The 243,793-nt window shown below is 31.2% G+C and overlaps 5 protein-coding genes and 1 non-coding gene across 14 annotated transcripts; 3 read left to right on the forward strand and 3 right to left on the reverse strand.

Moving 5' to 3' along the window:
• Positions 1-35,050: 35,050 nt before the first annotated feature.
• On the reverse strand, positions 35,051-72,359 carry LOC118194108 (uncharacterized). Of its 3 annotated transcripts, none has more exons than XM_035365300.2 (5): positions 72,026-72,359; positions 59,236-61,698; positions 54,560-54,728; positions 42,804-43,002; positions 35,051-41,858 (listed from the first exon to the last, which is right to left on the reverse strand). In XM_035365300.2, the coding sequence occupies exons 2-5, from the start codon at positions 61,483-61,485 to the stop codon at positions 41,630-41,632; spliced, it is 2,847 nt and encodes a 948-aa protein (XP_035221191.2). In that variant the 5' UTR covers positions 61,486-61,698; positions 72,026-72,359; the 3' UTR covers positions 35,051-41,629. The 3 variants fall into 3 exon arrangements, with proteins under 3 accessions (XP_035221191.2, XP_035221193.2, XP_035221194.2); XM_035365302.2 differs by lacking the exon at positions 72,026-72,359 and adding an exon at positions 71,807-71,998; XM_035365303.2 differs by lacking the exons at positions 35,051-41,858; positions 42,804-43,002 and adding an exon at positions 53,670-53,849.
• A 494-nt stretch (positions 72,360-72,853) lies between these two features.
• Sbat (LSMD1 domain-containing protein Sbat) lies at positions 72,854-86,017 on the forward strand. Its single transcript, XM_035365299.1, has 3 exons — positions 72,854-73,012; positions 81,186-81,354; positions 85,817-86,017. The coding sequence occupies exons 1-3, from the start codon at positions 72,944-72,946 to the stop codon at positions 85,927-85,929; spliced, it is 351 nt and encodes a 116-aa protein (XP_035221190.1). The 5' UTR covers positions 72,854-72,943; the 3' UTR covers positions 85,930-86,017.
• On the reverse strand, positions 85,965-130,772 carry Arc42 (Activator-recruited cofactor subunit 42). Of its 2 annotated transcripts, none has more exons than XM_085815613.1 (11): positions 130,614-130,772; positions 119,837-120,003; positions 111,235-111,384; positions 111,036-111,147; positions 105,928-106,043; positions 101,267-101,473; positions 97,273-97,329; positions 95,425-95,505; positions 95,247-95,342; positions 92,002-92,058; positions 85,965-86,221 (listed from the first exon to the last, which is right to left on the reverse strand). In XM_085815613.1, exons 1-11 carry the CDS (start codon positions 130,663-130,665, stop codon positions 86,066-86,068), a joined length of 1,251 nt encoding a protein of 416 aa, XP_085671739.1. In that variant the 5' UTR covers positions 130,666-130,772; the 3' UTR covers positions 85,965-86,065. The 2 variants fall into 2 exon arrangements, with proteins under 2 accessions (XP_085671739.1, XP_085671743.1); XM_085815617.1 differs by having other exon boundaries at positions 119,837-122,620; positions 130,614-130,764.
• Positions 130,773-130,996: 224 nt separating this feature from the next.
• On the forward strand, positions 130,997-205,631 carry Vps53 (vacuolar protein sorting 53). Of its 6 annotated transcripts, none has more exons than XM_085815628.1 (23): positions 130,997-131,128; positions 136,146-136,249; positions 138,976-139,106; positions 139,270-139,423; positions 144,177-144,292; positions 147,562-147,681; positions 147,780-147,858; positions 159,165-159,238; positions 167,331-167,403; positions 167,698-167,840; positions 170,675-170,837; positions 178,078-178,176; positions 178,263-178,354; positions 178,452-178,691; positions 181,216-181,357; positions 182,829-182,911; positions 187,659-187,737; positions 190,099-190,247; positions 190,774-190,843; positions 194,952-195,037; positions 195,143-195,194; positions 195,323-195,427; positions 204,791-205,631. In XM_085815628.1, exons 2-23 carry the CDS (start codon positions 136,157-136,159, stop codon positions 204,968-204,970), a joined length of 2,523 nt encoding a protein of 840 aa, XP_085671754.1. In that variant the 5' UTR covers positions 130,997-131,128; positions 136,146-136,156; the 3' UTR covers positions 204,971-205,631. The 6 variants fall into 6 exon arrangements, 5 of the variants coding, with proteins under 5 accessions (XP_085671754.1, XP_085671758.1, XP_085671765.1 ...); XM_085815632.1 differs by having other exon boundaries at positions 178,452-178,616; XM_085815639.1 differs by lacking the exon at positions 138,976-139,106.
• Positions 131,905-131,986, forward strand: LOC146999106 (small nucleolar RNA SNORA17). Its single transcript, XR_015038828.1, has one exon. It is a non-coding gene; the product is annotated as a small nucleolar RNA SNORA17 (small nucleolar RNA).
• A 2,124-nt stretch (positions 205,632-207,755) lies between the features above and the next one.
• Positions 207,756-236,604, reverse strand: LOC118179684 (uncharacterized). The gene is made up of 2 exons (XM_085815670.1): positions 236,411-236,604; positions 207,756-208,889 (listed from the first exon to the last, which is right to left on the reverse strand). The coding sequence occupies exon 2, from the start codon at positions 208,703-208,705 to the stop codon at positions 208,040-208,042; it is 666 nt and encodes a 221-aa protein (XP_085671796.1). The 5' UTR covers positions 208,706-208,889; positions 236,411-236,604; the 3' UTR covers positions 207,756-208,039.
• Between the last annotated feature and the right edge of the window lie 7,189 nt (positions 236,605-243,793).

Raw genomic sequence — 243,793 nt, forward strand, 5'->3', positions numbered from 1 at the left:
GGATATTTCGAATACTTTTACATTTTTTAAGTGACGAATTGTTGAATTTTTTCAGATCTTTTTGTTAGTTAGTAGAGTTCTGCCACATTCACTTCAGACATGGACCCGTTAATTGTATTTTGTTAAACGAGTTATATAATTTCCAAATGCGGACGTTAATTTTTGTGATATATATTCATTTAAAAAAAAATTATGACAGGAATCGTTTTCTGCAAAACATCGCAACAAAACTCTCGAGTGTCGCGAGCTACTGATTAACACTTTTTCAATAAATTATTTTAGTATAAAGAAAATTTTGATGTTGTTTATATTATTACAAGCAAGGCTTAAAATATAGAACAAATACTATGTTAGAAAGCAATTTAGAATTTATGTTTCAGTATTTAGTAACATGGTCTATGCAAATAAATTAAAAAAATATAAGTGCCTAGAAACAAATGCGAGCCACTATACGTGAAAACTGTTCATAATGAATTGAGAAAAAAATTGGAGCTTTTGGAATAGGTATTCTTATAAGTTAAAGTTTTAATTTTATTCAACGATAAATATTTAATGTTACAATTTGGCAAGATAAATGTTATTTTTATTTAAGAAAGAAAAAGATATGTTTGTGTGAATTTTATACTTTTTAATAGTAAATTCTTTGAGGTTAGACTGTAATCTGAAGCTCTTAAATTGCCAAGCTATTTTTAAGGAAAAAGATATGTTTGTGTGAATTTTTATACTTTTTAATAGTAAATTCGTTGAGATTAGACTGTAATCTAAAGCTCTTAAATTGCCAAGCTATTTTTTCTTTTCTTTTTCCCTGCCCTCACGGTGACACAGCATTTACTTTCGATGATAGTTACCAGCAATATTAAATAGGTATCAAAAAATAAAATCGATATATGATCTTTTTTAAAAACACCGTATCTTTAGGAAAATTTAAATGAGTGAAATTAATGAATCGAACTGAAATGTTTAAAATGTATCTTTGTGCTCTAGGAAAATTTTGAAAAAAAAGGAGAAAGAAATAAACTATGTAAACTATGTATGAATTTTGTGTATTTAATTTAGCTAACATGCATTTTTTTAATGTGATTAGCTAAACATATATTCTCTTTTAAGTGAATACACATCAATACTACGCAGATTCGAAAATAAAGATACTTTTTAGGTAGCTTCGAGGCAGAATTCCCAATAAATGATGAATTTTAAATGAAGAAGAAGGTTTGTTTATTTTCTTAGTTTAAGTTCTGAAATTCGTAAAGACAAGAATCGAAAACTGCGAAATTTAAGTAAAGAATTCCATGAAAAAATCATTATTATTTAATTCCTTAGGAAACATCGATCATCATTAAGAAAGTAAAAGTACAACAATACGTATTTTCTTTTCTTTGCCCGTCATTTCAAGGAAATAAATCGTTTGGCACAAGTGACGTAATTTCAGCGCAAAATGCAGTTCATTGCCTTTCAGCTTAGAACCAAGGTTAACAAACGAATGAATGGTACTAGGTTGTTAATTTTTCTTTCTTCATATTATAAGATAATTATAGACATTTTAAGATTTATCGAAACGCTTCTGAAAAAGCATTTTGTTGGAAACTATTATGCTCTATTTGTAGGAAATACGTGATTAAGTATTATAGTTGTCTCAAGAATATAATTATTCTTTTCGTTCCCTTATTATCCTAAAAAAGTCTCAGGTTCGTCAGTCTCAGTTAAAGTTAAATCAGGAATTAATTTTCTATGCAAAAAAATTACGATGAAATTCAGTGTTGCCTTATTAAGAAAACATCTACAAAAGTATTATTGTTAAGTTTCTTTAATATGCATATTTTCAGTTTAAAAAATTTGACCAATTTAACTTCTTAACTTCATTGAATTCTTTTAATTTATCATCTATAGATTTATCTGTTTCATTTAATTTATTCTTCTAAAATAAAAATTGGCAAAATTACTCAATGTTCAGAGATTTGTAATTTTCTTCTTATAAACAAGCCTTAGAGATTTTTAAACGTGTGAGTCTCATTTGAATATTTTTGAAGTACAAATATTTATTAACTATAAATTTTAAATTTTAGTATTTTCAAATCTGCTGTTTAAAATACACTCGAGTGCAAAATTAAGAAAATTAGCAAATTATAACTGTTTTTACGAGAGTATTGAATCAAGGGTACTAATTACGCCGCTGAAGAATATTCAAAGTCGAGCTTACGTGAATGTCTGCGGAGCTGTGATTGTGGAGAGGACATAAGCGTATTCGATGAACTGCGCGCTCATATTCCTTCACCGCATTTGCCATGTTTCTCGCAGTTGGTTAAATTTTGTTCAGTAGCCATGAACGTATGAATGACGGAATGAGGCAGATAATTGTCGTTAGATTGGTGGCATGCAAATCACAAGCGCAGGTGGTTATAGAGCTCAATGGAACACCCAGTGTCGTCTGCAATTTGTGGAAACAGTTTCGGAACATTGGATTCATATCGAGAAGACCTGGACAAGGTCGTCGAAATCCCCAACGACAAGTGCGAACCGTTGTTTGGCACTTTCACTGTGGTGATGTAGAACTGCTAAGCTTCATAGCTCTCGCGTGAGCTCTATGCTGCTGTTGGAACCCGAGTTTTAAGGTGTACAGGTGACAGGTGACGGAGGACGGGGACGCCTGGCGTATAACACAGGTAAACAGGCATATGTCCCACGTCCTCCACTATCTCGAAAAAGCAACTCGCTGGAGCCCCGTGAGGCTGCACCGGGAGTTTACATGGCCATACAGGTGCTAGATGTCGGGTAGTTTTTACATAGGACGTTGTTAATAACACAAAGTAACTTAAAAAAGAATATAAAGGATAGCATTAAAACACTAAAACACTCATATAAGCTGAAACACATAGATATACAAAATTCAACGTAAAAGCATAAAAACACACTCGTTATTACGTAACATAAAGACAAAAACACAGAGAATACATATCATGACACATAGAATACATATGGAAACACGTAGAGCACATAAATGCAAATGTTACACACAGAAGAAACATATGAGACATAGTAACGTGTGCGTAAAGCAGTAGCGCTGTGCGGAAATATGCTCAGTTCACATAATACATAATGTACATACTTTCATTAGGGGCTTCTGTTGCATGAATTACATATTTCGTTGCATACACTATATTCGTGCATTGTACGGATATTATATATTTCGATTTACGATAACACATCATTCCATTGGGTGCCCAGTGCTTTACACTGATAAACATGTCAGTAACATTATTTCTGCAAGTTGGTGGCTATTGAAAGCGGATGTTAACACGAGGCTCGAAATTGAATGTGGAATGTGTATTACAGAATGTGTACATACTGCGAATATCTAATCGTTGAGTACATTGTCTGCAGTACCATGCTACTGTGGCTCGCAAATGTCTTGCCGTAGGGCGTTGATTTGCTGTACAACTGCGCAGATACTCCTTATAGCTGGCGGGTGTTTGATTATGAAACGATAGTAAAGTGTTCTATCATTCATTGGATGTGGTAAGTGGTGGTTTGTTGTTAGACCGCAGTCAAATAGGTTTTAAGGTATACAGTTCCACGAAGGCTTCATGAGATACAGCTGTATGCCAGGAGACCAGCTTTTTGTGCTTCTCTCAATGCAGCACACAAGAGAGAGCGCGTGGTGCAGACAATGTGCGTCTTGGACCAGACTTCACTGGAGCCCCTTGTGTTTTACAGAAGAGTCAAGATTCAACCTAGACGCTGATTGTCGGCGAACCTGTACCTGGAGATAGCAGAGAACACGATACCATTCCTCCCTCATCCAGGGAAAAGGATCATTACGGTGGTGTAGGTGTAATGATTTAGGCAAGCATTATGTTGGACTGCCGGTGTTTGACAGGGGCTTCCTGGCTGCTATGAACTATAGAGAGGAGATTTTAGAACCCTATGCTCAGAGTTTCAGGAACACAATTGATCCTGGGTTCCTGTTACTGGACGACAATGCTCGTCTACATACAACTCAGATGGTCGACGATTACCTAGAATGTGAGGAGATTCACCGCATGGATTCGAGAGTCAGATCTCCTGACCTGAACCCTATACAGCATGTCTGGGATGCTCATGGGCGGGCATTTAATCCCATCATCCCCTCCGAGAATCATCGCAAATTCGAGCTGGAAATTTCCTTGTTGCAAGAACGGAGTTAATTGTTATAGGGAATACTCAGTTGTCTAGTATGCCATCACGCTGCTCAATCTATATGGCTGTGAGAGAGATCATACGTCCTATTAGACTCATTTTCAGTTCAATTTCACAACGTAGATTTTGGACATCTCTGCATTATGAGCTTTATTGATAATAATGCGTACATAAAACGACTTTCGAATGATACAGCTTTTTCTAATAGCTCTCTTGGTCAACGTCTGGAGTTTTTCAAATCTTAGCGACATACTGGAATTTTCTTGTGTCTAAAACTTTTTAAAATGACTTTTCCAGAATATTCTAGTAATAATTTTCTATTCTCCAAGTGTATGACTATAGCCGACATGAAATGCCCTGCAGTCAGTTTAATCTGCCTGTAAACTGGAGTTCTTCAACTTAATTCCAGTATTATGAGATGTTTTTGTCCTTTGTGCAGTAATCGAATTTGCAAATCGGTTACTTTTTTTTTAATTAGAAAGTATGGAATTTTGATAGCAATAATCCACCATTTTTTGAACCGAATCTATCATATGCGTTCCATTACTCCGTTAAAAGTAATTCGAATACTCTCGTTCGATTCTGCTGGAGATATTTAGTAAGCTTTTTTCTTCTGAAGAAAGCGGCTAAGTTTTTATTCCACCCCATAACAACTGCCGATAATAAGCTTGCAGATACAGTAGCGGCTCAAGTTTTCTTCATGCGGCTTGCTTATTCGAGTGAAATATGTCAACCGTTAGCATAAGTGTACTTTAAGCAAGTTAACAAGATAGCAATTGTTTTGATAGAAATTATTTATACCTCGTAAAGTGTTATCATTTTCAGTGTGTAATAAATTTTTGTCCGTAAAAAAAAAAAAAAAAAAATTGTCGTAGCTGACGATGCATAAGATCCTTCCTTTATTTTCAATATTATAAAAGTGAGTTGCTCAATACAAAATTAAACTATTTATTTAAAATGTTAATTTACCTGAAGTTCTTAGTAACTTTTTGCAGGATATACTACTTAATATCATAACTTTTATAAATAAAATAGATTTAGGATAACTCTATAAGTTGGCTTCAAAGTCTATTTTTTCTATCCACTGTCGTCTGCATCCAAAATAAAACTGGCCCAATGGCGGCCGAGCGATAAAATCGCTGAACACTGGTATTTTCGACCTGTGTTCGATTGCAGGCGTACGGTCTAGTTGCGTGGGCGTTTCAGTCCTGTGTGCTTTGCCATAATTTACCAAACCAAGTTAAAATAAAACTGAGGCATGATGAAGAAATGTTGTAGTAATTCTCAAGTTATATATTATGGTTATATATATATGTGAGACATAAAAATATGAAAGAAAATTATTAAAAAATTTTAACTTAATTGACAATAGCCCTTTAAATTATTAATTTTAATTAAATACGTCCTCTCTTCAAGAATCCTTAAAGAACCATTTGCGCCATCATTTTTTATGCAATGCGAAAGCTCTTGCCCAGTCACTGTTGAAGACTGAGACAAAGGATTCGAGATTATAAATAACTCCAGCTGCTTAATACACATCACTTATATATAATAATGCTTAATACACATCATCATATATATATATATATACCTATGTCTCTTATCTAACCTCTATTCACTGCTCTGCAGTATCTTCTACCTATTACATAAGATGCGATATGCATATATGGGACTATGGGGTGCAAAATGCACCCTTGTGATATGTATTGTTTACAGAATGTGCTTAATAGAGAATTTAAATCTATCAAAAGATAAATTTCTAACGTATTTTTCCAGTTACGAACATGTTAACTTTGATGACTTGTCTGTCACAATAAATTGAAAAACACTGATAAGCATTTCCACTAGAAATTAATGTTAGGTTCTGCACTATATTTAAATGATCCCATTCTAGTTCAATCCCTTATCCAGGAATACATCGTTCATCCAGGGACATCCGATCAAAACATAAGCTTAGTTCAAACTTTTGGATATCCCTTGCAAGAAATTATTTCCAACATCAAATTCACTTTAAGATCCACAAAGCACCAGTAATGTATCCAAGTTTTTTGTTTCTAGGCAAAATCCTCGACCATATTTTAATTATCCAATATATCCTATTCCAAGATTATTCTACCTTAAGTGTCATAATTTTCTATCTTAAGTATTATTATTTGTCTCATAATTTGGTCTGGAGAAATGTTCAGCCACCACTATAGAGATATCCAAAGTTCCGTATCCGGCCTTAAATTATTATAAACCTCCATCCTATCAAAATCAAATTTAACTCTAAAAATGACAAATGTGAAGTTTCAAGTTAAATGTGAAGGTAGGGAGATGTAACTTTCCCGATATTATCGATACAGGTAATCATTGTTATTATCGTTACAGGCAGACAAGTTCATGTATTTTCCGAAAATACTTTAAGTTGTAACGATAATTTTGAGACTATTGACAATGTAACATCAAGAAAACTATTCTTTTTATCTGAATGTTTACCTGTCATTAAATTAATGAAATTCTCATGTAAAGTTGGAATAATATGTACAAACGTCATATTTTATGTTGTTAATCTGATTTGAATTATTTATTACTTAAATGTCTTCATCTTGTGCTTCCTTGTTTAAACTGCAATTGAATTTCACTAATGAGATGCATCAATTTAGGAGAAAACGATGATGCAAAATGGTGCAATCAGGATCCTTGAAGAGGGGGTACATTTGATTAAAGTTAAGAATTTAATGGGCTATTGCCAATTAAGTTAGAAAGTTGTTACAATTAAATTTAATTTGTTAATAGTTTTACTTCATATTTTTTAGATTTTTCATATTGTAATTGTGAGGTGCAGATTGCCCTCATTGTATTACCTGATGTTTGCCGAATAAGCTTCCAAAGAATTATTTATGTCCTTATATTAAAATCATGTTTTAATCATCAAGCTAGCTGTATTCGTCTATCTACTACACAGCAAATTCAAGCTATCTTCTATCGTGTGAGAGCTACATCCTTCCTCACTCTGGCCATGACTGAAAGTTAATTGTGATCTTCTCTCATCATACCATCAAAATTGTCATCATTATACATATATTTGTATAACAAGTAAAGCTAAATTCTAACTTTAATTTGCAATATTACTATTGCAAATTAAACTTTCTATTTCCGCTAACTACGTCATTTCAAAATTAATAGCCATCATATGATCCTTACATAATACAAATGACACAAGCTCTGATTTCAGATTTGGGAGTCGAAACATTTAACAGTCAATACTAAAAGCTTTCCTTAGCCAATAAGAGAATTGAAACCATAACTATATCAGTCAGAACTAAGATTTCATCCTTGAATTCATAACATTTATTCTGTGCTTTTGTTCGTAACATTTGTTCTGTGCTTTAGACGAGCTGCCGCTGCTTCCCTTCTTACCTTAACGATATCTAAAATGTAAAAGTCGTAACAGGCGCTTATTGCGCCCATTATGATGTCTGTCAACGAAAATAAAAAATCTGATGTGCCCACCACATGACTTCCATGTACAGAATATTAAATTATACGCACTTTTTCTGCATTTCATTTAAATTTATTGAATTGAATTAAATCTGCTTTGTCGATAGCGCATAAATCACAATAGAATAAATGCACTTTTTAAATTTCACTATGTTTATTTACCATAGCGACACTCTGGTACTAGGTTCACTTAACAGCGTTATATCTCATTCATTTTATAACTTGGAATGCACAAAAATTATAGCATCTGAAGAACTAGCTAACCGTGGTTTCAAATACTATAATAAAACTAAAGCAATGTACAAAAGAAATTAAATATAAAAAAGAAACAGTTTTTCACAGACGATTCAGCGCTGCTTACCTAATGCGCATGCGCTACTCGTAAAAATTATCTTCTGTCCGAGACAGACTGGCCACAATACTTGCTGCTAATATGAAACACTTATTTCCTCGAGTTTCATTAGAGATATATTTATCATTCAATTAATTCAGTTCTCACTTCGTGGTAAGGCAGAAATACATAAAACCTCAAAATATCTTCATTAAAAATTGAAAAATGCAGGAAAAAAAAACACCAAATACAGTTAAAACAATCAAAAACATTTTCGACGCAAAAGCAAGCAAATCCTCCAGCAGGCAACAAGGCAGATTTTTTTGGTGCGAAAAAATGAAAGTTTGTATTTGGTCCCACTTGGCAAAAAGACACTGAAGGAGCAGAAATTGAATTCACTATTATGCTAAGTTTCAAATGTAAACAAATATGGCTGCTATGGTAAACAAAAATTAGGCCTAGCCGCACTTCACTTTTAAATTGCTGATAATTCAAGAACTATTGCATGCAGATTAACGAAAGGTATAAAAACCTTAATCGGAAGGTAAGAACAACATAATTCAATCATTTTTAAAGCAAAAAATACACAGTTTATCAACATATAAAAAACTTTTGGAGTGGTCGATTGCAATCAAAAAGAGAAGTGCAGAACTACATATTATAGCAGTCCTATGTACAAAATTTTAACGTTCTAAGGCTACTCTTTTTTTACCTATGCGAGATACATACATACGTATGTACGTACAGACGCCACGAAAAATTCTCTTCTGAATCCAATTTTACATTAGTTTTACAATTCTTTTGGGGAAAAAGAGTCCTTTATTCTGCCCTTACGTACGGATGTCAGGCAAAAACATCGTTAAATTGCATTCGATAGCGGTCAAAATGAATATCTTCGTTGAAATATGGTAACCAGAATTTTTCATGATTACTATACTTCGTTTAGTTCGTACAAGGAAGTAGAAAGAATATCAAATTTTTGTCGTATTTTGCCCTCACATATTTTTCCCCTTAGCCCATTAGCATAAGGTTCTGAAAATTTTTAAAGTATTTGCATAATTTTAACCGTGCTTCAAGACGTTCAGAAAGCGAGCCCAACTAAATTTTAAAATTCATTTATCCGTGTAATGAATGTTCCCTCTTATTGATTTATTTGTACGCGAAATTTCGATACGTGGACTCTGACTGACGAAGCATAATAATAAAGAACATCAAGAAAACGGAAATATCTAATGTTCTTGATGGTTCTGAGGATCAGTAAACGTGGGAAGACAGACTGAATGGTGACGAAGACGATGACAACGGTAACCATGGCTATGGCTTTGCAAGCTGTAGCAGACGTCAGAGAGAACACTTTCCAGCAGCAAAACAGTTTATAGCTTAGAGATTAACAGTGGACGATTGTGGGATTCAAGTTACAGACAAGTAGAAATGAAGTTAGCTTACTAAATAGTGTAGCGTTAATATTACCATGTATTTTTATTGGAATGTCGATTTCCTATAAATAATATTGTGATAGTTAGCGATAGTATTCATGAATACTTTCCATTTGTTTTGTTTTTATTGTAACCGCATCCTTCGAGAATTAAATTTCGCATAATAATTTTCATTTTTCGATTTTTGTAACATAAAAATTAGCCAAAAAAAAAAAAAAAAAAAAAAATGGTGAAGAGAATAAGCGAGGAAATTTGGCATTGAAATCCGGCCATGACAATCAGTTTCTTTTTTTATGCCTCTGGAGTGCATCTACTACTTCATTACACATCTACATTGTACATTGCTTTCAACATATCCAAATCATTTCATTAAGTGTATTATTTGCTTTTCAAACGGTAATGCATGATTTTAGTACTGCGATTTATTTCTAGCTGAATGATTAATGAAAATTCATAAAATAATAGAAGTAAAATTTGGATGCTAACGCTTTTTCAAACTGAAATATTGTTTGAGTTAAAATTTAATTTTATTCAACAATAAAGATATAATTGGCAACAACAAATATTATTTTGATTTAAGAATAGAAACGAAATGTTTATTTGATTTTTTTTAAATATTTTAACATTTTAAAAATTTGTAATAGTAAAAATTTCAAAAATGTTGAAAGTCCTTTTACTTTTTAGTGCTCTTTGAGGCGACTTTTATCTGCAATTTTCATACGGACTTTTTTTTTAATTTCTCGTCTAGTTAAATAAATGTTAGAAAATAAGTAATAACTTTAAACTGTGTGCGGGGGGGGGGAGTTATATTTTCGTTAAGTTAACAGCTTGATGGAAAAGAAGTCCGTTCTATTTTCAAAATATGCAAGATGTCGAGACCTTGTGCTTTCATAATGTGATGTAATCTGATCCTAGCGAATGTTTCTAGATCTCTTTTTCTTTCTCAACACATAACAATAAAAACAAAGACAAATCAGTATACCACAGAACCATGAACTTCTACCAATCCGGACTCCTCCGACAGGGATGTTGTCAGAGCAAAACGAAAACAATGCAGAACTATCGTTGTAGTCTTTACAAAATAAAATGATATCGGTAGCCTCAAAGAATAATTTTCACGATCACCCGTGACGTGCAACCTGGAGGTCACAAGCTTTAGGTCAATAGCTTAAGTGGGACGTCTTTGTCGTGTCCACGCTGAAACGGCAGTGATCGATTTTTCTTTTCCACAGGCCAGAAATTTAGATAAACGGCAAGAAACGCATGACTTCCACTACCTACAAACTCACTTGTCAGATTAATTTTGGTAGGTTATAGTTGACGTAAGTAAAAGCTGACTAATGCTTCGTATTATAGTATGTTAACACTCAGCAACAATATGCTACGTTCAAAGTAATAAGATTTTTAAATCAGTCCAGTTAAAATTCGAAATTTAAAAATTTTAATTTTGGAGTTTCAGAATATTATTTTTGCTGTAGAAGAAAAACGTACGAAGTGCCTCTAAAAAATGTTAAAATTTAAATTTAAATAACCTCTTGAAAATCGTTTTGTTTAAAATATGAAATTTAGAATATTTTTTTCACATTCCTTTTGAACCATAGCGATGCCTAAAATATAAATAAGGGCACAATAGAGATTGTTATCAGTTTTAGAGATGGCTGAAATTTTAATTTCCGTACAAATTCTGAATATTTGCGAGATTTATTTACCTTATTATATTCTATACCTGGAAATTAAAATGCATGCTGGATTGCTGTTCTGTTCTGTTGTCTGAGTTGTTTAAATTCTTGTAAGCCTTCTAGATTCTGTCGAATTATTGTCTTTTATTTTATTATTAGACTTTTACACTCTATATACTTGTCTTATATATATTATATATATATATATATTTGCAATGTCTTATATATATTATATATATATATATATATTTGCAATGTCTTATATATATATATATATATATTTACTACAAGGAATTTAAAATATTATATATTTTTTTATAAGTAGTAAGAAATAGGTTGGAATTTTCCGCTTTCTATAACAAGATTTTGTTTCGTAATCCAAAGTGGTTGCAAAAGAATAAACTACTTTCATACGCTATCTATTTCTTAAAAATCTGCATTTATTATGTTTGCATACTTTACTTTTACTTTCATTTGGTTTTCTTCCTTAAAAAATTCAAATTTATTGCAAAATATTAACAATTACCCTGTTACATAAGCACAGTTACTATAACCTTTTTTTGTGACCTTTCTTCGCAAGTGAATATGAAATGAGAATAAAAATTTTCTTTTACTGAGTGGCAGCACTCTGAAAGAAAGTAATTTTAATCTCATTCTCCTAAAGAAAATTATATATGCTTATTTTTCCTCGAAGAAATTTCCTTCTCAATTGCTTTTGCAAGTGCGTTTAATTTTATTAAAGATCCTTCTAACATTTATGAGTTATTATGGCATTTAAATGAATGTTTCTTACATTTTTAACGAGTTCTTATTTTTTCTAAAGAAAGAACGATTCGTTTTTTAAATAATAAATTCAAAATTCATTTTTGTATTATTACGCTGTTGATGCGATATAAATTAAATTAATTAGCATTTATTAACATAATACTAATTAATGTCAAACGATAAATTTCCGTTTTTATTCTACGAAAAAATAACATGTTAGAGCAAATGCTTCTGGAAAATATTCATTTTTTCAAAGATTATACAAGTATATTCAAAAAGTGTTTACAGCTAAGTGTATTACTATACACTGCCTCACATTCTTTTTCGCAAATTTGTGATTTTAAAATTTTTTACAAATAAAGTATGTCATATTTGCTTTCGGATGCTTGTATTTTTGAAATTTATTTGCATAGATCTCTCTCTAAATACTGAAGCAAAAATTTCAGTTTATTTTCAAGTATGTTATTTTTCTCTATTCTATATCTCTTACTTGTTGTAAAATAAATATCATCAAAATATTTCTTGCAAGAAAATAATTTGCTCAAAAAGGGTTAATCAGTAACTCACTTGATAATTCGGACACTCCAGATCTTCCTAAGATATGTTGGTAGACAATGTTTGTTGTAATTTTTTGTTTTAAATGAAAATACATCACAAGGATTATCGTCCGCATTTGGAAATTATTACTTGCTTATTAGCAAAATATATTAATATTTCCATATATGAAGTGAGCATGGTACAAATTAACGGCCAGTTCTGTTAGAAAATTTAAGAGTTCATCTTTTAAAGATGGTAAAAGTATTCGAAATATCCAAAAAATCCTTGTTGTAAAGTATTAAACTATCTCTGATGTCATAAAACGGTACAAACTGCGTGGCAGCGTTGAAAATGCCTTAAAATTTGGACCACATTCCAAGCCAACAGCAAGAAAGTACAGATTTATTCTATGAAAAACTAAATATACGAGCCAAAAATTAGTGCTATAGAATATTCAGCAGATTTAACAAAACCGGTGTGCAATAAAAGTTTACTCTGAAGCTTTTAGAAGAGTTATTCAAATTGTATGGATACAATGGGCGATCAGCAAGAAGAAAATTCTTTGTCAATAAAAAACAAGGAAAATACTCTTTGCATTCACAATATCTATAGTAAGCAAAGTTTTGTCATACTGGAACAACGTTGTATTTGCAGAAAAGTCAAAGTTAAATATGTCCTTGTCAGGTAAATTAATTAATAGAAAGCAAAAACTGAATTAAAAATTAAATTTGAGGAACCTGTTGCCTACTATTACACACATAATGATTTGGGGATGTTTCTCTGCACATGGAATGAAAAAAAAAATTGGTATCTATCAAAAATAATATGGATTAGTATAAATATATAATTATACTTATTGGAAACATGAAAGTATATTCAAGAAAACGTGTAATGCAAAACACATTTAAGTTTTATCAAGATAACGATTCTAAACATACATTCCTAAATCCTCTTTTTATTATACAGATATTCTGAAATTATCAAAGCTTCCCCATATTCATAGGACTTAAATCCTATTGTGCGTATGCACTGAGTTGGAGAAAAGAATACGGAAACATGATATTTCTTCGGAAACTCTACTAAAAGCAATTCTGGAAGAATAGAACAAAATAGAGCATTTTTACAAGAATTGAATGCATGTCAAAACGAATGTAAAGATAATCAATAGTATACGTAAAAAAAAAAAAAAAAAAAAAAAGTCATTTTTCTAACATTTAGTAACTGATATTTGTAAGCAAAACTGAAAAACGCAAGCGTCTGAAAACAAATGTGAGCCACTATATCAGTTACTAAATACGAGAATTAATGAAACGCTTTTATTTTTCTTTCACATATACTATTGATATCTTTTTCTAAACTTGCTATTTTGAATAACGTTATTCAAAATGTTTTCCGTAAAATAGAAAAAAAAATCTAAAAGAGTTCATATTTTAAACTCTTTTCCAAAAGCATTTGCTAAGATTTTTAACGTTCTCGCTAGCTCGTAGTATACCAGTTTGCTGTTGCACTCACTACTGCTAGCCTTATTATTAAGCACCATTTTCTTCGCACTTACGCTATATACAGTTCAACAGCAAAATTACAAAAATTTTAAAAGCAGCATATGTTTAGAATTCCCAATGCCGTGTTAAATATTGGCATAAAGTTTCTCTGTATTTTTAGTCCAAAGGGGCTTTGTCCCTGAAGGACTATTGTTTTCGTTTTGCGATTTTGCGTCGGACTCATAAACGTCGGTTCACTTTTCAAACTGTTGCCACAAAATGTTAGAGTCCTGCATTATATTTGAAGAAATTAAATAATGAAAAATCTGCATAAATGATTGTCTATTTCTCGCATTGTGATAAAACAATGGTACATAGAGCCATCGAATTTTGAATGACGAAATCCTACTGCGAATATGGGCATCTGAAATCCCAAATTTGGAATTTGTTTTATTATAGATTTTATATTTTGTAAAACTTTAACGAATTTTTGATTTACAAACTCAATGCTTTAAAAGCGAGAAATGGCAACGTTATATAGAAAAAAAATACTTTTATCTCCAGCTCGCGAGACTGTGTATATCGGAAATTCTAAAGATATGCTTAATTTAACATTATTTTGCGATATTGCTCTTGAACTGAATTTTATGGTTTAAGTGCAAAGAACATGATATTTAATAAATAAAGGTAACACTCAAAACGTTAAAAAAACGCCCCTTTGGACGTAATTTAAAATCTGAAGCATTTCAGATTTTTATTTTATTTTATTTTATTTTATTTTTATTTTTATTTATTATTATTTATTTATTTATTTATTTATTTATTTATTTCAGTCTTTTCTCAGTACATTATATCAATGTCCCGTTTTCTTAGTAAGATGTTTGACTTCTGAATTACTACTAGCATGCCTTTAATTTAGTTTGTTACATTATCGCTAAGTTCATCATTCCAAGTGGTGACAGTGTAAGCACCAAGTTCGCGCCGTCTGTAAATAATTGTGTTCGATAAAAGGGAATTCGGTGGTGTAAATGTCATAACTGGTTTGAGCCGAGCTTCGTTGCTAAGTAACCAGACCTTGCTACAGCACAAAAACTGGTTTAGGGATTTTGGCATAAATTTCAAAGTTTTCAGCTTTATGCAGACTTGGTATAAGAATCGACCAACCAGAGCGAACGTGCGTAACCTATTGAGAGGGAAAACAGAGCAGGGATTCTAACCTCTATGGCGAGAAAGGTGTAGACACATCCAACGCATGTGCAAATTTCGCTTTTCTAATTGGTTACGCCTTAGGTCCTGTCTCGCAGGTGTGAACGGAGCCCCGGCATTTTATGCCTTATGACTATGCCTCTATGACATTTATACCATCATCTGAACGGAGCCTTATCACCCTTCCTCTGTAGTATTCATTTTCTCGTTTGAGCGATAAGTCGCTAAACAAAAGTTCAAGTAGGTCTAGCTGCAGTGTATGTTAGCAAAGAAGACTAAATATCACAATTTTACATTACAAATTTTCTGATTTTGCTTGATTTTTTTCAGGGTTAATCTCCAGTCCTTCGTGTCAGCAGGGAATGTGGTCTATACCACGGGTTCTCAACCGGTGGTAAGCGTACCATTGGTGGTACGCAAGAGAAAAATTAGTGGTACGTAAAGAAGCACTGTATTTTTAACTATTGAATTCAAAAATTAGAACCCAACATCCTAATTGAGTTTTTCTCTAACACGCGTAAATTTATGCGATTTGAGCTTTGTTCAAGAGTAGTGGTGGTAGTAGTTCTTTGTAGTGGCGGTACTAAAGGTTTTTAATTTTTGTTTAGATGGCACACGTTAATCAAAAGGTTGAGAACCGCTGGTCTAGACTACAGTGCATTTTCTCTAGTTGTATCGTTTTATAGCCTCAAAAATAGTTGAACGGTTTACAGCAAGAATTTTTTGGATATTTCGAATACTTTTACTACCTTTAAAATGATGAATTATTAAATTTCTAACAGAACTTATAGTTAGTTTGTAGCAACTTGTCGTGTTCACTTTAGTTATGGAACTCTTATTTTACTTTGCTAAATTAGTAACAATTTCCAAACGCAATGGTAACAATTCTTGTGATTTACTTTAATTTAAAGGAAAAAATGTTGACAAGAAATCTTTTCTTAATCTCTTCTTTAATATAATTCTTAATAACTTCTTAGTCTCTTTTTCCTGTCTTCCTTAATATCTCAACAAGATTTTAAGTGTCCGGATTATTACTTGAGTTATTAATTAACATTTTTTGAATAAATTATTTTATTATAAGGAATATATTCAAGATAGCTATTTTGCAGCAGTTAAGGTTTAAAACAGAGGAAAAATAATATACTAGAAAAAAATTTAAACCTGTTTCAATATTTAGAACTATGCAAATAAATTTCTAAAATTAATTTTATAGATAATATATGTTCTAAATTGTTACGTTAAAATAATGAATTGATGGATAATATGGAATTAACATCCTTTAATAAATTTGTGAATTCAACAAATTGAAATTTTGAATTATGATCTGTCCTTGACAAATTATAAAACTGAGACTTGAATGAAAACTGAATTTACACTTATCAATAAAAAAGGAATGGTTGATATAAAATCTCCTTCAGATACAAAATAAATACTTAATTGTATGAACAATTTGTATAGCAAAAACATTATGTATCAAATTAAGGTGCTTTGAAACTATTATTTGATATTACATAATATTTTATGCTGCTTAATAGGATAGAGATTCCTTATATCATTTTTCTTTTTCATAAGCAAAACATGAAATTCTAAGAGTAACAATTCTGTAGCATTTAAAAGAGAACTAACTCTTAAGATTAGTGATACCTCAATAGATTTTTTATAAAGCTTGATAATAAAATGAGCGTAATTAGGATTTAATATTAATAATTAATAACAATTGGCAATATTAAAATTTTTAATTGGTTTTAGACAATAAATGTACAGAATTTTACAGCGTCTGAACCACTTGATTCATTAAATGTTTGTCAAGTGCTTCGTACTAATAATTAATGATCACCATGTAATCTACTATGAATACTGCGTGTGAAATTGCAGTTACTTTTGTACTTAAAATAAACTTATTAGGAAACAAATTACTTTTTAAATAAAATTGCAAATAAAATTGTACTTAAAATACGCTTATTAGGAAACAAATATAAATATGACATATCTGACTTAAAAAAAATTAGGTCTGTTTCTCAACTCTATTGTATCTAAATAGAGTCTATTATACGGAGTATTTTGCTTTTTATTGTTTCTAAAGTCGAAATTCTTATTGTTGCGTTCTACCGGTACGTGGATTTGGAGTAATTGATGACAACACTTGATGAAGAATGAAAACACAATTTATTCTCCAGTATTACGCAGCACAGTTCCGAAGACACGTTTACAGTCGTCAAAACGACTACGATAAACACGCTGAATCAATCAGGAACACAGCCCTCAGGCTATAACGGTAAAAACCATGGAGGTAGGAAAGGGAGGAGGGGCCATTCCGCGCTAGAAGTGAAGCACTGCTTTGAAGCTTGGGTCACCAGACGGGGTTGTTCTTTGTTTACATTCTATGATAAGACTCTATTCTAATAGAAATTTAGTTTGTAATATTCTAATAGAAATTTAGTTTGAAATAACCGGACACATAAATTTTCGCATTCATTGCTGAGAACAATGTTCTTCTTGCATTGTTCTCATATAGAACTGGACTGAAGCGTGCTGCATCAGAAGGTCAAGTGGAAAATTTAGATTTTGAATGCTAAGGTAGGTTGTTTATTTGAAGTAGCTTATCAAACTGACTTCCTCAAACACTGATGAAAGTTCCAAGATCTACCTTTACAGTTCACAAAATTTAAAGTTACCATAAATTTTATATGTGAATTTCCTAATATCCTTTTGACCTCTGTTGTTCGGATTCTAGTATAACACTTGAACGAGTTTACGGCATGAACACAGCAAACTATCACTTTTTATCATTTTTTTTTAATCATAGAAAACTTTATAATTAACATCACATTAAGAATAGTACAAATACAAATGCTTTTTTTTTTTTTTTTTTCGTTTAGTATAAAGGTACCAGTAAAGAGGGTACAAAATGCATTTTCTGTTATAAATCGTTCATTTCGAGCATAATTTAGAAATTAATTAATTTTTTGGGAAGTAGAGGGTAGAAACGATTTGCAGAAGTTATACATTTTGAATTAAATTTTGCACAAATACTACCCTTGAATTTATGACAAACTTATTTTTGCTCTAAAGTATATGTAATATTTAAAAGATTTGAGTTAAGTATGTCTGTAGCTGTTTCTTTCCCATCTTTCGCATCCTGGCATCCGCATAGCTTAGGAAACTGCCAGTTATACAAACTTTTGCTATTCTACGTGGTAAAAGACTTTTAATTCATCTCAAATCATAATATTATGCCCTTTACGGCAGCTGAATCTTTTATGAAAAATGCGCAATTTTTAATAATGTTATTATGCATACCATTCTTTAACTATATTATTTTACTTAGATTGTATTGTTAGTAAAACTATTGAAAACATTTTTAACGCTGTTAGTTGATTTCATTGATGAAAGTGTTAAAATCTGCGCTGTTTAAATACTGTGAGCCTTCTTGTAAATGTAAAAAACAGGACGCTCTACTAGTAAAATTCAGAGACTAGTTTCTAAACGAAATAGTACACTATTCACAAAGCTTTAAGTTTAGTTTAAATCGAGGTTTTCGACCCCTGGCATCAGAGCCCTTTGCTTTCCCCATGTAACCGGAAAATGTAAAATGAAATGACTGATTACTCAAATGAACTGTATATATCATTAAGACCGAAACCAACTAATAAATAATGTTTCAAAGAATGAAATAAATGCAAAATACACTGAAATTAGAGCAATATGACATAAAATGCAATAAGTCTATGGACAAAGTAATATAAGCAGCGAAAAATATATGCATTCATTTTCGTTTTATCAAAAGACTTTGAGAATAAATTTCAAGATTCCAGAAATACCAGCTTTTTGCTTTTCTGTACATATGCTACTTCATTCTCATTTCACATCAAACGTATCTGCAATCTGAAAATGGAATATTACATTTGCAAGAAAACACGTAATGTGAAGAAAACTTGTTTAAGGCAACTTTTAAAAAATTATACCTACCAAAAGAAAACCTTAAAGATCTTTCACTATCATTCCATATGCGCAATATCATTCCATATGCGCATATGCGCAATTCCATATGCGCACTACTTCTATTTTAAATATTACATTCTATGATAGACTATGCTCGCTTGACAAGATTCTGATAGTAGTTCAACACACGACAGTTCCATAGAAATCGAAAAAGGGACACTTTCGCATGAAAGAAACATTCATAGTGAGATGGATAATAGCAATTTGTATAGTTTAGTGACATTTACGCAAAAATCACATCTTGGTTATTTTTCGATAACTAACAACAGCGATTTTGATTATGAATTTGTTTTATAAAATTATAAGCTGTTGCACTACAAAAATATAGATTTTAAGAAAATTGCTAAAAGAGATCTGCCAAAATTTATTTTCTAGAAGATTTGAAAAGTTTGAAACTTGATGGCTAAATGTAAATATAAAATTATGTATGTTAAAATATTTGTAATTAGGCACATAGGTCAGATAAGTTTTTATTAAATAGAGTAACGCATGCAAGGGCTATCTGCCTAAAGAGAGAGATGCCATCGTGGAGGAATTTTGAAGAAAAACTGACCTTTGAGTGGGTATTAAAAATAATACTTATAATTTTCATTCAAATTATATTCATATATATTTTTATGTAAAACTTTCGGGTGTATGCTAAATTAGTGTAAATTACTTTACACGAAAAATATAGTGAATGCACAGAAATTAAAGATTTGCACATGCCGGAAATGATAAATAGGAAATATGTATGGGTATTTATGCATGTGCTTGCAAAAAGCATGTATCTGCCTTTGACAAAATACTTAAATATTCATTAAATTATTTATAAACGTATTTGAAATGAAGAATTTATTCACTTATAAACAACTGTAAAAGTACTGTGAAGAAATCTAATGATTAAATGTATCTAATTTATAATGATTATAAATGTTATCTAAATATATAATAATCTTAATATTGAATAGTAAACATAAATTGAAATCCTGTTGACAAATACGTTATAAAACTATTTAAGCAAGAATTGTTCGTATTGGAAAGCAATCTGTTAAAAGATATTGTAAAGCAAATGCTATGAGATGCGCACTTAAGAACGTAATAAAGAGTTTTGGAATATGTATTGTTGAAATGAAGGGTAAAAAAAAAAAAATCTGATAAGTATAATTAAAAGAATTATTCTCTTTACATTTTATAATAACTTAGTTACAAGTTTTAAATAATACTTAAAAAAAAAAAACTTGTTTTATTCCCTTTCAGAAATGTTCAGAGAAAGTCAAATACTATTTAATTCCTAATAATTCTCTAATTTAAAATGAACCGAATAGAGCATTAATTATAAATTGACTTACATTTTTCTATTTAAAAGAAGCCAAAAAATCATGTCATATTTAAGAAAGTATTTTAGGAAGAAGCTCTATAAATAGAAAAGAAATAATGCATAATTTTAATATTAATAATACAATAAACTTTGATCTTAATTTTTGTACCTTAACCGAATAAAATCAAATTACCTTAATTTTTTTTTCTAATGTAATTAACGAAAACTTGTAAAAATATTTCATTCAAATTAAAACATTCTGAGAAAACTGCCCTGTGAAAAGTATAGCATTTAATTCCGTTCAGAATGAAATGTTGTTTAAAAATATGTTGTTTTCACATACTTAGGACTCTGAAGTGTTATAGAAAAAGAAAATATATACATTTATATGTATATTTGCGACTTAATTACAAAATATTTACACCCGAACGCGTCAAATCCCATAGAACTCAATGGTAAATGACCCAATGTTTTGGTCACCACGTAGGGATCGCCGGTGCTTCAGAGCAGGGTACGGAGAAACTTGTTTAGGGCGACTCCTTCTTACTTCCTACCTCCATGGTAAAAACAGCTTCATGGCAAAGCGCTAAAGTACAGCTCCGGATTCGGTGGATCGCTCTCAAGCTAATCTCTGAACTCAAGATACTACTACACTACTGAATTCAAAATACTACAGGTCAGCGTACAGCCAGGTTTATCTACCTTCGAGAACATTCCCGAGGAAAACGAAGAATGCGTTCTAGAATGTTCTCGCTCCGTCTTTAGCATATAGCCAATTTTGCCGAAAAATATCGCCAAATGGGCGATTTCGCGTCAAATCTGGTAACACTATTTTTTCTGTAACTTTCTGGCAACTCTGACCCCGCTTTGTGGGGAAGCTATCTCATCGCAGCTGGGCATTTTGCAACATTATTTTTTTACCTTCAACATTTAACAAAATTTGATAAGAAAAATCTTTCTGCTTAACTTTCTTTGAAGAAATCTACAGGATACTTGGAAGTCTTTGCCATTTTTTTCACACGGAAAATTTTATTTACAGCTATTTACAATTCCTTTGCTTACAGAAAAAGATTTCATCTTTTTTTTTTTTTTTTTTTTTTTTTTGTTATCACTACATCTCAATCGAATAATCCGAAAATAATAAACATAAAACACGAAAGCTGCGCCCTCTCGCGGCCGGCAATATGAAACTGTAGCATGGTAGTGATTGCAAAGAGGGTATTCAAAATGTTCAGCTGAAGGTTTTGTTCTTATTTTAGTTTTCATACGTTTTCTAGCGGGAAAACAGCTCACGGATAAATAAATATACATGCTTTTAAGAAAAGTCATTGCGCATATGGAATGATAGTGAAAGATCTTTAAGGTTTTCTTTTGGTAGGTATAATTTTTTAAAAGTTGCCTTAAACAAGTTTTCTTCACATTACGTGTTTTCTTGCAAATGTAATATTCCATTTTCAGATTGCAGATACGTTTGATGTGAAATGAGAATGAAGTAGCATATGTACAGAAAAGCAAAAAGCTGGTATTTCTGGAATCTTGAAATTTATTCTCAAAGTCTTTTGATAAAACGAAAATGAATGCATATATTTTTCGCTGCTTATATTACTTTGTCCATAGACTTATTGCATTTTATGTCATATTGCTCTAATTTCAGTGTATTTTGCATTTATTTCATTCTTTGAAACATTATTTATTAGTTGGTTTCGGTCTTAATGATATATACAGTTCATTTGAGTAATCAGTCATTTCATTTTACATTTTCCGGTTACATGGGGAAAGCAAAGGGCTCTGATGCCAGGGGTCGAAAACCTCGATTTAAACTAAACTTAAAGCTTTGTGAATAGTGTACTATTTCGTTTAGAAACTAGTCTCTGAATTTTACTAGTAGAGCGTCCTGTTTTTTACATTTACAAGAAGGCTCACAGTATTTAAACAGCGCAGATTTTAACACTTTCATCAATGAAATCAACTAACAGCGTTAAAAATGTTTTCAATAGTTTTACTAACAATACAATCTAAGTAAAATAATATAGTTAAAGAATGGTATGCATAATAACATTATTAAAAATTGCGCATTTTTCATAAAAGATTCAGCTGCCGTAAAGGGCATAATATTATGATTTGAGATGAATTAAAAGTCTTTTACCACGTAGAATAGCAAAAGTTTGTATAACTGGCAGTTTCCTAAGCTATGCGGATGCCAGGATGCGAAAGATGGGAAAGAAACAGCTACAGACATACTTAACTCAAATCTTTTAAATATTACATATACTTTAGAGCAAAAATAAGTTTGTCATAAATTCAAGGGTAGTATTTGTGCAAAATTTAATTCAAAATGTATAACTTCTGCAAATCGTTTCTACCCTCTACTTCCCAAAAAATTAATTAATTTCTAAATTATGCTCGAAATGAACGATTTATAACAGAAAATGCATTTTGTACCCTCTTTACTGGTACCTTTATACTAAACGAAAAAAAAAAAAAAAAAAGCATTTGTATTTGTACTATTCTTAATGTGATGTTAATTATAAAGTTTTCTATGATTAAAAAAAAATGATAAAAAGTGATAGTTTGCTGTGTTCATGCCGTAAACTCGTTCAAGTGTTATACTAGAATCCGAACAACAGAGGTCAAAAGGATATTAGGAAATTCACATATAAAATTTATGGTAACTTTAAATTTTGTGAACTGTAAAGGTAGATCTTGGAACTTTCATCAGTGTTTGAGGAAGTCAGTTTGATAAGCTACTTCAAATAAACAACCTACCTTAGCATTCAAAATCTAAATTTTCCACTTGACCTTCTGATGCAGCACGCTTCAGTCCAGTTCTATATGAGAACAATGCAAGAAGAACATTGTTCTCAGCAATGAATGCGAAAATTTATGTGTCCGGTTATTTCAAACTAAATTTCTCCTTCCTTCTCCTATATACTATATACGGATGGTTGAAAGACGTGGCAACTGTCTGTTGATTATTTCAGTTTATTTTACCATAACAGCGACATTGAAAAGTAGACCAATCACGAATTTACCCTTGTAGACATTCCAGGTCACATATTTGGAGCCCTTGTATTATATGTATGTATATATATGTCTTTAGATGTGAAGACTTCTGAACATTTTTAGGATAGTGGAGATGAGTCTGAGCGAGATTTATTACACATTTTGTTGAGACCAGAGCAAAATTAACAAAATAAAAAAATTTGCAACATACCCTAAAAAAAAAGAATGTGTCATTATTTTTTTAAAAATATTAAAGAATAAAAAAGTTTTGATAATAAGAAAAATCGTATGACTGTTTTTCTTTCCTTCCCAAATAAAAATAACATTTACTATCACTTTTTCATAAAGTTAAATTTTTAATTTATAGTATTAAAAAATCTGTGCGGGTCTGTTTCTTTGTAACATCACATCCTCCGGAATGGCGGGGAGCTGAGTTGAGAAAGAAGTAACCTCTCCCCCCCTCCCCCGGATTACAAAAAATCGTGGGAAGCCATTTCGACCGTTCCCATCTTCGTGCGATTTTAACAGCAGAGATATTAATCAGAAACTCTGAAAACAAAATAACGGCAAATTTATTTAAGAAATTGGTTCTGTAGCAATCTTGCTTTTAAGCAAGAAGAAAGGAGATGAGGACATTCGCGAACGCCGTTTCCTCCAGTCCGTGAGGAAGAAATTGGTTGTTACGGGTTGGGCGCGACATTAATTTTTGATTGTTGCCGGTTGTTGCGAGATATTAATTTAAAACTCTGAAAACGCTGATTTGGTAACAAAAAGTTTATTTATAAATTAGTTTTTTGCATGAACATCCTGCTCATCTGGTGGGCTTGTCCGCTAGTATTTAATAAAATTAAAATTCAACACAAAAAAGAATTTCAGTTTTAGAATTGCAATGTCTGTCTTTGCATTTCTTTTTTAAATGCAGCATGGTAAAAATAGAAGAATATAAAAATATAGTACCATCTGAATAAAATATTCTATTTCGGACAAGTGGAAACTCGTTTCTTTTAAATCGCCAAGTTTGATGATTAAATTTGATTACGCTTTTCCGAGTGGCAACAAATTGAAATACTTTTTCAAATGAATTTTAATTTCATTCAGTATTAAAATGAGTTAATTTTATGAATTGAAAACATAAATAGAAATTTATTACCATAAATCATAAATAGAAATTTTAATATATAAGGAATGGAGGTTTTTATTACTATTGTATTTAAGCATCCCACAATCATCAGCAAGTAGTTACGCTGATTCTCTTTTAGAGGACCTGTCCATTTTGTCATCACAGTTTATTTTATTATTATATTGTATTTTTTTTTTTTTTTTTTTTTTTAGTTTCTTATTTATTAATTTACATTGATTTACAACAAGAAAATGTGCTATGTTTTATAATGAGTAAATAATTATTAATTTGAATAGAATCTCATGAATATATAATAAAAAATTTTGTATCATAAAATTAACAAAGCAATAACCTTGTATTTGGAGCATGTTTAGTCAACAACTCAATCGATTTCAAGAGCAAACGGGTGCAGGTCCCTCTTCATCAGGAGCAAAGAAATCTGCAAGATCTTTGTTATTTGGTTTTATACAGCATAGATATGTATAAAAACAAACTCAAACTCACCCAACTTCCAAACGACAAAGAATTATTAAAAAAAAAAAAAAAAAAAAAAAAAAAAAAAAAAAAAATGCCAATTCGTTTAAAAGTATGTGTCTGCTTCAGAAATAACCATAAATGAAATCGTAAGGATAGTTTCCGCACAAATCAAATGGGGATACAAGAACACAAAACTTCCATGTTCATTGGTAAATTTTACACCCTCTGAAAAAAGAGAGCAAAGACTAATAACATGGTACATTTCACTTCCATACACTATAATTTCTGCAGTTCCTGTGTGCTAAAGGGCTATATCGTTATATCTCTTGCAACAAACTGGTAGCAATTGCATCACCGTCTACGTCGAGTAAGAGGACTTCGGAAAGCTCGTTTTGGCAAAGTAGGAGTAGTAAAAGCTATAGTTAAAATTAATGGAAAACGGTAAAGAATTACTAATGTCGGCAGTATGATATTTTCTATGCAAATTAGTCTATGTATTTCGTTGCAATAAATTTAAATTAACTTCATTATGCTACTTCCAATCACAGATTTTAATACTGGAAAATAATACTATATGCGGTTATTATGAAACTTACTTCGTACGACAATAAATTGATGTTAGGGATTCTCCTTTTATTTGTGCTATATTGTTTATAATACAAGATTCTTCTGATATTCTTTGATATATTAAAAAGTTGAAAGTTAAAAATCATAATTTCTTTTTCAAAATGAATTTCTAAATCTTTCTACCTATCTCCTCCTTCTCTTTGTTCATCCGACACTTGTCTCACTCTTGTCCCAGCTCTGCGTAACGGCCCCCAAAATATGGAAAGACCTCCATTAACTGTCAAAATTCAACTAATATTCGTTAAGTTTCAGAGTCGAAATTCAACCAAGTATGAAATGTTTAACTGCATGTACATGCACATTATTATTATTTCATCGCATTTGAAATTTTTTTTTTGTCTTGTTTAACAAATAATGGGAAAATAATAGTTTAATTATAAACACGTAAGACACTGAAAGGCTTTACCGTTGTACTGCAGGCTTCGTGAATCCGGAAATTAATTTGTAAGAATCTAAAGCTTAACGTTCAATGAAAAATAGCTGAATAAGACATTCTTCAGAAATACTACAATCATAATCAATAAAAAGCTTAATAACAAGTCTTTTAAAAAGGAAGCTTCCCCACGACTTTGAAAAGAAAGTACTTTCTATCTTATCAGATCTTTTCCCACACTTTTTTCTTGTTAATATTTTTTTAATACTTTAATGAACTATTTTTTAGCTAGCAATTAAAAAAAATCCTTATAAATTCCTTCGTTTCTTAAAATTTTAGAGAATAACTCTTCTCTAAAGGTACGATAATCAATTAATTTCCAACGAGAAAATAATTTTTCCCAGCTTTAGTGTGTTTTTGCTTTCATTTAAAAATAATCACAATTCAAGTTAGAGAAAAGTTCTTTGTTTGTAATTAAAAAGAGAACAAATGTATTGCAATCTAAGTAAACATTCTCTCCGAAATTAAATTCACTAATTGAATCAAGTAACTATTTAAAATATTAAAAATCAATTAGCTAGCTTAATTACTCTCAAATATTGTAATACAATGATTATAATTCTCCCTAGTGTAGTTGTAACCTTTATTATTAATTCAAATTTTCAATTTAAACTTGTCATTTTTACTATATCTTTGATGAACTAAAATACCAAATACTAAAATAGGAGTTAATTATGAAGCACTGAAATGTGAGATTTATTCTGAAAAATATTAGAAATGTCCATTTATTTAAATTTCAAAACGGAAATAACAGAAAACTAGTGACATCATTGGATCCCTCTGAAATTTTACCACATATTTTCATAAATGTTTTTTAATAAATTCGACAATAATAAAATGCTGGACATTAAAAGGTAGTGGGCAGTAACTACTGCTACGTAGATCAGCATTGAGTGGATTAAACTGAGTTTAATCCACTTAATGTTGGTCGGAGGGTTTCTGATATGTCGTCAGTGTATGTTCGATACGATGCAAAAGTCCATCTTTTTAGTAGGACTGACTTGTTCTTCATCATACGATACCGAATCAAAGAAGGATTTTCTTAGATAGATCCTATGCGTCCCCACAGCAAAGACATAAGGCGGCTATCCAAGCACTGTTAGACGTTCCGTTTCATATATCGTCATCAGGGCTGTTCCTAGGCCATTGGCTGCCCGCGTACTTTCCAGAGATTGCCGCCCCTAAATTAAAAAAAAGCTCAATGATTAATAAAATTTTTATTTCATACTCACTAAGTACTTACATATGACAAATTGTATAAAAAGTACTTACATATGACACGTACTTACAACGAATTTAAAATATTTAGGCGTAGTATCGCGAGAGTCTGGCCTCCCGCGTATTTTTACACGCTGCAACCCCGCCAGAGACAGCTCTGATCGTCATGGGTGACATTTTGACAAATCTCCCAGCAATGTTCTGAATATTAAGTAACCTACAGTTTCAGTATCTCAGTGATGTTTCACAAGCTATTCAAAGAATGCCAATATTAGCCCGCATCTTTAAAATATCTAGTACAGGACCTACATGGTATTGCATCACAGCCATAGGCATGACTTAATTATGAAACACTGAAATGTGAGATTTATTCTGAAAAATATTATAGAAGGATATTATATGTAATAATATTAGAAGGATATTTGTTCATAGAAGGATATTGTGATTTGAAATTTTGCCACCCAGTTGCATACCTAAATTTTTTTTAAAAAAATGCCGTCTGGTGCAATCGCATTGATTGCACCTGCTCTTGGGTTTTCCAAAAATCAGCACTCAAGATGGCTGCCTGTGTCGCTTATACATGGAGTAAAAACCCTGATAGAGAAAAGGGAGAAAATTACTCCCTCGTAAATGCAACCAGCACTATACGCTGTTGATAAGAAGATATTCTGATAGAAAAATTCACTACTTAACTGAAGCAATTTATTACCATGTTAAAATGGATTGCAGGATCTAATTTTTTTTGTCAACTTGGATTCTTTAATATTCACCTTCAGTTGGCACTATAATTTTTTTAAATAAAATTCCTATCTTGAAAGCCTTAACCATTTTTCAAAACATAAATTCTTAATTAGTCAAGTGGAAATCCGCAACAAAAAGTGTTATTTCGACATCTTCCAGCTTGCAAGTCACAGACAATAGAAAGCTTTGCCCACCCTAGTATAGTGTATAGCGCCATTTATCGATAAGAATATAAATCAATGATAACTTTCTTTAACAGACGAATACTATCATTCTCAGATAATTCATTTTCTTGTGTTTAGCATCTCTAAAGCTGTGCTCATAATTTTTAGTAGTAGTAGATTTATGAATTAGCATAAATTTTATCATGTTCTTCACTAAAAAGTACATAAATTTTAAGCATTCTATTAACACTACTAACTTGTATAGAATATAAATTTTCAAAATGCGCAGCGGAGTAAAAAATTAAAGTATTACGTATTATATTTACAAGTATTATCTAAGCAATAATAGTATTTTGAAAAATACAGCATATCACGCTTGATTTTTACTCTAAATAAACATTTTCTCCAACCTTTGATGCAGCATGGGGTTATTTAAATGACTTTATTAAGTCTATTTATTAACGAAAATGAGGAGAAAAAATGCACAAACCTGGTTCAGTCAATGCACAGAAAGTTTCAGTAAGAGGTTTAGGATTTTTGCAGGATTCTTTTACAATGGAAAACTAAAAAGATGAGTAGGAAACAATTTTAAAATCAACTCAGCCTACTATATTTCCTGTCCTATATTTACAGAAGAAATCCATTTCTTTTTCCCAATGCTTTCAAAGAGTGGATTTTCATCAAGACAAAGCAACTAGTTACACTTTGAAAAATACCACTGCATTCATTGAAAAAATGCAGACACAGGTATTGCATATATACTTTTTCAATATATTCCTCAACAGAATTACAATGTTTTTAATTTTGTTCTGGAAAGCACATTTTAAAATAAACTGCAAAAATTCAGAGGAGTACTTTCACATTCCTGTTTTGTTTTCCTTAACAATTATAAAAATAAAACTCTAGACTTCTCTCCTAAATAGGAACTTTTCCTTATTAATGTCACTGTCATAACTTACAGTTGATGTTCATAATTTTCATTTAAAAGTTCGACAGAACAAAATATGTATACTATTAAAAAATACAACATATCACGCTTGATTTTTACTCTAAATAAACATTTTCTCCAACCTTTGATACAGCATGGGGTTATTTAAATGACTTTATTAAGTCTATTTATTAACGAAAATGAGGAGAAAAAATGCACAAACCTGGTTCAGTCAATGCACAGAAAGTTTCAGTAAGAGGTTTAGGATTTTTGCAGGATTCTTTTACAATGGAAAACTAAAAAGATGAATAGGAAACAATTTTAAAATCAACTCAGCCTACTATTCTTTAAACATTTTATCTAGATTAAACGGTATGTGTTCTCAATTTAATTCCATATGACAACTTTGAATGTCATTATTCTTCCACATGAGTAACCCCTTTAAAATAATGTTTGTGGACCACACCCCTCAAGTTATGCCACCAAGTGTTGCCTTTCTTTTTGCAAAATACCTTTCCAAGTATGATCCAGGTTCTGGCAAAATAACCACTGTATGTAATATGAATAAATGGCAGTAAGGTTTTATTTTATATACATAATTTGGCTACAGCACATACATCTAAATGATGTTGTGTAATAGATCTTTTTAATTTGTTTAAAGAATCAAAGTGCAATTGCCATTTCATTCATTTTTTCAATGTTTGCAAAATGCAAACAAGTGCAACGTCACATCTTATGCTTGCCTCAATTATTTTATTCATCTTATTTTCATGCTTTACGGTAGAACAAGGGCATGTTTACTCCAAGCAGAACTGTTTAAAACTATTTCTTTTCCCTTTTAAAAGAATCCTTCTCCATATTCTTTGAACAGAATCCATATTAATTTTAGTATTCTTCCACTTACTGAGTTCTAAAATATGTTTCATTAGAATCATCCTATATAGGTCTGAATTTAATAACTTAAACATTTAAAAGTATACAGAATGATTTATTGCCAGTTATCATAGTGCCTGACAAAGATGTAATTATACTGTTCCATCACTGCTAAAAGGAATTTTTAAATCTCTTAGCATAATTACACTGCTTGACAATTGCTAAGGAACAACCAATGGAACGAATTTTTTTTTCTCAATAGCCATGTTGTCACAAGAAAAATAAAAGCAAAGAACACTGTACGGCAAGACTTCTTATTTGTATAAATAGCATTGCTCTCTCATTGTTTCCTTATTCATTATTTATTTTAAGAAGTAAAGTCTTGGAGGGGAATCACTTTCTGGAAATAATAAACTTTCATTTTTTATAGCAAGTTTTCATTATAGAATGTTTATAAGGCATCATTTGAGTGAGTACAATTTCGGACATCTTGTGACAGGGAGAAGTGTCACTCAAGTTACTACAGCAATAGATGAATAAAAGAATGCAATCTCGTTGTTAAAGAAGACTGTTGAAGGTAATGAAATAAGGCCACCACACCTTATGACAAGATACAGGAAACTAGTAGTGAAAAGGAACAGCAATACTACTCCTGACCAGTAGACCTTGCCAACACTATGGGCACTAGCATATCTACGAAAACCATTTCTAAGAGATTACAACTGGCTTTAAATGAACAAAAACCTGTTATGCATACATTCTGCTATAAGTATACTATCATTAGTAAAGATTATGCTGGTATCAGGAGCATATTCATTAGTTTCTGTTATCAATAGTCATATCTCTGACGAATACCACTTCACAATAAGCAATGATTTTGGACACCAGCTAGTATGGAGAAAGATTTGTTTCTTTGAAAATAGTAAAGCACACAAAGGTACCTTTGTGGCGGACTTTCTTAAGAAAATTGGCTCATTATCACATTTTAACACAGGTGCAGTGACATCACAGCCATACTGCACTGAAATTCTCTAGGATCATGCTCACCTTTTTGTGGTACAGTTGGTTCAGAATCTGTTCACATCCACATAAGACACCTGAAATGTCCAACACATTAGCTGAGAAAGATACTGAATGCATGACATGGCCTACATATTCTCTGGATGCCTAAACACTATGTAGACAGACATATTGCTCAAAGAAAGTTTTCAAACCTCAGAATCAAAATGATAGATGAATGAGTTAGAATCCTCCAAGTTCTTCTCAACTGTTTAGTAAACAACATGAGTAACAAATGACAAATATGTACCAATGTCCTAAAATGTCCCATTCTATACTGATGGGCTCATATTGTCCTAAGCAGAACGACCATTTTTCATAATTATTGAAAATGGTTTCTTTTCTTTTGGTTATCTAGATTTTGCTATATGGTAATACCTGCATAATAATTATGCTTCAGGACCTCTATTAAACATGCTAAGCCACACTTCTCTAAACAACAACCATCTTTAACCAGTTAACTGTGATTGACGAGTATATTCATCACGGAGAAGCGGCACGATTTTGTGTACTAACGAGCATCATGCGTATAATAAAATGGAAAGATAACAGGGAGTTTTATTAAGTACTGTACATAATGATAATGTAATAGAAACTGAGAAAAGAAAATAATAGCAAAGAAACCGGAGCTAGTGATTGATTAAAATGAAAAAAATGGCTGGAGTGGATATGAGCAATGGAATTATCATAGCGTACTGCACAGCAAGAAAACGACTCAAAAAGTACTACAAAAAGATATTTCTCCATTTCTTAGACATTATGTGTTTGAATGCATTCATATTCTATAAAAAAAATAATGGAACATTATCGCATATCAACTTTTTGCTCAAATTTATTGAAGACACTTTTGCGACATATCCAATTGAAAGAAATAAATCGACACAAACTCAGCCACTTAGGTCTAATACAAGCCAATTAGGTGGGAATCATGTTCTAGATTATATAATCGGAACATCGGAAAAAAAAAACAACCCTATGCGAAGGTGTTAACACTGCTATAAACATAAGATCAGGAAGGAATCGCATTACTGGGGTTCGATTTGCAAAGTCCCATAAGCCCAGTTCACAAGAGCAGTTTCGACCGGTAGCGAAAACCGGTTCTTCCAATGTGCGTCGTTCACATGGGACAAGCATTAACTGCCTCGCCGAATTGGAGGTAGAACTTGGTTGAATGTTCCTTAACTCTCAGGAGCAGGGCAAATGGGGAGATTTCCCGTACTATACTGCGCGGTTCACTGTCAGCTGTCACTGGACTGTCAGCGAAACAATCGTGCTGATAGATGTCTGGAGATGTGATAGCATCCCCCCAAAAATTAAATAGAACTGTACAAGATACGGAAATTATAGACAAATACAAAAAACGTTATCTGATGCTAGGTATTCCAGAAATATCGTTCAAATTAAAGCTAAAGTTAAGACAAGTGCATATCGGCCTCAACGCGACAAGGGACTCGGTACCTTTTGAATGATTTTTTTAAAAAAAAATTTAAGCATTTTCATCTACTTTTTATGAATATTATTAAATGGTTTTGTGAGACAAAATAATTTTAATAAGTTTTTGCTAGTAATTTTTTTAATTAAAATTTTTGAAAAAAAATTTTACAATTAAAATGTCTTTCTTCTTCTACAATTTTTAATGTCTTCCCCCAGTTTTTTTATTGTATTTATTAGAGTGTTCTTAATAATTTCAAGGAATGATTTTGCAATTAATGAATTAGTTTCTGAGAAAAAAATAAAAATAAATTTTTATCTAAAATCTAAAACAAATATGATCTCAGTCACATTTTCATTTCAAATTATTTTTCCTTTCAGTATTTTGCAAAACCCATCCTTGTTCCTGTAAGTATATAATTTTAAATAAGCAGTAAAAATAATAAAAAATTTAGTCCATACCTATATATGTTTTAGGAGTTTAAGTAAAAGGATTTATTGAAAAAAAAATGCAAAAGGTTTCTCAGTTTGCATTTGCAGTTTAAAGAATAGAAACTGTCTAAATAGACATTTAATCATTTCAAATCTTTAAAATTTTATTACTGAATTTCAATACACACACACACATATATATAAATCAAACCTAGTGCTATTTATTCAATTGGTAAATGTAAACATAAATTACAAACCTTTTTTTAAAACCTAATGTGGCCAGAAAAATTGCAAAAACTCATAAAACGCTAGCAGAATTTTTCGTTACCTGTTTTTGTTTTGTAAAACGCGTTCAAAACAATTTTAATACATTGATTAATTATAATATTGTTGCGTGCGTACGGGTTTGTAATAGATTGATAATAGTTCGTAAATGATTGTCATTGGACTCAAATCCGATGATAGCTTAATTAAATTTATTTTATCAACAGAGACACTTCAAAGTTCTGGAATCTTCCATAGAAATACTCGTACAAGTGTTTAGAATATCACTAAGTATAATCAGTAGTTATGCTTCAATCTAATAAGAACGTTAAACACAACGGAATGCAAAACGCATCTTAAGAGAAAGTTAACTCAGAAATATCTCCAATCTCACGCTGAACTAACAACTGGCAACAATAACAACTTATATAGCATAAATAATGTCATAAAAATAGTGTGGTATAATGAGCTTATTGCTTAGAAACCGATGTTTCGAATTGATGCCCAAGAAGAATCAATATTTACCATTCTTCTTTCATTCAATATTTGCATATCTTTCAAAAAAGTAAAAAAAATATTCAATTAATTTCCTTTATCATTTTTTTAAAATGCGAAACGTTTTTATAGGCCATGAAAATGTCGGAAGTTTGTAACCAATATATTTTTAGATATGAAATTTCAATTAATGGGCATCAAAAAGTCTAAAAATATGAACGATTTTCAAAAATTCTCCCCAAAAATATTTTTTAAAAAAATTACGCTAAAAATTTCATTTAATTTTTTTCCTCCACAGTGTGTTATGGTGCAAACTGTAATATTCTGAGAATCTCAGTTTATTTGTTAATATTTGCGAAAAATTGTTTCAACTTTAAATTTAAAGAAAATCTAATCCTCTAAAATTCAAAAGCGTACACCACATCCACAAGCAGTGTATGTACAAAGTTTGAGTTCTATATCTTATCGGGAAGCAGTTTAAAAATCCATGACCATCTTTTAACCATAGCGACAAGCACCAAGAGTGAACTAAATAACAGCTTATAAAATAATAATTAAAAAGCATATATTTTTCAGGAACCATTAAGAAAGTTCAGGTACCAGTTGCGAAAGTACAGATTACAAAATTAACAACAGTAAACAACGTTAAAAATGTGTAAACAGTATTAGAAATCTGCAAATTCGGAGACGTGATTGTTCACAGAGGCTTAGGTGTAAAGGGTAAGGAAGACGGTGTTCTTCTGAACGGGTCCTAAAGACGAAACTCTTTCATGTCTCCTTTTTCTCCTCTTGCTAACGGCAGCTGTGCGAAGGAGCGTTGCATGTGAACGGGGCTATAGTGTATAGTATCCTGTTTCGCTGAATATCATTTCACAGCAGGAATTTAAATTCTTACTTTTATATGTATAATATGTAATTTAATTTATTGCATTTTTAGTTTAATATGTTTGTAATATATGCTTAACCAAATAAGTAAATATTAGTAATAAAATTTTCAATTTTATAAAATAAACCCATCTTTTTCATCAAATATCTTACCAGCGCAACTTACTCTGTGATTGACGAATATACTCGTCATGGCTCAACTCTGGCGACACAAAACAGTGCACACTCTTAAAGGAGAGCACCACAGTTAACTGGTTAATTACGTCAAAATATGTCTATGCTCTTTAGTAATTGTCAAGCAGTGTTATTATCATTATAAAGTCCAAAATATCTTATGCGATATACGTAAAAAGTATTATGGCAATGTAATAAAAATTCAAGAACAGTACTTTGATTTTTTAAAACTAAACACATCTGCATATTTGCAAAAACTATTCTTCTAAACTTACAAACCTGTGCCAAGAAAATATAACTGAATGAATGTGTGAAGTAAAAAAGGAGAACATCTGAAAGCAACATATACTTTGAATTTATTATGTAAAAAAAACCAAACAAATATCATTATAGGTGATTTTATCACATTTCTCTCACAAGGTTTAAATTTAATGTTTCACAAAGGAGTTAAGTTGCTTTTGAAGTAAATCTTGCAATACACAGGGGATTAAATTGTGCTCCAGAAATCTGTAAGATTCTATGCGTGTACTTGAAAGGTTCTCTCCACTAAAGCATTATCAATGCAGATATCACAATTGCAAACAAAAACAATTATACGGATCAAAATGAATATGTCAGGATATATGTTAAGTTACTTTCCAAATGCTTGTACATACTTGAAGACAGTGCAAAACATTTCATAATTTCAAATAACATGGGCGCCTTTGATTTGGTATTTATTTCTTGAAAACTGACTGAAGTTGATGATGGAGCACTTAAAGTCCACTGAAAGAATACAGTTTCAGGATTCCATTAACAGTGGTTACAAATGTTTGCACACATAGTAATTACACTTAAAATCATCACAAAAAAAAAAAAAAAAAAAAAAAAAAAAAAAAAAAAAAAATAGAATTCATGTATTTCTTTAAAAACATTACAAAGGCTGATATGAAGTTACTGAAAACAATTTGAGGAAAAAAAAAAATTAACTTAAATCTCATAAATAAATTTATCTTCTAATATATCTACTAAAAATGATTATTTCAGAATATTCACGATTTGATTATCACAATCAATTTGACTGCTAAGAAAATATCCAAATTTTAAAGGGTAAAGAAATTCCATATTTTTTACAGGTTAAGAATACATAATTCAAATTAGCAATCGGAAAATGAATGGCATTGGCATTATTATAATTAAAGTCAAATTTTATATACAGTTAAAAATAACAAATGCTTTTTCTTTCATTTATGGCCAAATCAATTAACAATAGTAAATCATTTTTCCTTGCAAAAAAGTAAACAAATTTTCAATTCTAAAACAGACCGTAATATTAAGATTTTAATAAAAATAATTGAAATTACAGAGGAAAGACTTTATTACCTACCATTTAAAAAACTTTAACAAATGTATATTTGCATAAAAATGGATGTTTTTAAATTTTCCTTTTAATTAAGGAGGAATTTCTTTTTCCAGATTAATTTCTTCAATAAGTCTATGAATAAAGCCAATGTTAAAATAAAAATTAAACCCAACTTTCAAAAATTACAATACAATAGTTACAAGCTTTCATTAATTTTTCAAATGCAGTCTTACCATGATATTCTTTCAATCCCAATAAAACAAAACAGTTAACACGCACCACACAGAATTAGCCCGTAACGGAGAGAAAACACGAATTATCAAATGTGGTTACAAATTAATATTCTGGTTCATATCACAATGCAGTCTGTTCTTAAACATGCAATAACAATTTGTTTCAATTCAGAAGAACGGTCTTAAGAAGAAATATAACAAAATTACAAATAAATAGTTAAAAATGCTTAGATACCATTTTAAATATGAGCTACGGACAAATAAAATCTCTGTTGTAATGATTTGTTTTTCAATTCATATAGACATTTACTAATTAATACAGTTTTATGCAAAAATAATGAAATTTTAATTCAGTACATTAATAATCCAATACAACATTATGACATTTATTTCCCTTTAGTTCATTTAAACTTGACTGTACACAAACTTTGATTAGAAAATAACATACATCATATAAGCACAATATTTTTTTAAATATTTGAGAAATGTTTTTAACTATAATAGTTACGAAGATTTCAAACTAAGTTTTCCCCCCTTTTCAAGTATGTTTTAAATACAGTGCAATTATTAATTTAAAGAAATATTCTTTACAGGTCCTTCAGAAAATTGTCACTATAATTTAAGAAAGCTATATGACTGCAATCTTTTCCCAATGTTACCTTTAATATACACTTTTCCTTTAAATATATCACAGCTTTCAAGTGATTTCATTGTACGCAAAGAATATGAGAAGATATGGCAAGAAACTAGGACAAAATATTGCAAAAAATAAGTAAAGATGTGGATCATTCAGCCTAGAATCCAAATATTATTTCCAGCCTTATCAAAGTGAACTTACTGCTCTAGTTATTTTATCAAACAGATTTAAGACTTGCTTATGAACTATAAAGTAACAATAAGAATGTTTAGCTATACAAATGTTAAAGAAATACTTAAAGAATCAAAGGCATCATATTTTGACCAAATTTAGAATCATCACTAGCCCCATACTCTTTGCTAATTTACAAATCAGGTTTAAAATTTTAATGTGCTACACATTTCACACTATTTTATTTAAAATGCTTTCTTGATTTACAACTTCTTGTGAAAATAATTCAAAAATATATCTTTCTTATTTATAAAAAATTTTAATAAATAAAAACTGCAAATTAAAGAGAGATTCTCCAGAAAAAAAGAAAGACTGTTTCTAGGAAATACGTTCAAAAGACAATTATACAATAGAAATATGACTTCTAAAAGCACAATATTACCAGTTTTAAGACATAAAAAATTTACATATATGCCTTCAGAACTAGTAGCAAGTATTCAAAAATATATACAATATGACTAGAATCTGCAAGAATCCATATTACTACAAAAATTGCACAAGGTGCCCATCTCCCCTTAACAGGGAACTCCTCATTATACAAATTATTCTAACAAACTTTAAGATACAGAATTCTACATTTGACAGATTAATAAAGATTTGAAATTTCATATATACAGATATCTGCTTAAAACTATTTTCCAATGAAAAAAAAAAAAAAAAAAAAAAAAAAAAAAAAAAAAAAATCCGAGAAATAAATTGTTATGCTCAATAAATGAATAAAGGAGTAGATGCTAACATAGTTGGATCTCTCATTAATTTATACCCATAGGACTAAAAGGCTTTGTTCGTTATTAAAACACGTCTGCTTTTCCTGCATTCAAATTTTTCATAACTATTGTAAATGGAACAATGTAAAAAGCATAAAAAATAATTATATTTAAGTGAACAAATTTGAAAATTAATGAAAGTAAATTAAAATGAAAAAAAAAGGGGGGGGGGGAATTTACATCAAGACAGATGTTGCATAAATTATTAACAACAGTTTGATTTTGTGCATAACATTTTACTAATACAGTGTTTATTCTCCAATTGAATCCCCATGTTCAAGAACCACTTTTTAAATACTCCACAGCTGTGTTTCTCAACCATGCCTGCCCTTGTTGGCTTCTTACAGTTCCATAAAAGACAAAAAATAAAATTAACTGCATATGCAAACTATCACTGAAAATCTCAGAATTAGGAAATTACACATGGCAATTGTATTTTATGTTTGGTGTTTTGATCTTCTGTCTTGAAAATTTCAGTGTGCTGTATATTAGTGCTTCAAACAAATGCATGAAATTTGCAAAATTTTAACTGAGAGATAAAACATAAAGCTATCGAATTTTTCAACATTTTGAAGAAATCAGAGTTGTTTCCAATATAGGTTCCAAAACTACAAAGGCCTTAGAAGCTTCCTATATTCAAGTTTCACACTGCAAATAGTAGAACATTCATTCTATAAGTGAGACTTTAATATTTCCAGCTGCAAAAGATATAGTTAAAATAATGCTTAATGAAAAATATTTAATATATGTGCACAAGCTTGACTGATTTAATGCCTCTCAAATGATCCAGTTACATACTGAATCAATGATATGGCTAGTAACATAGAATCTGGACTTTTCAATAAAATAAATGAAAATCTTTTTTATTCATTTCAGACAGATGAGACAACACACATATTGAATGATGCACAATTGATTTTTTATCTCAGGTAAGAGTTTAACAATGACATTCATGGAGATATGTTATTTGCTAAAACTCTGCTGCCAACTCATACACACGAACATATTTTCTTAAGTCCTGAACAAGTACATCTAAGAAAATGGAATTGATTGGAAAATATATATATATATATATATATATATATATATATAGATATGTAGATTTTTATTTGGGTGAAGCTCGTACACATACTAGTAAATATAATGGCACTGTAACTAAAGTTAAGACCTGTGGCACCTGATGCTACAAGGATCCATTGTTTCATTCACAAGGAAGCTTTTGTGACCAAAAATATACCAGCTACATTCAAAACCATGTTAAAAGACATCATTAAGATTATCAACTTCATTAAGGCAGCTCTGAGCAGAATAATATTTTTATATGTGATGATACGGGGGTAGAGAGCAAAAACAATTTCTTCACTCTGAAGTTTGCTGGCTTTCACAGGATATGGTACTCACAAGGCTCTTTAAAGTAAATGAAATCAACAAAGATATTACACCAATGCCTTGCATTGTCACACTGGCCATTCAGACTCATTCTGTAGTTTGACTAATGAAAGGTATGAAACTACATCAGTAATGGCGAAATATGAGATTAAAAACTCAGAAGTGATAAAAAACCAGGATAGTCAGTGATCTACCAGAAGATCTAGAGATGTGATGAAAAACCGGGATAGTCAGTGCTACCAGAAGATCTAGAGATCTGATGGAAAACCGGGAGAATTGGCAGCTGTAGAATTCCATATTTTCTTTCTAGAACAAATATCTCATAGAAGGAGATACTTCTTTATTCACTCTTTCTCTTTAATCTTTCATCTAATAGCCAAGCTCTAGAGCAAAATTTTAGATCTGCATTTTCTGTTATCAGGTATGTTCATTATCAATGGCTGATTAATATTGAAATCCTTTTTTATGGCTATGAGAATTCAAGAACTATTCACTCATAAGAAGTACCTGCTAAATTGAAATGTCCATTAATGAATTATTCACATCATAATTTTAATAAACCATCTAGACTGCTACTTGAAGTGAAACAGAGAGAAAACTGCCAAATTTCAAATACTTGAAAAGGAAAAAAAATTGCCTTCACCCCATATTTTAGAAATTTACATTATCTTATTATTTAAACAGGACACGAAAATCTACTATACAGAATGAAAAGAAAGGAAAAAAAAAAGAAAGAAAGAAAGAAATGTTTCAGATTTTAAATTACGTCCAAAAGGGCTTTTTTTTAACGTTTTCTGTGTTACCTTTATTTATTAAATATCATGTTCTTTGCACTTAAACCATAAAATTCAGTTCAATAGCAATGTCACAAAATAATTTTAAAATGAGCACATCTAGAATTTCCGATACACAGTTCGACACTCTGGAGATAAAAAAGTTCCCCCCCCCAATAGAGTGTTGCCATTGCTCACTTTTAAATCATTGAGTTTGTTACTCAAAAATTCATTAAAGTTTTACAAAATATGAAATTGATAATAAAACAAATTCCAAATTTCAAATTTGGGATTTCGGATGCCCATATTCGCAGTAGGATTACGTCATTCAAAACTGGATGGCTCTAGATACCCTTGTTTTATCACAATGCGAGAAGTATACATACATTTATGCAGATTTTTCATTATTTAATTTCTTCAAATATAATGCAGAACTCTAACATTTTGTGGCAATAGTTTGAAAAGTGAACCAACGTTTATAGGAGCAAAATGCCAAAACAAAAGAAATAGTCCTTCGGGACTCAAATCCCTTCGGACTAAAAAAAAAAAGCTCAATTCAGATGAGAGAAATTTTAAAACTAATACTTTCCTCTTCAAACATTAACAAAAATTGGGCAGTTCTAGCTTTCTTAAATGATTATCTGACAATTTCCACAGCATATGAAAAGTGAAACTTTGCTTAATATTCAGAAAATGCAATGTAATGGCTCCTAATTACAAAGTAATGCATCTTCTGAAGTGCATTTTTATCAAAACATTAACTACTTTCTACTTATCATCTTTGTCATTTACATTTTTAAACATGGTGACAGCTTTTTGAAAATCAAGCTCATGGATATAAAACATCCACAAGTTTATTATTTAATAAACATTTTTTTAGCTTTTCCATTTTATGCTAGTAGTAAAGAATGGCATTAACATGTATATAATACAGCAAACTGTACATCCAAACTAACATCATTCTGAATATCAGCTTTCATCTATGAATTTGTAATTTTTAAGTAGAATGTAGGGAATTTCTGCACTTAATGAAATTATAAACAAATTCACAATATAACATATATACAAGTGACAATTTCTGTCTTCATACTAGAAAAGAAATTTAAGGAACTGGCAACAATTGTCATAACATATAAAATAAACATTTTGCATATCCTTATGTATCTAGAGTGAGATGCAGGTATTCAAATTACAAACAATGTAAATGCATGAAGCCAAAAATGTTTCTTCTAGTATGGAATGCATTACCTTTCAGTACACTTCTAATGCATGTGCATGTACGACATATAACATTTATTGGTGGCATACATACAAAAATATGTATATCCACATATTCACAATTAAGCAATCTGACACGCAATGAAAATTCATACAAATCCACATTCATTCATTTAGTTCTAACTGCTATGTTTAATAATAAATTAAATTTCTTAAAAGATGTTGGTATTTTATCCTGTTTCCTGGTCAGAACACTGGGTATGATAAACACATTAAGCAAAATGTAAGTTAAACAGTGATCAATCCCTAAAAGCTGTAAACATCATCCACAATTTGATTGGGTATTAGATGAAACACTTTCTGCACGCGTGGTTCCGGACTGACTAGATCTGCTGCTGAGAGATCGATTTTCGGTGCACTTCTTGGTGAGAAGAGACTGTGTCGCAAGTTCCTCTGAATAGTAGTGTGGAGTATTGAGGTAGTCTTTAAGCCTTCGTGGTAGAGGCAGATAGTCTATTAGGTCCCTCCTCAGGGTCTTTAAAATAATAAACCTGCAAAGATTTAGGATTAAGAGATTTAACTCTAGGACTGTGTATTACAGGTGATATAAATGGAATTGAATATGTATAAAGCATGTATTCTAAGGCTCATAATAAAATTTAGTTTAAAAAATTAAATATTTATTACAATATTTTAAAATTTTATTTAAATTAAAATTTTTCTGCAAATATATTTTATTAATAAAATTGCCAATATCTGATTTGTCCTTTAACAAATCAGATATTTATAGGGCTTGTTAGAAAACAATATTTTCATACAATCTATTCCCTCAAAACATTTTTGAAAACATCTTATTTTTCTAAGTGCAAAAGTCTAATTAACAATAATAATTTAACATATTTAAGGGTTTTTTAATAACTATCAATATCTATCAAATGGTAAATAAAAAACAAAGGAGTAACTTTTGATTACATATTTTTATGGCTTTACAATATTTGGCATAGATCCTCAAGCATGGGGGGTCCAGAAATGTATGCATTTTTGTATTCAGGATTACATGTCTATGTGTTTTATATATGTCTGTATATATGTACATACATATGTATCTGTGTCTGTGTCTTTATGCACACATATATGTGCATACATACAGAAACTTCTGAATCCAGTCCTGATAACATAAGAGTACCTATATTTGCCTGAACTACAAATACCAAATAATAAAAAGCAATTTTAATAACACTCAAAACTAGGTTACAAATTACAACACGTATTAAAGAAAACTAGTTACTTAAAAATTTTTAAATATGGATTCAATATTTAAATTACACTGACATTTCTCAATACAAATAACATCCTAAATGTAATTACAATAAACAGGATAACATAGCAGAGGAGGGAGGGGGAAGTGATTGGGGAACTGTTTACAAAAATTCCTTATGATTACTTTTAAAATTAATAAAATAAGAATAAAGTTACATTTCCTTATTACTACTTACCTACACATATGTTGAAGTGATTGAACTTGTTTAAAACGAGAGACAGGGTGTAAAAGCTGAACTCTCATAGGTCCTAAAATAGGTCTTCGATGTAAGAAAAACAGATAACGACCACTTCGAGAATGAGCTACTGCACTGTCTATAAAATCTACTATAGTGTTGCTGCGAAATTTCTGAAGGCAACCAAAGCTGAAATTACCTAAAAACAAGGAAAATGATTTATATATACTCACAAGACACAATTAAAAATTGAATCAATTTTGATATGAAATAATTAAGTTTAAAAATTTTTATTCTCAATACAAAGCTTTAATATCGACTCATTACTGTATTCCTGTACTAAAATTTCCATTTATACTTACAAATAAGTAAATTCTGGGTTGAATTACTTAATTATCACAAAACAAGTCATCTACTTATGGGAAATGACATCTTTATGAAGATTTTAAGCCAAACTGACCCATATTTATGTTATACATGAGTATATATATTAAAAACCTTGTGTTCTTCCCATACAGAATAGAATCCATGGTGTGTAAAGGAACAGAATCCAGTATTTTTCAACTTTAACCATTCATCCATTATTGAAAATCATTTTCTGAATTTTTTTCAGCAGTGCAATTCATTAAATTATTCAGATAAATTATCAATCAGACAGAACTTTACACATATGTGTTTTAATTTTTGAATTACTGAGAGATGCTAAATATATTGTTGTAATTATTAACATTAAGATAAACAATAATAATATAAATTTTAAATAAACTTTTTCAACTGAATAATTAAAACCCAATTTATTCCCAAAACAAATCAAAAAGTACTTCGGGAATCCGAAGTGAAAATCTGAATTTTGTCATATAATCATATAAATATAGAAACATGCAGTGGTTTATGTATATGTGATCTTGTGTGCTCCAGTTAAATGGCACATTCTAGGTACGATTTTGCAAGTGTGTGCAGGGAAACAGGTAGAGTGATACAGTCGTACATGAAAAATACAACATAGGATCTGATGTGCATATGTTCTCTAAGTAGATGTAACACTTCCCAAGGAGGGATATGCAAGATTCCAAAATCAAAAATAAATGACAAGAAAGCAAACTTCAACAGCTGGCGGTACCAGTAAAAAAACTTCGCCAAAAAGAACAGCTGAGTCAGTGTGAATAAAAAAGTGAAAGTGTGCATGGCATTGTCAGCAGATTATTTTACCGTTAGTTTAAATATGTTACAAACTTTTTACTACACTTTTTCTGTGTGTATGTAAAATAAAGATATATTATCAAAAGCTATTATCTTCATTGAGTTGGTGATTTGATCGACACATATTTTACAGATATCCAGCTTTCCAAAATGTCGAGAGATGAAGTCAAGTACACCTTGAAGAATGGTTCTTCAAAATATAGAGCAAGCAGTTGTCATCCCAATCCTTACTGACCTCACGGGGGCAGATGTAGCATACTCTCGGAAGAGGTAACCAAATGTAGTGTGTGCAGTCATGACTCGTCAAACTCCAGTCATATTCCAAACAAATGTCACACAACAAACAAAAATTTTGCAAATAATTAATATACCTGATATTTCTATGCATAGACTTCACAATTAAAATAAAAAATGCATTAAAGTAAAATAAAATAAAAATATTAATTGATTAAACACTGCTTGAATTTTCATATAAGCATAAAATCTTCATCAAACAGTAATCATCACTGATCACTTACAAATTCATTAAAAAAAAAGGGGGGAGAGGACAAAGGATTATAACAACAATTTTGCCTGAACTCCAGAATTTCTATTTATAGGACTGACACTTTGATAACAATGTTTTCTGAGTTTTAGACTATTTCAAACATTTCTCTTTCTTTTCACAATATTCTAATTTACAGTTAAGTTTCAACAGATAAGGGAGGGATTAAATTTTAAACATATTAAAATAAACTAAATAAACTAAATTAAAATAAACTAAATAATATTCTTTCTGAAGCTACTTCTACTATAACATTCTCCACTTTTTTCAACTTGCTAACAGACTGCATTGAAAAAAAGTATTACTAATGAATTTTAACATATTCTATTAGAATGATGCACCATATACAAAAAAGTGAAGAAAATTCAGCTGCTGCATAATTTATAATTTTGGAATTTATATTTAATGATGAACTGTTTTATTTAGTTGCTGTTAATAATATGCATACACAAAAGATATAAATTGGATATTAATAATTTATAATTCTGATATAAGTGGCATGAATACCTTTAGTGGTTCGAGATGCTAATAAAACAACTTCCAACCTAACACACACACAAAAAAAAAAAAAAAAAAAAAAAAAAAAAAAAAAAAATTGTGCATTTTATGAAATTCTAAACAAATTCCTAGATTCTTCATTGCCATAACACTTAAGGGAAAAAGAAAACCAATCTCTGCCAAAATTCATGAGGAATAATCGTGTAAAATACATACAGCTATGGTTTGCCCAGCATCTTATACTCCAAATCTAAGACTACCTACAAGAAAGTCTTAGAAGTTCAGAGTTCTATGACATTGTCAAGTAAAAGATGAATCAATTAAGTGGACAATTCATGTGCAACATCCATATGTTCTAATGTTATGAGAATACAGAAGAAAGTACTACATAAATTGTAAAGAACAATAAAACTTTTTTTTTTTTTTTCCTTTTTAATTCTGTACATCATGCGGTTTTTTTTTTTTTTTTTTTTTTTTTTTTTTTTTTTTTGTTGTTGTTTTGTTTTGTTAGAACTGCAGTTCACAAATTAAATGAGTTTCAATAAATTATAAATTAAACCAGTCTGATGTGAAATACTTGAAGCCTTATATTTAATGAATTATTAACCTCAGCATTTTTCTGAAGCAAGCTTTAGCTTTTCAGATTTAAATTTGATATGGTAAACAAGAAAAAAAGTGTCTTAAATGAGTTTGACAGTATCCAAAACAAAAAGACTTAAAATTTGTCTAAGAGCATAAAAAATATTTTTAATTCATAACAACATCAACAATAACAAAAAGCTTACATTACAGAAGCTTAATTAATTACAATTTCACCAATACTTATTAAAAATTACATGCTAAGGATAAATAGCAAGATAAATAAATCCAACTGACCAAAAAGAAATGATAAAATTTTGTCCTCTACTAAAAATCCATTACTCCACTTTTTAATCTGGTATTATAAAAGTTCCATTTTTAATATTAAAATTACATTAATTTAATAACTTTTACCATTTTAAACATTTTAATTTTATACTTTAATAATTAAAATCTAGAAAGATTCAGTTTCATTTATCAGCCACCCAGACGGTATAGAGGTTAAGGGGTTAAGGGGTGACTGTGATACCAAAGGGCCCAGGTTGGTAAAAATATATTTATGGGTACATTTTGGCGGTACATGGATACCGAGTTTGTGCAATTCTTTGACGTGTTATTTTGGCTTTGTGTAGCGGCAATTTTTGGCCCAAAAATCGCCACTACACAAAGCCAAAATACCAAGACAAAGAATTGCACAAACTTGGTATCCATGTACCCATCGACCTATTTTCATTTCAAAAACATCAGAGAATTGCACAAACTAGGCATTGCCCACTCACTTCACTTTATACACATCAAACTATATTCATTTAAAAAGTCAAAGGAGTGGACAACAAAAAAATACATAATCTCAATAAACTACATTTTAAATCAAACAATGAAATAACATAAAAAAGGAACTTCATCTTTGTATTACACAAAGGAAATATCCATTGGCCTTATTTACAAATTAACATGTCTTCAGTCAAACAAAATTCCTTAACAGCATCCAAAAACTTCCTAAAATTATTTGAACTAGAATCTGTATACTGTTGTCGCCACATAAATTCACAAAATAAGAGTAAAAAATATCCCCCGTAATGCCATTATCGCCAGATCATGCGCATTTCCTTTTTACAAACAGGACACTTTATAATGGCTACTAAGTAAATCTTCATTTACACACCAGTCAAGTAATGCTCTTTTACCCTTTCTTTCCAAATTGTTCAGAAACTTCAAATTAATCTTATCACATTCAGCCATGCCATTTTACCATCTAAACCACAAAACAAGCGATATACTTCCTAACCAACACACACCAGAAGCCCTTACAAATTTACCGCAATCATACAACTGATTACATCATTATAGGGTTTCCATAACATTCAACTACTCAGGCTACCATAAATGAAACAATAACTTCGCAATTATACAAGGGGTACCCTTCTCTCTACTCTAAATGCCAGGTTCGAATCCCGGAAAAGGCATGGATGTAAATTGTTTGTCACCTCATCAGAGGTAAGGATGTACGCCTATTAGGTGCCTCCACAATAAAATGGCCACCACTTCTGGCCTTAGGAGCGGCCAATGCTGAAAAGGCAAGTGCCCACCGTTCGATTAAAAAAAGGTAGAAATTTAAGAAAATGTTTATTTTCAGTCTGAAGAGAAAAAAGAGAACATTCAACTCAAATAATTCATAGGACTAATGTTAAATATATTTGATAAAATTTCAGGAAAACTGGAATTAGAAGATAGAAATTTTTCTGCATTCAAAGGGCTCAAAATTTATAATTAGAATCAATCTTTTTCACTTTTTACAGGGCCCATTCTGTTTGAAGGGAGAGAAAAATCTTTTGTTTCCCTTGTGTATTGGCATTTTTATGACTAGTGACTGTGCCTGTGAAAAATTTCTATTTCCTTCCATTCATTCATATGATTTTCTGAACTGCAATTTATAAAATCAGTCTAAACAATAAGAAATATCCACACTAAATTGTGCTACATTTTCTACACTTATATAAATTTATTAATTTTATCAATTTATGGAATTACCAGATTGATAAAAGCCTCTAGAGGTAGGTCTTTTTTCATTACTCTTGATTTCATTACTTTTTTCATACATGTACAGAATTTATGAATCGATTTGATATTTTATTGCATCTTTACAAAGTTATTTTCATTTGCTTATTTTACTGAAGATCTATTCTTTATCATTTGTATGTTAAATCTCTAAATTTGTCCTAATATTACAGCCAGGGCTAATTCCTAAAATTAGAAATGATAGAATTTTATAGAATGGCATCAAGAACGGGTACACAAATTACTGAATAAAACAATAAATAATGAATAACCGAAAAAAATATAAAGAGGTAAAAATATTAATTAACAATAAACAAGTGTATAATGAATTAATATATCATAAAAATTAAATAAAAATGAATAAATTATTTTAAATTAAAAACAAACAAATGAAAGGTAATTAAGTTCAATTAGTGGTCTGAGATAACGCTTGAGAGAAGCCAAAAGGAACTTAAATAACCAAGCCTTGTATAGGATTCAAATCCTACAATTCAGACTAACAGTCCATTAATTACTATGCATACCAAGAGAACAATAAAGCAAATATTTTTATTAGTATTCATCGAACAGAGGTTTCAGTGTATTATTATTATTATTTTCTTTTATTTATTATTATTATTATTGCTTTTATATTCCACTTACAGACAATTTAACCAACCGAATGTAGCTCATAAAAGTTTCTCTTTCTGAAAGGGTAGCATTTTGACAATAAGGATTTTCTTCCTCAGGTGTTCGGCTCAGGCTCAAGTTTTCGCACATGTTTGTCTCTTCCCAGAAAAATTGAGTCTCACTCTGTATCTAGTATCAATATCAGTTTCACTAACTCTTAAACAAAATGTGGGATTAATTTTTTTGTCAAAATTGCAATCCAGTGAGACATCGGTTGAATTCAAGCCTTGATCACAAAAATATTTCATATCATATTACATATGTCTCATGTTTTTAGCTTATATATTACTGCATATGCCCATTAAGTTTCATCATTTTTAAGTAAGTTTTATTTTTCAGAGCACAATTAAAATCTAAACACTAGTTGAATTAAGTTCTTTAAAAGCAATATGTTTCATTTCCAGCTATGCTTTATATTTTAAAAAATAAATAAATAAAAAATTCTGGAAGCTTTTAGATTTTATATTATGCCCAAAGGGGTGTTTTTTTTTTAATGTTTTGTGTGCTACCTTTACTTATTAAATAGTAAGGTTATAGTATATTACCTTACTTATTAAATAGTATTAAATAGAGGTTCTTCGCACTTAAACCATAAAATTCAATTCAACAGATCATAAAATAATTAAAAGTGCATATTTTAAGAATATCCGATACACAGTCTCGTGTGCAAGAGAAAAAAAATGCTCTTTTTTTTTTTTTTTTTTTTTTGTTTCATTGTTCGCTTTGAAATCATTGAGTTTGTTAATAAAAAATTCTTTAATGTTTGACAAAACAGGAATAGATAAAAAAAAAAAAAATTCAAATTTGGGCTTCCAGATGCCCACATTCGAATGGAGAATTACGTTATCCAAAATTTGATGTATGCAAGTAATGTTGTTTTCCCACAGTGCAAGAAACATACATATATTCATGTAGATTCCTCATTATTTAATTTCCTGAAATATAATGCTGTCCTCTAATATTTGGTGGCAACAATTTAAACTGACATTTATAGTAAACTGATGGAAAATGCCAAAACGAATTAATAGCCATTCTGAGAAAATTGCCCCTTTGGGGGGGGGAAAAGGAGGAGAGAGAGAGAGCGCTTCTATATCATAAGGAAATTTTACGAGTAGCAGCACAAAGCAAATGATAGCATTTTGGAAGGGCGTATATATATATATGCCCTTCCAAAATGCTATCATTTGCTTTGTGCTGCTATCCGTAAAATTATTCACAAAGCTTTCCCTTCCAAAATGCTATAAATCAGCTATAATCATAAAGTTAATGCATCGGCTGAGCAAGGCGTATATATATGCCCGCGGCAGTTAAGGGGATAATTTGTTCTCTGAACATCCATTAAAATAAACCACAAGCCGCCACTGCATGTTTTGCTGGGACTTATTATCAGCAACTCTACCTAACTTATATTCTGACTTCAGTGTCTTGCTAGCTAACGTATAAAATATGTGCCATTAAATAACTTTAGCCAGCTTCAGTAGTCTCTTTTATGTATAGTCTCAGACTAACTTACCTACATGGGAACTTAACATTTTATTATATTAATTTAAATACCTGCAGGCAGTAGAAATTAGCTGACTTTGGTTCATTAATTGCCTCAATTTTGTTTCAGACTCTGTGATTTGTTTCAGACTAAGGGATAACTTGCTATCAGTCTAGCAGGATCTACAAGACATTAACCACAAGCTTTTAGATACCACAAAACCTAACATTTGGTACCCAACTATATTACAAACCATGTTGCAAGACAAAGTCACATTTAGCCTGACACCAGCAAGTTTGATAGAAGTATTTGGCTTTTCCATGGACACTATGTGAGCATCAATGAAACCATCTAGTAGTTTTAACAACAGAAGTTCCTGACTCTTTTAGAAACACAGCTATCTCTTTTAGTCAGGTGTCCTCCTGACTTTTTTAGAAAGTTTGGAAATGCATCTTTTGCTATACCCACGCGGGATCAAATTCTGAAGTGGTAGAAAGGTATTGGAAAAGTTTCCAATGTGAACCAGGGAGTGAGAGCTACAAATCTGAAATATTTAAAACTGCACTTCCAAGCATTCAAGGAAAAAAACTAAATACTATAACAAAATATCCAGTTTACCTCTTACCAATAATAGAAAAAAAATTATCTGCAACTTAACACAACAAACAAACTGGCATCATTTTTGAGCTAGTGCTTTTTTAAGGCACTGATTTAAGATTTTACTCACATATCAGAACCTTTGTTAAATCTTAAAAAGAAAAAGACTAGATTCATTTAATCAGCACAAGCTGACATGGTTTTTGAAGAACTTATGTGGCAATAATCAAAGCCCATCTTAAAACTTCCTGAAGATGGTAAATTAGAAATCGTCGCAGATACATCTGATATCATGTAGGAGACATGTTTATGCAAGATGGACGCCACCAGCATAATTTAGTAGAACATTTAATTTAAATCAAAGAAAATATATCATTTCTGAGAGAGAAACATTAACAGTTCTGTTGGCTGTTCAAAATTTCACTTTTTCAAGGTACCTGTTACTGTATAATTAGATCGTGCGGCCATAGTACATCTGTATTCTGGGAAGAATTTGTCACCCAGACTCATATGATGGGTTCTATAAATTACAAGAATACATTTTAAAAAATTAAACATACTCTCAGGAAATAAAATGCTGTAACAGATGCCACATTCAAGGAATAAACTAGATGATGAGAGGAAAAAATTAATATCTGCCATGTTGACTGTAGTAATTTTAGATTCACGAGAAAGAATTATTTCAGAATTGAAAGTAGACTCTAAATTTAATACAGACTACCTATGTTTTTTTAAAAGATTCCAATCACTTTGAACCTCATGATATAATAAGACTTAGGACTAGGGCTGCTAAATATAAAAGCATTGATAATCTTTTCTATGCAAAAACAGACCCTTATCAACCACAGTTGACTATCACATGGAATGTGAACAGAAATACAGTTAAAATTGTCTGCAGCTATATAAGAAATTATGACCACTGTTAGGATAGCTGTGTTAACGAATCAATCTATGCAATAAGATCAATAAACACAAAAACCACAGGGAATATTAACGACTGAATTATTCCTTGTCAGAAAATTAAATACACCCATTGATGATTTTTTTAAAGATGAAAAAAAAAAATTATTTGCAGACATTCTGAAATTAGTGGATGAGGCAATGTGCAATTCAGATATGGTTCGTGAATAAAAAAAAAAAAAAAAAAAAAAAAAAAAAAAATTTTTCGTGTATATAATGAGGAAAGGTAGAAAAATTTTGTAATAAGTTTGAATGATTCTTTTCAATCGAGAAAACCAAGGAACAGAGTGTATTTAAAAAGACAGAATACTGAATCACAAAGGAGAATGTAGATCAGGTAAAAAATATTATGAACAAGCTGAGATTCCATTTATAAGCAAGGTATTGCAGGTTACTTAACATAAGATGAGGATTGACTTGAGGATAGTAGGGTTATCAAGAACATTCAGTTGATCCAGCATCTTCATCTATGTCACAAAATTCCCCCACCCCAAATAAATAATAAAAAAATAAGTAAATTAAAATTTAAAAATAGTGGGGGATTCTGGGAATGAAAAGACCCAGATTAGATGTCTCAAAAAGAAGAGCTATAGAAGATGAGCGAGCCAAGACAGAAAAGAACAAATGTCAATGGTTCAGGAAAAAAATTCAAGAATCCCACAGATATCACACCAGCTGGGTAAAAAACAATGGCAAGGTGAAGGATGGTGAAAAGGAAGATGTTCCTGGAGAAATAGATTCAATAAAAAAGACTTGGATTAAGAGGAAAATGAATTGTTAGTCAAGGTGAAATCTATGCTATAAATAGCCACCAGAAGAGAAACCTAGATAGAAATTCAAAAGAACAAGCAAGCAAAGAGCACAGATGAATGGCAGAACAGAGAGTGCAGATCGCATATGGAAAAGTAGCATTCCAAAGAAACAACTGGCTCTATCGGAATATTCCAAAGGGTAAAGAAATTTGATGAGAATAAAGGACCAAGTCCAGAAACAGAAAAGGCCAGATGATGATAACTATCAGCCTCAGAGACATACTTCAACAGAGTTAACAGAAATATGATTTATCCCACTTGAAGTGAGTCAATAGAAAAGGACATTTGACTTCTACAAAAATAAGATCGGTGAAATTTTCCTTATTTTTTCAGGTATTAGTTAATTTTACCTCAAGCAAGGATATAAGATGAATACAATAAATAAGTTTTTTCCCCTTAATGTATTTATCTACTTTTAAGAATTTAATCTTTGTATGTTAAACACTATTATGTTATGTTTGCTCAAAAGCCTGTATTGAAAAGAAATTTTGGAGGAAATACATATCAAATAATAGAAAATATTGCACATTGCTACGTAAGTTAAATCTACGAAAAGTAATCTTTTGAATTGTAGCATTTTAAATGACATTTAATATCTTGACTTCATGAATATATATATTAAAAACTAATGTATTGTAAAAGCAAAAAGTGCTCTTCATAGTGTGTATGATAAATGAAAATAAAATGATAGCATATTGGTAATGAATTAAAGTTAAGCTCTTCAGTCAACCTTTATAAAGTTCACATTGTTTCACCCAATACAATGCTGGACAGCAGGGTGAAAAAAAAGAATTTAGACGGAAAAACGTAAATTATTCCTGGAAAAAGATATAATATGCAAGACGATGAAAAAAAATGTAAAGAATGAAATTTTGCAGAATGTAAAATTTAGCATCCTGAATTCAATTGAGTATTTGTAAGAGCTGGCTCATGCTTTTAAATTTTACAACTTTAAAATCTTATCCAACGTCATTAAGACCTTTCTTTGCAATTTGTTTAAACTCTGATGTAATATATGTTAAGTAACTAATTATTATGATTTAAACCTTTAATGTAACTCTTTTCCATAGTTCTCACCAGAATGCAAATTAGGTTTTTGGGTATTTAAGCTGTTTTTAAATTGTTTAAATTAGAGCTTCTAGCAGCTGTGCCTTGCTATTATTTACTATCCCAGCTTTACTTAAGTTGCCAGCATACATAGTTTCAGACTTTTTATATATAGTCTCAGACTACGTTATTTATCTAAAAGTTAACTTTCGATTATGTTAATTTAAATACCTGTGAGCAGCAGAATTTCTTCAACTGTCACAAAAGAAGTGCAATTCTGTTCATTTAAGAATAAAATTTAAAATGTTACTTTAACCTTCTCAAGACTTATTATTATTTCAGATTAAGCAATAACTCACTACCAGTCTAGTATGATCTGCAGAACATTAATCACAAACTTTCAGATACCGCAGAACTCACAATATGCCAAATTTACATTGTTTGTTCATAACCTACATTTTCATATTTTATTAATACAAGACATTACAGTTCTGTGTTGGCAGCAAGTCCATTGAATCTTTTTTTGAATAAATACACCTGGTCTGTAGTGTTATACAATGTGGGATGACTGAGACACCAACAGCTATAACTGATGAACTCTGGCAAAAAAAAAAAAAAAAAAAAACTACATTGGCTAGATTGGAATATTTAAAAATATTATTCAAAATCTGAGTCTGAGCAGCAGTTATTGTTGCCCACAATAGACACATTCAGTACTGATCACAGTGCATTTTACTTATGCAACTAACTTGAAATTTTTATAAATTCACCTTTGTATCATAAATGTGTTAAAAAACTTTGCTATCATTTTACATTGCAGGTGTTGCATATTTAATATCCAGCAATTTATTTCTTATATTACATAAACCATAGACATAAATGCAGAAATAATGCCAAAAGTTTTTTTACGGACTTTTTTGAGTTTTGGTTTAATTTATACTAAGTTAAACAGATTTTATATTATTCAGTTTAGTTCTACAACATGAAATGAAGCAAATATAGTTTGTGACATGAAACAGAATAATAAAGAAGATTATTAATTGTTAGTTTCAGTGGCAAATGAAATTATTACTTTCATTTGTACCACTTAATTCTTATAAAAATTTCAATTCATGGTAGCCTATTTCTGAATAAATATTTATTCTTTATAACTAATGATGCATGCACATGACTATGTGAAAAAATAAATCTGATTATAAATTACCATATTTTTTTTTTTTTTTTTAATATCACTTAGAGGCCGCACTTTAAGCAATTAACTGTGAATATATCTATAATCAGAAACAAAATTAAATGTTCTTATATTTACCATGATCGTGCTCTATTCGTACATGCCGAACTAATCCATTCAGTTTAAAAGTCAAACTGAAAATGTAATGCTCATCAGAACTGTCTCTAACTACAAATGATCCATCAGGTTCTCCAGCAAGTAACTTTTCAGCAGTTTCACCACTAATAGGTCCCCAATACCATCCACACTGTAAAGAAGGAACAACCTATTATTTAATATACATAATAATGCAATTTTATGACAGCATTCAATGGTTTAACTCAAGATTACAGAAGAATATCGGAAAACTTTCAGATTGCTATAATCTGAACAAAAAAGTGATTGGACTAGTCAGACTACAATAGATTTTAAGCTACAATAAATAAATAAATAAATAAAATAAAAATTTAAAAAAAAAGTGAAATTCTGATATAATTTGTACATATCTTTGAAATCAAGCTTCAGCTTGGAATTTATGAAATGAAACACCCTGTTTTGACAATAGGTGTGGTAAAAATAAGCAAATTCTATATTTGGAGCTGCATTTGTTGAGGACTCTAGAATAAGGAAGACCATTTATGAAATGAAGACACATTCAGATAATATTACTTCATCAGCACAAAAAATGCCAAATATTTACACAATTAGTGATAAAGCTGAACTGTATATCCTTTTAAATCAAAATGGAAAAGCACTATACGATAAAAATGTCATGAACTAACAAAGTCACAAATATATGAAAATGTATTTGCATGATTTTTTACATTTCAGTAATAAAATGCAGCTGAAATGCAAATTTCTGTATTAATTAGCAAATCCATTTTGCCTAGGCAATTTAGGGAAAGTACTCACTTCTTTAATTCCACAACACAATTTCAGCGAGACACGGTTCTTCAGTCAAATCCAAACAATTTAATACTTTTTTAACTGGTTTTAATTTGTGATTGAATTAAAATGATACCAATTGCAGTACTCTGACAATAACACTGTTTTGCTGCTAAAAGAGGAGTTTTTGTTCTGCTGGTGGCAAATACTGAACATAAACAGTCGAAACTAGCAGAAAACAGCAACTGTAATAACTAAAAATGTTTTAAACACTATACTAACCATTAATACAAATTTATTAGATGATTTTTTAATAAATTATTTTTAATGAAAAATGCATGTTTTAATAAATATATATTCAAAATAAAAAATACCATTTTAATTAACATGTAATTCCAATAATGGGAAAAAATTGTCATTTCTAAAAAAACAGGTGATCAACTTTCTTCAACAGGTACTAGTCAGATATGATGCATTATGGAAGCCAACGAACCACAACTGACACAATTAAAGTTTGTCTCGCACGTAGCCCAAGATAAACCGAACTCAAAGCTAGTGAAGTCTCTTACGTCCAATTTGGCTTGGCCACCTGACATATTTCAAAGATAGCTTCATGTTAAGAGGGCCATTTTGTCAAAAAGAAAATTTTAATATACAATTTGTAGTCATCTCTCAATACCATTATATCTATTCCTTGCACTGGTATGCCGTTAAATCTAGTTCAAAGTTTTTTATTTGCAGAAGTACTGAGTAAAAAAGTTAAGTCGATTGCATCACCTGCAAGAAAATTAATATCATTACATCCTACAGAATGCAACAACTCTATTAAAAAAAAAAAAAAAAAAAAGGCATCATCAGTAGTCACAATAACGTATTTTCTAGGACAGAAGTTAAAAAGGTATGCAGTCATTTACATGATAATTTAGCTCTACTTACAAAGAAACTAAAACATGATGAAGAAGAAAGACAAATATGCCAAGCTAGAATGTAAGATTTTTGTCTTTGAAATAACTCCAGAAAATATGCAGATTTTTGATGCAGAAATAGCAAGGTTCTTTTGACAGTTGAACTATTCCATTCCCTGACAATGAAAATCCACCCTTTAAATGACTGATTACTACGAAAGGTTACACGTGCCTTAAAAAGAAACAAATGACTGAAAACCTGCTAAGTATAGAACATAATAAACTGATATCAAATAATGAAAAAAAAAATTGGCAAAAAATTTACAGCGATTCAGAATGCTTAGAGCAATATTCATAACGAATTCAGTTGATACTATTTGTATGGATTTTGAATATATTTTCCTTAGTTCCTTAGTTCCGTAAAAACAACATTACAAATATTCTGCTCATCTTAATGGACGGTATATTATACCAGCATTTGTTACTGTACATTGTAGAGTCATTGTTATATCGGAGGAAGAAGATAAAAAAATTTGCAATGGGATTCCAACTCTGGACATCCCGAAGAAAAGCTGAATGTGTTTCCAGTTACATCATGAAGACACGGCGGAAACGAGAGAGAAAAATACCTTATAGTATAATACTTAACAATACATAAAAATGATACAGAGAATTGGGTTTAAAGTACAATAAATTCAATCATGAAATAATTCAACATTATTGCATATGAACTACATAATCAAATAAGCAAAAAAGAAATATTTACATTCTGTTTTATGACAAACCATTCTGTGCTCTACACTATAACTTTTCTATCAAAGTTAACACCTTTTCTTCATATATGACTCTAGGTTTCAGCTTTTAATGATTGAGTTTTAAGAAAAATAGCAAGTTTAAGCATGTTAACTCTTGTTTGCACAATGTGTCATAACAATCAAATATCATGTGCCAATAAATAGTGGCAATATACATGCTAACCATTTCTATAGCATTAAATAACAACTCTTAAACTTGAAAGATCTCATGTTGTACTTTATGAATACAAACATGCACATAATTTGATTATAGTATAATTAAATGCTTATTACTTAATCATCTGTTTAATAAAATCTTTTTCAGACAGTAGAGAGGAGTTTATGGTCAGGGTTTGTTTTCATATGATTAAAAAATTATACTTAATATTCTAAATTATTCATATAAACAACAATTAAACAAATTTAGAGCTGCAGAACAAAAAGTCAGGAAATAAAATGATAATTACAAACCTAGCAGGAAGCAACTTCAGGAGATAAAACAATATTTTTCCATTAACATTGTACTACTCGGCACTTTTTAACCCTTTCGACCCCATCGGGACATATATGTCCCGCAGATATTTCCAAAACATCAAGACAAGTATTGTAAAATTAATTTAGGACTAGGGAACTGAATTTCTCACTGTATTTTATACCGTTACTTCAACACCACTGGGGCATATGTATCCCATCTAAAAAAAACAGTGGGACACATGTGTCCCACCCACCCCCGTGATAGCCTCCACAGTTAATTTTTGTTTTTATTTTGGCAGAATATTACTATTTCTACTTCTATGTGACCTACTGAAGCCCCTTTTCTTCTTTTAAAAAAGTTAAAGCCCTAATTTAACTTTTTTTCTAAGAAAAAAAACTAGTGCTGAAAGGGTTAAATTTCGGTGTTACTTCCTCAGTATGTTTTATTTGGCTTCTTTCCTGGCAATAATTCTTTTTATAATGATCACCCATACAATTTTTATCTAATCATAGTTATTATTTTTTTTTTAACTGCAATGGATTTCATGACTTGGGATTTACCAAGAGATGAACAAGTGGCTATTCTAATTTTTTTTTTTGGGGGGGGGTCCAAAATAACTTTTCATTGAAGAAAGATTGTGTTAGAATAATCACTTCATGCAATGTCACTCAAAACTAAAATGACTATGCAGCTTTCGTCCATGCCAGGGAGAAAAAGTATCTGAATATAGTTTGCTTGATCCCAAATTAATTTTGTTATTGCCATATTAATCATTTACTGATGGTGTCAAGAGTTTTTATGTTTTATGAGCTATAGCCTCAAATGAATTACAACACAAAAGTTAACTGGAATAATTACATACAAGAGGTATACATAAATATCTTGTTACTTTGTTCTAATGTTAAAATTCGTAGACACACACACACACACACAAAAAAAAAAAAAAAAAAAAAAAAAAAAAGAATAAAGCTTATTCACAAAAGGGAAAAATATCACAGACAGCATTCTTTCCACACAAAAGCATTTTGGAGGAGTCATGAAACCTGAAAATGTTTCTTTGTGGCTATTCCTTATCTTTTCCATACAAATTTTAATGGCATGATTTAGGAGGAATATCATTGCTACAACCATTATCTGACTGCTGGAATCGATATAAATTATTCAATTTGCAAGCAGCCAGATAGATATTTTACAGTAAATCAACTATGAACAGATATTTCATAAAAAGGGAAAAAATCCATCTGATAGTGAGTGGAAGGTACGAAAAAAGAAAGAAGCCACTATGGTGCCAAAAAATGAGTCTTATGGCTACTCTGTTAATTAAATTGCAAATAAATGCACTTATTATTTCATTCTTTAGCTAAAGAAATCTGTATTTTTTTCACTTGATATAAAAAACACTATTTGATTACTAATTTGAATTTTCTGAACTGCATGACCTCATTCAGTCATAAAATTTATTGGCAACTCGGTGTATATTACCTTACCATAAATATTTTGTTCTCTTAGCTTCTTTAACAGTCTAATCCTCCTCATAACAAATGGGAGAAGTTTGTGGAAAAAAGTAAAATAATTGTACAAATTTAGTAAATAAATGCCATTTTAAACACAAATCTTCAACAGAAATCCAAAAAAGCAGCACTGTTCAGAGTAACAGTGATTGGAAAAGATGAATTACATAAAAAAACATGAAATATATTTATAAAATATACCTACATCTTTTACTATTTCAATACTAGCTGCATAATCCATTTTTCTTCGAACAAAATCATCCTGTGATTCTTTGTCATAAATTTGGGACTGGCATCCACTTAATGTCCATTGTTCATCTTCTTCAGTACCATCCCACTCTGGAATTCCATTTATTGGTAATGGTGGTAGTGCCCGGTTTGTGAAAGGACTTGTATTGGGACTAGACTTTTTATTGCTTAAACTATTAGATGTTGTGGGCAATTCATCATCAGATTTTGAAATAGATAGGCCTGGACTCTTTTTGAGGCCAAAAAAATTATTAAATGCACTTTTAATAAAAACTGGAAAACTCTTCCTCTGATACTTATGTTCACTATCTGCTTTACTTTGAGATCCATGTTTATCGTCCCTTTTGCACTTTTTCTGTCTTAGATATGAACCAAGAAATCCAAGAGAGGACTTCCCTTCACTGGACTGGACACTTTTGGAAGATCGTGCATAAACTGCACGTTTTTCTTGAGGATTCAAAGTTTGAAGGGATGTATGAACTTCTTCTAAAGTCATGTGAATAGGCTCACTATTTGGATCATAATGCGAAAGCTGACTATGAGAAGCATCACTTTTACAAAAGATATCCCAGGGCATACTAAAACGTTTAGCTCTAGTTTTTGGGCTTTCTGTTTCTGTAGTTGAATTGCTATGCTCAGATAATTTGCTTTGAGAATTTTTATAGTTCATTTCATCACTTCCTTCTTCAGCACCACTTTTTGTGCATTTTTGATCACGGCGTGTTAGAGTACTCATATCTGACATACTTGATCTATGACCAGCTGCTTCGCTAAATAGACAAGAATTAGATGTAGGAAAATTAGATGCTGTGACAACAGATAACTGTGAGGTTGTGTGCCTGGCCAATGATTCTGATGGAGGCATATCTAATGATCTGCTAAAAAAATAATGCATCCCTTCACTCTGTGAAAGACTACTAGATGGACGTTCATGGAAAGCAGATACCCTATCATGATGCTGTCCTATAAAGGCTAAAACATGCTGACTGTGAAGAGACTCAAGGCTACTATGATAATCCATCCTATTAGGATTAACAGGAGGCCTTACAGCTTTTGGTTTTAACACAGTGGTGTACTTAGATCTCTCATTCTGACAACGCTCAGATTTACACATGCCGATATGACACAAACAAGGACTATCTCTTTCCTCTTCACAATAAGGCTCCTCATCTTCACAGATAGGAGTTTTCTTCTCATCAGGTAACTTAACAGACAGATGGTATTCATCGGCTGCTACAGAAACATTAGATGGAACATAATATGCACTCAGAGTTTCATCACTGTATGTTCCGTCAAATACTTTCTCATCAGATGTATCTGTTTCTGTGTCATGTTTACATTGAAGATCATAATCATCTTCGCTGTTCACTTCCCCTTCAGCATAAATAACATGATCTTTACACTCTCGAATTGATGACAAAGTCCCACACCACTTAACATCTGAAGAGCAATGAACACATTCAACACAATTCCTGCAACGGATGTAATGCACTTTATGACATGTGAGGCATTCTCCAAATTCAACATGACTTCTACTTTTATCAGCACAAGCATCATCTGGATCATCACTGTTCCTTGAGAGACAAATACTAAATGCTGAAATTTGTCCCTTAAAACTGTCCAGCCTTTTATCATCATATATACCCTTTGATAAATTAGTGCCTGCTCTAACCCAAGAAGCATCTGTTGTAAAAAAAGTGCAGTTGTGCTCTGAACCACACTCATTATCACTTTCTGAATGCATATCACCAACACTTGGAACTGATTTTTTGTCAAATGGAGATTCATTGAAGTCAGAATCATCAGTGGATTTTTTGGGAGATTTCGGGCTTGTAGATTCTGACCCATCAAAATTCAATGCTGTGGTCCCATCACTGTACATTTTGCTTTGCCAAGAGCTCAAAATCATATCCTTTGAAGGTGAAGGTAAAGACGTTTGAAGCAAAGATGGTCTATTGTTTTCTCCTTCAAATCCACTATCAGTGCTCATATTAGGAGATTTAACAGATTCTGTGGTATCTGATGGGGTATTAATGGAAACAGGAGGTGCTTGAGGAGCACACAAAGATTGGTTTACAGATTTTAAGGATAGAGAAGCTGGCTTCACGGTTTCTTCCATATTATGATTTTTCCTTCCAGATATGTAAGACAAAGTTAAAAAGTAAGGCCATGAACATGGGCAGCAACTGACAGTACTAACTTTCATTTTGTTGAAGTCTGAAAGTTTGGCTTTTATTAGAAGGGAAAAGGTATTTTAAACCCACAAAGTACAAAAGCAGCATATTAGTCCTTCTTGTGTAAATTGCAATATTTTCTGCATGAATAGCTAATTTTTTACGAACTTTAAAGCAGAATGCACTGCAAAACATTTTTTAACTCTTGGCATTTCACTTTCAAAACCAAATTTTCATTCAAATACCTGCAAAAAAAGAGCAAGTTAAAAAATATTTATCTTCAAAAACAAAATTAATTTTCAAGTTTACACATTATAAACTAAATATATAAATTTCTAAGCTTAGTAATCACCTAAAACTGAATTTATAGCCTAACACATTTGCAGCATGTTCAATTATAGTTATTTATTATAATAAAGTATAAGTACATTTTGCAAAATCAGCATTGTGTACATAATAGTCACTGCATTTCAAAATACTTTAAAAGGCGGACACACAACTGCTAAAAGATTACAAAAAGTATTTTTACTTCTCTTTAGAGCATGAACAGTATATATCACATTGTATACTGCATTATAATATCATATGTACTTCAATGATAGCAACAAAGACTAAATATTGTAGCAGATATTAACCTACATCTAACCTTAGTTACTGTCAAAATTGAAGAGAAATCAGATCCCCCCCCAAAAAAAGTATTGCTACCAACTTATAGATAATCAAAATCAAGGAAATTAATAAGTAATCTGATGACAAAAATTCTCTACAAACAAATTATGCTAACAAACTGAAAAATCCGAGGAGAAAGCACACTTTCTGAAAATATTGTAGTTCACTCTCAGCTCAAGAGACATTTGCTATCCCTTCCTCCAACTAGAATATCTAAGGATGATTTATCAGGATCAAGAAAATCTATTGTGAAAAAATTCAAACATCAGCAGAATATATTAAATAATTTTTGGAAGTGCTGGCGAAAAGGTAATTTATTAACCTTGTATCTCAAGGAAAGTCAGTTGACAAAGGGTCCAATATTTACTCGCTGAATCCTGAGCTCGATGAACACAGACATCTACTGTTAAAAGGCAGAATACAATTTGCAGACTGTCTGGAATTTGCCAAGCGTCCATGAAAATTTTCGTCAAAGTGTTGATACGTCGATTTGTTAATTGTCAACGTACATGAAAGGGTATTTCAATCTGGAGCGGACTCAACTCTGATGCACCAGCACGAAAAATTTTGCGTTGTCAAAGGCAGACAGCAAATTATATCCTTGTTGAGCAGATGCGTGATTTGCAAAACATACAGTGTTCACCCTGGAGTTCAAGATATAGCTCCACTTCCTCCAGATCGAATTCTTCAGTCACCACCGTTCGCGGTAACTGGATTGGACTATGCTGGACCATTTTTCTCTAAAGAGAGCAAGAATAAACATTACCTTTTAGTATTCACTTGCGCAGTAATGCACACTATTCATTTAGAACTGGTAACTTCGATGAATACAGAAGTGTTTTATTGTCCTTTAGAAGATTTACAGCGCGGCGAGGATTATGTTCAATTATATAAAGTAACAATGCAAAATCATTCAAATGCGCAGACACTGAACTAAAATAACTGTGGACTTGCATTTCTGATCCTTCTGTAAAGAATTTCTTCTCTTCTCACAGTATTCATTGGAAATATATAACTGAAAGGGGAGCATGGTGGGGAGGATTTTGGGAAAGAATGATCAAAACGATCAAAACAAGTCTTAGAAAAATTGTTGGCCATTCATCACTCTCTCTCAATGTGTGTGTCTCAACAGTGTTCGTTGAGATTGAAGCCATGATCAATTCCAGGCCCATCACTTACTTATACAGTGAACCCTCAGAGCCCTCTCCACTCACTCCTGCACATTTTTTAATAGGTAGATGTTAACTAGAATATATAAGGATAATTTATAAGGATCGAGAAATCTATTGTGAAAAAATTCAGACAACAGCAGAATATATTAAATAATATTAATAATTAAATAATTTCGAAATGCTGGCGAAAATGCACGTATGCTAAAGGAGCTCTTTTTTATTATTCGCAAACCTCTGAAATGTATTTACAAGCAACACGCTATGTCAGCTAATTAGGCAACCCAAATATCAACATTCGTGCAGCAGATGAGCACAGATTCCTGCTTCAATTTTCGATGATCATTTTTCTGATTAGCATTTTTTTTTTTATTTGGTACATCTTTTCCTCATAAGGAACTACAATAGGACTAGGAGTCTGCTGGTTACACAGTTAGTGTGGTTAGACTATACCTGTAGAGAAAACGGAGAAATTCTGAATATCCCAAAAACTTTTATCTGTACTTGATGAAAAAGAAAGCATTGCATTTCTTCAGAAATAGTACATTTTGGCAACAGCAGAGAATGCAAAAATTGACATTCCATAAAGCTGTACTTCTTAAATATTTAAATCTTATGGATCGAAATTTGTGCATGATGCTGAATTTGTACAATTATATTTTAAAAGCAAAAACAGATTGTTGTGCACTTGGAAAACAGTTAAAAAATTACACTAGTATTTCTTGAAAAAGGTAACTGTTCCATTATGAATATTTCTTAGCTTTTCGATTTTACTGGTTCATTGATCTCCTATAGAATTTTTAGTGCATCATCATTTTAAAATGGCTTTCATTTGCATATTATCTTAATGAAAAATTAAGCTGGCAACTTTTCGGAGGTAATGCGTATAATCAAGGAGTACCAATAAATGTTAACAGATCTAAATTATACGTGTTTCTGTCATTATTAACATATTATTACTAAATAGTCAGGACATCAATAAGAAACATTAATAAAATAAGGGAATTTCTTTCTCATTTTTTTTTTAAGTCTCAAAAAATTCTACCATTACTACAATGCATATCATAGCAAGAATAAATAGAAAATCACGGAATGAACCTTTTCAGAAGCACAGCAAAAGTCTGTATGCTTAGAAATTAAGCAATGTCAGATTATCAAATATTAAGATCATCAGATTAAACTATATACAGTCAAAAGTCGTTAATCCGGACTCGTCGGGACTTCGGCGATTCCGGATTATAGATCATCAGTTTAAATCTCATAAGATGGCATGCAGAAATTCTAAAATTAAAAATATGAAACCGTAATTTATGAAATAAAGAACAATTATGATCTAAAGGGTATCAAAATTTACAAAAAAAAAAAAAAAAAAAAAAAAAAGCTTAATATTTATTTGTTTACTTTATTAAACATTTCTTTCAATGTAAGTTGTTTAAGCTGCTTCGTTTTATGTGATAATACTTTCTCTTTAATTCTATAAACAGACGTAATTTCTTGTTCAGTTACAAAGTTCCGCTGTTCAAGTCCCGTAATTGCTGTGCCGAGAATACTGACTAACTTGTCAATCGAAATTTTTTCGTTTTCACTAACCTCTCTGTCACCTTCTTTATGTCTTTATCCATTTTTTGCAGCAATTCCACTTTTTGTTTGATGGACATCGAAACATACTTTCGTTTTGGAGATCCTTTGGGAGCTCCAGCATTGGAAATTCTATCTGACATAATCGAAAGTTCAAGTTTACTTTTATAAAATTGCTCTTACAGTCTGCAAAAAATAATAAGCCGGATCCAATTCGAAGATTAAGAAACAACGCAATCATCAACATTAACTGAAATAGATAATTAGATAATTTTAGCTTATACCGTCCGTTATACATAAAACGCGCACGCGAAAACGTATTCTGCGCTTGCGCACACGCGCATTTGTAAAGGTCTTAAGCGCACGTGTAAACGCCTGTGCGCATGTGTCAACGAGGCGCATGCGCAGAGCGTTTTTAGCTTTGAGGTCGGCATTATCTTTACTTCATTAATTACGGTTTCATATTTTTAATTTTATAATTTTTGTATGCCATCTTATCAGATTTAAACTGATGATCTATAATCCGGAATCGCCGAAGTCCCGACGAGTCCGGATTAAAGACTTTTGATTATATTACTGTTTCCCGTCTTTTTAAGTAAACCATTTCAAACTTTTCAGTCTTTTAAAGGTTAACACATAACATAACATATGAATCCTGTTTCATAAGTCCTGCCAGTGGTCTGCCAAGATCCGGTTCCTGTAAGAACAAAAATCTTCAGGGAGACGAGTCACATGGTGGAGATCAACCGTTAAATTTTTAATCGGTAACAAGGGAAAATATAGCACAATAGCATAAAGAAATAATACCCAGTCACAAAATAACAATGAAGGAACCTCAGTATCACAGAAGATGAATGACATGAGGTCACAATAAGAGCTCGAAAATACACAACCTTGGCTTCCAAAATTCGAACCCTCATCTATGGGGCCTAAAAACAAAAGTGTCTCATGCTGCTAGTCGTCAGTCTGCGTGGAACCACGGTTGTTAAAGAATAGCTTTTTTGCATAATAATTGAGAAGATGGGAAAAGCATCCAACATTTGGATTGATGATGGTTGTCAAAAAAGAATTCCATCGGATAGCAATATCATTGAACAAAAAGCACTCAAAATTTACAAACACCTTAAAGAACATGGTGAATCCTCTGTCAACCCAGATTTTGTGGCACGTAAAGGGTTGGTTCGAAAATTTCAAAAAGCATTTTGCCATTTATAGCATAAGAATTCAAGGAGAATCTGCATCGGCTGATTATGAAGCTGCTAGGATGTTTCCTGAAAAAATTCAAAATATCATAGAAGAGCAGGGATATGCAGCAAATCAAGTTTTCAATGCCGACAAAACTGGAATGTGGTGGAAAAAAATGCCCAGCAAAACCTTTATATCAAAAAAAAAAAAAAAAAAAAAAAAAAAAAAAAAAACCATGCACCAGGATTTAATGTGCCAAAAGATCATCTAACACCAGTCTTGTTCAGTAACACATTGGGGGACTTTATGGACAAAACCCTTGTTAGTTTACAGATAATTAAATCCTGGTGCACTTAAAGGCATAAATAAAAACATCTTATCGGTATACTGGAAAGAAAATCAAAGAGCTTGGGTAGCAGAAATTTATTTAAAGACTGGTTTTAAAATTGTTTTGTGCAGACAACATTATTTAAGACAGAAAAATTTGAGCTTCAAGGCATTATTACTATTAGATAATGCTTCATGTCACCCACAACATTTGAATCAGCCCAAAGTCAAAATACCATCTAACACTACTTTGTTACTCCAACCATTGGATCAAGGTATTATTTATACCTTTAAAATGCATTACACAAGAAGACCATTACAGTGGATTTTGTATCGACATTATATCATTGTCGCTGAAAGAACTGAAAACATCAACTTTACATGCATGTTGGAAGAAGATAGAGTCCTCTTCAGTTGAAATAGAAAACGTGCGTGAATTGTCAGATCATGAAATTGGTGGCATATTAGAACTTGTGAAGTCAATTGAAGGCAAAGATTTTTCTGGATATGGCTATTAAGGACATTCAAGATTTATTAGTGGAAGAAGAAACTGATGAAGCAGATTTGATGGAAATGTCATCCAAAGCTGTAAATCAAATCGATTCTGAGGACACTAAAACTGATAAAGACTGCATTTAATAATTTAACAGTAAAAAAATTAAAAGAAGGCCAAGTTTAGCTGAAAATCTTAAGTCATTTTTCTTGAATGCAAACTCTTCCGCTGAAAGAAGCTGAAAATTCAAAAGGAAGCTGCAAATCTGTCTAGCTAAATATTGAGAAATTTACAATGACTTGCTAAGAACTAGAAAGCAAAGTAAAATTACAGATTTTTTTAAAAAATGGAGAAGGTGCCAGAACTTTAAATGAAGAAAAATTCTGAAAATGAAAGCGATCTCATTCCACTGAAAAAACATTCTTGGTTGATTATACTGAAATGCCAAGAAGACAAAGAAATTACCGTATTTGCCAGTGTATAAGACATACTTTTTTTCTTTGAAAATAGGGTACTTTTCCGTTTCGCCGGCGCAAATCTCGCCAAGCAGACTTTATTGGCGACAACATACAGTATACACGTAAAAAATATTAAAAAAATGTTAGTTCTAAGAATTCTTTTTAAAAAAGAAGGCATAAACATTTTAATGTCGCTTAAAATTTTATAAAAAGCCAATAAATAAAGACAACAAATTTGTAAAAAGACATTAAGAATTTACTATGCTTTCATGGTTCAACATCCTGATTCGCCGGTTCATATCACGTGACCCCAAGCGATCTCATCTCACGTTAACTACTCTACAAAAATCTAATGCTCTTAGTAATTATCCACATTGATTTCAAGTTAAATCTTAATTTGGAACACAAGTTTAAATGCAAGAAATATTTCAATTCGTACGAATAGCTTACTCAGAAATTATGTAAAACTGCAGTGCTTTACTTCGCTAATGCATTCTCATTAGAATTGATGAATTTAACCCTTGACTTTACCTTTTCTATATTTTTCGGCTTCGGGTAAGTGCTGTGATTGCATCCTAATTAACTTAATTACCGAAAATTGCCTTAAACATAAAACTGAACTATCTGATAAAAATTATATGTAATGATATGCCAGTATTGAAAGAAACAATCAATCTGATAAGAAAAAGCTGCAACTTGTTTTGAAAATGAGGCGTAAAAGGTTACCAGCGAGAATATTTCGTTTGGCATGGGTTGTACCATTATTAGCGACTTTATCGCTTGCGCCGGCAAAACGGAAAAGTACCGAAAATAGGTCTGAAAAACAGGGTACGTCTTATATGCTGATACTCAGTTTTTGATTACATTCATTTCTGGAAATTTCCTCTATTCAGAGTTATGGAATTTTTTGGTTTCCTTGCGGAGTATGGGAATATTACAAACACACAGAGCTCAGGGAATGCACATGTGCTGTCATCAATAATCATAGCTGGATTCATTTCAACTTTCCAATTTTTGTGAACAACTTTTAAGTGTGCGAAATTTCTACTGTTGAATTTCTTTAAATTTGTTGGCAAGTTATGGCTCAAAAACAAAGTCAGCACTGCTATAACATAGCATACAAGCTACGTGTGATTGCGTATGTTAACGAACATGGAAACAGAACTGCACAGAGGCATTTCAGGACACCCCCATCTGAGAAAATGATAGGAACCTGGTAAAATTATAATGATCAGTAATAAAGTTTTATCCTTCAAAAATGTGTATAAAAATGGGGTGCGTCATATATGCCAGAAAATACGGTAATTAAATAAAAGTTGCGTTAAATTAAAATAATATTTTTTGTTTTGTGTTATACATACATTTATATTTTTAATAAAAATTGAAGTTATTTATGCAGAATTAAAAAAAATACTTGGTTTTAATAAGTTTTTAACCCCTCATTTTGCACTGCCCCTGGGTCTCGTACAACACATTTTTTAGGAACCTATCTACCGTGTTATAGGAGGGTTACCTGTATATTATTTCGTGCACACAAGTTCATAATGCATATGGAGCCGATGATAGCTTGATAAAATTTATTTTACCACAAGAAACACTTCTGGGTTTCCATGTCAGAATAATCTGCCACATTGTCAACAGAGACTGCTTGCCTAGACTGAAAATAAGTCAAACTCAGAATCATTAGGCCACTAGAAGGGCAAAAGAACAGAAAGGGATTTTCTACATTTTAGAGAAAGAGCAATTAAGAGAACATGTCTATTCAAAACTTTTTTTCTATTTTCTAAAAAATACAGTTATTTTACTTTCAAATATCGGCAGTCGATTTAACACTGTATTTAATAATTTGTTAAACTGACAGAATTTTTCTACTGTATATAGGGTTCCCACCTCTCCCGGAATTCTCCCAAATCGGGTCCTCGAAATTAAAATCTCCCGGCTCCCAATTGAATTTAAAATAAATATTACTCTCCCGTAATATCAAGTTTCTCAAAAATAATGACACAATGCGCACGGATGAAATGGCTGAGAGCATCGAAAATCACACGACCGCGTACAGCAGCCAAAGAATGTCTATGTCAATATATATTCTTTGCACCAGCGATCTACAGTGAGCAGTGAGTAAGCGCCTTACGGGATGAGTAGTGGTTTTATGCCTGCGTATCGCGCGTACGCGCCCTCATCTCCTGTCACCCTCTTATTTTTAATCCACTCTTTCATTTAGTCTGCAATTTGCTAGCTATCCATAAACAAGTGCATATTTTGAAATTATTTAAATGCTTTCATAATAATGTCTAGTGAGAAAAATGATTCTGATTCTGCAAGTGAACATGTGCCACAAAAAAAGACAAAATATTCGAAGTCGTTTCAAGACAAGTGGTTAACTCTTTGATTAGCTTATGAAGAGAGACAACTTTAACAAAGAATGTAAAGTATGTCGGAAAACGGTTAATATTAAGTACGAGGATGTTAGAGCTTTAACTGTACATTCCTAAAGCAAAAAACACCAGTCGTTAATATTGAATAGAGATTCCCCGCAATCAATTTCGAACTTTCTCCTGAAGAAATCTTCAGAAGAACAGGACAATATATCAGCAAATGAAATTACATAGCCTATCATACCTTACAAAGTCTATCATAGGATTAAGCACCATCACACTTTTAGCAACCAGGATTGCACACATTGTACAGCACTCTATTTCCAGATTCTTCTTTGGCAGAAACGAGTTCTTGTGGTAGAACAAAATGTACAAGTATTTGCGAGAGTTTGCTTGCTCCTGCAGCTCAAAAAATACTTTTGAACGAGATTAAGGAGGCGGAGTTTTTTTTCAGTTGCGACTGAAAAATTTTTTTTTTCTTCTTCAGGAAACTTTTTCCCCTCCCGGATTTTGACAGCCAAGAGGTGGCAACGCTAACTGTATAGATTACTTAATCATCAGAAATTCTAGTGTTGATTAAAAAGTATTCAAATTTTAAGATAAAATATAATTTAAAATTATTCATAATTTTAAAGTCACTAATTATGATGAGAAGTGGTCTTATAATAGAAAGATAACTCAGTTTTTAAAAAAAATCCACAAAAAAGCTGCATAATAAGCAAAACTGCATAAGTGTTGAATTAAATTTTTATATCAAAATATTTTGAAATAACTTAAAACAATTCCATATTTAATACAGAATAAATCCTTTTTTTCTTTTAGATGACTGATTCACATTCAAATTGACTCTTGAAATGTCCACAGCCTTTTAAAAACACAGGAAATTCTTAACTGAATTTTGCATAACTTTTAAATTCAAGAAAGCAGGCTTCTCTGAGACCAATTACAGAGGTATAAACTGAAACCTGCAGTTTTTTTAATAATCAAATTTTCAATTAAAAATACGGCATAAAAATGATAAACTTAAATAATCATGTTGAAAGAGATATTTTTTAAACTAAAGATGACATAACTTGACGAAAATGAATAAATGGGAACAAAATATTTTAGACTAAACTTTTTATCTTACATACACTATAAATAAGTAAAATAATAATAATGACCATGATGATTACTAGTCACTGTAGTACCTCAGTCCCACAATTAGAACCAGATCCATTAAAAAAGTGATTGGAATTTAAACACAATAAAAATTAAGGAAAAGATTCAATCTTAAAAATATTGTGTTAAAGAGGCATGGTAATAATAAACAGATTTTACAAAATGCAATCTGAAAAATTTTACATTATCTAAAAATTCTACATAGAAGTTGAATTAAAAGATAATTAAAGCAAAATATATTGCACTAAAAGTATGTAATATTTAACAAGAAGGGAGTTAGAGCTTACAGAATGTTTAACAGGCTATAAAACAAATCATATAAAAATAATATCTATTAATCAAAATATTACATACTGTGAAAACAAAATAACCGACTATTACTACATTTGGATAAACGCTATGTAAACAAGCTAATATTTCGCTAAAATCGGGCACTATTACTATAATTTTACAGAACGATTATCAGTTTAAAGATAAATAATTTCATTAAAACGGCAAATTTTATTTACACTTTTCACCGTTAATAAGAAATAATGTTGACGATAAACTGTTACCCTTTGTTATCAGTATTTGATGAGATTGAACAGTTACGAAGGTAAATTTACAATAGAACGTGTAATTATGTATAATAATGGTTACAATCTGAACGATAAAATCTGCGTGAAACAACTTTAAGGAAATGTTACAATTTAACGAATACAAGTTAAAAATAGGGGTCGCATAAGGTACAGTAACCATTGAAAAAACAACGACCAAGAATCGCAATTATATTACGAATTATAAAAAAAAAAAAAAAAAGATACTTATACTAGGTTTATACACAGTTGCATTAAAATGGTTCATACGGCTATTACCTATCGTAAACCATAAACATTAAGCACTGCGATTAGTAATTTTAAAACTTAAAAGTGTAGAAAGATGATTTATTTACATACCTAAAAAGGGGGGAGAAGGTTTTCAGAAAACAAGATACCTTTAGAAATCTGTACATACTTAATTAATGAATGCGAAACGAGAGTGCAATAAGTGGCACATCAAACTGCGTAAATCAAGACTTTTAATGTATTTGGATACATTTTTACCCATTTTTCATTTACTGTAACAATTCGTTGTAACTTATTTACGCATAACAATCAGAAGAGATAAATATATACCTGCATTACACAGGACACACATCTATATTTTCTCAACTTATATGCTTCATATATTATCCAAGGCTTATGTTGAATATAGTTCCTTAAACGCTACTATCAGAACATCAATATCCGCCATTAATAAGCACGGGCTGGTCCACTTTTCCATTATAGCATTGACAACTGCACATGCAAGGAAACGAAACTTCCCTTCAGAAAGTACATCGATTAGTTGCATTTTTAATGGTAAATTACCATTACAGTTTAAGATATTTATTTAAAAAAATTTCGTTAAGAATTTTTAGCTTATAGAGTAATTAAAAGCCGAATAACTTTATTACAAGTTACATGATGATTTTACGCTTTATAAAACTGATTAAAAGAGGAGGCCTAAAAAAAAAAAAAAAAAAAAAGATATTAAATAAGACAGTAGTCAGATTTATTTCGGCAACTAGTTTATTAATAGGCAACAATATTTTAATCATGAATAAGCAATCCAATCGACCAATAATTATAAACTTTCTGTAGAGGTAACAGCATTATTTGAATTTCTCTACTTATTATCGTTAGAATGGCAAAATAAATTCATTATAAGGAAATGAAGTTTTCCTTAATTTAAGACAGTCCTATATTTTTAAATTCAAATTTCTAAGCACATAAACATACATTTCTTCTTATCATGATTTTCCGGAAGTCTTGTATGTGAAAATTAAATATCATAACAAATCGATTTTTTTTATTTACTAGAATACTAAATAAACAAATATCTATGAATTCTTATTTAATCAAGTTTCCACACCTAACTTGAAGTTTTTACTCAAAACACTATACATCTCAACGTTACTTTATCTTTGTTTACATTTCTGGTCAGGATTGTATATGTAAAAAGAAAGGGAACAAAAATTTAAGGGAAATCAGTGGACAGAATATAATGTAAATATGGGAGTTCATTTAAATGAAGAGGAAAATAAACCTGAAACTACACTATCTAAAAATCAAGCCACGTCTGTAAGCATAAAAATTTTGTCTCTGCTTGGTAGTACAACTAAAATTGTTATAGCTAAGATTGCTTTATTTGGGAAAAATTACATGATGCTTTGTGAAATGTTAATTTCAGTATTGAAAACAAATTACTGCAGCATATAAATTATTAACAGTAGATAATTAATAAAAGTTGGTGAGAAAAAATAAACGATAAAGAAAGCTATTAACCCGTAACAGGGTAAATATTGGGACATAACCGGGGACGTGCGGTCACAGAGGCGTTATGGTTTCAATAAAATGATCTAATCAAAATATTAAAATTTTATTTGGTACTATTCTGTTTTGAGGGCCGTAAGAAAATTGCAGCGAAAATGTATGCGCAAAAGCACCAATTCTAGCAAACGCGCCCATTTAACAGCGCGCCAAATCTAGCGTACGCGTTGATTTCAGATTGCGTAAGTTTATATAGTTCTATATTTCTTAAGACGCCATATTGACATTATGTATATACACACATAGTATATAGTGTACAGTATATAGATGTTCTTTGGATCATTTTTGGTGTTGGCGATAATTTTCAAAATCGCACCAAGGCTGCACCGTATACTAGGATTTTAGTTTATTTTTAAATTAAAGGATTACTAGTTTAATTTTTAAATCCTTTTTTGATATCCTATGGATTTAACAATTTGGGAATTGCCCATGACGAAAAGTCGGCAATAGAATTTTGGGTAAAGTGCAGAATCACCCACTGCTTGACGCGTTTTTAAGAATGTCACATACTCGGTATCCATGTGCACATCGACCTATTTTCACTTTTAAAAAAAATCCTATAATTGCACAAAAATGGCACTGCGCACACCCTTGACTTTATCTATGTACACGTCGACCTATTTTCACTTAAAAGAAAATTGACAAAAATCCAATTGTTTTTACTCTTGTAAAAAGCGGCAAACAAATAAGTGAGCGATTTTGAACTTTACCAAGAATTTTTTCAAAGAAAAGGCATCATTCATTATAGAAAATTACATTTGAACAACCAACGAGATGAAATTATGCTTTAGCGATAGGTCGGTAGCGAAATAGCGATGCAGCCATCCATTCAGTTATGTTTAGCAATTTTTATATAAATTATAATAATGATCTGAAATAGTTATTTACTCTTATGCTTCCATTCAGTGATGTTAAGCCTTTTTCATATAAATTATAATAATAAAAAAGTATTATATGAAATTAACCTTTCATCTAAATTAAAACATCAATCTTAGATAGTTATTTACTATTATACTTTCTTTTTTGCTGCAATTGTTAGGGTTGCCGCAATTCTTTTTGGCAGCATTGGCATCAACGATAATTTGGCAATTTTTTACAGCCCTCAAAACTGAATAGTACCTTTTATTTTACCCATACATTCTATAAACACTTATCTTCGAACAGAAAAAAAAATATATATATTTTACAAAGAAATGAATCAACACTAGGAACATCTTTTCTGCAACATGAACTTTTTTTATGAAAAAACAATTGCAAATGTAAATTATGCAAAAAAGAAACAGAATAACTATTATTTTTTATGAATAATAATTATTTTCCATTTATTTAACATGTGATGGATACATTCAGATAAAAAATACAAATATTGTACGAAACATAAAAAAAATAACAGTACCTTAGTACAGTCAGAAGTCGTTAATTCAGACACCCATAATCCAGACTTCAAAGCTACAAACTTTCTGCGCATGCAGCGCGTTGATGCATGCGCATAAGACCTTTACAGCTGCAAATATGCATGTGCACGTGCGCAAAATACATTTACGAATGCGCGTTTAATGTATAACGGACGGTATAAGCTAAGCTAAAATTATCTAATTCAGTTAATGTTGCAGATTGTGTTGTACCTTAATCTTCGAATTGGATCCGGCTTTTATTTTTTGCAGACTGTTAGAGCAATTTTATAAAAGTAAACTTGAACTTTCGATTATGTCAAATAGAATTTCTGATATAACTAATATGTAAAGGATCTACAAAGCGAAAGTATGTTTCGAAGTCTATTAAACAAAAAGTGGAATTCCTGCAAAAAATGGATAAAGGCATATCCTTTGTTTATCTAAACTTTAACATTTGTTTATCTAAACTTTGTTTATCTTTAACGCCGCGGTGCACAATGAATTGGAAGTTGATCTGTCAGCACTATCCTTATCTTCAGGGCAGATGTTTTTATTTTATTTGGCTTATAATTCCTTACTAAATGTAGTATTTCATCTCGATGTACTCCGTCTTTGATATGATTTAAATCAAATTCCTCGTCATTATAATTTGCTTCCGATAGTGAGGAGGTTATTGAAAACGAAAAAATTTCGATTGACAAATTAGTCGGTATTCTCGACACAGCAATTATAGGACTTGAACAACGGAACTTTGTAACTGAAGAAGAAATTATGTCTGTTTATAGAATTAAAGAGAAAGTATTATCACATAAAACGAAGCAACTTAAACAACTTACATTGAAAGAAATGTTTAATAAAGTAAACAAATAAATAATAAAATATTAAGCTTTTTTTTTTTTTGTAAATTTTGATACCCTTTAGATCATAATAGACCGCACCTTCCCAGTTACGGGTTAAATCAACGAAGTATTCAAATATAAATAGGTTGATTACATACATTTCGCAGCAGGTTTATTGTGAAGATAGATGTTAATTACTTTTTTTTTTTTTTTTTTTTTTGAAAATGTCTGCATTTCTATAAAAAATATTTATATTTCATGGGCTCCCCTTCCAATTTTCTGTAAATTAATATGTTAGCCTACAATTTTTATAACCCCTCATTTATAAATCACTCACTTTTATCAATCTAAGATATAACAGCGGACTTAATAACAAATCCAGGATTGTTTGTATAAATCTCAAGGATCTGGTAACTCGTGTGTATGGTGCTTACTTCTGCGGAATGTTTCCTCACTTAAAATATGCTAACATCCAAATAAAATATAACAAAGAATGTATTCAAGGTATTGGCCTGCCTTAAGGAAAGTACGATTCTGTTATGTGGTTAAATGTAAATTAATATGATGTACATCAGATGAAAAAGGACATTTCAGAACTTCAGGATGTCATTAAAATATTGATCAGTTGTCCTTCATAAAATGCTGCACTGAATCAATTACAGTAAACCTCTAATGACGTAACTTATTTTTTGTAGTTACTTCTGTAATTAACTAGATAGTATTTATGTGTGGTTAAAATTTACTCTGCAGTACCTTGGCGAAATGTCTCTTTTTTGATACAAAATCGGCATGAGGAAGGATCAGCACACAAAACCAAACCAAGAAGTCAACGACTTACACAAACTCGGTGTCCATGTACACATTGACCTATTTTAACTTCCAAAATATCAGAGAATTGCACAAACTAGGCATTGCACACTGCCTTAACTTTGTCCATGTACACATCAATCTATTTTCGCTTAACAAAATCAGGAAGCTAAAACAAAGTTAAAACTATCAAGTTAACCAGAAAAAATTCGCCACTGTCTTAACACACAGAGACGAACAAATAACCGAAAATACACAAACAGAGAGTAATAAATAACTAAAAAACTAAAACATGCAATAAATAAATAAACATGTAAAAATAAATAGTAATAAAGTAATAAATAACTAAAACATGAAAACATTAAATCTTTTAACAAAAATTAACACTCAGAGGCAAAAAAGTAAATAAAACGTCAATTTTTGAACATACCTTTTTTTCACGTGCATACATTCATGCTTCCCACCACCATCTCCTCCAATCTCCACGTAAGCAATTCAATTAAATATTTTGTCGCTTCAGCTCATTCACTGTTAATCAACATTCATCCTCTTACCCATCTCAGACATACTCAAATGATGGTACCCACAGCAAAATAATAACAAGTTCAAAATCCAAGACCATACCATGCATGTGGAAGCAAACGCAGCTGAAAACCAAACCCGGGTCCATACAAAAAGGTTACTATTATAAAAAATAGCCAAAATCTAAATTTATCACACCTTTGGCAATATTTGCAGAAATAACCCCTTTTTAATGACAAAAACTAAAAAAACCCCACAATTTTCCTCTAAGCTAGTTTTGCCAACATTAGGGTTACTGGAAAACCTATTTTATGCAGCAGGCTTCCAGATTTCACGAGCAATCAATACCACTTGGCAATTTTTTCAGACAGAAATCAAGGGAGACTGTACAGTAAAGATCAGCCTTTATGTATTAGTGCAGTCACCTTTGTGCAGTTTCATGATTTTTTATACGTGAAGAACACATGTAATAAAATTGGGACAAATGTAATAAAATTTTGGGACAAATGTAATAAAATTGATAATGAAAATGGCAAGCAACTTATTGATTTTGCGGAAGATCGTAATATGAACATAGCAAGCACTATGTTCCAACATAAAAAGATACATAAAATGACATAGAGCTCTCCTGATGGAGACACATTCAATCATTTTTTTATTGATTCAAGGCATATGTCAGATATACTAGATGTGAAAACATATAGTGGTGCCAATCTGGATTCTGATCATTTTTTTGTTATGGTAAAGGCTAGAGCATGGATTTCTAACTTTAAATTTTAAAAAATGCAAAATTTGTGGAGAAATATGATTGTAATCAGCTCAAATGTGAGTTGACTAAGTTAAATTCCAGAAGCATAAAATAAACTTGAAGAGATTAACGATTTGTATGGTGAAGAAAGTAATAACTTTAAATGGAATAAATTAAGGGATGTTATCATTGAAACAAGTTACCAAGTTGTGGAAAAGATTAAGAGAATGAAAAAGAAGGACTGGTTTCCTAATGAATGTTTTTTTTTTTTTTTTTTTTTTTTTTTTTTTTTTTTTTATTTAAATGAAGCATATTTAATGCTGAGCAAGAGGCATTCAAAGAATGCTATGATTGCATATCAAAATGCTAGAAGAGAAGAGAAAAGGATTCATAAGATGAAAGAGAGGAATTTTTTCAAAGATCTTTTTAAAATGTTGAATATTTGAGGAGATCCAATGAAAGCAGGGCTTTTTTTCAAGAAATTAACTAAAGACCTCCTCATGTCGTAATAAGGAGGGAATCATTTTGAGGTGCTGAAGAGATGGGGTGAACATTTCAATGGCTTGCTGAATTGTGATAATTAAGAATATGGGGCCATCACAGAAAGCTCAGTAACCTGCAGCCAAGATGAGGTTGCTTGACAGTCATTGAAAAAAGTTGTTGAAGGAATTAATGAGCTAAAAGACAATAAAGCACCTGATTCTGATGCTATTCCGGCTGAGTTACTGAAAAATTGTGGAATAGAATTTTCTAAGAAATAATGTGGTGTAATGCAGGCAATATGAGATCAAGAAATGATACTAGAGAAATGGAAATTGAGTGTAACTTATGTAATACACAAGATAGGAGATATACTTGAATGTTCTAAGGAATCAGCATGCTTCAAGTTATAAAGTATTCTAAAACATTCTATTTAATATATTTTCTGTACTTATGGAAAGAACAATTAGAGACTGTCAAAGTGGCTTTAGAAAGGGAAGATCTACCATAGAGCAAATATTTAACGTTTGACAGATTATGTAAAAGATAAAAGAATTTGGAATCAATACTCACCACATCTTTATTGATTTCAAAACTGCCTTTGATAATATTAATAGAAAAGCTCTCATTGCAAGCTTAATGGAATTTAAAATAGTATTAATAATAATAAATTTTTAAATTTCTATAAAGAAATACATCATTGCTTTTCCACCTGACTAATATAAGCATTTAAAAATAATTTACTGTCATTTGAATGTGACATCATTTGTATTTTGCAATAATAAGGTTAATGCTTTATGTTTTAACAAATTTATTATCAATATTAACTCATTTCTGTATTTTTCGTGCCAAAAACGGCATAACAGATGTCATAAAAAATACGATGTTGCAAAAAGTCAGCTACAGAATGTCACCTAATCATGTGTACAGCTTCAAGTGCTAATGTTGTATCATAGAACACTGTGAAGGTTTGGTACCAAAAGTTGAAAAACAAGGACCTTGACATTCAAGAAGCAGAGTGCTTGGGCTGACCTATTGATGTTGATGACGGCAGCCTGCGAGAACTTTGGAAGAAGATCAGTATGCAACACTCGAGAGTTTGCGAAGGAGTTAGACATTAGTGCCATGTCCATTAGTCGTGATATGCATCGCATCAACTTGATGTACAAGTTGAATTGCTGGATGCCGTAGGAGCTGACTCAAGCAGATAAGGACAGACATGTTCGAATCTGCACTAATCTGCTCGAGTATCAGCACAAGGTCAAAATTCTGGACTGGATCATCACTTGTGATGAAAAGTGGATTTACTTCAACAACACAGGCCAAAAAGTGGATTGGTCTGCACCCAGAGAGCTCGTCAGCAACGTCGCAAAGCACAATTTGACTAATAAAAAGTTCATGCTTTGTATCTGTAAAAAAAGGGGGTCTGTATTTACATATGATGCATAGATTTAATTTCATAGTATGACATGAAGAAAAAGTGTATTTACATATGATGTGTAGATTTCATATTATAATATGGGAGTCACTAGATCATTTTTATGGAGTAACATATCTTTGAAACTATGCAATTTCTATAAATTCTGTATAACTATTCCATAATAATAATAATAAAAATCTTTATTTACTTAAACTTTATCGGGAAGAAAATCGTAGTTCATGTGGTGCAATAAATTGTATGATCTTAAAAATGGTAATTAATATAGTAGGATAAATCATGAAATTTCACAGGGCTCTCTTTTATTATCTGGCACCCCCATCGAGCACTCGCAAACTCTTTGTGAATTCAGACAGAAATGTTTGTTTGGCATCTTTACTTCTATTTCAATGATGCAAACTATTTTTTATATTCATTAAAAGAAAACGACACTCACCTTTTCTGAGAAATACTGTAATTTCTTTGGGCTCTTGTTTCTCTTCATATATGCAGTGCCTTATTTTCCTTTAAAAAGAATCAGAGAATTGCATAAACTCTACATTGTGCACCAGCCATGGATTATCCAAGAATTGTTAAAACTTCATAAAGAAATTAACAGAGGGCAAGTTCTCCAATTCCATTATGTTTTGTTGTGATAAAAATAAATAGACTTTATGGGAGGAAAACTAATCAGAAAAAAAAGCATTGAATTTCAAAAGTGTAAATTCATGTGTATTCAAGCATATGTGCAACATGCATATCTGGGTTGCTTTTTGATGACATAAATACTTTTTGGCAACATGATGTGTTTCCTCATGGATATTTTACAATGGCTTTTCGATGGGGGTGTGGATAATCAAATAGTACCTTTCACAAAATACTTGTAACCTGGGATTTATATCAATATTTTTGCAACTGCTGAAGATTGACCTTAACATTTCCTGGGAAAAAAAGGAAAGGAAAAAAATTCTAGTTATGTGGCAATAATAAAAATAATGAATCAGTAATGAAATAATTATTATATTATGCATTTTATAATTTGACAAATTCTGCAGTAATCAATGCTGCTATTCAAGATGAAAAATTCTATTAAATAGATAGTGCATATACATTTAATAGCTAATAAGAAATAATTAAATATACTTATATTGTGTGCATGCATAGATTTCTGTCCTATAAAGTGCATACATTTAAATGTAGAAAAAAAAAAAAAAAAAAAAAAAAAAAAAAGGGAATTATTCTATATCCAAACTCTGGTTGACGATGGAAAACAAAAGAAAGCTACTTTTATTTTAAAAAATTACCTTTTCTAGAACTCTTGGAATTCAGCAAAACTAAAAGATTCAAAAGTTTTTGGCAGAGCACTTTTTATTCATAAAGCGTAGTGAAAAATATTAGTTATTTAAATAATAATAAAAAAAATTATAACTCTTCAGATGCAAGGTAAAAAAATAATGAAAGTAATCTGAAATTTATTGAAAAATTTGATATTTGCAAAGCTTAAGAAAATCCTTTACAAAAAACTCACACAAATTCATGCTGTGATGAAGTTACTTTCCTGACTGTATAGCTAATGGTTCTATGTGCAGTTCAACATTTCATTTACTTTTAAAAAATTAAATATTTGTTTCTGCATTTAAAATGTGTACATTTTATTCAATATTCAAGCACAAATTTTTACAATATAAGAAACTTTCTTTGTATTTATTTATAATAGGAAAATGTTCAGCCCAAGTCAGCATTAAGACAACGATTGGAAAGCTGGTTGAACAAAAATATGAAAATTGAAATGACTGACGGAAGAATCCTTATTGGAATATTTCTTTGCACTGATAGAGATCGTAATGTAATTCTAGGTTCATGTGCTGAATATTTACAGACAGAAAGTAAGCTATTTTTATGCACTTATTGTATAAAACTGATGTCTTTCAAATTATATATCCTATGAAGCAGTTAACTTTTACAAAAATAGTTATATTATAAGATATTGAATATGTTGCTATGGGTTTTAACCATTAACCATCTGAGAGGCACTGCTTATTGCATCTGTTTATGGAGAGTTGTATTAAACCACATTTTTAAGCCAGATTGATAGCAAAGTTATTAAAATGTTTTAACTTTTGAAATTCCTTAGTTTTTATTATAAGGAGAAATTTAAAACAATAGTTTTGCTTTTAGTTTTGCTTGATAAAAGAATTATACTAGGTGCATTATATAAAATAGCATTTTCAGCAGTATGATAGCCTTTCCAAGCTTTGGCTTTCTCAAAATGAGTATTCTTTTTGTCCAACAATGTTTGACAATTCTTCATAATCAAAATGTTAATCTTCATCTACTCACTGTGCTTTTGAGCTTAAGTTCAAGTCAAAATATATTGCGTCTCTTACTTGGGACATTTGAACTAATGACCAGAAACATTTCAATCTCCATAAATTACTTGGCAGTGTCTGGCTCCTTATGTAATTGGTACAATGCATAATTGAGTTTTCTTCAGTATATTCAATTTATCTGAATCTGTAAATCTATCCTAAATCTTTTCTTTTACCATTGGTGCAATGCATAATTCCATTTTCTTCACTATACTCAGTTTATCTGAATCTGTAAATCTAGCTTAAAGATTTTCAGAATATTATTCCCTAAGCTCATAACCCAGTTTTCTGAAACATAACAAAGCATAGGCCTAATTAAAACTTTGCTGAATAAATCTGAGTTCTACATTTAATTAAATCTGATTTAGGGAGAAACTTCAGCTGCAGTGAGTCTTTTTCGAATTTCTGATATGACAGCATTTTTATATTAACATCTGAACCTAAATAAGTTAAACTGCTGAGCTTTCTAAATAAAATACTCTAAGGCTATAACTTTTAGTACTCTTAAAATTTAGAACTAAATAAAATATAAATGTTCACTGCCAGTAAAACCTCATATGTGAGTTAGTGTTCCTGTCTTTATACATATCAGACAAACATACGTAATTCGAGCCTAAAGTTATGGTTTATTTATTTATTTATTTATTTTTACAAAAGTGCAATTATAAAAAATTTCAGTAATCATATCATGCAGTGATTCTTAGAATAACTTTAAAATAAAGGTTACATTTTAGTAAACATTTTATGGAATTGTCTCATGATTTATACTAGATGATTACAATTGTATATCTTCTTTAATGAAAGACGTAAAAAGTAATGTATTGAAAATTCATATGTAGTAGAGATATTCAATTATGATAATATCAAATTAATTTCAAGGGAAAATTTTTTTAAAAAACTTATTAGTAATAAATTAAAAAATATGCGTTTATTTGAAACTCATAAAATAATTAATGAGTGTTTCAATTCATGTACAGTTGATTCATGGCAGATCCTGCTGGAATAACCATTGGGTCAAAGGATATGGCGTTCTCCGAGTAGGAGATTTTTGCTCCATTCAGTGACTTATGTTAGAACCATCAAACTTTACTGAGGGTTAGGAAAAAATCTAATTCAATATATATTTATCCATACAGTCAACAGTTATGAAGTGACTTTAGTTGCACCTGACAGAATTCTACCAATGTAAGCTTTTACGTAATCCGTAAACTTTCTTCTGATGCATTGCTATTTTGGTGTTCCAGTAGCAGTAAATTATAGTTTCATTTTGTGAAATGTAATCTTTTAGTACTGACAATAACTGGGAAAATTTAATTATGGGCTGTTCATCACTTGGCAGTTATCAAATCCATGTAATACAGATTGATTCTTTTCACAAAAAAGATCATCATTTAAACAAACAAAAAAAAAAAAAAAAAAAAAAACTTCGAAACTTTTTTTCTTAGTTTCTTTATTTTTGAAGAAATATTTTTCACCAATAGTAAACAGTGTTTAATATTTGAATAGACACATCAGATTAAAATAATTCTAGGTTATCTCTTGCAAGAAATTTTATTTTCTACTGTAACAATCACATAATAGTGAGAGAGAAATATATGATAGAGATTTATGGATTTATCTAATATAATCACCCAAGTCAAGTTTTGCATATTATACATTAATCAATTACATATATTAATAAGCTGAGTAGTTAACATAAATGCTGACTCTCCCAGTAGATCACAGGATCTCCCGATTTTTAATTTATAGTTTTTACAAGGAAAATACTTCCAGCCAAATTTATTGAATTATATTGTGCAAATTCCATTCTCCCTAGTGATTTTCTGCTAAATTTTACTTGATCTGAATTGTCTGAAACTGCCAATAGGAATTTGAAGAATATTTTATGAAGATTCAGCCAATGTATAATCAGTTAATATTTATATTTAATTTTCTTTTACATCAATACATGGTACCTTACTAAATTTATCCATATAGTAGTATGTACAGTAATTATTAAATTTTATTTTCATCATATTTAAAAATACTTCTTGATGTGAAAGTTCTCCTTCCCAAACTCAGGACTTTCTCTGACTAAAAGTATTACAGAATAAATTAACCCTCTGAATGGCATGACTTTTTAGATCTGATCATGAAGACCTGTGTTTAAACAGCTTCTATAAGCTAAACTCTTATAGAATTCTAAATTGTAATCTTTGTTTTCATAAACACTCATTCATTAAGATTATACCTATATTATTAAAAAAAAGTAAGAAAGCAAAATGTTTTAAATTGTAATCAAATATATACCAAGTGACAAAACATCCCATGAACATATAAAGGAGATCATGCTACTCAGGGTTCATAAAAAACCATGAAATTTAGAATATATAATTAAGTTGACATACAGTTGAGTCTTTGATGCCTCATTTATTATTAATGTTTGATACTCTCCAAATGTACTATGTAATGTTTATTTACAGTGACATCTATCATTAAGCTAAGAACAGACTTAAGACATTTTTTTTACAGTGCAACTATTTGTCGCAGCAACTTTCAAGCAGATCATCTACGAGTTGAGTTTTATTCTTATGTCAAGGAATTAATATATTTTACAATAATTCAATAATATGGAATTATTCGTTATAAAGTGAATTCAAGTCAGTTTAGAGTTCTTTTGAAATTGCATCATTACACAACATGAAAACCTCCCAGAAAAACCTGTTTAAATAGTTTTAATATTTTTCATGAGAGAATGCCCCAGTTTCTCATATTTTAAGGTTGGCAGCTGTAAATTAAGCTATGAATAAAGGGAATAATTATTTAATATTTCAAAATTATGTTTTTTTTTTTTTTTTTTGTAAATTAGGAGTAGTAACAAAATTCCACTCTTTCTATAGAGTGAAATTGTTTGCAGCCATCTTCATCTCCATAGTATCAGCAAAGCTTCTTCCTCTTCTCCAAATAGTTAAGCAAAATTTCTTAAATCTGCCACTAATGGAACAGTAGTCCACATGTCCATAAATATGGCAGCGGTAACAATATACAGAGCAGTGGCTGTTGCAAGCATTATAATTCATTGTGTTTTGATCTAAACACATAGGTTTTAATGAGGAACTTAGATGGAAATTTGGCATGAAATTCTTTCCAGAAAATTGTATTATCCATAATGAAAAACTTTATTCAAACAACCAGAAGATGAAGTTACATTTTAATGTTAACATAGCACAGAATGGCAATGCAGCCAAAATAGTACAGTATCCATAATTTTTAATGTTGATATAATCTAAAAGCTAATTCAGAAGTCAAACAACAAAAATCAGCGTTAATGTACAAAATGTACAAAGTAAAAAATGTAAAAAAATTTTTGTACATTAACGCTGATTTTTGTTGTTTGACTTCTGAATTAGTATTTATTCGGCGTGTTATTGTGTCTTAATCTAAAAGGTTTGAACACAGATTTTAAAATTTTTATTATAAAAAAACAGTACTTTGTCATACAGAATGGCAATTTCTAAATAAATTTCAAGTTTTCCAGCAGGTAATAAATAATGATTTCTGTTGAACAATAACACTGATTGGAAAATAATGACCCTGAATAATTTGGGGAAGGGAGTAAAAAATATTCTTCAATTTTAAAACAAACTATTATAAACAAATGCTTCAAATTTTTTTTAAAAAATATGCATTTTATCCTTTTCCTTTTTGTATGAAATTATATTCAATATATATTTGTTTATAAAAATATTGAAAAGAAAGAAATGTGCTTTCTTGATTTATTCTTTTTTAATCCAAGTCTAGAGATTTTTCATTTATGACCCAATATCCGCAAAACTAAAATTTGCATAATCTTGAATCATAAGCTGTGCAGGTTTTTATATTCTTGCAGCAGCTACACAATCTCATTGTTAATAATTATTCACCAGTTTAATCTATATATTATTTTTTTAATGTGTGTGAGAATATAAAAGAAATTTTATAGCATAGTTTATTTTTTAAGATGATGAATCTGTTGAAGAACCACGTGTACTTGGCCTGGCAATGGTTCCTGGTCATCATATTGTTTCAATTGAAGTTGACAGTGATCTTGCATCAAATGCTGAAGTTTTGTAAAGTTTGTATAAAGTTATAAAAGCAATCATGTAACATAATATGTAAATTTACTTTATTACAAAATATAAAAATACTTCAAATACAAAAATTGTCATTTCATTTCTTGGCACTTTTGTGTTGTAGTGATTCTTTGTACTTAGTTTAGCCCATATTCTTTGATGAGGTTGTTAGCAATCACAAGCCTCTGAATTTCACTTGTACCTTCATAGATTTCTGTTATACGAGCATCTCTGTAATGTCGCTCAGCTGGCATATCTGAAACATAACCCATTCCACCTAATACTTGAATTGCCTATAAAAAATGGTTATTAATATCAACTTTAGTTCCACTTCAGAATGAAAGAAAGAGGAATAAGGTTAATAACTTGTTAATAATTTCAACTAGTTTTTATAAACATTTAGTTTTCTGACTATATTTAAGAATTTAAACTGAACACAGTGAGGAGGAATTGCAAATGTAATGTAAATATTTCTCATATTATGATCATATATTTGATCATATTATAAAAAGCAAAATTAATTCGGAAATTTTCAATAACCAAAATTTATATACTTTAACAACATTCTAATTTACTGCAAATATATCACAGCAAATAAATATATCGTAAAGAGCGAGACAAATTTGAATAAGTGTGAATATAAATCACTGGGAATTTAACCTAATACAAAAATATTAGTTTCAATTTAATTATTATACCTTCATAGATGCCTATTACAGCATGAATTTAACATGAAGGAATTATATCCTCAAATTTCAAGCGATTTCCAAAATTTTCGCATAAACATCCAACATATAAAAAAACTCATATTTTCTTATTTCATAATTTGTATTTCAGTTGATTATTTTTGACATTTTATGTAATATAAAATGTACGGAAAAAACTTCATATTAATTATTCTTCAAAATCCAAGCAAGAACCATGGATATTTAATTATCCTTTAAAATTCCTAGTATGGAAGAATACACATGTGACCTTTTCTGAGTTTCATTCTGAATACTAATGAATGATAAAGTTCACAGGCAAGATAATATAGATGGTGTTAATTTTAAGAGTAAGTCATGCTAAAAAAAAGTATGCCTATATAGCAGAAGAAAACTAATCTGTCATATATTTAGAACACTGCACATAATGAAGAGGTACCACAACTAATAATTAGATGTAATTTTTGTTAATAACGGCAAATGTGAAATTTACCAGTATTAATGATTATAAAATATGATTTATGAATTTCTTTAACAAAAATTGGTGAAAAGTACGTATTAATTTGCAACATTTACCATCCAGCGACTTGCCACATGTTGTTTCAAGTTTGTCTTTCTCTTATGTGTATGTATTCGCTTGTGTTGCACCACTCATCTCACTCAACCTATTCAGTCATGTTGCAAACTATGGAATAAGTTCTTGTTTCTTTTTTATTTTCTAAGTATATAGCAAGGGAATGTTTCAGGTGACAAACACAAATTGTTTTTATTTGTGCAGCAGCATACTAGTGAATTTTCAAGAAAGGTCAGTTGTGAAAAGCATTGAGAAACCAAGTTGTGTAAAAAAAAAAAAAACATTAAAGGAAAATATGTGCTTGAATATTTAATGAGAAATAATGCAGGAGATGTGTTGACAAAAAGAGAAAAAAAGCTGAGCATTTATCAAAGGAATTTTTCATGTTAATTTGTATTTGCAGCTAACATCCTCCCCTCCAAAGCTTTGAACATTATAATAATTATTTCAATTGGATGCAGAAATATTACTCACCAAAACTACACAATTCAGAAGCAATAAATTAAATATTTTTAAAATTAATATTCAGTATAAACACTGTTGCAAATAAAAAAGATTAAAAATAATAATACTGATTGTTTTAGAAACAGTAAATTTCTAAACAACAAGCAACACAAGATTTCAGCGTGTTAACAGGTATGAAGTTTTTTTTTTTTTTTTTTTTGTTTTTTTTTTTGCAAATGATAGCACTTTAGTGAGAGACACAAGAAACTTGATGTTGGAGGAACTTGGGTTTTTTTAATGGTGTTCATAGTCAGCTGAAATGCGCAAGACTTTTTGCATCATACAGCAGATGTTAACTGAGAATGTTAACTTTTAAATAGTTCCTGTTAAATGTGCTTTCACAGCTTGTCTGTTCTTTAAAGACATTTTTAGTATGTTAACATGAAGAGCAAAATAACTTGTTTATCATCATTACTGTGTATAGCAGAGAAATGGTCTTAAAATCTATTGCTTTGAAAAAATTATTTATTATTGGAAGATATAAAGCACTAATTCTATCAGCTGGCCACAAATTCCTTCAAAGTTTGGAAATTGATCCTCATCAATTTAAATCCTATACCATTTAAGATGACAAAGATTTCTTAATTTTTTAGCCATGTTCCTGTGTGCAAAAAAATTATAACCTACTACACTGTAAGTAAGTGTATTTGGAACTCAAGCATCATTTATCTAGACACAGTTCATCATCTCTCGTTACTGTAAGTAATTTCAGTGCCAGTTTTCTAAATTTACAAAGGCTGCAAAAACATAGACAGTGTACTAATGAAGAAAACTTGTATATGTAAACCCACCTCACTCACTCATACATACACACACAAAAAAAGATATCTCCCATTCCACTGGGCCAAGTGGCCAAATTTAACTTGCATTTTTCATGTCCCGTCTTGAAAGTGCAACTTGGGCTATATATTAGATTTATATATAGCATTGTTTTAACATAGGGTATTCTGACACAAAATCGGACATTTTCAGAAATGACCAATTTTTTTTCCATGTTTCTATGCTATGACTCAAATTATGCCAAGTTTGCTATTCTTGCAATTGAAGAAAAATGATAAGGAAAAGTAAGTTTTTGTGAGCGTGGGGCTGTGCATAATTTGACTGTAATGAAACAGGAATTTTATATTCTTGTCGGAGTGTTTTGATATGGTATTTTAAACTCTTAGTTTTTTATGTACTAGATCAAAAGAAAATTCAGTCAAGTCTTCTAAGTGGAAGTTTTGCATTAACGCATTCTATTGTGCACTGGCAGGAAATTTGGATGTTTAGAAGGAAATATGTATTTTGAAGGAAGAGTATGAACCAAGACCTTTTATGCGAAGTAATTTATCATATAAAATTACATGAATGGTGAAACTGAAAAAGAGCAAAAACAAACTTAATAACTGAACATAAGCCCTTACTATGATTCTTTAATTTTTTTTAATAGATGTAATAATGACTATTATTTTCTTTTTGATTCAGTAAATTTGGATGTCTTTTTTATGACTTAACCCATTTTTCTTATCGTATCAGATATAACAAATCAAACTTTTAATCTCTTGAAGTTGGTTATAGCAGGAATTGATTGTATAAGAGCCATAATAGAATTGTATAGTTGGTAAATTATTTGTTGCAGTCAGAATTATGTGTAATGTATGGTACATGAACTGATAGCATCCTTGTTTCTTTGTGTGTGTCATAAGCAGAGTAATCTGCAGTTATTCTTTTCTGGGAGTAGAACTTAAAGCAATTGATGTTTATTTGTCTGTATCAGCAATTGATGTTTATTTGTCAGCTGTAGTGTGCATTTCAGGTCTTTCAGCTGCAGCGAGCAGCTAGGACAAAACATTTTGGTAATCTCTATAAATATAACATTGGCAACATGAGGCATACATTCTACTGCACAAGAATGTACTCCTCATGTTGCTAGGGTTATGAAGCAAAAATTAGATATTCTTCAATGAGAAATCCTGAAACTGAAGTTGAAAAAATTACACTGAGAAATCCTCCCAGTGTAATATTTTCAGCTGCAGTATCTGGAAAAATCCTTGAAATAATATCAGTTTAATTTAAATGACACAGCAAAGCAGCAGTAAGGCATCTTTAACTTGGTTGGTCAATTGATTCTACATTTTGAATCAGTTTAAACAGAATAATTGTCCTTATGCTAGTTTCTGCCTTAATGAACACAACTGCAACTGAAGGGAAAATTTTGTATCACTTTTTACAGAATACCATCAGCAACTGTTCTCATATTTAAAGCATACTTGCCAACCTATGACACTCAAAAATCAGGATTTTTAAGAAATCGGGAGTTTTTTCATAAAATGATAAAAATATAGTTTTTAAAAATGAACTAACTTTAAATAGTTACTAATTCTTAAATGCAAGCAACACAAAAATACCTTACACATAAAAAACATTTTTATTACTTGCATCATTTAAGAAAACAAAAAGATACTTTAATCAGTTTTTGTACAAATCTTATGAACAGTGGCAGATTTTTGCTTAGCTAAACTTACAGTAATCGGAAAATGTTTCATGTGTTGAGCAATTTTTTTTATTTTGAGAGAAATTTGTATCATCTTTATGTTTATATTTTGCAGTATTATTTTGAGAACTGCCAGTTGAATTGCTGAATGGTGCAGAAATTACTTTATTTTTCTCAAACCTATTTTTAACAATGGAAGTAGTAACTACATCTCCATTTACTTTTCCATTGTATAACTTTCAATAGAGCGTTTTATCTTAACTCTCGAAGAATTTACTTCTTTAAAAAATGCAAGAAGGTTCCATTGATTGAGGATTCTAGATAAGCATTTCTTTAAAGACAGCCAGCGTGTACACACATATTTCAAAATTTTTCTCATTTCAGTATTATGCAGCTGTTGGAACTGTTTTAATTTTTCCTTCCTTTTAGAACTCTTTTCAAGATAATAATAAATATCAACAATGTGTTCATCCACATTTATTAGTAAAGAAGCTGCCCCTTTTTCAGCTGCTAAATTTAAGAGGTGACAGCTGCACCTCATAATCTGCAAATCTGAATTTTCCTTTCTTAAGATGCCTGCAACACCAGTCTTCAAGCCTACCATTATTGGTGCATTATCGACACCAAGTGCTAAGCAATTATCCAGAAGGACTGCATTTTCTTTTAAAGTTTTAATAATTAGCTGTGCTATATTAAAGCCTGTCGAATGTCCTTCTAAAGTGGGGGCAGAAAGTAAACTGCACTCAATTTCTGAAGACTCTGGATAAAAAAAAGAAAACAATTGGATACAGTTTTGAATCAGTATTATTGCTTCCATCCGTACAGAGGCAGAACGGAGCTGTTTTAATGCAATCAATAACTGAAGATTTATTTTTCAAACCAATTTCTTTAACAATTGCAACTGTTTTGGTCCTTGCAATTGAGTATTTCTTACCAATTTCACAATTGGGAAACATTTTTCTAAATAAAGCTGCAGCGTGTTCCTATGCATTCAGTGGCAGGTTGTGTTCCAGTAAAAAGGCAGAAAACAGACATTCTGCATTAATAACTTTTTGGTCCTTTGTTTCCAAAGAAAAATTTAATTTTTCATTTTTCCCCCCCCCCCCCAAAACAACTCACGCTGTTCTTGTGTACACACATGATTGAGAACATCCGCCCTTCCACCATGTGAAATCGAAAAATCGCAACGACAGACGGTACTCATTGCAAATTTATTACATTTCCTAGAGGAAATAATGGAAGGAAAGTCAACTGTGTACTATTTTTTAAACGTACAGGAATATTTCGCCTTTCTCGCAGACATAACAAAAGATGATAATTTCTAAAACTATTTCCCGAAGACACGTGTACTCACACAACTCAGAACAAGATGAATGAAATAACTAAAGAACATCCAAATAACAGCCTTGAGCTTGCTTTGTGCTCATTGGTTAATATATGCCAGATGACATGCAGTGGAGCTCGATGACCATTGGAGAACGATGTTCCTCACTCACAAAGCAGAAATTCTCATCTGATTCACAAGGTTTTGTTTTAGATATAATCTAGAGAAAATTCAATTGCTTTCAAATGTCCAAAATCACTTTCTTTTTCTTTTCTTTTTTTTTTCTTTCTTTCTTTTTTTTTTTTTTTTTGTTCATATAACGAAGTATTAAGCCAAGTTCCATAAATATCATGAGAAATTTTAAGAATAAGAAAAAGTCGGGAGAAATATGTTGTAAATCGGGTTGGCGGGAGAGTGGTCGAAAATCGGGAGTCTCCCGCCTAAATTGGGAAAGTTGGCAATTCTGTTAAAGAGTATTTAAAATAGGAACTTACCTGATGAGAAACAAATGTGGCTGCTTCAGATGCTGCTAATTTTGCCATAGCAGCTTCCTAAAAATAAAATAAATGAATAAATAAACTTTTATATTCAAGAATTTTCAACTTGCCTGTTCTTTTAAAGCATTATTATTGTTTATTAGGTGAATTTTCATCTAAAACAAAGGAAACATAAAGCATATATTATACTAAATTATTATGTTTATTATAGTACACTATTTAAAACAGGTATACTATTACAGGTATACTATTTAAATAGTTATTTAAAACATATACAGAATATATTTTTCACACTGTGTGTGAAAGAACTTCAAGAAATTTTATCATAGCAGGCTTCGCATTCAGGCTTTATCTGATAGTGTGCTTATAAAACAAATACGGTACACAGTCCGAGATCTGGACTCGTCGGGACTTCGGCGATTCCGGATTTGAGATTTTTCCGGATATTAGATCATCAGTTTAAATCTTGTTAAGATAGCACATAGAAATTATAAAATTAAAAATATGAAATCATGATTTATGAAATAATGAAACATTTTTTTTATCTAAAGGGTAACAAAATTTATTAAAAAAAGTTTAATATTTATTTATTCAATTCTTTAAATGTAAGTTGTTTAAGTTGCTTCGTTTTTTGTGCTAATACTTTCTCTTTAATTCTATAAACAGACATAATTTCTTGTTCAGTTACAAATTTCCACTGTTCAATATAACTGCTATGTCCACTATAATTGCTGTGTCAAGAATTCTGACTAACTTGTCAATTGAAATTTTTTCGTTTTCAATAACCTCTCTTGTCACTTTTTTCACTATCGGTAGCGATATTTTCTGGATCTAAAACCATATTACAGATTTTGCCGTCTGTTAATTCATTGATGATTGGGGCATTGTCATCGCAAACTTCTGAAAAACTTCTGCTATATCATCTTAATTATTATTGCTTCTCCACATTTCTTTAAAAAAATCCATTAATACTCCACAAAGCAGATTTTAAACTAAACTATTTCAAAAATTCTTGAGTAGTTTTCCCATTATTGAAGAAATTTAATACACATTTAAAAAATTTGGAGGGAAGAATAATACGGATACATTATCTTTCACTAAAATTTTAAGTAAAGTATGAGCCAAACAGTTGTCTAAAATCAGGACAATTTTTGCATATCAGGTAAACCAACTGAATTCTACTGAGCCTCGGACATGAAATGATTTTCAAAACAACCATTCATTAACACTTGTGTCATCCATGTTCTTTTATTTGCACAATGTATAATGGGAAACTCTTTACTCCTTTTACATGCTCGAGGCCGTGCCTTTTTTCCGATTATGAAAAGTTTACACTTGTGCATTCCTGCAGCATTTGTACGTGCTAAAATTGTTAGTCTCGCTTTGGAATCTTTGACATGAGTTGCAGCCTTTTCTATAGAGGTTCCCAAGGTATTTTGCAGTACCATATTGCCAGAAAAGACCAGTTTCATCAGCGTTGTAAATGTATTCTGGAGATAACTTTAATGAGTTCAATGAATTCATCTGCAAATAGTTCAGCAGCTTCAGTATCACCTGAAGCTTTCTAACCTGAAATTCTTAATTGCCTTATACCATGCCGATTTTTTAATTTGGTTAACCAACCTGTTGAATATGTGCACTCAGTTTTTAAGTTTATTTCTTAGTGAAATATTTTAGCTTGAGCCATTAACATTTGACCTGCCAATGGCATGGCCTCGCTGCGAAACTGTCTGACCCATTCAGTCATCACTTAGCATAAGGAATAATTTTTCTGTTATTTATTGCAAGTCGGGTGATGGAATCCACAAAAAATTCAAAAAGTTTAATTTTCTGTTTTCTTATGTTGTATACAGTTGACTTTCCAATGCCATACCACTCGCATAATTTTGAGACGGATCCACTTTTTGGTTAATGGACAGCAAAATATGCTTTTGCTTTGTAGATCTTGTTACAGCTCCAAAGTCAAAAGCTGAAACTTAAATTTTCATAAAATTGCTGTAATAAAAATAGCCTGCCAAAGAAATTAAGCTGGATCAAATCAGAAAGTTAAGGAACAGCAAGTCTACTATATTGACTGAAATTGCTTGAAATCAGTAACGTATAATTTTAGTCTAGCTTAATAGCATCTGCTATACACGATTGGTGATGCTCAAGGCTTATCCGAGTCCTGAATAAATAAATTCTCACATATACTTAAGGCTTAACGAGGGCCGGCACTAGATATCTTATCGCATGGCATAGTCTCTGTGGGTCCTAAATTCTGTTAACCAAGCACCTCCCTAAGTTCTAAATTTTTGCCACCCCTAAATTTTTTTATCCCTGTGCTTTCCCCGAATTCCAAAAATATTTTCAGGCCTTAATTTCCTTGCTCGATGTTTCTCTAAATCCCCAAAATCTTGTCTTCCCTAAATTCTGACGCCTGGTGCGGCCATATGAGCTCTGGTGCCGGTTCTGGCTTTATGTGAAAAACAAATAAGTTATTCTTAATTGAAATAGCACTAAATGTAATCTCTTGGCCTATAAGTATTATTAATAAAATCTATTTTTAGCATATGGAAAGAAATTTTTGTGAAATTTTTCTTCGTCAATATTTCTTAGCGCATTTAAATCTATAATTATTGCCAAGCATAATGCCAACATAAAAGGTTAACATACTCTTTTGTTTATTAAATTACTAATATAAAAAAAATTGTTTGGTCTTTGCTACATGAGTCATTACTCAAGTTGTCACATGTTCATAAACATGTGATGATGAGAGTAAAATATAATAAATAATGATTCACCAGGTTGGTGTCAGGGATATAAAATAGTAGGTCTAAAAAATCAACTATGTTTCTATCTAGAATGTTTCGGTTTGAGATATATGCCATGCATATGCAGCTACAGAGCCAAATTATTGATCACAAAAATTTATGCTAAATTATTTTTTCTTCAATAATGAGGTATTTATTTAATGCTAAAGGGAAATTAAGATTTGGTACTCTTTGCATGTTTTATTTATGGGGGAAAAATCAAATCTACATGCGTAAAGCATTAAAAGAAAAGTTGTTGGCGCTTTGAGGTCTATATTTTAGATCAGTACTGATATTGGGACGTCCATATCTCGGACTATGTATTGTACTTCTAAATCAATTACTGCATATGATTAATATGAATTTTCAGAAAATTCGCTGCTTCTCACAAAGTTTATAGTGAAAATATAAAATATTATTTAATGTATAAAAAGTTACACTAAATCAAACCTTAGTAAATTTTTCTCCAGCATCTTTTAATGATGCAGCTTTCCAAGTTAATAAACGTGCTGCTTCTATTTTCATTTCCATTTCAGCTAACTTCAACTAAAGAAAGAATTGTGACATTTTATTAACATTATTGTAATTTATGAAAAGATCATAAAAATTAACTAGAATCAATACTTGCCTGAATTGCCTGTAATTTTATAATAGGTGATCCAAAAGCCTGTCTTTGAGCAGCATAATGAACAGCACAATCCAATGCAGCCTGTAATATCAATTCATATTTGAAGAGGATTTATTTTACACTTTTTAAAAAAATTAAGTGGAAAAAATTATCAATTAAATCTCCAAATTATAGGAAAAAAGGTAATGCAGTTCTGTGAGAAAATTTCAGGATGTCATAACTACTGTGTGCAATGTAATGAAAGTTGGGTGAATTTAATTGTATATGCATATTTACACACCCACACATATACATGTACAAGAGTTGACAAAATGATAGAAATCCTTATTTAAAAAGATCAGTTTTGTTTCTGCTGACTGCAAAGCTAAACATGAAACTCATTCGTTTGTATAATTTTCCTGTCCCCTATATTTTCAAGGTTGTGTTTAAGTGCATTATGACCTCAGCTGATTTGAAAAAAATTAGTTCATTGTAAGCACCTATTTAGTTAGTTAGTGACATCTTTTGCAAAGTTACTGGGAGTATCAATAAGTATATAAAGTAATAAAATAATAAAATAAAGTTAAAAATAAAATAATCTAAACTAAAGTAATAAAATAATTTAAACTAAAGTAATAAAATAATCCATTATTAGAGAAAATATAATCACTGAGAGACAACTGTTAAAATAAAATGAAATTCGCCATCACAGATAGGGAGACATTGCAAAGTATTGCTAACTCAGATATGAAGGCCACTGTAAAAATTGTGGTTGCTGAGTTTGATATGCATTTATACAGAAAAAATTTTTAATTCTAAGAATGCAAAGGAAATTGAATGCAAAAAATATTTATTATTATTGAAAAACCTCACATACTCCAAATAAATGCAAAACAGATTACGATGATGGCAGGAATATAGAAATGTGAAATGCTGATTAATAGAAAATAGTGTTGTAATCTAGAAAGTCAATCTTTATACTGCCTCTCGATTTCAAGATGTGTTTCTGTACAGTGAATATTGGTAAAAGTTTACAACCCAAACTCTTTTAACTAACCATAGTTTGATTTCCTTTATGCTTTAGGAAGTATCATGGTTTTTATTAGGTCCTAATTATCCCCTTAAAGGGAAGAATATCTAGCAGTGACTTGGGCAACCATCTCCATTTTATAACATAGACATTTTTCTGTTTGAGACAACATCTTTCAAAATGGCAATACTTCAGTACATAAAATTAAGAATATCCATCCATGATTTTAGAAGGATGAAGCTGCATGCGTTTTCTGGTCTTACTAGACTGACATGCACATGAGCTACAGTAGTCTGTATTGTTAAACAAAATGAGATTTTCATTACCATCTTGTAATATTTCTCAAGGAATGAAAAATGATATAAGATACCAGCATTTGTATTTATCTTCTCTAAGAAGAATTCAAACTGCTTTAAATCTGCACATGCTCCTACATCATATTAAGTACTTGATACCTCTTTTCATGGTTTTCTAGCATTTTTTACCATTCTTGTTTTGATTTATTGCATGAACATCATTAATCATCCAAGTGGCCAAGAATTTTCCCCCAAATTTTAATTTAAAAAAAAAAGACCACATGTAAATGATAATCTTGATTATAGTTCCAAAATAACACTCTTACTTAATGCCTTGACTTTTTTCTTTCCAATATTTACACTAGCTTATATTGTCTAGACACATTTTCAAGATGCATGTCTGTGTACTTAAAGATATCACGGCAAATATTTTTGAACATATATACACAAACTGCCATTTGAAGGCTTAAACAATACCCAAAGTAAAATATATGAAGTCTATAAATTTGTTTCCTCTTATTCATTTTAAAAGCAAAGACTTACCTGTGCAATGCCTAAAGCCTGTCCAGCAATACCTATTCTTCCAGCATCTAGTGACATCTAAAATGAATAAAATGTGTCTGGTCTATAGTCAATATATGTTTATATATAAAACTTTTAATTGTTATTTTTTATTAACTAAAAATTACTGTAATAAAATTTCCCAAATGAAAGACAGCCTTACATTTTTAAGGTACCTTAGAAGACAAAAATAAAGCTTGCATATAAAATAGTTTGACAGAATAAATATTTAGAACTAAATGGCAGCATATTAATAAAAATGATTATCTGATTTTTGTAAATAGCTTTTCAATCAATTTTGATTAATATTTCTCAAAACTGAAAATTAATAAAAAAATAGCCCTTTCAGATGTGCTTTAATTAAATGAATAATTATAACATTTTAAATTTGTATTAGCAATTTAATTCTTCGGATGGGATTTTTGAGCTGCTTCTTGAAGTTGGACATTTTCTACTTATACTGAGATGCAATTTATTGGCTATTAAAAGTGACTATATTCTTGCTTGAAAATGTCTGCTTCTTCTGAATTTCCTTACTTGGAATTCCCATTGAAGTTCAGCTTTTAATTTCTCTTATTTTTCTTCATTTTCTACAATGAAACTGAATAATTTCCCTGACCAAATATGATAAATTAGTAAATTAAGTACATATAAATGAATAAATTTCCATTTATTATAAAATACAATAAAGTAACTAAAATATTATTAAAACATTATTTCATTCATCACTGTAAAGCAAAAGAAAGGAAAATATGTATCTAACCATTCAAAAAAGTACTCAATTTAAAAAAAAAAAAAAAATCTTTGAAATAAACTCATAATAGTAACATCAGTCATAATAAATCTTATTTTTATGTGTATTTCAAAGTAAAACTAAAGCACTAAGAACTGACTTTTCAAAAAAAGTTTATATTTTCCCTGACTATTTTTCATTTCGTTCACCTTTCATAATTTTTGGTGAGTGAAAATCCTGCATATTGTTTACTTTTGTATCCTTTTCCCATACTGGAAAGGAACCAGCAAGTTACAAATTCTCATATGTCATTAATGGAAATTTGACTGGAAGTATATTTCTGAACTAAAAGAGAAGTGAATGTACTTGGAATGAGCATACGGAGTACAAAATCAAAGATTCAGACTTCTTGGGATTTTAGCAATTCTCAAATTTTAGAATTTTCAGGTTTTATATCATCAATTTAAATTTAATGACTTAATGAGGTGACATGCAGCAATTTTAAAGTTTAAAACATGTAATACTTGTTTATGAAATAATGAAGCATTTATGACTGTAAGGGAATCAAAATTTGAAAAAAAGAAACTTAATATTTATTTATTAGCTTTATTAAACATTTCTTTAAATGTAAGTTGCTTTACTTTTTGTGCAAATACTTTCTCTTGAATTTTATAGACAGACATTATTTCTATTTCAGTCGAAAAGTTGTATTATTGAAGTCTGTAACTGCCATGCCAATAATTCCCACTAAATTTTTAATCAGCACTTTTTTTTTTTTTTAATTCACAACAACCTCTCTGTTACTTTTTTCGCTATCAGTAGTGATATTTTCTGAATTTAGAATCATATAACAGATTTTGTTGTCTGTTAGTTAATTGACTATTAGGTTACTGTCATCACAATGGAACACTACTGTTATATCATCTTCATAAATTCTATTAATTGGAATTTTTTTTCGATATTCAAAAACCTTCAAATGTATCATCATAAAGCTTAGCCAGAGACTGCTATAAATTACTGCTGATTTATCATGAGATTAGCAACTAAACGCATGTTCTTCTGCTAATTTTGTCTTGCTTATCTTGCTTGCTGAGGAAGTCTGATTTATATTGGTTTAGTTATTTATTATGCTTATGTCTATTTCCTGTATAAGCTTAAAGCTTGTCTGAGTTCCAAATAAATAAATGCTCCTATACACATAAGGTTTATCAAAACAACAAATCAGTTATTCTTAATTCAAACAGCACCAAATGTAATCTTTTGGGCTATGAATATAATTTACAAATTTTTTGCGCACGAAAAGAAATTTCTGTTTCACAGTGCAGTTGGCTGACATCTCTAATCGTCACCAAGCATATTGTCAACATAAGGTTACAATGATGTTTGCCATTCCATTACTAATTTTCTTTTTAAAAACTGTTTTGGATATTGCTGTATGGGTCATTTTTCAAACTGCCATGAGTTGATAGTCATATAATGATGAAAGAAAAAAAAATCTGAATGCTTTCAAATTTTATATAATGCCCAAAGAGGTGTTTTTTTAATGTTTTGTGTGTTATCTTTATTTATTAGGTACCATGTTCTTTGCACTTAAACCATAAAATTCAATTCAACAGCAATATCACAAAATAATTTTAAAATCAGCATATCTTTAGAATTTCCCATACACTGTTTTAAGCGCTGTTTCCCCCCCCCCCCCACGTACAGTGTTGCTTGCCATTGCTTGCTTTGAAATCATTGAGTTTGTTAACCCAAAATTCGTTAAAGTGTTACCGAATATGAAATTGATAATAAAAAAACTTAATATTTAGTGACAATAATTTAAAAAGTGAAGCGACATTTAAAGTTTTTGACGCAAAATGCCAAAACGAAATTAATAACATTTCTAGGCTAATACCCTTTGGGCTAAAAAAAAAAAAAAAAAAAATTAGTAGGTTGTCATCAGGATCATTAGTTATTTAGCAGGTGTAAAATGAAGGGGAAAAGTAAGCATAATGTTTCAGTTAGAGATGTACTCTGAGCAAAGGTGGCTATGCAGCCAAATTATTGATCACACAGATTTATGCTAATAAACGATTGCATTTGTTCAACATGGAAGTGCTTTATTTGGTGTTGAAGTGAAGTTAAGAATGAGGGCCTTCCATGAGCTTTATTATGAAAAAATTCCTGTTGCGCATCATTGAAGCATGTGCTAAAATAAGATGTTACACTCGAAATTAATTCTTTCTCCCTTTTTGCAAAAAAATTCTAAAAAGAAAAAAAATTGCTGGGGGGGGCAGAGATCCGAACATTGAATGTCCAGGATTTGGATTTTGCATTGTATTTAAAACCCTAGTTTTCAAAAGCACTTATATCTTTGGAAATGATTTCTATCTTGCTTATTTGACTCAAAGCTTGGAGCTTCTTTGCAATGAATAAAAGTTGAATTTATATAAATAAATATAGATATTCAGATGCACTCTACATAATTTCAGTTTATGGAAAGATTTAAACTAGTAAATTCTTTGGGTGATGAAAAAATCTGAAGATATTTGCTTTTATATAAGAAGATGAAAAGCAAAAATGTACAAGTTCAGCATTTGCTTTATGCAATGATTTCAAATGTAAAGTATGACTAATAGCAATATAGTATTTGATATATGATAGTTTTACAACATGATTCAATTGTTTGTGGAACATTTAAAAAAAAATATCATCTTAGTAGTCATACTTTTTTATTTCTAAGCCTTTCACATCAGCAAATGCGTACCAAATTTCAGTTACGGACACTGGGCCAGGAAGGCATGAAATTGCAGATACAATAATCTGATAGACATTGAGATTATATATTAATAGGTGTTTTCATTTTTTCTTCTTTAGTGTACTAAAACCCTTGTATTAACCAAAGCTTTGATACCTCTGTGTATCATGCCACTGCCACAATCTTCACATTTTCCAGTCTGCTTACTCTCTTTTTCAATTTTGAAATAGCATCATGTTATTTTTATTTAGATGGTCTATATAATATCATCATTTTATGTTTGGTATGGCTGCTATAGCTTCTTGAAACTTAGGAACGTTTACAGCCTTTCCCCATAAATAAACTACTTTTTTTTGGTCGTATCATTTTGGCTTACAAAATGTTTCACAATAATGCTCTTATTAAGCAGAAACCTATATTGTATATTATTCTCATAAAGCAAAGAAACTCATACTGTATCTAAAAATACACATATGTGTATCTCTTTGATTATAGAATCTTACCATGGCTATTTTAAATCCTTCACCAGGCTGACCCAGAAGATTATCTTTTGGAATTCTACATTCTTCAAAAATTAGATTACAAGTTGAGGATCCTCGTATGCCCAACTTGTCTTCTTTCTTGCCTAATGTCAAACCTGCTGTTGGTTTATCAATTATAAAGCAACTGATGCCTTTATGTTTTTTTGATTTATCAGTAGTAGCGAATACCTGAAAAAAGTTGATTAGCAATTTACCATATATGTTGTTTTAATAATTTATCATTTTATTATGTTTATCTTTAATCAAACAAAACATATATATATATATACATACACTATACACACATACTTGGTTAAGACTTAAGATGAGTTGCCCTTATGCACACAAAAAAATAAATAATGAAATTAATTTTATATTCATAATAACTGTTAATACATGTATGATAACTAGCACAGTCAGACAACATGGCCAAATTCACAATGATTTTACACTATAAATGAAGTTCTCTTTGTGGCTGTGTGCTATCTTTTCCAAAATTGATATTTGAGATATTTGTGTCCCATTAACAAAAATTTAATCTGATTTTTTTCTCATGATAGGTGTATATTTGTTCTATTATAAGTTCAATATATGATTACTATAGCATTATCAGGCAAGGCATACAAATTCACAATTTTTCGCAACTGAATAGTGTTCTTACCACTTTCAACGCACTGGACTCTAATGTCAAATGATTTACAAAGGTTGAGTGTTATCATTCAAGATGTTATTGTGAGATATATGAAGAAAAAAAAAAGAAACTATTCAAACTAAACAGTTTTTTCATTGAAAACAAATTTTTGGAACATATACCACCTACACAGGAAACATCCTGACACAGAATATGAAGTGTGTCCATCTAAGAAGAATGCAAACGGAAAACAAATTAGGAGAGAAACGAGATATTATTGTAAAATTGTAATGGAGGATTCTGTATACCATGTTTCAAACTTTTATACATAGAAAAATTATTAAATTTTGAAAAATATTATAGCTATTGCTGATGTTGAATAAAAATATCATATGCATATAACAGTGTATATTATTTTTTCTTTCTTCAAAAATTACGTATTTTTCTTCAATATCTGGAATGAAACTTCTCTGCCCAACTTAGGTGTGCGAGGAAAGAAAAATATAAGGTAAGTTCATAAAAATGTTATACAGTACAAAGTCTGTAATCCGGACTCGTCGGCGATTCTGGATTAAGTGGTTTTTCCAGATTATAGATCATCAATTTAAATCTGGTAAAATGACATGCAGAAATTATACAATTAAAAATATGAAAACGTAATTTATGAAATAAAAAGCAATTATGATCTAAAGCGTATCAAAATTTACAAAAAAAAAAAAAAAAAAAAAAGCTTAATATTTATTTGTTTACTTTAAGTTGTTTAAGTTGCTTCGTTTTTTGTGCTAATACTTTCTCTTTAATTCTACAAGGGGTGATCAAATGAAAAGGTACGAAATGACATGATGGGTACAAATGTAGATTTTATTCAAAATATACACCATAGGCCTGAGCACAACGATCACACTGATGAACAAGCCGCAGGATTCCTTGTTCCCAAAATTCCTGTGGCCGTGACGAGACTCTGTCCTTCACAGTATCCTTGAGTACGTCGTCCGAGTTGAAGCGTTTCCCTTTCAGGTGTTTCTTCAGTGGACCAAACACATGGAAATCACAGGGCGACATGTCTGGACTGTAGGGCGGATGGTCCAAGGTCTCCCACTTGAACTTGGCCAGTTCCATGTGTGTGACTCTGGAGACGTGTGGACGCGCGTTATCATGGAGCAAAACCACACCCTCCATGAACAGCCCGGTCTTTTGTTCTTGATGGACCTGCGTAGGCATCGAAGTGTCTCACAGTACACATCTGAGTTAATGGTTTTTCTGTGCTCGAGGAATTTCACAAGTAACGGACCTTGAACATCGAAAAAGACGGTAAGCAACACCTTACCTGCTGATGGCACGGCTTTGAACTTTTTGGGGGGAGGTGACGACGCATGCTTCCACTGCATGCTGTCCCGCTTTGTCTCTGGCTCGTAGTGATGGCACCAGGTATCATCACCTGTGACGATCCACTCCATGAAAGCGGGGTCTTCCTGATTACCGAAACAAATGCTGCAGTGCTATCCCCATACACTGCTCCTTTTGCTGGTCGGTGAGCTGCTTCGGAACCCAAGTGGCACACACCTTCTGATATCGTAACCTGTCGTGAACAATTGTCCACATGGTTCCACAGCTGACATCCACCTTCACCATTCGCAATGTGACACGCCGATCACTTCTCACTAGGTCGTCCACCTTGTCGAGATCGTTCGTGATGACAGTGTTCGTCTGGCCTGGTCTCGGGTCATCACCCACACTCTCACGGACTGCATGGAAACAGGCACTCCATTTTTTGACAGACTTGTCAGAGACACATTTCTCTCCGTAAACTGTCACCATCCGGCGATGAATAGCTGCCGGTTTCTCACCTTCCGCTGTCAGAAATCGGACAACACCTTGCTGCTCCTCAGTCATCGAATTTTGCAACGCGAACGCCTTCCTGGCCTCATACGGACTCTGCTTTTGATAAGAGCTCTGCTCTCTCCTGCGCATGCGGGCGCCCACGCATGCTCCGATCCCAGTCAGATATTCCAATCGCATTCCAAGATGTCTCACTACGTTCTCCCATGGCAGAATATGCAAATATTTAACTGTTACATTTTTACGTTGTTTTGTACCTTTTCATTTGATAACCCCTTGTATAAACAGACATAATTTCTTGTTCAGTTACAAAGTTCCACTGTTCAAGTCCTGTAATTGCTGTATCGAGAATACCGACTAACTTGTCAATCAAAATTTTTTCGTTTTCAATAACGTTCTCTGTTACTTTCTTCACTATCGGAAGTGCACATGGGTAAACGCTTTATGTGCATGCGTAGCGGACGTTTGTAAGTTTGTGGCTTTGAGGTCCGGATTATAGATCATTCTGGATAATGGACGTCCAGATTATGGACTTTGTACTGTATATTTAAAGAAAAATATAATGTTTTTATATGAATTGATTCTGAATTTTATAAATATTAAAAAAATATCAATAAAAAGATTTAATGATTTTTGAACAAAGTTTGCCAAAATTGTGTGACAAGTAAGGGTTTAACCACAACTGGACTTTTGAACTCTTATTTACTTTCTGAATGTTTATTTAACTGAATTATTTCATTTACCTAAAACTGTAATTTAAACTATAAAGAAGCTGTATCTGTATATCAGTTTGTAGTGTAGCCTCACTCATGCTTGCTTACAGAGAATGGTTCTTATTTGTTTTTGTTGAATATAAAAGTTGTTATGTTATGAAGATGATGAGTTGTTTAATTAGTTAAGTGAACTGCTTCTCTTCCAGCTTAATGAACATATGTTATGATATAGAACACTAGAGTGGTGTACTCAGTATAGCACACATTTATTAAAAAATTTTATAATTTTCATTAATAAAAGACTTGAATTTTGATAAATATGTCTGTCCCCCCAAACTTGATCAAATAGAAACAAAACTGTAAGATGCATTAAATTACAAAAGACAATCATTTATGCAAAATTAATGAGTTTACAAGATCTGTTGCAGTTGTTAAGAGGATTTAGCATTCACTTTTAGTACTAATTAAAACAGATTTATTTGCATTTCTTTTTGTAAAATGTTCCTGCAGCTGCTGTTAGTGGTTAGACATTTGTTTTAGTTCACATCAATTTTATCTAATAAATCAATAATATTTATATATTGAAGGTAGAATATGCAATCTTTTTTAATATTATTTAAAAAACATCAATTTTAACATGCAAGTGCACATGCTGGGTCCAATGGACCCACCCGATTAAATAAACCTTTCTCAAAGCATGCCTATTGCTGAGGTCTCGTGTAGTTGTGTCCGAAGTCGTCCTCTTTATGTTTCCGAAGTGTTTTTGCTGGGGCTTTGATTCAGTCTTGTTTTTGATTGGACCATGTCTTTTAGATCCAGTGCAAATATTCATATTGCTGTTACACGGTTGATTTGGAATAGTATAGAAAGTGGCAAATTATTAATTTTTGATTCGAAATGTGCCTGGAATTCTAAATTATTAGTTTTCGATTCAAAAGTAAAATCAGATTTATTGTAACAACTACAGTTCATTAAATTGTTGCTTATCTGAACATGATTCTAAAGTTCTACCCCAAATGATATGCAGAAATAAGGACAAATTTGTAACAGAAGACATTAAATACAGATTGGACACCTATTAAGGAATCCAATCATAAAACTTCCAAGAATAGTACTGACATGGCTTTCAAAAGAAACAATCAAAAAAGCAGAGACTAATTAGGAGAATGAAACAAAATTGAGTAGCAAACAAAGCTGCTGAAGCCAAGCTACTAAAACGATATTATACTGCAGGAGATGAGGAACAAGACCAAAAAGCCTTACATGCCATCCTGAGATGAAAAGGATGATGTATGACACTCATTATTTTGCTCCGCAAATGGAAAAATAATTATCATTAAATTGTGTTAATGATATTTATTGACACATTTAAAAGAAAAGCGAGGATACATAGGTAAATGATGAGTAATTTTTGCAAAATTTAAAAAAAGAAGGAGAGAGGGAATTAAATCCATGCTTACCAGTCCAGCTTCAGCTTCATAACCATTTGTAATCCAGGCCTTAGTTCCATTTAAAACCCATGAATCTCCTTCCAGTCGTGCAATAGTAGATGCAGCTCCAGCATCACTGCCATTACCTGAAGTAAAAAGGTCATGTCTTTGTAATCTATATTTTTAAAAATCAGAATAAAAAACTGATGAATAAAATAAAATACAAAATTTTCTGACCTAAACAGTAATATGTAGTGAAGTCTTAATAAAAACAAACAAAAAAAGTGTTAAGTCTAAAATTATAGGAATGGTCATCTAATTTGTTATTAATTCGAATGCCTATATCTTACATTTAAAATTTTATACATATTGACAGTTGTATTTCAGACTTAGATGCTGATGCATTTTTGTAGGCCATGAGCTTACATGTGGAAGTAAAACATCTTATCTGATTATGAAATTTTGTTGGCCAGGAGAATTGGCAGAAATCCCACCAAACTTGCATTCAGTCATTCTGGCAGAAGTTTGAAGGAGCAGATAATTATGGACTTATGGATATAACATATAAAAACTTAAATTGGCCTGCCATAATTACTCATATTGCAAAGCCATTGTTAATCCAGATTCAAATAAAGCTGCATAATATGCCTATTAATATACGCTTTTCTTAATTACAGGATCCTGTAATTTTGAAAATAATCCACTGTTTGCCATCTTAAAATTTTTTTAAAAGATGATGGGAAAACAGATAAATAGCAGCTAACTTATATTATACTTTACAAAAATTAAACTAGTTTATTGAGAATTAATTGGTTAGAGAAAGATCTTAAGCCATTCATACTGGGGTTTATCTCAACTAACAGAGTCAGTTCCATGTATTGATTACCTCTGTTATACATGAAATTCAGATTTTGCAATTGGCTCTGCTGTGAAGAAAAACTGGTTTTGGAGTAGTATCGGCTATGCCAGATGTCTTTGTTAGCTCACATACACCCCAGTGTGAACAGCCCTTTAGATTGCATTGTCATGGTTATCCATTATTGGTGCTAAACACACTCCCTAGGTACAGTTTTTGTTTGATGCTGGTTGACATTAAACATACAAATGAAAATAATTCTTGTGAAGACAAAATCAAAACCTGCCATGTACTCCACATATTCCAGTGCTATAATAATTCTCCATTTCTCTTTCTATGAGATCTTCCTTGGAGGAGGAGAAACATCCAGCTTCAAGGATGGATTCTTGGAACAGTACAATGGATACAACAATGGGTAAAGGGGAATAAAAAAAAAATTAACAATCTTCTGGAGGACAGCTGTGTAACTGCATTCATATTTTGAATGTTATAAGCAGGATACCAAGTAGTAGTCTAATACATGCTTTATAATGGATTTACAAGTTTTTCAATTCCTTAATTTTTTGCTAAAAAAAGTTAAAAAAATTCTGAATATTTTGGACACTTGAGCTTTCTGGTTACTTGAATGCCAGATATTCAGATTCTTACTGTTACATCAAATACAGTAAATTTTTAAAATATTACATTTTACAATTAAAAATATGATACTTCAGTGATGAAATTCAAAAATTTTAAGAACCAGTTTATTGTTTAAATAAGTTACAAAAATAGCTACTACATTGTTATAAATTTTGTTTAAATAAATATAGAAATTTAATTTTAATAACTAGTTTTCCAAGTTAAATATATTTTAGGAACCAGTTCAGCCAAATCAGTGCAAACCAGCTGAATCCCTCAACTGACAAATCTCATGTAAACAACACATGTCAAAAGGCTAAAACGGAGATAGTGACTGATTGCAGTCATTTTGCATGTTTTAAGACAACATGTTTTTGTATGGAGAGACTGTAAAAATAACACCACTTTCATTGCTTAGTTTGTTTTCAGAAAAAAAAAAGTACTTGTTATGGTTAAGCAATGATTTACAGAGCACACAAACAAGAACACTGTTTTCAATTAATGATCAGAAGTACATAGTTTCCAAATGACATGTGATGATATGTTGCTGAATTAATTCAAATGTATATGTTTTATATATCTTTTGGCTTATAATAAAATGATTTTTTATTATAAGTCATTACAAATATCATATCCATTCATCTAAATTAATTTAATAATGCTTGAAGGTAGCATAAAATTTTATCTTTCTGTTTAATTTAATCAAATAAAATCAAAATCACAAAAATATATTAATAGCAAATTTAAAAGACTACAAAAGAATAAATGACCCAGATAACAGAAGCTTCAGTTAACTGAAGTCTCCAAAACTTAATTTTTACTTTATAAATAACTACCTAATATATGCTGGACCCAAGCTATTAAAAAATCATATTTTAAACACCAAAATTATGTATCAATATTTATATGAAGAGGAATTCATTCTCATTCAAAATTCATTTGATAACAGCTCTTTCACTGCCCCCAAAACACCTTTTTTAAAAAAACTGATAATTAATATTCTAAGGAAAGACTGAAAGAAGGAAAAAAATGAAAAACATCTCCAAAATTTCATCTTAAAGTAAAATCTATAGCATTAATTCAGAATCCTCAATTTTTCTTAAAGAAGTAGTTTTTAAAATAAAACAAATAATTATCATTATATATATAACATAAAAAATCAATTCAGCATAATTTAGATTTACTGAAATTTGATTTCAAGCCTATGTATGCAGCATGGGAAGATTTCACGAACATATAAAATGATTCAGACTTGTAATGCATGTCTCATACATTTTTACAGCATAATTTCAAATATTCAGACTATATGGAATTGCTACCCATCTGAATATCTGAAAAATGCAAATCATTTTCCTCTTCTTTCTTTGGGCTAAAAAAATTTTTAATACAATGCAAAAAGAGAATTACTTTTCATATATTACATATTTGCTGAACATTTAGACTAATATGTATACTATACACATTCATTTAAATTAACAGCTTTTTTTAAATATGCATCATAATATTAACTTTTAATATCAATGAAAATATTATAAATACATATATAAATTGATAACACAGTTAATTTTACTAGATCTTGAAAGGGAGGGGGGAAAAGGGAAGGATTCAAATAACTATAGTAAAAATAATTGCACTGCTTCTCTGTGTGGTTTTTATGTTTAGGCAATGAAAGAAAAACATGTTTAAAACATGTTTGAGAACTGTAATTGCATGCTCACATACAACTGTAGAATCCAAATGAATTTAGGAAAAGAAAAAGACAAAATAGATTCTATAGCTAATTTTTTAAAAAATGATTATTTGTTAAACTATTTTTCATTAATGTGCTATTAAGTAGAACAAAAATCTATTTTTGTTTAAATCTCAGTTAATATTTTAACAGCAAATAAAAAAGATATAGGGATACAGTTAAATACCAAAAATCCGCCGACTCTTGAAATCCGCGTTGCCTCTCAAAATATAAACATTCGGTTTATAGGTTTCGGAAACCGCAGCATTGGGTACAAAATATCGAAGAAAAAATACATACCAAATAATTACCGAATAATAATGAGTTGTAACGGAAATACCAAATTATTGACATCATGATAAAAAGTTTTTTCCCCGCTAATCTGCATCGAGGTAAAAAAGCAGACGATTCACTCAACTCTTCTTTTAAGTTCATGATTCACATTGTTGTATCTTCTGAGCTTGGTTGCTTCACGAGATTATTTAGTGCTGCCATTTTTTTTAATCTGGATATTTTGTGGATAAATAAATTTCAGCCATTTTATACAATGATAGATAAGAAACGCGCTCATGATTTTGCTGCTTGCAATGTTAAAAAATGTAAATACATTGCATTGATGGTAATGCAAAAAGTGTAAATTCTGCAAAAGATGGAGGCAGGTGCTACTGCTCGGTTTACAGCAGAATCATATGGAATTGTGACACGATTGTGTATGATATACAAAAAAATAAAGAAAAGCTGTTGAAATTTTACAGCAACAGTGATTCTAACACCGGAAATCTCTGCATGAGGCGAAATCGGCAAACCTCGATGCTGTGTACATATAATGCAATGAATAATATAATCAATTTATATATGTAATAATTTAATTATATGTATCTAATATGCCTTACTTATTTTGCACTTTTAGTCTGAATATTATGATTTATCTTTTCTGTCCTGAAATCCGCAAGAATAAAATGCTATGAATATAAATGAATTAACTTTTCAGTTGAATTTATTGTTAAATGAAGACTGAATTTGTCCATTTATTAATTGAAATTTTCTTGAACTCATCTGTAATTTGTATTTATTAAAATAGCAGTACATCAACAACTGCCAACCTCGAAATCTGAAAATCTGGGAGATTTTTGTGAAAAAACTGATAGGTTTTCATATTGTGCAACAATGCCATTCCAAATGTGATCCAAACTGAGTCAAATTCAGTTTATAATGCATGATTTTGGCTACTGAACCATTTATAATGCAAGTCTGATGTAAAATATGCTAATATTTAATTAGATATCCTAAATTTTATTCTCTCAGGCTAATTTCATTTTGTAATTTTCTTATACTTTATGCGAAAAAAATCATGAGTAGGGAAGAAAAACTTTTATTTATTGAAGTACTTTTAAATACGACAAAAATATAATTAATGATTAGTGCACATCATTTTATCTTGCTAAACTTAGTAATGTATCATATAATGAAGTAAAACAAATACAATTAACTGATTAAACAATGGTTGAATCTTTATATGAAAATCTACAAATGTTTGCAGTAGATTAAGACAACTCTAATAAAATAATGTTTTATAAGAAAAAATACAGATCAGAAGAAATACAATTTAAAAAGAAAAATTATTTTGAAAATCACTAGAAATGGAGAAACAGAATTTGCCCAATTTAAATTTCATACATTCAATAAATTTCATCTATTACTGGAAAAAGATTTTCCTCCGTAAAGGCTAAAAATTAAAACCGGGAGATTCAGCAATCCACCAGGAGACACAAAGATGAGATGAAAAACCGGGAATCTCCCAGTGCAACCAGGAGAATTGGCAGCTATGGTACGTTAATAATTGAAACATGATACTTTTATAGATAATTTCTCTAAAAATTATTCTTTTTCTATAGTTTTTATATTAAGATATAATAATTAAGAAAAATTTTGTACCAGGTTCACTTAATGCAAAACATCCAATACGATCACCATTAATAAACGGACTTATATACTGCTTCTTTTGTGCATCATTTCCAAACTTTTGTATTCCACCTAAATAAAGAGACTAAGGGAAATAATACAGTTTTAGAACTCATCCAAGCTCATAACTGAAGTATAAATATAATAATTACATTATGTTCATATTACTTACATTGTTTACACTCATAATCACCCCACAAGAAGCACAACCTCTACTTATCTCTTCCATAGCTATTGCATAAGCTAAGTAATCTAATCCAGCGCCTCCTTGATTTTCAGGTAAAGTTACAGCCAGTAAACCTAATTCACCAAGCCTTTTAATCTAAAAATACAATAATCATAAACATAAGTTTTAAATAGTAATGATTATCTGTAAAGTTCTTATAATTTTTAATTAAATATATTAAAGTTCTATAAAACAGCATTTTTCATTGATACTCATGAAATGTTATTTTATACTCCACAGTCACAACATTCTTATTCAACCTTTCTTTCCACAATCATTTGTCATAGACATATACTTCAAATTACAAAAATGTTTTAAATGATGTGAATATTTATACTTCAGCATTTTTAAGTTTAAAAAAAAATTAATTTTTGCACAAATTACAAAAATCTAATTTTTTAAATGTTTTTATAGTAGCACATACATAAAGTTTATACTTATTATAAAAAATAAAATATAACACATTTGATTCTTATATTACAAAACTGAATCAGATATTTAATTTCAAAATTTGCTATTTTTAACAACCTTTTTGACTTTCCTTAAAATGTCCATTAAAAAATAATTCAGAATAATGTCGATTTTTTTCTGAAATTGAATTCAAACCATTCAATGACATTCTTTTATGACTAAGCAATGTACAAAATTTTTAATTTTGTTACAGATCATGCACCAAAAGAATTTTCACACCAAGTAGTTTGTAAGTTTTCAAAAGTTAAAAATATGTTACTAGAATTCTCATGCAGTTTTATTAAATTAAATCATAATTTAATAATCATACAAAAAATTAAAATGAAAGCACTTCTCATTTTTAATCAATGCAAAAAATATTACGATTGGTTGCGTGTCAATACTGAAATCTGCTACCGTTTTCTAGAACACAAATTCCATTATAGTGAGTAAGATCACCTTTGAAAGAATTTGCATTATTCAATACTTTTTACGCCAGTTTGCTTAGAAAAGCTTATCATTTAATTTAACAGCATTAGAAACCTTTTTCTAAACTGATATTTAATTTTTAGTCACATACAAATTTAAATTGAGTATGATACATGAACATAATCTCAGCCATCCTGAATGGTATAGTGATTAGTGACACTTGACAATGGCATCACAATGGTTTGAGTTCAAATGCAAAGCAGACATGCATATTTGTAAGTGTAAAGAGTCACTGATCATCTTAAGTGCAGCATGGGTGTGCTCAAAATACTAGCAAGTTGAAAATCCTCTCAAATGGTTTGGAAGTAAGTGAAGAGGGTGGGAAATTCTCAGTCCATTCTCCCGGGTGTTCTCTATCAAAATTGGAATGGAAATACACAGTTACTGTGGTGGGTCTATACCTGTATAACCAATGATGAAATTCTAGTATCCTACCCGCTTGTATCTGTACCAGAACTTGATCTCAAACTTAAAAATACCTCAGTTAATTTTTGCCATACAGCACTCAAAACATTTTGTGCTTTATTTTTTAGAATTAGTGTATACCTTTCTTAAATATAACTATAAAGACTAGGAGACCACATAAAAAGTTTGATTCCATATATTTTACAAAATTGATTTTTTAAACTGAAAAATGCCTAAGCATGAATCATTTATGCTTAGACATTTTTCAGTCACGTATCATTTAAAACATTCTCATAATTGGAAGTGAATGTCTATGAGCAGTTATGAAAATAAAGGCAACATAAAAATTTTTACAGGCATAATGTATAATACAGTTCGAAAGTTTTTCAAAGTATAGCAGTGTCTCCCAATAATGGACACCCACCAGACCAGACATTTTTTTCTTAAACAGAGGTGTCCCTCCTTCAGAGGGTACATATTAAGAAATGTAATTTAATTAGAAATTCATATTACATCAAGCTTAAGCTTAACAGTCAAAGACTATGCAACTGATTTTAAATTCTAATTTGGGTTAGAACTTCTCACTGGTGTAACAATTAAATGTCAGCAGCAATAATGCAAAGTCGAATAATTGCAATGTTATCACAGCTGGTGAAACCTAGTAATACAGCCTCAAGAGGCAGAAACATGCTCTGTCTTACACTGCAAAAACCTCAGCTCAAATACTGTCTAAACAATTTGCATTTTGGCGAAGAAATAAAAAGCAGAATTGATAGTAAGAGTTAAAATTATAAATGACTGATTAATGCAAAATAATAGGGCCATACAACTGTCAGTAACAATTATAAAGATTTTTTTTAATTGGGAGGCGTGTTAAAACTTTTTTTTTTTTTTTTTTACTTAGAGGTGTGTTAAGGTATAGATTTTTATATCATACTTTTCATCTGGCTCTTCTTCACCTTTCTCACTGCTTTCCAAGTTTGAGATAAATGATTTTATACTGTCATTGGTGTCTTCAGTATACCCATTTTTGTCAATTTCTAAATATTCTTGCACTGGAGTACTGCCACTGATTTTGACAAGTTCAAACATTTCATTTTCATCAGTAGTATTTTCACTGAGGACACTCAAAACTGGAATTTCAAAACCTGCTCTCTTAAAACAGTTCTGAATACAACTTTGTGATATAGATGTAAGAGCTTATCCACTGAATGGCATTCAATACAATGACACATTTTGCAAGCTGATCGCTGTCTTCACAAGCAGCTTGACAAAGAACATACTGTAAAAATAATTTTCTGTAAATATCTTTTAAGCTACCTTGCTCCAAAGGCTGTAATACTGATGTTGCATTAGGTGGAAAAAATACTAATGTCACTGATTTCAGTTTTACATTTTTTGGCTGGACTGACAAATTGTAAAGAAATAGCAGATTTCCCCCCCCTTTTTTTTTATGCATTGTTTCATCAAGAGCTATATCAATCATTCTGACATTATGCTTTGCATTATCCATGACTTTTTATTGCGATGTCAACACACTGATAAAGCTTTTGGATAGATGTGTTTTGAAGCAACCTTAAAAAAAAAAAAAAAAAAAAAAAAAAAAAAAACCTCTCCAATTCTCAAACTCTTCCTCCATATTACAACAAAGTAACATAGTGAGATGTTTCCTTAATTAAGAAAAATTTTATAAAATAATCCAGTTTCATCTGCACTGTAGATGTTTTTGGCCTCATAATCTTCACAAATTTCGTTTAGCTCTTTTATCCAGTTTCCTTCGCCACAAATAGTCTTAAAAGAAATCTTATGTCTTTGATTAAATTTGCCTAACCAACCATTTAATACTTTGATGTTCTGGAGTCCTAAACTTTCCAAAACTTCCTTTTCTAGCAATAATATTCCACATACAGGTATACTGTCTCCTCTTACAGAGCAAAACTAATTGGACACTACTGTATAAATTTCACATGCTTCAGTTTTTTCTAAATTTTACAGTATTACAATATTCATTTGAATTAATAACCCGCAATATTTTTATACCTTCATTTAAACTTTACATGACTTAACTTGGTGATTACGTATCCCAAATTTCTGCCCAAGTCTCTCAAACTAACCTTTCAATTTTTGCTACATGAATTAATCAACTTGTAAGGTGTATGTTAATTTTATAACAGTTATTTTTAATTTTGAAACCCTTTCCTTTCAATTCTTGTTTCTCACTTACAACTTCCTACCAGAATGAGTTTTTAGAATCGCATTGAATCCAAATGAATTAGAAGTAGTATTTAAGAATAGTTCAACTTACTTCGAAAGAGAGTGTTAGGAGTCCTTAGTGGCACGCATTTGCCTCCTGGTTAGTTCATTCTTAAATCTATTATGCTTGCCATATTGTATGTGTGCCTGTCAACAGTCACCAGCTAGTTTAAATTAAGGGCCAACTACATTAGATATCGGTGTCTAGCTTCAGCTAAATGTATTTTAGTTAATATTTGATTAGTTTCTTATTTTCTTATCCTGATTTAAAAGCCCAAGTGAAGGCTTTCCCGAAAGCCCAAGGGGCCATCTGTTATCATTTCTTTGAGTGAATATTAAAAAGGTATTTTAACCCTTCTCAAGTCTATGTTGTAAGGACTTGAACTCACCGATAAGTCACTACTTAGTTCACTAGGTTCCTCGACATTTTATCAAAGTAGCGAGGGATATTACAAACTTTTTATTTAATGTTAATCTTTTCTTTTTAGAAGCCATGCTAGATACCATATGTAAAAATATCATGCAAGTACAAAACTAGACTTCTTCTGCTCTCCAGTCGCAGCACAAACTAAAAATTATATAAGTTTTCACTTTATTCATATTGTGAGATCCCTGTGCCTTGGCCGCTGGTTCAGTATCTCACCACCTTTCCTTTCCTATTGATACCCATTCTTAGATTGCCTTACAACTTGCTAACATTGTTTTCTTCTCCCTATTGAGAACTGTAGCAAGAATATCTGGATTTTTAATTTTATGAGTATGAAATACCCTTTTGATTGCATCGCAACTTACTTTTTACCAAGGTGTTGTTCCCCTTTCACCTACTGAAAAGCAATTTTCAAAACAAAAGGATTAACTTTTAATTTCATTGTTCCCTTATAACAAAACTATCGTTCACTGAGCACAAACTTGCCTTTGAAACCTTAAACGATTACTAACAAAGAGTATTTCTATTTTTATTTCTTTCTTATTTTTGAATTAAAAAAAAAATCCTTTAAATAGTGTGTCCTTTAATAAGAGGTAAATACACTGATGAGATAAAACATTATGACCATCCCCACATTTTTCAATGAACTCGTCTAGATGACATGATTAAGTGTGAATCATATATAACTGCTGATCTAAGCAAATTTGATAGAGTGCAGATTTTAATGGATCGAAAACTTTGAACAAGTATCTCCGAAACAGCATGACAGGTAGGTTGTTCACGATCTGTTGTTAGTATTTACGCAAAGTGGATAAATGATGGTGAAACCAGCAGTAGACACCAAGGTGTTGGATGTCTATGTGTCATCAAAGAAAAAGAACAGTGGAGACTGCCCTGCTTGGTACAGCAAAATTGGTTCCAGACAATGACTCAACTGACAGCCCAATGCAATGCAGGTTCAAGCGCAAGTGTTTCGGAACACAGTTCAGCAGACACCGTTTGATATGAGACAACAGATGTCCCTCTCGTGTGACTCTCTTGACCAAGTGTCATTGTTACACCTACAGTGGGCACAGAAACATCAAGACTGGACCTTGGATAAGTGGAAGACAGTTGCTTGATTGGATGAATCATTATTCCTCATTTATTATGTCTGTGGTTGTGTCAGGGTATGCGTCTTCCAGGCAAACAGTTGTTGCCCCCTCTTGTATAGCAGGTCGTACATAGGCTGGTGGTGGAGATATTATGCTTTGGGGGAATGCTCATGGGTGGCTCAGGGACCCTTAGTTGCTGTAAAACAAACCATGAAAGCTGCAGACTATCTAAACATAATTTCAGATCAGGTGTATCATTATATGGCATTGGTCTTTCCATCTGAAAACGGAATCTTCCAGTAGGACAACAACCAATGTCTCGAATTGTGTTGTTGTAGTTCGAGTAGCATAAGGATGAATTCCAATTAACATCCTGACCACCTAACTCCGTGGATCTTAATCAAATAGATCATGTTTAGGATGTCATGTAGCAGCAGGTCAGAGCTCAAACACCACCATGTCGGAGTATCTTGACTTTGCGTGACCGCTGCTTATACATTTAGTACAACCTGTCTCCAGTCATCTATTAAGAACTTGTGCCATCCATGACAAGACGAGTTGCAGATGTTTTGTATGCCAAAGGTCACACAATGCATTACTGAGTAGGCAGTCATAATGTTTCGGTTCTTCAGCGTACACTTCACCAAAAAAAAGGGGGGGGACATTTCTATATCTCTCGTTCTACTGGGTCGATAGACGAAAAGCAACTTGCGTTTTTCATGTCTCAAAAGCATTACTAAGGATATGTATTAGATTTATATATAGCACTGTTCTAATATAAGGATTTTGACCAAAAAAAATCAGACTTTTTCTGAAATTATATGCAATTTTTTTTCCATATTTCTATTCTCAAATTATGCCAAACTGCCACGTTTTATAAAAATTGCGCAAGTAGTTTTTAAAAAATTAGCTCTCAAAATTTTAGATCCTCGATATTAATTAAATTTGGCATATATTTATTAAAATCTCTTTTTTTTATTAAACTTAGTTGATTCTTTCTTTCACATTTTGAAATTTAGGTTTATTCCAAATAAAATTCACCCATTTTTTTTATTTATTTTTAAAATTTGTATTTTTTAATAATTTTAATAAATTTTTTGAAAAAAATTTTGATCTATAACCTATAAAATTTTTACCATCATCTTAAAACAGATGTATTTCTAAGCATACCTGCAAAAAATTAATTAAAAATGTTGCGGTTAAAAAGCTCGTAGTTGGATCTCAGTTCCAGACAGGTGGTCTGGCTACCAGTGGTTACTGCCTGTTCTAAACAGCCAGCCACTTTCCTTTGATGATCTTCACTGGTTGTCTTGGGTGACCGGCAAGTTTACTTTGAAAACATTAGAGTGCTCAAAGCAGGCATGACGCCTGAATAATGGTGCATGGAATAATGGAATAGGACCTCGGTTCTGTTTTGTTGGTTTTCGGAATAGGAGGTAATGATTAAGAGATACAGATGGGGGCATTTGTATTGCAACGCTAGAGGTAAAATTCTTGGACCGTCGCAAGATGAATTACTGTGAAAGCATTTACCAAGAATGTTTCCATTAATCAAGAGTTTTTTATTCAAAATTTCCTAGGATATATGTGAATTTACATATTGGCGCGTTTTGAAATCTGGTATATTTGTTATAAGTAATAATTACGTCAAATGTGGTTTGCACACTTTGTTAAATTTATTTGAAAGTAATAAACAATGACTTTTTCCCCACTCATGTACAATGAAAAAAAGGAGAGAAAAATAGGTTGCTATAAATTAAGAAGTTCACCAAGTGAAATTTATAATTAGCTTGGCCCAAACTAAGAAAAATAAGTCAAGATAAATTTTTAAATTTCTCACCACAAATTACAAAATTTAATATCCAGGCATAATTTGAGTCATAGAATCAAAATGTGAAAAAAAAATTGGCATGCCATTTCAGAAAAAGTCTGATTTTGTGTCAAAATACCTATATTAGAACAATGCTATATATAAAGCTAATATACAACTTATTGACATGAAAACAATTGAATTTTGACATGAAAACAATTTGAATTTTGTCAATCGGCCCAGTAGAATGCGAGATATAGAACTGCCCCCCGCTTTTTTTTTTGCGCAGTGTACATTAAAGTCTTTATTCAAAGTGACTGGGACCAACAGAATTGTTCCTAAAATAGAGGTATTCCTTATAGGACGTACTACTGAACATTTAAAAAAATTATATGAAGTATCAACACAAAACTTAGATATTATAACAATTAAAAAAAATCTGAAATCTTTCAGATTTTACATTATGCCCAAAGAGAATTTTTTAAAACCTTTTCTGTGTTACCTTTATCTATTAAATGTTCTTTGCACTTAAACCATAAAATTCAATTCAACAGCAATATCGCAAAATAATTTTAAAATGAGCATATCTTTAGAAATTTTGATACACAGTCTTGCGTGCTGGAGATAAAAATTTTTCCACTCTACATTGTTGCCATTCCTTGCTTTGAAATCGTTGTGTTTGTTAATAAAAAATTCTTTAATGTCTGATAAATAATGAAACAAATTCCAAAATCCAAATAGGGTTTCCAGATGCCCATATTTGGCAGAGGATTAAATTATTCAAAATTTGATGGCTCAAAGTACCATTGTTATATCACAATGCGATAAACATACTTACATTTATGCAGATTCTTCATTAAATTTCTTTATATGTAACACAGGATGATAATATTTGGTGGCTACAATTTGAAAAGTGAACCAACATTTAAAGTTTTCAATGCAAAATGCCAAAACGAAATTAATAGCCCTTCTGAAATTTTTTATCATATCATATGAAACTTCAAGATGCAAAATTTTGTTGTCTGAAATATAGTTAATGGATAATCATTTTCAGCTAAAGTACTTTGTTTGAAGTGAAACGTTTCAATTACCTAGTTTATTCATGTTTTAAGTTCGATAAAGTTTTGTATCTTCCATATGTATAATATCTAATTTACTAAGCATTTTAAATTTACTTAAGCCTTTTAAAATTTCAAGGTAAGACATTTTTTCAGGTTGCTTGTAAATATACTGTCCTAACTGTCAGATAATGTATACATAATGATAATCATAAAATTCTGTAACAACAAATAAATTACAATTATTTATATTTTATTTAGATGATAAAGGCATAGTTTTATTAAATGACATGAGTTAGTATTATTTTTATTTACAAAGAGATAAACATTTGTTTCTGGATTTTATATTGGAGTTCAGGTCACAAAATAGAAATTTTTACCAAAGTTCAAGAAAGTACTTTTTTAAAAATAATTTTATTTTCTCATCTTTTCCTTAGTTTAATATCATGCATGAGTACATATTTCTTAAAATTAAATTCTTAAGCAAAAATAAAAATATAGTTTTTTCCCTTAATCTAAACAAGCATAAATAATTAAAAATTATGGTCTTTGCCAGCAATACCTGTTCTTTTGGAAATAAGTGCTCCTTGTCGATTTTTGCAGCAATAGGTTGTAATTCTTTTTCAGCAAACTCTCGACATGTTTTTTGCAGCATTTTGTGAGTATCAGGTAAATTAAATGCATTTGATATAGCTCTTACACCTATAATTTTCTTACACACCAGTTGTCCTATAATAGAAATTTAATTTTCATTTTTTAATGATACACACAAACACACACACAAAAAAAAGGAAAAAAATTACAGTGTTTGTCGATCACAAACCACAAATACTTGCTTTCAAACAAAAACCTGAAATAGTGCTCCCTATGTCAAAATTGTTAACTTTATTTCAAAATTCACCACTGATATCCAATACATAAAAGGAACAGATAATTATGTTACCGACCCATTCTCTCGCACTCATGAAATTAAAATTATTGGTCATATTGATTACGAAGAAATTGCTCAGTTATACAAACAACAGATATTGGGTTAAATATCAAATACTACTAATTATCTTTAGAAATAAAAAAAAGTTAAGCTTCTAAATTCAAAAATAGAATTATATTGAGATATATCTACTGGCATAGCAAGACCTTATAATATTCCCAAGGCATTCCAAAAATTGCGTGTTTCAATTGCATACATAATTTAGCTCATTCAGCCATTTGAATGATATCAAAATTAGTTCGTAGCCATTATGTGTGGCCAAACATCAACAAAGATGTTGTGAACTGGGCAACATAGAGTATTTCCATGTCAAAAAGCTCAAATACACAAGCACACTTCATTACTTTCACAATCATTTAGTGGAATTTCTATGCAATTTCATTTTCAGATCTCATCAGACCAATTTCACATTTAGATCGATAGATGCATTGTCTAACAGCTATCAGTTGGTTCACTAGATGGATAGAAGCTATCCTCATCATCAGTATACAAGCTACAACAGTAGTAGAGGCTTTCAACATGAACTGGATATCTTGATTTGGTGTTCCAACTACTATTACAACAGAGGACATAAATCCGAGTCTTGTTTATTGAAGCTTTAACAAAACTCTTAGGCATACAACAAATATACACAACTACTTATCATATTCAAAGCAACGGCTTAATTGAGGAATTTTACCCATTCTTTAGAACTGCATTAATGTGTCACCAAACTCAAAAATTGACAGAAATTTTAACAACAGTGCAACTTGGTCTGAGAACAGCTTTCAAAGAAAGCAATGATTACACTCCTCCTGAACTTGTATGCAGAACTACAATTAAACTTTCAGGTTATTTTTCTTGACACATTGAATTCTGAAACTGATCCTGTTGAACATAATGAATAACTTCGAAGCTGTACGCAGCTGCTTAAATCAAATCCAACTAAATCACATGCAACAAAAAAACTGTTTATTCACAAAACTTTACAAAACATGTTGGCATATGTTTGTGCAACATGATGCAGTATGACAGCCACTACAACCATCTTACGATGGTCCTTTTAAAGTGCTCAAACATGCAAAAGTTTTTAAATTATCCATTCATAAAAAAATAGTTTGTCTCAAATGACCATGTGAAACCAGCATTTATGGCTATTACAGACATGGATACTTGCTTTCCTGATTCTTTACAATCTAGATGTGCAAATCGCCTCAAACCAAATATTCATTAAACTTATTCTGGCAGACGTGCATTTCTCTGACCTTTACATATCATCATGATGATAATGGAGGGGCAATATACAGCAGTCCACACAAAGATAAGAAATTCATGTGAGCAGTCTCCCATAAGTTTCAGTCTTCAAGCTGTTACAAAGTGCAAGACAACATGCTCTGACACAGCAGAAGCAATAATTCATTCAGTAACACCTCCAGTTAACATTACAACTTCTCGATCAGTATCAATAGATTTAATAATTTGCACTGTTTCTACCATCAAAGCCTCTCAATTTCATGGAAGATTATGGAATAATATATCATTTTGTCTTCTAATATTGTTTAAACTATAATGAATAACAAAACATAAAATACAACCAAAAAATTAAGAGGGCATGACTAATTCAGTATGAAGACTGTTCAAGACACATCAATATATTAAAATGCTCAAATCTTGAATAGAGAGACTCCTGCCGCTAGCAAGATCCTCAGATAATGAGATAACTACTATTTGTAATAATTATTTTGATGTCTTCAATGTTGTTATTGTTAATACAGCTTCTCTTAGATTCATAATAAATCTGTTTTAGTTCTTTATACGCAGTAATACGCAACTTAAACAAATAGCAAACTAGTCAGTTACCAATCCTTATATGAAGTCTCCTCATGAGTGTCGTCACCTCAGATTAAAAGTACACAGCTATGCCTTCTGGTAGCATTATTTATCTTGTTAAAGCACTTACATGTATGGTAGACTGCTTTTAGCTTCTTGTAGTGAAGATTTAAAGCACATGCAAGTTATGCTTTACTTTATATAACAAATAAAACACGCCACCCAACCGGGATAGTGGTTAGTGATGATGATTGCTGTACCGAAAGGCTCAGGTTCAAATCTCGGCGAAAGAACGGCCGTTTGTAAATGCATACAGTGTGTGTGGCACAGGGGCACTCAAAATATGCAGCAGGCCAAAAGTTCTCTTGAGAGGTTGCTGGTAAGGAAAGAGGGGTGGAAGACTCTTAGACCCATCCCCCGAGGTGCTCTCCATACTATCACCTGTACGATGCTCAAGGCTCTTACCAACAACACAATTTGTGCCTACTGCAGTGCATAACTGGAACATGAGCTGAGTTTATTCATAACCATCAAAGGCATAGTGACCTAATGGTAAAGGAAACAAAATTATTTCAAAAGATTTAAGTTTAAAATTAGCCAAAAATGCAATCTTAATTTAACACATCGAAATTCTTAATAGTAATTTCAAGGACGGCCAGGCATAATTTTTTACATAAAAAAAATTTTTGCAAACAAAGGAGGAGTGAGACCTATTTATACTGAAAGGAACGAGTAGATCAAAGCAAAAAGGTATGTAAAATGAAGGGGCATTTTTTTCAACCCCCCTTTGAAGAAAAGAAAATCTGTATCTAATTGCCTTTGAAATTCAATAGAATTTTATTCAGAATTTTTGTCAAATTAAAATTGCTTTTGGGCTAAATTTTAAATTGCCATGTTTCTCTTCCAATTAGATTAAATTTATTATAATTTATGAACAAGTATGAGTACAATGGGAACCTTTGTAAATTTAAAGGCATGACATTATGAAATCTCTCTTATGAAAGAGACACTGTAAGCACTTTACAAGAAAAAGAAATTTTGCCATTAAATGAGATCTAAGGGAAAAAAACATCTTTGATATACCATACTCTTAGCCCATTTTCCCACCGTACTAATTTTGCACTTAGTTAAAATAAAAGTATCTTGGTCGTCCAGATGGTATAGAGGTTGGGAAAGCCTACTACGGCATAAAAGGCCCGGGTTCGAATCCCGGGTAAAACATGGATGCTTGTAAATGTATAGTGTTGGTGTGGCATGGCAGCACTCTAAATATGCGGCGAGCCGAAAGTCCTCTTGTGTGGATTGGTGGGAGACCCTCGGGATGCTCTCCCTCAAAATTGGGGGTGAAAAACAAAGGTCCAACCTATCTTCGCCGTAAGCTCCATGTAATATGGACAAGACAACAATAACAAATTAACAAAATTGTTCTGATTCTATATAGTACATTATTATCAGTAGTAGATTTTTAATGTTAGCTTAATTTCATATAGAATTTAAAATACATAGCTTTAAAGCAATGCAAAATACAGTACAAAGTCCGTAATCTGGATGTCCATTATCCGGAATGATCTATAATCTGGACCTCAAAGCCACAAACTTTTTTTTATGCTTTACGCATGCGCATTTAATGTATAACAAATTGTATAAGCTAGGCTAAAATTATCTTTACTCATTCTAAGGCATTTCAGTTAATGTTGCAGATTGCGCTGTTCCTTAATCTTCTAATTGGATTCGGCTTATTATTTGTTGCAGACTGTTAGGGCAATTTTATAAAAATTAAGCTTGAACTTTTGATTATGTCAAAAAGAGTTTCCAATTCTCTCTTCGGCGTAAGCCACAAACAAAAGCTGCCGAAGGATCTTCAAAGCGATAGCATGTTTCGATGACAATCAAAATAAAAAGTGGAATTGCTGCAAAAAATGGATAAAGGCAAATCTGTCTCAAAATTATGCAAGGAGTATGACATTGGAAAGTCAACTGTATATGACATAAGCAGAACAAAAAAGGAACTTTTTGAATTTTTGGGGATTCCGACACCCCACTTGCAATGAATAACAGAAAAAGGGTTCGCTATTCTAAAAGTGACGATTAAAGTGATGATTGAATGGATCAGACAGCATCGCAGCGAGCGCGTGCTATTGATGGGTCCAATGCTAATGGCTCAAGCCAAAATATTTCATGAAGAAATAAACTTAAACACTTAGTGCACATGTTCGACAGGTTGGTTAACCAAATTTAAAAATCACCATGGTATAAGACAATTAAAAATTTCAGGTGAAAAAGCTTCAGCTGATACTGAAGCCAGTGCACAATTTGCAGATGAATTTATTGAACTCATTACTAGTGAACAATTAACTCCAGAACAAATTTACAATGCTGATGAAACTGGTCTTTTCTGGCAATATGTACCACGAAATATCTTGTCAACCTCTACAGAAAAGGGGCTAATCTTTAGAATATGGTAACAGGTAGTTTGGCGATATTTTGGTAAGGCGATAAAGGTTACTAGTAGGACTTTAGCAATAATCTGAGAAGTACACAGTTAGAATCACAGATTATTTTGTCTCAGAGAATTGAGAGATCATGATACATGTAATGTGACATTTTCCAGAAAATTCTAATCGAGATTTTAGCTAATAAGCACTTAAAAACAATTTCGCTGCTAAAGTGCGGAATCGCCCACTTATTTGTTTGGTGCTTTTTACAAGAGTAAGAAGAATTGGATTTTTGTCAATTTTCTTTGATTTTTTAAGTGAAAATAGGTCCATGTGTACATGGATAAAGTCAAGAGTGTGCGCAATTCTAGGATTTTTTTTAAGTGACAATAGGTCGACGTGTACATGGATAACGTGTATGTGCAATTCTTAAAAAAGTGGCAAGCAGTGGGCGATTCTGCACTTTCTCCCAATTTCGCATCTAATCTTCGTCATGATTAAGCACTTTTGTTCCATTAAAGTTCTAGCATAAGCGTAATTCAGCTAGCAGATTGTTGGACAAAATGTTGAGTTAAAAAAAAAAAATGCCTTTATTTTGTAAAAACAAAATGCCGTTCAAAAAAAAAAAAGTAGCAGTTTGCTGTAGCAGGGTTGGTCGCCAAATTTTCACCAAAAAATCTCCAAGTTACCATAATCCGAAGATTCACCAGAAAAGGCTCCAACTGGTGTCAAAGATTCCAAAGTGAGACTAACAGTTTTAGCATATGCAAATGCTGCAGGAATGCACAAGTGCAAACTTTTCGTAATCCAAAAACATGCACGACCTCGAACATTTTAAGGAGTAACAATTTTCCCCGTTATATATCGCTCAAATAAAAGGGCACGGATGACATGAGTGCTGATGAATGATTGGTTTGAAAATTATTTTATACCCGAGGCTCGGCGACATTTGATTTCAATTGGTTTATCTAATGACTCGGAAATAGTCCTGATTGTTGACAACTGTTTGGCGCCTACTTCACTTAAAGTTTTAGTGAAAGATAATGTATGCATATTATTCTTCCCTCCAAATTGTACGTCTATCATTCAGCCTATTGATATGGGAACAGTGCACGTGCTGAAATGCAAATATAAAGTAGCATTTTAATTTTTAAATCTATTTTAAATTTTTTGAACAATGGCAAGACTATTCAAGATTTTTTGAAATTTTTTAGCATAAAATCTGCTGTGTGGAGCATTGCAAGATTGTGGGAGGATATGTCTCCAGATACGTTAAGAAATGCTTGGCATAATTTATGGCCAGCTACAATATTTCATGGTGAGGACGATGAAGATGATGCCGTGAATTTGAAGGTTTTCGGACATCGCAAACTAAAAATGAAAATTTTGAGTTATTGGATTTTGTAAAGAAATGTGAAGAAGCGATAATGATGTAACAGAAGTTTTTAATTGCAACGACAATGCCCCGATCATTAATCATCAATCAATTAACGGACGGTGAAATCTGAAGTATGGTTCCAGATCCAGAAAATGCCACTTCCGATAGTGAAGAAAGTTACAGAGAGGTTATTGAAAAGGAAAAAATTTTGATTGACAAGTTAGTTGTTATTCTCAACACAGCAATTACAGGACTTGAACAGTGGGCTAATCTTTGGAATATGGTAACAGGTAGTTTGGCGACATTTTGGTAAGGCGATAAAAGTTACTAGCTAGGACTTCATAAGTAGTGTACATGGATAAAGTCAAGAGTGTGTGATTCTGGGATGTTTTTTAAAGTGAAAATAGGTCAACATGTACATGGATGATACCGTGTATGTGCACTTCTTAAAAACGTGGCAAGCAGTTTGCGATTCTGCACTTTCTTCCAATTTCGCATCTAATCTTCATCATTATTAAGCATTTTTGTTCCATAAAAGTTCTAGTATAAGCGTAATTCAGCTAGGAGATTGTTGGAAAAAATGTTGAGAGAAAAAAAAAAAAATGCCTTTACTTCGTGAAAACAAAATGGCATCCAAAACAAAACTAGCAGGTTGCTGTAGCAGGATTGGTTGCCAAATTTTTGCCAAAAAATCGCCAAGTTACCATAATCCAAAGATTAACCGAACAGTGTAACTTTGTAACTAAACAAGAAATTATGTATGTTTATAGAATTAAAGAGAAAGTATTAGCACAAAAAAAGAAGCAACTTGAACAACTTACATTGAAAGAAATGTTTAATAAAGTAAACAAATAAATATTAAGCTTTTTTTTTTTTTTTTCATAAATTTTGATATCCTTTAAATCAATATTGCTCTTTAATTCATAAATTACCGTTTCATATTTTTAATTGTATAATTTCTGCATGCTATCTTAGCAGCTTTAAATTGGTGATCTATAATCTGGAAAAACACCTAATCCGAAATCGCCAAAGTCCCAACGAGTCCAGATTATGGACTTTGTACTGTACTATCATCAATAAGTAACTAATTAGGTAACTAAATATGCCAAAATTTGCCCAAGCAATATAGCATTAATTTTATTAGCTTTTGAAACCAGAATGAAACACCTAGAATAGAACACCTAGAATTAAAAATATTTCATATAAACATGTATTGCTTTGTAACTTATATGCGCACCAATGTTATTGGACACTCTTCTGTTATCAGAACCAGATAAAGAAATGTACGCATGTATGTATGCACAAGTGATTGTATGTATACACACACTTACATACAAGGCTAGACTGAAAAGTAAGGTGACTCACCCCTCCTTTCAAAAATAAAAACAGCCCAACAACCTAACACATGCGCATTAAGATCTTTGGTATGCAATGTTGAAGTTCAGGGTCATTTGCAAAATTTCTTATTTCATGTTTGTTCATGCATTCGCTTAAACGTGAAAGGTGTTAGTGCATTGCGTAATGGAGCGGAAAACAAATCTGAAATTCATTTTTAAAATGGGTAAAACTTCTACAGAAACCTTGGAAATGCTTCGAAGTGTGTACGAAACTTTATCTTGCAAGAGAGTACAGTCAAAAGTCTTTAATCCGGACGTCCATAATCCGGAATGATCTATAATCCAGACCTCAAAACTGCAAACTTTCGGCGCATGCGTAAACGCAATTGCGCAAAGGTATTATGCGCATATACGTTTACGCATGCGCATAATATGTTTACGCATGCACGTTTAATGTATAATGGACGGTATAAGCTAAGCTAAAATTATCTATTTCAGTTAATGTCGCAGATAACGTTGTTCCTTAATCTTCTAATTGGATCCGGCTTATTATTTTTTGCAGACTGTTAAAGCGATTTTATAAAACTAAGCTTGAACTTTCGATTATGTCAAAAAGAATTTCCGATTCTGGAGCTGCCAAAGGATCTACAAAGCGAAAGCATGTTTCGATGTCCATCAAACAAAAAGTGTAATTGCTGCAAAAAATGGATAAAGGCATATCCTTTGTTTCTCTAACCATTCCGAATCTGTTATCAATTTCATGCTGCTCTCGTGGGGGGGGGGGAAACGTCGCGGCGGCGCAATGAACCGGAAGTTCATCTGTCAGCACTATCCTTATCTTCAAGGCAGATGTTTTTATTTTATTCGGCTTATAATTCCTTACTAAATGTAGTATTTCATCTCGATGTACTCCGTCTTTGATATGATATAAATCAAATTCCTCTCATTATAAATATCATGGATACACATCAAATAGTTGTCTGGTTGCAATTTTCTAATTTCGACAATGCGTAACGTATGCTTTAGGCATGTGCGCGTTGAAAGAAATGTTTAATAAAGTAAACAAATAAAAATTAAAAAATTCTTTTCTAAATTTTGATACCCTTTAGATCATAATTGCTCTTTATTTCATAAATTACGGTTTCATATTTTTAATTTTATAATTTCTGCATGCCATCTTACCAGATTTAAACTGATATCTATAATCCGGAATCGCCGAAGTCCCAACGAGTCCAGATTAAAGACTTTTGACTGTATTTCAAACTTTTCTGTGAAGGTTGTGAAAGTGTGGAAGATGAGCATTGCAGTAACAATGGCAAATGTTGAAAGAATTAGGAAGTTATTGCTGCAAGATCAACATTTGTCCATCCGAATAATGGCGAATGAATCGAATCTTCCTCATGAGATTGTCCGAACGATACTGATGCAGGATTTGTGTAAACAAAAACTTTGTGCGGCATTTGTCTCTCATTACTTAAGTGATGAACAAAAACATCAGCGATTGGATTACCTTTGGGGACTTCATCAATGCAGCAGATAAACATGACACGTTTTTACAGTCAATCGTCGTAGGAGATCAAATATGATGTTCCGTGTATGATCCACAAACAAAATGCCAAAGCATGGAGTGGCGCAGTCCCTCATCGCCGAAATCGAGAAAGTTTCATTTCGAAAAATCAAAGGTTAAGACAATATTGATTGCCTTTTTCGACACACAGGGAATTATCCATAAGGAATACATACTTGAAGGTCAAACAGTTAATGGTGAATTTTATTGCCATGTTCTGAAGCACCTCCTGGCTCGCATTCATCGTGTTCAGCCCCATCTTGCTGCATCAGGCAAGTGGTTTCTGCTGCATGATAATGCACACACTAATAGTGCAATGTGTGTTAGACGGTTCCTCGCACAGCAAAAGGTTACAGAGTTATTTCACCCACCTTATTCCCCTGATCTTGTGCTAGCAGACTTTTCCCTCTTTCCATGACTGAAATTGGCACAAAAGAGACACCGATTTTCAAGCATCTCGGACATTCAAGCTGTTGTTACCAGGGAACTTAACACAGTCTCAAAGGAGGACTTTTCCAAAAGTTTCCAGAACTTGTATATGAACGTTGTCAAAAGTGTACTAGTACTGTAGACTGTGGGAACTACTTTGATAGACAGTGAAGTATTTATACGTAAATATATAATACAGTTATTATTATGACAGTCACCTTTCTTTTCGGTCTCACCTTGTATATGCATGTATGCATGAACACAAGCATCCATACACATTTCCATATATACATACATTTCTAGATCCAGTCCCACTAACAGAAGAGTACCTGTTATTTTAAGAAAAAATTAGAAACACATTTTTCTAATGAATGTACAGAACAAAATAATTAAGCTGGAGAAAATCCTTGTGGGAAAGACCGGTAGGATGAGCATTACAAAAGCAGACCTCAAATAAAAGGATCAGACAAAGGAAAGGGTAAATCTGAATAGCTAAACAAAAAAAAAAAAAAAAAAAAAATCTCCTTGAACATAAAATAAGTACTTTTAATCACTTTCTAAAATTAGGGATTAAATATGTAATACACTGATTATTCAATGTGTGTTATAACATTATAAATAATGTATTTTTTTATCTGAAGATTGTGTAGTGTGAAACAGAATAAGGAAGTAAACAATATATAGATACTTTTAGGTGATGTGGCAATATAATGAATGATTAACAGAATAAATTTCTTTACAATCTCTGGCAATTTTTGAGTTACTTGATTAATTAATGATAGCAAAGTAATCAGAACTAGATACATAAGTAGGGAGCTCTTTCTGATAGTTTTTATTTATGTAAAAGAAATTTTGAACGCCCGTGCAGCCGTTATTCAATTCCCATAGCTTAGTGCTAGTGTTTCGCAGTCACTGTTGGGCTAAAAAATCTTGATTTAAACACATTTTTACTATTATTGAAAAGGTAATAGGCATAATATTTTACACAACTGCTACTGATATTATTTTAAAACTGAACATTATATTAAAAAGATTTTAACGATTTTTTAAATGCCCTATTTCTATATGTTGCTATATTTAAATAGAATTATGAAGCGTTCCAAACAGAAAATAATACATCAAGAAATAAAAGAAAATTGCTGTCTACATTTTTATAGCAAATGAAGAGAGTTCAGATTTTAAAAATGAATTTAAATGCTCTATTCCACATTAATATGCTATTACGTAGTATAAAATTATTAGTGCGTAGTATTACATAGTTTCCATAAATTAATTAACAGAAATGTTGTTAATATTATTTACACCTCTGCTTATAAATAAAAAACATTAGCCAGGACAGATAAGACATGAATTTAGTAAAATTCAGTAAAATTATTATTAAGGCATTAGATACCTGATAATCGAGAAAATGCTCCATAACAAAATTTAGGAAAAACGAAACCCATTCTAAAATTTACTAAAAATTAGTATACTATAAGCAGTACGACATATGATTATACGATAACCAAACTACTGTCTCTAGTTTTGGAATAAAGTAAACAAATATTCATAACAACAATACACTGCCGTACTAGTTTCATTTCAATTCGCTAGGTCATTATGGCCAATTTTTATGTTTTGAAATTTAAAATTCATAGGCTGCCTTAAAATACATAATAACATTCTTAAATTTTTAAGGTTTAATGTGCAGACAAAATTCTATTTATATTTTTAAAAAAGAAGACCAATATAAAAATGAGACAAATGCCTGCTAATTCGGGAAGTTTATATGGCAGCATTGGCTATCGTTTTCGTTTGTTTACAATTTCTGATTCGCCGAGAATGTTGGTGGAACTTGTTAATTTCAAAGTTTCTTTTCTGAATTCTAGAATTTGATGCATTACAATAAATTGTAGTATACGTTGAAATGTAAATTTAATTTTTCAATTATTTTTTTTATTTGTTTGAGATTGATCTCACTATACTATATGTGTATTTAATTCTGTGGTGTTCTTGAAAAAGACAAAAAGAATTATCAACTTAGATATTTGTATTTAAAATTTAATTCAGAATTATATTCAGGATTTATTTCCTATTTTGCTGTTTGCTTCTTTTGAGTTAGGTAATATCCCGTTATCGATTTAATAAAAAAATATGTATATAAATATGCTTATATGCATAAAAAATGATTTGAAAAAGAAAATGCACGAGTTCAGTTTTTCGGAATGTCTCTTTTTTAATTTCTTTGAATGCTTTGTCCGATGTAAAAGCAGTTTTCGCCTCTATTCAGTTTTGCATCACAGTTCAAGGTCTCATGAACCTTCACCTGAATGACTGAGTGGATAAGATGGCTGAATACTAGTAGTTCGACCATGGATTAAATCCTGAACATCGAATTGGCTGCCTTATATGTTTACCTTACGTGTAGTGAAGGATATACAACATTTTATTCATGCATATATGAAATTAATATGAACCAGTACCCTATCCTAACATGAAATGCAACAGTTCTCATTATTAAGCCATTCACAGAGAATTATACTCCTCCACGAAGGCATCCATCCCATTTGACAGATTACCTTTGTGAAATTTTCTATAAACCAATAAATCTCAATTAGCCTTTCAACTCCAAAAATCTATATGGCTAACCCCTATAATATGTTTAACATTAAAAATGCTGCCCACAAAGTGCACAGTGACACAGTGCTGCCCACAGTGACACAGCAGTGGCAGCATTGCCACTGCTGTGTCACTGTGGGTGCAGTGTCATGTTTTAGCTAAATCATTGCTGAAAATAGATTCATTTTGATTCCATTAGTTTGTTTCCATAAAGTGACTCCATTGAAGTCATACAAAAATCTTAGAATATCAATAGAAATCTTATAATCAGTGGATATTAACATTTTTTGAATTGGTATTTTTTTATCTGTGTTATATTTTCATTGAATTAAAAATTTGTGATTTAGTTTGGTCTTTGTAAAATTATTCCTTGTATTAAAATCATTCCTGTCTAAATGCTATGAAATATTTTTGTATCCAAAGCTGAATAGAATTGAAATAAAAGCTTCTTAATGAGAACAGCATGATTGCAAGAAGCAGCAAGCATGGGAGAAAGTTTGAAAAGAAGCATGGGTGTGGAAATAAAAATAATCCATTATGCTCTAATTTTGATAAGTAGTATTCTCTATCAACATATTTATGATTATCAACTTACAGATGTGGAAAAATAGTATTAGGTGTGTGAGGTATAGTTCTGTAACTATGTTAAAATGGGAATGTAAGTCTAGCAGCATTATTTCACATGGGGCTAATCTTTGGAATATGGTAACAGGTAGTTTGGCGACATTTTGGTAAGGCGATAAAGGTTACTAGCGAGGACTTTAGCAGTGTGCATGGATAAAGTCAAGAGTGTGTGCAATGCCATTTTTGTGCAATTCTGGGATGTTTTTTTAAGTGAAAATAGGTCGACGTGTACTTGGATACCGTGTACGTGCAATTCTTAAAAATGCGGCAAGCAGTTTGCAATTCTGCACTCCCAATTTCGCACCTAATCTTTGTCATGATTAAGCATTTTTGTTCCATAAAAGTTCTAACATAAGCGTAATTCAGCTAGCAGATTGTTGGAAAAAAATGTTGAGTTAAAAAAAAAAAAAAGTGGCCTTTACTTCGTGAAAACAAAATGGCATCCAAACAAAAACTAGCAGGTTGCTGTAGCAGGATTGGTCGCCAAAAAATCGCCAAGTTACCATAATCCAAAGATTAACCTCACATGGTTTAGAACTTTTGGATTTTTGAAGTAGATGGTTTTATATATCAGGATAAATATTGGTGACAGTGTATCATTGAGTGAAAGAGGAGCAACGTAACAAGTAATATCGTGCCATAGTTTCCTCTAAACAGGCTTAGTGCACATTAATCCTGTTTTCGTCTGCTGAAAGTTTAGTGGAATCAGGTTTGCAATCAAATTAAGAATGTGTATTGGACTAAAAAAAGTGCAGTTCTCCAAAGGTGTAGTGGTATTATGGACGTGTGAGTACAACCGGCATGCCATGACCAGGTCAAACACATTTAGTCTTCACTGAAGAATCAGTTGCTGAAATGGACTTATGAAGAAGAATTGCTATATCAAATTTAGTTAATGTTTTTCCAACACCAAATGTTGTTTTGGGAGTTATTATTGTGGTACTTATGTATTATCCCAACCACCTTAGTGAGAGTTACTAAATTTTCAGAATGTGCCAAACACTGTCCCATAATCATGTATTAGGAAACCATGTGTATAAAATTGCTTCAGCCAAGCATTGTTGCCTTTTTTTGTACGTGTTCTTTTTGTTGTTTTCCAAGTTCTAATGTTTTTTATAGATAAATCTTGATTTTTTTTTGGGGGGGGGCGATCAAACCCAATTTTTAAAAAAGTGCATATGAAGTTTTCCAGCAATTGAAGAAACCGCATTAAAATTTCTGCATAAATGCAGTAATTTGCTGAAAAATTGCTAAAGGGAACAATGATTAGATGTATTTGGTGGCTAGCTAGTACGCAGCAAGTTTGTGTACTGCCCGATTCTCTTAAGCGAAACAGAGCACTGTATACGTGGGAGAGCAACACAAAAATTTTCAGAAAAATTGATATATTTTACTTTTTAATATATTGTATCATTATTATTTAGTAATTAAAACTTATATTTTTGTGCTTTCTTTTGATGTGTTATTGTGTTTGCCTATTTATGGTATATATTGATTGTTTAGAATTTTTTTTTTTTTTTTTAAAGTTGTAAAAATCATCTTGTGCTTATTAAGTAACTTTAGATTTTCATCTAAACAAAATTGCCAGATTGCATAATAGTGGTTATATTAATATGTCAGTATCAATATTGTTTCAGTGATTCTTATTCTTTTACTCCTTTGTACATTAATGTAACAGTGGATTTTCATCACTAATACAACTTATTCCTTTTCTGAAGTTATAACATATTGAAGAAGGATGGCTAGATGTAAACCATAGTAATATACTGAATAAATAAATGCCTGTATTTCTTTGGGGGAATGTAGTTGTTTTATGAGCTTGTAAGCAATGTAAAATTAGGTAATTAAAACATTTTTATCATCATTATTGTATATACTTTTTTTAAATCAATAAATTTAATGGCTAATCTTCCATGAGCGGTGCCAAACTATTTCGATCTTCAAAATTGGACGATTCTCTTATTTTCAGCAATGAAAGCACTAAAATGGGATTTTTAAACATTAACAGAATACAGTCAAAAGTCTTTAATCTGGACTCGTTGGGACTTCGGCGATTCTGGATTATAGATCATCAGTTTAAATCTGGTAAGATGGCATGCAGAAATTATAAAATTAAAATTATGAAATAAAGAGCAATTATGATCTAAAGGGTATCAAAATTTACAAAAAAAAAAAAGCTTAATATTTATTTGTTTACTTTATTAAACATTTCTTTCAATGCGCGCATGCGTAAAGCATACATGACGCATAGTCGAAATTAGAAAATTGCAACCAGGAAACTATTTGATGTGTACTCGTGATATTTATAATGACGAGGAATTTTATTTAAATCATATCAAAGATGGAATACATCGAGATGAAATACTACATTTAGTAAGGAATTATAAGCCGAATAAAATAAAAACATCTGCCCTGAAGGTAAGGATAGTGCTGACAGATCAACTTCCAGTTCATTGCACACCGCACCGCCCCCCCCCCCCCCCGGCACAGTAGCATGAAATTGATAAACAGATTTCGGAATGGTTAGAGAAACAAAGGATATGCTTTTACCCATTTTTTGCAGCAATTCCACCTTTTGTTTGATGGACATCGTAACATGCTTTTGCTTTGTAGATCCTTTGGCAGCAACAGAATCGGAAATTCTTTTTGACATAATCAAAAGTTCAAGCTTACTTTTATAAAATTGCTCTAACAGTCTGCAAAAAATAATAAGCCGGGTCCAGTTAGAAGATTAAGGAACAACGCAATCTGCAATATTAACTGAAATAGATAATTAGATAATTTTAGTACAGCTTATACCGTCCGTTATACATTAAACATATTATGCACATGCGTAGACACATTATGCATTTACGCATGCGCAGGAAGTTTGTAGCTTTGAGGTCTGGATTATGGACGTCCGAACTGAAGACTTTTGACTGTAGTAACTTTTAAGTTTTGTAGTAGTGAAATGCCGTTATTTTGTGTAAACAGAATAGTAAAATGAAATGATAAAATACTAGATGGATAAAACGAAGTCCATCATCTTTGCAAATAAAAACATAGTCCTATTTATGTAATTCATGATAAAACAGCATAATGAATAATAAAATAATAAATTGTATAACGCTTTCTTCAGACTTTAAAATTGTCAACCAAGTAAATATATTCAAATTCACTAACAACGGATGCATCATAAACTCACTTAAATAATATACAAGTTACTATTGTTGTAGAATTCAACACACTAAACAACTTTCATTCAAAACATTAAACATTCCACATCTTTCGATTGCCACATGAAAGAAACAAAACTAAAGAAGAATAATTAACTGATGCGGAAAACATTAACTAAATAAAATTAAATGAAAATATTCATAAATTATAAACTTCACGTCATCTGAAATCCAACATTCTCCCACCAACAACAGCTTAACCTCCTGCAAATATTCAGCAAAACTTTTAAAAACAAACAAAATATTTCAAAATTAAATTTTTAAAAAAATCTTCTGCTCACACTCATTACAAGCACCGAAATAAAGTTCTAGGTTTGCCACAGGAAAATAACCACAACCAAATCAAAATTGCAACAAATTAAAAGCTCTTGCCAAGTTTAGTACTCATCCCAATTATAGAAGATTAATCACTTTAATTATCTGATTAAAATCACTGTCAGTTTACTAATAATTAGTGTTTTTTTTATTTCCATGTGGCCATTGGAAAGGTAATAGGAAGATGAAAATGGAGTTTGATGATGATATAATCGAAGATGAAAATTTAAATAGCCATATTGAATTCCCACCTGAAGTTCAAAATGCTATTGAACAGGTACAGTAAATATATGTAGTTCAGTAATATTTTTTTTTACTTTTCAAGTGTTATTAAAAAAAGAGAAATTGATCATAACATTTTAGGAATGGTTGTCAAATCTTTAGGAAAGTGAATAGAATGTATTTTATGTATGTATGTGAGCTTTGATGGAGATTTTTTCTATTTTCTTTTTTGAACTGCCTTCAGAAAAGTCTTTCTCATTACCCACACATGCCATTATAACAGTTGTAAACTTATCTGGACAGCATTCCCAAACTCATTGATGACTAATTTTTTACCAAGTTTATGCTTGAAAGGCAGTAGCCATTTTCAAAATGGCAGTAAACTTAGAATTGCATAAAGGAATAGTCAATAAATTAAGGTAGGGGGAAAAAAAAAAAGAAAGAAAGAAATATCAGTAATAAAACGCTCACTTTTCCTAGAAATTTTTGTGTCTTCCCCCCCCCATTGTTGTTTATGCAGGAGTTTCTGTCATTTAAAAAAAAATTTCAGTGGATTACAGAAACTGGACATGTGTACAACTTTGGCATTGCACACCACCCAAAATAGACATAAGCTACATGCATACATGGTTTGCCACATTACTATTTTGGTGACATACAGTTTTGCCTCATGAATGCTTTTTTATGACATGTTGGTGAAGGGTGCAGGTAATAAAAAAATACCGATTATGTTATTGATATATTTTTAACCCTTTATTCTTAACAATAAAGTAGATAGAGTGGTGACCCTTGTATTATCCCTGAATGTGGTAAGATTAATTTGAAGTTTCTGTACGATTTGAAAAGAAAGGGGAAAAGAGCATTACTTGACTGGTGTGTAAATGAAGGTTTACTTAGTAGCCATTATTAAATGTCCTGTTTGTATGAAGGAAATGCGTATGGTCGAACGTCGAACGATACCTGCACTACAGATTATATTTTTGTGAATTTATGCTGCGACGCCAGTATACACACTCTAGTTCAGATAATTTTGGGAAGTTTTTGGATGCTGTTAAGGAATTTTGTTTGACTGAAGACATGTTAATTTGTAAATAAGGTAAATGGACATTTTCTTTGTGTAGTGCAAAGATATGAAGTTCTTTTTTATGTTATTTCATTGTTTGATTTAAAATGTAGTTTATTGAGATTATGTATTTTTTTGTTGTCTGCTCCTTTGACTTTTTAAAAGAATATAGTTTGATGTGTACAAAGTCAAGAGAGTGGGCAATGTCTAGTTTGTGCAATTCTCTGATGTTTTTTAAGTGAAAATAGGTCGATGTGTACATGGATACAGTCAAAGGAGTGCACAATGCCAAGTTTGGGCAATTCTCTGATGCTTTTTAAGTGAAAATGTACATGGATACCAAGTTTGTGCAATTCTTTGTCTTATTATTTTGGTTTTGTGTAGTGGTGATTTTGGGGTTAAAAATTGCCGCTACACAAAGCCAAAATAACAAGTCAAAGAATTGCATAAACTCGGTATCCATGCACTGCCAAAAATCACCAATTTTCGCCAAGAGGTACCCGTAAACATATTTTTATCAACCTGGGCCTTTCGGTATAACAGTCGGCTGGCTCCCTTAACCTCCATACCATCTGGGCAGCTGATAAATGAAACTGAATCTTTCTAGATTTTAGTTATTAAAGTAGAAAATTTTTATTTAAATGTTTAAAATTAAATTTTGATTTAAATGATTTAAATCATTGTTTGATTTAAAATGTAGTTTATTGAGATTATTTATTTTTTTGTTGGCTGCTCCTTTGACTTTTTAAGTGAATATAGTTCGATATTTACATGGACAAAGTCAAGGGAGTGCGTAATGCCTAGTTTGTGCAATTCTGTGATTCTTTTTTAAGTGAAAATAGGATGTATACATGGATGCCAAGTTTGTGCAATTCTTTGTCTTATTATTTTGGAGCCAAAATAACAAGACAAAGCCAATTTTCGCCAAGGGATACCCGTAAATATACTTTTACCAGCAATTGTTCATTTAAATTATGTGTATTGTGTCATGAATATTTATGTGTATTATGTGAATTATGTGTATTGTGTAAAATGTGCAGCTATGTTTTAATACTTTAAAAGTTTTTAACTCAAGATTATTATATACAGATAAATAAATAAAAAGGTAAAAGCAGTTTTGAATTTGTTGAGTAATTATAGTACATTGAAGCTAATACAACATAGCACATTTCGTAGCTGACTATAAAGGCAGTTACAATTTAAACGTATTTCACATCCTCTTTATAATTATGAATACCACACCAATACCATATCACATTTTTAATCCACTAGATGTTCTATGTTCTTTGTAATTATATCTTAGTTTAACTCCAGTAATGAGGTTAAGAAAATGACATGAGTTTTAATAAGAAAATGACATGACTTTGAATAGCTTGAAAGCTTTAAAGAAATGAAGAAAGAATTGAAAAGTTCCACAAATACATTAATGTACATGTTGAGTATGAACAGTTATGTAACTGATATTTTCTGTGCACACAGTTAAGAGTTTTCCTTTTATTTCTTTCTTTCTTTCTTTTTTTTTTTTTTTTTTTCTTTTTTTTTCTTTTGTAATTTAAAGAGTTTATGTATTTTACAGAAATTTGGAATACTGAATCATTCAAGCTTCTTATCTGATAAGTGTAGTTACAGGATAAGAAGATTACCATTATTTCTTAATTTTGAAGTATTTAAGAAAATGAATTGTCTTTTTTTATGTTTACATGCATTTTAATTTTAAGGTTCTTCCAAGTACTGATCCTTTGGATCATCCCGATTTCAATGCTGTTGAGTACATTAATAAATTATTCCCAACTGAACAATCTCTGTCCAATATTGATGAGGTTACTGGTAGAATGAAAATGAAAATTAGGTAATTATTAGCATGGATAATCTGTTTCAGTAGTAGTGCTGTATTTTATATTGGATATTAGTTTTCATATATTCATCAAGTTTTCTTATCTTTTCTGTTTTATTTAAGTATTTAATAGTTATTCTCATAGCAATAACTAGATGTAAAACTTTTCAAATTTTAGACAGTTAGACGATGAAATACGTACTGTAGTTCGTGGTCAGACAAGTGTTGGTCAGGATGGACGGCAAGCTTTAGAGGAAGCTCAGAAAGCTATCAAACAGCTGTTTGCCCGTATAAAAGATATAAAAGATAAAGCAGAAAAGTCAGAACATATGGTATTATATTGTTCATCTTAAAGTTTTAAAAATGTAGTCATTGTCATCACAAATGTTGCATGGCTCTTTGAAATTGTTGTATGTAATAAATAGTAAATAACTAAGAAACTGTCTGATGATTATTAACCATTAAATGTACGTTACAAATATTTTAATTTTTTTAAATTAATTTTTAAATGTATTATCATTGCAATAATATATTTAGCTATATTAAAATTTGTGAAAATATGCTCTTTTATATTATATAAATAATTGTAACTAAAAAAAATTAAACATATGAATTACATTGTTGTATGTACAGAAACAAATGTTTCAGGATATTCCTTTAGTGCTGTCATATAATGTTTTTGTTTTTCATAAAGGTATATAATATATGAATAACTTTATAATAATGATATATAAATGTGTAATTTTGAAGATTTTGAACATACACAAGACTGCATTATATGGTTAATTTAACAACTGCATTGATTGTATAATATTTGAGTAGAGTTAATGTATGAACCTCTTTTTTAATAGAAATTTTTTTAATTTAAAAAATAATTTTTTAATTATATATAAATAAGCCAATTTTTTAAAACTAATCTTTAAAACTAAATTTACTGATATTATACATAAAAACTGATGATGCATTTTTTATATTGCTATTAGGTAGCTCAGTCTTGTAAAACTCTGTGTGCTCCATAATTTTCTAAACCAAGATGAGAAAATAGCAACTGTGTATGTAGTACACTTTGACTATATTCAAAATACATTTCTCGGGATTCAGTAGATTGAATGCAGTACTATATAGCTTTTAAAAAAATTGCTGGAAGTTTTTGATATGATAATGACTCAGTCCAAACACTTTGAATGCCTACGGAAACATCAAAATATGTCTCTTTCAACTGAAATTCTTGTTTAGGAAGAGAAGATAGTTAGAAGGAGAGAGATCAAGAAAATAGAAAAATGATCAGTCAGAATAATCCTCTTGGTGGACAAAAATTGATAGTTGATCACAGACTGGTGAATTGGAGCATTGTCAATTAAAGGGGGCTGTGTGCTTTGTTGTTGGTATTGTGGCCATTCACATTGGATTTTTGCCCTTCAAAACTAAGTTCTAAACTTCAAAACTGAAACTTCAGTTACTTCAAAAGTAAGGTAGAACTCTCATGTGATCATCTAACCATTGGGGAAAAGTTTGTGTGACTGACACCTACGTAGTTGAAGAACATGATTAGCTTAAAGAGAGTAAACTTTCATGGGTTTGGGGAACCCTTGCCTCTTCCAAACTCAGATCTGATACTTTGTTCATGTTCACTGAAATTTCTGTCTGTAACCTAATCAAGTCTAAGTAATGTTCAAATCTTTAGTTTTTCTAGTTATTAGTGAATGTGAAATGAACAGTAAAACACTTTTCATTTGTCCAAATTTTCTCCTAAAGTGATAGCAACTATAATTTTAAGTATTCTAAATTCTTTCATTAGTCTGGACGATACATGCCAGTCATCCAGCAAAATATGGTAAATTTTTTTAACTCTCTTGATGCACATTGAGTGTGGATTCCTTGTGCATTGGTTATCATTGCAATTAATCCTACTAATGTAGAAAGCAAAAATACTGGCCGGTGTATCATCTCAATGCATTTGTTTTAGTAAGTCATAAATTTTGATTGCAATTATGCCAAATTTATTTTAAAATTTTATATTTATTCACTGCTTGTTTTTTGTTTTCTACATGAGAACTAGGTTGTATTGCTATAACGTTTTAGCAAAGCTTTCCTCAGCATTCAGATGTGCTTACAAGAGAAAGAAAGTATCAGAGTAATTAAAGACAGTTGTTTTTCTAAATCATGTAGTGTGTATATGAACTATAATGACTGTCTGGAAAAGTAGGGGGTCATACTATGGAAGTGTAATTTAATTAAATTTCTGGTTTTAGGAGTAGAAAATGTATTCATTTAGTTTATCTTGATAGTAATTTTAAAATATTTAAAGTCAAACTTTAAGCTTATTGATGTAATTATTCAGTAATCCTAAGTTTTACTATGTAGCATTTAAACATTAGTTTTACTATGTAGCATTTAAACATTAGTTTTATTATGTAGCATTTAAACATTAGTTTTACTATGTAGCATTTAAACATTAGTCTTACTAATTAATTTTTAACTTTTTAAATTTTATCCTGAACATTATGCACTTGCTTTCCATGCTTTGGCCTAGCTAGAATGCTGTCTGTCTGCTGCTGCTTTCTTGCTACAAAGTTATCAAAAATGTAAGTCTTTTGGAACAGACACATTTAATGTGCTGACTTTTAATGAACTATAATGACTGTCTGGAAAAGTAGGGGGTCATACTATGGAAGTGTAATTTAATTAAATTTCTGGTTTTAGAAGTAGAAAATGTATTCATTTAGTTTATCTTGATTGTAATTTTAAAATATTTAAAGTCAAACTTTAAGCTTATTGATGTAATTATTCAGTAATCCTAAGTTTTACTATGTAGCATTTAAACATTAGTTTTACTATGTAGCATTTAAACATTAGTTTTATTATGTAGCATTTAAACATTAGTTTTACTATGTAGCATTTAAACATTAGTCTTACTAATTAATTTTTAACTTTTTAAATTTTATCCTGAACATTATGCACTTGCTTTCCATGCTTTGGCCTAGCTAGAATGCTGTCTGTCTGCTGCTGCTTTCTTGCTACAAAGTTATCAAAAATGTAAGTCTTTTGGAACAGACACATTTAATGTGCTGACTTTTAATGAACTATAATGACTGTCTGGAAAAGTAGGGGGTCATACTATGGAAGTGTAATTTAATTAAATTTCTGGTTTTAGAAGTAGAAAATGTATTCATTTAGTTTATCTTGATTGTAATTTTAAAATATTTAAAGTCAAACTTTAAGCTTATTGATGTAATTATTCAGTAATCCTAAGTTTTACTGTTATGTAGCATTTAAACATTAATTTTACTATGTAGCATTTAAACATTAGTTTTACTATGTAGCATTTAAACATTAGTTTTACTATAGCATTTAAACATTAGTTTTACTATGTAGCATTTAAACATTAGTCTTACTAATTAATTTTTAACTTTTTAAATTTTATCCTGAACATACGCACTTGCTTTCCATGCTTTGGCCTAGCTACAATGCTGTCTGTCTGCTGCTGCTTTCTTGCTACAAAGTTATCAAAAATGTAAGTCTTTTGGAACAGACACATTTAATGTGCTGACTTGTGTGTAGTTGCTACATGTTGTAGGTAAATAATATATGAATAACTTTATAATAATGATATATATATGCTGACTTGTGTGCTACATGCTGACTTGTGTGTAGTTGCTACATGTTGCTGAAAATAAAACAGATGATTTAATCTGCCTTCACCTCCAATTTCCTAGTCATTATGGATCAACAGTTGTACATTCATTGCTTCTGAGTTTGAATCTACTACATATATATATATATATATATATATATATACATATATATATACTAGCTTTACCTGCGGCTTCGCTTTTGTTATGCCCTTAAAATAAGTTTCAACTCCGCGTAAAATTTCAGTAAATACTGCCCTTCTTCAGTACCTATATGTCACGGATATTTTGTATTTACAGCTGACCAAAGGGTTATTTTTAAAAATAAAGAACATTCAAGCTCCTTAAAATAATAAAACAATAGTTGTTATTCCGCACAGTAAAATGCAAAAAATGTGAAATGTAAAAGCAATTTTTCAAACAACAGTAACAGAAATATATAACATAAATAAATAGATCTTTAAAAAATATGAAACAAAACATTAAATATATCTCAAAAGTCGAAGTGTAGATAATAGTTTCAAGTCGGTAAGTTAATTAGAAGTCAAGTTATAAATTTTTTAATGATTTTTCACGTGAGTTTTGACCTTTTCGCCAACCCAAAGGTTGATCGGATAACAGCTACCCCCCACAAACACACACACGGTCCGTCAATTTGAATCGCAGCCTGTCAACAAAGAGTTAACAATAGCAAGCGGAGTATTGTTTTATCTGTGATTAAACTGGAAATAATTAAGCGACAAAAACAGTTCCACCACCATTGTTCTTATCATTCAAAGTGAGACACAAGTTTCTAAATTTCAAGAAATTTGGATAATTACATGAAAAGTTATAATTTTTCTCACCAAGTTATTGGACCCACACATGAAGACCTATGAAATGTCGCTATTGAGTTTCATTCAAATTAGCGTTTTCAGAGTTTTTAATTAATATCTTAACTGATTAAAATCATACAAAGATGAGAATGGTATTGATGGATTCCGACGAATTTTTGTAATCGGGATATGTGTCTCGAAATTCAACTAACTGCCGTTCCATAGGTATTTGGGAAAAAGTAAATTGGCGTGTAGCCAAATCCCTTTAATAGGGAGAAACCCAACAAAGTAAGTGAAAAATGTTGGAGAAAAGTATTTTTTAATTAATATCTCGGCTAATTAAAGTCGTACGAAGACATTTTATAGACTAATGTATCAAAAATATTTCTTGAAAATTTCGCAATGATCGGTTAAGTAATTAAGGTGTGAAAGCATAACTCACTCGCATTTATGATATTAGTAAGGATAAGGATATCTTTGTGCATTATTTCTACTGGGAACTTTGGTGTACACTGGGTTAAGGAACTTTGGTTAAGGATGTAAAGCAAAAACAGTTTCATTTATTAAGACTATTGAATTTTTAATTTATTTTTTTGCAACATATTAGGTTTTATGTTTTTTGTCTTTTTATTTTTAAGGTTAAAGAAATAACTAGAGACATTAAGCAGTTGGATCATGCCAAACGACACCTAACTGCTTCAATTTTGACTCTGAATCAGTTACACATGCTAGTTGATGGTGTAGAGAAATTGCAGTAAGTAACGTATCGTCTAAATATTATTTTCAATGTAATTTATATGTTTTCTATCAATTATATATTAGAAAATTTTTAAAGCTACAGCTTTAAATTTTTTAAGTATGTATTGTATTATAATTTTACTGTTATTAATCTGAAGTGGATATTCTGCGATTATCTTGCACACTACCAAAAAGTCACAAAAATGCATTCATGAGGCAAAGTTTTATGTGACCAAAATTATTATATAGCAACCCATGATATTGTCAAAAAGTATTTATGTGGCAACTGAAATAGATTACTGTGAACATACAAAGAACAACAAAAAAAGAAACATTTCTCAAAAAAGATAAATATTTTACTACCAATGTTTCTTTCCATTTTTATTTTATTGATTAATTACTCTTGTATGGAATTCTCAGTACACCATCATTTTAAAAATTATTATTGCATTAGCTTGGCAAAGAATTAGTAATTAAGAAGTTCACAGCTTTTCAGTGGAAGTGCCGATAATCAGAAAATACTCTCAAATATTATAGTTTACTTTAACTTGTTCTTATTTGTAACCTCGAGAAATGCATGTATAGTTATCTTGTTTGTTATTAAAAAATAACATTGTGAAAATTATTTCTTGTCTCAGTACTAACTGCCAAGGTACAGAAAATTAAGATAACTAAATCAAAACTTTCGGTAATGATGTAGTATATGATCTATTGCTTTTAGTTTATTTTTAGATTGCATCACTAAAATTCATTGTTTAATCCTTTTTCATGTCATTTAATTTCAATTTGAATATGGAAGCTATTGAATTTTTTATTTTATAAAGCTATTATTATTTAATTTTGAAGATATTGAAATTTATTGTAGAAACAACAGGGAAAAACATGATGGAATCCATTAATAAAAGTGTTGATAACTTTTTTTTTTTTTTTCCATCCTGCATGACATTTGTGACATATATTGCTAAATGACTTTTAAAAATGGCTTTTTAAGGCGATTATCCTGCTTTTGTTGTATAAAACTGAACGGAATTTAATGGGTATATTAAATTAATCTATGAAAACAATTTAATTTATGTGCACGTAATTATTTGTATTTATGTTCATATTTAAAAGTAGTGCTTTAGAGGCACCATCTAAGAATAAGAAATAGCTAACTAAAAGTAGTAGATTACGTACTATAGCATTAACAAATTTTTTATATTCTTCAACAGACTGATAATTCTGCATAGCAAAGTACTAATTGTATCTATTACTTTCATCAAGCTATGCTAATTTAACATTTTCATAAATAAATCTAGGTGTCCCTTGGCGATAATTGGGGATTTTTGGCATTTGTAAGTGTAATTCTTTGACTTGTTATTTTGGATTTGTGTAGCAGCGATTTTTCTGCCAAAAGTTGCCGCTACACAGATCCAAAATAATAAGTCAAAGAATTGCACAAACTTGGTATCCATGTACTCATTGACCTATATTCACTTGAAAAGTCAAAGGAGCAGCCAACAAAAGGTATATAATCTCAATTACATTTTAAATTCAACAATGAAGTAACATAAAATAGGAAATTCATCTTAGCACTACACAAATGAAATATCCACTTATCTTATTTACGAGTCTTCAGTGTCAAACAAAGTTCCTTAACAGCATCCAAAAACTTCCTAAAATTATCTGATATAGAATGTATGTACTGGCGTCGCCACATAAATTCACAAAAATATCCTCTAGTGCCGTTATCGTTCTGAGTTCGACCATATGCATTTCTTTTCTACAAACAGGACACTTATAATGACTACTTCGTTTACACACCAGTCAATTAATGCTTTTTTCCACTTTCATTCCAAATCATACAGAAACTTCAAATTAATCTTACCACATTCATCCATTTTGCCGTGTAAACCACAAAATAACCACTGTACTTCTTAAGGAACATCTAACACAAACAAACTCTTAATTTTTTCCCGTCATTCAAAATGACCGCAATCAGGCAACCAATTACATCATAGCATTCATCTACTTCATAGCATTCAACTACTCAGGTTACCATAAATGAAACAACTTGGTGATAAATGAAACAACAACTTAGCGATAATCCAAGGGGCACCCTTAAATCTACTCTAACCATTTTCATCATTTATAATTTATATAACATGCTATTTTACAAACAGTTTCTGATTTATATTGCCAATAGCATATGTGCAGTTTATTTTCATTTAAAAACTAATATTTCTGTCTTCCCATTCCCTAAACCTACAAGCATAACTAAAAATATCAAGTATATAAGATGACAATCAATTGTTTGCAAGTGTTATTAAAATATATTTGCTTACTTTTTACCTTATTCTCTTACATTTGTTCCAGAATACTTCCAGTTAAAATGTAAGAACCAAACTCACACCTCCTTTTGTAATCAAAACACATCAGAAAGGAATTTTTTTCTTTTTTAAAATTGTGCTTTTGCTGTTCTTTATCAATTTTGTTTACAGTGCCACATCCTTTTCTTTTCAGTTTAATTGTGATTTTCAGGAAAACAGCTATCTAAAGACACATCTTAACTTTTCTATGTGAAACTGTTTATAGTAAAACAGAAATTGCATATAGAAAAAAAAGGTGTTGTACAGTGAAATGCTGGTATAATATTGCTTATTCCCCTCCCCTTTTTTAATTGATTGAAGATTGCTAATATTATTAATATTATTAATATAACTCCATAAGTAGTTTTATCTGTCAATTTTCCCCCTTTACTTTTGTGTATCTAAATGCATTCTGAGCTTTTAAGAGTATGCCTGTTGCTTTAAAGCTCTTTAAAAGTGATTTGATGTATCGTGATGTAGGAATTGCATTGGATGTCCCATGTGCTTGCCGATTAACAGGTATGGAGACTTAAATTAATATATAACTCTGCAAAATTTTAATGCTTTTATAATAGAAGTGTAAAAAATAAACAGTATTAATAAACAGAAAGTGTTATAGAAAATAAACAGTAAATGTTAGAATGAAATAATAAGGCTAGTTCAAAAGAAATGCACTAAAAAGTTTAAAATTGTGGGACCTCAATAGTGGTGCAATTTATAATGCCTTAAATTAGTCTTTGGGTTAGTATACTGCTTTTCAAATCAGTATGTTTATTTATCCTTACTATAAATTAAAGTATGTAATGCAATCTATGCTTCTTTATAAATTTATCTGACCTTAATGATGCTTTTAATAATTCATATTTTGTACTATATCCGTTTTAAAACTGTAAAAGCTCTTAAAGCTCTTTTTAAATTCAAACTAATACATTTATAGAGTGTTAGTGAAGAAGCGTCAGTATGGTGAAATTGCCAATCTTCTTCAAGGAGTTACCAATGTGCTTGATCATTTTCAAAAATACATGGGCATTCCACAGATAGCTCGATTAGCAGATAAGTAAGCATTAAGTATTCTTATTTTAATTATCATATTATTTGTTTCCTTTCTTAATGCTGAGAAAATTAATTATATGTAAACTTTATTCATGTCCTTAGGTCCCAAAGTATTAAAGCAGATTTAACTGAACAGATTACGAATGATTTCCAAAATGCTTTTGCTGGGCCAAATTCCAAGGTAAAAATGATAAGTTTAAGAGAAAAGGGAACAGCAGTTATTATTGGGAATTAGTATAGTATAATTCTAATAATGCAGACTAACTGAGATTGTTGTTGATTCTGAAGATCTGGATAATTATATACCTTTTTTTTTTTTTTTTTCCTGTTGGGCAGTTACTTAATTACTATAAAGCAAGTGAGGGACATTTTTCATATATGATATTTTGTTTCAATTAAGATTAGAAGTAAATAAAAGTAATAATAATAATGAAAAGAGGTTTTATACAAACCAGTTCTTTTATGTCATTCATGAATTTTTAGAGAAAAATAATTGATTATATAGTTTAATTCAAAAAAGAGATTAAAAAAATTCTCTTTACAAATTTCAGTTTATAGCATGAATAATAAAAATGGGGCACTCTTGATAATAACACATAGGTATTTACTTATTTTATTTAACACTTGATTTAAAGTAGTCTGAACATTTCTAGAATGATTTCATCAAGCTAGACGCATCAAAAGTATCAGATTGTACACATTCAGTTTTTCCTACTACAATCAAACAATAATTTTATTTCAATCATGCTTAAGTTCTTGCATAAAAAGATTGTACAGTACAAAGTCCAAGATCTGAACTTGTTGAGACTTCTGTGATTCCGGATTTGGGATTCTTCTGGATATTAGATCATCAGTTTAAAACTTGTAAGATGGCATATAGAAATTATAAAATTAAAAATATGAAATCATGATTTATGAAATAATGAAGCATTTATAATCTAGGGTAACAAATTTTACAAAAAAGCTTAATATCTATTTGTTTACTTTATTAAACATTTCTTTCAGTGTAAGTTTGTTTAAGTTGCTTTTTTTTTTTTTTTTTTTTGGTGCTATTTTCTTTTTAATTCTGTAGAGAGACATAATTTCTTATTCAGTTACAGTGTTCCATTGTTCAAGTCCTGTAATTGCTGTTTTGAGAATCCCAACTAACTTGTCAATCGAAATTTTTATGTTTCATTAACTTCTCTGTTACTTTCTTCACTATCGGTAGCGATATTTTCTGGATTTAGAACCATACCTACAGATTTTGCCATCTGTTAATTTATTGATAATTGGGACATTGTGATTGCAATGAAGAGCTTCTGTTATATCATCTTCATTTATTACTGCTCCTCTACATGTCTTAAAAAAATCCATTAATTGGAAAATTTGACCTTTGAACATTCCAATTCGTGGCTATCATCTTCACCAAGAAACATGCTAGCTTGACCGTAAATTATGCCAAGCAGTTTTTAAAATATCTGTAGATCCTCCCACAATCTTGTGATGCTCCACAAAGCAGATTTTACACTAAAATATGTTTTAAATTCTTGAATAGTTTTGCCATTATTCAAGAAATTTAACATGGATTTAAAAAAATCTACTTTATATTTGCATTTTCAGCATGCCCACTATTTCAATATCTACAGGCTGAATGATGGACGTTTAATTTGGAGGAAAGAATACGGGCACACTATCTTTCGCTAAAATTTTTAGTGAAGCATGAGCCGAACAGTCGTCTACAATCAGGGCAATTTTTGCATCATCATACAAACTAATTGAATTCTGCTAAGCCTCAGGTATGAAATAATTTTCAAACCAACCGTTCATTAACAGTCATGTCATCTGGGTTCTTTTATTTGCTCGATATAACAATGGAAAACTCCTTACTCTTTTAAATGCTAGAGGTCGTGTATTTTTTCCGATTGCGAAAAGTTTACACTTGCGTGTTCCTGCAGCATTTGCACAGGCTAAAACTGTCTGGCTTTGGAATCTGGCACGAGTTGGAGCCTTTCTTATAGAGGTCACCAAGATATTTTACGGTACATATAGCCAGAAAAAAAAACCAGTTTCATCAGCATTGTAAATTTGTTCTGAAGATAACTTTTAACTCAATGAGGTCAATGAATTCATCTGCAAATAATTCAGCAGTTTCAGTATCAGCTGAAGCTTTTTAATCTGAAATTCTCAATTTTATACCATTGCGATTTTTAAATTTGGTTAATCAACATGTTGAATATGTGCGCTCTGTTTTAAGTTCATTTCTTAGTGAAATATTTTAGCTAGAGACATTAGCATTTGGCCCGTCAATGGCACGCCCTTGCTGTGATGCTGTCTGACCCATTCAGTCATCACTTTGTAACATCTTCACTTTTAGCATAACAAATAATTTTTCTGTTATTCAATGCGAGTGGAGTGTTGGAATCCACAAAAAATTCAAAAAGTTCCTTTTCCTATTTTATGTCATGTGCAGTTGACTTTCCAATGCCATACTCCTCATATTATTTTCAGATGGATATATCTTTATCCATTTCTTGCAGCAGCTCCACTTTTTGTTTAATGGACATCGAAACATGCTATCATTTTGTAAATCCTCTTGCAGCTCCAAAATTAGAAACTCTTTTTCACATAATCAAAAATTGAAACTTTAATTTTCAGAAAACTGCTGTAATATTAACAGCATGCAAAAAATAATAAGCTGGATCAAATCAGAAAGTTAAGGAAAACTGCTATATTAACTGAAATTCCTTGGAATCAGTAAAATATAATTTTAGCCTAGCTAAATTGTGTTCACTACACATTATTGGTTACATAGCATTAGACTGGTGATGAAAGACAAGTTGATCTGCGAAACTTTGTCTTGCTCCTATCACGCACTGAGACAATTAAGCCTGATTGAGTTAGTTTTGTTATTTATTATACTCACCTTTTTTTCTTGCACATGCTCAAGGCTTATCTGAGTCCTGAATAAATAAATTCCCATATATATTTAAGGTTTATCGATTGCCTGCGCTAGATATCTAACCGTCTGATGCAGTCTACGGGTCCTAAATTCTGCTATGAAGCGCCTTTCTAAATTCTAAATTTTTGCTGCCTCTGAATTTTGGATCCCAGTGCTTTCCCTGAATTCTGTCGTCCAGTTCGGCTATACTAACTCTGGCATGGTTCTGGGTTTATGTGAAAAACAAATCTGTTATTCTTAATTCAAATCGCACTAAATGTAATCTTATCCTTTAGCTTATGAATACTATTAACATCTACATTTAGCATTTAACTTAAATTTATATTCATTGCCAAGCGTAATATCAACATTAAAGGTTACCATACTCTTTGTTTATTAAATTATTAATATAAAAAAATTGTTTGGGCATTCCTGCATGAGTCATCACTCAGGTTGTCATGTGTTGATAACCATGCGGTGATGAAAGCAAACTATAGTAAATAATGATTCGCCAATTTGGCATCAGGAATATAAAATATTCAGTTTGAGATGTATGCCAAGTATATAGCTAGCTACGGAGCCAAACTGTTGATCTCACAAATTTATGCTAAATTTCTGTTTCCTCAATAGCGAGGTATTTATTTAGTGCTGAAAGGAAATTAAAGGACTCTCCGTGTGTTTTATTTAGGGAGGGAAAAAAGCAAATGTGCTAGCATAAAGCATTTTTTAAAAGTTGTTAGCGGTTTTGAGGTCCAGATATTGGACGTCCGATCTCGGACTTTGTACTGTATTTAAAAAAATGGAAAAATTAAGAAAATTTGCAGTGAATTTACAAAAATACTGGCTTATACTTTTGGCAATGCAATACTTTGACATTCCTTCAATTATTAGATTTCATTATTTAGGTGGCTACGCTTCTGTTATTCATAATATAAAAATATAGATGAATTTGGGGAAGAATCATTTAATCTCTTTTTTTTCCATTAAACCCAATGACAAATTAGTTTTCATCTTCTTTTTAGTTCATTAATTATTTTAGACATTTGAAATAAAAGTATACATTTTTTTTTATAAAAGCTTTTCTGTTTTAATTTACCGTATTTGACTGCATATAAGACACACTTTTTTCCCTAAATTTGGTCTCAAAAAAAGTTACTTATACGTGAAGGACACAGGTTAACTTTCAATACTGAATGCTATTTTTAGCCCGGATAAAGGTCTAGACACGCATAACTTTTTCTACATCTACATGTGTGTGGCCTTCTAAATAAGGGTGCGTCTTATATGCCGTCAAATACGGTATTTTATTTTCTACTTTTTGGACGTGTCATCTGTATTCAATTCAAAAATTAATTCATTTTTCTTCAATAGTTATTATTTACAACATTAATGAAAAATATATTATTTTTAACTATACATTAAAATAAAAAAATAAAATAATAATAATAAAAAAATTCATATATTTCATCTTAAACTATATTAGATGGCATGCTGTCATTTTCTCCATTTATGCTAATGCTTTATTGTTTCATATTTTTTCAATCAGTTTTGAGATATGCAAATCCTCAATTTTATGCCCTTCTAATGGGTTTATTCTGCTAAGAGCAACATATGCTTGACCTACTGTGAATAAATTGTTTCCTAAATAAATTGCTGCATAATCTACTGTTGTAGCCTTTGATAAAAATATAAGAAGCATTTTCTATCTTGTAAAACATCAGTATCATACGAATCAATTGGTTTTTCACTATCATCTTGTTCTTTCCAATAATATGGTTCAAATAACATTGTGAATTGTAAAAAACTCATGCTTTAAATGTTGTATTCATTCTTGCAATGAAGTAGGACATTTTTCATACTATTCAAAGACATTCTCACAATATCCAATTTCTCATCCTGATGCATCAAGTTTCATAACCTTGTAGTGCTGGTGATATTTCAGTGTATTTAAGAAAATCATTTTCTAGATTAAAATGCTGTTTTGCAAATTAAGATGAGCATAATTCGAGAACATGTTCAAATCTGATAACATAAGTTTGCAAGTTTCTTGCAAAACCTTAATATATATTTTGGAACAGTTTGTGAGTTATTTAATTTTCCTCACTCTCTGTTTATCAGTTTGTTTTTTTCAATTTCAAGACTCAATTCTGTTGGTTCAGCTTTGTACAAATACATCCCAATATAATATTGTATTGCTTTTTTTTTTTTAACCACAGGTTTGTATATCTATATTCTCTTTCCACATTTTAAGTATAGCTGGGTTATAATTACTAATCAATATATATCCGTACTACATTTAAAAAAAATATTGATCTTCCACTGCAAATAAATTCATTCAATGTATGGAAGAGAATTCAAGTTTCAATACACTCTTGATGAGGAAAACTGAATTTTAAAATGTAATTATTCTTCCTACATGTGGTTGTATGCTAAATTTGACACTTTTTCATGAGATCTTGTAACTCTGAATCTACTGACAGTAATTCACAAGAACTTATATCATCAGCTCTATGTATACCTTCTGTTTCAAGTGAGGGATTAATTTAATAAAATGCCTTTTGATCATGTGTGCATAATTGAAAGACACATACTTAACATGATACCAGGTTGTTCAATAAGTTCGCGGAACGGAAAAGAAGAAACAAATTTTTATTTGTAAAAATGACTTTATTTTTCAACGTAGTTTCCCTCAACTTCAATACACTTATTCCAACGGTCTTCTAATTTATGGATCCCTTGACTGTAGTGTTTTTTCGGCAGCTCTGCAAAATATCCCTCCACTGCAGCTATTACCTCTTCATTTGAAGAAAATCGTTCTCCCCGGAGATATTGTTTGAGGTGTGGGAAGAACCAGAAGTCGGAGGGAGCTAAATCTGGCGAATAGGCTGGATGTTGCAACAATTCGTACTTCAATTCAGTTATTTTAGCAATGGTTTTTTGAGCTGTGTGTGCAGGTGCGTTATCTTGGTGGAAAATGATTTTTTTCTTCTGTAATCCGGGTCTTTTTTCACGAATTTGCCAGTTTGAAGGTAATCTATAAACAAAGTTCCTTTCACATTCCAAAAACTGATGCTAACACATTCTTGGCTGATTTTTGCACACGAACTCGCTTTGGAGCCGAAGAGCCCGGTTCACACCACTCCTTAGCCTCCTGTTTTGATTCATTATCATGATGGTAGACCGAAGTCTCATCCATGTGATAAATCGATGGATAAAGTCGCTTTTATTCTTCTTAAAACGCTCCAAATGTTGCTGGCAAAATCGCATCCGAATGTGTTTTTGCTCCATTGTTAGAGAATGCGGCACCCATTTTGCGCAGAGTTTTTGAAACCCAAATTAACACTCAAAATATTGCTCACTGTGCCCAACGAAATGCCTAAAGCCTCTGTTAAATCTCTTTCAGTCAATCGATGGTCTTCCAATACCATATCTTCTATTTTTCCAGTGTTTATGCAGTTTTTGGACGTCCCTCTCGTGGATTGTCTTCAAGGCTGGTACGACCACTTTTGAATAAACTAGCCCACTTGCAAACCATTGTTTTTGAAAGAGCAGATTCACCCAACACATTCATCATTTCGGTATGAATTTCCATTGCCTTTAAACCTTTCTTTACAAAGAATTTGATAACTGAACATTGCTCAATTTTATCCATACCTGAAAAAAGCCACAACACGTTAGATATAAAGGGTGGTTAAACAATGAATAAATTAACAGATCAAAATGAAACTTTTGACATGCTCCTAAGAAAGAACAAATATGAAAATGGCGTCGAAGTTTTAAGTCTAATATTGACGGATAGATGGCGCTCCGTGAACTTATTGAACAACCTTGTAAATGTATATCCTTATTTATTCATCAGAAAATTCAATGTTTATAATTTTAGTTCATTCATATGGAGTTCCTATATTGTATATTTTTATAGCTCCTATAGTAAATTTTTTATTTATTTTGCTGTTCTTATATAAATGATATCATAATTTAATGTTGATACACTGGATTATTTTGCAGCACTTCTTCCATATTTTATTGTTAAAATGTTTTATGGTGAATAAATGGTTACAATATATAATTTTGTCACAACTATACATACAAAATTATTTGCAAACTTCATTTGAATATATTTGTTACGCAGATTGCCAGAAACCACTCCCAAATATGATTATTTAAATAATTTGAATTTTTAGTAGTATAGCTTCAGTTGAACCACAGCATTGTGTATTTCTATTTTCTTTCCAGATTCTTAGTTGGATTGTAATTAGTATTAACTTCTTACAACACTTCAGAAATGTGTTTAATTGTCAAGATTAAATTTCACAGAGAAGGTTCACGAGGACAGGGCTTGTCATTTTGATACAAGTGATTAATTTATTCTTATTCTAATCGTGCTGGTAGATACAAAAATACATCCTTGGTGTTTTATTGAGAAAAGACTTTATATGCAAGGAAAAAAACTATAATATTGTTATGAAATGTACAGGCACCGTAAGATGGCTAACCCGCAAAGCAATTTTAGGGTTGCCATAAAATGGCAACAGAAAGCGGGGTTGCCACATTTGGTGAGAAATCGCCCATTTGGCGACGAAATTGGCGATATACCATGGCCGGATGGAAAAATTTCTGGAACAAATTCTTACCGGTTTAGCCCAGAATGTTCTCAAACACAAGCCGAAACCTATATAAACCGTGCTGGTCCGCAGTCAGTGTGTGTGCTTCGTCTAGGAGCTGATAGTCAGTCATTGAGCGAGTGTCTCAAAGTCTAGCGCCGAGTTGGTCGTCGAGTGCATCGAGAGAGTCTTTTAGTGCATCGTCGAGTTATGTCTTAGACTGTGCTGAGTCGAGAGCTATACTCTTGTGTATCGTCGAGTGTATCGCGTGGAGAGTCTCGAGAGTATGTGAAGTTCCAAGAACGACCAAACAGAGTCGGAAGCTGTACTCTGGTGCTTTGCAATGAAGCTATCTCCACCGTTATTGCCTGACAGTATGAAGGCTGTGTCACTGATTGTTCCAGCGTGCTTATAGTAGATTTTTGATGACTGTAAAAAGTGTTATTGGAGCTCTCCTGATTAATATTGGCTAAATAAAGTGTGTTTCGATACTTCATCAAGTGTCGTCATTATTCACTCCAAATCTACGAATGTGAAGGAAGAAAATAACGTAACAACTGGTGTCAGGAAGAGAAAAACGTAACAATATATTTTAATTGTGATAAAAATTTGTTATTTTTACTTCCTTGTACGAGGTATAGGAAGTATTGTTATCATGAAAATTTTCTGTTATTGCATTAAAAGGTTTCTATGGAAGTTCCATTTTGACTATTTCTAAACCCATTTTTACTATTTTTTTTTTGGGGGGGGGGGAACATTTGTACATATTGACAAAATGAAGGATGCTATTTCAAAACAGATTGTAGAATGGATTCAAAACAATTTTTTGTGACGTTTGTTCGTATGTATGTATCTTTCATAACTCAAAAGTGATTAGCCGTAGGATGTTGAAATATTGTATATGTGACTGCTATAACCACTAGTTGTGCATGTCCCATCTCTATTGCAATCCAGCATTACCAAAAGTATGTATATTACACACACACACATACACACCTATATATAAATATCTCCCTTGAAAGTCTATTTCAGCAATTTAAAATTTAAAAAAAATAATAATAATTTGGATGAATAACAAAGTACAACTTTTAATGCAATCTCCCGGTTTCTATACTTGTATTTGGGAAAGTTTTATATTCGCTACGAAAAAATAAAAACATAAGAAGTCTTCCATAAACATAAGAACTTCCGTCTGACAAAAATTGACAGGGATATTTAATTTTAAAATTTGCAGCTTTAGATGTCATTTTCAACTTGCCTCGAGAAATCGGTTAATTAATAAGTTAGAATTATTTGGGGAAATAAATTTAAATGAAATGCTATAAAAAGTGTGTAATTTAATAGGCTATAAAGGAAGTTGTGGTGTCTACATCAGATATTTTAACATATTTTATTTTTTTCTTGTTTATTCTTATCTTTTAATATTATTTGTGTTTTATTAATTTCTGAAGGTGAAAATTGTATTAAATAAATAGTAAAGGCTGTACTGACAAATTATATTACGGAGCATAGACCAGTGGTTTCAAACTCAGATTGCATGCTGGCTGAATGCATAATATAAAAACAACTGACAGGCCATATTTTTTAATGAAATAAAAAATACTGAAAATTAATTTTGAATTTCACTTTCTAAATTTTATCAAAAAATAATTATAATATAGGATAAAGGGAGATAACTATTCAAATTTATAGTATACGAGGGCCATCCAGGAAGTAGATTACGTTTCCGTCTGTGTCCGCTAGGGGCGGGGCTAGCGCGGCCATCTTGGGGTCAGAGCGTTGCGCAGCTCAGTCTGCATCTAGCCGTGCTAGTGAGAGGTTCGTGCTGTGCTCCGTTCAGATACTGTGACGGTTTGAAATGTCTGCGTTAATTGAAAATCCCGCGAGCTGCGAGGTGCGCTCAGTAATAAGGTTTCTGACTGCAAAAAACTGTAAACCGATAGAAATCTATCAGCAGCTTCGTGAAGTGTATGGGGACAACATTATCACTGAAGGTGGAGTGCGTCAGTGGGTCATAAGATTTCAAAATGGCCGAACCAATGTTCACGACGAAGATCGAAGTGGGAGACCCAGCATAGTGACCGCCGAACTTCTCGAAAAAGTCGATGCTAAAGTCCGTGAAAATCGAAATTTCACAATAACGGAACTTTCTTTGAGTTTTCCACAAATTTCGCGAAGTTTGTTGCACGAAATCATCAGCGAAAAGCTTGGTTACCACAAGTTTTGTGCAAGATGGATTCCAAAAATCTTGACAGAGGACCACAAAAATCAGCGAATGGCTGCAGCGTTGAACTTTTTAGACGCTTACCATAAGGATGGTGACTCTTTACTCGATCGCATCGTTACTGGTGACGAAACATGGGTGAAACATGTGAACTGTGAAACGAAATTGCAATCAATGCAGTGGGGGCACACAAGTTCTCCCCAAAAACCCAAGAAATGCATGCAAACAATGTCGGCAAGGAAGATGATGGCAACTGTTTTTTGGGACAGAAAAGGTGTAATTTTGGTGGACTTCCTGGAAAGAGGCACTACAATAAGTTCTCAAAGGTATTGCCAAACTCTCCAAAAACTCAGAAGAGCAATTCAAAACAAGCGCAGAGGAATGTTGAGCTCTAAGATCTTGTTGATTCACGACAACGCCCGGCCCCACACGGCAAATGTCACTCGTAAAGTTCTTGAATCTTTTAAGTGGGAGTTGTTTCCTCATCCGCCGTACAGTCCCGACCTGGCACCGAGCGACTTCCACCTATTCCCAGCAATGAAGAAGTGGCTGGCTATGCAGCGTTTTGATGACGACGCACAGCTGCAAGAAGAGGTAACGAAGTGGTTGAAGGCGCAGGCGGCCGAATTTTTCGACGAAGGAATTTCCAAGCTCGTACATCGCTACGATAAATGCCTTAATTTGTATGGTGACTATGTAGAAAAGTAGTATTTGAGTGTGGCTTTCATCTGTATATAATAAAATTTGTTTCCTATACTTTGTTTATTTTTTTATTCCAAAACGTAATCTACTTTCTGGATAGCCCTCGTATTTATTTTCTGACTGAACTCTAAAGTTTGATATCTGCAAGACATTTTTGTTAGTTACACATTATATTAATAGCTAAACATTAAATTCCAGACTGACATTTATTTCAAATAATTCTAGTTATACAATATATTAATAGCTAAACATTAAATTTTAGACTGACATTTATTTCAAATAATTCTAACATGTTTAATTAATCATTAACTAACTTACTTTAAAATAAACTAAAAATAAATTATGGAAACATTCTAAGTTTTCAAAGAAAATTTACCAAGTGAGACAAAACTTGAGAATAAGTGATGGAAATCTAGTCTTTTTCTCTTATTTATTAAATTTGTCTTTAATGCATAGCTACAAATACAAATATTTGTATATAAATAATTATATACTTTTTTACTTCTTACTGTAGCTGGACACTTGATGGCATTTCAATTCTGATAAAGTTTGTAACATTGAAGAGAAATTACTAGATATTATCTCCATTGCAGATTGTAGATGTTCACTGGTCTATCGCTTTTCTTATTAATTTTCGACTGTGAATAAAATCCATTTGCACATAGTATTCACAAACAAAGCAATTATTCTTAGTGCAAATATATCAATCAAATAAAGTCTATATCTTCAAATCTTTGATTAAGATTTATGTCACACTCTAAATTAATTAGCTTCATTGATAGATTTCCTGGTACATTATTCAAATTCATTTTTAATAGTAATGAAAATAATGTAAACTTGGACTTAAATAACTAAAATCTTGAAATTTTTGTAGCCCCATGTTTGCAATAAACACATTATTGGAATGTATTCTCTGGCCACCAGTTTGAGATCACTGGCATACATAATAACAGTTATTTACTCAATTTACTGAAATTTGAAATGCATAATTGAATTTCACTTTTAATATAAAAATAATGCATATTTTTATTTATTAGCACTTCACTGCAAATTCACTTCAACAGTTAGCAGAAGCTTGTTTAGTAGTTTCAATACTTGAACCAAAAGTAAAGTAAGCATTTTAATTTGCATTTGTTAATAATTATATTTAGTTACACATATTGATAATTATATATTGTTTTGTTGGCTATTAGGAAGTATTTACATAATTTAAGTTTTTAAATATTTTAATTTGATAAGTTGAGAAAATGTCAGTTTATTTTTAAAAGTTACAGTAATATTGTTGCATGATTTTAATTAAATTAATAAATTTTAAACATAATTCTGTCAGACAAATAGGCTTATTACTGTTTTTATATCTATATGTAAATAGAAGATAATGCATTATATTTAATATTAATTGTAATATAAAACTTCTGTATTTCCTAAAAATAAGATCCCTTTTTCTTTTACTATATTTTTGTTCTAAAATTTAGTAGGATCTGAACTGGGTATTTTGGTAAATGAAATTGCAGAGGGAGAGGAAGAAGTTAATTATCATGCTATATAGAATAATTTCTCTGTTTAAATGCTAAATAAGCAAGCATAACTAATTATATTATTCTCATCTAGCTGATTGATTTCAGTTTAAGCTGGTTACCATTATACTGATAATTGTTATGTTCCAACTCTGTCAATTTAAGCAGGAGATTCCTAATATTTGACCTCAATTCTTCCACCCGGATTTACAACATATTTTCTCATGAGTTTCTCTTATTCCTTTAATTTCTCATTTTTGTTGGGCTTTTATTTATTTTATTTAATTATTTTCATCAAAAAATATATTTCCAGCATTTGAAAGTGTTTACTTCCTCTTTTGATTGATTATTCATTTTTATATATAAAACAAAAAATGTTTCTTTGAAGCTAACTGGCTAACTAAAACGTAACATACATAGTTCAAAATTTTTATTTCGATATTATACAGCTTTTGTTTTTTCTCTTTTAAAACTTCTTTCAAGAAAGTAATAAATATAACTAATTTGACTATATTTTTAATAAAGAAGCTTCACTTACTTTTGGATGCTAAATTTAAAAAGTGACAGGTACACTCTTTAATCTGCAAATTTGTCCCACCTCAAGGTGTCTATAACACCAAGAATTAACACTACTGGTAGCTAAAATGTTATTGAGAAGAACTCCATTTTCCTTCAAAGCTTTAATAGTTAGTTGTGCTATTGTAAAGTCTATTAGCTGTACAGTAAATACTGCCTGATCTCCTTCTAAACACAAAGTAAACAGCATCCAGTTTCTAAAGCCAGAGAATTGGAAAACAACAATTCGATACAACTTTGCTGCAATATTATTGCTCCCATCTGCAGAAAGGAGCTGTTTTAATGCAGTCAACAACTGTAGATTTATTTTTCTCACCAAATGTTTTGTAATTGTATTCAGTTTTGTTCTTCCAATGTGAGTATTTGAGCAATTCTTTCTTTTTTAGCCCAAAGGGCTTTTTTTAGTATTTCTTAATTTCATTTTGGCATTTTACGTTGAAAACTTTAAATGTCCATTTCACTTTTCAAGTTGTTGCCACCAAATATTATCGACCTGTGTTATATTTAAAGAAATCAGATAATGAAAAATGTGCATAAATGTGTGTGTTTCTCGAATTATGATAAAACAACGGTACTTAGAGCCATCAAATTTTGAATAATGTAATCCTCCACCAAATATGGGCATCTGGAAGCCCTAATTTGGAATTTGTTTCATTATTTATTTCATATTTTGTCAGGCATTAAAGAACTTTTTATTGACAAACTCAACGATTTCAAAGCGAGGAATGGCAAACTGTACGGGAAAAAAACGTTTTTAAGGAGACTCTGTATCTGGAATTCTAAAGCTATGGTCTTTTAAATATTTTGTGATATTGCTGTTGAATTGAATTTTATTTATGGTTTAAGTGTGAAGAACATGATATTTAATAAGGTAACACACAAAACGTTATAAAACCACCTTTGGGTGTAATATAAAAATCTGAAAGTTTTTTTTTTTTTTTTTTTAATATGCGGTTAACAATTTTTAATTTACTAAATAAAGTGGTGTATGTTATATCAATTTTTTAAGAAAGAGTTCTTCTACCTGACAAGCAAGTTTGCAAACATTGCCACAAAATGAAACTGTGTGTTAACGACTAAGCCATTTGGAGGTGCAACGTTAAAAATTGTAAAAGAAAGAAGTGCCTCTATGTTAGAAATTGGTTCAGTAGCTCTAGAATATGATTCGTCATTGGTGTGTATTCTTGGATGGAGGAGTTGACATCCATCGAATGTTGTGACAAACAGCTTAATAGGAATGCTGCAGTTGATTGGAATAATTACATGCGAGAAGTCTATTCCCTACGTTTGATGCAAAGATTCAATGGGTGAGTAGGTGTTCATAATAAAATAATTGATGAAAGTTTTTTTATATGACCTAAGAGCAACAGTGGCAAACACATCCTACGATTGTGAATTTTTGGAGGAATTTGCCAGAAAGATGCAAGTGCTTTGTCATTCAAACCTCAAATAGAGATGCTGGAATACTTACAGAGAAAATTATTTGTGAAAGATGGATCAGCAATCTATTCATACTTCTGGGAAGACTACAAAACAGATTTACTTGAAGAAGCTGGTTAAAGTGACTTTATCATCAACAGTTTTTATAGATCCAGCAATGAGTGTTCACCCTCGGAATGTGAAAAGAATGTGGGATTTAGCTGAGTAGCATTAATGAAAAAAAATGGAGCATGGCTTAACATAACCTCAAATCATATCTTTCAAAATTTATGTAGAGAAAATACATAGGAAAAAAGTTTTTTTTTTTTTTTTTTTTTTTTTTTTTTTTTTTTTTGTTGAAAGAAGTTTTGAAAATATGGCATTGTCATAACTATTATTAAAAATGTTCTTAGAAAAGAACATGCGAGTATTATTGTTACACATTGTGTTGTTTATATTTACTTTTACGCTTTATGAGCTGGTGAGATATAAGTTGATTAGTGATTCAGTCTGGAGGGCTTCTATAATATCCATTTTTTTAAATAAAACTGTATTGTGATTGGAGGCTTCCAGTGTCAGATTGTGCCAAAGTAAAATGACTCAAAATAGGCATTTTATGTTAATAAATTTATGCCCTTTTGGTCATAGAAAATTTAATGGTGCTTACATATTATTACATCACCTGTGAAGTTGGCTGCCATTAAACCATGAACTTTGGTGGAGATCCCTCCGAAGTTTCAGTCATCATTCATGAGGAATTCTGAAGGGACTGACACCTCCTTATTCAATAGACAGTGTTTGACCCGCTTTGTTTTTGCATGTCTTTCATTAGTTTATATTACTTTATTTTTACCTTAAAAATTTTACCAGAAGCTCTGTTTAGATTGTGCACCTGCAAACATTTACTTAGAAGTACAAACTTCTCAGAGGTAATTATTCCAACATATTACTGTTTATTTTTGGCTATATTGAGCTGTGTGTCCTATCATGTACTAATGGTATAATCCCATAACTTTGAAAATAATTGTCTGCTTCCTGGTCTGTAGCAGGGGGTTCCAAGTTTTAGTCATATTTTTACATGCAAGGAAAAATAGAGCAATAACTGTTAATTTAAATTCTTGTTCATAAAAGCATAGTTTATCGAGATTCATTTAAGTTTATATCTTAACAAGAGTGCTAATATTGTGAGCATATTCTCATATCACACTTATTCATATAATAGGCATTAAACTGTGCTGCTTAGCACTAATTTCATGGTTGACAAGATAATATTTAAGTATCAATTTTTATTTTTTTCCGATAGAACTAATGTCTTTGTGTTTTTCTATATGCATGTGTTTTTAGCACATTGAAACTTTCAAAATCAAAAAATCATAGTGACATTGCAAGCATTTTACATTTTCTTGACTGAATAATAAAAGGAAAGTTATCTTGTATTTTTTATTAATTATTTTTCCTAATGTTTTTGAAAAGTAAATTAGTATTTTTCTTATATAATTAAGACAAATGATTGCAAATCCTTAAACAACTTCAACAAGCACCCAAAACCTAAACCATTTAGCAATACCAGAATGGAACCTACTTTTTACATTTCTTTAGGAAGATGTAAATGCTTCTAGATTTAAGATAAATGGTTCTGTTGAAGGTTATAAAATACATAAAGTAAAATGATATGATACTGCTTCCATTCTTAAAAATAAATGTGAGAAAAGTATAAACTTTTTTTTTATCAGTAATAAAGTTAATTGGCAACTCCCAAATGAATAAAACAAAAGATAGTGTAAAATTGATACAGGAGTCTCTCAAAAAAATAATAAGAGAAGAAAAGTATTGACAAGAGGAAATATTAACAAGTTATTATATCTCATGAAGAATGATTATTTCTTTTTCTGTCTTTGGACATTAACAAAACTTTTTACATTTTCATATGCCCTATTTCACCATCATTTAATGTTCCTGATGCATTCATTAGTTCATGTTTTGCATTAAGTGATTATCAGATTCTGTAAAATCAACCTTTGTTTTGTCTTCTGATCCTGTATAAGTTATAAATTCTAGTAAAGTGGTGGGGATGGACCAAAAAATAGAACAGGAAGAAAAATTATGAAGATTTGTTAATAGGGGCTGCAGCTAACAAAGATTGAATGAGCTTCTAGATGAAGATAGAAAAATTATTTACATGTTAGAAATTACTTCTGGTATTAAAAGTGGTCTAAGCCATTTCAATTAATTTATCAGACTGTGCTGCTCCCTGATCTTCTAATTTGATCCAGCTTATTATTATTTGTGTTATTATTACGGCGATTTTATAAAAACTAAGCTTGAACTTTCGATTATATCAAAAAGAGTTTCCAATTCTGGAGTTGCCAAAGGATCTACAAAGCGAAACCATGTTTCGATGTCCATTAAACAAAAAGTGGAGTTGCTGCAAAAATAATAAAGGATAAAAGCATATCCGTCTCAAAATTATGTGAGGAGTATGGCATTGGAAAGTCCACTGTATATGACACAAGAAAAAAGGAAAAGGAACTTTGTAAATTTTTTGTGGAAGCATCTTAAACAACTTACATTGAAAGAAATATTTAATAAAGTAAATAAATAAATATTAAGCTTTCTTTTGTAATTTTTCATACCCTTTAGATCATAATTGTTCTTTAGTTCATAAATTACGATTTCATATTTTTAATTGTATAATTTCTGCATGCCATCTTACTAGATTTAAATTGATGGTTTATTATCCAGAAAAATCCCAAATCCGGAATCACCGAAGTCCCGACCAGTCCGGATTTTGGACTTTGTACTGTATTTGCCATAACCCTGGTATGCTATAAAAGTGTTCTTTGATGTCTCATATTTTATTTGTTCAATTTTCAGTACTTACATGTCAGTACTTTAAAGGAAGTTGCCGAACTCTAGCAACCACGTGCAGAATAATTCACCAGGAACCATGCTCATAATATTTCAGCATTGACAAGCAATATTAGTGTTTTCTCATGCATGTTCATGTTTAGCAAGTTCCAACAGTTTTTATAGACACATTGTGATATTATTATATTTTTTTCCTTTGAAACTCAATTTGAAAATATGCATTTATGGAATTTACCTGTCATAGAAGAAACTGTGGTAAAATTGCTGCAGAAATACAGTATTTTGCCTCAAAATTGGTATAAGGGAAGAATTACTTTAAATCTTTTCTTAAAGCATTCACCACAAAATTTTCATCAGAGTAAAAGTGCGGGAGGAACCTCGTAAGTTTTATTCATTGATTTCCAGTCTAAATTTTTAATTAAAATGTAACATACGTATGATTTTGTAGTTTTTGCGGAAGAGGAAACCAATTCACTCTCTAATCCTGGTCAAGGAAAACTGCTGCGCAGATGATTGGAGGGAAAATCACAACTGGCTTGACCATTAAAACATCATTTTTATCTTGAACAGGAAAAATTCTTTAGGAATACATTTTTGCTTAAATTGGTGCCACAAATGCTAAATATGCCCCACAGTTTCTGTACACAAAGTTTACATTTCAGATAATAAAGAAAAAAGGCAAAGCAAGAGACATGGTTTATTCAAGCAGCAGCAGGCGAGAAAAAGTTATACATAATAACTGGCATGGTATTTATAGCCGGAAAATCTTTGTTTTAATCCTGAGCATAGATTGGGCTAAAGGTTTTACAGGGCAGAGAGATTGCAGGCAAAAAGTGACACAAAATGGTGTATAGTGTATCTTTGAAGCAAGGATGTGTTTAATTAAAATTTAAGAATTTAAAGGTATGTTGCCAGTTTGTTTCAGTTAAGTTTATTAATTTTTTTTTATATTTTACATACCCCCTCCCCTTCAGAAAGAAAAAGGTTTGGTGAGAGAAAATTCTTTTGAGAAGAAAGCATTAGTATTAGCAAAGGAAGAGAAATTTGTTCAATATTTACAATATTTAAAATTGCAATGAGAAAGCAAATGAAGTGCTTCATGGGTTTAGATTTCACTAAACCCCGACATTTGTGTCATGAACTTCCTTATATTTAAATATAGAAATATAATTTATAAACATAATAAAAAAGTATTATACAATTTAAAAATGGAATTAAGCTTCAGTTTGAAAGTGTAAGAGATGAGTTCGTAAAATTTTTGAAATATTGTTGAAGCATTTTCTCCAAATGTCTTGAATTTGGACTATCAATCATTCAGAATGTTCAGAGTTCCTGAGAAATTATCTAAAAAAACACAGCATGAATTTTACAGTTGAAAGTGTCATAAAACGATGTATTATAATCAATATGAAATCAAAATGTTTCTAATGTCTAGTCATAAAATTATATTTTATGAAGTATAAAACAAATTCAGATTTTGCTATTGTAGAGCAATGTAATATTTAGTGTATAAAAACAAATGAAATGCAATATAATAATAAACTTTGACAAAAATGGCAGTTTCTCTACAAACGAATCAGCGTGTCTACTGCTGATGGCTACAAAATATGAAATAGACAAGAAAACCAATTCCAAATTCAGGCTTCCATTGGCCCATGTTTGGGTTATATGTTATTAAAAATTTGACAACTCTGGCTACCGTTGTTTTTTTACAGTGCGAGAAACATACATATGTTCATGCACATTCTTCATTATTTAGTTTCTTTAAATATAATACAGGATGGTAATATTTGGTGGCAACAATTTGAAAAGTGATACATTGCATTTAAATGATTCAATGTAGAGTGTTGTTTTGAGACTAACAGACCTTCTGCGCTAACATCCCTTAGGCTAATAATTCAAATGAGAATTAACAACATAAAATGTCACATTTCTACTTATTCTTCCAACTTCAATTTGATAACAAATGACAATTAATTAGTTTAGTGACAGAAATACCTCCAGATAAGGGCAATAACTTTCTTGAGGTTTTTCAAAATAGTGCAAAGTGTATCTTTGAAGTGGGAATGTGTTTAATTAAAATTTATTAATTTAAAGGTCAGTTGGTTCCACTTAAATTTAACAATTTTGTTTTGTATTGTATATTTTTACATACATATGTGATAGTACATATATATATAATAAATAATTTTTCAGTTGTAATTATTCTTTTTCGCCTATAAAAAATTGCCGAATTTCAGCAGAATAGTTGTGATAACATGCAAGTACCCATTTATCTAAAGCCTTATCTCTTCCTGTATGCTATTTTCTTAACATGATGAAATCTTACATTTTTTATAGTTTCTGTTTTGCTACTGCTAATATCACTACTGTTTATTAGATGTTAACTGCAATGAATTAAAGCCACGTCATGTTAAAAAAGCAAATAAAAGTAGCCCAGAAAATAGAGTAGCTCTGCCCTCTGAGCCACTTTTATTTGTCCCACTCTGTATAATTATAGTGATGACTATCTTTATAGTTTTTATTCAACATCAGTTTGTAAAAATGGTGATTTAGTTGAATAAGCAGTATGAGAAAATCTTTAAATGTTATAAGTAAATATATTTATTTGATATTTGGCTGTATTTATAATGTACATAAATGTTTTCCAATTTTAACTTGTTGATTTCAAAATTGCTGTCATTCTATTTACTTCTTAATTGTAGCAGTGCAGCAGATGAAAGACTTATGGTATAAACATAGTTGTATGTCTTTATAAATTATCCTGTATTGAGAACTTGTAGAAAAAATATTTTTATTGATGAATTCATTGTTTGGTTTCAGACGTGAATTGCTAAAATGGTTTGTTGGTGTTCAGCTCTCTGAGTATACTCATTTATTTCAAGAAACACAAGATGTAAGTATGTATTATGTTTTATATCTCATGAGCTGAATTTTTGAAGCAAGTATAAATAACAGTCTTTGCTAAAATAATCTGTTTCTTTTCTTAGATTTAATAGGAAATATTTTATTCTAATGTTATCCTACAGAATAACTAACTGTTAGAATGCTATTAAATTTACATAAAACATTATCAATGATATGTTATTTTCTATATATAATTTTATAGGAAATGCTGTACTAAAAATATATTTGCATAGTAGTTTTATTTGTATTACTCTTGTTCACATATAGTTTATTATTGCTGTAGATTGCATGGTTGGACAAAATTGACAAGCGATATGCCTGGTTAAAAAAACACCTTATTGAGTTTGAAGAAAAGTTTGGGAGGATGTTTCCTCCTGACTGGGAAGTGAGTGAACATATCGCTGTTGAGTTTTGCCATATCACTAGGTAAGATAATTTCATAATATTTAAATACATTTTTTGTGTATGCTTGCTTATGTGTGAAATTCCATGCATTTTTGTTGGCTTTAAATATTTATAATAAAATATGAAATATGAAATCCTGCCATCCTTAAAAGTCGATGTATATCCTACCATCGACAAACTTGTAGGCAGCCATTCTGGCAGAAGTTTGAATGAAATTATCCCTCTTTGGTTATCAAGATAAATTTGTAAATATATGAACACCAAATTTTTGTATCTTCTTCTCCCCCCCCCCAAATGGGAAACAGATAAATAGCAGTTAATTTATTTATTTACTTGTTGAAAAACTAAACTGTCTTATCAAAAATTAATTGGGTTTACACAAAACCAAAAACAAGATCTCCTGATTATGTTATGATTTTCCATTTCTAGCACTAAATCACACTGTTTGGCAACAGTTTTAAAATCCTATGTGTACTTAATCTCATTTGCTAATTTTTCATTAAAAAAAGTTTAAATATTCTATTTACTTTATCTTTGTGGTTAGCTGAATGCTGGATAATTGGACTTTTACTATATTCATGTAAGATAAAATATATAAAGCAAACTGATATTTTACATATTTATGAGAATTTTGGATTTTACTGATACAGTCAAAAGTCTTTAATCCGGACTCGTCGGGACTTCGGTGATTCCGGATTATAGATCATCAGTTTAAATCTGGTAAGATGGCATGCAGAAATTATAAAATTAAAAATATGAAACTGTAATTTATAAAATAATGAGCAATTATGATCTAAAGGGTATCAAAATTTACAAAAAAAAAAAAAAAAAAAAAAAAGCTTAATATTTATTTGTTTACTTTATTAATGTGCGCATGCGTAAAGCATACATTATGCATATCCGAAATTAGAAAATTGCAACCAGAAAACTATTTGATTTGTATTCGTAATATTTATAATGACGAGGAATTTGATTTAAATCATATCAAAGACGAAGTACCTCGAGATGAAATACTACATTTAATAAGGAATTATAAGCCGAATAAAATAAAAAATCTGCCATGAAGATAACGGTAGTGTTGACAGATCAACTTCCAGTTCATTGCGCGCCGCCACGTTCCCCCCCCCCCCTGCGCAGAGCAGCGTGAAATTGATAAACAGATTTCGGAACGGTTAGATAAACAAAGGATATGCCTTTATCCATTTTTTGGAGCAAATTACACTTTTTGTTTGATGGACATCGAAACATACTTTCGTTTTCGTAGATCCTTTGGGAGCTCCAGCATCAGAAATTCTATTTGACATAATCGAAAGTTCAAGCTTACTTTTATAAAATTGCTCTTACAGTCTGCAAAAAATAATAAGCCGGATCCAATTCGAAGATTAAGGGACAACGCAATCATCAACATTAACTGAAATAGACAATTAGATAATTTTTGCTTATACCGTCCGTTAAACATTTAACGCGCAGCGAAAACGTATTCTGCGCTTGTGCACACGCAAATGCGCAGTCGTAAAGGTCTTACGCACACGCTTAAACGCCTATGTGCATGCGTCAACGCGGCGCATGCGCAGAAAGTTTTTAGCTTTGAGGTCCGGATTATAGATCATTCCGGATTATGGGTGTCCGAATTAACGACTTTTGACTGTATTGAATTTCATTTTTCATGTCTTTGTGAATTTGGTTCTGAATTTTTTACCTTTTGCCTATAATTGATTAAATTTTCAGCATAATAATCTGGGGAAAATAATATTGGGATAATTGTCTTAAAATAAAAGATATATGATGCTGTTATATAATATATACATATATACACACAGATAGATAGAGATTTATTTGTCTTTATATGTGCATTAATTTATTTGTCTTTATATGTGCATTTCTCTTTTAAATTTATTCAGATTAATAACATTCATAAATTATGAAGTTGATTGAAAGGGGCAATAATTGAATTTGCCTGCTTCATTTTTCAAAGTGTAAAAAAATCACACCCACCTGCAAAATGTTAATGAGTGTTTATTATTTAATTATTTTATCATTGTTCAAAGATATCTCTGACAAGAACTAAAATAATGCCAAATTTTGCACAATCCTTTGTAAAATAACTGGCCATATAAAGAGGCATTAATAGTCTCTACAAAATTTGAGTGCATAAAGCTGTGAGTAGTTTGGGATGACAAAGCATAGTACATGACACCAGCATCAGTGAAAATATTAGTCTTCTTGCGGAAATAAAATTCTATTCTTTTAAGAGTTGTCAGGCATTTGATTTTTTTTTTCTGTTGTTAAATACTATAGCTTAATCTCCATGGGTGTTTCCCAATATTCTTAGACCCTAATTATGAAAAATGATGTGGGCTTGAGCTCCATAGGTGTTTCCCAATATTCTTAGACCCTAGTTATGAAAAATGATGGGGGCTTGAGCTCCATGGGTGTTTCCCAATATTTTAGACCTTAGTTATAAAATGACTAGTCAATGGACTAAAAAGTCCCAAAAGAGTGGCAGTGAATTATATTAAGAAAAGTATTCACTCAATGACTTAGCAAAAGATTATAAACATATTAACTCCTGTATGAAATAGCTGTTTTTACTATGGTAGAAAAAATTTCCTAATTGTGTTCTCTTTCTAATTAATAATGGATTATGATTTCATTACCATAAACATGATTGTATAATTGTCATTGCTGACTTTGTGAATAAAAGGGTTATCATATTGTTAAATTTATAGATAATAATGATGCACATACAAAATGAGTATAAAATGTAGCATATAAGCAATAAAGTTTTGCAGTTATTTAAAACATATGAACAGTGTTAATCATAATAATGCAAGGTATATTTGCTCATGTTTCAGAAAAGAACTTGGAAAAATAATGATATCTAGGAAACCTGAAATAAATGTGCGACTTTTGCTGGGTGCTATAGAAAAAACAACCAGCTTTGAATCTCTTCTAGCCCGGCGGTTTTCAGGTGTTACATTGGATTCAACTGTCATTCATCAGTTCCCGAAAAAAGAAGTAAGTTGCAGTTTAATTTTAATGGTTTAAAACAGGGTTTCTTAAACTGGGGGTCGCAGGACCTGCAGCAGGGGGTTGCAAAAAATTTTAGCATTTTTCATATTTCTTCAACTTATTATAATAATTTTACAATTACCAAATATTTTTACACAATGTATCTGAAAATAGATAAAGATATTACAATACAGATAAAGGAAAAAACGAAAACATTTTGATGCATATTTTTTATAATATAAACTTTCATTTTCCTTGCTTTGCACATGATGCTATCATTTGTCTGTTACTTATTTAAAATTTTCACATTGTTCTAAAATTAGAAATTAAAATTAGTTCTAAAATTGTCTGGCACAGAAATTCCCACTTATGGGGTAAAATTTTTAATGCCTTGATCTTGACCTTCATCGAGCTTTTCGATGGCTATTCATTATTGCCAAAATTAATAAAGGCATAATAGGAGTAGACTTTTTAGACCATTTCAAGTTATTAATTGATTTAAACAACAAAATATTAATCAATGGTGTAACTAACCTTACTTCTCAATGTGACATTGCAGCCATCTCCAAAATGAATGATGCAAGTTTAGTACATGATAAGTTAAAATACCATGATCTGTTATCCAAGTATCCGAATATTACAAAACCTAATATTTTGATAACTAATGTTAAGCACCACATTTTAAGTGAAGGTCAACTGGTGTATTCCAAACCAAGACAGCTAGACAGTAAAAAATTACAGATTGCCAAAGAAGAATTTCAGTATATGTTGGAAAACAATATAATAAGACAGTTTACATCTCCATGGGCTAGTCTTTAAAAGAGATGGAAATTTTTGTCCCGGTGGAAACTATCAAAGACTTTATGCTATAACTATTCCTGACAGATATCCTTTACCTGGGATTAATGATTTTAACCATATTTAAAAAGGCAAAAAAATATTTTCCAAAATTGATCTTTTCAAAGCCTATTTCCAAATTCCTATAGCTGATGAGGACAAACAGAAAACCGCCATAATTACGCCATTTGGCCTCTATGAATTTAATGTAATGAGCTGCAGATTACGAAATGTACCATCTACTTTTTAAAGATTTATACATGAAATACTTCAAGGTTTGGATTCCATATCTCAATGACATATTAATTGCTTCTGCCTCAGAAGAAGACAGACATCACTTGAAACATATTTTCGATAGATTAGATAAATATGGTTTGAGAATCAACATTTCTAAGTCGATCACACGTACTGATAGCTTAGAATTCTTAGGATATCTTATAACAACGAAGGGCTTCTACCTGAAAAAGTCAAAGCAATATTGAACTATAAATTACTACAGACTATTCATGACTTGCACTCTTTCTTAGGGTTGCTTAATTTTTATCGACCTTTTTTGAAAGATGCTGGAAAGACACAAGCAATACTTCATGAATCCTAAAGGGTGTAAGAAAAGAGATAGAAAAAAAATTAAATGGTCAGATGAAGCTATATTAAACTTTGAAAAGTGTAAACAGGATTTGACAAATGTAGCAGCTCTTTTAAGATATCCCAATTCAGATTTGGGTACTACTTTGGTAGACGGTTGCACGGAATTTGGCTTTTTTTTTTTTTTTTTTTTTTTTTTTTGTGAGCGATACGACTTAACGTAAACCCACTGCTGGACAAGTTATTTATGGTAACCGATACTTTGTTGTCATTTTATTTTTAAAATAATTTGTTTTATTATGCATAAATTCCGTATTTTAAATATTATTTATGGCTTCTAAACATTAAAAATCAATTTAATTTTGCATTTTTACTTGAAATAAAAATTTTATTGTTTATGATGTTTTATATAATTTTATGTTGTGGATGATGTAATCAGTGACGTCACCTTACTTTAAAAGTAATTTGTTTTAATATCTATAAATTTAATCTAATGTTTTAAACATTATTTATGGCTGTTAAATATTAAAATACAATTTAATTTTGCATTTTTTTAAAAATTATTTTATTATATATGATTATTTAAATAATTTTAATTCTACGCGTGATGTAATCAGCTCCCTGATTGGTTACTGAATATTTGTGCATTACCGCACCATTTTAAAATTTTATTATTCATCTGTTCGAATTCGTTAGTTTTCAAAGTGAATGGATATGTCTGCTTTGAAGATGAATGTTGTTATTGGTAATTACCAAGAACTATTGGTATTGGAATCAAAAAATTGTCCTTTGAGACCTTATTTTGGCTAACCTGGCCTTTCTTAATTCAAGATTTACTTATAAATTGTTACAAGAGTCAGAAGAAATTTATTTTAAATTTTTGGAGGAAACCTCGCTGATTGCTTCTTCAATGAAGTGTGAGATATGTGGATCACAGATAAAGATTGTTAAAAAAGCCGATTCTGAGGATGCCCGTATATGGTATTGTGGTCGCGGTGGAAGAAATAACCACTGTAACGGTAAAAAAACTATTAGACATTCTTCCTTTTTCACCGGCAAATTTTTTCATTGGTATCTAAATTATGATTCTGATTTTTTTGTGGTACTTATCAATATATGACAGGTAAAATACTAAAAAAAAATGTAAGTACATATTTTTCTTTTACTTTATCATTGTATACTTCAATTTTTATTAAAAAATTAATATACTGTTTTCAAAAATTGTGGAGATATTTATTGCCACATATGTTTTAATGTTAAATAATTATATCCTATAAAATTTATTTTAAAGTATTTGAATTTAAGTAATATTTTAATCCTTTTAAACATTGGTTATGATATTTTTAATTCGATATTCAATTTAATGATGTTTTTAATTCGATATTCAATTCAATTTAAAGTAGTACTTTAATCCAGTTAAACGTTGGCGCAATGTTTTTATAGCGGTGTTTTTATTCTATTTCTTTGCCATATGAAAGTAATAATTTAACCTTACTTTAGTATTTTATATTCTTTGTTAGTATATTTATTTACATTTGCCAGCCATCTTAAAAAACAACATTTTCAACCAAAAATTAATCCATTATTTTTAATGTTTTTTTTTTTTTTTTTTCCAAATACTTTACTATGCATAAAATACATAAAAACAGCGTTTTTCAAGATGGCTGATGATTGTAATAACCGTACCAACAATTGCGCCAGTGTAAATCGCCAAAAATCCATGCAACCATCTACCAAAGTACTGCCCAGATTTGCCCTTGTCACTATGCATGGATGCATCTGATTGGGCATTGATTTCAAACTGTTGGAAAATGAAGCATGGAAACATTTAGCGTTTTATTCTAAAAAATTAAATAGCACTCAGAAAAATTACATTACTTATGACTGCAAGTTTCTGGGAATATATCTTGCAATTAAACATTTTTAATATGTTTGAAATTCATGATTTCAAAATTTCATACAAAAGAGCGAAAAGGCATCACCAAGACAAATGCAACAATTGCAATACATATCTCAATTTTTCTACTAATATATACCATATTAGTGGAAGTGAAAACATTGTTGCAGATCAGTTATCAAGAATGCATGTGAATTTTTTTAATATTATCACTATATTTGCTTCTGTGAAGTGCTTCGACCATTTTAAAGCAGCAAGATCTTCTCCAATTTTGAATGACTTCTTATTTTTAGCAATCAGATACAAAATTTCATTTCGTGCAAATAAATATTTTTTATTAACAGGCATAAATTTCTCAAAATGTGATTTTCCTTTATTTAAAGATTTTAATAGTCATTTGAAATATTATTTTAGTTTATTGACATATGAAGTATGTGAAGATTCAAGGTGCCTTCTTAATTTTGATGGTTTCTTGCTGCCCATAGGTAAAATATTATTACAAATTAAACAAAGAGGTTGTTCATTACCATCACAGTTGTTCAAAATAAAGCAAGTGTTAGAGAAATGTCTCATCATGTTTTCTTTTTCCCATCTTAGATGCCTATTTTGATCATTAGATCGAGCTTAAAGAGATTTGATAGTATTGCCATCTGCGTCATTGCTTTTGATACTCAGGTTCAGCCATTTATCCATGGGTAAAAATATTTTTGTCCTGAAATGTAAATAAAATAAATATCTTTTATAATATCTATTCAAATAAATACCAATTTTAGTCAAGTGAAACAATAAAATATAATAATGTATTTTTCTTAGGATGTAAGCACATGTTGTAATAAAACAGAAACAACAGACTATACTATGAAAGCATTATCACCACACTAATTGCAGTTGTACAGTCTTAACTCCCAGCATGCTTGTGCAGCACAGGACATTATGTACTGTGCATGTGCGACATATTTTGATTCTGAAATATAATTTATGTACTGAACTTCATATGCGATACTCCAATTATAATATCTTAGGGGTATTTTTCAGTGTGTAAATATAACTTACAGTTCAACTTAATGAGTATTACAGTTTTATTATTGCATTGTACAGAAAATGTAATATTGTATATTTTCAAATCCCCCATTTTTTAAATTTGACTACAGGGAAAAAGTGCACAGCAAATATTAGATACATTTCCTAAACTTACAGATTCAGATATTGCCCATATAGCAATTCCCATTGCCCATGTACTAAACCAATATACTTTTGACCCCTTTTTCTTCAACTGTAGTACTAGGTAGCAAATCGAAGTAAACAGCAGTCTCGTCAGCATTTTGGGTTTGCTGTAAGAGGTAATCGTTTCTGTCTCAGTATTATCAAGCATCACCACTAATCAGCCAACTTCTCCTCATATGATGGTGAAAGACAGAAGACATTAAGAGATGTCCGATGTCACAGCATGTCCATTGCATCAAATCATCTTTATACACCACCCAGAGCTGGCTTTAAACTAAACATTGTATGCCACTTCTCAGGTTTAATTCATATGACATTGCAGAACATAGTATTTTGTCTTTACATTTCTCACACACAAATGCCATTGATTCCATTTTAGTATTCTTGAAACATCCACCCTGTGGGCACTGGAAGCTTTTCCAGTTGAATGAGCAATTTTAAGATGTCCTTTTGCCGTCTCTGAACATTAGTTTCTGTGACACCATACTTTCTCGATACCACATGGTTGTTTGTTTCTTCTGCATGCAAAATAATCATGATTTTGAAACTTGTACCCATTTGTGAAGTTTGATGTTGAACCTCAGCACTATAATTCATCACATATGAGTAACCATAAAATAAAGTCAAGAAAATACCATATACATACCTGCCAACTTTTACGAATTTTTCGTAATTTTTACGAAAATGCGTTTGTCTTTACGATTTTACGATCGTAATCCATTTTTTACGATTTTTTTTTCCTTTTTCAAGTGTTTTTAGTGATTTTTGTCGAAATTTTAGAATTTTTCGCCAATTCAGCGATTTTCGCCAATTGCATCGTGTTTTACCGCCAACTTCCGACTACTTCGAATCCAGTAACCTGCGGTTTCTACCAACTCGCCGCTTAACCAGCCAATCCAATGCGCTGAACTTGTTTCTCCCACTCTTTTCTTTGTGGACGCCAGATTATTTTTTTGGAGTTCGCTTCAGCAGCAAGGGAATTACTCAGCGAGCGTGGATTGTCGCATTCTGTTTTTTTTTTTTTTTTTTTTGCACGTGCTACGAATTTTCTTAATACGTCGTTGTTACGAAATGAGTTTAAAAAAAACGTATTCTCAATATTTTCGGTCTGCCTACAAAGCCGAATTTCCAACAATTAAAGAATCCTTCAAAGGAAATAACTGCATTTTGCAACGTGTGCGTGTGTGACTTCATAATAAGTCACGGTGTAAGAAGTGACATTGTGAAGCATGTTAAGTCTAAAAATCATGAAGTTAATGCTTCGGCTTCGACAACATCAAAGAAAGTGGATGATTTTTTTTCAAATTCGGCTACAAATTCGGATTCCTATGTGATTTTGGCAGAGTGTTTGTTTACTGCATTCCTCATCGAGCACAACGTGCCGCTAAGCGCTGCTGATCACGCCGGTCAACTTCTCAGACGGATGTTTCATCTTTTGAAAAGATTCGTTTTTTTATTGATAAATTTCCATTTTTGTTAACAATTAAAGAAAATGAATGCCATAATGATGCTTTAGATGAACTACAGAACCAATTTTCTGCTGCACAGTTTGAAGACTTTGTCAGTTCTGGAGAAGATAGACTTGATGTCCTCGTTGGTACCTTAAAAAGAATAAAAAGAGCTGATGGAACACCAAAATATGATAAGACTAGCAAGAGTTTTATGTGCATCTAGAAAACATTTTAATTGCTAAATGTTATGAGGAAACTAATTGTTATGACAGGAAATTTTCCAAAGAATTTTTGGCTAAAGCCAAAAAATGCACTCTAAATTCATTGCAATAATTTTTTTGTGTAACATTAAGTTCTTGTTTTATGATTCCTAATAAATTTTTTAGTTACTACTTAATTGAGATTTACTAATGTAAGTACAATTTTCTTTTTCTATTTGTATAAATTGTTATTTTTTCAATATCAAAGCATGATATCAATTCTTTGTGTTCTTCTGAATTTTGGAGAAATCTTCTGAATTTTTATCTTTAGAGGTTGGCAGGTATGCATATATACCATATATTTGTAATTGCATATTACACTTTACTGTGAAGTTCACAAGTGGATTCTACAGCATTGCACAACAAATGATAATAAAAATATTCATCATGACACTTTATGCATCATAACACTTCATGCTATAGCACCACAACTATCCCTAGGTACTATCACACGACAACGCTCAAAGTGCATGCAACTGTTCAGAGTTAAAGTATCCAGCATTGCAGAGGGTAAAGTTTGAGATTAATGGAAGCTAGTGAAACTATTTTGTAAAGGAAAGGAAACACCATATCATATGTTACAAATGCAAGATGGCCCCATGTTTTTTCAGTGAGAAGTTTAGGGGGGAAATATCACCTCTTATTTAGAGGTATAGAGTATATTAAATTAACAAATGGGTTGTGACTATTATTTTTTAAATTTGGATTTCTGAATTAAGTTTTCATAACCACAGTTTAAGAAAGGGTAACAATTGACATATATTTAACTAAAAGAGGAGCAGCAAAATGTGCTACTATACAGTACTGAAAAATTCTTGGTGCCAGCTTTGTTGTATCATATTTATTTTCTAAAACATTTCTGGCTTTTATTATGCAACAAGAATATTATTGCAGTGTTCTTACCAAAATATCATGTAATAAATTTGTAATATTGATATTCTGGTATAAGAAATATTTATAAATTCTTTTAAGGATTGTTAAATTCAATATAGGCTCCAAATCCATTTGAAGAACCAGAAGAAACCAATCCTTTCAAGGAAGATATTAAGAAAGAATTAGAAACTCCTTCTGAAACCAGTCAGGCTGAAAATGTAAGAATATTAAATATTATTAAAATGTTAAATGTGTTATTGCTTTCTATATTTAATGTTGTTATTATCAGCTTTTAATTTTCTAGGCATCAATTATAAAAGTAAAGAATCCCTTTCAAGGTATAATTTCTCGATGCTTTGAACCACATTTAAACATATATGTTGAATATCAAGATAGGTAATCTCTTGAACATTTTTATTAAGAAAGTTTTAAGACTATGATGTAGTCAACTCATGTGTTGAAAGTTTTTTTTTTTTTTTTTTTAATTTTGTAGAAATCTTGCTCAATTGATGGATGGGTTTGTGGAAGACATGCAGAAAGCGGAGCTTCCGAAACCTGAAGTTGATCAAGCTAATGTCCTGCCATCTTGTGCTGATCTTTTTGTATTCTACAAAAAATGCCTCGTTCAATGTTCTCAATTGAGCATTGGACAACCTATGTTAGCACTCACAGCTGTATTTCAAAAATATTTGAGAGAATATGCCAACAGAGTCTTGCAAAATAGTTTACCAAAGTAATTTCCCCCCCCCTGTATCTATAGGGTATTCCCCCCTGTCTATTAGTAGTATTTTTATTTCTAAAAATAGTTAGTGCTTTTGAACAGTTTATCAATAGGGAGATTAAAGTAACTTAAAGTATTAAAAGCTCTTGCTGGCTTTCTTGTAAATTTTGGGACTTTGAATTATGTAGCAATTAGATATTTTTGTATTTGTTCAATAACTATAGAATTTGTATTATTTCACTGAATTTATCTGCAAAGGATCTTTTTAAATGAAAATGAGCAAGTTATTAAATTTTTAACTTTGATTGATTTTCTTATTGTTGATGCTGTTATGTTACAACTTAAAAGGGAAAATGTGTAAAATAACAATTTATAACATATTACAAATTGATTTATAAACACGTTAGCATAATTCTTGCAAAAATTCTGCTTATGGATTCTTTTTTACTTAATGATATGTTTCTTATGAGAATTATTTAATTTCTGCCCCATTTACCAGGTATCCAAAAAATTTGTGTTGTTGAAGTAAAAAGTAAAATACAAATAGCAGATTTTGGCAACCCTGGCAAGATTACATATTGAATGTGAGCAGTTCTGTGGAAAATACAGTCCTGAAGGGAACATGTCAGTGTTAAAGGATGTATAATATTATGACCATGTTTGCTTTATGAGTTCAAATTGGACAGTAAGATTGCTGAAATTGCTAAGAAATATGCTCCGCATGTGGAGAAGCAGCAGTGAATAGCATACAATATTGTTACTTTTTTATTTCTGACACCAGTTGTTACGTTATTTTCTTCCTTCACGTCCGTACGGGGTTGGTGAGGATTTGGAGTGAATAATGACGACAGCACTTGATGAAGTATCAAAACACACTTTATTTAGCCAATCTTAATCAGGACAGCTCCAAAGTAACTTTTTACAGTCGTTCAAGATCTACTATAAACACTCTGGAACAATCAGCGACACTGTCAGGCCATAACGGTGGAGACAGCTTCACTGCAAAGCACCAGAGTACAGCTCCCGACTCTGCTTGGTCTTTCTCGGAACTCCACATACTCTCGAGACTCTCCATGCTACAACTTGCGATGCATTCAACGACCCACTCGGCACTCGCTGGCCGGCTGTCAACTCGATCGTCTCCGCATGGACTAACTAGATGAGGCACACTACCTCGCACTCTCGACGAGGCACTCACTGCCTGTGGACCAGCAGGGTTTATATAGCTTTCGGCTTGTGCTCGAGAGCATTCTGGGTTAAACCGGTAAGAATTCTTCCAGCAGGTTCTCCATCCGTCCATGACTTATTGTCAATTTTGTTGCCAAATGGACGATTTCTCGCCAAATGTGGCAACCCTGCCTTCCCTTGCTATTTTATGGCAACCCTAAACCTGCTTTGTGGGAGAGCCGTCTTACCGTGCCTATACGTTTTGTAACAATATGAAAGTGGTTCAGTCTGATTACAATTGGGAGGTGAAAGTCTCCAGGACAAGAACAAAAAGTACTGTTCTGTGTTTGGTAGACCAGCACTGGTATTATGTACTTTGATTCCTAGAAAGTACAAAACCACTGCACTGCATCAGAAGCATCCAGCTCTAGTCAATGGGAAAGAAGTGATGTTTTGGGGAAAGGAAACTCCACTTGTATAGCAAAAGCAATCCAAAAAGTGATTAACACCTTTGAATTGGAAGTTTACCTCATTTACCTTACATTCTGGATGCTGCAGTGTCCGACTGTCACTTGTTTTTGGGCGTTTTTGTGAACAGCAGTTCTGCACCTAATGTCATGTCTAACAGACAATAATCGAATTTTTGGACCTAGGAACGAGAATTTTTAAAATTGTGAGATGTATAACCTTGTTAACTAGTTGGGAACAAGTAATCCATACAGCAGAAGATTATTTTATTAAATAAAATACATTCACATAAGTACTGGGGGGTCATTATTTCTCACAAATATTAATGGTACAAACTTTTTTGAATACCCAGTAATATTTAATATAACTTCTGAAATATACAAATGCATGAAGGAGATTGGATCTATTCTTTATGAATATCTCTTAAATATATGAAATAATACTCAATTCTCTTATTTTTCATATGATTATAAAAATGTCCAATAAAATATAAGTTTTGCTGAGCCCACTCTCACCTTCTTGTTAGTTCTCGTTATTCCTTCACTGCTAATTAATTCTTTGGGTGCAATTTTGTGAAAATAATTGTTTAATATCTGTTTAATATCTCCTCAAAGATTTTAGTATAAAAATTATAAAGTTTTATAATTTTCCAGTTTTAGATGTAAATCCAGTTTTTAGATGTAGTTAACATCTAAAACTTTTAAGTGATAATCACACATGATAATCTCTCTTTGAATGAAATAATTATGCATATAAAAATGAAGAAAATATTTTAAATTATCAGTGAACAGTATCTTGTACAAATTTTGGATTTAATTTGAAAAATATTCATTTTAAATCATATCATAATCATCATTGGTTATGAAAGCTGATATTAAATTATAAGCATTTTTACATGTAGAGTTGGAAATGCCCCATCTTCTGCAAATTTGATTCAAAGTTTATTGAAGGAAGGAGAAGTTACTAGATTTAGTCCTGCAGAACAGATTCATATTTGTAGCATTCTGACCACTGCAGATTATTGCTTAGAAACTACATTACAAGTATGTATTATTTTCCTTATAATTCAAAAGTAGCTTGAGCATAAATGTTACTTAAATTTAGAAAGTCATTATTTTGTTAAATATGTGTTAAATAAAAGAAGTGAATGAGATCTTATGGGGTCAGCCAGGGTTTGTAGCATGTTGTCACTTTTTTTACCTTCTTTTGATTATCCAGTCTATCAGTCGGTCATTATTAATCTACTGAAATATATTGTCTGCAAACTTTTACTTTCATTATAATTTATTTTAACACAGATATGGGATATTTCCAAAATTTCATCATTCATTACACAATGCTAGAAAAATGTAAAAGGAATTATTATAGATTTATAGTATTGTGTTTAACTTAGGTCTTTTAATATTGATTTTTGTTGACTGCAGCATAATGAGTAGAGATCTTTTCATGACTGTTAATATTTCAGCTATAAAAGGTACTGTAAACTCAGAGAGTGAGATTTATTCATTTTAAATATATTTAAAAAGTTACTAAATCATTTAAAATCATTCAGTAATAAATAGAAGTCCTATGGAGCATTATGAGTAATTGCATAAAAGATAATTATTAACTGTTTTATTTATCCTTCATTTTATCAGTAGGGAAGTAGATTACATTCAGTCTGGGACATATGAGCAAAATTAAAATATGATTATATTGAAAGACTATAATGTAGCTTAAATTTACAAACAATAATGAAAATAAGCAAGGTTCCCAGAATTTGTCAATTATTTTTTTATATGTACTGTTACATGCATATAGGTCTGTGATGGATTTAATGCACACAGAGTCAATGAAAGCTTGATGAAATTTATTTAAAAAAAAATAATAAATAAAAAATTTAAAAAAAAAAACTCAGTTCTGTATCGTTTAGCAGAAAAATACTTGTACTCAGTATGACAGAACACAATCAGTAGTTCCACTTCAAACTACCTTAGAATGTTAAACACAAGGCAATGCAAAGCACTTCAAAAGTGAAAGCTCACACGGTAATCTCTCAATACTCTAAGCTAAACTGAAAAACAATGCTTTCTCTCGTTGTACAGATTTTCTCCTGTCTGCCGAGAAATTTCCAGTACCTTCGATTTCTTAAAATTGTTGGAAGACATACACAATTACAGTTATATAAGGATTAAACCATTTGCAGTTACAGAGGAATCAGACCGAAATGCCACCAAATGGTCACAAAGTTTGACATGCTCATTTATGTCAGACTTAAATGCACCTAAACTTTGTAACCTTACTTTTCTGGCAAAACTTCACATTCTGAAGTCTTTCATATTACATTTTACAAGAGATATTATAATTTACATATAATTTCAATAAAATTATTTACTATACTAAATTTGTAACAATATATATATCAACTAAAGGAATAATTTTTGCACTTTTTTTAAAAGGTAAAGAACCTTTATTTGAACTTAAAATGTTGTGTTGTTCAGCATTTTGTGCAATTATTTTATGTTTATTGTTTAGTTAGAAGGAAAACTGAAAGAAAAAGTGGATCCAACCCTTGCAAATCAAGTTAATCTTGTTGCAGAACAGGATGTTTTCCATAAGTAAGTATGAATATAGTGGATACCACTTAATGTAATTGCAGTTAATGTTATCATTTGGATTATTAATGTTATTATTTATTATGTTTATATATGAAACCATATAAAATACTTTGCATATTGTGACCAACAATTCTGTTTATGTTATCAAATATTTTTTTTAACTAAAATAAAATTACTAAATAACAGAAAGTCAGCAACTGAGGTCAAAATAGACTATAAGAATTCTTAAGCATCAAGAAGATACTGCCAAGCAGCTTGTTTCTGATTTTAGTTAACCATTTAAAAATTAGACAAAGAAGTGCCTTAGTTTGGCTTCGATTTTGAATATTTCAATCGATTTTGAGGATGATCAGACACATGTCCTTTTAGGAGCAAAAATTTCTGCAAATTTTTTCTCTTGTGCTCTTCAAAAAATGGAAAAAAAAAAAAAAAGAAGGAAAAAAAAAAAAAAACAATGAACATCTCCTGTTAACATCTGTGCCAAACAGGGCTTGCTGTTTTACCCATTTTTAAATTTTATATTTGCATTTTCTCTTCAAATAAATGAGAGAAGCAAACTTTTTTTATGCAAAATCTAATAGCAGTACATAATAGTGCCAGGGTGTGTGATATTATGAACTACTATGAATTTTTAAATTGTTTTAGAATTGATTAATTCTTTTTAATGCTTTATGTATTTAAATTATTTTACAAATGTTTTAAAATTAAAATTTACATTACTTAAACAATATTGCTAATACTAAGGTAGATAGAGTAATTTATTAGATTTAAATCTAATTGTGGAAATTTTATTGAAGAATATTAATTTTCAGAAATATTTGTTGCAAAACTCATTTTATGATGTAATTTAATTTACTATTTATCAGTGTGATTTAAGAAATGTTGAAGAAACATAAAAATATTCTGTTATTATAATAGTGATTGTAAACTTATGAATAATATATATATGTAAAGTAAAACTTTAAAATTAGTGAATTTAAAAATTTGTTTAAAAGGACTAAAAAGTAAAATCCTGTCCTATTGCTACAGACTCCTAGAAAATGTGAAGTGAAATTTAGATAATTGGACTTTGTAAATAAATACACTGGAAATGCCAATTAAAATGGAAAACAAAAGAATAAAACGAGAGTTATTGCTGATTCCATAGAACGTTCCCATCTTATCAAAGGGAAATGGAATCTCTCCGTACAGCTATCAACAATTCATGAGAAGCACGTTTTATCATATCGCATATCAGAAAAAAATTCCTTTTCAATTTTATAATATCTGAATTTAAGTCCTAAAAATTCAGATAAGTGAGATAATTCCCTGATAAGTGGAAAGACAATTAATTACAACTAATTTCAAAAATAAATATAGCAGTCATACACAACATTACTTAAAACTAATAAGAAAAAATATGAGAAATTGAAATAAAAAACAAGATGTAAATGAAAAGAAAGAAACCAATAAAACTCATTTAAACATGAAATTTTTTACATATTAAGAGGCCAAAATTAATTCTAAATGTTACTTACATTTTACCCTAACCAAAAAAATTTCAAAATGGCACCATCACAACAACAAGCATGAGACTTTGAGGGTTGTCAAAAATTTTTAAATGCAAAGAAAAATTAAAAAGTTTATAATTGAAAAATTCCACGTAAAATTATTTTTTAGAATGAATTCTGACTGAAAGTCAATCTAAAAGAAGAATTTGTTTACATCTAAAAAGGATGGTTGCCAGAATATTTACTGGAAATATTTGTTGTTTTGACTTATCTCACTTGTCTGACAGTAACATCAGAACAAGCTTATGAAGCTCATCGTGGCAAGGAGTGCAAGACTGCACCTGACATTGGTAAGAGCCTTGGACACCATACAGGTGACAGTAAGACTTTGCTCAGTACCACCCCCAATTTTGATGGAGAGCACCCCGGGGGAACCCTGCTATCAACCTCTTGAGAGGACATTCGGGTCACCACATATTTAGATTCTCCCATGCTGCACAGATGCTATACATTAAAAAAAAAAATCCATGTTTCCTCTGGGATTCAAACCCGGGCCATTCAGTACAGCAGTCAGTGTTGCTAACCTCTAGATCCCAGTTGGAATCATAGAAAATATTTTATACAGTTAAATTATAAAATATGCAGATCTTTAAAGCTTTCAGGACATCCTTTCTTAGCCTCCCTAAGGTTTCGAATAAGTTTACCATTACCTGTTAAAGATTTGATGGCCAGCTTTTTTAAAATAATAATTAATAAAATTTGTAGGTATGCTATTCGCTTAAAGTATTTGTGTAAGTAAAACTCTCTCTTCTATTAAGTCATTAATTTCTGTACATTTTTTTTTAAATCTATGAATTTGGAATATGCTACCTAAATTTCACATCACATTTCCTAGGAGATAATTTTCATTTATATATATATATACATACACACACACGCATACAGATAGTCTTTCAAAATTATTATCTTGGCTTAAATTAGGTTATTGCAGATATTTTTAAATTTGGTGTTGCTTATTTTTTTTTAATTACTAAAATTCCATTTGGCTTTGTGAATACCATTGTTCTTTTATTACTTCCAAGTTTTGTTTATAGCAGTTTCGATAATTGTTAATTAAATTTTTTGGTGTATTTCAAGTAAGATTCAAATAGTAGCATGCATTTATTATTACTGTTGTATCATAAATTATAAGATGACTTTTAAGCTTAAGAGCCAAAGCTTTAACTGCACCAGAGCCTACCAGATCCTGGCTCTGGTACTTCTCAGTTTCTGAGGTAAATTGTGGTTCTAGCCGGAGTGCAGCGCAGCCTTAAATAAAACGGCTCCTGTACTTCTTTTATATAAATAAAGCACAGTTTCAGGAGGAAAATTTTATTTTGAAAATAAATATACATTGAAAATCTATTATAAGTTCCAAATTCATACCTGTCTTTCTCTGGGGAGGAAAAACAGACGGAGGTATTAAGACTTTTAAGGGAAGGAAATCCCCCATCCACATGTCAAAGGCCTATTCTCCAGGTAATGCAATGAATTTATGAGAGCAGGTAAAATTTTTTGTACCCAAAAGTACTAAAAGTGTTTGCCTTGATCGTGCACGTGCAGCGCTAGTGGCCTCTCGCTACAGAGCTTGCTTCTCTAGACTTAACCAAACATGGGAGACAAAATTTGGCACTTCTGCTGACCTTGCATTTGTTCTCATGTTGTTATTGGATCGGATTCGGGGGAGATTTTTTTTTGCTAAGATCAGGCTTGATATTTTTTCTTTTATTTAACTATTTATCATGAATTTAACAATTTATTAAATTTTTATTTATATCTTTATATTTTATTGAATTTGAATTTAATTAATTATTTTTTTAATTATTAGTCACTTTATTTTTATTAGTTATTTTATTTATTTTTCACCTTTTTTCTGATCGCCTTCCATAGTGCTCCGGCACTTCTGATTTTAGAAATTAAGGCTGTTAAAAGCGCTTCTCCTAACGCATGTGCCGTTCGTGCTTATCTGTTGTTGATGATGTAACATTTTTGTATATGTACATATATGTATATATTTTTCCCCTTTGCATTCCCACGTGTATGAAACTATGTTTAAGTTAATCTCATAAAAAATGTTGATTAATGTTATTAATCTGCTTAGGCTAATTTTTTTCTTCAATGGCAAATATTTTTTTTTTTTTTCCATATTGTTTGTGAACTTTTGGTTATTATTTATATTTTTATTTTGCAGGGCAAAATTATATTATTTTATTAAAAATTCACATCAAACTGAGATTTTTTTTGGGGGGGCTAATTTTTAAATTGTCTCTATGTGTTTTCAAGATCTGACATAGCATTTTCAATCATCAAGATGATTTCTACATGATTAAAGAAGATAAGAAAGCATAATATATGCAAAGTGGCAACAAAACTCATGACCAGGTTAAAGTTATAAGTTTGTAAAAGGTGATTCATGACACATCACTATGAATCCAGTATTATAGAAGTAATTATGTTTGTTCTCACCAAATCAGAACATGTCTGGAATCACTTTTAAAAGTGAATATGAACTTACATGTAAATATTATAATGGTGCATTAGTTTTTCATGATGCTTTTTCCCCCACAGACATGAACTGCAACTCATTTTTAGTAGTCATTTGTTCTCAGTGTTTGAAAGAGAAAGCATACAGTTGAGATTTATCATTTGACTTCTTTCACTTGACTTTTGCTATAATTTTTCCGACCATCACTTCTGTTTATTAACATCTTGCATTCTTATACTTTGCTTCAATAGCTTGCTTGGCACTTCTCATACTCCCCTGTATTCCTTCAAATCAGTTTAAATCTGCCTTTAAAATTCCTTCCATTGGAGACTCATTTCATTGCTAGTGTGCATTTCTGAGGCTAGGATTCATAATATGCAGCTTATCCATATTCATTTATCCTTGTAACTGGTTTTGCATATAATTTGCAATTTGAAATAATATATTACCAAAATATATAATGGCATTTTATGAGGAACACATGTCATATATTTTTGTGGATTTTTTTATTTGCCTTTGTGTGTATGGTTTACTAACTATATTTTACACAACATATATTTAAAAGGGTTTTTTCCCTCTTATTTATTTTTTTCCCTGCTGCTGTTGTTGTTGTTTGTTTTAAATTTATGAAAATGATATATTTAAATGTATATTTTGCTTATTCCTTAAATGTATTTATATTAATTAAAAGTATTGTAAAGAGTCATCAAAAATATTTTTTCCCACTTTGTAGTGTGATATCAAACTGCATACAGCTCCTTGTACAAAATTTGGAATCTGCATGTGAACCTGCTCTTACAGCTATGAATAAAGTAATGTATATATATGTATAATTTTTTAAGAGGCTGCATGTATTTTTAATGCAAAACTCCCCTAGCATGTAATTTAAATACACCATTTTGCAAAAAAATTGAAGCAAATGAAGAAGGACTTCTGTGATCGTGACGAAATTTGGTATGCAAAAAAATCTTGATCGAACATGCAAATGATGAAAGTTTCAAGGCAAATGAACAGGAAATGGGATCATAGCACACATTTCTAGTGTGCAATTCTCAAAGTATAAAACCAGTAACAGAGGCAGAAAATTTATCTTTTTTGTTGCTGCCATTGTAATTCTGTAAAGAAGCAACTAAAGATGCCGTAACGACGATATTGAAGACCTTACAGACGACTAAACGACTTCGAACGTGGTCGCATTGTAAGGTTGCGTGAAGCTGGGTGGTCATACCTGAGCAATAGGCTGCCACCTGCAGCTTATAAACACTGCTATGCAAACATGTTGGCAGCAGTGGTTGCTACAAGCAAACTGCCAACGAAATGAAGGCTCTGGAAGGCCAAGGAGCACAAATGCGAGGCAAAATAGGATGATTGTTCGCTAGGCCCGAACCGCCCCAACGGTATCATTGTCGACTATTCAACGCACTACAGCCACATCTATACCTCCCGTGGTACCGTCCACCATCTCACGGCGCTTGTCTGAGGCGGGGTTACATTCACAGAGGCCTTTAAGATGTTTGCCTTTGACCCCACAACATCGGCGGAGTCGTCTGGAGTGGTGTCGTAGTCAGTCATCATGGCTGCCATCAGACTGGCATCATATAGTTTCAGCAATAAATCCCCCTTCACTCTTGAAGCAGATGACCACCATGTTTGTGTCTGGAGAGGACAGGTCCAGCGGTCCCAGTCAGCCTTTCTTTTATAAATCAGCCTTTATTTTACAGCCATAACCTCTGGTGTGATGGTGTGGGGTGCTATTTCTTATGACAGCTGGTCATATGTAGTCATCCTCCATACATCTTTAACAGCTCAACGATATGTTGATACTATACTGCAGCCGGTTGCATTACCCTTCATGGCACGCCATCCTGGAGCCCTTTCCCAAAAGATAATGCCAGGCCACATACTGCTTGCATATCTCTGAACTGCCTCTGTGTGGTTGATACTCTTCCTTGGCCAGCAAGGTCACCAGATCTTTCACCAATCGAGCATGTCTGGGACATGGTAGGCCGCCAGATTCAGACACCACAAAATATCACAGATCTGGAGCGACAACTGATGAATGCCTGGCAGAATATGTCGCAGGATGACATTAGGAACCTCTACTACTCCTTGTCTTGACGAATTCAAGCATGCATTGCCACCACGGGCGGTTCGACCAACTGCTAATATGAACACTTAATGGGTGATTGTGAGCTGTGAACGGGTACTATGACCTTGATTTTTTAATCATTTTATTATCTGTATATGAGCTATACATATATTCAATTTCATCAGGAACAACCACTTCCTTCATGGTGCTTCGATGTTTTTGCAGAAGAGTGTATTTTGAAAATTTGAACTCATTCTAAGAGGTAGAGTCAATCCTGAATATAATAAATATTACAGTGTTTTGTGCAATTTTGTTAGGAATGATTTTTTTAATAACAATATTATTTTTAAAATTTTGATAGATGGGAGAACATAGGTGTGTTACAAAAAATGACATCAGCTTTTGATACCTTCATACAGTTTTTAACTTCTGTATTGCTATTATCAGTGCTTTCTAGGAGAACTCAGATGAATCTCAGTTAAAAAAAAATCTATGAAACTGAGATTCCAGAAAATAGAGAGAGCTAGAAGAGAGAAAAATAAAAACAGAATTTTTTAAAAAAAGTGGGGCTAGACATTTTAAAATTCAATAAAACTTGTTTTTTTAGAATTTCTTAATTCAAACAATTGCATTGATAAGTATGTTTTATAGCTGTAAAATCCCCCTTTTTTCACAATCCATTATTGTTCTTGTTTGCATTGTTGCCCTAAATATGAATCAAAAAAGCTTCTATCATTTGTGCTATTCAGTTTCATTAAATTTCTATTGTAATTATACTTGTTTATTTTTCTCTGCAGAATGTTTTATGCAACAGAGGTAAAAATTATATCAAATGATTACCTTTCCCTTGAAGCAGGAGTAATATCATTTAACTTAGTCACATTAACAGTTACTGCACATATTCAGTTCATGTTAAGAAAGGTTTTCATATGTGTATAAAATGTTTTATTCTGCTGCAGTATTTTTAGTAAATATTTTTAATCATTTGAATTCATTTAGTAGTAGTTATATAGTAGAACAGTAGTATTACAGTATGATATTTTCATTAAATTTTTAAATTAACAAAAAAATATTTATTTCTTAGATTCAGTGGTCTGCATTTGAAACTGTTGGTGATCAAAGCAGTTATGTTTCTGCAATTACTACACATCTGAGACAGACTTTGCCTTTGCTGAGAGATAATTTAGCTACATCACGCAAATACTTCACAAAATTCTGCATGAACTTTGCAAAGTAGGTAAATAGCATCTCGACGAACTTTGCATTCCTTTTTTTTAACCATTTTTATATCTAATTGTAACCATACAGCTGCATTCTGTATTCATATAAAATGAAGTATTTAAGAAATATTTTCTTTTTCAAATGACTGTTTAAATTGTCATCTTAAAATAATAATCGTAATAATAAAAGAAAAATCTTAATAATAATCTTTTAATGCATAAAATTGCATTTAAAATATTATTTTTATTTCATCACTAGAAACCTGCATTAATATATTTAGGACTCACTTAATTATATATAATTACCAAGCTGTATATTCGAAACATTGAATTATTGACTCACATATGCCTATTCCCAGAAATTAAAATTTGAATGGAGCTCTTGTGTCTTTCCTTAAATTAAGTACTCCAATTACATACATCTTTTTAGCATAATTAATTTATTGTTCAGATATCATAATAAAAATTTCCTTTCATCACTACATTCTGTGTGATTTATAACACTTGTATAGATGCTGAAAATGTACTCTTTTATATAGCTCATTCATTCCAAAGCTAATCTGCCATCTCTTCAAATGCAAGCCAGTAAGCCCTATAGGTGCTGAACAAGTATGTTATCTATCATTGTTGTTAATTCTCACTGTTAGTGTGTACTTTCAGATATTCAATATATAAAGTTTTGTGCAATCTACATTATTAAATAGTAAATTTAGAGGAGTTTCAGATTATAACAAGTATCGCATAAAAAATTCATCAGGTATTTTGAATTGATTTTTTTTCAATCAGTAAATTTTCTACATATAATGTTGATGTAATATTAACAGAAAATTGCTGAAATTCATCTAATATTTTCAATTGATTATTTTCACTAGTATGTTTTCCACATATATATGTGATATTGATGTAATATTAAATACAAAATTGCTCTAGCTATTAATTGAAATTTAAATTTGAGGAATAAAATTTTGGAGAGAATAAGAACTCCTAAGATATATAAAATATACTTTTCCTGCTTAATACTCAAGATATATTCCTAGAAAACAGAGTATTGAATGTAATAGTGTTAAATGGGATCATTTTAATACAGTTAATAAAAGTAAAGTAATATATGATTAAAAATTACTTAAATTAGTCAAATTTATTGCCATATCATAGCCTTTTCAATAATCATTGTCAATAAAAAATAATTCAATAATCATTGCAAAGTCTGCATTCTAATGCCAAAAATGAAATACTAAATAAAATCTATAATATAAATTTTAATGATCCACGTATTCATTGATTTCTTCTACTAATAGTTCTTTAAATGATTTCTAGTAGCTAAGGTGTTTCTATTGAAATATTGCTATAGTATATACAGTCAAAAGTCTTTAATCCGGAATGATCTATAATCCGGACCTCAAAGCTACAAACTTTCTGCGCATGCATCAACGCATTATGCGTTGACACATGCGCTTACGCATGCACATAATACCTTTATGCATGCGCATAATACGTTTACGCATGCACGTTTAATGTATGACGGACGGTATAAGCTAAGCTAAAATTATCTAATTATCTATTTCAGTTAATGTTGCAGATTGCGTTGTTCGTTAATCTTCTACTTGGACCTGGCTTATTATTTTTTTTCAGACTGTTAGAGCAATTTTATAAAAGTAAGCTTGAACTTTCGATTATGTCAAAAAGAATTTCCGATTCTGGAGCTGCCAAAGGATCTACAAAGCAAAAGCATGTTTTGATGTCCATCAAACAAAAAGTGGAATTGCTGCAAAAAATGGATAAAGGCATATCCTTTGTTTCTCTAACCATTCCGAAATCTGTTTATCAATTTCACACTGCTCTGTTGGGGAGGGGGGACATTGCGGCGCACAATGAACTGGAAGTTGATCTGTCAGCACTATCCTTATCTTCAGGGCAGATGTTTTTATTTTATTCGGCTTATAATTCCTTACTAAATGTAGTATTTCATTTTGATGTACTCCTTCTTTGATATGATTTAAATCAAATTCCTCGTCATTATAAATATCACAAATACACATCAAATACTTTTCTGGTTGCAATTTTCTAATTTCGACTGTGCGTAATGTATGCTTTGCGCATGCGTGCGTTGAAAGAAATGTTTAATAAAGTAAACAAATAAATGTTAAGCTTTTTTTTTTTTTTTTTTTTTTTTTTTTGTAAATTTTGATACTCTTTAGATCATAATTGCTCTTTATTTCATAAATTACGGTTTCATATTTTTAATTTTATAATTTCTGCATGCCATCTTACCAGATTTAAATTGATTATCTATAATCCGGAATCACCGAAGTTCCGACGAGTCCTAATTAAAGATTTTTGACTGTATTACATGCTAAGACTTAACACGTTCTTTTACTGCAGGGTTTCTTAAACTGTGGCAGGAACCTAAAGCAAGGGTCACCAAAAAATTTAGCAGTTTTGATATTTCCTTAACTTATTATAATAATTTTACAATTACCAAATATTTTTACACCATGTATCTGAAAATAGATAAAGATAAGACAGTACAGACAAAGAAAAACAAAAATGTTTCAAGGCATTCTTTTTATAATATAAATGTTCATTTTCCTTGCTTTGCACATGATGCTGTCATTTCGTCTGTTACTTATTTAAAATTTTCACATTGTTCTATGTCTTAAAATTAGAAATTAATGACCTAAAACTGCAATAGTACATGACAGTACAAGTGGAAAAATTGACAGTTTCGCTGACACATGTGTCGGATTCACGTAATACTTGTGGGGTCCCAGAAAATTTTTGTAAACATTATGGGGTCCTGGGGGGTCGCAAAAAAATCTCAGTGATAAAAGGGGGTTGAGACTGAAAAAAGTTTAAGAAGCCCTGTTTTACTGTATATTCAGGTTTAAACTATTGAATAAAATTTGTCACACAATTTGATAGTTAGGAAATGCTCAGTAGTTCAGTCAAATAAAATCGTTCAGTGCCATCCTGTTTGATATGATGGTTAATGTAGCCATTTGTTATACAATTAGACTTGGGGTTTGAATCCCGGAAAAGATGTACTTATTTCTTCATTCTATGGCTATAATAGTGGCTGCCTTATATGATGAATCCTTAACAGTATTTTTGGTAATACAATAACTAAATGACTAATTAGTTTGGCTTATTGGATAAAATAAATAATTAAATGAAACAAAATTATTCAATTGTTTAAACTATTTTGTATTAGTATTTAATAGTTGAAATAATTCACTCTCATTTGTAATGAAGCAAATTTAAATGTATTCATGGTTCAAAATTTAGCACTTTCTAAGGATTTGGAAAGAACCTCTTAAATTGAATTAATATTTAAAGAAATAACATCAGAATGCCATAAGTTTTTCAATAAAGTGTGATTTCATAACCTCTCATTAATGCAAATTAAGCATATTTTGTATTAAATCTCCAGTCAATCACTGGAACCATTTCTGCTAATTTTGAATTTAGCCATCGACCTCACTTGTCTTTCAAATGAAATATGATGTCAAAACAAATAACCTATTTGAGTTTCATGTCAAACTGTTTGAAGTGTAGCCGCCAGTGATCTTATTTCAGTTTTCTTACTGGAATTTAATTTCAAAACAAATATCCTGTTTCAAAGTCATATCAAATTCACCTGACTATTTTGCATTTTTAAAATAGCAACACTTTATAACAAAATAAAAAATAATTTAAATCCAAAACTGTATTTTAGCAATATATTTATAGATGACATTTAATTGTTTGTTTATTTAAAAAATAAAGTAGAACTATGAAAGGTTTTACTTCCAAAATTATGTGCAGATTGTTTTCACTAAGGAATCAAAAATATATTCAACTTCCTTCGATATTCTTTATCCCTAAAAATATAATGATTAAACCAAAATTTTTTAAAAAGTGAGGATTTTTGGTTAGAATTATAATTAATACTTTAATATTTTTTCCCTATATCATAGGTAAGGTATCAGTGTATCAGAATTTTATACAATGATTGTGAGAGAGATCTATGCTTTATTATGTCTTCAATTCACCCAATCAAAAAGCATTCTTGCTGGTAATTAAGGAAATATAAATACTGATAATAATAATAAATAATTAAGGAAATATAAATATATTAATAAATTCCATAATATTACTTATAATTATGCATTCCATGACAGAAAGCATAATATTTTGCTACAATTAAAGTTAATAATCCTCATGTTTGTACTTACCGTTGAAACATATTTAATCCTCCGAGCATTACAGGTTTAGCCTTGAAATTTCAAAGTTCCTCAAAATGTCATGAATAAACTTTTCCCCCCATTATAATTAAAAAATGACTCCCTCACTTTGTACCTTGATTCCTTCTCTTCCAACATACATCCAAACCAAAATCAGATACATCAAAAGCTGGCAGAAATTTTCATCTGTAATGAATTCGAAACCATGCTTTCTGTATAGAATTTTACATCTATAATGCTGAGGGGGTTATGGTTAACATTTTTTTCAATATTAGTCTATGATATATAATTCCATGCACAATTTTTAACATAAAAATTTACTGGCATTACAGCAAAATGTTTTGTATTTTACTTTCAGGTGTTTATCGAATAATAAAAATTAGTGAAAGATTTCTTTAATTAATAAACATGACATAAAAAACTATTTTATTGGTCATGCTAATATTTAATTATCATAATTTTTATTATGCTTTCCTCCCCTCTTTATACTGTAGCTTCTGTTGGACACACATATGCTGAAAACTGTCTTACTTGATTTGCCTTCACTTGGATCTGTTTCAATGAGAAAACCACCTCCCATGTGGGTAATTTTTTTTTTTTTTTAATAATTACTGTGTATGTTTGATTTAGTTTTCAAAAATGTTTGTTAAAACGTTCTGTGTTACGAATGTAAATCCACTTTCAGATATACAAAAATTGTTGTCAAGGGTATGACCAAAGCAGAAATGATTCTTAAGGTAAGTCTTATGCTTTAAAAAATTAATTTGTATCTCCTAGTTTAATACTGAAGTTTTCATTGAATTATTTAACTTTTAAAACTGGCTTTTTTAATTTTATTTTTCACATAAATATATTTTTTTTAAAGGTTGTAATGGCACCACATGAAAATGCTGAGAGCTTTGTGGAAAATTATATGAAACTTCTTCCCGAATCTGATATTACAGAATTCCAAAAAGTTTTAGATATGAAGGTATATGCTGTTTTTCAATTTCAAACATTAATTTTCTAATTTATTTTGTATAAAATTTGCCTGAGTGAAATGAATTATATAAAAATCCACAGTAACTATTAATCTGCTCAGCAGGAAATTGTACTATTAATTTTTCACGTGTACTCTAAAAAATCACAAAATACATAGCACACCATTTGATTGAAAATATTTATAATTTTTGTAAATAATATATATAGTTCCAACACATATTTAATGATTTTTTTTCATTGCTCTCTCCCAAAATGTACAAAAACATGAAAACTAATCTTAGATTATGGATTTTTTTAAAGTAATGTTTTTACTCTGTCTGGATCTGGATTAAAAAATATCATTTTACAATATATATATGTAATGATTTCAAATGCGTAGATGAAAGCAGTGGACCTCCCAACAGCTTACGATACTGCGTAGATGACCGAGAAGACCGTAGTGGCTTTATTGGGAAGTCAGATGAATAGTTACCTTTTTTATTTTATCCATTCGGTAAACGATGTGAGATTAGTTGAAATAAACTGCACTGAAGTTCCACGCCTGTAGGGTCGAAAATCGGCTGCGCCATATTATTGTAATGAAACTGTGGTTTGAAGGTGGCAGAGTAGAAAGCATGATGACGCAATTTAGCGCAACATATCTTGAAAAATCGGAATCTTTATTTTTTCCATGCATATCAAATAATCCTTTTCAGACAAGATATTTCTTAATAATATTTGAATAGAATAACTCCCATTTTGAAGTACGACGTCATCTTAAGCAAGTAAGCGGCAGCAGCATGGATGAAAAAGCGTCTTGTCAGCAGGAAAGCTATGCAGGGGAAAAGGGAAAGGTTATAGTACTTTCATAGCAAGAAGGCTGAAGTTTCAGTTCACAGTTTTGGTTTAGAATTAATTTGATTGGACGAGAGGCATCTGCATTAAACGTTACATAAGATAAAAAAGTCTGGAACCTGTGAGAAGAGATGAATTTAGGGGCAGATTACAAAATTTAGAATGTTAATTTTGAGGTCATCAATTATTATTATTATTATTATTATTTTTGAAACAGCTATCATATTTTGTTATATCTTACATATCCCCCCTTCAAAAGAAAAGTTGGGTGAGCAGGGTGGCAGAACAAGCATTAGAGCAGCAAAATGTGAAAGATATAATTTTGAAAATACAAACATATTAACTTTTAACCAAAAAATTATTGTCATAAAATTTTGACTGATATTTTGAATGAATTTTGACATTTCACTGAATGTCATAAAATTTAGAATTCAATAATAATTTTAGACACTGTACTCTTTTAAAACAATTGCACATTTTAGTGTTCTGTGATAAGAATGTCCAATGAAATTTTGTAAAGTTCTTGATAGTTCCACATGGTAAAAGTTCAAATTTTTTCACAAACTAAATGTTCAAATAAAAGTGTTTCCAATTTTTGTTGATGAAAATATTTCTATTATAATACAAATTAAGATGCCAACTTTCATGTTATTTAATTATGTTTTTTAGGGAAGATATTTTAAAATATAAAAATTTTATAACACATCATTCATAAACACAATTTCAAATTTTTCACTATTATTAAGACATTTAAAATTTACTTATTCTTTAGTAAACTTGAAGACTCCACAACTTTATCTAAATACTAGCATTTCCATCATATTGGTTTATCAGTTGAGCAAACTGGTATTTAATATTCTTCACCAGTGGCCAAAAGATTTGCCAAATTAGCAGTTACTGTAGAAAAGGCCTCTGTTCCTTCTGTAGAGGCAACTGGCCTTTTTCGAACTGCTGTCATTCCATATGAATATTAAAAACACACTCCATTTTATGAAAAAATAAAAATACTTAGATTTAAAAAAATGTATTTTTTCATAAGGTGAGAGCCTTCAATGTTTATCATAAAAACATTAAAGAAATTCCTGCGACTCAAAACATTCAAACAATAATTTCATTCTTAACATACAGTAAAAATTAAAAAATATAAATTCAAAAAAATTTAAACAATAGTACAAAAATATTTTTCATATTAGAAACCTTTCCTAAGTAAAATATTCCTAATTTTTACCAAATTCAATAATTTCGTTTTCCCAATTCAGAAATACAAAACTACATTTTAAATAAATCATAATATTTTTGAATTATTAACATTGATCTTAAAATGATTAAAGCAAAAATATTACCATCAATAAATCATAATACAATTAACTTTTAAATGCAATATTTTTACATCTCATGCCTTTTGATAATACTGCATTCTTTAAACATGAGGAATTTGCCGAATAAATTACTAAACACGCAAAAGAGCACAAAATACTATTTAGTATTTCTTATTTCACTAATGAGGTTGATGACCTTCAAAGCACTTCGGATGTTTAATTTTGTTTTCGAACAGCATTACGAATATTCCAAGCAAGCCAGAATCAATAACATATTTCATGATTGATTATAATACAAAAGCTTATTTCTGTATTCATTTTTATGAAAGCATTAATCAAAAAAATCAGACTTACTCAAGTATATCAATATAATCTATTTTTTCAATTGCTACATTGGGAAGGAAAGTAAGTAGCAGGATCTCATTTATTGTGCATGTATATATTATTTATGTACACATTATAAGGGAAGAAGACATAATTAAATTTACAAGTTATTTGGGGTACATAGTGTGCAGAATTTAGTCACAGAGCTGCATTTGCTGGCGGCAACAATGGCTGTAATCCATTTGGGCATTGAGGTGACCTGATCTTGAATGACAGATAAGGGTATTCCATTGCATGTGGCATCAACTCTGTGTCAGAGTTTATCAGTTATGCTAGATGATGAGTCGTAGTGTGCTAATTTCATGACAACCCACGACCAAATGTTCTCATTTGGTAGGAGATCCGGAGAACATGCTGGCTAGGACAAGTCAAACACCCTCTTTATTGAAGAACAGGACAGCACAGGCAACATACAGTCATGCATTTTCTTGTTGAAAGATGGTGTCAAGCAGGCCTCAAAGATAAGATACAGCCACAGGCCTTAATATATCAGAAATGTAATGGTTGCTGTCCAAAATATCAGCTATGTGAGCAAGAGGATACAAGGATATTTACCCAAAAGCATCCTATACCAGCAAACCAGGTGCTGGACCTATATAATGATGATGACCACTGTGATGTAGGTGCACCACTGCAGTAACAATGGCTACCATGCTGACAGTCTGTGGTGCTGCAGATGTCATCATACTGTTACGAATTTTGTACATAGATAGATGATTTTAGTGCAATTATATGTGAAATTGTTGTATTTTTCTGTGTAATGTAACATGAAAAATCTAGAGAGGGAATCTATGACAGAAAAGAATACAGGGGCAAGCCCATTTAACATTGAGTAAATGGGTATCTCGGTAATTTGCTGAAATATCGGCAAGCTGGCAATGATTTTGGACCAATATGAATAGCAGTCTTGCTGTGGTCAAATTCTGACACATGCTTGTAAGAGATTTGCCTTCTTACACAAGGCATAACACACAAACAACCAACATGCCATCATGCCTACTTTGTGCGTATGTGCTGGAATGCTAATCATTTGCATATCCCAGCATGTAATACCTTTCATGCAAAACATTTTTCGCTTGCCACCTTCATAGTATAGCAATTTTAAAAAACCGTTTTTTACTGTATGGAAACTTTTACTGTACTTATGTCTTCAAATGCTTTTATAATGAAACTTTCATCCCAGGGAAAATTACAGATTGATTCAAGTCTGCAGTGAGATGTTATATCACTACTGTGTACTAACACCGCAAGTTTATGATTTTAACATATTTGTTCATTTTCCAAATGCAAATTTTCTGAAGTCATTCCTAATGTTACAAGGAGTAAATTAGTGAATGATAATAATAGCTTTACTTGTTTATTTCTGTAGGAGATTTTCTTCAGATATAGAGACCACTTTCACTTTTAAAGTCTCTTATGAAGCCACATATCCCAAGGCTGCTTTTAATTAAAGTATATTATTCACCTACCCTAATTTCTAGGTACATTTTATTTGAGGTTTTGTAAGGCTTATAACTTTTAACATTTGTTTAATATAATGCATTTGAACCTGAAGTTCTGTATATGTTTTAATTCAGAAGAAAGGTGCTTTGATGTTAATATCAACATCCCTGATAACTTTATCCAAGAAATATTAAATAGCATCAGAAATCTTCCTTTTGTAAGCCATTTCTTATTTACAATTGGAGATCTCGCAAAAAATTTGCAATAATTTGGTATCTTCTATCAGGAATGCTGATAAGTTTATATATCTATTATTTTTAAGTTTCTCATTACTTGATATTGACCATTCTTGTCTATGTTTATATCTAATCTTCAAGTTATAAAACAAATTTTGGATTCCTTTGCAAAATTCTTAGGTTTCTTTTAGAATTAATCGAGTACTTTACTGTAGTTTTACTTCTATTCTGAAACGCACACTGAAAAAACACAAAATACTTCTTTCTTCTCCATGTATTAGAAAACTGAATTATAGAATATTAGGACCATATTACATACAACAGAAAGCATATTTATGACAGAAATAAACAATTTTTCTATATTACTATTAATATCGACCCAACTAAACCTTCTTCCTTCCTAAAAATGATTGCTAATAAATTTGTAGGAAGTAACTGAAGATGTAGTTTTACTTATCACATTGTAATTTAGTATTATATTCTAGTCTAAAAAATATATGCAGCTACGAAAGTTAGAAAGATATGCAGGTGGTCAGAATTCTGGTCAAACTAATATGGTGTTAAGACACAGACTCAATAATAAGATTAAATTTTAATAAGTAATAAAGCGTTACCTGTGAATTACATTAGCTGATATTTTTGCAACAGTTCAGTTAATTCTTCTGTAAAAAAGTCAAAGATATTCCAAAAAAGCTGCAGATGGCCTCTCAACATATTTCAGATGTGTTTTTATTGGTAATAGGTTAATAAGATGGCCACGAAAAGTATTAAGTCATTGAATATTACTGAGAAAGTTGTGCAGTATGTGGTCATTCATAAATTCAGTGAAACACCAACACCAGAAGATACTAGTGCTAATTTTACTCAAGAGACCACAGTAAGAATTCCATTAATAGAGGATGATAACAGTGTCCACAACCTTTCTGTGACAGCAGTGATGTTTTAGTCATACACATACATATATGCTGCTTATTGTCAGAAAGTGAAAATGAAAAAAAAATCTATGATGGGTAAAACAGACTTTTTTTTAAATTTTAATAAATATTTATTACATTACAAGTTTAATAAATATTTATTACATATTATTATATATGCATTTTGTTGAAATAAAATAATAAGTTTCCTTTGGAAGGGGGCTGATCTTTAAGATTCAGAACCTATCTCCTTTTCTTTCATAGGTACTTCAGCTTTTTTGTGCAGAATATACACACACAGACACATTATATAAATATGCCACAAACATATATATATACCAACTGAATATTTTTCTCTTTGACAAGATACATTTATATGTTCTAGAATGCAATTAAATTCTGGTATGATATATTACTTATATTAGTGACTACCATAATATTTCATTACTTCTGAAAATTTTTTATAATTTAAATGAATTGTTAAAGATCAAAAGTGAGGCCACTAGTTAATTTCATAATTAGAAGTATTATCATAATGCATTTTGAAATTTCATGTCAATTAACACATACAGGATGTCCCACAAAGGAACCCTGTTTTTAAAATGAAATAACTCAAAAGCAAAGATTGAAACAAAAGGTATATTTATTGGGGCAGCTGGTGAAAATCTGATACAGCAGTTTCACATCTAGTTACAAAACTTACCAATAGATGACACTGTTGTCGCAGTACATTCTAGAAAAATGTAATAAATGTGTTTTCTGCAAGCCATTGTTGCAATCTCATCACAATCTTTTCTAAATGTCCACTTTTCATAGTACAGAGGTGACGCAAACAAAAAAAAACAAAATTTTCACACACACCTCCCATAGTGTGTCTAGGGAAATGGATGGACATGCCTCACAGATCGGCTCTTCAAGCTTGTCCAGTGTTGCAGGCTTCTTCTATAAGACAGTGTCCTTCAAGGTACCCTACAAAAAGTAGTCACAAGGGATAAGATTGGGTGAGTATGAAGGCCAATCCATGCCTCTTCCAGTAAATTTGGAATAGCCCAAAGCAATCCCCGAAATATTTCTCAAGGAATTGAAACATCTGTTTGGTGCGGTGTGGTTTTTTCCTGTTCCTGTTTGCTGAAAATGCTTCCTGTTCGCTGAAATTTATCGAAAAGCACAGGAATAGTTTTCAAATCAGGACCTCTTGCAACATTAAATGGGGATTGAAAACTGTACCTTGTTAGTGTAGGACTGTAATTTAACTTGTGATATTCCAGTACCAGAAGTCGCTGAACACTGGTAGTTCGGTCCAAGGTTTCTCAAGGAATTGAAACACCTGTTTGGTGCCCCATTTTGCATGAACCACAAAGTGCCTGGTCAATCCTCCAACACTAACAGTGTGGCAATAAATTGTTCCAACGTTTCAACATAACAATCAGAAGTGATCGTTTCTTTTAAAAAGAAGGGTTTGCTAATACACATTTACTGGATACTGCAGCCCAAACAGTAACTGTTGAGAATATAGTGGTTTTGCTTCACACAAATGGGGGTTTTCAGTACCCCAAAAATCATCAATTGTTTTTTGTTCACACCATTCACATGAAAATGTTCTTCATCTTTGAACCATATGCAGTTAACATCGAATCCATCATCATCAATCATTGTGAGCATTTTGTTCACGAACCTTCTCTGTATTGAACAGCTTGAGTGGGAATGGCTTAATGACACTGGATCTTGAATGGAAACACATTTAGTCTATTTCTCAATATTCTGTTGCCTGGGACCAACATTTCCCACTAACTCATCAGCTATGCTTCCTGTTCGCTGAAATTTATCGAAAAGCACAGGAATAGTTTTCAAATCAGGGCCTCTTGCAACATTAAATGGGGATTGAAAACTGTGCCTTGTCAGTGTAGGACTGTAATTTAACCTGTGATATTCCAGTACCAGAAGTCGCTGTACACTGGTAGTTCGGTCTGAGGTTCGAATCCCACAAACGGGCTGGCTGCATGGGTGTTTTCGTGGTTTTCCCCAAGTGTAATGTGTATACGAGCCAGTTTCCCTTAGAAAGTCTTCCACAAAGGCATCCCTTCCTTTAGGTCGATAACCCTTGAGGCTTTGTTGTAATTAAATAACCTAACCTATCCAGTATCAGAAAAACATGTTGTTCCATGATATACATGATTTCATGCACATCCTTTCATATCCTAATGTATTTTCACATTTTAACAGTGGAACTATCCACAGACTGATCACTCTTTGGAACTTTGGGGTTATACTGGTTTTCAACAGGCAATATATTGACCTGCTCTTAGCAGTCCCTTGGGCCTGATGTTGTGAATCCATAGAGTGATTTTCTCGCATAAAGGTACACTGTGCAAAAAAAAAAAGGACAATTCTATATCTCTTGTTCTACTGGGCCAATTGATAAAATTTTCAACTTGTGTTTTTCATGTCTCGAAAGCACAACTTAGGATATTTATTAGATTTACATAAAGCATTATTCTAATATAGGTATTTTGACACAAAATCAAACTTTTTCTGAAATAACATACCATTTTTTTTCCATATTTCAATTCTACGACTCAAATTACACCAAACTACCAAGTTTAATAAAAAATCGTACGAGTAGATTTTAAAAAATTAGCCCTCAAAATTTTAGCTCCTCAATGTTAATTGAGTTTGGTATTAATCTCTCTGTTTTTATTAAACTTATTTAATTCTTCCTTTCACGTTTCGAAATTTAGGTTCATTCAAATAATAAAATTCACCCATTTTTTTATAATTTATTTTTAAATATTTTTTTAAATTTTTGAATTATAAACTGTAAAATTTTTACCTTTATCTTAAAGTAGACATATTTCTAAGCATACCTGCAAAAAATTATAGTTTTGTATTTAAATTTTCAAAGATATATGTGAATTTATATATTGGTGCGTTTTGAAATTTAGCATATTTGTTGAAAGCGATAAAACATCAAATGTGGTTTAGACACTTTGCTAAAATTATTTGGAAGTAGAAATGTGACTTTTTCCCCTTTCATGCACAATGTAAAAATCAGGACCTCTTGCAACATTAAATGGGGATTGAAAACTGTACCTTGTTAGTGTAGGACTGTAAATTAACCTGTGATATTTCAGTACCAGAAGTCGCTGAACACTGGTAGTTCAGTCCGAGGTTTCTCAAGGAATTGAAACACCTGTTTGGTGCCCCATTTTGCATGAACCACAAAGTGCCTTTTTTTCTGCTCCATCATAATGGAAGGGAAAGGAAAGTTGATTGCCACGTATGAAGAAGTTCACCAAGTGAATTATTCTTTCTGCTAACTGAAAATAATAAGGCCAAGATAAATTTTTAAATATCCCCATGAATTTTGCACCAAGTTTTACAAAATTTAATATCTGGGCATAATTTGAGTCGTAGAATCGAAATATGGAAAAAAATTGGTATGTTGTTTCAGAAAAGCCGATTTTGTGTCAAAATACCTATGTTAGAACAATGCTATATATAAATCCAATACATATCCTAAGTGGCGCTTTCGAGAAATGAAAAACGCAATTTGAATTTTGTCAATTGGGAGAATGGGAGAAATAGAACTGCTCCCCCTTTTTTTGTGCAATGTACATCTGAAAGGGTGTGGTGTGTGTGATTATGGCAAAGCCTCGAGGGCTATCTGCCTAAGGGAAGGAATGCCTTTGTGGAGGACTTTCTAAGGGAAACTGGCTCGTAAACATGTTACACATGGGAAAACCTCAAAAATGCCCATGCAGCCAGCCTGTTCGCAGGATTCGAACCTCGGACCGAACTACCAGTGTTCAGCGACTTTACCGCTCAGCCGCTGGTGGGCCACATCTGAAAGGGACTGATCTCTCTGGACTTCAGATCACTCTTTATACAGATTCTTTCTTGGTAATATAGCATACAACAACACCTGTTGGAAACTTTTGTAGCTAAATGTGAAACTTCTGTATCAGCTTTTTTACAGCTGTCCCAATAAACCTCCCTTTTGTTTCATTCTTCTATCAACCTTTATTTTCGAGTTATTTAATTTTAAAAAGGGGAAAGTCCTTTGTGGGACATTCTGTATCAAAAACTGAAAAAATCATTACAACTATTGTAAAAAGTCAAGACATCATTCACCAAAATCTTTTATTACTTAGCTTCTATATGACTTCATAATAATATATATTTTATACAATGCAATAACTCCAATTTCTTTCCTTTCCTGCAGGGTTTAAAAAGGAGTGAACAAAGTATAATGACTGACATATTCCGGTCTCATCAGCCAGCTGTACCAAACACTGGACACCAGCAAGATCCTGAAAAAAGTGTTGCAACTGTAACCTCAACTACACCTGAACATGAATCTAGTCGAATAAGGAGGCTTGAAAAACTAATCAAACGTTTGTAAAATAAAGTACATATTTTTCATTGTGGGCCAATAAAATTTTATTTTTCTGTGATTTTGTAAAACTTTTGAAAAATAATTAATGAAGATATGGTTAAAGAAAATAATTTTATATTGCATTTGGATGTAATATCAGTTAAGAGAATCATATGCATTCCATTTTCTGTTTTTTTAGATGTTGCCATCAATCCACTGCTAAGTGTATAAAGCAGTTATTATAACATATATTGATGTAATGGTATAAGTTTGAAATATAGCTTGAAAGGATAAAAAATAGCAAAATTGAATTTGTATCATAAATTAAATATTAATAATAAAAATACATCATATAAGCAACTGTATATATGTTCCAAGCAATTAAAATGGAATTTATTTCAAATAATTTAAAGCTGTGAAAGATTTAACTGTTTTAAAGATTATAGGTGTAATGCTGTAATAATTTATCATTGACCTTAAAGTGCATTAGAACAGTATTCTACATATTCTCTTGATTATGATTTCCAAAAAGAAAGGGGAAAAATGGGATTTTTTCCCCCTGATTTGAATATTTTTATTGTGTATCCTGTTCTAAGATTATGTTACCAAATGTGAAATTATGTTACCAAACAAAATTCATATTCTGTTTCTTATGAAATTTTGGAAAACGATTAAAATTTGTCATTCACTTGTACACCTAATTATTTGAGCTATGTAACACTCCATGTTTCATATTATTTAATAATCATGTGCATATGTTTTGCCAATACAGAAGTTCTTTCTTACATGCTGTAATGGAAATAATCTTTTATTTTTGCATGTAATGCCTCTGAAATATCTAAATTTTGCTTCATTATGTATTAATCATAACTTAGAATCAGCAAACAGGGGAGGAAACAGTTATTTTCATTACAGGAATATATGAATTTAAAAAGTTACTCATCAAAAGCTCTTTATTTTGCATAGAAATCATGCAGAATAATTAATAACAGTAACAGAAATTTGCCCAGAAAAAACAGAGAATAATAAGTAGTAATGTTAATTTTTTTATTCATTATTTTGTACATATATATTTTATATCGTGGCATCACTGCCTTTATGACGTTCATACTGTTTCACTTATGAGAGACTGTGTAACTATTTATTTTTAAATTCATAACCAAAATCGAAGAGTATTGGTAAAAGAAAATTTAGTTACTCTTATTTTGGTATAAATTTATATGAACGTAGCATGAGTTTGAAGTTTCAATTCCAAATGTTAATACTACTGATTCATTTTCTGAAGAAGTTTCACAACTAAAATTGAAATAGAACTTTCTTTTATTTATAGAAAGAAAACGTTTCCTCTGAAACTTGTTGAAGAATTATTTTTTTAATAAGTTATTTACAAATTTTCAAAAAGTTTCTATGATTCATTCTTAGAACTGTGAACAGTAGGAAGCTATCCATTACTTGATTTAATCCTAGTATACGGTACCCATGGGATTTGGCGACATTATGAAGAGCAGTAAACGCGGCATTTATGATGAGTAGCAAACAAGTCATTTTGATGTTGACGACAATTTTTAAAATCACACCAAGGCCATACAATATACTAGGATTTCACCAATTTAATCAAATTTACAAAATGAATACAAACATTCGTATTCATGTGAAAGTTTCGACAACTTAACTCATACGTAGGTACACTGAATGCAACTAATAACCAATTGATTCAAGCGATGTCAAATTTGGCTAAGATGGTTGCCATTTACATTTTCTTTGTCTATTATGTACAAAGCTAATCAAACTGCTGAGAAATAAAGTTCCTAACTGGATTTGGACCATGTGACAATTGGTCACACCCCCTCCGCACCTACTATTCTGTCTGCTATTAGTTTACCTCAAGTGCCCTTAGAAGCATTAACTTCATGAAAACCGAAACAATCAAAAAATACTAAATGCAATTTGTATAGTGTTGCGAGTTTAATCCTAGTATACGGTATATACAGGATTTGGCAACATTATGATGAGCAGTAAACATGGTGTTTAGGATGAGCTGTAAATGAGTCATTTTGGTATTGGCGACAGTTTTCATAATCCTGCCAAGGCGTACCATATACTAGGATTTTACCACTTGGTTTAATTAAACACTACAAAAATATGTGGACTAGGTAAAAAGCTTTATATTACTTTTATGTTTAATTAAATATTGCAAAGATCAGTTAATTATTTAACTAACCCACAAGATACTATTCAATAGGTTATGAAAATAGTAAAGTAGAATTAGTGGTTGAACTTGCTGTTTCATTAAATAATATATTTATTAAATCTGCATAAAAGTGCTTATATGAACTAATAAAATTTTGTATATTTAATATTTTTATTTAATTAGTACAGGTTTTTAATTAAAATGTGAAACAGTTAATGCTAAATGACATAAAGAAACATGAACTTGGTTTGGGATTTCATAGACTGCCCTTAAATGTTTTCAGATAAGATTCCAGATCTAAAATATATTGAATGTTTGAAAAATTCAAATATCAGTTACAAGATTATTAAAAGTTATTACTTGATTAAAAAAATTAGAAATTGTAGATGCAGATTTATTAGGCATCTAGATTACATTATTGTTCATTATTAGATTTACATTATTGTTCATTATTACATTATAATGTACTTTCTTTACATTATTGTTCCACAATTTTTTTAGAAATTATCTAAAATTTTTTAATCAACCAAATTACAATGCAAACCTATTATACTATAATAAAATTTCTTATTTCCCATAAATATGACTAATAAATTGAATATATTCACACTTACAACAATATTCAGTTAGGAAATTGCTTTAAAAGCTCTTTATAAACATAAATACATGGCAGATTATTTAAAATGCAAAATAACATTTCTGGCATACAAATGTAATACTTATAATTCAAAATTTGTTCTTAAAACACATATGAAAAAATTCACTATTATGGTTACCTTTGAATTCAGAATTATTTTTCTCACCAGAAACATCTTGTTGTCTTTGTTTTCATAAAATGATATAGTAAAAACTAGAGTAAATCTTCAAGAATACAGCTAAAGTTACAATAATAGATGGAAAAGTTCTTAGATAACACCATTTATTAATTTTGGACTTTCACAGTCACTATTGGTTTCTTGATTATAACAATTTTCCACAGCACTGCTATTTAATGATTTAACATCAACTGGATATTCATCTTCTGCAATTGGTAAGATTTTCTGACCAGGTATAAGTGCTACTCCAGTTACGAAATAACTTTGCGCGCGAGGTTCGTATATATATATCGAGCAGTACGTATGAATCTTCTCTTTCGGAAAAATATTCACGGTTTCCGAAAAAAGAGTCATCGTAAATTTATGTTTGAATTCAATGGCTTCATAATGTGTGGAAATCTCTTCAACACTAAGATCAACGGTATTATCATCAAGAATAGGTTTCGGTTCTAACGATGCAGCAGCGGTAAATAATTTAACATCATTTACTTCATCCGAGGAATAAGTGTACAGCGGAGACGACTTTTCCCACTTTTCTTCAACAGTTAAATAGGTGATGAAGCGAGTAGGAATCAATTTCGTGATTATATATACCGAAGTGCAGAAAGATTTCCCGCCTTCCACTTTGCACGTGCTCGTATATGAGGTGGTCGATCTCGGTCCATCTTTGCGTAGATTAACGGATTCGGAATATGCTATCGGAATCAAAATCATACTAGACTTTGTCGATTCCGTTTTAATACCGTCTTGCTGCATCGCGAAAGAAATTTTTATTGAAATGATAATGCTCTCCAAAACCCCTTATTGAACTAATGAATTGAAAGTGTTCACATCAGAATACTGCGTCTGTCGGTTATAATGTCGTCATATCCGGTTAGCCTTAAATGCGTAGGCGAAGTTCTATATCCCGTGATTACCAGACAGCGTTCCTTTTCTTTATCTGCAAAAAGAAAAAAAAAAAAGGTGAACGCCAGAGCAAAATAGCTTCATTATCTCATTTTAAATAATGACTTAAGATTCCGTAGTCTAGCGTTTGCTTTGTTTAGTTTGTTTAAATGCTCTTTATTTGGAAAGATTGAATATCAAAATGCAGATAATGCCAATTTACTTTTTTAAATTCATTATTTTACTTTAATTCATAGGATTAGATTTTCTTGCATTAATTTCAGAGAAGTATTCTGCTGAAAGCGGTAATTCCTAAAAAAAGACTAGGTTTATAGACGCTTATCAATGTTGTGGGGACCCTTATCATGAAAACAAATTACGCATCTATTTATTAAAAATTATTGGGAGCTCCTTGAGTCTCTTGCGTCATGACTTGTGCGATCCTGTAAATCCGCCTCTCCAGTGATTACATTTCCTAAGAATATATTAAAAGAGAAGAAAGAAACTGAAAATAGTATTAAATTGTTATTTGCTTTTGTTTCAACCTACTTTGATAATTTAAGACTTATTATTTTATTACCATATATAAACTCAATGTATATTGCATGTTCAGCAAATATGAAAGAAAGAAAAGTTAAAACTGACTTCATCTGTTAGTTATCTATTGTTAACGAAGATGGTGGACATTGAACACTATTCTTGTTAACACACTTCTGTTACAGACACAGCTAATATGCCACGCTTTGTTTTTTAATTTTTTTAACATTTTTAAGACGTTGCAGAAAATAAAGCAGTGACAGCGGTCTAGATACCGAGCGAATGCTAGAAGTCTAAAATGAAAATTTGGTGCCGAATGATTTAGTTCGGATTGGTCCCACTGGCCAGTTTGAAAAGTAGGTTCCCAAATTTGAAATTATTATTGGCTGAAGCTTTGTGTAATTACTTGCGTTATTAGCATTAAAGTCAATCATATGACAGATTAATTTTGAGATTACGCAGTTTAGGGAGGTTTTAATTGTAAACAGTTGCTATTTTTCGTTCGATATGAATGAAATAACCAAATTAAAAATGGAAAGATGGAAGAAATTAAAATAGTATTTTGTCCCACCTATTTTATCTCTTATATTTACACTAGTGTGCAAAACTTAAACAACTTTTCTGATTTTCGCTGTAATTCCGCAAAAAATGTCTGAGAGGCATGAAATTCATACTACAAGCTACAGAAGCAAAGTGTAGGATTAAGAAATAGAGCAGCAGCAAAAAAAGAATAGAACGCATAAAATACAAAATATAATGATTAAATTATTACTTTATTCTTGCTAGTAATGTTGCCTTTTTCTGTATATTTTTGCTACAAAATTATTACCTTCAAGGCTTTAGATCAATTCATTGCTTTACTTTTCTCCTTCTTCCCCCCCCTTGCATTTGCACTCATTGTTAGTAGCTTTTTCTCTCTTTAAACTAATAAAATTTAACTAGGAATTGAATGACGCAATATCACTAATCAAATTCACAACTATTCTTCATAAATTTATATTAAAACCGAATCCAGATAACCACAATAAATTAAATTTACATAAAATATGATTTTATGATGTTCATTAGTCTGGCTTGCAAAATTAGATATGCACTAAGTACCCGATTATCCGTTGATAATACAAAAAAGACCCTGCGTATACTGAAATTGCACAGTCAATCCAGCCATCCATTGATAACAAAATTAAATTCTTTCATTCTTTGCCCTCTGTGGCACTAAATCGCGATATCACTCACAGAAGGTAAAAAGTAGTTTGCACTTATGATAAAGTTGTATAAAATCCTGCCCTAAAAAGTGAACTTTTAGGAGGTAAAGGAATGTTACTCTATTTAAGTCTTTCCCATCTGTAAGTCATACAAATGTCCCAGAGGACATTTAAAAAATTCTGAAAAGACAATAAATAATTAATGATTGTAATTAAAATTCGCTAAAATGCAAAGAGATATATAAAAATTTGCTAATTCAAATTAAATTAATGATAAGTAGTTCAACAATAAGATAAAATACCCAACGTCATCTTATTTGAAACTACTAACGGAATTACAATTTCACTAAAAAGGTAGGAAACAGCGAGATTTTCTCAGCTGAATTTAAACCTTGAATATACAGTATATAATGTACTGTTTCAAGTGGGCATAATAGAAACAACGGTCATTCTTTTTCTAGCACACCAGCAAAAATATCTGATGTGGACACTATATGACTTCCTTGTACGGCCTATTAAATTATACACATTTTTTGCTGCACTTCATTTAAGCTTATTTCCTCGAATTTCATTAGAGATATAGTTTTCATTCAATTAATTCTGTTTTCATTCTGCGGCAAGGAAAAAATATGTAAAAACTCAAAACATTTCATTAAATTCAAAATTATCTTTTAAACTAGCGGTAACACTTTAATTCTTCTTTATTCTACAAAATCGTAAAATTGCTTTTCTGGTCTGTATCATTTCTAGATAATCCATCTTGCATGACTTGCGTAACGATGACTGCGTAGTTAACTCTGAACATGAACTCAAAATTTCCAGAACCTTCTAATCTAAACCAAAACCTTCTCTTGGTGAGCCTCCATATTGGATAATTGCATTGAGTTTACCATTCTTGGTAGTTTGAACTGTAACTACTGACTGTACTCTGTGTTACTGTGAAGAGCTGCACGAATATTTTTCTGGAAAGTGTCAGAACTGTGAAGTGTTTCTTATCAAGCTATCATCAGTTCTGTGTGCATTCAATCTAATACGAACGCGTATGTACATAACAATACATATATGGTAAGTTTTGTCATTTTTACAGTTCTTATTGTGCCACTATGTCTTCGAATACAACTAATGTTTAATGCAACTATCTGCAAGAAGTATGCGTGTCTAGTATGGAAAAAGAAGAATGCCAAAAAAATTGTGATGTGTACACAGCCACTTTGCTCTGAAATGCCGAGAATTCTGCAATTCTGATTTTTTTTAAAAAACATAAAACAGGTCACTGTGCATACAGACTAAGAAAACAGAATAGGATTTTATTGTTTATTAAAGTTAAGTATTTTACTGTTTATATTTGTTGCATTTTTAATTTAGTTAATTTGTTAGTGTTTTAAAATTTTGAGTGTTCATTTATGGATGCTTGTTTCAAGTAACGTTTACGCTTCATTACAGATGTTTCTTACGTTTTTAATTAATTCGTTGTCGTTTATGTAATTTCAGCGCGCCGCCATTTTTTTGGATAGTATTGTTTTTCACGTGTTACGTTGGCGAAAAAGTAGTCAGCAACGACTGACGACTTCGCCAAAAGTACCAAAGTCCTATAAAAGTGACCATTTTCATAGCCTCTATTTGATTAAAAAGTCTGCATAAGTTTTTTTCTGCACTAGCGTCGTATGTGTTTGAGACGTTTATCTTAATAATTTATTACTTTAAACCCGTTTAACGTGGAATTATATCTAGATTAACTTGCATTTAAGAAAATACACAACGGTTTCCCATTCTATTGTAAATTTTGAGTAATTGAAACCATCGATACTGAATCAGCGGATACGACGGCACGGCCAAGGTGATCACTTTCAGTATTTTTTTAAACGAAAGATTTACCAATTCTCAAACAAGCTTTCATAAATTTATTACACTTTCTGCAGAATAATATTTTAAATTGGGTTTGGATTGCTTTTGTTGTTTTGTTTCATTAAAAGCATCAGCAAGGAAAGGCAAGCTTGCATTTAGAAGTTATTTTAACACTTTCTTATAGCTAAAATTAAAATTTTACGAGATCAAAAAATTTTCTGTTGGAATTATAGCTTAGTGTCATAAAAGAAACGCTCCGGCTAGAATTATGTAAAAAAAACTGGTGGGCTGCGGCCCAATATAAGTTCTGTATATAATGTTTGTTGTCAAATCGTTATTATTCTTATTTAAATATTATTTACTGGATAAATACGAATTATTTATAAGTGTAACATTCTTCTAGAGCTGCTGTGCCGGTTACGTGGTCAGAGCGGACAGTGGCTACAGAGGACACGTGAGGGTAGCTGGGTGGGCAGAGCGGACATTCTTGCACCTATTGTGTTGTTTACCTAATCAGTCACATGTCATGTATTGTGTAGTTTCGAGCTTCGCAACTGCTGCATAGATAAGCCGATAATTTTAAGAAAAAAGGTTTTTCTCATTTTCTCAGTAGATGTTTGATCCTTATGAAGTGTGCATGTCGTTTTATAGCCTCGAAAAAATCTATGATGGAACCCATAGCCATTTCAACAAAATTACTCTCTACAAAAAAGGAAAAGAACGTTTAGTTGTAGATGATTACCCTCACCGTTTACACCGAAAAAATAAATTAGGTATGAATTGGGTATGTAAGACAGATCTTTGTGAAGGAAATGTAAAGACAAATTTTCAGTACGAAGTACTGAAGAAAACTGAACATTCCTGCGTGCCCAATATTGCTGAGACGGAAGTTAAAAAGAAGTTCGAGACTTGCAGAAAAGAGTCCGAGAAGGAACATCAGTTCCCGTTCCCCAGATATTTCAAGAACTTTCAGAATTATATCAGAAAGGATATGATTTAAATGTCTCAAGATATGATTTAAATACCGACATTCTGACACTCTCCTCTTTTTGGTCCTCAGTTAAATTATGAGGAACCCAAAAGCAAATTAATTTTTTCATATGCAATTCTTCATGAATAATTTTATGTATGGCAGCTGATCCAGTGTTAAGCTCCTTCTGTATCATTTGGTAGGCGCAGCGATTATCATCGATTAAAATTTTCCGTGTGGCAAACATATTATTATGCTGCTGACAACGGCCTTCCTGTGTGTTCTTCATCCTGAAGAAAGTTGCGACATTTGTGAAATTCTATAAACCATTTGAATACAGTAGTAAGAGATGGAACTTCATTTCAAAATGGTAACTGCAGACGGTGAACGCATTCTTCTTGATTCAGTGTCACTTTAAAATCATAGAAAATCATAGCCCGATAATGTTACTGCGTGAACTTTTTCTTTCTGCCTAAAATTTATTCTACTCTAAATTACTTGCAATTGGCCAATAAAAAATATGAAGGCTAAAATAGGACATATTTTCAAATCTAACCGTTAATTTTTTTCTGCCACTTATCGTCTGCGCGTACCTCAAAAATTTCAGGATGACCTCCGTATAAGTGCTCAAAAACGAAAATTTTGGAAACTTCTGTAAATAACAAACTATTCATTGTCTCTTTTCATTATTAAGGAGCTTAGTGTAGTAAGCAAAAACGCATTTAAAAGTCTAATAAAACGTCCGTATCTTTCTGCAGCCTCCACTTCCCCCCTTTATCCGGGCCTTTGCATTTTAAGATCTTAAAACACCAACACCAAGATTTTAGCAAGATCCCATGGCCGTATATGTTTTTCGTCAGAACCATCTTCCGTTACGATATCGGAAATCATTACACCCCCCCCCACACACACATACGGCTTAACATTATCCAGTATTAAAATGTATTATATCAAAAACTGACCGTCTTCCTAAATCATGGCTTCTTCTTTATGGCCCAATGGAGCATTAGCCCAGAAGGGCTATTAGTCTCGAAACGGCATTTTCCACTGAATCATTTAAATGCGATGTATCACTTTTCAAATTGTTTCCACCAAATATAATCGCCCTAATTATATTTAAAGAAACTAAATAATAAAGAATCTCTAGTCATCAAATTTTGAATAACATAGTCGTCCACCCGAATATGGGTACCTGGAAGCCTGAATTTGTTTTATTGTCTATTTCATATTCTGTAAAACTTTAACGAATTTTGATTAAAAAATTCAACAGTTTCAAAGCCAGCAGTTACAACGCTGTAGGGAATAATTCATTTTTATCTCCAGCGCGCGAGGCTGTCTATCGGAAATTATAAGAATATGTTGTTTTTAAATATTTTTAGCTCAGATGCTCTCGAAACGTGTATGTATCTGCGAATGAAAAAACGCCCGTTTGGGCATAATATAAAATTATGTTATTTACTTATTTTTTACGATGAAAGAACAATTCGCAACAAGGAGAATCGAGAGATAAGCGCAATGCGATAATGCTAAGCAAACCATTTCAAACTGGAAGGAAATTGCAATGTTCATAAATGTTTAATACATATTATATGCCCTCTCTTATACGGTAAATTAAATTCAGCCTTTTATGTATTTTTTTTAAATAAAAGCGACCCATTATGTTTTTATTGACACTAAAACTGAATTCATATGTTACGCATAAATGCTTTCTGTTCTTTTCTTCAACTCTAAAATGTTTTACGCATCAAATCTGCATGCAACTTTTTTCTTTTTTTTTTTTAAGGAATATATCCCTTTACACATATTATTCTCCTCACAAATTTACTACGTTACCCTCCAAATAGTTAAATCATAATGCAATAATCTTATATCCTGATTGAAATATATTTGTGCATACAATAAATATTATATTCAGCTCACGTACACTACAAGGGAGATCTTTGTGTGTATAATCTAGAGAGAAACATCTGATACGACATGCTATAATAACCTTGAACTGCCGGAGTACAAAAGCTGGACTCTCTCGGATACCACGTAACATTCTTTTCCACTTTCATATCATCATTTGATAGGTGAAGGCCATTCGCAATTAAGTGACTAAAATAAATATGATCTTAAGTGTTTTCCTATGAGTGACAGACGGAAGCTCGAGATTCCGCTTTGTTCAGGAATCCACTGAAGGATTAAGTTTAAATACAAACTCCATATAAATGATTTCATTTTTTTAAACTTATATCCATTTATTTTTCCGTGCAGTACTCCTTAAATAGATATCGTACTCAACATATACGAACAGGGAGGGAATTTCTTTTTAATCGAAAAACAGCACGCATGAACTTATGTGCATGATTCCCTCCCCCTACCTGAAAAACTAATATTAGACGAGGAAATTAAATGCAAAATATTTACTATGAGAACTTGAACTTAAATGTATAAATATCCACTCCAGAGTTTTTAACTATGGGAATGAAAAATAAAAATTTCTCCATCTTTTGTTTTCCCCAAAACATGCATTCGATTTCAGTGAATAGAAAAAATGATACCACGAATGAAATTATCATCCGCTATGCTAACGCTTAAGAGAAAGTTAACAATCAAACCTCCACTAACGAACATTACTTTACCAGACGCTTCCACATAGACAGTTCTTGAACCCCGAAGTAGAGAATCAATATACTTCTGTTTAGCAGGCATTCCCTAAGAACAGACAAAAGCTTTGGCCCCCACGAATGCCAACTAACAGGAGATTAAACTCAACTCGTACTTCAAAATGCAAATACAGTCCGACGAGTGAACGGAGTGGCTTTAAAGCCTCGAAACACCGATTGGCAGCAACGTTTTCCATTCTCGACAGATGAAAGTTTCGTATGCCTCACCTTGGGCGCCAATTTGTAACTGTAAAGTAGATTCTTGTTCTAGATGAGCGGTAAAACGCAAGGCTTCACCAAAGTCTGCGAGTTCGAATCGCCGAAGAAAAAATTCTGGGTCATCTGGCCCTTCCGAACGCTATTCATTCAGTGTGTTAACAAAGAATTGAATAATATCAGTTCACTGTGTAGGTAATTATCCCCCCCCCAATCAACATCTGGCCTTAGGAGTGGTTATTTTATAGTGGAAGCACTTAATAGGCGGCGACTGCTGTTACCACTGAAAGAATAGACAATTTTACATCCATGCCTTCTCCGGGATTCGAACCCGAGCCCTTCAGTTACACAGTCAGGCTCCCCTAACCACTAAACCATCAGGGCGGCTACTGTATAGATATTACAATTTTGTATATTTAACGAGAGACAAGAATTAAATAGTAAATACTGCTGTCATCGCAAGTTATTTAAGAATAAAGGCTTGATCAGTTATTCTTGTGTAGTATACGTTTCCTATAATACACAAAATAATGTTATTGAAATAATTATTATTACTACGGAAACATAACAATTCTCAAGGGAACAAAAACATGTCAAGAGCATGCGTTTTTCCCAATTGGTCACTGTCCCAAGTTTTGACCGTTTCCGATGCTGCTTGACTTCGTTGATCGGACAGGAACCTGTACTTTCAGGATGGTATGGCTGTTGATGGTGACAGTTTGACAAATAAATTAATTATACGTACATTGCGGGGGGAAAAGGGGGGGACAGTTCTATATCTTCCGTTCAACTAGGCCGATTCACGAAATTCAAATTGCGTTTTCCATGTCTCGAAAGCGAGACTTAGGATATATATTAGATTTATATATTGAATTGTTCTAACATAGGTATTTTGACTGACAAAAAATTATACTTTTTCTGGTATCACATGCCAATTTTTTCCCATGTTTCTATTCTACGACTCAAATTATGCCTAAATATTAAATTTTGTAAAATTTGGTGCGAAATTTATGAAAAATTTATCTTGGCGCATTTTTTTTTTTCCCCCAGTTTGCGTCAAGAAAAATTCACTTGGCGAACTTCTTAATTTATAGAAACCTATTTTCCTTTCCTTTTTTTCATTCTACACGAGCGGGAAAAAAGTCATCGTTCATACTTTCAAATAATTTTAACAAAGTGCGTGAACCACATTTGGCATTATAATCGCTTCTAACAAATATGTCAGATTTCAAAACGCGCCAATATGTTAATTCACGCATATCCTAGGAAATTTTGAATAAAAAACTAATTTTTTTGCAGGTATGCTTAGAAATACATCTGCTTTAAGATGGTGGTAAAAATGTATAGGTTATAATTCCAAATACTTTTTTGAAAAATTTTTATAAAAATTATTTTAAAATAAATCATAAAAAATGGGTGAATTTTATTTGGAATGAATCTAAATTTTGAAATGTGAAAGGAAGAATCAAATAAATCTAATAAAAAAGGAGATATTAATAAATATATTCAAGATTCAATTAACATGGAGGAGATAAAATTTTGAGAGCTAATTTTTTAAAAACTATTCGGGCGATTTTTACGAAACTTCGCAGTTTGGCATAATTTTAGTCATAGAATTGAAATGTGGAAAAAAAAAAAATTATATGTTAATTCAAAAAAAGTCCGATTTTGTGTCAAAATACCTATATTAGAACAGTGCCATATATAAATCTAATACATATCCTAAGTCGCGTTTTCGAGACATGAAAAATGCAAGCTAAATTTCGTCAATCGGTCCAGTAGAACGGGAGATGTAGAACTGTCCTTTCCCCTTCCCCGCTGTGTACGTAACCGAAACTTTCACAATTACTATGCAAATGAATTGTTACTCATTTTTACTTCGAGGCTAAAGCCCGTATGTTTGTTTTGCTTAGAGTCTCTCACCTTAATAAAACCTTTTTTTGACGACCGTTAAAATCTGCAACGTTTCACAAACGCTGGATTTCTTTGTGTATATAACTTTCCTCAGATGACTTTTACAGAAATATCCCTTCTTTTTGCGTTGGGAGAACCCAGCAGTGGGCGAGCGGTAAAGTCGCTGAACAGTGATAGTTCGGTGCAGGGTTTGAACCCCCAATAAACGGGTTAGTTGCATAGGCGTTTTCGTGTTTTTCCCCGTGTGTAACGTGGATGCGGGCTAGTTTCTCTTAAAATCCTCCATGGGGCATTCCTCTTTTTGGAGAATACCATTGTGTGCTTCGCCGTAATGAAGGTGAAAAAAAGCAGTGCCGGTAACGTCCTCTGAGTTAGACCCCTCATATTACAGAGGACAATAAAATCATCCACAATTTATTTCTTAAAAAGAGAGGGCCTTTTCTATCATGAAATAAGTTAGGAAATTAAGGAAATAGTGTGTCGATAGCCCCGATACAGTCCTCAGATTATCTTGATTCAGCCCGTCTCCTAATGCAGATAAACACTTTGCACAACTGAGAGGACTTCCGACCTAAGGTGATACCTAATGGCAAAAAGCCCACCCAGTGAAAATTGCTTATTGAAAAGATCCTTTTTAAAGAGAGTTTTACAAGGAATATTTTTACATGACATTGAAAATTATTTACAGTCTTCTTTGCATTTACATGCTACGTTGAGCTAATTTTTATATATATTTCAGCAGTTCAAGATTCAATTAAACTTCTGTAGTTGAATAAAATTCAATAGATCAAAAGTTCTTGAGATATAAAGTTTTAAGTTCTTTTGATCGAAGATTTCGTACATAAAGTAGTTCGATGTTTCAGATGATCATAATTTCAGAGAGTCTTGGTTGATTGATATAAAACATATCAGTTCCAGTTTCAATTTAGATCTTAGTCCGAGTAAAAAAAATAAATAATGGACTCTAATGTTTAATATTAGAATCCAAAAAAGAAATTGGTTGATGAAAATAACTGTAGAGATTATTTGTTATGATTGACACAGTATTCTGTTGCTTTTTTAAAGTTCATTATATAAAGCAGGATGTTTTAATGGGTGTTGAGTCCATTCTTTCCAGTATTGATTTGAAGGTTTATTAAGTGATGATCTTTTGTATATTCACAATCAAAAACATGATGATCGGGGTATCCTATTTTACCACAATTACCAATTGTAATTTTGGTGGTAATATAGGAATTTGAGTTTGAATCTACTTAAATATTGTTGCGTGCGTAAGGGTTCGTAATAAATTGAATGCACAAGTCCAATGAAAAGTGAATAAAATTTATTATTATCAGAACATATAAAACAAAAATGCTTAAATTTCATCAGATATTCGTACAATATCTCACAGTAGTTGTCTTTTAAACTAGTAAAAACGTTCAACAAAACTAATTCAAAACAAAGAAAGCTAATCCCATCTCGCCGCGAATTCGCTACAGTAGACAGCAGCAGTTTTCTAAAACTTCCTAAATCAACTCAACTAACTAACTGAGAGGTTTTCATGCCGCTTATATAAGCTTTTTGAATGCACGAGAATTTTCTGGTATTTTCTCGAAAAGTAAAAGCGTAAAATTACGAGATATCTATTTATTAAATGTGCGTGCTTCTCTATTTTTAATTTAGGCTTAGCTTTCTCTTAATATTCGTCACGCGCTGCACTGTACAGGGAATAAAACAAATTAATTTATAATTCTACTAACATTAGCTATTTAAATACCAAATCCGTAACAATATGTTAGAAATGCACCATGTCCAGTTAAAAATGTAATCGTAAAGGAGAATGATATTTATTTAGTTGAAACATCTATAATAATAAAAGCAAGTGTAATGTGTCTGTCTGTCTGTCTGACCGAGCTCTCCAGCCAAATCTATCGCACGCAGGGACCTGGAATTTTTTATACGGAAGCACAAAGGGGCTGGCCACCAGACCTCGAAGCCCGATTTTCGATTTTTGAATTAGAAAAATTTTAAAAAAATTATTTATAATTAATTAATCACGGTTTTTTTGACTCACTGATATTATTATTTGTTTTCAAATAACGTTCGATTGTAACAATTGATTTCTTTATTCTAGCGTTAGTTTGCTGTTTTGACGATACATTAAATCGATTAATTACAATTCATTTCTTTTTTGTAGCTTATTATTTATAATTAATTAATCACGGTTTTTTTGACTCACTGATATTATTATTTGTTTTCAAATAACGTTCGATTGTAACAATTGATTTCTTTATTCTAGCGTTAGTTTGCTGTTTTGACCATACATTAAATCGATTAATTACAATTCATTTCTTTTTTGTAGCTTGTGGGGGGGGGAAGAGAGAGAGACAGTCTACATGTCCTACACTACTATTCCTGCGCTATTCACTTATCTGCATTTTCTAAATGCACGGGCAACGCCGGGCGGGTACAGCTAGTTTGGTATAAATTTTAAAGTACTTTGCCCTGGTTTAGGATTAGTCCACCTTGATTGCCACTGTATTAATAGATCTTTGAATGTTATATGTTTAAGATGTTATTTTGGAAAGGGTATCGTAAATTCTGGTAGATTTAATGCTGTTGCTGCTTGATTAGCAAGATAACCAGCTAGTTCGTTACCTGGTATACCTGTATGGGCTGGAACCCAATTTAGCATTGGTCTCAGTGCTATTGACATATTGATTAAAAGTTTTTGAATTTCGTAGACTATAGGTTATCAGCAATAAAAAACCACCTATAGCTTTAAGGCTGGATAAAGAATCTGTGTAGATATTAACTTGGTTATTAAATGGATTGGATAAGTTTATTGCTTTTTTTTTATTGCTGTTAATTCAGTCTGGAAAATTGAATTGTTTTTATGTAGTCTTCTTCTCTATTTATAGATTGGTAGATTATTTCTATTTATGCAAATGCCAGAGCCTTTACCTGTTTCTATTTTAGACCCGTCTGTGAATATAGAAATGCCAGTTGATGATATTGTTGTTAAGTCCGTATTAAGATTTTCTTGAAGATTATTATTTATGTTTGGATGACATATAATATTAGAGTGTTTCTTTCCGTAATCCGTGTAAAAATGTGTAGAATTCCAGAGCTTTCTATTTTGATTTAATCTTAGTATACAAGTCAGGGAAGCTTTTCTTTCTACTGTTGCGTCAAGTGGGAGAATTTCTGTGATTACTTATAAAGCTGCAGTTATGTGGTTCTGTAGTATCTGCTGATTAGCAAGCAATAAGTGTGGTCTTTGCAGGGTGTTCAAAAGACGTCGCTCATCATTCGTTAAATCCTTTGCCCAAATTCCAGAGCCATATAAAATAATTCTTTCGATTACTGCTTGCAAATAAACAATATTGATTTGTGGCTATAATCATTAATTATAACAGCTATAATAATTAGAAAATATACTTAATAGTGTCAAGGACATTTAAGGATTTAAAGTTAATGTAGGACGGGAACTACAGTCTATTTATAATCTCGAATGAAAGCAGTCCTGAACATGGAAGCAGTTTTATTCGCTCGGATGTTAATGATGCAATATGCATCAGATCAGAGTTTCTAAAATGTGAGTTGCGCGATAACTTTAGGTGGATCGCAAACAATTTTGAAGTTTCTTTTATTCTATTGCGAAATACCTGAAGCGAAAACAATTAGGTAAAATCTTTTAAACTTTTCGAAAAACCTAATTATTATCTTGCGTAATGAAAGAGTAATAGGATAAGGAGCATTATGTTATATGTTTTTTAAATAATGCTATTCTTCAGTTGTTTTCTTTTCATCTAAATCTTTTTTAATTGCCATATTTGTTCTCTTTTGGAATGGTTTCAAAGAATACGGTCACATCGTATTAGATGGACCCGTGAAACTCAAGATACGCGACAAAAATTTTTACTATGACACAGAATTTGAAATTATGAGATTTATTTTACCATGTCAAAGCTAATTCGATATTTATTAATTCTCAGTTATTAGTCTGATAAAATTACTTGCAGCTAACTAAATACAATAAAACTAAACATAGAATAATCCATTAAAATGAATTGATACTATGGAAATGCAAAAACAGATAGGAATAAAAAAAAAATGGCAGTAATGAAAATTTACGGGAATAATCATTAAAATAAATTATAAATATTAAATATGGATGTATAGTTGAACAGCGGGTCGTCCTAGCCAAACAGAAAAGCATCCCACTGTAATGCCGAAGGAAAAAAAAAAAAAAAATATTTTTACAATCTTCAAGAAAAAAACAAGACAGATTGACGGAGATCGTAGAAATCTTGATGACATGGTGAACTTCAACACTCATGCATTCCATTGCTCGAGGTTCCTTATCACCCAAGACTATGGCAGTCATTATTTACACCAGCAGCACTTCATCAACTCCGCTCTTCAAGTGCATCTGTATAGAGCTCTTTAGTGTACGAAAATAGCAGCAAGATCTGACTTAAAATGGAAGTTTTTTGGAGAATTTTAGTTGGACAAGAATCTTAGCTTACCATATATGACAACGTAATTACGCGATATTAAGTTGTTTTGTACGTGCGTGAAAGTTAAATCTGTTCTTAATATTTTCATTCCCTTATACAATATATATATATATATTTTTTAAATTTTATTAGCACAGCTTGTCTTAGATACTTCAGAAGCATACGCACTTTCATTTTAAGAAGCGATTTTGTCAAAAAGGAAGTGTGGATGTAATCTGGTGATATTTGTTGATGCTATTATATTTACTGATTAAATTTGAGATTTTTGATATGCGGAAAAACAGTAAAAAAAAAAAAAAACAATTACAGTAGAATGAGTTACTTGTTGAAATGTTGTTAGTGCGAAATCCTACAGAATGAAATGCAGTGGTGACATGAAAAGTAAAAATATGTAGCCATGAAGATATTGAAAATGCCTTAGAATTAACTGTTCTTATTGTGTTATGTTAGTGGCTCTTGCTTGACTCTATTAGCTGATAATCTTATGCATCTTCTGGGGAAAAAATCATTTTCAATTAAACAATACCCCAAAATTACACGTTTATATAATAATACACATACGTTTATATAATACACATGAGATCCAAATTACCATTATTAGTACGAAAAAGTGCTATTTCAACTTCTACGCAGTAGTCTAACTTAAATTAGCTGCAAACTAAAGATTTCATAACTCTTATTTGCACACAAATGATGCAGACTCAAGTACTGCCATGTTGCAAAGAATACTCTTAAAATTTTCGTTTATTCACAATGTGAAATTCTTTGATCTTGGAAACAGCAGTGAAATTGGTGTTCTGTTCTGAACTATTTATTACATGGGAAAGGTTAGGTTGAAGTTTAATGTTAAATCTGCTGCTGCGTAACTTTAGATTTAGCATTATAAAGATAATTGCTAAACTTCTTTCTAAATAAAATACATTTCCTCCAAATATCTGCTGTTCTATCATTAGTTTTAAGTTATCAGCTTCTGCCGGTACTGGCATTTTTACAACAGAAACTAGTTTTTGCTATTACAGTTTTGACCGACTATAATCACTGATCTTTAACTATTTTGACAGAAACTTCCATACTCTTTTAAGTGCTGAACTGACTGCGATTTATTCATAATACGTTAATAAAATTATAATTTTTTTTCTTCAGAATATATTTAACTACTATATTATATTACACTTCTTGATTAACGTTCGGGGGGGGGAGTTTCATTATATCGCGATTAGGTTTTGTCCCCCAACACCCGCGAAATAACTGGTTTCTACTAAGCATGCCTTACAGATGTTCGATATATGGAACTCCACTGACAAGGCAGATATCGATATTGAGTTCAGTTTGTTTCCACAATGTTCCAACATGTTAGGATAAACATCGGAAATTGCATGTACTATTCTTTCTCACAGTAAATCAAGTGGTATAGAACACAAAATACTTCAAGCAACTATGTAGAGTCATTAAGTTTATTTTGAAGCAGAAATCATGAATATGAACTTCGGATTTTCCCACTGCTAGTCAAACATTTTTTCAATTACACCACGAAAGCACTTTTAAAGAAGGAGAAAATTCTTGACAACTCCAAATCAATATATATATATATATGTGTGTGTGTGTGTGTGTGGTTATATCATGTAAGCATGGAAGACGCCGCACAATTGGCTGCGACATCTACAATTCTCCCGATGTGTTGATTTCTCAAAGTTCTTGGGAAATGTTTTTTCCACAAAATTTACTTCATCAATCGACGGTCTCATCTGATATGTTCGTTTTGCATCACATAGGCAGCCATTCTGCTTGAACTTGTACCACGCAGGAATTGTCTTGTTTGTAAGTGCATAACCCAACAGCTTTCAAGAACATGGTCACGGCGAGACAAGAGTTTCGAAAATGGTAAATGGCAATAGTGAGAAAAAGTTTAAAAAGAAAAAGATTTTTAGAAAAGCAGTATATAAGGATAAACAACGTTTTAAAATGATGTCGAAGAGGACAGACAGTGAAGTGTAAGTGTTCAACGATGGGACAGGAGTTCTGTAGATGTTTTATTTCTGACATTAGGCGACATTACACGACTGGTAATTCTTTCTTTTTATAATGTAAATAATAAAACGTGAATGCATTTTAGCAATATTTTTTATTATAATACGAACATACATACCTTCAGTATAATGTTAGTTTTAAAGGATAACAATAAAATATTTTAAGAAGAAGCTAACAACTCTTAGAATTACTGCATTTTGGTTATAAAATGGCATCCCAACGCGGACCCGAATAATTTATCCGGTTGAGAACAACGAGTTCCAAGACATCGAATCGTATTCTATTCCACGTTTAGTTACTACTCCCACTAGCGGCGTCTTCACCCGAAGATTATTTTGGAGATTGCATGAAGTTTCAGTTTCACCCGAAGATAAGTGTTCCAAACTTTGTAAAATGTTTTGTTCTCAAAGTAATTTCAGGTTATGCTTTTCTTCGATGTTATTTTTTCAAATATTATGTAATTGTCCAGGTAATTAATAATTCATAAAATTTCTGAATATTTAATTTTTTTTCTCCTAAGAAACAACAAACTTTTAACGGGTATGATAACATGGCGTTTTGCGTACTAGCCAAGAAAACTGATTGCCAGCCACAGAACTGGGTCTGACCATTTCAGATAATTTGAAAGTGATTCCACTCAAAGAGTTAATCACGAACTCAGGTAAGTATGAAGAAGAATTTGTAAAGAATGCAGTGACTGATGAAACTGATGAAAGAAACTGTACAGCTTAACTAATGAAAGAAAAATTGATTGATCAAGCAGTTTTTGAGTTGCTTGAAACTGATTGAGCTTCTTGCTCAATCAATTCAGTTTTCAGCTGCTTGTTCAAACAATTTATTGCTTATTTGAAGCAGGAAGTGCCAAATATTTTATGCTGTATTTTATTTTATTTCTCCAAGCTAGTGGTATTGCGATTTACAGGAATTTGACGAGTGTAACAGATTGTGTACCAACCAACGACTTCATATAACAGGTATATTATCTCGTTGGTACCAACAGAATTTACTGATAAGGGCAGCGTAAAAGAATACAGGATTCAGAAGCACAGCAACATTTGTGCGGTTGATGAATTTGCTAATGAACAGTCACGATTTATTCTAGCATGCGTATATATTCATATTGCATGTTAATTCAGGAGATCTGGAAAATGTTCTATTTTAGTGCATGGATGAAATATTCCAAGACCACTTTACTGATCGACGAAGAGTTAACAGATGTTCCTATTATTATGATGGGAGATTTCAATGTAAACATCAAACGAAATGAAAAGGTATTTCATTTTATGAAACATAATTTTAATCTCAATATAGTGCTATATGACTATCCAAGTACACTTGGCAATTCATTTATACAATTAACATTTACTAGGAACATAACTGCAGATATCTTAAATTATGTATCTTATTTCTCATACCATTGAGATATTAAACATAGGGTCATTATGAATGAATAAATGTAATAAATATTGAAATAAAATAAGTGTGTAAAATCTTTTGTTTATTTATTCTATAACATCCTGACACTTCTCTTAGTAGTCCTATGCATTAAACACCAGCGGCTCAACAAAAGATATTATTTATTTATTCTGCGGCTAAAAATTTATTACAGCTGTAAATATTACAAAATTGTTAATTTTATTATTTACTTTTGAATACAAATTAAATAAAATCGGAAACTGACTTTATAGAATAATTTAATTATGAATATATTAAAGAATTTTATTTGGGTCTACTGAATGTTTTATTTTAAAAGGAAAATTTGCTATTGCAATATTTTGTACAGATGATTCATTTAAATCCCTAGCTCGCTTTTGGGTATATTTACAAATTATTAAATAAACTGAAATTCAAATTTTAAAAAAATGGAAGTTACGTAAATCTTCTCAATTTACAGTCTCATGGTAACCATAGAAAGATCTGAGATTATGCGTGGAAAATAAGTATCTTTTAGATTATCACGACAGTTCCAGTGAATCTATGGAAAATTCCTGGGATGTGACATTAAGCACTCGGAAGGATGCATTTAGGAGGTTAAATGTATATTCCGGGATGTCCTGAGGATACAGTAATTAGGATTTAAAATCCCGATGACATGCCATGTCCTGTCGATGGGACCTAAACAGAATATCAGAAGGATACTGGAATGTGACATTAAGCACTCGGGAGGACGTGTTTAGGAGGAAACTGGAATATTCCAGGATGTCCTGAGGATGTGGTAAGTATGACTGAAAACTAATAACATCCCGTACGTTGTCGTCGGGACCTAGGTATGATGTCCTGAGGATATACTGGGATATGACATTAAGCACTCGGAAGGATTTGTTTAGGAGGTTAGGGGAATATTCCAAGATGTCCTGAGGATGTGCGCTTATCCCGCGTGAAACATTTTCAGGATATTTCGACGATGGTGTAATGCTATATGAGTTTAGTTGCGTGTTAGTATGTAAGTTTAACATCAACTACTCGTTGTGGTTGATGTTGTTATTACAAGATATTAGGCTAACAATATCAACCACAGCTGTGATATTGTGCATTTACGCTATAAGGTATTTCTCCCGTCTTCCCAGCATGCCTTCGTGGTGTGGCGGTCTGCACGCTGGGCGCGTATTCCAGAAGTCCGTGGTTCGATTCTCGGCGAAGGCGTTGCTCATTTTTCATCTTTCGTGCTTCCAAAAAATTCTAATGTCTCTACAATGTTCTAAAGTCATGTTTAAATAAAAAGGTTTATTTTAAACTTTTCCAAGTCTCTTAGTTATTCTCAGACACAGTGATAATTTGCTTCACGTCTGTTAGAGTTTTGGACTACTTAACTTTTACTAGATACAGGAAAACCCTATAAATGTGTGCAATATAGTATTTATATTATAGTAAAAAAATGGAAGAAGTGTGCCGTAGTATATAGTGCAGTGGCTGTTAGCTTTTTTTTTTTATACATTTTAAAATTCTCCACGCAGAAATTGTTAAATATATAACTACTTTGAATGTAATTTGAAAATATGTTCCGACTTTTATGCTTATACAACTTTGAATTTTGCTTAATATTATTAAAGTTTTACATTACAGTTTTTTAATTCATTTGTATTATATTATTTTGAAAACTATTCAATAGCAAAAAATATTACGTAAGTACTAATGAACTTTCGAAATAAAATTATTAGCGCTAATAATTTACGTAATAGTGTTACCATGCCGTATAAATGTAATATTAAAAGAGGCCTCCATTTCCCAACGGGGAGCCCCGAAATTTCTTACACTGATCCTGAAAGCATATTATATATAGAACGATCATAAAATTATCACATTGAATTAATATTATTAAAGGCCGAAGAAGCAAGATCTTTGCAATTTATCATTGGACAGATCAAATGATGAAAAATGCATTAAAACAGCCAGATCTTAGTTTGAAATTTAAAAAGCTGTGACAGGGTTTTAATTCACGGTATTATCGTCGAATTATATTATTGGCTATATATGATGTGAAGTCCATATGAGACTGAATGAAAATTCGGTACTTTTTAAAATATTACCAAAAATGTTTTTCAAATATATCTCTTAAAAAGGCTACAGACTCAAGAAAAATGCTGCATTTATAAATGTTTCAATGAGTACTATTTTCTCCCTCCTTCCGACATGCCTTCGTGGTGTAACGGTAACACGACGCGTATTCGAGAGGTCCAGGTTCAAGCCCCGGCGAGGGCATTGCTCATTTTCCATGCACTCTTACTTTAAAAAATCCGTATGACTTTACAGTGGCGCCTGAGCTGAAAGATTGTAGACGATAATTCGTCACCACCAGGATTTGGTCATTGGGTCGACCGCTCTCCAGTCACCCTTTAAATGGGAGAGGATATATGGTATTTTCTCCCTTCTTCCAGCATGCCTTCGTCGTACAACGGTAGCACACTCGGCGCATATTCGAAAGATCTAGGTTCGAGTCCTGGCAAGGGCATTGCTCATTTTTCATGTACTCTTGCTTCAAACACTTATAATGACTCTACAATATTAGCGGCAATGATACACAAACGGATGAAACTGGAAAAGAATTCCTTATTAAAAATAAGATGCCGAATTTAAAGCTTAAGCTTATATGCATATATAGAACAGACAACACATCAAAAAATAAAATTGAATTTTTATTTCACCTGTATATATAATATACATGCATTAAAGAAAGAAATTCTGACCATTTTTAAAACCTTTCAGCGATGTATTTCGAATATAAATATAAAACAACTGGCTTCTATTTGAAAGGGAGCTGTTGCGAGAAATGGCTTCAATAAACACAGCTAATAAGCAGTATTGGGAATGCTTTGTTAATTGTGTAACAGATAATTACATTTGAAAGCCCAATTATATACATAATTATCAAAGGCAACTATTATTGCCGACGAAAGAGACAACCTTTCTATCCTCCCTCTTAAAGCAGTGAAGCGCGTCCAGAGGACGGCTACATAAAAAATACGATGAAATTAATCATCGATGAAAAGCGCTCTGGATTTTTAAATCGCGTATTGGTACAAACACGAGTAGTTAATCTGAACGGATGCATCACATTTCCTGTTTACTCTGCGGTTTCGTGATCGTGGAAGAATATTCCGATGTCATGCTATCATCGGGGCACGCCATATATGGAAATGCAAATCGAATCCTCCGCAATGAAATGAAATTGTCTGTCTGCTGCGATTGCATATTTTAAGACTTAAAATCAATTCTAAAAAGTTATGCAATACAAATATGTGAACGAACGGTTAGTTACAGTAAAAAAATTAATACTTTCACACTCCTACGGATGTCCATAAAGCTAAAAACTAATTGGAAACACTATGAAAGAAATCATCTTCGTGTAACTAAGATTGTTACTAACTTTTGTTCTCCTTATTCTTTTCCAAATCTCCACCTTTCATGATAAACGATTTCAATTCTCATATGTGTATAGATCTGACATCAATGCAATTGTAAAAAACTGAGAAAAAATTTAATAAATATTTATTAAATTATTATTTTTTAGTAAAGATTTATTCAAAAAAAAAACAGGCAAATATATAGAGGGGAAAAAGGAATAAAAAAAAAGTTTTTCATTACTGTAACTTAAGAGCTAATGTTTCCAAACTTTGCTAATTGTAGGCACCCATAATCTCTTCCTGCTCGTAAAATCACAAAAATTCATTCTCAGATAAGTAAATTTTAAAAAAAGCATAAAAATTATGTCACTGTTGCGTACAGCTTTACGTGGAAAATGAAAAGACAATCGTAATTTCGTTATAATTGTTTTTACTGAACAACTTGAGCACAAGTTTCCTAAATGTGGTTATGAATTTATTAGCCACTAATATATTATTTACTTTTAATGGTTGGAGTATGGTTGATATTTCTTTTTTAAAACAAAAATATCGATGTCTGTTTCTAATGATGTCCTTATAAGCTCATTTCGCATTTGGTACGTTTTTCCCCCACCCCGTTTTTACGTAAAGCTGAAAATATTCTCTACTGTATAAAGTTGAGGCAAAGGATGTTATAGGATTGTTACGGCTTTAATAGAAATATACTCAAATTCTGCATGATTTTGTAACCAAAGATCTAACAATTCTTGCAGGCATTTAATTTTTAAAGTGTATTAAAATATCAATTAATTGCTGTTTTTCCTTCGTTGGTAATTATTCTCAATTATTGTAATTCTGAAATGGATTTTTTATTCAATCATTTTTTTCTCGATTCTTCCAAGAAATATTCTTTTATAATTTTGGCTCTACTCTTATATGTGCCCTAAGGTTGCCAAATGCGGCGATATGTCTTGTGCGCTGGTTTTTGGCGCAATTGTATGTTCTGTTCTGCGATGATTTTGGGGGCGTTGTTGGTTGCTATGGCAATCCTTTTTACGTGGAAACTTGGATTTGCTAATTGGTTCGTGTGGTAATTAAGTGATTTATGACGTGTTGGCAAAATTTTAGTCGCATGCGTGGTACAACTATTTTTTCGGGTGGCTGGAAATTCTACAAGTATTTAGGTGAAGAAGGTTTTGTGGATAGTGAGTTTGGCTGTCATATAAATACGATAGAGATTACGTGGCGGCATGTTAAAGCGACGTTGCCGACTTATAATCGGAAATGCGATTTGGAATTTTATTTGGTGGTTTATATATTTTTCCATCGTTGTTCTGAAACGGGAGAAGATACTTTTAACAAATTTCTGGTGAAATTGTTTTGGTGATGTTTGAAATTGTTATTTCTGCTGTTCGAAGAAGCATTTATTTATGGTAAGTGCATTTTGTTTTATTCTTGTTCTTATTTAGTAGAATGCTATGTTCATTGTTTTTTTTAGCATGAATTTCTGTTGTTATTGTTTTTTTGAATTGTTTAAAATTTATTTTAGTTTATTTTGTTGATTAGTGCGCAATTCCTAGATTATGGATTCGTAGATGTTTTTTAAATTTTAACAGAACGCTGTGTACAGGGTATTCTTGAAATTTATTGTTGTTATGTTAATTTATTAAAGCGAGGTGTGCGTAGTTCGTAGATTCCTTCGCTGCCTAAATTGTGCAATTCGTAGATTTTTTTAAAGTTTAAACAGAAAACTGTGTACATGGTATTCTTTTAAATTTATTGTTGTTATGTTAATTTATTTAAGTTAGGTGTGCGTAGTTCGTAGATTCCTTCGCTGCATGGATTGTGCAATTTTGCGATTTTTTTAAAAACATATCACTGTGTACATGGATTCTTGTTGAAAATATTTTTGGTTAGAAACTTTACGTATTTGCTATCTAAATTTTTTATTTTTGTTTCGGATTTTTAGCTTAAATTGTGTGTTCAAAACGTGGTTTTTGCATGCGCGAAAAATCACGTTTTTGCAGACATTTTAAGCTAAAAGTTCGAAATGTAAACAAAAAATTTAGGTAGTAATATAGCGGCGTGGAGTTTCTCGCCAAAAATGTTTGGCGAGAAATTTGTTGCCGCATTTAGCGACCTGAGGGCGCATACAAAAGTAGTTCCATAAATTTTATAATTCAAAAATGTGTTCCAATATGTACTTTTCATAACTGCGAACTCTCCTGGTTTTACTGGAAGACTTTAGGTTTTTCAAACACATCTCTCGGTTTTCAGTGTTTGAAATTTAAATCGTGTGGAAATTTTTTGCTTGTAGCCGAAATATATATAATGTACATGTCAGCTAAATGCACTTAGTAATATTTCTTTTTAATCGTTATATAATTTGCATGCCATATCGTTAGTTGAATTCCTTTTTAACCTGTTTTATTACTTGTAAACGATGTCATGTATTTTTTGTCCTATATCTAAAATTGGCTAATCTTTGGAATATGGTAACAGGTAGTTTGGCGACATTTTGGTAAGGCGATAAAAGTTACTAGCTAGGACTTTAGTGTACATGGATAAAGTCAAGAGTGTGCGCAATGCCATTTTTGTGCAATTCTGAGATGTTTTTTTAAGTGAAAATAGGTCGACGTGTACATGGATGATACCGTGTATGTGAAATTCTTAAAAACGCGGCAAGCAGTTTGCGATTCTGCACTTTCTCAAAATTTCGCACCTAATCTTCGTCATGATTAAGCATTTTTGTTCCATAAAAGTTCTAGTATAAGCGTAATTCGGGTAGCAGATTGTTGGAAAAAAATGTTGAATTAAAAAAAAAAAAAAAAAAAAAAAAAAAAAAAAAATGCCTTTACTTTGTGAAAACAAAATGGCGTCCAAAACAAAACTAGCAAGTTGCTGTAGCAGGGTTGGTTGCCAAAGTTTCGCCAGAAAATCGCCAAGTTACCATAATCCAAAGATTAACCCTAAAATTAAATAAAGACATTGTCAACTTAAACGTGTTGTGTTTATCTTGTTTGGGTAACAACTCCTAGCAAAAGAGTTGTCGGCTAAGTGTGTACTACGAAATACTCAAGAAGTCTACTGTAAATGGGAATTCATTATAAGAAATGGATCATGTTTCTCTATCTAGAAATGAAAATGAATCGAAAAGGGAAAAAAAGGAACCATTTCAATGAAGTTATTTTGTCATAATATTTTAAATGATAAATATATAATTATATAGACACAGAAAAGGCATATGCCAAAGTAAAACACAACACTAGTTTAAAGAAAATAGCTTGTCTTAGATTTTATGTAAATCTGTATCTATGTTTCGAGGGCGACCGACTACTAACAAAGGCAAAATTTTTGCCAGTATAAGTCTCCTATCTTCCAATTTTATATTTTAAATGCATTCTATATGCCAAAATTTCGAGATTTTTTTGTACAAAATAAATAGCTTTCATAAGAAGAAGATGGCGTTAGAAAGGGGAAAAAGCGTGTTTAAGTGTTAATGGATAACAGCTTTCCCCCCCCTTCCCTCATGAAATCAGGCTGCTACTGTCTTACGTTTCACTCACTGGGTATGAAATGCTATCACTATAATTTAAGCTCACTCAAGTCAAATACATTAAGAGACTTGCTGCAATAGAACGCGCTTTACAAACTAGGCTTGAACCATTTCGGAAAACTTTTTTTTCTTTTTTTACTTTTAGATAAGTGTTTAGGAGCATTAGCCATTAACACATACAACAATGTGAAACAAAAGTATTAGAGAAAATAATGCAGATTGGAATTTAGAAACAAAAAAATGTTAAAATTTTCATTTTTCTTATAACTTTAAAGCTGAGCAAATGATTGGTGGCAATGAACAGTTATGCATATGTACTTTCAACGTACGCAGCTTTTAAAATCACGAATTTACATACCGCATAAATAATAAATAGTTCATAATGCCGCATAAATAATGAATATTAAATTTTCCAGTTTCAATAATCAACTTCTGGAATATTTTCACTATCAAATTTTTCGTGAAAAAACAAAAATTCACTTGAAATATACGACAAAATCTTTTTTATAATTTACTGAAATTCATTTTGTACACCAGCAACTTTAAAGTAACTCTTTTAGCAAAATTTGAATTTAAATTCATGCAATCTATATACGAACGTAAATACATGAAGTATTACAGGCATGAATATGAACGTAATGAATATCTATATCCTGAACGCATATTTCATTTTATACGCAGATGAAGACTAACATTATCAAACAACGTATAAATATTGGGTTTAAAAAATAATGATAATTGTTTTTATCACTCAATGATTCAACGTTATTCCTCCACTATTTTGGTTAAACACGGTTTCACAGCTTGAAGAAGCTCCCAAAGATCCTCATTTAACTACATATCTGAAGCTAATTTTACACAACTGCCAGATTAAACGTGAGTTCAAGGAAGAAAATATTCTTCTCATCCAGAGTTTCTTAAACTGTGGATCATGCAGCAGAGGTCGCCAAAAATTTTAGCAGTTTTGATATTTCTTTAACTTATCATAATAATTTTACAATTACCAAATATTTTTACACAATGTATCAGAAAATAGATACAGATACAGACAAAGGGAAAAAAAAAACCGTTTCAACGCATTCTTTTTATAACATAAACGTTCATTTTACTTGATTTTGCACGTGATGCTGTCATTTCGTCTGTTACTTATTTAAAATTTTCACATTTTTCTATGTTTTAAAATTAGAATGACCTAAAACTGCAATAATAGTTAATGACCCTTTGAATGTTAATAGCAATAATAGTTACCCTGCAATAATAGCAATAATAGTTAATGAAAGTTAGTGACCTAAAACTGCAATAATATATTTCGGTATAAGTGAAAAAAATGATGATTTCACTCACACGTGTGTCGGATTCGCGCAATGCTTATGGGGGTCCTGGGGTCGCGAAAAAATCTCAGTGATAAAAAGGGGTCGCGACTGAAAAAAGTTTAAGAAGTTCTGCTCTAATCCAAATGATAAAATAGTTACAATAAGTTAAAATTAAAAATATTATGAAATCTTAATAATGGAAAGAAATTATAAAACACGAAGTCATTTTTTTATCTCTGATTACAAAATAGCAACCGGATTTCAGTATAACCGGAATATATAAACGGAGATACAGCTGGAAGAAGTTTAGCTTAGGTTAACAAAAATCGCTAAAGCTTAAAAGTGTCGAATTTTTCATAGAAGAAAAAATATGGAGAGGGGCAGAGTTTGGATAAGTTGCTAAATACGTAACTAATACTGGCGAATGTAAAATAAATGCTCTTTTAAAAACATACACTTTCTAACTAGTAACGTGATGTTTTATGCACATAAATGATGGCATAACATTTCTTTTGTAGAGTTGTATTCATTGGCATAGCTGGAGGGAGTTGCAATCCGCCCCCCAACCGCACATATTTGGGGATGTCATTTTACATGTGATGCACATCAGAGGAATTAGTCATATGGATTTTCAGATCAAAAAGGTTTAGGATTTAATGGAATATAGCAAAGTTCACTGCGGTTGGAGGGATGTCTCCAAAGAATACAATTCTCTGCGAAGAGCTTAAAAACAGGGAACTGATCCTAATCACGTTCCGAGAGGGGCACTGACTCATAATCACATCATGGATACGTGAATACAATGTTATATACCCTACATTAAGCTGCCAGACCGTTCTTTGGGATGTGACCACAGGTCGTACTACCAGTATTCAACTGCCTTACCCACTGGGTCAGTGGTGAGGTGATGTATCACGAGATGCGGAATCATCATACGAAATTGAATCGAAGAAAGTATTGTTCTTACATCGAACAAAGAAATTGCAGAAATTTCAGTAGCTTCATATTCGTGCTATGCCTTCCTTATTTCATTGAAACTTTTGAATTAAAAATATGAATATTAATTAAAGTATGTTCTCAATGGCATAAAGTAGGAAAAACAGACCCATTAACAGAGTTTTATTCCTGTTACTGTTTGGAAAGATAGAACAGAAAGTTAGAAACGATCGCTTCGAATTTTTGCAGTTTATTTTAAAATACAGTCTCTAAAAAAATATACACTTTCTACTATTGCAAATTTTCATCATATTTTCTGTAAGTATTACTTGTTGCGAGAATTTTTCTAAAAACAAGTTACTTAAAAGGCGCTTAAGACTTTGTATTTAAATACAAGACCTTGTATTTAAAGGTACCTTGTGAAGGACCTTGTATTTAAAGGGTCTACAGAAGCGCATCAGCCAAAGTAAAACATAACTTCAGAAAGTAGGAATTAAAGTTTTCTTTTAAAAATAAACACATAGCTCTTGTTTATTTCCCTTTATATGGTTATAGATTTCATTTTTCGGTTTATATTGAAAGGGGAGAAAATGGATCACTCCTTGTGGCAAAAGCTTCGGCTGCATCACTGCAATCGTATTCATAAAATATACGCTATTGCATGAGCAATATTTTTTATTCGTTCCAACAGTAAATGAAATTATAACTTAACTTTCAACACTACACATTTACGAAACGAATTTAGTCGACTTTTGCTAAATATAGGAGGGAGGATTACTATTATTTCATATTTTCTGATTAAATAAAGTAAATAATTTAATTAATTTGAGATTAACTAATTATTCAAACAAAATAAGTAACTCCCACTCAACTGCTTGGAAGAAAAGAAGCTGCTGTATATGCTGATAGTACAATAATTCAAACCACATTGTAAGAACCTAGTGTCAAAAGTCCTAAAATTACAACATGCTTTTTTATTCACGTACCGTTTGCATTTAAACATCAGAGTACTAGTTAAAAATATCTCTTTCACAGATAGACGCAATAAATAATGAATAAAATTGAAAAGTTTACAAATCTTACCAAACAATGCTGCCTGACAAGTTGGATTTTCCGCGCTTTCAGTTCCTCGTCTAGTCTAATCGCTTCTGTAGTTGTACAGCACGTGTTTTTGCAGGTGGCTGTTTCGTTCTTTTCGCTGCAATCGAAGGTCTGCCATGACGTCATCACGAATTTTGATCTGTGATGTCTCTCTCACCAATGAGAGTCATCCTTTCTTTTCCAGGAAATAAGCGCGCGTTCCGCCTTGTCAGTTTTTGAAAATTAATACGGGTGTTCTGAGCCCAATTCTTGCGTTTTCTAGCAAAGGATGGCTGAATACGTTAAAGAGTTTGAATTTATGTGAGGAGGGAAACTGTCGTTTCACATCTCCTTTTTTTTTTTTTTTCTTCACGACCTGATGATTATATCATTCGTCGCCTTCTAGCATTCAGGCGAAGTCGATGAAATTTTTTGAATAATACATAACTGTGTCTGGCTTACGTCAAACTAATTCGCCACGAGAAAAGTCACGTTATCGTTATCATGTAAGTACTCCAAAAATTCCATCGTTTCGAGAATCGTGTTTTTAATGACAGTAAAATAATAATGAGAAGATGTGCAATATCATTAAAAACAAAATAATATTTCATCGAATTTTAGCATATTTGGGCTGTCCAGCACAATAATGATTTGAAATGGTAAAACAAATTATGTAAATTCCAGTGGCTTAATAAAGACGCTGATGGTTTAATTCGGCATCTGTACGGATGATTGAACGAGTTGCTGCATTAGATATTCGTAGTTTTCCCTCACTTTTTATGTGAGTCGTCGCCAGTTCCCTTAATAAATCGCTCTGCGAAGGCTTCCCTTTCTGTAGATAGCAGTATATCAATTCTAGTTGCCTGAATTAATTGGTACCTGGTTAATTGGTAATAATTAGTTGCTTGGTTAATTGGTTCTGCACGCTGGGTCGGTATTCCAGAGGTCCGTGGTTCGATTCCCGTCGAAAGCGATAGCTCATTTTTCATCTTGCCTGCTTCCAAAAAAATCCTATTATCTTTACAGTGGCGCCCGAACTAAAAGGGTTGTGGATGATGACTCTCCACACCCAGGATTTGGCGATTGGGTTACCTAAAAACCCCAGTCGCCCTTTAAAAAGGGGAGTATATAAGGTATTTCTCCCACTTTCCTAGCGTGCCTTTGTGGTGTAGTGGTTCTGCACGCTGGGCCGGTACTTCAGAGGTCCGTGGTTCGTCCCGGCGATGGCGATTGCTCATTTTTCATCTCTCCGTCTTCCAAAAAAATCCTAATCTCTCTACACAGTAAAAAAAGTAAAGAAAAGAAGAGAATGCTTTTGTATAGCAAAATACAAAAACAATGATGAAAATATACGTTATTTACGTGCAACATATTTTTGTTTCAAATAAAAATGATGAAATTAATTTACATTTACATAGGTTCTAAAGCCATTTTTTACAAATTACCATGTTTTCATTATTTGGAAAAAGAATTATATATATATAAGTCTTCCAGCATTAATTTTAGCTGTTTTTTCACTTGTTTACAGTTTTTTTCCAGTTTTTCCAGACTAATTTCTTCCTATTTATGTAATACTGTGTTAAAATATTTCGTGGAGCTACAGCTCCTGGTAACTTTTTAGCAAGATCGCTGCAATAGGTTGATCTTTACATTATGGTAACTTGGCGATTTTTTGGCGAAAATTTGGCAACCAACTCTCCTACAGCAAACCTCTATTTTTTTCCCCCGCCGCCATTTTGTCTTCACGAAGTAAAGACATGTTTCTTTTCTTTTTATCTACTCAACACTTCTTCCAACAATCTACTAGCCGAATTACACTTATGCTAGAAATTTTATCAAACAAAACTGCTTAATCATGACAAATATTCACTGCAAAATTGGGAAAAAGTGCACAATACCATACTCCTTACGCGTTTTTCAAAATAACGCATACACATAAACCATGTACACGCCGACTTATTTTTACTTAAAAAAACATCCCAGAATTGCACAAAAATGGCATTGCGCACACTCTTCACTATATCCATGTACACTGCTTTTTTCTCATAAATTAGAAAAATTTCACGAAAATACATGACAATTTTCTCAATCTTTAAACCCGGTAAAAAGAACATATATGAAATTACCTGATCGCGAAAAAGTATTTACCCTTTACAAATATGAACATTTCCACATATAAAATAAATAAAATATCCAAAAACTTTTACCTCTAAATCATCTATTACATTATACACGTCACCAACGAATTCATACCGCAAGCATTACAAATACTTAGTATCAAATATTTAAATTATTTCCAAGCACGTTTACTTCAACTTTATACCAAATTCCTACAAACATAAAATTCACAAAATAACTATGATTTAATTAAAATATCACTAAACCATGTACACGTCGACTTATTTTTACTTAAAAAAACATCCCAGAATTGCACAAAAATGGCATTGCGCACACTCTTCACTATATCCATGTAAACTGCTTTTTTCTCATAAATTAGAAAAATTTCACGAAAATACATGACAATTTTCTCAATCTTTAAACCCGGTAAAAAGAACATATATGAAATTACCTGATCGCGAAAAAGTATTTACCCTTTCCAAATATGAACATTTCCACATATAAAATAAATAAAATATCCAAAAACTTTTACCTCTAAATCATCTATTACATTATACACGTCACCAACGAATTCATACCGCAAGCATTACAAATACTTAGTATCAAATATTTAAATTATTTCCAAGCACGTTTACTTCAACTTTATACCAAATTCCTACAAACATAAAATTCACAAAATAACTATGATTTAATTAAAATATCACTAAACCATGTACACGTCGACTTATTTTTACTTAAAAAAACATCCCAGAATTGCACAAAAATGGCATTGCGCACACGCTTCACTATATCCATGTAAACTGCTTTTTTCTCATAAATTAGAAAAATTTCACGAAAATACATGACAATTTTCTCAATCGTTAAACCCGGTAAAAAGAACATATATGAAATTACCTGATCGCGAAAAAGTATTTACCCTTTAAAAATATGAACATTTCCACATATAAAATAGATAAAATATCTAAAAACTTTTACCTCTAAATCATCTATTACATTATACACGTCACCAACGAATTCATACCGCAAGCATTACAAATACTTAGTATCAAATATTTAAATTATTTCCATGCACGTTTACTTCAACTTAAACGTATACCAAATTCCTACAAACATAAAATTCACAAAATAACTATCATTTAATTAAAATATCACTAAACCATGTACACGTCGACTTATTTTTACTTAAAAAAACATCCCAGAATTGCACAAAAATGGCATTGCGCACACTCTTCACTATATCCATGTACACTGCTTTTTTCTCATAAATTAGAAAAATTTCACGAAAATACATGACAATTTTCTCAATCTTTAAACCCGGTAAAAAGAACGTATATGAAATTACCTGATCGCGAAAAAGTATTTACCCTTTCCAAATATGAACATTTCCACATATAAAATAAATAAAATATCCAAAAACTTTTACCTCTAAATCATCTATTATATTATAAACGTCACCAACGAATTCATACCGCAACCATTACAAATACTTAGTGTCAGATATTTAAATTATTTCCATGCACGTTTACTTCAACTAAAACGTATACCAAATTCCTACAAACATAAAATTCACAAAATAACTATCATTTCATTAAAATATAATTAAATTCAAAAACACTACTTAAAATATAAATGAGCACATACATTAAATTAATAAAAATTACCTTACAATCCTAATTACTTTAAACTAAATCATTGCTAATAACAATTTTCCCAATAATACCAAATTCCTTTCCACCTTACATTTAGAACAATGCATAAAAATAATATCCTCAAATAATTAAAAATACTAACTTACCTAATCTTCTTCAGAATCTTGATTACGTGGCGGATACACTTTTCTAATTCATTCAATAAAATTATTGAAAGATTTTTTCTGCGAATTTTTCCTCCATACTTCCTCCGCTAAATAAAAAGCAAACTTCTCTTTATCACAATGCCTAAATACCCATTTCGAATTCACTTTAGTTAGGGCCATGGGATCCAAAAATTAACCAACACTGTTTCACACAACACAGAATAAAGCTAAATACAAAATTTCCAGATTTTTTCCAGATTTCCCCCCCTTTTCCGATTAAAGAACCGTAATTCGTCCATTAATATCACATGACATATCCCATGATCTCTCATTTCCCTCACGCAAAATAATGCGTAATCGGAACTGAGTACTGCTCACATTATTACCAAAGTCCCAGGTAGTAACCTTTATCGCCTCCAAAATGTCGCCAAACTACCAGTTACCATATTGTAAAGATCAACCTTGCAATATTTCTACCTACTACTATTATTATATATATACATATGCTGCATAACTACGGCTAATTGTAATAGCCATGTTTAGCTGAGCAATTTCAATTAAGGCCTTCATCCATTATGGTGGTTACTAGTATGGCTGAAAATAAATATATAACTTGGCCGCAACTAACGGTACTATTGGGATGCCTAAGATTTTTTCTCAGAATTATTGCAGAAAAATAAATAAATGCATTATATGCCTTCATTTTTATTTCTTTATCTTAAAATATAAGGAGGGTCTTATATTATAGCATGTCCTTTTTTCCTTTATAATGTTTGCAAACTCCGTATGTATGCTGATATATTGTCGATATGTTATAGTAAGTAACTGAACTGTTGCATGGCATGTTTATTGGCTTATGATAAACTGTTCTTTATTGTAAGGCAGTAAGCATGCTATTCACATTCATCTAAATTAATTTAATAGCTTCTTTCAATTCATGTGTACCAGCAGGGCCGGCGATAGGCATTTTGCCGTCCAGTGCAAACCTCGTAACTCCAAAATTCTACTCCCCCGTTTCTTTCCTGAATACTAAAAATTTGTCGCCTATAGATTCTGCCGCCGGTGCGGTCGCAAATGCTGTGGGGCCGTCTTTGCGTACCAGCGATCTTCAAACTGTATTCCGTGGAGTCTTGGGGCTTTCACGGAAGCTCTTTAAGGATTTTGAAATCAAATCAAAAGTCAAAACAATTTTTGAATACCATTATGAACCACAAACCTAACCATCTAAAGCAAGTAGTAAAATTATATTCTTTATTTTTAATTGTTATTGAAACCTAAAATAATGTGGAAAAGATCTGTTTTTCTGAGAAAAAATTTAATGAAATAATCATTTTCTTTTTAATTTTATATATAAAATAGAAGTAATATTGATATAATTTCAAGCTTTTTTAACATTTACATTTATTAGTAGAGGTATCTCGGAAATTATATATACAGTATTTTAAGTTCCCCGAGTCGACAAAATTTGAATACCTTTGTTGTGTGCTATTTTTATGCATAATTTAAATCAAAGAAAAAAACTGCAAAAAATTAGTGCCACGTTTAATTTTAAAATAATCCCATCATATTAACGTAAACCATTAGCATCAATTTTATGACCTAAAAATTGTATTTCATCCTGAAAAAATTTACTTTTCTCTAAATTTAATTTCAGTCCATGAGTTTTACATTTTACGAACAAATTTTTTAAAGTATTTAAATGTGCTTCATCATCCGCCACTGTTATCTACGCATCATCCATTCAGTTTTCGTACCAAGATGGCTTCACAAAACGTTTTATATTTTTTATTGTTAACGTTTTTTTGTGTTTATTTATTAAATATCACGTTCTTCGTGCTTGAGCAGCATAAAATTCGGCCACATAAATTTTGAGATTCAACAGCAGAATTTCAAAATATTTCAAAGTAGCATATTTTTAGAATTTCCGATGGACAGTCTTTCGAGGTGAAGATGAAAATGTTTTTTTTTTTTTCTGTACAGTGTTTCCATTGTTCGCTTTTAAATCGTTGAGTTTGTTAATCAAAAATTCGTTCAAGTTTTACAAAATATGAAATAGACAATAAAAGAAATTCAAAATTCTGCCTTCCACGTGCTCATATTCGATTGGAGGACTATGGTTATTCAAAATTTGATGGCTTTAGGTACCGTTGTTTTTTCCTAGTTCGAGAAACATACATACATTCACGCAGATTCTTCACTATTCGATTTCTTTAAATATAATAACATTTAGTGGCAACAATTTAAAAAGTGGTACAACGCTTTTAGTGATTCGATGCAAAATACTGTTTCCAGACTAATAGTCCTTCTGGGCTAACGCCCCTTTGGGCGAAAAAGGATTGGGAGGAATGATTGTAGACTGCGAATTCAGCGAGAGCGTAAAAAACTTTAACGAACCCTTTTGCGCGGCCGTTAAAGTCTGAAACCTTTCAGATTATTGTTATTATTATTTCAAAGAAGCATTTTAAATAAATTTGCGTTCAATAAAGCTGTATTACATTTTTAATCAATAATCATTCGGATGCAATGCCACATGTAATCAAAGGTGGCAAAGCGGGAATTTCCGTCTAACGTATTTCAGTAGGTAAATAAGCTAAATTTTGGTTTTCAGAAACTAACAAAAAATAATATTCAGCAATATCTATTCTAAAATTCATTAATGGTAGGAAATATCAGTAATCTATCTAAGGGGGAGGAGAACTGAATAGTTGCACAGGCAAGGAAGATTATTTTGACATGTTTCATTTTCTCGCAGAATTCATCTTCCGTCTAAAAAAATTTTAAATTACATGCAAGTTGAGCTATAATTCAGAGCTAAAACAGTTTCTTGAACTTCCATCTGTCGTAACACCTTCATTCAATGAAAGGCCTACAGAGTCCTACTTGATCTGGTTATGCTGTTTAGTTCTATATTCCTAACTGATGTGAAACGAATTATTGCTATGTATGAGAACAACAAGGTTTTTCAGAAAGTTAAAATAACCTTTTTATTTAAACAGAAATTAAGAACCTAAGTGCACGTTCTTGTGCTACGATGACCACAACTCGAGGAGACGAAAAGTAAACAGAACAGTTCAATTTTTACATCATTAAATACTGTTAAAGGCTGGTTCACTAACTCTACCGGAATGTCAAAATTAAAATTTATATTTTGAAACAGCGCGAGAAACAGCAAAGCCGAACAATTACACCTACTAGAGCTGGCGGGAAACTAACCGCATAGCGCACACGCGATGCCAGTCTTCCCAGAACCTCAGCTAAAGTACCGTAATTTCCGGAAGAAAGGCCGCATCAGCGTAAACGCCGCCCTCGAGAAAAATGGCGGGAAAAAAATTAAAATTACACTGAAACGCCGCATCAGCGTAAACGCCGCAATAGATTAAATTGCGCGTGACAACGTCGTGGGCCGTATAGATGCAAAAACTCAACCTAAGTCCTGATATATGACATACCAGTTAAGAAAAATGCATGAAATG

This window comes from Stegodyphus dumicola, chromosome 1 (assembly GCF_044657685.1).
Source record: "Stegodyphus dumicola isolate Sdum_Otavi_A_Nest chromosome 1, ASM4465768v1".
Classification (NCBI taxonomy): Eukaryota; Metazoa; Arthropoda; class Arachnida; order Araneae; family Eresidae; genus Stegodyphus; species Stegodyphus dumicola.

Coding starts and splice junctions, on each gene's coding strand:
- LOC118194108 (XM_035365300.2), bottom strand. CDS start 61,485: ATGAAAGTTAGTACTGTCAGTTGCTGCCCATGTTCATGGCCTTACTTT. Junction 54,729..59,235: donor GTATTGAAATAGTAAAAGAT/GTAGGTATATTT, acceptor CCTTCTTTACAG/TGTGGATGGTATTGGGGACC. Junction 41,859..42,803: donor TCACTTCAACATATGTGTAG/GTAAGTAGTAAT, acceptor AAATCTTTGCAG/GTTTATTATTTTAAAGACCC.
- Sbat (XM_035365299.1), top strand. CDS start 72,944: ATGGGAGTTCATTTAAATGAAGAGGAAAATAAACCTGAAACTACACTA. Junction 73,013..81,185: donor CTAAAAATCAAGCCACGTCT/GTAAGCATAAAA, acceptor TATTTATAATAG/GAAAATGTTCAGCCCAAGTC. Junction 81,355..85,816: donor TGAATATTTACAGACAGAAA/GTAAGCTATTTT, acceptor TTATTTTTTAAG/ATGATGAATCTGTTGAAGAA.
- Arc42 (XM_085815613.1), bottom strand. CDS start 130,665: ATGGGTTTCGTTTTTCCTAAATTTTGTTATGGAGCATTTTCTCGATTA. Junction 120,004..130,613: donor AGCATTTTCTCGATTATCAG/GTATCTAATGCC, acceptor TTTCTATTATAG/GACAACTGGTGTGTAAGAAA. Junction 97,330..101,266: donor AAGGATTTAAAATAGCCATG/GTAAGATTCTAT, acceptor TATTCATTTTAG/ATGTCACTAGATGCTGGAAG.
- Vps53 (XM_085815628.1), top strand. CDS start 136,157: ATGAAAATGGAGTTTGATGATGATATAATCGAAGATGAAAATTTAAAT. Junction 147,859..159,164: donor TTGCTGGGCCAAATTCCAAG/GTAAAAATGATA, acceptor TTTATTTATTAG/CACTTCACTGCAAATTCACT. Junction 167,404..167,697: donor TATTTCAAGAAACACAAGAT/GTAAGTATGTAT, acceptor TTATTGCTGTAG/ATTGCATGGTTGGACAAAAT.
- LOC118179684 (XM_085815670.1), bottom strand. CDS start 208,705: ATGCAGCAAGACGGTATTAAAACGGAATCGACAAAGTCTAGTATGATT.